This window comes from Protomyctophum parallelum (genome assembly GCF_964188405.1).
Source record: "Protomyctophum parallelum genome assembly, chromosome: 9".
NCBI lineage: Eukaryota > Metazoa > Chordata > Actinopteri > Myctophiformes > Myctophidae > Protomyctophum > Protomyctophum parallelum.
In genome coordinates this window covers 25,891,943-26,180,300 of record NC_139706.1, presented here as the reverse complement: position 1 = coordinate 26,180,300, position 288,358 = coordinate 25,891,943, and the positions used below count along the sequence as shown (strand labels likewise).

The 288,358-nt window shown below is 42.5% G+C and overlaps 12 protein-coding genes across 22 annotated transcripts; 3 read left to right on the top strand and 9 right to left on the bottom strand.

Moving 5' to 3' along the window:
* Positions 1 to 33,197: 33,197 nt before the first annotated feature.
* Positions 33,198 to 40,477, top strand: dusp14 (dual specificity phosphatase 14). The gene is made up of 2 exons (XM_083772726.1): positions 33,198 to 33,488; positions 38,754 to 40,477. The coding sequence occupies exon 2, from the start codon at positions 38,845 to 38,847 to the stop codon at positions 39,472 to 39,474; it is 630 nt and encodes a 209-aa protein (XP_083628852.1). The 5' UTR covers positions 33,198 to 33,488; positions 38,754 to 38,844; the 3' UTR covers positions 39,475 to 40,477.
* A 3,605-nt stretch (positions 40,478 to 44,082) lies between these two features.
* synrg (synergin, gamma) lies at positions 44,083 to 84,109 on the bottom strand. Of its 5 annotated transcripts, XM_083773036.1 has the most exons (24): positions 84,071 to 84,109; positions 78,750 to 78,790; positions 77,196 to 77,347; positions 76,524 to 76,651; positions 75,699 to 75,804; positions 74,760 to 74,871; positions 73,834 to 74,115; positions 72,716 to 72,967; positions 71,319 to 71,399; positions 70,929 to 71,125; positions 69,951 to 70,211; positions 69,725 to 69,864; positions 67,441 to 67,553; positions 67,140 to 67,202; positions 65,218 to 66,177; positions 54,439 to 54,987; positions 53,406 to 53,569; positions 53,131 to 53,184; positions 52,665 to 52,761; positions 51,172 to 51,320; positions 50,296 to 50,406; positions 50,120 to 50,158; positions 48,069 to 48,101; positions 44,083 to 45,237 (listed from the first exon to the last, which is right to left on the bottom strand). In XM_083773036.1, exons 1-24 carry the CDS (start codon positions 84,103 to 84,105, stop codon positions 45,106 to 45,108), a joined length of 4,251 nt encoding a protein of 1,416 aa, XP_083629162.1. In that variant the 5' UTR covers positions 84,106 to 84,109; the 3' UTR covers positions 44,083 to 45,105. The 5 variants fall into 5 exon arrangements, with proteins under 5 accessions (XP_083629162.1, XP_083629164.1, XP_083629165.1 ...); XM_083773038.1 differs by lacking the exon at positions 72,716 to 72,967; XM_083773039.1 differs by lacking the exon at positions 72,716 to 72,967 and having other exon boundaries at positions 71,319 to 71,396.
* Positions 84,110 to 99,273: 15,164 nt separating this feature from the next.
* hnf1ba (HNF1 homeobox Ba) lies at positions 99,274 to 113,450 on the bottom strand (the record flags this gene model as incomplete). The annotated part of the gene is made up of 10 exons (XM_083773191.1): positions 99,274 to 99,294; positions 100,671 to 100,715; positions 101,132 to 101,226; positions 102,153 to 102,338; positions 102,984 to 103,113; positions 104,685 to 104,845; positions 109,467 to 109,702; positions 109,863 to 110,127; positions 110,769 to 110,968; positions 113,068 to 113,450. The coding sequence occupies 10 exons, from the start codon at positions 113,448 to 113,450 to the stop codon at positions 99,274 to 99,276; spliced, it is 1,722 nt and encodes a 573-aa protein (XP_083629317.1).
* A 19,721-nt stretch (positions 113,451 to 133,171) lies between these two features.
* Positions 133,172 to 137,061, bottom strand: dynll2a (dynein, light chain, LC8-type 2a). The gene is made up of 3 exons (XM_083772624.1): positions 136,938 to 137,061; positions 136,165 to 136,311; positions 133,172 to 134,859 (listed from the first exon to the last, which is right to left on the bottom strand). Exons 2-3 carry the CDS (start codon positions 136,294 to 136,296, stop codon positions 134,722 to 134,724), a joined length of 270 nt encoding a protein of 89 aa, XP_083628750.1. The 5' UTR covers positions 136,297 to 136,311; positions 136,938 to 137,061; the 3' UTR covers positions 133,172 to 134,721.
* Positions 137,062 to 138,262: 1,201 nt separating this feature from the next.
* On the bottom strand, positions 138,263 to 143,367 carry srsf1a (serine and arginine rich splicing factor 1a). Its single transcript, XM_083772970.1, has 5 exons — positions 143,040 to 143,367; positions 141,813 to 142,033; positions 139,916 to 140,088; positions 138,974 to 139,691; positions 138,263 to 138,614 (listed from the first exon to the last, which is right to left on the bottom strand). The coding sequence occupies exons 1-4, from the start codon at positions 143,237 to 143,239 to the stop codon at positions 139,494 to 139,496; spliced, it is 792 nt and encodes a 263-aa protein (XP_083629096.1). The 5' UTR covers positions 143,240 to 143,367; the 3' UTR covers positions 138,263 to 138,614; positions 138,974 to 139,493.
* A 3,571-nt stretch (positions 143,368 to 146,938) lies between these two features.
* On the bottom strand, positions 146,939 to 151,296 carry aldoca (aldolase C, fructose-bisphosphate, a; the record flags this gene model as incomplete). The annotated part of the gene is made up of 8 exons (XM_083774078.1): positions 151,178 to 151,296; positions 150,645 to 150,852; positions 148,247 to 148,301; positions 147,977 to 148,137; positions 147,802 to 147,885; positions 147,482 to 147,656; positions 147,141 to 147,340; positions 146,939 to 147,031 (listed from the first exon to the last, which is right to left on the bottom strand). The coding sequence occupies exons 1-8, from the start codon at positions 151,291 to 151,293 to the stop codon at positions 146,939 to 146,941; spliced, it is 1,092 nt and encodes a 363-aa protein (XP_083630204.1). The 5' UTR covers positions 151,294 to 151,296.
* A 5,255-nt stretch (positions 151,297 to 156,551) lies between these two features.
* Positions 156,552 to 180,865, bottom strand: LOC310864371 (bridge-like lipid transfer protein family member 2). Of its 4 annotated transcripts, none has more exons than XM_083773041.1 (40): positions 180,803 to 180,865; positions 180,287 to 180,503; positions 179,565 to 179,676; positions 178,645 to 178,694; positions 178,388 to 178,529; positions 178,156 to 178,283; positions 178,004 to 178,064; positions 177,719 to 177,902; positions 177,218 to 177,341; positions 176,674 to 176,798; positions 176,506 to 176,573; positions 176,224 to 176,360; positions 175,384 to 175,502; positions 173,973 to 174,163; positions 173,342 to 173,636; positions 172,710 to 172,915; positions 170,013 to 171,054; positions 169,634 to 169,825; positions 169,080 to 169,282; positions 168,494 to 168,612; positions 168,152 to 168,378; positions 167,449 to 167,639; positions 167,035 to 167,134; positions 166,724 to 166,929; positions 166,315 to 166,612; positions 165,931 to 166,088; positions 165,611 to 165,829; positions 164,763 to 164,862; positions 163,951 to 164,133; positions 163,477 to 163,598; positions 163,139 to 163,294; positions 162,737 to 162,858; positions 162,100 to 162,280; positions 161,829 to 161,915; positions 160,280 to 160,390; positions 160,067 to 160,202; positions 159,590 to 159,717; positions 159,395 to 159,496; positions 158,964 to 159,098; positions 156,552 to 158,324 (listed from the first exon to the last, which is right to left on the bottom strand). In XM_083773041.1, exons 2-40 carry the CDS (start codon positions 180,358 to 180,360, stop codon positions 158,136 to 158,138), a joined length of 6,723 nt encoding a protein of 2,240 aa, XP_083629167.1. In that variant the 5' UTR covers positions 180,361 to 180,503; positions 180,803 to 180,865; the 3' UTR covers positions 156,552 to 158,135. The 4 variants fall into 4 exon arrangements, with proteins under 4 accessions (XP_083629167.1, XP_083629170.1, XP_083629169.1 ...); XM_083773044.1 differs by having other exon boundaries at positions 166,315 to 166,609; XM_083773043.1 differs by having other exon boundaries at positions 180,287 to 180,467; positions 180,803 to 180,855.
* Positions 180,866 to 183,095: 2,230 nt separating this feature from the next.
* glod4 (glyoxalase domain containing 4) lies at positions 183,096 to 187,324 on the bottom strand. The gene is made up of 9 exons (XM_083773078.1): positions 187,062 to 187,324; positions 186,692 to 186,741; positions 186,430 to 186,550; positions 186,167 to 186,311; positions 185,308 to 185,444; positions 184,929 to 185,015; positions 184,666 to 184,779; positions 183,594 to 183,680; positions 183,096 to 183,516 (listed from the first exon to the last, which is right to left on the bottom strand). Exons 1-9 carry the CDS (start codon positions 187,149 to 187,151, stop codon positions 183,451 to 183,453), a joined length of 897 nt encoding a protein of 298 aa, XP_083629204.1. The 5' UTR covers positions 187,152 to 187,324; the 3' UTR covers positions 183,096 to 183,450.
* Positions 187,325 to 188,085: 761 nt separating this feature from the next.
* mrm3a (mitochondrial rRNA methyltransferase 3a) lies at positions 188,086 to 191,076 on the top strand (the record flags this gene model as incomplete). Its single annotated transcript, XM_083772910.1, has 4 exons — positions 188,086 to 188,753; positions 189,350 to 189,594; positions 189,683 to 189,844; positions 189,938 to 191,076. 4 exons carry the CDS (start codon positions 188,086 to 188,088, stop codon positions 190,510 to 190,512), a joined length of 1,650 nt encoding a protein of 549 aa, XP_083629036.1. The 3' UTR covers positions 190,513 to 191,076.
* Positions 191,077 to 192,352: 1,276 nt separating this feature from the next.
* Positions 192,353 to 253,513, bottom strand: nxn (nucleoredoxin). The gene is made up of 8 exons (XM_083773995.1): positions 252,921 to 253,513; positions 207,465 to 207,582; positions 204,343 to 204,476; positions 201,221 to 201,321; positions 200,971 to 201,077; positions 199,702 to 199,881; positions 198,674 to 198,798; positions 192,353 to 193,369 (listed from the first exon to the last, which is right to left on the bottom strand). Exons 1-8 carry the CDS (start codon positions 253,227 to 253,229, stop codon positions 193,187 to 193,189), a joined length of 1,257 nt encoding a protein of 418 aa, XP_083630121.1. The 5' UTR covers positions 253,230 to 253,513; the 3' UTR covers positions 192,353 to 193,186.
* A 415-nt stretch (positions 253,514 to 253,928) lies between these two features.
* On the bottom strand, positions 253,929 to 256,791 carry txndc17 (thioredoxin domain containing 17). Its single transcript, XM_083772773.1, has 4 exons — positions 256,523 to 256,791; positions 256,125 to 256,206; positions 255,632 to 255,707; positions 253,929 to 254,503 (listed from the first exon to the last, which is right to left on the bottom strand). Exons 1-4 carry the CDS (start codon positions 256,665 to 256,667, stop codon positions 254,435 to 254,437), a joined length of 372 nt encoding a protein of 123 aa, XP_083628899.1. The 5' UTR covers positions 256,668 to 256,791; the 3' UTR covers positions 253,929 to 254,434.
* A 334-nt stretch (positions 256,792 to 257,125) lies between these two features.
* Positions 257,126 to 286,524, top strand: kiaa0753 (KIAA0753 ortholog). Of its 4 annotated transcripts, none has more exons than XM_083773350.1 (18): positions 257,126 to 257,529; positions 257,691 to 257,990; positions 258,136 to 258,364; positions 260,955 to 261,064; positions 261,182 to 261,244; positions 261,589 to 261,810; positions 262,033 to 262,222; positions 264,809 to 264,960; positions 265,947 to 266,071; positions 266,447 to 266,599; positions 267,138 to 267,227; positions 271,175 to 271,262; positions 271,734 to 271,805; positions 272,103 to 272,234; positions 272,440 to 272,521; positions 272,713 to 272,812; positions 284,267 to 284,491; positions 286,294 to 286,524. In XM_083773350.1, exons 1-18 carry the CDS (start codon positions 257,452 to 257,454, stop codon positions 286,445 to 286,447), a joined length of 2,565 nt encoding a protein of 854 aa, XP_083629476.1. In that variant the 5' UTR covers positions 257,126 to 257,451; the 3' UTR covers positions 286,448 to 286,524. The 4 variants fall into 4 exon arrangements, with proteins under 4 accessions (XP_083629476.1, XP_083629475.1, XP_083629474.1 ...); XM_083773349.1 differs by having other exon boundaries at positions 258,133 to 258,364; positions 271,737 to 271,805; XM_083773348.1 differs by having other exon boundaries at positions 258,133 to 258,364.
* Positions 286,525 to 288,358: the final 1,834 nt, after the last annotated feature.

Below are 288,358 nucleotides of genomic sequence, written 5' to 3'. Positions count from 1 at the left end.
TATGCCTGCTCAAGCTGGAGCCGATCACGTCACACCAAATTGGTCGACACAGCCCTAAATGACACCTGTCGCATCAACACGGGATGCGTCAAGACAACACCTGTCCCGTGCCTTTATGCGCTAGCCGGCACCTCCCCCCGCACATCAGACGACTGTGTATCGCTCAAGATGAATGGAGAACACAGGAGATAGACAGTGAAGTTGGGAATGAACGAAGGAAAGTCTGGAATGAAATGATAGAGAACACCTCACACACACATAGTTTCCTTTTGTGGCTGTTTACATTCGAGGGTCGCCGGTCCTCTCGAACGGAACAGTTTAACGTCATGCCCAGGACGAAAAGATATAGAGAACACCAACATGACAAATAACAGCAGGAAGGCATGGGCCACAATCCACCGTCTTGGCAAAGACCACACCACCCATAATTCACAACGGTCACAGCAAACTCTATTGCATCACAACTGGTGTAGTTATTGGATGGAGCCCGCACACCACCAAAAAATGAAAAACAACATACTATAGTATGCCCTCCGTGACCATGGACTTTAGCCTTTCGCTTTTCTGCGATTTAACCTTTTTTCAAATCCTCAACAATGATGAAGAATCGCACACTATAGCGTGCCACTTAATGACCTTGACCAATATCAATGACCTTGAGCAGTATAAATTACCTTCAATAAGGCTAGTAAATGACCTTGACCAGTATAAATGACCTTGACAAGTACAAATGACCTTGACCAGTATAAATGACCTTCACCAGTAGAAATGACCGTGACCAGTATATGACTGTGACCAGTATAAATTACCTTCATGAGACTAGTAAATGACCTTGACCAGTGTAAATGACCTTTACAAGACTAGTAAATGATCTTCCCCAGTATAAATTACCTTGACCAGTATGCGGTCCGTGACCATGGACTATAGCCTTTTGCTTTTCCTTGATTTTCACCTTTAAAAAATCCTCAACAATGATGAAGAATCGCGCACAATAGCGCGCCGCTCAATGACCTGAGACCATGGACCAATGAATGAAATACAACACATTTGAGCAGGGCACTGCAGGGAGTTGAACCCCGTTCCGGTAAACCAGAAGTCCGACACCAGTGCCTTAGTTTTTGTGTTGTTGTTCATTTAAAGGTCCAGGTGTGCATACGCATGTGCGCCTGTGCGTGTGTAGGTGCATGTGTGCATGTGTGTGTGCACGCTTCACCACTGTTGGACCCCATGGGGATCAAGGACCTCAGGGAGCCACCCATAATTCACAACGGTCACAGCGAACTCTGTTGCATCACAACTGGTGGCCAACAGTCGTAACCAACACCGCCGCCGACCCAAAGGAGAATACAATCGCACAGTGGTATCAGACCAACCACAATCAGCCAGCTCTCAAACCAAACCCTTCGACCTAGAAGAACTCGAAACTGCAATGGGAAAGTTGAAACCCGGAAAAGCAGCAGGGATTGATGACATACTGGCAGAAATGATACAGCACCTGGAACCTAACGCAAAGACCTGGCTCGTGGGGATGCTGAACACATGCATGGCACAGAAAACCATCCCTTCTGTCTGGAGAAAGGCCAAAGTGGTTGCAATCCCCAAACCTGGCAAAGACCCATCATCCTCAAAGAGCTACCGACCCATTTCCCTCCTCTGCATCACCTACAAGAGAGGCTGCTACTCCAACGCCTCATACCACTCATAGACACCAAGCTGACTAAAGACCAAGGTGGTTTCCGTCCCGTCCTGTGCTGGACAGAGCTCAACCTCACCCAAAACATTGAGGATGGGTTTGAGAGAAAACAAATAACTGGAGCAGCAACTGGAGGGCGAAGCAAGCACGCAGGCAGCTTGTGCCTGCGTGCCTGCCTTCCTGCCTGCCTTCCTCATGTGGAAGCTGCATAGTTGACTTTGTGTGTGTCTTTCTTTTTCTGTCTGTCTTTCTTAGGATGAAGATCAAGGTAGATGCCGTTGGAAGGCTCAACACAAGCCGATGCCCCTAGAGATCCATCCCAAAGCTTCCCTCAGGGAGTCCAGCAAGCCAGCTAGCCAGCAAGCCCGCCCAGTCAGCCAACGCAGCCAGCCAGCTCCGCCAGTCAGCCAGTGTAGAAAGTCAGGCTGACAAGCCAGAGCATATCAGCCCTTGCAGTCCGCCATTGCAGCCATACCAGCCTTGCTCAGTCAGCTCAGCCAGGCCTCTCTCGAGGCCTGGCTCTCTGTCTGCCTGGCCCGGTCTGCCCTGCCCTGCCTTGCAGCAACAGAACCAGCCTTGCTAGCAAGCCAGCCAGCTCAGAATACGAGCTCAGCAAGCCAGCACAGCTGGCAAGCACGCAGTTAGTCTTAACCAGTTTCAGACAGGCAGGCCAAGGCAGACAGACAGGAAGACCGAGGCGCCTAGGCAGGCAGACAGGCCAGGAAGGCAACAAAGTGCAGGCAGGGGGACTATCCGGCCTAAGGCTGCGCTGCAAGGGTTGGAGCCTGGCCAGCTCCTGCTGATCTCCGCTGAGTGGCTGTGGCTGCACAGTAAGGCTGCAGTAACCTAGTCTGGGCTTGTTGCTGCACTGGCTTGCTCAGCTCGCATTCTGAGCTGGCTGGCTTGCCAGAAAGGCTGGTTCTGTTGCTGCAAGGCAGGGCGGGGCAGACCGGGCCAGGCAGACAGAGAGCCAGGCCTCGAGAGAGGCCTGGCTGAGCTGACTGAGCAAGGCTGGCATGGCTGCAGTGGCTGACTGCAAGGGCTGATATGCTCTGGCTTGGCAGCCTGACTATCTACACTGGCTGACTGGCGGAGCTGACTGGCTGCGTTCGCTGACTGGGCAGGCTTGCTGGCTAGCTGGCATGCTGGGCTCCCTGAGGGAAGCTTTGGGATGGATCTCTAGGGGCACCGGCTTGTGTTGAGCCTTCCAACGGCGTCTACCTTGACCTCCGTCCTAAGAAAGAAAGACAGAAAAAGAAAGACACACAAACCCAACTATGCAGCTTCCACCTGAGGAACCGAGACGCGAAAAAAGAACTGAGCGTCACTTGGGATGGTCACAAACTCTCCAACCATACCCACCCCATGTATCTTGGAGTTACACTGGACAGGACACTCTTCTTCAAAAAACACCTGGAGAACACAAAAGCCACGGTCAACACCCACAATAACATCCTGTGAAAACTAGTGAAATCCAAGAGGGGCGCAGACCCACAAACAATCTGTGCAACTGCCATGGCCCTGTCTTTCTCTACAGCAGAGTATGCCTGCTCAAGCTGGAGCCGATCACGTCACACCAAATTGGTCGACACAGCCCTAAATGACACCTGTCGCATCAACACGGGATGCGTCAAGACAACACCTGTCCCGTGCCTTTATGCGCTAGCCGGCACCTCCCCCCGCACATCAGACGACTGTGTATCGCTCAAGATGAATGGAGAACACAGGAGATAGACAGTGAAGTTGGGAATGAACGAAGGAAAGTCTGGAATGAAATGATAGAGAACACCTCACACACACATAGTTTCCTTTTGTGGCTGTTTACATTCGAGGGTCGCCGGTCCTCTCGAACGGAACAGTTTAACGTCATGCCCAGGACGAAAAGATATAGAGAACACCAACATGACAAATAACAGCAGGAAGGCATGGGCCACAATCCACCGTCTTGGCAAAGACCACACCACCCATAATTCACAACGGTCACAGCAAACTCTATTGCATCACAACTGGTGTAGTTATTGGATGGAGCCCGCACACCACCAAAAAATGAAAAACAACATACTATAGTATGCCCTCCGTGACCATGGACTTTAGCCTTTCGCTTTTCTGCGATTTAACCTTTTTTCAAATCCTCAACAATGATGAAGAATCGCGCACTATAGCGTGCCACTTAATGACCTTGACCAATATCAATGACCTTGAGCAGTATAAATTACCTTCAATAAGGCTAGTAAATGACCTTGACCAGTATAAATGACCTTGACAAGTACAAATGACCTTGACCAGTATAAATGACCTTCACCAGTAGAAATGACCGTGACCAGTATATGACTGTGACCAGTATAAATTACCTTCATGAGACTAGTAAATGACCTTGACCAGTGTAAATGACCTTTACAAGACTAGTAAATGATCTTCCCCAGTATAAATGACCTTGACCAGTATGCGGTCCGTGACCATGGACTATAGCCTTTTGCTTTTCCTTGATTTTCACCTTTAAAAAATCCTCAACAATGATGAAGAATCGCGCACAATAGCGCGCCGCTCAATGACCTGAGACCATGGACCAATGAATGAAATACAACACATTTGAGCAGGGCACTGCAGGGAGTTGAACCCCGTTCCGGTAAACCAGAAGTCCGACACCAGTGCCTTAGTTTTTGTGTTGTTGTTCATTTAAAGGTCCAGGTGTGCATACGCATGTGCGCCTGTGCGTGTGTAGGTGCATGTGTGCATGTGTGTGTGCACGCTTCACCACTGTTGGACCCCATGGGGATCAAGGACCTCAGGGAGCCACCCATAATTCACAACGGTCACAGCGAACTCTGTTGCATCACAACTGGTGGCCAACAGTCGTAACCAACACCGCCGCCGACCCAAAGGAGAATACAATCGCACAGTGGTATCAGACCAACCACAATCAGCCAGCTCTCAAACCAAACCCTTCGACCTAGAAGAACTCGAAACTGCAATGGGAAAGTTGAAACCCGGAAAAGCAGCAGGGATTGATGACATACTGGCAGAAATGATACAGCACCTGGAACCTAACGCAAAGACCTGGCTCGTGGGGATGCTGAACACATGCATGGCACAGAAAACCATCCCTTCTGTCTGGAGAAAGGCCAAAGTGGTTGCAATCCCCAAACCTGGCAAAGACCCATCATCCTCAAAGAGCTACCGACCCATTTCCCTCCTCTGCATCACCTACAAGAGAGGCTGCTACTCCAACGCCTCATACCACTCATAGACACCAAGCTGACTAAAGACCAAGGTGGTTTCCGTCCCGTCCTGTGCTGGACAGAGCTCAACCTCACCCAACACATTGAGGATGGGTTTGAGAGAAAACAAATAACTGGAGCAGCAACTGGAGGGCGAAGCAAGCACGCAGGCAGCTTGTGCCTGCGTGCCTGCCTTCCTGCCTGCCTTCCTCATGTGGAAGCTGCATAGTTGACTTTGTGTGTGTCTTTCTTTTTCTGTCTGTCTTTCTTAGGATGAAGATCAAGGTAGACGCCGTTGGAAGGCTCAACACAAGCCGATGCCCCTAGAGATCCATCCCAAAGCTTCCCTCAGGGAGTCCAGCAAGCCAGCTAGCCAGCAAGCCCGCCCAGTCAGCCAACGCAGCCAGCCAGCTCCGCCAGTCAGCCAGTGTAGAAAGTCAGGCTGACAAGCCAGAGCATATCAGCCCTTGCAGTCCGCCATTGCAGCCATACCAGCCTTGCTCAGTCAGCTCACTGTCTGCCTGGCCCGGTCTGCCCTGCCCTGCCTTGCAGCAACAGAACCAGCCTTGCTAGCAAGCCAGCCAGCTCAGAATACGAGCTCAGCAAGCCAGCGCAGCTGGCAAGCACGCAGTTAGTCTTAACCAGTTTCAGACAGGCAGGCCAAGGCAGACAGACAGGAAGACCGAGGCGCCTAGGCAGGCAGACAGGCCAGGAAGGCAACAAAGTGCAGGCAGGGGGACTATCCGGCCTAAGGCTGCGCTGCAAGGGTTGGAGCCTGGCCAGCTCCTGCTGATCTCCGCTGAGTGGCTGTGGCTGCACAGTAAGGCTGCAGTAACCTAGTCTGGGCTTGTTGCTGCACTGGCTTGCTCAGCTCGCATTCTGAGCTGGCTGGCTTGCCAGAAAGGCTGGTTCTGTTGCTGCAAGGCAGGGCGGGGCAGACCGGGCCAGGCAGACAGAGAGCCAGGCCTCGAGAGAGGCCTGGCTGAGCTGACTGAGCAAGGCTGGCATGGCTGCAGTGGCTGACTGCAAGGGCTGATATGCTCTGGCTTGGCAGCCTGACTATCTACACTGGCTGACTGGCGGAGCTGACTGGCTGCGTTCGCTGACTGGGCAGGCTTGCTGGCTAGCTGGCATGCTGGGCTCCCTGAGGGAAGCTTTGGGATGGATCTCTAGGGGCACCGGCTTGTGTTGAGCCTTCCAACGGCGTCTACCTTGATCTCCGTCCTAAGAAAGAAAGACAGAAAAAGAAAGACACACAAACCCAACTATGCAGCTTCCACCTGAGGAACCGAGACGCGAAAAAAGAACTGAGCGTCACTTGGGATGGTCACAAACTCTCCAACCATACCCACCCCATGTATCTTGGAGTTACACTGGACAGGACACTCTTCTTCAAAAAACACCTGGAGAACACAAAAGCCACGGTCAACACCCACAATAACATCCTGTGAAAACTAGTGAAATCCAAGAGGGGCGCAGACCCACAAACAATCTGTGCAACTGCCATGGCCCTGTCTTTCTCTACAGCAGAGTATGCCTGCTCAAGCTGGAGCCGATCACGTCACACCAAATTGGTCGACACAGCCCTAAATGACACCTGTCGCATCAACACGGGATGCGTCAAGACAACACCTGTCCCGTGCCTTTATGCGCTAGCCGGCACCTCCCCCCGCACATCAGACGACTGTGTATCGCTCAAGATGAATGGAGAACACAGGAGATAGACAGTGAAGTTGGGAATGAACGAAGGAAAGTCTGGAATTAAATGATAGAGAACACCTCACACACACATAGTTTCCTTTTGTGGCTGTTTACATTCGAGGGTCGCCGGTCCTCTCGAACGGAACAGTTTAACGTCATGCCCAGGACGAAAAGATATAGAGAACACCAACATGACAAATAACAGCAGGAAGGCATGGGCCACAATCCACCGTCTTGGCAAAGACCACACCACCCATAATTCACAACGGTCACAGCAAACTCTATTGCGTCACAACTGGTGTAGTTATTGGATGGAGATGAAGAATCGCGCACTATAGCGCGCCGCTCAATGACCTGAGACCATGGACCAATGAATGAAATACAACACATTGAGCAGGGCACTGCAGGGAGTTGAACCCCGTTCCGGTAAACCAGAAGTCCGACACCAGCGCCTTAGTTTTTGTGTTGTTGTTCATTTAAAGGTCCATGTGTGCATGTGTGTGTGCACGCTTCAATGGCCACTGTTGGACCCCATGGGGATCAAGGACCTCAGGGAGCCACCCATAATTCACAACGGTCACAGCGAACTCTGTTGCATCACAACTGGTGGCCAACAGTCGTAACCAACACCGCCGCCGACACACAGGAGATTACCATTGCACAGTGGCATCAGACCAACCACAATCAGCCAGCCCTCAAACCAAACCCTTCGACCTAGAAGAACTCGAAACCGCAATGGGAAAGTTGAAACCCGGAAAAGCAGCAGGGATTGATGACATACTGGCAGAAATTATACAGCACCTGGAACCTAACGCAAAGACCTGGCTCGTGAGGATGCTGAATACATGCATGGCACAGAAAACCATCCCTTCTGTCTGGAGAAAGGCCAAAGTGGTTGCAATCCCCAAACCTGGCAAAGACCCATCATCCCCAAAGAGCTACCGACCCATTTCCCTCCTCTGCATCACCTACAAGAGAGGCTGCTACTCCTGTTTACATTTGAGGGTCGCCGGTCCTCTCGAACGGAACAGTTTAACGTCATGCCCAGGACGAAAAGATATAGAGAACACCAACATGACAAATAACAGCAGGAAGGCATGAGCCACAATCCACCGTCTTGGCAAAGACCACACCACCCATAATTCAACTTCAACTTTCCCATTGCAGTTTCACGTTCTTCTAAGTCGAAGGGTTTGGTTTGAGGGCTGGCTGATTGTGGTTGGTCTGATACCACTGTGCGATGGTATTCTATGTGAGTCGGTGGCGGTGTTGGTTACAACTGTTGGCCACCAGTTGTGACCAAGACCGCCACCGACCCACAGGAGAATACCATTGCACAGTGGTATCAGACCAAGCACAATCAGCCAGCCCTCAAACCAAACCCTTCGACCTAGAAGAACTTGAAACTGCAATGGGAAAGTTGAAACCCGGAAAAGCAGCAGAGATTGATGACCTACTGGCAGAAATGTTACAGCACCTGGGACCCAACACAAAGACCTGGCTTGTGGGGATGCTGAACACATGCATAGCACAGAAAACCATCCCTTCTGTCTGGGAAAAGGCCAAAGTGGTTGCAATCCTTAAACCTGGCAAAGACCCATTATCCACAAAGAGCTACCGACCCATTTCCCTCTGCATCACCTACAAGGCTATATGAGAAGCTGCTACTCCAACGCCTCGTTGCCACTCATAGATACCAAGCTGACTAAAGACCAAGCTGGTTTCCGTCCCAGCCGCTCCTGTGCTGGACAGAGCTCAACCTCACCCAACACATTGAGGATGGGTTTGAGGGGAAACAAATAACTGGAGCAGCATTCAGAGATCTCTCTGCTGCCTACGACACTGTCCAACACCGCACAATGGTCAGGAAAAGCCTCCTCAACAACAGGCGCTTCTATGTCCAGTTAAATGACCAGAGGAGTAAATGGAAAGCCCAAAAGAACGGCCTCCCACAAGGTAGTGTGCTCGCCCCCCTCCTTTTCAATATCTACACAAACGACCAGCCACTACCCAATGCCTAATGCCAGCATTTCATCTACGCCGACAACCTCTGCATTACGACCCAACAAGCAGACTTCCAGAAGATTGAGTCTGTCCTTGAAAGTGCCCTCCAAGAAATGTCAAGCTACTACAATACAACCACCTGAAACCCAACCCATAGAGAACACCTCACACACACATAATTTCCTTTCGTGGCCGTTTACATTCGAGGGTCGCTGGTACTCTCGAACGGAACAGTTTAACGTCATGCCCAGGACGAAAAGATATAGAGAACACCAACATGACAAATAACAGCAGGAAGGCATGAGCCACAATCCACCGTCTTGGCAAAAACCACACCACCCATAATTCACAACGGTCACAGCAAACTCTGTTGCATCACAACTGGTGTAGGTATTGGATGGAGCCCGCACTTCACAGGTATAAAAAAAACGTTCTGTATTGAAATACTGACAACGTTTCGATCTATTTGATCTTCATCAGGTCATGTGTACACAAAACATACACTTTTATACTAAGGGAGTGCCCCCATCAACCAATCAAAACACCACATTTTGGTGCCCCTCCCATCACTGCAGGTGTGACACGTCAACCCTGAGTGAGTAGGTGGGGACCCAGACATATTGATGTAAATATAGTCTGTTCAGAAATGTTAGTGCCTCTCATAGAGCTTGTAGGTGATGCAGGAGGGAAATGGGTCGGTAGCTCTTCGGGGATAATGGGTCTTTGCCAGGTTTAGGGATTGCAACCACTTCGGCCTTTTTCCAAACAGAAGGGATGGTTTTCTGTGCTATGCATGTGTTCAGCATCCCCACAAGCCAGGTCCTTGCGTTAGGTCCCAGGTGCTGTATCATTTCTGCCAGTATGCCATCAATCCCTGCTGCTTTTCCGGGTTTCAACTTTCCCATTGCAGTTTCACGTTCTTCTAAGTCGAAGGGTTTGGTTTGAGGGCTGGCTGATTGTGGTTGGTCTGATACCACTGTGCGATGGTATTCTATGTGAGTCGGTGGCGGTGTTGGTTACAACTGTTGGCCACCAGTTGTGACCAAGACCGCCACCGACCCACAGGAGAATACCATTGCACAGTGGTATCAGACCAAGCACAATCAGCCAGCCCTCAAACCAAACCCTTCGACCTAGAAGAACTTGAAACTGCAATGGGAAAGTTGAAACCCGGAAAAGCAGCAGAGATTGATGACCTACTGGCAGAAATGTTACAGCACCTGGGACCCAACACAAAGACCTGGCTTGTGGGGATGCTGAACACATGCATAGCACAGAAAACCATCCCTTCTGTCTGGGAAAAGGCCAAAGTGGTTGCAATCCTTAAACCTGGCAAAGACCCATTATCCACAAAGAGCTACCGACCCATTTCCCTCTGCATCACCTACAAGGCTATATGAGAAGCTGCTACTCCAACGCCTCGTTGCCACTCATAGATACCAAGCTGACTAAAGATCAAGCTGGTTTCCGTCCCAGCCGCTCCTGTGCTGGACAGAGCTCAACCTCACCCAACACATTGAGGATGGGTTTGAGGGGAAACAAATAACTGGAGCAGCATTCAGAGATCTCTCTGCTGCCTACGACACTGTCCAACACCGCACAATGGTCAGGAAAAGCCTCCTCAACAACAGGCGCTTCTATGTCCAGTTAAATGACCAGAGGAGTAAATGGAAAGCCCAAAAGAACGGCCTCCCACAAGGTAGTGTGCTCGCCCCCCTCCTTTTCAATATCTACACAAACGACCAGCCACTACCCAATGCCTAATGCCAGCATTTCATCTACGCCGACAACCTCTGCATTACGACCCAACAAGCAGACTTCCAGAAGATTGAGTCTGTCCTTGAAAGTGCCCTCCAAGAAATGTCAAGCTACTACAATACAACCACCTGAAACCCAACCCATAGAGAACACCTCACACACACATAATTTCCTTTCGTGGCCGTTTACATTCGAGGGTCGCTGGTACTCTCGAACGGAACAGTTTAACGTCATGCCCAGGACGAAAAGATATAGAGAACACCAACATGACAAATAACAGCAGGAAGGCATGAGCCACAATCCACCGTCTTGGCAAAAACCACACCACCCATAATTCACAACGGTCACAGCAAACTCTGTTGCATCACAACTGGTGTAGGTATTGGATGGAGCCCGCACTTCACAGGTATAAAAAAAACGTTCTGTATTGAAATACTGACAACGTTTCGATCTATTTGATCTTCATCAGGTCATGTGTACACAAAACATACACTTTTATACTAAGGGAGTGCCCCCATCAACCAATCAAAACACCACATTTTGGTACCCCTCCCATCACTGCAGGTGTGACACGTCAACCCTGAGTGAGTAGGTGGGGACCCAGACATATTGATGTAAATATAGTCTGTTCAGAAATGTTAGTGCCTCTCATAGAGCTTGTAGGTGATGCAGGAGGGAAATGGGTCGGTAGCTCTTCGGGGATAATGGGTCTTTGCCAGGTTTAGGGATTGCAACCACTTCGGCCTTTTTCCAAACAGAAGGGATGGTTTTCTGTGCTATGCATGTGTTCAGCATCCCCACAAGCCAGGTCCTTGCGTTAGGTCCCAGGTGCTGTATCATTTCTGCCAGTATGCCATCAATCCCTGCTGCTTTTCCGGGTTTCAACTTTCCCATTGCAGTTTCACGTTCTTCTAAGTCGAAGGGTTTGGTTTGAGGGCTGGCTGATTGTGGTTGGTCTGATACCACTGTGCGATGGTATTCTATGTGAGTCGGTGGCGGTGTTGGTTACAACTGTTGGCCACCAGTTGTGACCAAGACCGCCACCGACCCACAGGAGAATACCATTGCGCAGTGGTATCAGACCAAGCACAATCAGCCAGCCCTCAAACCAAACCCTTCGACCTAGAAGAACTTGAAACTGCAATGGGAAAGTTGAAACCCGGAAAAGCAGCAGGGATTGATGACCTACTGGCAGAAATGTTACAGCACCTGGGACCCAACGCAAAGACCTGGCTTGTGGGGATGCTGAACACATGCATAGCACAGAAAACCATCCCTTCTGTCTGGGAAAAGGCCAAAGTGGTTGCAATCCTTAAACCTGGCAAAGACCCATTATCCACAAAGAGCTACCGACCCATTTCCCTCCTCTGCATCACCTAGAAGAGAGGCTGCTACTCCAACGCCTCTTGCCACTCATAGACACCAAGCTGACTAAAGACCAAGGTGGTTTCCGTCCTGGCCGCTCCTGTGCTGGACAGAGCTCAACCTCAACCAACACATTGAGGATGGGTTTGAGGGAAAACAAATAACTGGAGCAGCATTCAGAGATCTCTCTGCTGCCTACGACACTGTCCAACACCGCACAATGGTCAGGAAAAGCCTCCTCAACAACAGGCGCTTCTATGTCCAGTTAAATGACCAGAGGAGTAAATGGAAAGCCCAAAAGAACGGCCTACCACAAGGTAGCCTGCTCGCCCCCTCCTTTTCAATATCTACACAAACGTCCAGCCACTACCCAAAGTAGTAGTACTGGAATGAAATGATAGAGAACACCTCACACACACATAGTTTCCTTTCGTGGCTGTTTACATTCGAGGGTCGCCGGTCCTCTCGAACGGAACAGTTTAACGTCATGCCCAGGACGAAAAGATATAGAGAACACCAACATGACAAATAACAGCAGGAAGGCATGGGCCACAATCCACCGTCTTGGGGAAAAAATAGCTGATCAATAAGCCCCAAACGCGTTGCACTGCGACGCGTTTTGAGCTTGTACATCGGCTATTTTTGCTACAACAGTAATATGCAACGTGGCCCTCTGGAGTGAGAGTGGAAATATAGTGGACTGTGGAAATATAGTCTCTATCGTCAAAGTTGCCCACCCCCATTCTAAACACTACAACATGCAGAGGAGAAGTCATAACAGAACCATCTAAACACTACAGCATGCAGAGGAGAAGTCATAACAGAACCATCTAAACACTACAACATGCAGAGGAGAAGTCATAACAGAACCATCTAAACACTACAACATGCAGAGGAGAAGTCATAACAGAACCATCTAAACACTACAGCATGCAGAGGAGAAGTCATAACAGAACCATCTAAACACTACAGCATGCAGAGGAGAAGTCATAACAGAACCATCTAAACACTACAACATGCAGAGGAGAAGTCATAGCAGAACCATCTAAACACTACAGCATGCAGAGGAGAAGTCATAACAGAACCATCTAAACACTACAGCATGCAGAGGAGAAGTCATAACAGAACCATCTAAATACTACAACATGCAGAGAAGTCATAACAGAACCATCTAAATACTACAGCATGCAGAGGAGAAGTCATAACAGAACCATCTAAACACTACAGCATGCAGAGGGGAAGTCATAACAGAACCATCTAAATACTACAGCATGCAGAGGAGAAGTCATAACAGAACCATCTAAATACTACAGCATGCAGAGGAGAAGTCATAACAGAACCATCTAAACACTACAACATGCAGAGGGGAAGTCATAACAGAACCATCTAAATACTACGACATGCAGTCATAACAGAACCATCTAAACACTACAGCATGCAGAGGAGAAGTCATAACAGAACCATCTAAACACTACAACATGCAGAGGGGAAGTCATAACAGAACCATCTAAATACTACAACATTCAGTCATAACAGAACCATCTAAACACTACAGCATGCAGTCATAACAGAACCATCTAAATACTACAGCATGCAGAGGAGAAGTCATAACAGAACCATCTAAATACTACAGCATGCAGAGGAGAAGTCATAACAGAACCATCTAAATAATACAACATGCAGAGGGGAAGTCATAACAGAACCATCTAAATAGTAATACTACGACATGCAGTCATAACAGAACCATCTAAACACTACAGCATGCAGAGGAGAAGTCATAACAGAACCATCTAAACACTACAACATGCAGAGGGGAAGTCATAACAGAACCATCTAAATACTACAACATTCAGTCATAACAGAACCATCTAAACACTACAGCATGCAGTCATAACAGAACCATCTAAACACTACTCTGTTCACCTCTAGTCGATTATTTATTCAGCCACGGACCACCATTGTGAGCATAGAGTATATTATGAATAGAGAAGGCACCCAGAGGAAACCCTGAGGCGAAATGGACATAGTGGCCGAATGAAGGTATTGCAGCCTGGCCCCAAACACATGAACGCGCTGGTCCGTTGACTATCATTGTGCACGTTCACGACGGCAGCACGCTAGCCAGCTAACGAACTAGCGTGCATCCCAGAATGCTTTGTTCCTACTGTGTTGTGTTCATATATGTTACTACTACTACTTTATAAAACCATGATCCAGTAGCCGAGTCGTTAAGCCGATGGTATGTGAACATCCGGGCCCGGGTTCACTTCCCAGTCGATGACCGAGTTTATTTTCTTCTTAACAAACACAACACTGTTTGTTTGCATCAAGTCGAGGTCCTTTATTCATTCCGTATCTGAGCCACGGGACCACCATTTTTAGGCTCAAATACTGAATGAATAATGGACCTCGACGAGAAAAGCTAAAACAATTGTGCTAGTTTGGTAAGAATGAAGCTAACTCTCAGTCCTCGACGGGGACTCGAACCCGGGCCCTGTTGTCTACTAGGCGCCGAGAGTAACCGTTCGGCTACTGGAACACGGTTTTACAGAGTGGCACGAACATAATATATAAACATCACAACAAGTTAACATATAAAGTGATCACAGATGTTTGAACAACAACAACGTTAAGTATTAAATAACATTGAACGTACCTGCTTGCTGCGGACACGACGACGACCGACATGGTGACGTGGCAAAACAACACTGAGCAAAACCCCCTCCACGCGTCTCTTCCGTATTTGAGGGGGGCGGCACTTCCTTCCGGGTATGACGTGAGGCCACGCCCGCGAGGACGTGGAGCTTTCTTGATTTGAGGGGGGGCGGCACTTCCTTCCGGGTATGACGTGAGGCCACGCCCGCGAGGACGTGGAGCTTTCTTGATTTGAGGGGGGGCGGCACTTCCTTCCGGGTATGACGTGAGGCCACGCCCGCGAGGACGTGGAGCTTTCTTGATTTGAGGGGGGGCGGCACTTCCTTCCGGGTATGACGTGAGGCCACGCCCGCGAGGACGTGGAGCTTTCTTGATTTGAGGGGGGGCGGCACTTCCTTCCGGGTATGACGTGAGGCCACGCCCGCGAGGACGTAGAGCTTTCTTGAGTAAGACCCGGAAGCGGGTTACGTCACGGCTTATAAATAGTCAATACAGACATGAGTCCCCTTCCTGGCAGCGTCCTCAGTGGTCTAGCGGTTTAGACACCCGACTTTGAATTAAACTTTATATAACTTCACGGGTTCAAACCCCTCTGATGTTTTTCTCAATCATTGATTCACAATACCAGAATGCACGTTTAATCATAGTACATAAAGCAGACAGCCCTGTGATTAAACCTTCAGCATTACATTACACTGCAACCCCACTGTGGCTATACCTTTTTATTCACAATGCAAAGTTATTGTACTCCTAATAATATATCATGGTGTAGTCTAGCTCTGGTTTGATTGATTGATTTAAATATTTTATTAATAGTTTGTAGAATTACAGTACATTTCAAGCACAAACTCAATACAAAGACTGTTAACTGTGAGTGGACGACCCAATTAAGCATTACACTTGTTTTAGAGGGTCCACATTGTTCAATTCATCAAAAGTCCACATTGTTCAATTCATCCAAAAACAACATTATTACAAACCTACATTATGTGGGATCCTTTAGCTTACAAACGGAGTGACATTTCTGGCCACAACGTGGGTGTCGCTGGGCTGTGGCGCTGCCAACTGACTTTTGTGTTTCCCTCTGCTTCATGATCACCTTTTAGTTCCTTTATTACAGCGAATCAAAGGTGTGTGAAATACTTCTGTAATTAATGACTTGCTGACTATCTCGCGATTTTAGCCTGGATTTAGTGTTCACGCCACATAGGCTATACATTGAAGACCACATAGGCTATAGCCTACATGAAGACCCGACTCCAGCAGCAGAACTGACAGGTAGGCTACAGTACCAAAAAAAGCCCTATCTTGACCACAGAAACGCCCCTAAAAGACACGGTATCCTACCGTCGGTATACGTGTAACATAGTGTGTATAAATTGGCAGATTTTATTTTTTATTTTGCACGTCACTTTCTGACTTTCCAAAGGAAACGTTTTAATGCCTTATTGCTGTGTTGTTGGTGATTTGCATTTGTGGATTCGTTTTAGATCAATCAGGGATCTGTTAATAACGTAATACTGTACTGCAGTCTGCAGTTGTTCCCAAATCCACATTTGTTGAGCCCCCATTAGACCCCCATTAGACACTACTTGATATGTATCAAACAAATTTGGCTAATAATAAATTAATTAACATAATTTCAAACATTAAACCATTTAAACTTCTTCACCTGAACTGACCAGCTCGGTGAAATAACTCAGTACTCAAAACATGTTAATTTATATCAATTTTATTTATAACTGCCAATGTCATGTAAATGTACAACGCACAAAATGTATGTCACCATAACCAAACATGTATTTCTACTTGATAAACCTTATTTATTGGAAGACGGAGCACTTGCAGCATGTATAGATTTTGAGTCTATAATTTTGTTCTAAATACCTGCAAATTGACAAATTGTACATAACTCCTGTACTGGACGCTTTATCGTAGGCCTATAAAGTAAAGAAAATAAAGAACCAGACCACGTGATTAGACAAAAAGTCTCTGCAAAAAAAAAAACAGTTTCTTACCCAAACTTACAAGTGAAACTTCAGTAGTATTTAACCCATTCTGACCTGAGATCAGATTCATACGAGGTTTCCACATGGACACACACTGGTCTGATTAACACGGTTCTGAATGTGAAAATCTGACATAACATTTCTATGTTCCGCATCTAGAGCCATACTGTAAAATAGATTCCAGCCTCACAAGAACTATGCATACATTTCACCTGGGCTGGTGGTGATTCACATTAAATGCCAGCAAAGCCATCCATCCTTTAATCACTTGAAACATGTGAAATTATCCTTTACAAATGTTCAAAAACAGCCTCACAATGCTGTGTTGTGAGTTTGTAGATCAGCCATTTTTACAATTGAACATTGTTGTGCGACTAAGTGTATATATTATGTAGGACTTAAGAGGTTAATTACAAAATGATGTAACAATAACTGAACGACTTCTACAAACATCTGTCAAAGGCATCACAAATTTAAAGAAATTGCAGAGTGTGGTTGCCGCAGTGGCTTACATATGCCCCTCCCACTAGTATTGCCAGCCAATTACAATTTCAAGTCACGCCTTAGATCATGCGTAAGTAATTCTGAGGGGATTTAACCCCCGAAATTCATGTTTTTGCGACAAACGGTTACATTTCTCGCATTTGCGGCGCCCCCTATGGATGAAAATGGAATTGCTTTGACATGTGATTGAAATGTGGGATGGATTGGACATTCCGTTCGTGATTTATGGCATTTTTTGTGATATAGGCCCCTCCTACTAACTTCGGAAGACGATTACGGCCGAACGATACGCACTATAAAAATTCTGCAGTTCAGTTTTAATTGGATGGGTCCAGAGATCACGTGTGCCGATTTCTGTGAGATTTGGACAAAATCTGTAGGAGGAAAAGCAAAAAGTGTGTTTTGGACAAAATTCAAAATGGCGGAAAATCTATCATGGCGGAAATGGGCGTGGCCTATATGGGGAGATGCGTCATGACCCAAGGAATATTTTTTATTTTACGACCTATGGTTCAAGAGTTATAAGCCAAAAGGTAAAGTGGGCTGTTATAGCGCCACCATGAGGCCGACCGATAAAATTTTAAGGTTAAATAATTTTAGGGATAATGTGGAATTATCCCTAAAAGTTTTGTAACTATAGTGATTACAGTCTCCGAGGAACAAATACTTGAATGTGAATTTTTGCCTTTTCCCATTCATGTCAATGGGGAAATTTAATTCACTAATAAATTCATATCAATTAAACTATACAACATTTCTCTTAACAAAATACAAGCACACGATTCCCGATTTTTCCGGTCAATTTGACATATGGCTCAAGTGCGTACAGCGTACAGTGTGGGAGGTATAAAGCGTCAAAATAAAGACTACTCCAGTGAAATAATAAAGTGTCACAGTTACAAGAGTCTGGTTGCCCATTCGGGCAACCACACTAATAATAAAAAGTGTGAATGGAGTTTCGAGGTGAAAGTGACTTTTAACGTGCCTATAGAGCTGCCATTGAGCCCCATGTTAAATGTCTCAAATTTGAAAGCACTATATTTCTAAAACTATGAAACATTTCAAAGATTCCTTTTCAGACAAACATGTCCACCGTAAGATGAACCTAAGTAGGCTAGAATGGGGTTGCTAGGTGTAAGTATGTAGGACTAGTAGCATGCCAAAGTTTGTGCTATTGCCATAGAGAATGCATTGGGTGTTTAAGTTAAATAACTCATAAACTACAAAACATAAAAAAAAAAAAAATTCCAGCATGTGTCTCCACAGTAAGCTGAATAATAAAAAGTGTGAATGGAGTTTCTAGGTGAAAGTGACTTTTGACGTGCCTATAGAGCTGCCATTGAGCCCCATGTTAAATGTCTCAAATTTGAAAGCACTATATTTCTAAAACTATGAAACATTTCAAAGATTCCTTTTCAGGCAAACATGTCCACCGTAAAATGAACCTAAGTAGGCTAGAATGGGGTTGCTAGGTGTAAATATGTAGGACTAGTAGCATGCCAAAGTTTGTGCTATTGCCATAGAGAATGCATTGGGCGTTTAAGTTAAATAACTCATAAACTATAAAACATTTCAAATAAAAAAGTTCCAGCATGTGTCTCCACAGTAAGCTGAATAATAAAAAGTGTGAATAAAGTTTCTAGGTGAAAGTGATTTTTGACGTGCCAAAATCTGCCATTGAGCCCCATTATAAAAGTCTCAAATTTGAAAGCACTATATTTCTAAAACTATGACAACTTTCAAAAATTCCTTTTCAGGCAAACATGTCCACCGTAAGATGAACCTAAGTAGGCTAGAATGGGGTTGGTACAGTATGTTTAAGTATGTAGGACTAGTAGCATGCCAAAGTTTGTGCTATTGCCATAGAGAATGCATTGGGCGTTTAAGTTAAATAACTCAGAAACTACAACACATTTCAAAGTAAAAGGTTCCAGCATGTTTCTACACAGTAAGCTGAATAATAAAAAGTGTGAATGGAGTTTCTAGGTGAAAGTGATTTTTTACTCTCCTCCCGCCTGGGGCTCTCTCGCCTACTCTCCTCCTGCCTGGGGCCCCCTCGCCTACTCTCCTCCTGCCTGGGGCCCCCTCGCCTACTCTCCTCCTGTCTGGGGCCACCTCACCTACTCTCCTCCTGCCTGACCCCCCCTCGCCTACTCTCCTCCTGCCTGACTCGCCCTCGCCTACTCTCCTCCTGCCTGGGGTAACCTCGCCTACTCTCCTCCTGCCTGATCCCCCCTCGCCTACTCTCCTCCTGTCATCCCACTAAGTATTCTATGGATATTATCTCATTTATCCACCGGGCCACTTAACGGCACACAGTCATACCTACTCTAGGGGATGGTGATTTGAACCAGCACCATCCTATGTTGGGTTTGAACCGGCAGACTTCTACTAGGTATTCTATGGATATTATCTGATTTAACCAACAGGGCTCTTAACTGCACACACTCCTACCTACTCAGCATCCTACTATAGGAGTATGTGGTCGGCATACTTCTACTAGGATATGGATATGGACAGTGTCGGTGATCTATGGATATCAATTATCCACTGTCTGTGATTTGAACCGGGTTTGAATGGGCACACTTCTACTAGGTATACTATGGATAACATTTGACTGGCCACTGAGGCACACAATCATGGGGAATTTCTGTGCTGAAAGTCAGTGTGCAAAGCAAATTGTCACAAAGCCACATGACTAATGTGGGATTTGAACCCTGGACCTGTGGATCACAAGCACAGCCACTCATCACACTGAGCTAACTGCTGGTTACTACAACACAGCTTTTCTGTGCTACTTGATGTTAGTGTGGAATGCAAAGTGTCACAGTAAAGACTGGGGTGGGATTGGCCCCTTTATTTTTTTGTTTGAACTTGGGTGGGGTTTGAACCCACCATCTCCCGATCATGTGGCAGCGTTCTAACACACTGAGCCACTGGTTCCAGACAATTCACACTTCTTTTTGGTTTATTTTATTCTTCTGAAATTGGATTGAAAGTAAAGACTTGAGTGGGATTTGAACTCACCATCTCCCAAACATGTGGCCAGTGTTCTAACACACTGAGCCACTGGTTCCAGACAATTCACACTGCTTTTTTGTTTGTTTTATTCTTCTGAAATTGGTCGTGAAAGTAAATACTTGAGCGGGGTTTGAACTCACCATCTCCCGATCATGTGGCAGCGTTCTAACACACTGAGCCACTGGCTCCAGACAATTCACACTGCTTTTTTGTTTATTTTATTCTTCTGAAATTGGACTTGAAAGCAAAGGCTTGAGTGGGGTTTGAACTCACCATCTCCCAAACATGTGGCCAGTGTTCTAACACACTGAGCCACTGGTTCCAAACAATTCACAATGCTTTTTTGTTTGTTTTATTCTTCTGAAATTGGTCGTGAAAGTAAATACTTGAGTGGTGTTTGAACTCACCATCTCCCAATGATGTGGCAGCGTTCTAACAAACTGAGCCACTGGTTCCAGACAATTCACACTGCTTTTTTGTTTGTTTTGTTCTTCTGTAAATCGGTCTTGAAAGTAAAGAATTGAGTGGGGCTTGAACTCACCATCTCCCGATCATGTGGCCAATGTTCTAACACACTGAGCCACTGGTTCCAGACAATTCACACTGCTTTTTTGTTTGTTTTGTTCTCCTGAAATTGGTCTTGTTCATCTAGTTTTTCACCCAGTGAGATCAGCCAACAGTCATAGGATTTTCTGTACCTCATTTCAACTGCTGAAAGCCTGGATTGAATCAGGGACCTTTAGATATTCAGTCTAATGCTCTACCAACTGCGCTATTTCGGCTTGTAAGTGTCACAACCAGAATATATTTTTCAATGTATTGTTAGTTCTTAAACAAATAAACTCGTACAGTTTTCCCCCAGTGAGATCAGCCTGGGAGTCATACGGTTTTCTGTACCTCATTTGACCTGCTGAAAACCGGATACATTTGTACACTGTAAAAGTCACTAACTTAATACTATCAACATCTATCTATTCTATAGACCCTCTACAACAGTGGTTCCCAAACCTTTTCTTGTCAAGAACCCCCGAATTTACACTTTATTAGCCCGTGGAACCTAACCCTAACCCAGCTATAATCCATGGTCAAAAACGATTAAAAACGAGGATTTGAAAAAAGACAAAATCACTTTTAGACCATGGGCTACAGTCCATGGTGTCGGAGTGATTTTCGTGATAAAAAATTATGAAAAACAGCATGCTACAGTACCCTAACCCTAACCCTTGATCGTAGGAGATAGTAATGTAGGACTCTACAGATCGAGTGCTATCCAGTCATAAAGTTTGAACACTTGAAGAAACTACTACAGAAAACTGGAAACACCGCCAATGTGGCGCACTGCATCCTATCCGTAGGAATGAACAATCGACAGCAGGTGACAACAGAAACAGGACGGAAGACAATGAGGGCGGACACAAGTGTGGCCTACATGGGTCACATATAATTCGCCCAGCTGGTACCCACTTAAGGCCCAATCAGATCCCAGTTCAAACCCATATAGGCAAACACATGTGGCGCACACATGGTTCTGAAATAAAATGGCCCATTTGGATACCACCTAAGATCCAGTTAGAAACCCACGTAAGCCCATATGGGCTAACACGGGTGGGCCCTTTGTGAAAACTGGGTGCACGGCCCACTTGGAACCCATAGCCCATGTCAAAACCCAATTGGGCCCAGATGGACATGTTAGCTGGGCAGTATCGAGGGCAGACGGAGCTATTGATTGGCCGGTGATTAGGAGAGAGCGGGCGCGGTGGGAGTATCGCGGATGACATCGTTAACACGGAGCCGTAACATTTGACCGCTCTTTAACGAACGGCCATCAATGGAGTCGGCACAGGGCCATTGACCCAACCGACACTCTCTGTCTCTCCTCCGCTGGATGGCAGCCCTATGACTGGCTGGATGATGGGGCTGTGATTGAGAGGATACACCCAGCCTGGAGGTATCGATCCAGGCTGGATGGGGCTGGATGGGGCCTGGCTGGATGGGGCTGTGAGTGAGAGGATACACCCAGCCTGGAGGTATCGATCCAGGCTGATGGGGCTGGATGGGGCCTGGCTGGATGGGGCTGTGAGTGAGAGGATACACCCAGCCTGGAGGTATCGTTCCAGGCTGGAACGCTGCACTGGACCGCAGTGAACTGCACAGAGAAACACACGCACGCACGCACGCACGCACGCACGCACGCACGCACGCACGCACGCACGCACGCACACACACACACACACACACACACACACACACACACACACACACACACACACACACACGTGACACACACACACACACATACACACACACACACACACACACACACACACACACACATCTGTGTACGTGCTTTGAAGAAAAATGGGCGAATAGATGCATGCCATTCAAAAAGCAACAACCATTTAATACAGAGCTTTAGAGCATTAGCTTTCCTATGTTTCTTCTTGCTTTTCTCCATCCAAAAACACCCCTCAACACCCCTCTGAGCCAAAGCAGGGCTCAGAGGGGTGCCATCTCCTCCGGAGTGGTTTGATGCCACTAGACTATGGCATCTCTGGCTTCTTTCCTTTCGTGTGATGGAAAATTGTGTTTGTTTGATGTAAGAGGAGTGCTGATCAGAGTGACAGGCAGACTGCATGCTGAGCGGAGCCGCTCTGCCTCTCCCATGCTAACATGTTGCCACAGCAAACACTTCAGTAGAATCCCAGGCTTATTTGACCATCGTCACAGCTGTTGCGATGCAGATGCCTGTGGTATGAGTAGGCCTACTGTAGCTGCCTTACACTATACACACACACACGCAAGCACGCACGCACGCACGCACACACCCATGCATGCAATCCCTCCTGCTTACCCTTTATTTATACTGATACTGCATTGTAAAATGAAGATGGTGGCATATAATTGCTGTGTACAGTATAAAGTTAAGCCAAGTCCAGCATCCCCAGTAATGACGACAAAACACTTTCAGCTGTCTCTATGTGCATCAATACAGCTTCAAATAAATGACTCGCTCAGTGGAGATAGTTATACAAATGGATGTATCAGATGGGAAATGTATGATGCATCTATCAGTGGTGGTTCATTTTCACAGGTACGCCGAATCATTAATCAACTGATTAGCCAAATTGACATAGTTGTGCTGATAAACTGCTGAAGCTTTGACTGCACGTCTGCATGACCTGATTCAGACCACAATCCAGTCTCATAACTCACCACAGAGACCTCTAACTGAATGAGGCTTTGCTCCTGGCACAGTGGCACTGAGAGGAGAATGGAGGATTCTGTGTGGCCTGCATGTGAGAGGGAGACAGGATTGTTAAATGCCTGGAAATGGCCAGGTCTTTCACAGCCTGTGCCAATATATTCTAAATACCACACGTCTTTTCCTGCTCCAGCTTTCACACCATGACTGAAATGTGCTAGCTGTCATGCTCAGCTTTCTCGCCTGAATGGTCGTGTTGGATGCAACCTACTAAGCCTGAATGAAGTGAACGCCTTCTTGATTTAACCGCTTTCAACCTGGCATCCCTGTTTTGCACATTGAACTGTACCTTCCTGTGCTTTTTTTCTGCAAACCGTAGTATTCAATAAACCAGTAAGACGCCCTGAAGGTGACAACAGGCCTGGGAATGCCCATATATGGACCTTTTTCTCTTTTTTTAACGTTTTCGGGCCGGGTAGGGCAGAAAATGAGTGCTAATTAGTAAGGCCAGGCGGGGCCTCGGACCAACCCCGTTAGGGCCCAGGTAGGACCGGGCCTACATTTTCGGGCCTGTTGAGAACCGGCTGCCGGGAGCGGCTGCGATAACAACTTTGGGGCGTCTATAGCGTTTGAATGAATCAGTCAAAAGGGACACATCGAAGAGGAAGGACGGGTGGGGGATCAACATATGGAATGTCAGAACAGGTCAGCTCCATATATGGAGATCTAAGGGTTTGAGGTTTGAGGTCAGATGTAGAGTTGCTGGCCGGCTCCATATATGCAGATCTAGGTGATGATCCTGTCTTTTCCATGATATATTGTACAGTATGGTTATCCAGGGTTTGATGAGGTCAGTGACAGTGTCGTGATCTTCATATATGGAGACGGCCATATATGGAGCGTGTCACGAGGCGTGACGTACTGACGGCCATATGGTGGCGTGAAGGACAGATGGACAGACTGACTGAATCAATCAATCAATCATTCAATCAATCAATCAATCAATCAATCGCCGCCTGGCGAGGACAGCTTTATGTGGACCCTGGATCCTTCAAGTATTAGTAGGAAATACATTTAGAGTACTGTGGCCTCTGTACATTCAACCTCATCACGAGGTCCTCCCGTGAGAGGCCCGTCAGGATTAATCAGTGTCATTCGCCGCCCATTCAGAACAAATAAGACCACAGATGCTTGTTGTTGGGTGATGGTGTCACTGTACATTTCCAGCCTCCATAGCAGAGCATGGAAGCATATTAAAGTGCAGCATCTTACCAGAATGCTTCTGACTCATCTGACATTTCAGTCTCACTCCAGCCCCCTGCCTCTGCAGCCTCCAGCTCTCTCTCTCTCTATCTCTCTCTTGCCCGGTCTTCTGCCCCCCCTCACCCGCCTCTCTCTCTCTCTTGCCCTGTCTCTCAGTATCCCTTTTCAACACCCCACACTGACATAATAATAATACCTGATGATCATGTTTTAGGGTAAAATCACGGCACTCCATCTTTAACATTTTGCTTATTCTATGCTGTCACGGTTTTCCTGTAGCCTACATGCATCAGGTGATTTCTAATCAACATTGACACACAGCGTGAGCTATTATTTGTCTCCTGCATCCACCCCGAAAAAGGTCAGAGTCACTCTGACTGTCTTTCTCGATGTTCCACCTTTCATTTGCAACCCAGTGAGACAGCAAGCATTGCATCAATGTTGGCCAAAGGGACACTATATTTGTTTCCAGTTGATTGAGTTTGGACCAAGTCAGTGGTGGAAAAAGTACTCAATTCTTTCACTTAAGTAAAAGTATCAATACTGCGACATAGAAATTCTGTGTTAAAAGTACAAGTCCGGAATTCAAAATGTACTTGAGAAAAAGTACACATGTATTGGTATCAAAATGTATTTAAAGTACCAAAAGTAGAAAGTAGTCGTAATGTAGAAGTCATGATGTAGAATGTCCCATTTCACAAGTTTCAAATGTATAAAAAAACCTTTTTAAAACAGTAGATCTACAAGAAGCTTGCAACGAGTTGTGAGCCTGGCTATGGGAAATTAAGTGGTTTTGTAATAATAGCATAGTAACTAGTAACTAAAGTTTTCATATAAATGTAGTGGAGTAGAAGTAAAAGTATTGGAAATCGGAAACACAAATACCTCAAAATTGTGTACTTAGTTGCTTTTCACCACTGGTGAGACAGCAAGCATTGCATCAATGTTGGCCAAAAGGACGAACAGTACTATTTGTTTCTGTGTTTTAATATCTTTATCACGTTTTTCAAATAGAGACAGACAAAAAGGGATTCAAAAATATATAGACAAAGACAAAAACAAAACAAAAAAAAGAGAGAGAAAAGGGCATCAATTCATTCAGAATGAGTCATTATACATTACAATAAGTTACACTGCTAGAGTATAATAATGCAGAGTGGAAGGCATACACCTAAATACTGAGTAGGTTCAATGTGAGATTAGCGCACGGTGATCTAAAAATGGTTGCCATATAACATAGAACTTGCTTGAATTGCCTATTGTCTATTTGTTTCTGGTTGATTGAGTAAATTGAAAAATTAATTGAAAAATAGCAGATCTACAAGCTCGTAGCGCGCCGCTCGTAGCGCGCCACTCGGTGGCGCGCTACGAGCTTGTAGATCTGCTATTTTTCAATAGCTAAAGCGTAGCATAATGCTAACACCAAAAGGGGTTCTCGCCCAAAATGGGTTAATGAGCAATACAATACCTCCCTTGTGATCTCCAGGAAACATGAACGGTTTCCTAATTAAAATCCAGTGTGTATGACATGACGGTGTGAAATAGAGGCAGGGTCCATTTTTACACTTTGTTGAGGATTTAACACTACACATATAACTTTGTAGTACACACTTATACACTTATACACTTATACACATATAACTTTGTAGTACACACTTATACACTTATACACATATAACTTTGTAGTACACACTTATACACTTATACACATATAACTTTGTAGTATACACTTATACACTTATACACATATAACTTTGTAGTACACACTCATACACTTATACACATATAACTTTGTAGTACACACTCATACACTTATACACATATAACTTTGTAGTACACACTCATTGTCCGGTTTTTGGTGAGATTTGCCGGGATCCGAATTCCCAAGAGATACAGCAGATAAGCTACGTTCAATACGCACAATTGATTTATTTAATGCTTCAATAATTTCCTTGTTTTACGAATCAAATATGCTTTTTATAGGGTTTTTATTAGTTCATTTAAACATAAAACACATATAACAACATTCACACATTTGTTCAAACTTCCCCAATGCAGACTGACAAATAGTACCCTGGAACTTGTGCATTTGGCACAGCCTTAAAGTCTAATGCCTAACCTACTCTCATTTGGTGAAGTGTGGTTAATATTGAACATATTAGTTTGTGTGGCGTGTGCCACTTTTCACTATGTGTGTGGTACTTCCACCTATGTGTGTGTGGTTTTAAATCTACCATTCAAGATTATTGATTTGGAGAAAGAAACACAAATATACATTTGGTTACAACCTAATCATCATATTTACACATTTATAACATATTTATGGAATAATGCACATATCATATGAATATATTTACCGCTGGCCTCATGCTGGTCTCTTTTATCTTGTCACGGTGGTACGGTGTAGAATCTAACTTCCACTTTCCATCAACAGTGTACTTAGACCAAAGAGAATGCCTTTGCAGCCAATCAAATGACAGGGTCAGTTTTTCTGCCCCCGTCCTTTAGCCAATGAGAAGCCACAGACACCTTTGCCTGTGGATTCTGACATCAGCCCCTCGCAACATGCTCCTATCACTTCCTGTCAAGTGAGCTGCTGCTTATCTCTAGATCAAATGTCTAGATTAACTTGGTAGATCATTACATTCTTATATTATCTAGGCTTTACTAACCCAGTATAATATTGGTTACATTTAGAACACATTTTACTCAATGAAAAGAAAGAATTACCAGACCATGGTTTCTCCCTCTACATGTTCTGCTCAGTTTCAGAGTCTCAGATGTCTTTCCTGCCAGGTCATAAATCCCTTTGTTCCCTTGACTGGCACTGATAAGGATTTCCACAACCCCCTACCAATAGTGGCTGCTTTCATGGAATGTGCAGTGAGAGACCCTCAGTTCTCCCTTGCAGTCTTCATCAGTGTGAAATAGTTGATCAATAATTATGACCTAAATATATTTTACTACACTTCTGAATAACACATCCTTGCACATCCATATATAACTCGACACTCATACACTTATACACATATAACTTTGTAGTACACACTTATACACTTATACACATATAACTTTGTAGTACACACTTATACACTTATACACATATAACTTTGTAGTACACACTTATACACTTATACACATATAACTTTGTAGTACACACTTATACACTTATACACATATAACTTTGTAGTACACACTTATACACTTATACACATATAACTTTGTAGTACACACTTATACACTTATACATATATAACTTTGTAGTACACACTTATACACTTATACACATATAACTTTGTAGTACACACTCATACACTTATACACATATAACTTTGTAGTACACACGTATACACTTATACACATGGGGTGTAAAGATATAGTAACTGCATCGAAAAATCGGTTTTAATTTCAAGAATCGAAGTATATCAAAATGAAAACAGCAACATTGACTATGCATCGTATCGTTTTGCAATGGAAATAATCGGTATCGAATCGTTTTGCTATGCATTTAATCGATTGCATCAATACTACATTTTTGTGCGTGGTATTTAGCAATTTTTTGAAGACAAATTAAAAAGAGGGGTTTAATTACTTAATTTAAAATAATGTCAATGTATTTTAAATAGTTATACTGTATCGATTTCAAATCATTGAATCGTATACGGATCGTCATAATGAACCAATATCGTCCATGGATCGTATCGTCAACCATGTATCGTGATACGTATCATATCGCTGTTAAAATGTAGCGTTATTCGTTACATCCCTATACTTTGTAGCCTTGCATGTACACTGGTTTGTTACACGCCTATACTTTGTAGCCTTGCATGTACACTGGTTTGTTACACCCCTATACTTTGTAGCCTTGCATGTACACTGGTTTGTTACACCCCTATACTTTGTAGCCTTGCATATACACTGGTTTCAGTGGTTTGTTACACACCTATACTTTGTAGCCTTGCATATACACTGGTTTGTTACACACCTATACTTTGTAGCCTTGCATGTACACTGGTTTGTTACACCCCTATACTTTGTAGCCTTGCATGTACACTGGTTTGTTACACGCCTATACTTTGTAGCCTTGCATGTACACTGGTTTGTTACACCCCTATACTTTGTAGCCTTGCATGTACACTGGTTTGTTACACACTTATACTTTGTAGCCTTGCATATACACTGGTTTCAGTGGTTTGTTACAGCCCTATACTTTGTAGCCTTGCATATACACTGGTTTCAGTGGTTTGTTACACGCCTATACTTTGTAGCCTGCATATACACTGGTTTGTTACACCCCTATACTTTGTAGCCTTGCATGTACACTGGTTTGTTACACCCCTATACTTTGTAGCCTTGCATATACACTGGTTTCAGTGGTTTGTTACACGCCTATACTTTGTAGCCTTGCATATACACTGGTTTCAGTGGTTTGTTACACGCCTATACTTTGTAGCCTTGCATGTACACTGGTTTGGTTACACGCCTATACTTTGTAGCCTTGCATATACACTGGTTTCAGTGGTTTGGTTACACCCCTATACTTTGTAGCCTTGCATATACACTGGTTTCAGTGGTTTGTTACACCCCTATACTTTGTAGCCTTGCATGTACACTGGTTTGGTTACACCCCTATACTTTGTAGCCTTGCATATACACTGGTTTGCAATGCACTTTATATTGGGGCTAGCCAGGGCTGCACTTATAGATTGCAATTAGTGCAAAATGCTGCAGCACGCCTTCTGACAGGCACAAGAAGGCGTGACCACCTTTCCCCCATTTTAGCTTCACTGCACTGGCTCCCTGTTTGTTTCAGGATCAAGTTTAAGATTTTATTGTTTGTTTTTAAATCCCTTCATGGGCTAGCACCTCCTTATATTTCAGACCTTTTAAAATTGTACGTCCCAGAAAGGTCGTTGAGATCAGCAGACAAGCTTCTGCTGGAGGTCCCGAAGTCCAAACTGAGACTTAGGGCCGATTCATACTCCTATTTTACCGCTGTTTCGGCGTTGTAGTGCCGAAATGATTTCGGCTCGTCAGAAATTTTCAGTAGCACCGAAGAGCCGACTTTAGGACGGTGTCCCCCCCCCCCCCCCGAACCTCAAATGACGTCAAATTGTAGGCTCTACAGTGCCGAACCGACTTTTATTCGGCTCTAAAATAGGAGTATGAATCGGCCCTTATAGGGAGATCGTGCCTTTTCTGTAGCTGCCCCTAAACTTTGGAATGAACTCTCTGTGTAAAACTGTCCCCCTCTATCCCTATTTTTAAATCCCGTCTTAAAACACTCTTTTATTCCCAAGCTTTTACCCCTGAGTGAGATATTTTTATTTACTTTTTGTTTTACTGTTTGTTTTGTTTTTCTCCACCCTGTTGTATATTTGTGTCTCTATAATATGTTTTTTTATCTTTGATGATTTTGTGCACTTTTATTTGTGTTTTTTGTTATGTTATGTAAAGCACTTTGGTCAACTCTGCTGTTTTTAAATGTGCTCTATGAATAAAGTTGGATTGGATTGGAAGCCCTGGCCGTTGTGGAACAACTGACAGCTGTGCAGTAGTAGCAAGATATTAAGTATAACCAATAATTCTGCCTGACCACCACTTGAGCACAACAAAGCAATGAGACAATAATTCGCAGACAGGTTTGGCATAATAAAGTCTACTCAATAGAAATAATCTACACACAATCTACTGTTCAGGTCATTTTAATATATTTTAAATGCATCACTCACTTTGTATATTTGCTTTTAGTTTAGGCCTCATCTGCTTTTTTATCAGCAGACCTGCTGAAGCAGATATTGCGTTGTTTGAACTTTTCCGTGTATTGGATGCTTTGATTTGTGGTTAGTGATCCTACAGAGCATTGATTAAGGGACAGTAGCCTATACCCAATGACTTTGTTTTTACTTCCAGCAATGACATTTTATTTGAGGTAGTGGCGTATAGGCCTACAGGCAAGGAGTAGTAAACTTAATTATTTTACAATATGGCTAATGTTATGAAAGCATTGGGTTTTATTCTCTCAACATGAAATTAAGCCTACAGAATTTCAAAAAGAGAAGTATTTAATTGTAAATGTATATAATTTGATTTAGTAGGCCTAATGCTCGACCATGATACTCTTTTTTACTCTTTATTTTCTCTTTTTTGCACTTTTGCAATCACTTTGTGTTTTGCTGTGTTTGCTGTTTGATGTTATATTATTTGCTGCTGCATTGTCTGAAGGAAGCCAAACAAAAATAAGTTTTACTCTTATGTAGGCCTACCTGTACAGATGTAACAAGATGTAACAATAAAGTAGTCCTACAACCTTGAACCTTGATAACGCTAAGAATGGACAACAAAAATCCACTTCGATTCAAGGTTGTAGGCTACTTTATTGTTATTGTTATCTTACAGGTAGGCCTACATAAGAGTAAACTTATTTCTGTTTAGCTTCCTTACAGACAATGCAGCAGCATGATAGCATAACATTCAAAACAACAAAAACACAGCAAGCACAGCAAACAAAGAATAAAGAGTGCAAGAAAGAGCAATCTTTTTTTTTTTTAACATTGCAACAAAGCTGGTTAGCAAACTGCCCTCCCACTCTGGGCGTTTTGGTGTAGAGCACATCAAAGCCTTCTACAAAAACCTTGGTGTTTGTAAAGATGATTTCAAAATGGCAATGGTAACAACCGAGGAGGTACTTAAAAAACTGAGTGCCCTCCAACCCCACAAGGCCACTGGCCATGACAATATCCCCTCCAAATTTCTCAGAGACTCAGCCTTTTCCATAGCTCCAGTCATCACCCACATAGTTAACCTCTCCATCAAACAGGGACAGGTCCCCCAAGATTTTAAACTGGCCAAAGTAACCCCCTTGTACAAAAAAGGGAGTAAATTAGAACCCGGCAACTACCGCCCTATTTCTATTCTAAGCTCCATCTCGAAAGTGATGGAAAAAATAGTCTATGAACAGGTTGAAAAGTATCTTGCCACTAATAAATTGCTGTACGAGTTCCAATCTGGTTTCAGAACATCCCACTCCACTGACACATGCCTCCTCTATTTGAGCGACCACATCAAACACGAGGTGGACGCTGGAAAATACTGCGGCATGGTCATGCTGGACCTCCAAAAGGCTTTTGACACCGTGAACCACTCCATACTGGTTAACAAGCTTAAAGCTATTGGTTTTGATAGCACATCAGTGAGCTGGATGCAATCCTACCTGGAGGGGAGAGAACAGATGGTGGAGGTGAACGGAACACTGTCCCCTCCCCTCCCAGTGAGCTGTGGCGTCCCACAAGGAAGCATACTAGGGCCTTTACTGTTCCTAATATATGTTAACGACATGACTTCAGCTTGTGACTGCAACTTGTTCCTGTTCGCAGATGACTCAGCACTGCTGGTCTCGGACAGGAACAAACTGCAGGTTGAAAAGACCCTCAGCTCTGAACTCGGTAGAATCTGCACCTGGCTCGCTGATAACAAACTATCCTTACACCTGGGAAAAACTGAATCCATCCTCTTCGGATCAAATAGTAATCTCAGCAAGGCAGATGGCTTCTTGGTTAGAGTGGGTGACAATATTATCACACGAAAAGATCAAATTACCTACCTAGGTTCCATCCTGGAGGCCAATCTTTCCGGTGATAAGATGGCCACCAACGTAATCAAAAAAGTCAATCAAAGAACAAGATTCCTTTACAGGATCTCCTCACTGGTCAGCAAAAACACCTTGAAGACCTTAACAGGAGCCCTCGTACAAGGTTTCTTTGACTATGCATCCACCTCTTGGTACCACAGCACCTCAAAGGCCCTTAAAACAAGGCTCCAGACCTCCCAAAACAAACTGGTCAGGCTCCTACTTGGCCTCACCCCCCGAACCCACCTCACCCCTGCCCACTTTGACAGGCTGGGATGGCTTAGGGTCGACGACAGAGTACAGCATCTTGCAATGGGTCTGGTCCACAAGATTCGATACACCACCAAGATACCCATGTACCTGTCTAAATACTTCCTTAATGTAAACGAAGTCCACACCCACAACACCAGAGGGAGTGCAACAAACCATGTACAACCCAGATTCGGCACAAACAAGGGACTAAATTCTTTTCGCTCCTATGCCACCAAAATGTGGAACGCCCTACCAACAGTCATTAAGACATGTGAATCCCTTGACTCCTTCAAAACCGCTCTCAAAGGGCACCTACGGATGGCTGCAATTCGAAACTGGCCTCTGTAAAATCTGAATCCCCCCACCCCCCCCACCCCCCATTTTCCCTCACTGTATATTGTATCTTTTCCCTTTTTTGCTTCCCATATGATGAATTCCTGTTCTGTACTTTAGCTACATAGAAATGTCTATTTGTATGTCTCTAAATGTTTGTACGTCTTTAAATGTTTTGATGAATTGAACAATGTGGACCCTGTTGTAAACAAGTGTAATGCTTAATTGGGTCGTCCACTCACAGTTGACAGTCTTTGTATTGAGTTTGTGCTTAAAATGTACTGTAAATTCTACAAACTGTTAATAAATATTTCAATCAATCAATCAATCAAAATCAAAGAGGAAAAAAGAAAAGGAAAAAAATCTTGTGACTCAGTAGCCTATGTGTAGGCCTACACAGAGGCAGACAGGCACTCACCACTCAGGCACTGACAGGCAGTGACAGTGTAGAAGTATAGCATCTCTAGCTGTTGCGTTGAGCAGTGGGGAGGCGCTTGATACCCCCCCCCCCCCCCCCCCCCCCACCACACACACACACACACACACACACACACACACACACACACACACACACACACAGTGTCACACCACCTCAGTAGCATCGAACAGTGTCCTGCACTGCACGCCGACTCTGTGTCTGTGATCGTAGCCTACTACGCAGCGTGGACATATCGATGGCGCGTTCATTGTAGCCTGTTGGCGTTTATATTTCGTTATGTGCCACAGTGTATTCTCCGGAGCTCTTTTATTGTGTATTTTATCCGCCGATAGATAGCCTAGGCAGCTGTCCTCCTACCTCCAGCAGCCAACACATGCCCACCGGATTGGTGCGTGCGTCAAACTCGCTTTGAAAATCACAACCTGAAGTGAGCGTGGTTTGGTAAGTTGAGACCTTTTACAGTCTATGGTTGAGACATGATGTCCTTGCATTTGATGTAGACTTAGTTGCATCTATTGTAGCTAGCTCTATATTTGATTATATATAATAATAAAATAATCTTCTTTCGAAGGTGCATTGTTTTGCATTAGGTTAAGTCAAATAAATGATATTGGGAAAATCAAGTCTCATCGATGGCATTTGATGTAAATATTATAGCTTCTCAGTATGCTAATTAATTCCGTATAGCCTGTACCACCGTCCAATTTCGATTGTGAACTTGGACAGACGGACATCATCCCTATAGCTTGAAGGCTACGAGTTGCGCGTGCTTAGTTGAAAAGTCATTATAGCCGCTATGAGTATAGGCTTATAGCTGTAGGTTATAATAACCTATTAAGTTGGTGACAAATTGACAATGTTACAAGAAAATATTAAATTAGGCTACCTACCATTCCATATAGAGGCAAATCCTTCCTGTGATCAAGTCAACCAAAGAACAAGATTTTTGTATCTCCCCACGCACTGGTCAGTAAGAATACTTTGAATACTCTGGGCTCCATTTTGAGTGTCAAATTGTCCGCTATGATGTGATGTCATAATTTAAGAGATGGAGGTGTGACCAATGTCATTTTGCTATTTTGCATGCGGTACTTTGCTCTCAATGCGAATTAGTCAAGGTGTGTTTTGGGGTCACCTGCATCAACCCAATCAACGTGGCAGGTGTCATTCCCTTTAAAAGTCAGCTGACCCGGTTATGCGCAAATTGAGCTTTGCTTAATAACATGCGTGAGTGGGGGGTGCAGGGGTCTCGACACTACAGGCACCAAACCCCTAGGTCTCTTTTCCCCCCTTTTTGCACTCCAAGGAACAGCAATGTCCGTATGTCTGGTTAACGTATGTGACAGCAATATCCTGTGTGGTTAACCTATGTGTGGTTAATGAGCACCAGTATAATGAGTACCAGTAGGGGCGCTGTTGTGCCATGCAGAAACAGAGAGAGAGAGACAGTGCTGCACTGTTGCCTGCTAATGAGAGAGAGAGAGAGAGAGAGAGAGAGAGAGAGAGGGGGGGGGGGGAGTTTCACCACTCGGTTCACACGGGTGTGATTTTCTTCCCACACACAATGGTGTACAAATAACAATGACAATACACTCATGTGGAGCCAATTACATTCTGCACGCATGCAGGCACATATATACATGACATGACTTTGTCACGTTTGGGTTAAATTACAAGATTATTCCTATTGCACTGCTTTCCATTCCTTTGTGCCTCAAAAGCTTCCTAACGAATATGGAGAATTTTACATAAAAAAAAACTGTGTAAACAATTAAGCAACTTTACAGAAAAATAAGCCAAAAGTCGCTTATAATACAGACATGGCAACACTGCTGAGCAGGCATGCATGGCTCTTGTGTCAAATCAATTTCTAGGAATATTTCAAGGAACTGGTTATCCATACTTCAATGCCATTACCAGTAGGAAGGTTAAAAAATGTGCAACTCTCCCAAGACACATGTTTATACTCTCACAGGCTGCTGTTGTAAATTAATATGTATGTATATATATATATATATATATATATATATATATATATATATATATACATATTAATTTTTGTATATTTTGTATATTGTATATTGTGTATATATATATATATATATATATATATATATATACACACACACACACACACACACACACACACACACACACACACAGTATCACTCATAATTGCAAGAAGGTGTCAGACCTTTTAATGGTTGATGTCAAAACAGGCCTCCTCATGTTGAATTTGGCATCCACATTGCAAAGGCATTATGAATCCACTACGGCATCCACAAAAGTGTCCATGTCATGTAGAGTTAGTTTATCTCTTCCTTAGTCATGAGAGGGATAGCTGGGATAACTATAGCTGTATAGTTGAAGAACGCTGCTGTCTTGTGAAAAGCACAGTATTCTCATTGCTCCTTGGCTCCTCCATCCATCCATCCACCCATCCACCCATCTTCAACCACTTTTCCGTAATCAGTGGTTCTCAACCTGTGGGTCCCACTGTGGACCCACTGTGGCACCCAATTACGTCATAGTAAATGTAATTTGCCATTGACTTGGCCAGAAAGTTTGTACAGAAGAACTTGTTCAGTAAAAAGTCCATATAGACTTGGCTGCCACAGCCACATGACGAAATAATATATAAGAAATAGACGATCTACAAGCACTAAGAGCCACTAAGCAAACAGAGCATGCATGTATAGTCAGGCACTGCAGGCAGCCTCTTGCTGATCAGTGTTTCCGTGTTTTCAAATATGCTTTGTGGCGTGTCAATAAGGAATGAGCTACTAACTACTCAGATCGGGTATCCAGGTCCCACCTCTAGTGTTGGAATGGAGGCAGACGTCCGGTCACTCCAGTTTCTCTGCAGCTGGCTCACGTTTCCATGATAGCAGAGGTGGAACTGGACTCCCGTGGAATCTCCCCACAGAGAGAGACGAGCAGACATGACGAGAATTGGGGGAATCTATCAACTGTCAACAGGTGGGGCCACCTGTTGACAGTCAGACATCCACACTGATTAGTGGGTCTGCATTTCAGTAAAGTGGAGGGAAAGTGCATGACGTAAATGTGGCTGCATCGAGGCAGTTGGTATGTCTTCTAGGCCTAGAATCTAGGAACAGAACAGCAGAAGTCTATACAGTAAGCACTGAAGCAGTGAAGGTATTTTACTCAAGTCAGTGGTTCTTAACCTTTTCTGAATCAATCTCAAAAGCATTCAGGTTCCATTCCATTCAATGTTAAGTGGTCAGATGATTGGGCAATGTGCAATTTTGGATCAATGAAACTAACATAACTTGAAAACTATTGAAAACTTGTTTTGTTTTTTTCAACATAAAAAAATAATCCATGACATTTTCTAACATTATTAATGTTATATTCTCATTAATCTTAGTTCTTTTGCCAATTATTGCACTTGCAATACCCTCGCGGCACACCAGTCATCCCCGGCCAACAGGTGGGGAACTGTTTCAGTGATGCAATTAGCCTGCATCCTTTAATAAACTCACTAAATTGAGAAAGGACGCAATCATGTCACCCTCCGGTGGTCCTGAGATGCAATACTGTACTCAGTACTGCACTCTAATGTTGTTGTCCCTTCTGAACCCTATAATTTATTCACAATGTTGGTTTTACGGAATTAATTTGAGAGTAAATGTTTGAAAGTGAGCTGCAGTATCTCTGCCAGCATACGGTACAGTAGATGTTTCTGTGTGTGGTGGACTGGTAGCCTTGGCACAACTCCCCTAGCTCATCTCCTCCTCTCTCAGCAGCCTCAGCCATGCCCACAGGGTATAAATAGCCATGTGGACGGAGCAAATCTCAGCAAAGCCAATGCTGTGGCACATCAGCACTTTGGAACGGGCCAGGGATTATTCTGTTATCGTCCCCATCTCTCTGATGTTATGGCCAGCATAGTGCTACCGAGGGCAGTTGCTGCAGCAAGTAAAGAGTTGGCTCATCTTTTGGTGCACTACCAATACCAGATGCATTCAAATATGTTTCCAGCATTCACGCTGTAATAGCATTTAATTTCACAAAATGCAAATAAAATGTCGTTGCGTCATAACGTTCCCCACTTGTGAGGAAAAGATATGCTTGTGTTATTATTAGCAGATGTGAAAAGTTCCACTACTATCAGCATGTTTTTAAAACTTGTATTTGTCAATTACCATATTTCAAGGAACAGCTGGTTATCCATACTTCAATGCCATTACCAGTAGGAAGGCTAAAAAGACATGTGCAACTTTCCCAAGCCACATGTGTTTACTCTCCCAGGTTGCTGTTGTAAATGAATACCTATGTACATATATAGAATGCACGCACGCACGGTGTGTGTGTGTGTGTGTGTGTGTGTGTGTGTGTGTGTGTGTGTGTGTGTGTGTGTGTGTGTGTGTGTGTGTTATAGATACACAGGTGGAGTAAGGTTACATTCACAAAGTAGCAGGGGCGTTATCTTTTTATAACGTCAGTGAGTGATCCCCCCCCCAGCCGAATTGTAGCATGGACTGGACGAATATCTTCTTGGCTTGAGGTGGCTTCATCATAGTAGTCAAATGGAAGTAAAGCCTGTACTGTACTGTATGCAACATTTATACTCTCTACCTGGCAGCAGAACAAAAGCCACCTTATTAGCATTTGAATGAATACCTGTTCGCCCAACACCTCTTCGCTCAAGCGCCCCCCACCCCCCTAAAGGTGTTTGACTACGTGACTAGGGGGAGGCGATATTCAGTCTTCATTTCAGTGGGTGCATATTTGCTTATTATTTTGCCAGTGGGTGCACAAGCTACCACGCACCCCCGGAGTTGACGCGCCTGCAAAGTGGGCATGTCACTCAGTATTTAATGGGTAACATATGTGGCGGGTGCCAATTGGAGCCGAGACAGCACAATATTTTGCCAGCCTTTGTGCCTCCTTTTTGGGCACCCCAAGTTCTTGAAGACCTCTAAAACCAGTCTGTGGGTATGTCCCCTAGGCTACCAAATATAAAAACAAATAGTCTGCACTTACTGATCAGACGTTGCGGAACGAATGGGTGCAAGCTGTGCTGTGTGTGTGTGTGTGTGTGTGTGTGTGTGTGTGTGTGTGTGTGTGTGTGTGTGTGTGTGTGTGTGTGTGTGTGTATGCCCCCAGGGGATCTGAGCTCATTATGGTAAAGGGAGGCAGATCAGTATGCGGTGGGTCCAGTGTGTCTTAATGGCAGATTCTCTTCTGATTTCATTCCCTGTACGTTATAAAGAAATACAAAAGTCCTTTGATGGCATTGTGAATTACACAGTAGTAGTCAAGTAAGCCTTTCCGAGACATGAGGCCCATAGGGCAGGAGCCTGCAGAGAACAGCACCCCCTGAAACTTTCTATACACCCCATGGGTAGCTGGGTGGGGTCTCAATTCCCATCTAGAATCAGAATCAAAATCTGTTTTATCATGGTTGTACAGGTGTAAAGCAGCTGGTGAAATATTATTTTCTGTACATGCTACCCACCTGAGGGGCAGCCTAGGCCCACTAAACTCTAATACAGAAGTCAATTTTGATTTGTGACAATCGTCATTCAGCGCCACTTTGTAGCTTCATGTCATTGGCTTTCATTGAAAATGTATTGTAGGCTTTGTTGGCGCTAGTGTGAACACCATAACACTGAGGCAGGGTTTTTTCCTTCATCGTTGTATGTATGATATTTAGATCTGTCCGTTTGTGTGTTTCAGGTATATCTGGAGATGTCCTCAAGCCACTAAGAATCTCCCAGTTTTCTTCTCGTTGCTTATTCTGTAGCATTCCAGCCCAATCAACTCTTCAATGGGTTCTCGCAGCCAGAGCTTTTTCCACCACCACCATCACCACCGCAGCTCTGTAGTGCCCACGGCTGTCCCGAGGCTTCTGGCGGAGAGTGGCAGTCTGCTGGGGGGCATTGCACAGATCACCCCCAACCTTTTCTTGAGCAGAGGCAACGTAGCATCCAACCGCAGCCTGCTCCTGTCCAAGGGAATCACCTGTGTGGTCAACGCCACCATCGAGCTACCCAACTTCAACTGGCCCCATGTGGAGTATGTCAAGGTCCCGCTGGCAGACATGCCCCACTCTCCCCTCTCCTTGTATTTCGACAGCGTGGCCGATAAGATACACAGCGTGGGCCGTAAGCGGGGGGCCGTGCTGGTGCATTGTGCAGCAGGGGTGAGCCGGTCGGCCTCCCTGTGTCTGGCCTATCTGATGAAGTACCACCGCGTGTCTCTGGCCGAGGCTCATGCCTGGATCAAAGCCCGGCGCCCCGTCATCAGGCCCAACGGTGGCTTCTGGGGCCAGCTCATTGAGTATGAGAGAAAGCTGTTTGGCAGAAACTCTGTTAAGATGATTCAGACACCTTATGGGGTCATACCTGATGTCTATGCGAGAGACCGCAGGACCCTCGCTCCCTACTGGGGCCTGTGAGAAAGGCCCTGGTCAACAGGGAGTCGGATGGAGGAGTCAAATGAGAGGAGATGATGATCACCTCTGTTGCATTTTAATCCTGTTTTCTTTGGGCTGCAGGTCTGTGCATGTACCCACAGCCAGAGAGGCTACAGTGAGATGCGTGTGAGTGTCTGTGTATGTGAAGCTTACTTAATTAATCCTGGAGCATTTAGATGGTAGGAGCCTAAATAATCAAGACACATTGGTTGTCTATGATACCAACCCGTTATCTCTGAGAGGGATCAAGGCCTTTCAAGACCAGATTCCTGACGCCCAAAGGAATGACAGGACCACAAGCGATGCCACATACTGTACCACTAGAGTAGTGACAGCTGCTGTGCATTCCCTGGCTTGACTTTCCATTGGACTACAGAGGATACGAGTACTCTGTGAAGGCGTGACTAAAGTCCTTTTCTTGACGTGATGTCATGTGATGGTATTGTGCCAGTTTTGCGGTTAACTTTGATGTGATGGGCAGCAAGTAATGCTCTCAATCCATGGTAGCATTTAAGATACTTATAAGTGTACAGAAGAAAAATATATAAAATATATATTAACTAAAAATGTTTTACTGGACTGTATGGAGGGTAACGAATAGTGGGTTATGAACTGTGCAGTCATGTGACGATACTACACTGTAATGGATTGTGAAATGGTGCTGCTGTTCAAGAAAATATGTCAACCTCCTCCAGCACATCAACAACACTATGATACAGAGTAGATGCTTGGAAGAACTAACATGGTTTCTGTATCCTACAGTTTTTTGCCTTGTTTCAAGTAATGTGAGGTTCTAGATCTAGAAAGAGCAGTACAGTGAGATAATACATACAAGTAACGATGTCTTCTATGGGTAAACCGTTCACCAGTTGTGGTTTTGAAGAGTTTAATGAATAGCTTTTTTTGGGTGGGGTGGGGGGGCTTGGCTGTAGCAGGGGAGAATCAAGTCTTTGTTCTAGGCATAAACTGTAAGCTTATGCTTGATTTCAGATGCCACTGTTTGTGTTCAAATTTGATTAAAAAAATAAAATATATTATCAGTTGTTAAGTCTATGTTTTGTCTAATTGAAAACATGTATCGCCATAATGGTAACGCAATATGTTTAACCCCACACAGTAAAATGTGTGGGGACAATAATCAATAATAATCTTTTAACACAATGTGGCTACATCGCTTCTTACAGCAAAAAAACAACATTGTTCCAAACATTGTCTTCAGATGTCATATCATTCATTTTCATTTAGGGTGGCTACAGAGCAGCAGGGAATACAGCAGACGATGAGTGCTTTATCTTGTGCCGTTAAATCTGTGTCTACACAGTAAATACAATTACCCACAGACAGGCCTACCACAATGGGCCAAACTTTCCACCATTTATTTTCCAAATCGATGAAATCTCCCTCTACTTCCTCCTGCTTTCCCTCTGTTCCAGTGTGAGTTAATGTGAGTATTATGCATTTGATTTTGAGGGCATAGCCGAGCTCTAAAAGTAAACATCCCTTAGTGGCACCACAATTTCATTTTTGACTTTGAGCAATGTGTGTCCCTGGCTGGGTCCGTCCAAGCACGGAAATAGCGTTAATTTCTCAGACCTACAAGCACACAACGTGTTGCCGTGCAAGTACAGTACAGTACTACAAAGAACAGCACAGTACAGTACTACAAAGTACAGTAAGTACTACGAAGAACAGTACAGTACTACAAAGTAGAGTACAGTAAAGTACAATACAGTACAACGAAGTATAGTACAGTACAGTACTACGAAGTACAGTACTACAAAGAACAGTACAGTATAGCACAGTACAGTAATTCCAAATACAGTGCAGTACCACTCACTTCAGATGGGTCTTTTTTTAATCACTAAAGCAGTGAGCCGAGCCATTGACATCATCCTCCACATCAGAGGCAGCATCATAGGCTGGTATTCATTCATTGTTGGTGTAGAGCATGCAGAACAAAGTGCTCTGATGAACTTGGAGGTGTCATTACTGTACTTACCACGTCACCACTTTTCATAATAGGTCCTCACTAATGTTCATGATAAAATACCACAATTTTTTCTACTCGGTCTGTGTCCCATAGGAGGGCTGTGGGCGGTTCAGAAACCCGTCCACCAGTGACATCATCGATGGGGAATCCAAGCAGGCTTTCTATTCCTGAAAAGTTGCAATGCGATAATGGAAGGCATCGTTCTCACGATAATACAAATCTATTTAAAAATATATCTTGTTTATAAAAATATGTGACTAACGATGATGTCACTGGTGAACGGGTTTCTGAACTGCCCACAGACCTCCTATGAGACACAGACAGAGTAAAAGAAATCGTGGTATTTTATCATGAACATTAATGAGGACCAATTATATGAAGAGATGTTGAAAAGTGGTGAAGTGGTCCTAAGCATCATCTTTTCAGCAGGATGGGCATGTAACTGAAAATCTGGTGGGCAACTGGGCATTTCAAAATTTGTGAAGAGTGTGAAGGGGTCAAACTCCCTGAGATTCTACTCCCAGTCCCCACCACTTCATTTTAAGTTACAAAACAAGTGCTTTTGTGAACCTAGCTTCTCCACAAAAGTATTCCAAATGCTTTGCAAACAGTGAAAAATGGATCACTGCAATATGGACAGAACTCTATTTCTCTTACAGTATACGTATCTATCTATACAGTAAACTAAATATATATTTTTAAATATGTATTTTTTTATACAAGGTGGAACCCTCCTGCAGACATTGTCATAGTAACAAATGACTGGGTGAAGGTGAAGAACCACTTTGTATGGCCAAACGACACTGACAGCAAATGGAAATATGGTAACCTTGGTAACAGCCACTGAAGGCAGTGCCACTGTTAACTGATGACTATTGACACTGAAACAGCAGCCTCACACAATAATCAATAGATGCTCAAAGACAAGGATAAAATGAAGAGCTAAGAAAGAGGAATATATTGTATGAAGTGCTACAATATAGACAATAAACTTGCCTTTGGGTCAATACTTGTCTCACACATATCTAACAGAGAATCTATTGTATTTTCACAGTAAAGGAGTTCGACCATGGGGGAATGAGAGAATTTATTTTAGCCATGTGAAATGTGTCCATCTTTCTCTGTGAGCACTTGAATGACTGATTGAAAAAGAAAAAAAATCTGGTGTAATGATTGGTGCCCCATCTGTCCACACCCAGGTGTCTGAATAGACTGATGGAGACTGAAGCAGTATGGTATGTTTCATCTGGTTCATGGCCAAAGCATTTCCGGGGGTCCCCAGCCAAAAACGTTGATTTTTGGATTAATGATCAAAGTGAGAAGTAGATATTGTACAGTACGTCTTGGGTCGCACACACCAAGACTTCAGTTCAAATTGTTTCTTTCATATTTGAACAGGGACAAACGTTTCGGCTATCCAGCCTTCATCAGTGTGACACTGATGAAAAGTCTTGGTGTGTGCGACCCACTAACGTTATTTTGATGTTTTGAACGGGTAGCGCACCTACAGTCAGAGCGCGGTGGTCACATGAAGAGTAATGTACAGTACATCTTGTCAGAACTATACCCTCCGATAACAGTAGATCAGATACTAAAGTTAATCTACTGTATATTCCATTGCGTCTGTGAAATTCAGAAAATACTGTAATAAGACATGAATTCCTGTCCTAAAATCCCTGCTTCAAGAAAATGTGATCCAATAAGCCTGCTAAATTACATACTTGCTCTGGGCCGTGGCTCAGCGGTCCAGGCACCTTGGCTGGTAATCCAGTCTGGCAGTGTGCCATGTCATCCCCCCATTTCCTGTCAGCCTACTGTCTGTCCCTCCATAAAATATATAACTTAAAGGTGAAAGCCACAAAAAAAAAAAACATAAAAAAAGACACTGTATTTGCGTAAAAAGAGTTTCAATCCATTCATGGTGTGATGACAATGAGATACCTCAGGGCCTAAGAGTAGTCGATTTACAGCACACTAGTATACTTCAATCTGGCTTCTTCCCCAGGATGATCATGAGTCACACAAGCATGACGATGACAGGGAAGGGAGGATGGAGGGAAGAGACCGCCTGCCTGTCAAATCACAGTCTTATATTCAGTAATTGACACTCAGCAAGCAAGGAGAGGAACACATCTTCTGCAGGATGTTCACTTGAATTCAGAGAATGGTAACAGATAAAAATGGATGTCGGAGAACAAACCTTAACACGAGCGAGAATAATCACCGAGACTGCTTCCATGGATCCATGAAATTTCAATTTTCAGTAGCTGTGTCAAAAGAAATGTATAACATTTCGTCACAAAATGATAAGAGATGAGGCCTTTCTGACCTGGCTGGGATAAATCACTTGACAGAGACAATGCAACAAATTAACAATCTAGCTCCATTTAAGACCAGTGAGATCAGCATTAGGAATGCAACAGCCCAGTGTCTGTCTTGAGAAGCACACAAATTATTGCTGCTTTTTTCAGTTCTGCGATGTACTGTATACATTTACCGGTACATGGAAATCCACAATAACTCATACTGAAATCTCTTGTCACCTTTATCTTACAACATACACTACTGTGAATACTACAATACTCAACATGCAGACAAAACATTTTTTTACATCATTTATTTACATTTCACTTCACATTTCGTTATTGACACAAAGTGCTGCTACAACTGTGATTTAGAATCACAGGTGGAGACTTCATTCCAAATTTGGATCTACAAAAACATCAGGATCAGTGCTAGTATACACATCAGCATAGCAAAAAAAAAAACTTTTTTTAATTTATTATTCCCTTCAATTCCCAATATCACTTTTTCCAAAATTCTCACCCAAATAATTTACTTTTTACTACTAATTTACTACTAAAAATATTCAAGAAACTCGTCAAACAGTGCAAACAATCTTCAATGCAGAGGGTGTCACTTCATACATAAAATAGTAGATATACAGTATCTGCATCACATCAGCACAGCAATAAGGGACTGAATATTTCAGTTTTTATAATGGTAACGATTATGGACAATCTACAGTATTAGCCAACCAGACCAACCATCAAAGGAAATCAGTTTAACATTAGGTAATAGGTATATAATTCAAACAACTTTGTTTGAATAAGATGAGAAAGACATTTGAGAATAAAAACATCAAGTTTTAAATAGATTTTAAAAAGAAAAAGCAAGTGAAGTTACAAAGAAAAGCTAAAGATGGCTTTGCTTTTCATTCAACTCATGGTTCCTTCATGGGTCATTACATAATATAGTAACATTGCACAGCTCAAATAGTTTGACTTGCTGTCCAACATGTGCAAATACAGAGACACAAGACCCATTTAATGATATTAATATCCAGAATGCCACCATAAACAGTGTAAATGTGTAATATATTTACACGGCAGGCTTATGGAAATAGATTCAACGGATTTAAATGGATTTTGAACAAACTACCAGCCCGATCTGTTGAATGCAGCCTCAAATCCAGCACTAGGAGAGTTCAGGGAATAAAAGACAAATAAATAAGGAGGGATCCTGTGCGGACCTTCAGTGTGCTGCCTCTCCACCCCAAGGTTGAGAGCCTATCCAGTGTTGATTACCCCTGTGCTTGTTGCCATGGTAACTGCAGCCACAGCTCAGAGCAGGTCAGGCAGTATGAGGCCAGGGGGTTTGGGCTCCACACAGTTAATCCAGAAATTGGCACAGCTCGCGTGGTACTGGTGGCCCCCGTATAGCAGCTTAAAGTTGTCCGTCTCCGAGTTGAACGCCTGTTGGAAGGGCCAAAGGAGGGTTGAAATATTAAAGAGGGACCTTTTATTTTGTAAAGTCCACAAATCCCTTTATGCACACAAAAGGAACAGATATGTGGCGCGTGCACAGCAAATGGGAGCACGATCTTATCCTTCAACGCATCATGGTTCTGGTGGTACTGTAATGGTAAGAGGTAGATTTCCTGGTTACTGTAGGTGTAGGGCAGTGAAAATGGCTCCTACATCATAACTAGGGATGTCCCGATACACTTTTTTCACTTCCGATCCGATCTCGATAACACAATTTCTGTGTTAACCGATACCGAATACCAGAGAATGATATATATAATAATAAAATAAATAAAAAATATCTTATTTTGAAGTCCACTGACAGGGAATAGTGTTTATAGCTATCGAGCTATATATATATATATATATATATATATATATATATATATATATATATATATATATATATATATATACATACATACATACATATATATATATATATATATCTCGTGTTGTGTTTATAGCAGACTCCCCACTCAAATGTGCACTTGCAGTTTGGTTAACTCGAAAGCAAACTCCACATGCCCCAACACTTTATTTACCTGCCATAGTGTCAACCCCTTACCCCTGTGTTGGATCGCTGGTTAGACTGGCATATTTTCAGATACCGATATGACCCAATATGACCAAATAAGGGCCAATCCGATACTTTTCTCATACCGATACAGTATCGGGACATCTCTAATCATAACCCTCTGTTGGTTTTCTTTACAAAGCATCTTGCAATTAATAAAGCACCAATTCTTAATGATGCTTACTTGGATGTGATAAAAGAAAAAGAAAAGGATGTCTGACTCAAGATGAGCTTCCCTGCCCATCCAGCCAGAGTTTGAGCAGTCACGGCTGACAGTCAGCTCTGATATTTATATAATATAAAAAGGCACCCAAGACATTAAGGCCCCCCATGGTGTACTGTACTACTGACTGGGCATTTAATCAGATTTAAATTGGTCTTCCAATTTAGAGGGTTCCAACAAAGAGGGTTCCAACATCTTGGGATGTCTAAAAAGGAGGCAAAAAGGCTGGAAAGGTATTGTGGTGTCTCTGCTATAATTGGCAGACGTCATATATGGCGGAGACGTTGTTACTTATACTCGTAGAGTACTGAGTGACATGCCTATTGTACCTTGAAAGCACATGCCATGATTTTGCACCTATACTTATTTGTCCTTGTATGCCTCTCCTTTGTGGACATAAATGGTTAGAGTGTGTGTGTGTGTGTGTGTGTGTGTGTGTGTGTGTGTGTGCGCGCACGCACGCACGCACACACACACACGCACACACACACTTGAATGAGACAAATACCATATGTTTGAGAATGACACATAACCTCTATGTTAAGCAGGAGTCAAAGCTGCTCTTTTGAAATTAGTTTGGAGTCATGTTCAGCATAAATCAATACGACTGTACATGCGACAATGTTTAGCCCATTGTGACACCTTGATTGGCTCTCTCCCACAGACCATCTGAATATGCATTATATGGCTGGTTGCAAAATTTGTACTTTGGGTCATCTGATCACAGGAGTGCAGCGAGTCTGTGTTTTCAATGGCCAAAGCTGTAGCCCTGCATTCGTGACAAGGAGATGCTATTGTGTGTATTATGCCGGTTTCTGAGTTTGCATCCCTGGTGAAATACTGGAGATGAAGCTATGAGGGGGAAATGAGTCATGAATCACAGCCTCCCACCCACACCGAAGGGAGAGGCACCGACATGCGTGAAGCACAACAACCGCAAAGCCAGAACAAACCATTAAAGGGCTGAATATAATGGCTGTCGGGTGGAAACCTATTATGTCCAAAACAGCGGACTGACCTCATGCTTCCTTCTATGCATGAGGAGTCCAAGCTGCTTCTTTTCACCCGACAGGGGAGTTTCCCCCGACGTAGCGTGTGGAAGGAACATGTTATTTCCGACCAGTTCCTTTACCCATCAGACCCAAAAAATCTGTGGAGATACAAGGTTTCTGCCCGACAGCTCTGATATGCATGTCCACCAGTGGTGTGTCCTACCGTTATATACGTACTATGTTGTGCAGATATTTTTAGAGGAAAAAAACGTATACAATCTGCCAACCATTTCATCCATTGACCACGCACAAGCATATAGCCTGTACTGTACGTGCGCATGTCGTGGAGGATCTTATTTAAAAAAAAAATAGAACACACCACTGATCTCCAACAGTCCAAGATACAATAATGTGCAGTGCAGATACTAAACAGTTGAGAGCTTTCAGTCCTCTTCTCACTCTAAGTGAAAGGTGGATTTTCTCACATACACTCAGATTTCACAGGAAGAATTTTCTTTCTCAACTCTTTTGCGTTTCATCCTCCTCCTTTCTTTAAACCGGCACTTACACATGCCAAGTCCAGCAATGTAGGACAGGGAGAATACAGAATGAAAGGGTAGTTACTAGTTACACAAAGACACACTGCGATTCCTTCCCTTCGTCTCTTACCATCTCACTCTTCGCCCTATTCGCTCCTTCATTTTCTTATGCTCAGTTTCTGACAGTACAGTCTTCTTTAACGTGCTAATTTAATATGCATGACATCATAAACACAAGCTGTACTTAAAACATGGGAGGGGGGGGGGGGGGGGGAGAAACAACCTTTCCATCTGTCTAAACTAAGGGTTGGGTTATAAAATAAAAAATACAAAATGTTACTTCCAGGACACTAGAAGACTGAAGAAGATGAATGTCTAATTAAAGGAACTACTCTAGTTCTTATTTTAAACTGCTTCAAAGGCATTGAAAATAAATAATGCATAATTACCCTCACCCTCCTGTCATTGTCTTTAGCCAGTGCCTGTAAGTAGCACAAGAGGTATCAGCATATTAAGCACATCCCTGCTCAAAGCCAACTGAATACTCAAATTCAGTTGGCTTTATTCAATAGAATAGAGGGTGGGGAGCAAGCTAAGAAACCGTTTGACAGTTGAGAAAAGTACATCCCTTTTCCACAAAATCCACGGGCAAGAAAGAGCTTATAACGGCAAGAAAGAGCGTTAAGGAAACCGCTATGAAACTTCCATTAAATGTAAGAGCATGCTGGTAATAGAGATGGGCAACTTTACAGCAGATCATCCGAATACAACAGGTGTGTTGATGATCTAACATGTTTGTCTGCAAAGCTAAATAATATTACTGTTAACACTGCTGGAATAGTTACAGAAAAGTAATTTAAAACCGAAAAAAATCAATCTAACCCAGAATTTGGCATTAATATAAATAGCTACAATTGCTAAATTATCCTGTTGAAACCCCTTTCCAGGGCTTCTTGCTGTAATTACCCACATTAGCATTTATCATTTAGCACAGAGCACCTCTTGGAATGGGGTGCCTGCTGCCTGTTGCCCATCCCTGCCTCAATATGCCAGAGCAGAGCCAGTCAGAATGGTATGTCTGCCACCCACAACCACACCCACACAAGAGACTATGATGTTACGCAAACTTAACTCAAAGCAAAAGAAATGTACCCATAAGGTTACAACTACATTTTGCTGTGTGTACTTCCTAATATTCTTCTTACTTATCTTCCTAAAACACAACTATATATTCATGAGCGTCTTTTGTACTTGAAAATACTCAAGTAAAACAAGTATTTCCATTATTTCACTTCACCGTTAATACACGGAAGGCAGGCCTTGACCTTATCTGCTGAATGGTTGGCTGAAAAGCAAGACGCCACCCTATTTTCTGAAGGACATCATTATCATGAGTGCCATATATGGGGACTAAAGGCTGCCCTTTATTTCATTATTCTCAAAGAGGGTATGCCATTCTCCAAGGCATTTATGCTTTCCAGAGTCTCTGCCAAATGCATAATTAAAAGGGGGCTTATTATGATGCCACAGGCAAATAAATGGACAGAGAGAGAGAATTATCACCCGTTCTCCCAGCCTCTGACTAATGTGTGAGGCACATCTGCTGTAAGGCTCTCGTCTCGTCTGCCTCTCATTCAGGCATATCCTGCCTGGCTCATTCATCTGTCTCCGGCTTGACAGCAGAGTGAATGTTAAGACGCAACGAAAGCAACCGTTTTGGCCTTTATTAAACCACAGAGACCAGGAACATAGTATACTGTCCGCTCCAGTAACACAGAGATGCTATTAGCAAGCGGGGGTTGACAGGTAGCAATTCTCCCCCGATATTATGTGTCCCATTCACAGTTAATGATGAGGTGGAGGGAGGGTGATGAGAACAGAAACAAGTGAAATGTGAAGATGTGGACTGCTGTTAGCAAGACGCGGTGAGGTGAGTGGTACCCAACAGATGGAATCAACGGAAAGAGAGAGAACGCTTTTTAATGACAGAAGATGTGGACCCTCTCTGACCAATAAGTGCCGTTCCCACAATTCAACAGCCCAGTGTGAGGGGCCAAAGTGACAGCTCCTCTCATCTTGCTCCCATCTGACAGAGTTAGAGTTTTTGGTCTCCCATTTCTTTGCTATAATCTATCAGAACCATAAAAACAGTACCATTATACAGGACAAACTGACATTGCAGGAGCTGTACCGTTAAACAGTAGCAACTGTACTGTTACAGATACTGTATACCATTATACTGTAGAAACTGTATTGATACTAATGTAACTAAAATGATTTGGTGGACTGGCATGAGATCGGTTCATGTTTGCCATCTCCCTCTCTGTCAAGACACGGTATTGTTCTTCTGTGTGGTGGAAGAGGAGCACTTGAAAGAAATGAATCCTGTCACTTTGGCCCCCTGCCCATGACCATCTATAAGTGGAGAAATCCCCTCCCCCCAAGGGCCCCGGTGGGAAAGAGTCAAATGAGATTCAGTGGACAGGTCACGGTCTCCTACTCGTTTAAACAGACGTCCAATAGCGCTTTCTTCTTTGTTCTGCAAAATGTTTCAAAGCCAGAGAAAGGGTTACTTCTTATGAACTGTGGCTGAAAAAGAAAAACGGACACAATGGGCTGTTTTGTGTGTGTGTGCACGTGCCCAGTGTGGTTATGCACAAGCACGTGTTTACAAACCTTGCTGCGAGAGTCGACATTGAGCAGGCACACACCGCAAGCCAATTCCTTGGCATTCTTGATGCTAGGCCTCAGGATACAAGACGAGAAGTCTAGAGAGCTTTCGTCAAGCTAAAGAGTGCACACGTGCACACACGAGCACGCACACACACACACACACACACACACACACACACACACACACACACACACACACACACACACACACACACACACACACACACACACACACACACACACACACACACACACACACACACACACACACACACAGTATTGCTTTAGTAAACATACTCTTTTAAGAAACATCATGTTTTCACCTCTCCTACTGTAAGAATAGTAATTACTACAAGTTGCCTACAGCAAAAAGTGACATGTGTGTGCGTGTGTGTATGTGTGTCTGTGTGTGTGTCGTCTGTGCCAGTATTATCTGCTGGCATTTCAGAAGCAAAATTCTGCTCTATACTCAGTTTTGTGTTTGCACATGGGTGATGGATGTACAGATCTAAACAACATCTGGTGTCCCTGCTTTTGCAAACACGGTCATACGGAAAGGCTGAAAGCTATATGACGTACATTTAACCGTACATTAACATTTTACAGTGTAATGTGCAACTCACTGATTGCATACTTAATTAGGAGGCCACCTTGTCATGTATTCTGCATACCATGGATTTGTAGATTTGTATTTCTACTACTAGTAATTGGGGGGGGGGGGGTGTAACCACATTTCGTGGAGGACTGGAAAAGACAGCTGCATGTGTTAAATTCTGCATGGCCGTGTTGGCATGTGGCTGCGTTATAATGGGAGAACTTTATAGCTCTGTGCATGGATAGAGTTTATAGCTCTGTGGATGGATAGTCCTGTTTTTTTACCGCCAGGTTGGACAGGGACATGAAGCCCATGAGGTTGTTCCACACGCGACTGATGTCTTTCAACAGCTGCTGGAGTTTCTCAGAGCACACAGCCGTGGCTTTGATGCCCAGCTCCACCCGTCTGATTACGCGATACACTTCCACCACACCTGCCCAGGGAAAAACACACACAAAAAGAAAGAAAATAAATTAATCACTTTTTGGAGGGGCCTCAGTTTTTTTTGTGTGAAAAAAAATATTTATGCATTTAACATTTATAGGTAAAATCCCGTTGAGATCAGAAATCTCTTATACAAATGAGCCCTGTTTGGGACAAGTAGCAGGACAAGCTGAAAACATACACAACATAAAATATAACCAACAATTATGTAAACTAAAATCTACGTAAATTCGTTTTTTGCCAAGTGCAAACAGTCATACGGCAGGAGAAGCACGTTTCACACAGGTAGGGTCCAATTGTATCTGCCAGGTCGAACAGTAAACTTTTAAAAGACCTACAGTATGTGTTATCAAGTCCTCAAGCTTTGACCAGTCTGCAAGTGACTCCAGGCTGCAGTAGCAGCGCACATGGAATCTTGTTTATCAAGTTCAGTAAGAGCTCTGGGAACAGCAAGTAGCAGAGAGTCGCTTGAACGTAGTACATTAAACACAAAACCAGTAACTACATTACTGGTTTTGTGTTTAATGTACTGTACTAACAAAGGTATGACGGAAGCAAACAGAGGATGGATTTATAAATTAATAAATACCCGTGAGTGAATCAGTATTCTTGTTAAATTCCCATTGACAATGGAGAATTTATGTGTCTGAGCAAATCGACATGTTACGTCATGATGATGTACGATGATAAGAGTGCCCCTCACTTCACAAGCACTATATTTCTATAGAAAAATCCTAGCTTGAGAGTTTAAGTGTCTTTACCAGGTTTTCAATAGGACATCCAAAAGTTAAATTGTCATCAATTAAAATAACTAGGTTGATATTGCGAGACTACATAAAACCGATTTCCCTGTAAGATCTTAGAAGGGGAAGCCGCTGCCTGGAGAATTGGAGAACATCATCAGTTTAGTCTTTGTTGCATTCAGCAACAAAGTTTCAAGCTACCTGTGATTCCACAACATTGAAAGCACTCTAGTCTGCAGATACTCTAAGGACTGAGCAAGAGTGGCGCAACAGGAGTAAATAACAGTAACATAGAAATGGAAATGTGCATTTGTAACCAAGATGTCTTACAGATGGTGAATAACAGAGGACCCAGTACGATACCCTGAGGTAGTACCCTGGCCCTGACACAATATCAAACATGCTGGACCTGATGTCACAAAACAAAGGGGTGCAGTGTGTATACACAAAGCTGTACATAGTTGCACAGTATGTCCACATGCTAGCGTACTGTATGCATGATGGCGAGTGCGAGTTTTCTCTTGTTCCTAGCATCCTACAGATAAGGCTGTGCCATCTGCAGAGCTGTGTTTGTGGAGTGTATCTCTCACCTAGCAGGTATTCCATGCCCTGAGCAGATTGGATGACCTCTGTGCAAACAGAGGAGCTGCTGATAGCATTCAGGGTGTTGTTGGCTTTGGTGATGACCTTAACATCGATAGACAGGTGGACACAGATACTGTCATGAGTAACATATGATGATCATAATAATGATGATGGTACTACTAGTACTACTAACAACAATAATCTTTAGAGAAATGATTGGGACTGTTTTTTAAATCCTGAACTCACCCATCCACACCACACAATGTCTTAACAGTTACCACTCCCACTCGCGACACTGGCATCCACTGAAATCTATCGCCTCCCAACCCACAAAACTTTAACTGGTAATCTTAGCCTGCTTGCCATAAGAGTGACACTAACCTGCACGTCACTGAAATGAAGACTTGAACTGAACTTGAACTTGAACTGAACCCTAAACTCAACATGGGTAAAAAAAAAACAGAAACACACCTCCAGAGCGCTCTCCAGACACCTCTGCCACTCGTATGCATAGCGTTCACTCTCCTGAAACAACAGCAGGTCAGACAAGTCATTCAAGTGAACACACAAGCAAAATTTGAAGTTAACCAACCCGCTCAACGTTTGAGCGGGATTATGACGTTTCTGTCATCATCTACAGCCATTAGAGCACACAGACATCGTCATCACCGATGCCATGTGCAGAACATCTGGTGTCTAATGGCCGTGAAAAGTTAAAAGAACAGCTGTGACGGAGCCCTCCTCACCTCCACCTCTCCGGTCAGGTCCTTGTACTTGTCTCTGATTACGGGCAAGGCAGGCTTCTCGCTCAGGGTGTTGGAGCGGTCTCTGAAGGGCTGCTCGGGGGCTGGCGACGGCGGCGAGCGTCCAATCTCCTTCTCCCCAAGACTGTGACTGCGCTTGTGGGAACCTGAGACCAGGACAAAGGGGGGTGAGGGATTACCGAGGTAACAAGAACGTCTGCGAGAATCAAACACATATTAATGGCCATTTCCAGGAGCCTATAATGGCAACGCATTTCAGATATGAAATGTTGGCTTCCCATCACGTAGCTACTTCCCTCCCCAACCATTCTGTGGTGACTAAGTCCTCACAGACGAGGACAGTGGAGTGCTCAATTTACAACAAACAAGAATTATTATGTACAAAAGAGTGGCACAGGTATGAATAATTCATAAGAATAATTGTACACACAGGTATACAGCAGTTGATGCTCCATAGTAACTAGCAGTGTGTGTGCTGGACAGTCAGGTCATCTTCCCCATATGAAACATGCATCATCGACCCCACGCAGCGTGACAGCCCCTAATTGGTTGTGGTGGGTGGGGGGGCACAACCCCAGCCTGATCAGATTACAAACCCAATGGGAAGAGAGGGAACACAGAAGAGCCCTCTCACAAATTACACCCAGTGCAAAATTAGCTTTCTCACATTGGAGGAAATGCTAATAAAGTAATATGTGAAATATATCACCAGCAGCTAAAAAATTATCATCATTGAAGTGGATGCAGTTAATTTGGGATCATGCAATGATTGACCTGTGCTAGTCCATCTCAGCAGCCTGCCCTGCGGAGCATGACTGTAACCACAACACTGCCATCTACTGTCAGTCAGTCCAACTACACACAAACGTACGTCAGAGGCGGTGGATGAGACAATTGGGGCCAAGGACTCAGACTAGGTAAAAAACTAAAGTGGATGTGATGTAGATTCAAACAACAAACATAGTGAGAGAAGACAGCTGTAAGCATTTTACCTGATATTTTGACTGTGACTCACCTTGAACAGACAAGTCAAATGTTGCCAGTTCATTCTTTATCATTTCCTCGCTGGACTTGACCTTGGTCTGACAGCTGGCCTTGAGGAAGTCCGATTTGCCAAACTTTGCCTTATCACCATGGAAGGCTCCAAACTCATCCGAGGGCTCGCCCGGATTGCCCTCGGAGCCAGCATCCAAGGTAGCGGCTGGCGAGTCTGACTTCTCAGAGGAGACCGTGCTCGCAAAGTCTCCAAAGTCATCGTTGTTGTCATCAACCATGGCTGGCTCGCCAACGGAGCCAAAGTCAGCAAAGGCTTCAAACTTGTCATCTGTCGATGAACTGTCCTCTGTGGGGAAGGCCGCCGTTTGGCTGCTGGTGATATTCTCTGTGCTGCCAAAAGACGGTTCCATCTCGTGACCGGGGACTAAAGAGGAGAGACTGGCCCCGTCTAGGCCCTGTGGTTTCCTGGCTTCATAAGGCAGACATTCATCTCTGTCTCGCCAGTCATAACTGGACAGGCTGCTGATGGCTGATGTTCCAAAGGGGTCAAATTTCATGTCGTCTCCTTCTGCAATGACAACACAAACATAGCAGTGGCTCCCAGGTATAGCAGGAATTCTGAAATGATGTGTTCTGTAGGATATTGTATAAAATAGAAGTCCGTGTTAGGGCTGGCTTGATATGACTTCAAATCTATATCAATATTATTTCTAAATTTAGCTTCGCTTACCATTAAAGCTATAATATATAGCAATAATATAATATAAGCAATAATATGTCAAAATAATGACCTTTTTTGTGTATTCAGACTGCCAGCAATGGGTAAAACGCTCCCATAAATATTTAGTCTCTGTGACATCTAGGGGCCGCAATCTGCATTCAAAGATTTTCCTAGAAGCTTTGTCATTGGTCGATTTGCCTGTCTACTTCCTGATTGGTTAGTTATTTCGACCAATGACAAAGCTTCTAGGAACTTCTTTGAATGCAGAATTGAATTGGGAGTATTTTACTCATTGCTGGCTGTCTGAATACAAAAAAAGGTCATTAAAATGTTTTTTAAGTGAAAATGGCGGATCTACAATCTCACAATGTGAGTTGACGTGTGTGTTGACACGTGAGCTAAATACAGGGCTGTGGTTAATCAGACAGAAATTCAGATTGTAAAAGATCTATTCGAATATCTGTTGATTAATTTATATACAAGAAATAACAAAATGAAAAAGAAAAAAAGTCGGTTAATTGCTCTAAATATCGGTTTGATATATTTTCGGTTAATTGCCCAGCCACAGTTCACAATCAAATAGCTAAATGTAGTAAACCTATATTACATTGTCTTACATTGTGTTTTCTATGCCTCTAGGTCTCAAAACAGTCAGCCCAGATATTCTGCACACGTGATTTAAAATTGCGGCCCGGTTGCGTAAGACCAGCTGCCGCCTGCTTCTGATTGGCCTACCAACACTGCCGGTCTTTGCTCCGTGGTGGGAAATATTGCTCGGTGTTGGCATTGCCTTGGGGCATACGATGCGTGCATGCTACCGAGCTGGCTGACAGAATCTGTTTTTTCTGGCACCCAATTACTTTCTACTAGTAGGCCGGGCGAAGGGGGGGCAAACAGAGGCAGGCGGGGGGGCAGGTATTTACGCAACCGGGCCATCGTCTTAAATCACACATACTGCACTTAACCAAATTTATACATTGTATGACTGTGTAATTTACAGAACAATTTGTTGAGAGTCACAGTCAATTAACAGAACACACACACACACACACACACACACACACACACACACACACACACACAGCTTCAAGGCCTGGCCCCCCACAAACTGTCAATAACACTGCTGGCTATATACATTCTGAAAGCCTTACCCATTTGTAACTGACCCTGCATCAGGCACCAAAACACTGTAGCACATCTTTCCACTGATGTGGAAAAGACAGGTTTGCGAATCAAATCGAATGCAACTTACGGGGGTTTAATGACATGTTGCCATGGCAATGACAGAAAAAGGAACCGTTCTGCTGTCAGATCCGAGTTCCCTGAACTGTGCCATGCACAAACAACACAGTCTGACCCTGGGATGGATTTATGACTAATGGTAACTCACAAACGTGCAAATCTGGTATGTGTTTAGTCTGTCAAATCTTCTCAACGCTTCCCTTTTTGACACACACACACACACACACACACACACACACACACACACACACACACACACACACACACACACACACACACACACACACACACACACACACACACACACACACACACACACACACACACACACACACACACACACACACACACACACACACACACACACACACACACCTTGACTTGCTTGGATACAAAAAGCAATTTGTGAAATTGACAAGGATCCAGTGCTATGAGCCATGTGTAACTACATTATTGTTTCACCTCTCAAGACGAGTTAGGAAAGGAAAAATAAGACGGTACGCATTTCAGCAATACCAATAGTAATATTTATTACGACAACAGGAGTAAAGAGAGAAAGAGATAGATCACAAAATACTGTGAAAGAGGTCTATCATTACAAGAAGTTTGTTAAACTAACACTTGTAAAATTAGATTTCAGTCATTTTGAGTACAAGGGCATGCAGTCAGAAAAAAAGGATGAAAACAAACAGCAAGAAAAGGTAAAAGAAAGATAATCCCAGAATAGAAGCAGAAACCAATTTGAGAAGGCACATTCACAGACTAAAATCAGTTACTTCTGGAGAGATGACACACTGTTTTACTACGAAAGCAACAGCTTATCAGGAAGAGAACTGAGTACAGAACACTTAAAAAGCAATGTGGGAAAGGAGAATTTAAAGATTTCAAGGCAGGATGCATTAACCCTTTGAAGACCTGAAAGCTTCTGTTTACAATGTTCAGAAGAGATCACAGAAGCCAGAAATACTGTATGTATTGTAAACATATTGAATCAAGTGATCTTGCTCAGGCACTCAAAGGGTTACAGGAAACATAAAATAACTATCCTTACACCTGACAACTTGAAGAGCGCTTTGAAAGGATCTAAATCTAATCACAGATGCTAAAATGCCTTTAAAGAGACAGTATCCTTTTTTATCTTGCTACAGTGATTGTTTGTCATAGCAGGCTAATGTGCACAAACTGAAACAAACCCCCAAATAAAAGCACATTAGTATTACTCAAGACAACAAATTGTAATTCTAAATCTTAAGCTAAAATACTTTAATATCTTCATAAATAGGCTACATTTAATTTACACAGCTGACACATCAAAACAAGATATGGGAATCTATCTAGTTTCAAAATAAGACTTCATATTCCTGTAATAAAAATACACTATTAAATCTGTATGTATACATTTCATTTCTCAGATAAAAACAAGTTGCAAGACTGTTATGCATAAAATGTTATCCTATAATATGTTCTTGTCAATTTCACAAATTGAAAAGGCAGGCACACTGCAGCAAAACGCAAGGCAGGAAGGGTAATAGTAAATTCATTGTGTTCTCAGAGAGCCAGGTCTTGGACCCAAACATGATTAATTCATGTTGGGATACCACAGATAAATAAGACGTCTTCCTTTTGTGCTCCTGGCCCAAAGGGAATCTCTGATATGAGATACTGTCTCTTTAAGATTAGCCTACATGACCTGGAACTTAGTGCAAGCATGACAAGGTGCTCTAATTGCTTGTCCTGTTCCAGCATTCTTAAAAGGTGGAGCTCTCCGAGACCAAAAATACTGGATGGGTTAGAGGTCCAGGACAATGGAGGAGCAGTGTTTAACTGGAACCCAGAGGCTTCCTCTGAAGATAAAGCCTATTCATACTTCATCAAAACATGAAGCTCAGTGAAAAATTGACAGATTTCCAACTAAACATTATTTTTTAACGAGCTACACAATCGTGGGACGAAATCTGTTTTACTGCAGCTTCAAGGGGCTGTTCAACCTCAGACTCACTACAGAGAAGCCCATTTCAGTTTAAACAAAACACATTTTACATTGGACAGAAACGGAATGAAACAAGGTACTGGAGTGTTGACATTTAGAATTTCTTTGATACAAGAAAATCAATGATTAATGCCTAGAGATGACATGAGATTTTGGTTTCACTTGTGTTTTGATATGTTGAAATGCTTTAGAAATAGCTTCTCTGTGCAGACAGACAAACAAGTGCACAAGTCTTTACAGAAAAAGAACATGTGCACTGTGCTCTCACATTTAACCACATTCCACCTGGCGTTCCTATTTTGGGCATGTAATTATAGGAGACATTTTTCAAAAATGGCCAATCTACAAGCTCACTACAGGGATGGCATCAGGGCAGATTGTGAACTTGTAGAACCGGTATAAAGAGGTTAAGGAGTAAGGAATGGCCTAGTCATTATGCACTATGGAACATAAGAAACTATGTAGAGGGTGAATGAATTATGAAGACTGGAGTGGAGATGAAGGAGTGATGATATGGAAAATGCCTAGATATGTGAAGGCATATTTTGTAGTTTCCATTTCAATGAATGGTGCAGCATTGTCCACATTTTGTGGTTGTGAGTTTGGGTAAAAGAAAAAAGAAGTTAATAAGCAAAAGCTATTAACTAAACCCCTAACTATCGCATTATTAGAGGACCACAATGTGCTAAAATCAATAATACTGTATAGTTGGTTAAGCCTAAAATAATGCAGAAGGGAAATTATAGGTGTAGTAAACAGGTGTCATGTGCGTAAGTGTACAAAGGGAACCAATTGGTGGTTCCATTCCATTTGTACAGTCTCAGAGTTAAGGGGGTCCATGCAAATAAAACATTTGAGAACCACAATTACAAGTTGGACTCCTAATATGCCATAGTGTCGTAGTCAACGTGGCGATTGTAGATCGGCTAGTTGAACTATTTTAAAATGTTTTTCAAGATAGTACAATATGGGAAAGAAGTTTAGGGATAAAGGGTAAGGCACGTCCAAGATAGGGCCACAAGTCTTTGCCACGGTGTACGGACATATTGAGGACCCCTGGTACAGTAAGTGATTTTCAGTTGTTAAAATAAGTGTTAAATATATCTATATTCAGATAGTATTGCCATATAATAGTGTTTGTTCAGTAACAGAGATCTGCCTCTCCCTGCAGCTCTTTAGTAAATAGACAATTCATGTAAACTAGAACAGTATGAATTTGTAGCTGATAAACAGGTTCTCTCCCCAGTTTGGATGAAACTGGCAACACACCTGGAAATGTATTTTCTGTTTACTAAAGAGCTGAACAAACACTATATCTTACCATCAGAATATAGAGCAGGGGTACTCAACTGGCGGACCGCGGTCCGCGACCGGACCGCGGACCACCTCTTTGCGGACCAAGTTAATAAAATAAATAACATCAGATGGTACATTTCTCATGTGAAATTGCTGCAAAGGCCCCCAAAATGTCCCCCAAGGGCCTCCAAAATTCTGGCGCGCGCTATGCGCGCGCGCAGTGTGGCCTGCCAGGGCGTATAACTCCCGGCCTGATTTGGAGTTCCACTCCGGGCCTGCACTCTGCACCCCATTATTGGTTGGGTGGAAGGGGATCTGATTTGTATAAGCTTGGCTTGACCATACTAAACGGGCATAGAGCCCCGCTCTCCGAAGGACGCCGCGCATGGGACCGGACCTCGGTCTTATTAAAAAATAAATTGTGGACCTTCATCATTTCTAGTTGAGGACCCCTGATATAGAGCTTGAACCAAAGAATATCACTACTCTACCTTTAAGCTGGTGACAGGGTGCCAGCTGCCAGAGAGACTAACAGACATTTGCAACCTATCCATTTTAAAGCGCTTGTTTACCGTGTTTTCACTGCTCATCTCGCCTGAAGTTTGATTTTTGGTGTGCATTAATAAGGGGAAAGCCAAAAGTTAAAGAATTCAGAACAACCATCTTCAGATTCATTGTTTTGTAACCCGCAGAACACTAGCCGTCTTTCCCAACTAAAGAAAATACAAAAGGAAAAAACAATCCGTTCATTTTGGAGTGTCACATTAGAAATTGTGATGGAAAAACCACCTTGTCAATTTCCAAAGAAAGTGTTTCTCTTTGCCTTTTTCAAAATGTTATTGCGCTAAATGGGATGGCAACACCTTTGCCAAAAACGTTCTGATGTAGTGGACATCACATGACTACCTACCGGTACTATTGTTTTTGTGCTAAGAAAATAATAGGACAATTATAAGCAGAAGCCATGCCAGCGTAATACCTTCCCACATTTCCCAATCCCTTCACATTGTAATTGTTCCAAAGAAGTTTATTTATTTGTTTGTTGAAATGTTCTGAAGTAGCCAAGATAAAATGTTAAAGGTATATTCAGTGATTTCACTTAATTCAAATATCACTTATTTTTTTGTTTTGTTGTGATAATCCTCTCTACTATAGAGTGTGCTGACCATATAAGGAGTTCGTCCCTGTCCCCAGTTAACCCCTGGGGGTCAAAAAACCTTAGGTTTCGTTTTTGGCTCTCTATCCTGATTGGATGAAAGGCTTAGGTCCCAGCCAAAAACGAAAGCTAAGGTTTTTTGAGTGAAATCACTGAATATACCTTTAAAATAGGAGCATTTTATAAATTATTGAGGTTGATTGTGTTGGCATGGTTCTCCCCACGTATTCAGTTATTATTTTGCTATTTGGCCTCATATTCTACCACTTAATCCCTGTATCCATCTTTGAACATTTTATGCATGGCTTGTTCCCGACATGTAGATTCACCAATAAGTGGTGTTTGGTAATTATAAGGGTGTTATAAGGGCCCAATTCAAGCATGTCTGTATTCTCTGTGAAAGGTTGTTCATGAATAGTTGCCAGGTGCCTTTGACATAATTGAAAAACAAACAAAAACCACGACCCCGACTCAACCAGCAGACTTCAGTGTGGCAGTCAGGAGAGGCTGTGCAAAATACGTTTTTGGAAAAAGAAAGTGTCAAATAACATCTTCATTCATGTCTAAAAAAAATGATGTCTAAACTGAATGGAGAATTAAGGCCTATTCATAGTCTGGATTTTCGGTGGTGAGGTGACCACCGCTCCGGTGGTGAGCTGACCACCGGAGCTGAAATAACGTTGAGCGGTGGTGAGTAAAAACAGAGAGAAGGGCTGGAGCGGTGGCGGTGGTTTGCTCTTCACCGTGGCTCGTGACGTCATGTTGTAGTTCGGCGGTCACCCCACCACCGTAAATCCAGACTATGCCTTTAGTGCCTCTTACTGCTTATCTCCATGAATCAATGCCTAACATTTGCACAATATTAGCGGATGAAAAAGTTTCTCATGTATGTATGTATGTATGTGTGTTGACGCACACACGCACGGGTCCTTCTAAAAAAAATGAATATCGTGGAAAAGTTCATTTTCTTCCGTAATATAATTTAAAAAGTGAAACTTTCATATATTCTATATTGTGCATAAAGTTAAACATTTAAAATCTTTCTTTGTTTAATCTTGATGATTCTAACATACAGCTCATGAGAATAAAATAAAAACCATCTGAAAATATTAGAATATTTTGAGAGACCACTAAAAAACATTTAAAATACAGAAATGTCAACCATTTGAATAGTATGTTAATGTATGCACTCAATACGTGGTCTGGGCTACTTTTTTCTTTTCTTTTTATGGTCTTACAGCTTTATTTAAACATTACTGAAGTGAACATTGACAATGAATAGATGGTCTGGGCTACTGAAAAATATATTTCATCAATGGGGCGTGGCATGGAGGTGATAAGCCTGCGGCACTGTTGAGGTGAGATTTGTTTTGATAGCAGCTTTAAACTCTTTTGTATTGTTGAATCTAGTGTCTCACACCTTCCTCTTGACAATAAAACAACTATTCTCTGTGGGGTTCAGGTCAGGCCAGTTGGCTGGTCAGTTAAGCACAGTAATACCATGGTCAGTACACCTATTACTAGTACCGTAATTTCCGGACTATAAGACGCTGCTTTTTACCCATGATTTGAACCCTGCGGCTTATACAACGGTGCGGCTAATCTATGGATTTTTACAGCTAACGCAGAGCCATCTCAGGCTCTGAGCTAACGTAGCTGCGGCTTATAGTCCGGTGCGGCTTATAGTCCGGTGCGGCTTGTATATGGGATTTTCCCTAAATTTGGCTGGTGCGGCTTATATTCAGGTGCGGCTTATAGTCCGGAAATTACGGTAGTTTTGGCTCTGTGGGCAGGTGCCAAGTGCTGCTGGAAAAGGAAATCAGTATATCCTAAAGCTTGTCAACATAAGGAAGCACACAGTGCTGTGAAATATCCTAATAGATGGTTGTGTTGACTCTGGAATTGATAAAACACAGATATTTTAGAGCACTTTGTGCTTCAGTAATCAGTATGTTGACAAGCTTTATGGATATGCAGATTGTCCTTTCCCGCTCAATTTGGCACCTGCCCACAGTGACAAGCGTAATTAGTGTACTGACCATGGTATTACTGTGCTTAACTGACCAGCCAACTGGCCTGACCCCCAGAGAATCTAGGTTGTATTGTCAAGAGGAATGTACGAGACACTAGATTTAACAATAAAAAAATGTTTAAAGCTGCTATCAAAGCAAATGTGGGTTTCCATAACACCTCAACGGTGCCACGGGCTTATCACCACCATGCCACGCCCCTTTGATGAAATAATATGTTTAAAAATAGCCCAGACCACGTATTGAGTGCATAATAACGTACTTTTCAGATGGTTGACATTTCTGTATTATAAATATGATTTTTTGTATTATATTCTAATATTTTAAGATAGGATTTTTGAATTTTCATGAGCTGTATGCCATAATCATCAAGATTAAAACAAAACAAAGTTTGAAATATTTCACTTTATTTCACTTCCACACGGCTAGTCGGCTACTGTTCTCTGACTCCAGAGATCATTGCGCCAAAAAACTACTGCATTCACTGGTGCTCAGACGTTCCGTATCACACAACAGAACACATGTCGACACCTCAACATAAGCACAATCGGAGCAAATGATTCACAAGTAAAATCCTCAGTGTTCATTTATGCATTTAAACGAGCACTGAGGATTGTAGTGAGTGTACAATGAGGGGAGGAGCCATACCTGCTTGAGAAGCCCTAGCCTGAAAGGGTGCAACTACACTGTCGCGTCAAGAAACGCCTAGAGAAGGCGTTTCTTTTGGGTTTTTAAACAGCTGGTGGATGGAAATGATGCTCGGTGCGGTTTCAACTTGTAGTGTCGGCCAAAAACCGGACCGACGCTACAAGTTGAAGCCGCGCGAGCGTCATTATGCGTATATGTGCCCACACTCAAAGAGACCAATGGTTTTCTGGGCATAGAGGGGCTGACCGTCTCCCGGCTGAGACAGGCGGGGCTTCCTATTGGTTCACCAACCTATGTGCCCCCCCCCCCCTCTGCTCCCAACACCACACAGCGGAGAACACTGACGTCACCACATTTGGAGTGACGCCCCTTATTGGTTAGCGAAAAAATACAAGGTTCACGCCACTCGCATGCATGTCTCGCCCAGGCGTTTTTTCTCCTTTGAAAACAAAACGCCTGCAGTCTCCGAGGTTAGAGCAGCACAGACAGGAGGAGCACGCGGTTCTTTCTGAGCCAACCACACAGCATGCAGAAACACGCAAATGACCACACTGATGCAGGTCCATACTGATGAATAAAGCCAAGTGTTATATAGCTACAGTATTCTACCTCCTCACATCCACACCACACAATGAGGTAGGTAGGGGCCAGGACCTGTCCTTTCTGTATGCCATGAAATCCTGAGTGTTCATTTAACTCAGTGTACAAATGGATAAATTCACACTGAGGATTTTTACTGTGCACAAGCTGGTACTCGACTTTCTCGCATTCACTTTTTTTTTTTTAACTACATTTTTATCCCACGATTTTGTAACCCAGTTTTCTTTTCACCCAGTGCCAATTATCTAATGCAATCCTGGGCGCTACACTTCCTCTGCCAACCTGGGGGGCAGCGGACTGACCTCATGCCTCCTTCTATGCATGAGGAGTCCAAGCTGCTTCTTTTCACCTGACAGAGGGGAATTTCCCCGGCCGGACGTAGCGCGTGGAAGGGACACGTTATTCCGACCAGTTCCTTTCCCCTCCATCAGGCGCCCCGGCTGGCCAGGGGGAGGTAGTTTTTTTAGAGACCAGGATTACGGCATGTTTTTGTGAGGGTATCACTATCTACCCTAGGGGACACGGGGAGAACATGCAAACTCCACACAGAAAGGCCCTATCGCCAACCCCCGCCTCGGGTATGGGCACTGATGACGCGGAGGAGGGAACACGCCGCCAGTGCCCACAGCGTCCCCAGCGGGAATTGAACCCAGGACCTTCTAGCTGTGAGGCGACAGCACTACCAACTGTGCCACCGTGCCCCCCTTCTCGCATTAACTTAGTGATAATTACATGGAAGGAAGGATGGAAGTGAAAGGAAGAAGGATGGAAGGAGGGGGAGAAGGATGGAAGGAGGGGGAGAAAGCGGGAGGGGAAGATGGAAGAAAGGAAGGAGGGACGGTAGAGAAGAGCCAGATAAACAAATATGTTGAGATGAATGTTGATGAAATGTAGAATGAGATATATGAAGGTTCTAATGAAATGTGCTATTTAGTGTTGTGGTGTTTTGGATGTTTGACCAGGACTCAGTTGTGATCTGGACCTCACTACTTGCCCTTTGACCCCTGGATTACTGGGCACAACGGGGCTGGGGTACAGACTGAGTGGACCCTGGGACTGGTTGGGTGTGTGACTGTATGGGGGGCCTCACCAGAGCAAACGCACTAGTTCCTCACCTGCGGCAGGGGGCTGGTGTGCCGAGAGGCCCGGCAGGTCCAGAGAGCTGTCTGACATCACATGCTTCAGGTCTCCGCCCATGTCCGACAGCTTCATGTCCAGCTGCACGGACAGAGCGTCCTCAGAGTCCTCTTTCCCTACGCTGCTGCCCCCGATGGATGGGAGGTCTAAGGACTTGACAGAGGCACAGTCCTCCTTGGCATGTTTGAACGCAGCCACCTTATCCACTAGGCTCTTTTCCGAGGCGCCTAGTGCCGTGCAAAACTTTGAGGACTGAAAGTCAGCAAAGTCATCCGCGTCACTCTTGAGGGAGGAGAAGGAGCCACCACCGCTCTCCTTGGTGTCGTCATAGGCCATGCCACCTTCCAGGGACAGCTGTTTAAACACATCATACTTGTCTGTACAATGCAGTGGACGCTGCAGAGAAGGGGGCTCCCCTCGGCCCCCCACACTCCCCTCGCCTTTGGGTTCTCCGCCAGAGCTGCCAAATGCCATGAAGTCTGCAAAGTCGTCCTGAGGCGCTGCTAAGACTCCTCCCAGCGAGGAGCCTGCCGCCGCCGCCTCGGAGGAGGTGCCGAACAGAGCAAAGTCACCGAAATCATCTGGCCCTGTCCCACGGGGCTTGGCTCCCCCTGGCAGGAGAACTAAGGACGGAGGCACAGGTACAGATGGGAGGGTGCTGGGTTTGGCCTCATTGGGGGCAGGGGTGGAGGGAGCCAGGGAGGAGAATAGATCCAGGTCCGCCATGTTAAGAGGGTTTTTAGGCTGAGACAGAGAGGCTGCAGGCTGTTGCTCTGGTAGTTGCTGTAGAGACTGAGAACTAGGGAAAGCAGAAGGGAAGGCAGGCTGGAAGATCTTGGTCTGGTCGGGGTGGTCTAGTGGAGAGATGCTGTCGGCTGTTTTAAAGTCTGTGAAGCCATCATCAACACTGACAGACTTGAAATCGGCGAATCCTGCACCTGCAAGTGAAATAGAACGATTTAAAAATCCTACATAGCAATTACATAGAAAGGAGGACCTCAAAAAGAAATGGCTTCTGCCATAATCATCTTCTGTGTTTTTCTCATTTCACAGTCCTACAATAATGGAGAGGGAGATTAGTTGTGCCTCTGTCACAGTGAGTGAGAATGGACATGTTGAATTTCTCATTATGGGGTGAACCGTGCTGCTGCTGGGGGCCCCGAGAGTCCAGGGAACAGCACACATCACTGCACAAACAAAGCTATGTTGTCGAAAGAGAGACAAGCACACATCCTCACCGCCATGCATCGAGCTGTCAGTTCCAAACCGACAGGAAATGATTAAGCCATACTTCAGAGGAGAGAAGACCCTACTTTCTACAGACTTCAAGCTAAAAGCAGTGCAATCGTTTTTATTAACAGATTCTTTTCCCCCTTATTTTCTTTAAAAAAATGGAACACAACAGAGATGTAAAATCAAACGGAGGGAAAAAATTATATTTTTCTTGCAGTACAGCAACTATTAAGTGGCTGACGTAGAAGGCGAGCTAAAATAGGGAATCTGTTTACACTGCTAATGTCGGGGTACGAAAAGAGGAACCTAAGGGGCCCAACAACAGAGAAAGGTCACCGCAAACAGGACTTACTGGTGTGTTGAGTGCTGTCCCCATCGGAGACTGTTCTAGTGAAACGTGCAAAAGTGCAAAAGTTACATTATTTCACAGTGTTTACCTTCACTCAACAGCCACGCCCTATAATGACGGGCTGATTACATGCCAAGTATGGGTTTTAATTCAGGTAACAAACAATAATTTGACTCCCCTCGCTGTTCAGAAATAGCGCACTGTGCAATGGGGGGCGGGGCGGGGGAGCCCTGCCATTATAAGAACTTTCCGCGCCTGTGTGTGTGTGTGTGTGAGTGTGAGTGTGAGTGTGTGGAGAATTTCTTCTTTCTTTCTTACCAACTGGTTTCCTGTCAGCAGGGTGCTCAAGCTGTCTGAAGACACTATACTTGTCTCCCGAATCTACAACAAAAACAAGGAAACCTAATGGGTTAGGATTGAACACAAAACGATCAACATTTATTCTATGACATACATGAAAACATTTACGAAACGTATTACAACTGACTAAGCTAGAGAAGTGAATATGTCTGTATCTTAATATTGAGGATGCACATCCATTTGCTCCCAAGTCCCAATTGTCCCCAGGCTCCAAAAATAACAGTACTAATAGTAGTAATAGCAGCAGTAGTAGTAATACCTGAGGCGGGGGGCACCGGCTCTGCTGGTTGATCTACAGACAGCTGCTTGAAGACGGCATACTTATCAGAGGACGAAGTGGACCCAGATACAGGAGTCAGCATGGCAGGAGCACTGCACACACATTATGACCATGGTCAGTCAGTCAGTCAGCAGGGAGGACAGGGGAGGTCAATACTTTTTCTCTGCTTAATCCCTTATAAGCTCCATGAGCTACAAAAGTGTTTCGGTCGCGACATCTTTTTGTTAAGGCCTTTATTCTCCATGCTTTACTTCCCTTTTTTCTATCTGGCTCAACCAGTACAATGTCCATAAATCCAAAGCCCCTAAATGCGTTTGTTGCCTAAAAATATGGTATGTTTGTTTACACGAATACAGGTCAAGTGGGCAACCTTGAACATCTGGGCACCTCAATGCAAAGTTGGCTATTTTGTACAAAAAGAAGAAAAAAAGGGAAAAAAAAAGAATATTCAAAAAAGTCTCAAGTAATGTAAAAGATACATTTCTGTGAGACTTAATTTTATCCTTCAACTTATTGTTTATGCCACAAAATGACTGAATATACAGGTTTTGTAGCAATTGTAGAAATATTAGACCTTAATTGTCGCATGTTTAAGCATGTAATGAATGACCATGTGTACTTTTTACTTAAGACCATTATTCATTTTTTTTTTTTTTTTTTTTACATTTGACAAAATAGCCTATTTTACATTGAGGTGCCCAGATGTCCAAGGTGCCCACTTGACTTGACCCGTTACCATTTACACAGTTAGGCTGATACAGTATAGTTGATCGGTCGGACGGTTCTCGAGATACGCAAAAGGCTCAGACAAACCTCAGTACTTTGCCCATGTCAACTGTAAAAACTATCTAATATAGATTAACCTATTGCCACCCTGTCTTGTATGTTTTGGAAATCCAATGCGTAACAGTAACGGTGGGAAAACAATATGGATAGTTTGAGGATCTATGATAACACAATGTCAAAATCAAAAGCCAAGAGGGAGTAAGGGGGTTTGACTTCCACAGACATCTTCAAAGCTTTTTCTTTGCCAGACAAGTCTATTGCTGCCAATTGTGTCCTATATGAAAGAAGAAAAAAGGAATACAGCATAGGCTTTTCATTATTATTTTTAATTAGATTGTGATCTTAGACTTTGAGGGAACTGCGATAAATTGCTTTAACAGAAACCATTGGAACCATAAAACACTATGTCACTCAGATGTTATATATACTGTAGAAGCCGTAGTCTTTGTCTTCCCAAAATATAATTGCCTTCCCACACCATCTCACTGAGAAAAACCACAGGCTCTCCACATTAGCATGAATTGTAATATAAAGAAATGATCTCATCCACTGTCCAGTGGCCACTGAAATTAATTAGGGGATGACTGTCATTGTTATGCAGAGGACACCATTACAAGCCATTAAGAGACCAAGTGTGATTCTTACACCTGATTTACATTTGGTACACTGTGTCACACACTGAAAATAGCCAGTCCACAGGCTCACTACGTGAGCAATGCTACAAGTCCTGAGCTTGTAGATTTGCAATGTTCAGTGTGTGACAAACATGTAAGTGCAACTACCGGTAAGTCTTTACGGCTCCAAAGACAGACAACGAGGGAAATGCTTGCTGTGACAAACACAGTTAGTCGACACAGTAACTATAAACCAGAAAGATGCCATGAGGGCGAGAAGCGACCTCGCCCTGAAGGGCTAGTCCTACTAGACCCCAGGAAAATTACATCTGGCCACAAAAGATTGCGGGGTCTATTGAAGGTGAATGGGGAGGTGACAAACTGACGATTGCGCCTACGACACACAGTATGGCAGCCCCCTAGGTTCCAGGTGTTCGTTCAGACACACAAAACAAAAACCTACTGTGACCAGATGAAATTTCCTGGGGTCTAGTAGGATGATAGTAAATAACAATACAAAAATCACCCTAAATTTAAAAAAGAAAAAAGGGAAAAAAAGACATTTAGGCTATTTAGCCACTGTCAAAAACAGCTAAAACGCTAAAACGAAAGAAAACAGCAAATGAAAAACTATTAACATTCACCTTTTACTTTCTCTAATAACAACTAGAATTAAATCAATTTCAATCAATCCAATTGATTCAGTTAATTCCTCCATCCATCCAGCTTCAACGGTTTATCCAGAGTCGAGTCACAGTTTCAGCAGAGAGCTCCAGCCTTCCCTTTCCAGAGCAAAATTATCCTCCTCAAAGTCAAAACTAAATGTTCCCTTTAAAAGTCAGTTCATCTCATCATGACCATACCTGTTCTGCTGCTGAGGTGCTGTGGTGGCGGAGAAACTACCTCCCGATTCTCCCTTGAAGTCGGCGAAGGCTTGGTCTCCTGCTCCTGCTTTGGGCGCCTCCTGGAAATCCTGGAAGTCATCGTCGTCTCCTTTGTTTCCCTAAAATACCCACAATGCATTAGTTACCAGAAGAAGAAAAAAAAGATACATTAAAAAAGGCACAATCAATGGCATAGCTCCGTTACCTGCACAGGAGGGAAATTAGTGATGAAACCGGTGTTGGGGAGCTGCTGAGCTGGGAGAGGCGCAGGCGCCATGCCCATGACTGGTGGGGGTGCTGTTGTAGGCATGGCCATTGAAACCGGAGGCTGGGTCATCATGGCCTGCTGGTGATGGGCCATGCCTGGAGCCATGGCTCCCATGGCTATGGAGAGGGTAGGCAGATTGGGCACTGGCGGAGATGGGAACTGACTCAGGATTTCCACATTCATTGCCGGGAGGCCGCTCTGAAATGGAGGGAATAGTTTTTAAAGATAAACCTTCAATATGTAATCACTAACCACAAAATGATAGATGCCGATGTATTACTGTATGTCTATGATTGGTGCAAGTGCCGATTCAAACTTGGAAATGGAAATCGGCGTTCACTGTGGTATTATTTCCATTCATCACTAGCTAGTCTTTCAGCCCCATCTATTTTTCACTAAAGGAAATAGCCTGACCTACCGTATATATTTGCATAAAACATTCAGTGACTTCAAGTTCCAATCCAACAGACGTTGCTGGCAGCTTCTGAATTTTCTATTTACACTACAAAAAGGGGAAACAGCTTGTGCTGGTCTCCTGTGACTCTCCCAATGTACCAGTAGCAAAAGGCGCTTATTATTCTCTGCATGGAAGCTTTGCCATAATTTTTTCATGAACAGCCCCTTGATTTGCATTCTCCTAAGGGGTGCTGGTGCTGGTGACAGGCCCATGCGGAGATAAGAGTTGTGCCGTTAAACAGGGCTGAGGGCGACTTGTATTCATATTCATGCATGATTGCGCCAACCCATAAGCCCCAGGCCCCCAGCTCAGAGCAGTCGCTTTCTCCCACTCTCCAACCATCTGAGCTAATTTAATTTTAATGTGGAGCTGATGGCAAGGTTTCATGAAGAAAGAAAAAACAGTACGATAAGAATGTCCTTCTCGATACAATTGATTGCTTTGACACCACTGTCTACCTGTGCCACAGCAATGAGAGCAAGTACAGTGTACAGCTCCTCCTTGGTCAACATGCCGGGCGTTGTGCGGTTGGCTGTGGCCCAGATCTGGCCCAACGCCTCCCTGGGAAGGCCTGAGGACATGAGGATGGGATAGAGCTTGGATGTGTCGATCCCCCCCGGCGTCATGGTGAACTCCAGCACCTTTTTGAACATCTCTGAGGATGCAGAAAAGTAAACATTCACATGTGTGCGTGTAAGGGGATAAAATATTTATACGCTTCATATTCAATGACATGGCAACTACGTCACCTAGCGGGAAAAAAATTTAACTGGCCCCCCGCCCCCAAGTCATTTTCTTTATCACAGTGCATTTTATGAACACAGATGTTCCCCAGTGCAGGTGTTTACCTGGAATGAGGCTGTCATTGTAAAGCCAGCCAGGCAGCATGGTCTGGATGTGCTCTTGCTGTGGGTACACACCAATACCTGCTGTCAAACACAGTGACAAACAGTTAGTCCACACAGCACACGCTTTTGTCCAAGCATACTATTTGCCAAGGCTCCTGCTGTCAGCCGAACCTTATTATATGGAACATAACCTGGACTGGTCTTTGTGCCATATCCAACTATTGAGAGGTTTGGCTGATGAATGATTAAACAGGACTAATCTTTTATTTTATTTTTTATTCAAGATTAAAATTCTTACTCAGCAAATTTACACTAGTTTTTGAAATATTTTTATAATTATATTATATACTGTATATTAATATTGTTGCTGTCAGGCAGAAACCTTGTTTGTCCAAATGTATTTGATTTTCATAAATTAATCCCCCTACTTTGTCGTACAGCAAAAGCAAAAGGAGCAAAGATTGCTAGTTGTTATAGATAGGCTATTTTGGTATTTCCAAAAAAGATTTGTAAGTGAATGTGAGAAGAGGCTAAGTGTGTATGTGGGTTTAATAAATATTGAACCAATGAAAACTATTAACAAGAGCTTGTGACAAAATAATAACTACACTGGATCTATTTGTTCAATTTCCTGAAAAGTAACTGTTTCGGACATACAAGGTTTCCACCAGAAGGTACCAATATAAACTGTAAATATAGAAAATGTTACAATTTGACATTAGAAAAGTCCACTTTTCTCCAATTCACGGAACTCTATTGAAACTTACTGGTCTCAGAGATAAAGTGCTATATTTCTCCAGAGGATACAAGTGAAGAAAACAAATGAGAGCATTGAGAAGTAGCACAATAGCATGCAGAATCAGACATAGGGGCCACAGGGGAACAGTCAAATCCGTGCCCGCCCTTGTTAAACCCAAGCAGTCGGCATGCGCCAGAGGTCAATTTCTGAAAAGAGTGTTACACAGCCAGGGAACAGACGGCAGCTTATTGAGTCAGCAGGTATTACCCCAGGATCTCCCGGGGCACAGTCCGTTTCCACAATCTGTTGAGACACGGCCAACACGAGAAAGCGGCCTAATGAGATTTGGCCGTTATAATGGTGTTATAAAACTGGCACAGAGGACAGACAAAGCTTTGGAAAAAGGTGTGAAGAGACCAGGAGTGATGCAAGTAGTAAATCAATCCGGTAAGACTCCCTCCGCTACGAGAAAGAAGTCGGTAAGTTAAGGATGATCATCAATGTTATTTTACCACGTTGACAAGAGTTGTGAAACAAATTTCCCAAGAATTAGAAGGAAACCGCAAGTACATGCCCTACCTTGGAAGTTTATTAAATACGGCGGCAAAGCAAAAGATGGCGAGGCTGGTAAAGACTAATAAACAGGTCCTTCTCTCACCACTTTCCCCACAGGCTGATGGCGGGGCAGTGAGCACTGGGACCTCGGCTTGCTCTGCGATGGTGAAGGCAGAACTCAAGTCCTCAGGAGCCTCTGCCCAGTTCCGTGATTTGGTGCTGGGATGAAACTGGGCTGAAACTTTAGCCCTATAGCCCATTTCCGGTGAAGGCTGCTGGGATCTAAAGTTAAACTGGGCCTTCTTATCGGTCGAAAAATCACACGAGGAGAATAGTTTCTCTTCCAGGGACGGCCCTAGAAGGTTGGATGAGTGATGTCATCACTAGTTTTGTCTTTCCTCTGCTGTACGTTAACTGGCACTGCATTTAACTGTACAAACTAAAACATATGATAACAGTCTTCACAAATCACACGAGGAGAATAGTTTCTCTTCCAGGGACGGCCCTAGAGGGTTGGATGAGTGATATCATCACTAGTTTTGTCTTTCCTCTTCTGTACGTTAACTGGCACTGCTCTTTGTGCTGAATTTAACTGTACAAAACTAAAACATATGATAACAGTCTTCACAAATCACATTTTGATTAGCGATAACCCTCTTGCGGCCAGCTAATAGATTTACCACCAGATGGTAAACAAACAGATCATAAACCTCCTTACAGAATTGCAAATGACCACCCAAGTTTGACAGATGGTGCTAAAACTGTCATGAATGTGAATGGTCGCCTCTAAGCCAGGGTTCTGTTACAGAGATGGGGAAAAAGCAGGATATGCAAATTGCAAGAGATGAATACTCCTGGTGCAATCACAAACCTTCTGTCCTAAAAAAAGGAACTGGCTAACCTAGAATCAATGTACTGCAGGTATCAGCAACAGCAGTTTTAAGATTCTGTACTACAGATGTCACCATCCTCTATTTCCAATGAAGCACGTTCCATTCTTCCTGGATCATGTGTTTTTGTTGCTTACATGGATCGTAATGTGCTTAAAATGTGTTTAAAATGTGTTTAAAAGGCTTAGTTGGTGGGTGCCTGCATGCGTTTGCCCACAAATAACAGTCGATTTTCAATCCTAAGGTACCTGTAGAAATACTGTACTGTAGCGCATCCACAGCAGATACTACCAGTTAGTGAGGAAACCAATTGTGCAAAAAGAATCGTTACCTTGAACTGCAGGTTGGGAGCTGGAGTTGGCAGCAGAGTGCTGGGTGGCAGTAGGAATGGACACAGAGGGAGGAGGCATGGTCTGAGAGGACAGACCTGCCCTGAGGGAAGGGGATGAAGGTGGAGCCGGAGAGGAAAGGTGGAGGGTGGAAGAGGAAGACGAGAAGCAAGACACAGAGGCGTCTACGGGCCCCTGAATAAAGTCACTAAATTCATCGTCATCCTCTGAGAAAGTGGGGGGGAGGGAGTGAGGAGAGACAGAGCAGTGTGAAGGTGATGAGTCTGCAAAAATGGAGAAATAATGATAGACACAAAACACAACTAAACAGGCCACAATGGACGATGAATTCAGATCTCAATTTTTTGAAATGTTAAGATTGTCTCTGTGCAAGGCCAGAAAATGGGCAGCTGTTGAGGTGTACTGGATTCACTTTCAGTTCATGAAAATGTGTAAACTAAACAATATACAGCCTATAGGTGGAAAATACCAATAACGAATTTTTTTTACATTAATCTCTCAGGGCCCGAAAAATTACACGAACAAATATTACATAGGCCATTTTCTGTCATGCACAGCGGGGGGGGGGGGGGGGGGGGGGTAAGGTCTCACAAAACAGATGACAAAATTTAGCGGATGATAATGTAAAAATAAAACAGAGACACAGCAAAATAGATAGTGAGCACAATAATGGCAGATGTTACAGGTGAGGAGAAACACTGAAAAACAACAAAGTGTTTTAGGAATGTGTGTTTTACACTATGGCCAGAGGCTGTCGTAGCCCTACTGTCTGGATGCCGGCCAAGCGAATAGTAAGAGGGGTTACTATTCTCAGCGGGATGCCCTTCTTCAGTCAGCCTATGGGGAACAGAGCTGGATATGGACTGCTTGAAGGACAGGCAATTATGGGAACTTGGCGTTGGCATACCTGTTTTTTTGGCCTGTGAGGATGGAGTGGGGTGCAACTTGGCATCTCTGCTGAAACCGTCCATGTTGCCTTTGATGGCCTCTAGGGCGTCGTCACGGCTCTTCTCCCCCAGCTGTGGGATTGATTGATTCACTGATTGATTGGATATTTTTTTAAATACACAGCCGTGCAGCACTGCAATGGCAGTGACATGAAATAACACAAAAAGGTCTTACTTACAACACACATACACACACACACACACACACACACACACACACACACACACACACACACACACACACTATTTGTAATGAGGTGGCGTGACAACCAAACACAACCCTCAATGAGGGGCGCTAGCCCCTCCTATTTGTGTAAATCATAGTGATGATTAGATTGGCTGAGCACCCCATAGTGATGATTTGATTGGCTGAGCAAAGTACATATTGAGGATAAAAAGGACAGAAAAGTGAAGAAGGAAAAGTGAGGACACAAATTGTGATTGGATGGAATGAGATGATGTATGATGATAAGAGCACCCCTCACTTTTTTTTAAATTAGCATTTGGAAATGTATGCTGGAGAAAAATTGACATGGTTCTTTATTCATGCAAATAATAGCAACTGAGTGGTGCTACTGCTGCACATAGACATATAACATACATACATTCAACACATTACTTGGCTGAACATGCATTCAGACTACTAAACTACAGCAGGATAGACAAGGCAAGGTTCGCGTCTCAATGTTAGGTGAAGTGCTCTAAAAAAAACAAAAAATAGCAGCGTGCGAGAAATGGAGGGCAGCGGGGTGCCGAGGTCCAATGTAAGCCCCCTGTGCAATGAGAAATGGAGGGCAGCGGGGTGCCGAGGTCCAATGTAAGCCCCCTGTGCAATGAGAAATGGAGGGCAGCGGGGTGCCGAGGTCCAATGTAAGCCCCCTGTGCAATGCCACGCTCACCTTGGGTTTGACGCTGCTGAGCAGCCTCAGTTTCTGTTTCTGTTCCTCAAACTGCCTCCTTTTTCTGTCCTCCTCCAGCATCCTCTGTTGATGCTCCAGTCGTTTCCTACAGGGCACCGTCACAGAGCATATAGACCAGTGAGTGAGCCATGGAGTGACACATCAATACATACATAACATCAATGGCTTTAAAACATTTTGTCTCAAGGCACACCTGTATTCATGGAAAAAGCAGCAGATCTAGAAGCTGCACAACACATCACACCACAATGCATCGTGAGCTTGTAGATCTGCTATTCTGGCTATTTTGCTAATATATGCTGTGTGCTCAAAATAGTTTGAATGTGACAAAAAAAAAAGACACTTTCAAGTTTCAGAATTTGCCTCTGTATTACTACAACTGTACGATTATAATTAGTCAAAACAATTTCATAACTGTTTGTATATTGCAATAATAACATATTGTTGTCACAATATCCCATGGCACACCAGTATGCCTCAGCACAGTGTTTGGGAACCACATATGTACAGTACTAAGGGCTTTAAGAATAGAATTATCTTCCACTTGTTCTGTTCTAAGAGAACAGGAAACAAAATGTATCCATTTTGCGTTATTGGCAGAGAAGATCAATGTCATGTTTCCAATGACAAATAATTACATTTCTTAACGAGAGCATTTCCACAATAATTGTTTTGAAAAAGAGCCTGTTTCATGTAAACATTTAATTGTTTTTCTTCAAGCTTGGCTATATGCATCCAAACAAACACAATTATGGACATACAGTACATGAACAGAAGGGGATATTAATGAAAAAGGTTACTTACTGGTGTTCCTCTGCCATGTGTTTCTGAATGTCAGCAGTATACTGTGGTCCAGGAGTCCTCATGCCCATGAATGGAGGCTGGCCCATGAACTGCATTCCCGGGGCCTGCATCCCAATTGCTATGCCACCCTGGTTAGTCAAACAATTACAAGCAGAAGTTTGGCGTTTATTTCCCGCATTTCCCGCAAGTATAATAATATTGAGATTTCAAGGCAGCAGGAAAGCTACGCATTTCAAAACATAGTTTTGAAATTAAAATCTTCAATGATTTGGAAATCTGGTAGCAGCATCACATCACACTCTACAGGACAATCGTATTAGATTGTCCAAAACATGCATACAGTACAACATATTAAAACAATGAGGCTACATGATTCTATTAAGATTATATTGCGCCAGATATCGTATGTTTTTTATGTGACTTGGAGTAACATTACTATATTACTACATTAACTTTGATAATAATGGTAGGGTTTATTGATAGAGGGGGGGGGGGGTCTTATATTCTCATATTCTCATATTCATATTACAAATAATTAAAAACTGACATACAAAACAAAACAAATAGATTACAACGCAGCATTTCACGCCATAAAATTGATGGAGCAGGCATGATACTATGCAGTATGCATGGTATTCATGTACATTTCACAACAATGACAAATGCCCTCACCTGCATTGGCATGGAAGCAGGGGGCATCTGTCCCCCAAAGTTCATTCCCATCATCCCTTGCATGTTGGGCTGCATAACCTGGACCATCCCTGGAAATCCCTGTTGCTGTTGTTGTTGCTGCTGCTGCTGTTGTTGCTGCATGGGCACCATGCCTGAGGGAAAAATATACAAATGCACACATCTGCACTAAACATCGGACAGATATTTGCTCATATTGAATGCTGTATTGAATGCCACGGAAGATCTGAAGAAGCATTAAGGTAAGCTGTCCAATGCAAGCACAGACATATAGTGAGCACAACACACAGTCACTTGAACTTAGGAAGGAATCGTTTGGTTTCAGGAGTCAGCAGTGAAACGTAATGCATGGAGGTTTCCTGGACAGCTCGGAGTTGACAGGGGCTCGGCGACAGGCGGATCAATTGTTATGGTGACTATAGTCACAACTCTGAGCAAACGAAGAGGAGTGAAAGGGAAAAGGCGGAAAAATCTAGCTGACAATCAGAGCTGAGCAGCTCTCTCCTATGGGAGCCTCCGGATGATTCACCAGATTAAGTCTCAACCAGGCTGAATAAATGGCTCGTCTAGGAGACTGCACACATTCTGAATGATTTGTCTCAATGAATGACATTGCCAAAGGGAGCACGTTATAACCCCTGAAAGACACTTCACAATAGTCTCAATGAGTAGTTGCCTTTTTGTGGTCTGAGCTTATACTAATGAGGTTTATAATAATGAGGTATTATTATAAACCGAACAAGCATTTCAGATATGACAAGCATTGATGGCTAAGTGATGCCAAAGAGCCTCACAGCAAAGCAATGCACAAATCTGGGAAGAGGCTCAAATGTGTTGCATTTATTGTTATTGAGTACTTATGGCTTAATTTATATATATATTTAATCCATGTGTCGGTGCTGCATAATACGCTAAACCCGCTATTTGTTTAATGTGTTTAATTGGCCGTTGTTTTATAATTAAAAATAGCGGATTTGTCGCAGACCTGGTGACGAGGCCGTCGCTTTATGATGACGAAACCGCCGGATTTTCGGCGATCAAAGCTGCAAGTGCAAATACTTCGGCGTATGCTCCAAAGGTAACAATCCTGGCATCCAATTAGATTTTAACCCACACACAAAAATGGCTGGTCCTCCTTAGTCCTAACACATAATCAATAGTTCATAGCCGATTTGAAACAAAACAACTACATTATCTGCTCAATCATTGGGCTATTCACTCTAGAGGCCGTTTTACAGTTACTAAAGTGTAGTTCTTCCCTTTAGATACGTAGTAGTATGCCGTGCTGATAAAGGAGTATAGTTATATGTTCTGCTAATCATTTTATCCATCGACCAGAACACGCACGAGCGTATAGCCTACAGTATACGTGAGCATGTCGTGCAGGGAATAATGATGGTATACCATCTGAAAAAACCTAGGCTACAGCATTGCTTCAGATGGAAGACAGTATGAGGAAAATTGACTATATTTGTAAAGGAGCGCTAAAAGCCTTGGAGAGTGCAGGTAAGTCGTGTTGACAGTAGAATGACTCACCTTGTGGCGGTCCCAAGCCCCCTCCAACAGGAAACATAAAACTAAAAAGGGAAGAAAGAAAAACATGGGTTATTACTGCATGACCTATATTACCTTCAAAACTAATTCTCCAGTATATGACTTCAGTCAGATGAAGGCTTTGCTGTAGCTTCATCGTGCTCCAGAGAAAACAACATCATGTCCCTCCCAAACACTGGGACTTTCAGAAATGTTATGCTTAGCTATAGCTAAGAGCCATATTTGTCTTTGTCTCACTCACACAATTAATTAGCAGTAAATCAACATTTGCTTGTATTAATGTGGTTGCACACTGGTGCGTTTTGAGGATTAGAATGTAAGTAGGTGTGTTAATTTGCTTGTATTCATGGACATTTCCTGATGTTTCTTTGAAGATTTTGTTTAGTATTTGTGCTGCCATGTGGTTGTGGGGGGGGAAATATATGTGAATAATTGCTTTGAAAATACTATGTTGTAAAGAAAAATCATTAAACATAGGTTTTTAAAGAAAAAGAGAAAATAATGTAAGTAGGCTATCACTAGCCTGTCAGCCTGTCACCAACACCACACTAGACCCCATGCACTAGACCCCGATTGACAAAGTGACTGTGAGGTTGATTTTTTTAACGTCCTCTGAAATACACTTGGATATTCTGCCTGCATCCGAAACGGTTGAGAAATGACAGTTACAACCATGCTGTTTTCATGCTCACACATACCCAGCCAGCCAGGCAGCCAGCCAGCCAGCCAGGGACCCACACACCTACTCACTTAAGGAAGTGATTTGCACCACTTAAAAATGTTTTGCTTCCTGCAGTTGGACTGTAACTTTGTTTCCTGCACTGCGTTAAAGGGATTGTGACATTAAAAAAAAGGTTTTGGAATTGTTCTTATTTTTTTTAGGTTTTCTAATCTCAATTGCACCCAAAAAACATGAACTTTTAACATTCAGTAGATTTTCTGTGATCTGGGGTTTTCTGGCTCAAACAGGTGCTCTGATTTGCCGGCAGTTTGTGATGTAAGATCCTGCAAATCCCATATATGTCAATGGGATTTGCCAGCAGATGTCACTGTTTTCATTGTAGCTCAAAAGGCTTCCAAACCCCAAAGAAAACTTCAGACCACAGAAAATCCACTGAATGTTCAAAGTTCAGGTTTTTTGGGTGTAATTGAGGTCATAAGACCTAAAAGAAAAAAGAAAAAGAAAAAGAAATGAAAATGAATGTCATAAAACCTTTAAGACTCCATTCCCTGCCGCTGATGTCCTATTTCCCAAATTGCAATTTGTGCCGTTGCCATCTTTGATGTCTTTTGGGGGTCATTTAATCCAGAATAGCCTCTTTTAGATTTACCGTACATTAGCTTCCCCGTCACTAGGCAGCGCTTGCTTCCGTCAATAAACATTTCCCCGCCGTCCACTTCCATTATTTATAAGCGCAATCTTTAGCAGCGTTTTTCTCGAAATTGAAACTCAGATTTCAGTGATTATACAGGACATCGATGTTAAAAGAATCTGCATTACCCCGCGGTTCCAATATTAATGCTTCTGAGGAAAGCGAAAGTATCCAGCGGCAGATCCGTAATGGTCGATAACGACTTCCGGTTCACCGGGGTGAATTTCGGGGTATTTAAATTAAAACGCCCGGCTGAAATCCTCGGCAGGGATTCAGGGAACAGACTATGACTGACCGTAACCATGGCAGAGAATGAGTTAACTCATTCTCTGCCATGTTTACGGTCAGTCATAGTCATGGTCGGTCATCCAATTTGTAGTGGTGGTAAAAGGAACTGAGAACTTGTTGTGTCTCTTTATCACTGTTGTTCTGTTCTATTCTATTAAAGTGACTAGAATAACAAACACACTTTTAGGTGTGACTTTAACTGTTTCAGTCATCTATCCCACTTCTCGGTTGTGCCAGACTTCTCAGGAATGCAAGGCAGATGTTATCTTCCTAGCTTGCTGCTTTCCAGGGACCACATCAATGAATTGACCACCACAAGTGGGAAATCTGACAGGTAAAAGATAAATTGATCCAATTCCAATATAGCTTTGCTGTAGTTCAGGACTCAGGACAGCCTTTATTGATCAGTACACAAGCGCCATAAAAGAAAAACATCCAACAGCATGCAATGCATCTCTGTAGTGTAACCTTCCTCTGACTGTGAGAGAGGACAGGAGGGGGAAAACAGAGACTTTGGCTCTGTAACTCAGACATGTCTGTCTTTGTCCTCACTCCTCACCAAAGCTAGTGTTACGACTGTGGTTGTATTGTTATTTAATTAATATGCATTATGATTTGGTCCTGGAATGCAGTGGTGTGCCAGATATAGACTAGACCGAGAACGTGGGTGTGACTGGATACAAAACAGGTGTGACCAGCCAGCGATTGGAGGAGACACTTCCAGACAGCCAGTGATTGGTGGGGAGCGTTCATGAGCGCTGCAGCCATTCAGAGTGGCTGATGATGATTGAAGTTCTCTATATTATTCTGTTATTCATGAGTAAGTTACTTTGCTGTTCTGTCAAGTGATATTGAGTTTGTTTTGTTGGTTCTTATGAGTATTGTTTATGGTAAGGAGGTAAGAAATTGTATTTGATTATTTTTGTTAGGTCAGAAATAATTTTTGTTTCACTTTTTTTGATTATCTCATTTGTTCTAATTTGCCCTTAACCCATACACCTATTACATTATTATACCTTGTTACCCATACAAATTCCAATAGCAGCAATCACAGAATGATGGCTTTGATGCAAGGGACACAGCAGCACAGCTATTACAGCAATGAGCATTTGAGAAAAGAGTAAACAAAACACTCAACACAAGTACAACATCAATCTGGGCCAATGGCTTTATCGTCAGTGATGGGGCTCAACTTGATTCTGCCTCACATCTGCTTACGCTAAGATTTGCAGCTTAAAATGCTTTTCATAGGACAACCGTGCTAACCGTTCTGCACTGAATAACAGGCCAAGGATTAGCAGGCATACATGGAAAGTGATCAGCAGTGATAACAGGCAGCTGTGGGAAGTGGAAACGACGAGGCAGACCATTGCACAGGTCCGGCAGATCATTAATAATATCATATGACAGAGCAAAAATAACAAACGGCCACATAAACATCTGATATGATTTTTTTTAGGCTACCATTGCAGTGTGTATTTTGGTTATTCCTTCACGTTTTAGCTTTTAAGCTTTTTTGATTTGATGTCTTAACTTGTGTTGTGTCTTGTATTTGACAAATAAATCAAAAATAAAGTATGTCTTGACGTTACTCATTCATCCCTGGGTCGTGGACGTTGTTCTCTATGGAGAATAACATTGGGTCATCTTAAAATCGTCCCATATAAGCATTGTGGTCCCAAAATAAACATACTGTCTCTGCGATATTGTCGGGGAGGTGGCTCTGTGTCGTTTACGATGGTCATATTTGATAGTCTTTTTCTGGCAAAACTTTAACTAATTCTGCAGTTTTCGCTGCTTCAGTTGATGCTTCATATCATACCCATGAGTCAAACTGCCGGGATCATTAGTTTATTTTTGGAACACTCTTATTTGACGTGATATATATGGGAAGTCTATGGGATTTTTTTTTTAAATGCAACCCAGGTACGATGTGTAAATTACGTCGGATTTAGGTATTATATTTATTTGAAATATACCAGTAAGACGCCTGAGGGCGAGAAGCAACCTCGCCCTCTCCTGGCTGGGTGACAACAGACTGCTGGGCAGTGTCCTCAACACATTTGCTGAGTTTCCCCTTTAACCACAGTAACCCTGGCATCCCTATTTTGGGCAAATCCACTAATGTTTTCACTTTTTAGGGGGTAAAATAGCAGATCTACAAACTGGTCAAACTGGCCAAACTGGGAACCCATCAGCAAAAAATTATAAATAACAGGTTTCAGAAAACTTAAGGTTCAGATATTGTGATGGGCATGTGATGATAGGGCATGTGATGCTCTCCATAGTCACGGAAGTATCAGAAATGACCCGATGATAATATTGCACTTTATTATGTTCTTTTATCATCATCTTGGGGTCTAAAATTAGAAAACAAATAACAGATTCAACAATAATAACTACTGGAGTCAATTCAGACATCAAGGAACCACATTATGTGTTCAACAGATGTACGCCTAGCCTACAGTTTGTTTTGATGGAAGGGGAGAGGTAAATGTACAAACTTAACAACAATAGCTAATTCAATATCTATTAGAGAACACAAAGTAATTACATTTTCCCCAGACAATTTCAGCATATTACAACAAACTGATTTTACAATCAGACATCAACAGCTAGGACTAGCACATACTGTAAGGTTTGAAAGTGAAGTGCATATAAGAAAATGGTTTACTTACTTCCCTGCCTGTCTCTCTGCCCTTATCTACAGTCTTTGGGTTCTTTGGTTTCAACTAACTGTAGTATCAGTATCACCTGGTAGGTGCAGAGACTCACATATTCATTATTCAACCTACTCAGCCTATGTTAAAGCTCAGCTTATTAAATAATCATGAAGCTGGCATTTTCAATCTTCTCTGTCAGTACAGTACACCAGGATCAGAGACAGAGCCTTCTAAACGCTCACCACTGCTCTCTGCAGACAGGCTCAACTGGCACGGTGATGCATAATGTCTTGTACTGAACGGGATAATGTGACTGAACCCGTTCACTAGTAAAATAATCAATAATTGCAGAACTGGTCAGACAGAACTGAGGTCAGAACAGGCCTAAGAATGCTTCATGCTTTATGGCAGGTGCAGTGGAAGCTTGAAGACAGAATGATACAGTAACGACTACTGTATGTATTGTGTGTAGGAGACTGGAATATGATTTAGACTATTTATTTTAAAATAGCACATGAGCATATGCACATAAAAACTATCACAGTCTGAAATCACCTATGTCCAGGCCTGTATTATTGTTTGCTTCACATTGACCAAATTGCTCTCCTCTGCACATTCCAGTAAGTAGCCTTAGCAGCAAATTAACACTCGTTGTCACACTACTATCCGGATTTATAAAACACCACGTTATAGTTGTACAGTGGATACGAGAGTACAGAATGACTGGCCTTTCTACTTCCCCTTTTAATAAGTACTAGTAGTTGACTCAGCTAACTAGTACCCAGCTAGCATTGACACCTGACATCCAGAGATCCAGCCATCTCATCATCACTCTGTCTCGACAACAAAAGCAGCCCTTATATAGTATCTATAGTTAGTTCTTGCCACACACCGTGTATGTGTGTGTCACATAAACCTATTTCACGAACACAACACATTTTGTCTCGGTTACACTTCATTAGGAAAAGGGTTAAAATACCTGCTGCCTCCTCCAGATCCTGGCCGCAGCGCCATCTTGATAAATGATAATAATAGCACAGCAGTCACTGCGAGAAAGATGTCGTCAGCAGTGACGACGATTTGATGGACTCTTCCGGATAGCTGCAATGTGCTTTCTCTGCCACTAGATGTAGATGTTGTTGAAGGAAGAGTCCAAGCCCAAGGCATGCATAGAGCTTAGGCATCATCCAAAGCATAGCTCAATGGTCCAAACTTCAACGCAGATACATCTAAAGATACATTGAGGGTTCGTTTCATTAATTAATTAATTCATTAATTCATTAATTAATTACACTGGGGAGGCACTGGGGAGACACTGGGGAGGCACTCAGGGGGACACTGGGGAGGCACTGGGGAGGCACTCAGGGGGACACTGGGGAGACACTCAGGGGGACACTGGGAAGGCACTGGGGAGACACTGGGGAGACACTCAGGGGGACACTGGGGAGACACTCAGGGGGACACTGGGGAGGCACTGGGGAGACACTCAGGGGGACACTGGGAAGGCACTGGGGAGACACTGTGGAGACACTCAGGGGGACACTGGGAAGGCACTGGGGAGACACTGGGGAGACACTCAGGGGGACACTGGGGAGACACTCAGGGGGACACTGGGGAGGCATTGGGGAGACACTCAGGGGGACACTGGGGGGGCACTGCGTTCATGACCGACTCATCTCTACACGATATGTGGCAACCCTGGTTTGTTTTGGTTTGCGCACGGATGTTATTTTTGTTGCTTTAGCACAGTAGCTAGCAAAGGCTGCAGTTGCTGAAAGTGAAGAAAACACTAGCCAAAAAGTGAAGACTTGTCGCCAAAAGGGGAAGTCATCTCGCCCCGGGCCGAATGGCCTTCTGCTTGGGCCGAGTGGACTTGACTTTTTGGCGAGTCGCCAAGACCACTCGCCCAGACCACTCGCCAAGGGCGAGTGGTCTTGCTACCCTGGGGAGACACTGGGGAGGCACTCGGGGGGACACTGGGGAGACACTGGGGAGGCACTGGGAGACATTGGGGAGGCACTGGGGAGGTACTCAGGGGTACACTGGGGAGGCACTTTGCAGACACTGGGCAGACACTGCAGGGCAGACACTGGGGTGGCACTTGGGGAGGCACTGGGGAGGTACTGGACATTTCATATCACACACACCATGATTCACTATAGGCCCCTCAAAAAAAAAAAAAGCTTGGCATGGCGCGATTTATTTCAAGAATGGCGCAGCGCCATGCCAACAACATTGTGCAGGAAACCCTGGCACTGCTGCATGTACAGTACATGCACTATGCAGCCCTGTAGTGCTGCATGTACAGTACGTGCACTGGTTATTAATATTTGGTTATGTGTGGCTTTCTGGAAAAAAAGAATGTTTACGTTTAGGCACCCCTGCGATCGTCACACTTTTTCTGTTACAAACTGACCCCGGCCCCCATCAGAGAAGGGAAACGTTATGTGGCCCTCACAGGAAAAAGTTTGGGGACCCCTGGCCTACACCCTTAACAATATACAATATACTTTGGCAAAATGTGATACTCTCTGGACAGCAGTAACCTCTGGGACTAAATGATCATGCACTTTTAATGGCTTTATTAGATGATAATAATATTTGTGGAAACCTGAGTGAATATTAAAGGAGCACTCCACCCATTTTGAACATTATCTTATTATCAGAGATGGCTTTGCTGTGGAAAGTTCAGAAACTTGCCTATGCCATTACCAATGATATCATCATTGGGGATACCCCAAGCTAAATCTTTAGCTTTAGTCTCTCTTTTTTTTGCACAATTAAAATAACAGAAATAGAAACCATTGTTGTTGTATCATTAAATAAAATTAAAGTTTGGAATCTTGTTTGAAATGACCACAGATCATGGAATGACCACTGTCCATCGCCCACCTCTGAGATGCTGTCCATCACCCACTTCTGAGATCAGATGACTGTCCATCACCCACCTCTGAGATGACTGTCCATCACCCACCTCTGAGATGACTGTCCATCACCCACCTCTGAGATGACTGTCCATCACCCACCTCTGAGATGACTGTCCATCACCCACCTCTGAGATGACTGTCCATCACCCACCTCTGAGATCAGATGACTGTCCATCACCCACCTCTGAGATCAGATGACTGTCCATCACCCACCTCTGAGATGACTGTCCATCACCCACCTCTGAGATGGCTGTCCATCACCCACCTCTGAGATCAGATGACTGTCCATCACCCACCTCTGAGATGACTGTCCATCACCCACCTCTGAGATGGCTGTCCATCACCCACCTCTGAGATGACTGTCCCCCACCTCTGAGATGACTGTCCCCCACCTCTGAGATGCTGTCCATCACCCACCTCTGAGATGGCTGTCCATCACCCACCTCTGAGATGACTGTCCATCACCCACCTCTGAGATGGCTGTCCATCACCCACCTCTGAGATGACTGTCCATCACCCACCTCTGAGATGACTGTCCATCGCCCACCTCTGAGATGGCTGTCCATCACCCACCTCTGAGATGGCTGTCCATCGCCCACCTCTGAGATGACTGTCCATCACCCACCTCTGAGATGACTGTCCATCGCCCACCTCTGAGATGACTGTCCATCACCCACCTCTGAGATGACTGTCCATCACCCACCTCTGAGATGACTGTCCATCACCCACCTCTGAGATGACTGTCCATCACCCACCTCTGAGATGACTGTCCATCACCCACCTCTGAGATGACTGTCCATCGCCCACCTCTGAGATGACTGTCCATCGCCCACCTCTGAGATGGCTGTCCATCACCCACCTCTGAGATGGCTGTCCATCACCCACCTCTGAGATGACTGTCCATCACCCACCTCTGAGATGGCTGTCCATCGCCCACCTCTGAGATGGCTGTCCATCACCCACCTCTGAGATGACTGTCCATCGCCCACCTCTGTGATGACTGTCCATCGCCCACCTCTGAGATGACTGTCCATCACCCACCTCTGAGATGACTGTCCATCGCCCACCTCTGAGATGACTGTCCATCACCCACCTCTGAGATGACTGTCCATCACCCACCTCTGAGATGACTGTCCATCACCCACCTCTGAGATGACTGTCCATCACCCACCTCTGAGATGACTGTCCATCACCCACCTCTGAGATGACTGTCCATCGCCCACCTCTGAGATGACTGTCCATCACCCACCTCTGAGATGACTGTCCATCACCCACCTCTGAGATGACTGTCCATCGCCCACCTCTGAGATGACTGTCCATCACCCACCTCTGAGATGCAGAGTAAGTAGACGCCAATGGGGTGACTGCCCCATGGTTTGACCTCTCGTTAGTTCCACCATGCATTAAAGAACCACTTCACCACTTTTCAACCTATCTTCATATATCCTCACTAATAATCATGATAAAATGGCACAATTTTCTGTGTCTCATAGGAGGGCTGTGGGCAGTTCAGAAACCCGTCCACCAGTGACATCATCGATGGGGAATCCAAGCTAATAGAAACTGCAGGCTTTCTAGTCCTGAAAAGTTACAATGCGAAAATGGAACCCATCGTTCTCATGGTAATACAAATCTAAACATTTTTGTAAAAAATAAATTGTTTAAAAAAACTCTGTCTAACGATGATGTCACTGGGGGACGAGTTTCTGAACTGCCCACAGCCCTCCTATGAGACACAGACTGAGTAGAAAAACAATTGTGCCATTTTATCATGATTATTGGAGAGGACCTATTATATGAAGATAAGTTGAAAAGTGGTGAAGTGGTCCTTTAAGGTTGGTGAACATGCATTAATTAATTAGGTTAGGGTTAGAGATAGGACCAGTTATGAAGAAAAGTGGGGTTGGGTTGTTAAATTCTCCTTTAAGGTTAAACACTATCATTTTAACCTGATTGTTTAAAAACTTTAGTTCTTAAGTGACTAAATTTGCATAACGGTTAACTGTAGTGATGATTATTTTGTTCAACAAAGATACATGATAAGGTTGGGAAACAATGTGGTGTGTCCTAGTGTTCTATTGCTTGTATTGCTTTTGGTGTATTTATGACTAAATTGCTTTATATTAATTATTTATTGCATTTAAGCATTTTTAAGATGTGTCAAAATACACAATACTACATTGTCTGAGTTTCTTTCTTATTGTAACAGCAGGTGTTGGAAGTTTTATGCACTGCTGCACAGTAGCAAGAGAATGGCAACAGTCATGTCAAACAAGGAGACTTTCATCTTTCTTATATGCACCTTGTCCATGGCTCATTTGTATTTCTGCACAGTTTTTACCCTTTATCTTGTTCAATCAATTTGTCTGAGCTTCGGTTGACAATGAGCTTCATGTTATATCCTTATTACTTGCTGTAATTAATGGCACTTACACTTATCCTTAATGATTTGTCCAACATTTTTACTGGCTGCTTTAGGGATTATGTCTATTGTACAACCGGACAGAAAGTGCATAGTGATTGAGCTTCCCATTGTTACACCAATGACAAGGTGGACTTACAAGAATGCGGCCTTCTGCTATTGTTTTACTGGGTGTTCTTGTGAAAGATTTACAGCTTAATGAGGGTAGCGTAAGACACCAGAAGACAGAGCACTTTGCCATCCGTCACCTAGTTTGTCCTCAATCCTTTCTATATATTCTGTCTATTCAACAGAAATCTGGGTTCATATCCATGATACAGAAGGCAATGCAAGTACCAGAAAGGCCAATACTTTAAAATGACACACAAGTTCACAACCACAATTTTACCCTCTTTGTTTTAAATAATGCGTGCTTCAATCTGCCACTTCGTGTAGGCTACAACATCCGTAGCTAATCCTCAAGTAGGCTACTTTGATAGTTTTATACAGTGACAATCAGTAACAGAGTGGCATGGTGTGAGTAAGAACAGTTACACTCTCAGCTATGCAGAATGCTTCAAGGCATTATCTGTATAATTACATCTGTTGTCCATGCACTTTTGCTAGTGTGCATGATTGAAGACTGAATTTACAGTATTTTTTTGATAGTGTTGATTGGTTCTATTGATAATCCTGAAAGATGATTAGAGCCATCAGTCTCCTGGTCCCTCCTGTACTCCACAGCTCTTTGAATCCATTCAGAGGCCTTTAAAGAGCAGAGCGCGGGTTACCACCCTGCTGGGCACACAGGGTTTAGCTGGAGGCCAGCCGAGTCAGTCACGTCCCCCGATGTTTGGATCTGGGCTCTAGCTATGGGTGGACCTCAGAGGAGGGACAGTGAGAAAGGTGAACATTAACTCGGGTCCCATTCTGGACATCCCTCTAGTCTTCATAAATCATTAAGCCCTCCAGCACCAAGTCTGTGACGGCATCCGAATGACAGCATCAATCCGTCAGGATTCCATGTGCCATGGGTGTTTAAACATTTTCAGCCTGCATGGGATACAAATTTTGCCTCATTCCAACCCAGGCCAGTGAAAAATAAAACAATAACTACATGCATAATTATGTGGAGCTGGACAAGAACACTGTCTTGAATCTTACAATGTAGTTATACTTTACTATAATAGTTTAAATGCACTAACCCAGTGGGTTATTCCTGCTTTATGCTGTATGATTCCTCTCCAGCATAAAACGGCAAGAAATCTAAATGGGAAAAAGGTATTATTCTACTCAATTAAGCTTTGTTATTGTCTCAGACCATATGCTCATTGTGAGCGTGAGAACGCTGGTTCAAATCTGACCTCACGTTATATCACATGTCTCTCTGTCCATGGTTTCCTGTCTCTCTACATTGACCTGATCTGAAATAAAGCATATAAAATGGCAGAAAACAGATATGTTGACACGACAAAAACTTGTCACTTTCATTTTCAAAACCATAAATATTTGCTAAAAGCAATTTATTTAAAATAATTGTAAATAGCAGAACAGATTTATTCAATAGAACGAAAATATCAACCTATATGGTAAAAGGCAACCTATATCTTTTTGCCATGCAACTTGACTAGCTGTCACTGAGGGTGGCACTGTTGGCGATGTACGGTGATGGAGAGAGAGATTGTTAAAGCTGTGGTCTGACTGATCTCACGACTGTACAGGGACAGCACAGATCATTCTAGATCAAGGGTCTTGATTGAAGACTCCCCTAAGCTGCTCCATACATGTGTATGTATTTCTCTGTGTAAGGTTGACATAAAGTCTGTTTGCGGTGACCAATTAGCCCTGGCCGAGAGTGGCCTCCTGACCCTTGATCCCTGCTGGGAAGTCTTATCCATTAGACCCTTAGGCCTCAGCTGGAGTTGATGTAGTATCCATTCTTCTGAGACTGCTAAACACATGGCGGTGTTCACCCTGTATTATCCACTTTCTGTCCCCTCTCTCCCATCCCTGTGTGCCAGCTCGATCCTCACATCCCCAGCTGTATTGAATCTAATTCATATCATCCATTCATCCATCCAAAGTTGTTTCGGAATCAGAATAATATTTTGAAGAATCCGAATCCGAATTAATGACAGATGTGATGTGATGTGATGTGACAACACATCACAGGTTTACAGGTGTAAGGAGTTGGGTGAAATTATTTTCATTATTTTTTCTCCTCATGTACATGAGGAGACATGGGCGCAGCAATAAGGTGAGGTTAAACATAGCAGCAGGTGTGGAGAACATAAGTTGCAGCACTAGAACAGTGACAGATGCGGCACACATGTAGGCCTTTGTGCAAAAGAAACAAAAGTCTCACGTGCAAGTGACATAATGCACATGGGATAAATCCACATATTAGTTACCATATAGTCCACGAGGGAAAGTAGTCTGCGTCATTAAGGAAGAAAATAAATTACACCCGTGTGAAGTGAGGGCCACTCTTATCATCGTACATCATCATGCATCATCTCATACTGGCCAATCAGAATGCCTGTTGCCACAAATTTACTTCATATTTGGCGGACATTTGACCTAATTTCTCCTTTCATTGTCGATGGCAAATGAGACGTGTGGGGACAAGATGACGTAAATGTTTGTGTTGCGGACATTTTGTGGGGACAAAATCTGTATATAGGAGGGGCTAACGCCCATCAAAAATCACGTCCACAAAGGAAAGTAGTATGCAAAAAAGTAACATAATTCACACAAAGGAAGGAAGGTCATCTGACATAAGGAAAAGCAGTCTGATTTGAAGGAAAGTAGCCTGCATATTAGTGGCACGAACAGATTGTGGCAGACCTTGATTATTAGTGGCAGACCAGATTGTTGTGACCTTGGTATGTCCTTGATACGATGAGCTTTGAATATACCGGTACAACACTTTTTGTACAATTCCTAGAGGTAGAGAAGTTCACGTTTACCTCCCACAATGGTAGGGCCATCAGTCTGACAAAAACCACCCCTGTGTGAAGTGAGGGGCCCTCTTATCATCGTACATCATCATAACGTGACATGTTGATTTGCTGGTCCACATATGACGTACATTTTCCATCGTCAATGGAAATGTAATCTTTGTGTAGGACAAAAATACCGATTTACTGGTCCACATATGACGTAAATTCTCCATTCATTGTCAATGGTAATTTAGTTTGTGTGGAATACAGCAAAAACAAATATTCCACTGGAAGTCATCTACTGCTGTGGCTTCATGCTATAAAGGTGTTTTTATGTAGGTGAAGTAGCTGGCATGAAGCAAACTCTGTCTAAGTAAGTAGGGTGGAGTCGAGTGCCTTATTGTCTGTATCAGCCGGGAACAAGGGTGACCCCTGGTAGATGTATTGCTGAGGTGGCACACAACACCTACCATCAGCTCCCATTACTGCATGACTTTGTTACCCAATCAGTGCTATGTGAGTTGACTGGCCTGGGATCAAACCCAGGACAGTGTGGTACAGTTCATAACCTGTAGTCCACTGATATGGCACTGGTAGTTCCTGAGTCTGGTTGGTCTCCAGTACATGCAGTGCCAAGTGTTGATGTTGAAGTGTTTGCCTGAGGACCTCAAGTTAGCAATGTACAATTCCCAGTTGTTCAAGTTTTGTTATTATTTTTCAATAACCACTTTTTGACCCCCAAATCTAATGTCAGAACTGGTACACATTTTGCATTAGGCATACAAGGTTAAAAAAAACAACTAAAAAACAAGGTTGAAAACACTAAAGTAACTTGGTGAAGGTTCAGAAACGTAACGTTTTAATCAGTAGGATACTGCAAGTCAATCATGAACAAGAACAAAAGTGAATGTACCCAAAATGTATTTGTCAAATAATTTGTTCCTTTAACTATAGGCCTATATCAGCTGAAAGGTCCATCTGTAGAAAATTGTGGCACACTGCAAAATCCTGTGCACTAATGTAACTCTGGAGTCTAAAATAATGAATACTCTTTTGCAGTAATGCAGCTATGTCAGAATAATAAGGGAGACCAACAAGAACACCAAACTTTGGTCTTCAACCGACCAGTTGGGATTTCCTTAAAACGGGACACGGCACACGGGTCACGACGTACGTCAAAAACATAAAAGTGCAAGCCTCATAACAATACTCATCAAGATAAAGCACAACCAATTCAATATGTCCACATCATTTTGTACTGAGCAAACAAGAGGTGTAACCAAATAATTAGTAACTACATATTTAAAAGCCATGCAAGGGATCCCTTTAGAACTGACTGTGACACTATTTCACACTTTAATTTATTGTTTAGAGAATGTAGTATTGTATTGTAAACTGAAACTCTATGTCCCAAAACAGATGCAAATGATTCTTTCAGGCCGCCATTCTGTTCTTTGTAGAGAAGCGTAGTAAAAGAGAACTGTTCAGATCTTTAGTGGCTTCCTGGGTCTAAAATCAAAGGCCTCATTCATAACCAAATAGAGCTACATCATTGGATTACAAGGGTTTCCACAGCATGGCTCCCCTGCTGGAGCAGTCAAGCTCTGGGATAGATGAGCTTTGTTAGGCCCCTACAGTAACACAAATGGAAACCAGCAACATTTCAATTATTCATATTCATGCCCATTTCAATTCAGAATGTTTGAAGGTCAATTTAACTATATTGTACCCAAAATGTCAAGTGTCAAGTGTTCCTTACCAATAGACATTAGACTTTATTGTTAAACAGACCTTTTGACCAACACAATGCTGTTTTATTAATGTATTGTCTCTTTACATTAGGCCTACACTATTAACAATGTATTGTTTCAGTTGTCATTTGTGCGTGTCTGAAGAATGTGTATAATTTGTTAAAACTAGAAATAGGGGCCCGGGCAGCTGGCTAATAGCCGTCTGCGCACCGTGGCTGGTAATCCAGTCTGGTGGTGTGCCGTGGTTTCGACTGCCGATCCCGACGGCCTTTGCTGCGTGTGTCCCCCCCCCTCCCATCTCTCTCCCTATTTCCTGTCAGCCTACTGTATACCTATCCCTCTAAAAAAATTAATAAAGGCGAAAGCCACAAAAGAATATCTAAAGAAACCCCCACTATAGAAATAGGACCCATTAATTAACAGCTATGCAGAAAATAGAACTAGATATGGAACTGAACAGAAATTAAACCAAAGAATGCTGTGGAGTGGGACTGTAGTCTACTCTATTGTATAAACTGGCAAGGTATACGTTTTGTTTTTTGTTTTTGTGTTAAAAAGTTCTCTCAGTGTGTCACATCATGACACGTTTTGAGCTTGTTGTGCGACTATCTTCAAATAATGGATTTATATAGGGTTAAAGTGATTAAATTGATTTTGATGCTTTATTAAGTAATTTAGCTGGGGGCACCCTGGAACCCCTCAAGGGGTCCTCAAGGACTCCTGGAGATTGTTAGTTCAGTAATATGTTTTCTCTCCATCTCTCCAGTTATTTAGTAAACAGAAAGACCATTTTCAGGACAGAGAACACATTTATCAGCTTCAATTTTATATTGTTCCAGTTTCAATTTTGTCTGCTCATATTTCATCACTTCCGATTTCACTTGGAATAAGCTTTTTACTGCAGGAGTATGGTGGTGGCACATATAGCCTTTGCTATGAGAAGGTTGCAGCCAGGGGAAAAGAGTGTCCGGTTTGTATCTCTGCTCTTTTCTGATTCTGTGGCTTCAAAGATACAGCATCTCCAAATCTGAGGCTATGGATATCTGTCAGAAAATAGTGGATTGCTCCCTCCAATTTGAGAGTGAGTATAGTTGCTTCCCCAAACAAAGTAATTCAAGTACCTATGGAACTTGTTCACGAGTGAGGCTAAAATTGAGCTGGACTGGTGTGGTGTCGGTGTCCACACCACAGTAATGCAGGCATTGTACCATACCGTTGTGGTGAAGAGGGAGCTGAGCCGGAAGGCACAGCTTCCGATTTACCTGTTGATCTACGATCCAAACGTCCAACCATCATATGGTGTATAGGAATGACCGTGTTAGTGGCTGGAGAAACTGTACAGAGGCATTGGTAAAGGTTAACCAATGGTATGTTTATTCACCAAAGGAGCACCAACTGGCATAAATGCAGGAAGCTCTCTACTACCAGCACAGACTTCAGTTCACTGGCAAAATGGCAGCCTTTTATACCCAGCTGGAGATAATGAGAATGGACTATCCCATTTACAGGGTGTCTTCAAATGACAACATACCATAAATACATATACATAAGCATACAATAAATACATATAAATAAATAACCTTAAACCATACAAATGTTACAAGTTTCTGTGAACTACATGAACTATACAAGTTATATAATAAGTCCTTCACACTACAACATAAATAATCAATCACAACAGCACATCTTAACTGCTATCCTGACATGGTCCAGCCCAATCCTTACTGAAACACATCACAGGCAATTGTTAGGCATTCAATCAAACCTCAACAATAGAACTCCACATTATTGCACTTCCCAAACATATTGCAGCTATAACCCACATTGCACTTGCCCCTCATGTTTGTTAATCACCAAGCATTTCCCCAGGTGGAACTCGTTGGCTGAGTGGCCATCTCAGCTAAACAGGAAACGGTATTCAACAATAAAATCATGACTGCAAAATACAACTGTGCAAGTTAATAAAGTGCCAATATGCTGTGCAGAATAAGTTACATATGGTCATGGGCTGTGGCCAGAGAATCATGCAGAGGCAATCTAAGACTTTAACCCATTTTGGCCTGACGCCGATTCTAAAATGCCTTCTAAATCCTGACCTAAGTTTTCTGAAAAACTTCAACTATTTATATAGCAACATCAAATATATATTTTTTAATACTGTACATACTGTACAGAACCCCAAGAGGGGTTCCCGTCCAGAAGGGTTATTATAACACCAAAAGGGGTTCCCACCCAGAATGGTCTGTGGGCTGAATGTTGACAGCCAACCGTTTATAGCCACATTCTGTGTCAACGTGACAACATCTGCATCACTACTGTCTATTTAATTTGAGGGACCTTCAGTTCAGTTTAGTGTCCCTAAACAATTCATGCTGTTCATTACTATAATGATCAGAACTTGATGACAAGGTTAAAGTGTTATTATTTTCAAGTCTGGCTTTAAAAATATACAGTTAATTGTGATTAAATACATTCTTCACAGAAATATTGTAATAGCTTCAATAATATTCACACTTTTGGACCACTGAATATTACCGGTATATTTTGTATTGGTTTGGATGTAAATATCAGACAGATATTGTGAAGGGTTTTTTTGTAATACATTTGATTGCATATGGTAAGATTGAAAAAACAAAACAATAACAAATAAAACAATAATAATTACTAGAGTTACACTGGTATTGAGAGCAAGAAATTGCTCTGAGAGAGGCTGGACATCCTCTTTACAAAGTTCCCTATTTACTTATTTAACGGCCTAATACTATACTATACTACCTCTCCTTGTTAAAACACACTGAGAAGTATTTGGATGAAAAATATCTGGTCACCACACACACACACACACACACACACACACACACACACACACACACACACACACACTCACAGATGCATGCAATCACAGATGCATGCATGCACGGTGCACGCACCACGCACTCAAAGTAGAGGTGGGTTGTAAATAGGGTCAGGTGATTTGGGGTGGCCGGGTGGGCGTTCTTGGCAAGCGCACGCACGCACGCACGCACGCACGCACGCACGCACGCACGCACGCACGCACGCACGCACGCACGCACGCACACACACACACACACACACACACACACTCACAGATGCATGCATGCACATGCACGCAAGCAGTGAAGCACACATGCGCGCATGCATGCACGGTGCACGCACCACGCACTAAGTAGAGGTGGGTTATAAACAGGGTCAGGTGATTTGGGGTGGGCGTTCTTGGCAAGCACACACACACACACACACACACACACACACACACACACACACTTCCTTGAACCTTCCAGCTATTGTTGTGGTAAAACATTTGAATGAGAATGTATATAGTGCTTGAATCCCAAATGATCTTCAGCTGATGCAGTGAACCTGATTACAGATCTGTTGTAGCCTACTTGCAAAGCAAGAGTGATTGTTTAGTGTAGGCACTGTGGCCATGTACTTTAGATCTTTAAACTTCAAAGAAGCTGCCCTGTTATCACTAAGCAATACCACAAATCTTTGTAGAGGGCCATAAACAGAGATTTACTAAGACAGCTCTCTGACTGCTTCAAGGGTTATGTGCATTGTGTTGCACATTGTTACTACTGTGTGTGTGTGTGTGTGTGTGTGTGTGTGTGTGTGTGTGTGTGTGTGTGTGTGTGTGTGTGTGTGTGTGTGTGTGTGTGTGTGTGTGTGTGTGTGTGTGAGTGTGTGTGTGTGTGTGTCTGTGTGTGTGCGTGCGTGCATGCGTGCATGCATGCGTGCGTGCCTTCCTGCCTGCCTGCTTGCGTGCCTGCTTGTGCGTGTAAGTCTGGGTCACACGTAAAATGTTACAAAACTGTTAATTAGAAATATTTTAGTATGCCCAATAGAGTTCAGAATTCCTATAGAAGAATGAATACATTATATTTAGTAACATTTATTATTATCGACCTGTATGGTGAGGTGTACTGAAGGAGACAAATCTCTAGTTCTGCATTGTCTTGACTGTCAAAAAAGTCAAATTCTTCTTGAAATAAATAATTAATTCAGCAAAAACAACTCTTATATCAAGGACGTCATTTTGGAAAACAAAACTTTACTTGAATATCAACATTTTGTCAGAAAGTATAAATAATGATTTAGCACTGATTTCAATTTTATACAAAAATAATACATTATCAGAAAAAAATAAAATCATGTCTTCCGTTGTGAGTGCCCTCTGATTAGATGGCAGTAGGTGTGTCTATAACAGTCGCAAAGCAAACCACATACAAATAACAATGTAATGACCTAATATTGAACAGGAGACATGGATCTGCCTTGACATATTATAGGGATTTGGCTTTCATTTGTGTAAAGTAGGAGTAGCCTATATGTCAATCAAGCTTGACTATTTAGTCTTATTAAAAATAGTAATTTCAAAAGGTATCCTTTATGCCATGATTGGTGCCAATCTCACACCTTAATTCCAACTACACTGGGATTGCAAGTGTCTAATACTGTTTTCTTGGGTTTTTGACCCCATCCACTGCCTGCCCCCCCCCCCCCCCCCCCAACATTTCTCAACCTCCATGGAATCCAGTCTGATTATGTGTGGCTGCTATCACAACACTCTGCTATTTCAACCACTCTCTCCTTCACAAATTCCTTCACAAAATCACTGTTTTGTTTGTGAATACTTGTCAATATTTTCATTCTCAGCGGGGGGTCCCGGGTCCTGCTGTGATGATTTATGTTGAGGAGTATTACAATATTTGTCCTATTTGGTATGTCTTCGCAGTGTGTCAGAAAGTGGGAGCGCAAGAGGAGGGTGAGTCCCATTCCTGAAATTCACCTTAACCCATGTGCAAACAACAGTCAGAGGTTTCTATGGGAGGGATGGGCCAATCCAACCCGGGGAAATGGGAATGTGTGACTGGATTTGAAGGCACACACATTAACAATGTGAGTAAGTCCTCCCATAATGCAGGCTTGTTTTGTAGATATGGCAGGCACACTTTTTACAAGTGAAACCTTGGAAGTTGGACAGACTGAACCTGGGTTTAACTACACTTGTTACAATCATCCTTTGGCATATTTCTGAGTCACTCATGCAGCTTTTGTGTTATTTTACAGGCAGATTCATCAATAGAAACTATATAATCGTAACTTCACTGAGAGTGCATAATAATCTCCATTCTCATGTGTGTGGAGTAGGCTACTGTACAGAATCCATTTCTACAAGGCATTATATAGTCTATACACACATTGCATAGTCCTTCAAAGTTACAAGATTGTCAAAACCTTTCGATCACAGTATACACATTGAACAATAACTCACAATGTTGAAATCCTTCACAATATAAAATGGCTATCATTATCTGCACAGATGCACAGTTAAATGAATGTGAAAAAATAATAATAACATGGAAGACTCTTTTAAACAGAATAAGAAGGTGAAGTAGCTACATGTCTATATAAAAATCAATACAGGTTGCTCAGGACAAGGTAATTATGATTGTCATACAGTTCAGCTTACGTGCATGGCTATTGAAAATGCATACTAGCCTGGTGGTGGGATCATATTATTTATGGCCCCTGAAAGCAAAGATTAATCTGATAATTCATCCAGGTACTTGATGTTGAATAGGAGTCCTTCACAGAATCTCGCAGTCTTCAGAGACTGATCATTGTCTGCACTGGTTTCAGTGTACCTTCATGTCCACATCAAATCACAGTATGCCTCCCCGGGGACCTTTGCTCCGGTTCCATACCACAGAGTTCAAGGACCATATGTGCGGCTCCATTTGTTTTTTGTTCTTCCGCAATGTCACAAATGACCGCCACAAACAAGATGATCATCTGCTAATATACTGTATGTGTGGGCATTTTGAAAGAGCTAGATAAGGAATACTGTTTGCAAAGACTGTGTTCTTGTTTAAAATCATACATCCTTATTGATCTTTTGCGAATGGCAGAGGAAATCCAGCCTCATTTCCAGGTGCCTTGTCATGAAAATCTGCAGGTGAATTTAGTGTCTTTTCCCTTCCCCATTTCACCGCTCTCCACGGCCACTCTTTGTTTATTGACTGACTCATCGTCCAGTGTGCAGTTGCCAGTTACTAAGAGTTGCCACGGTTACCACAGCGAAAGGGTGGAAAAATGTGCTTCGGTTGCTGGGCACCAAGGAAGTCAGGTGTACACTCTCACCAAGCTTGAAGAGGACACTGTATGAGGGAGGGCGAGAGAGAGAGAGAGAGAGAGAGAGAGAGAGAGAGAGAGAGAGGGCACCAAATGTCAGACAAAGGCGTTGTACGTCACACAAAACATTAGATACAGTAGAATCTAGGTAATTGTGAAGTGAGAAATGAAACAGCTACAGTACAAAGTAAATATCGCCCCGGCACCTTCATGTGCCACACCTGATTAAATACATTCCTCATTCTTCTTCTGCTGACGCTGAAAAGCCTTGTTCCCATTCAAATGGTTCTCTTTTTTTTCTTTCCTTTTTTTTGGATTGTTTGTGGATTCCCCCCCCCCCCCCCCTTTCTATGGTGGGGTGGAGGCAGGTGACCCTGGTGTGACCCTACGGACAGCAAACAATCGTACCTGATAAAGGTGACCTGTTGCTAAGACTTTAGTCATTAGACACTAAGCTTTAAGTAGAGGTGGGTTTTAAACAGGGTCAGGTGAATTGGGGTGGGGGCTCTTGGCAAACACGAGTGTTATAAAGCTTGAGCATGTTGGCTGTGTCAGGTGGAGAACCCAGTCAGTCTCTGCACTGCCCCAACCAAATAAAGCACTGATAAGAAATGACCTGGGTTTCTGAAACCCCACAGGCTTTACGTATTGGTGAAGCTTTAAAAGTAGAAACTATCATGAGTTTCCCCTGATTAATACCTAGGGTAGGACGCATGCTGCTGTGCAAGATATACCTATTGCACAGCATATGCCATGTTCTCAGCTATCAGCCTATCAGTCTATCAGTAGCGGTGTTTGGCACCGCTGTCCCAGCGTGGGAAATTGAGCGTGTGAAAGCGGCAAGGACAGCATTTCAGGCTAGAGCGACCACTAAGAGCAGGGAGAAGAAGGAAAGAGGAAGAGCTGTAATTACTAGAAAAAAAACACCCCCATTGCATCTCCGTGACCCCACTGTAGCATAGAGCTAAAGTAGCAGGATGCAAGCCTCAAGAACTTTGATTAACGCTGGCTCTCATTTCCTGACGGTGGACGCAGGCCTAGCCAAGCAGAGGTAACCCTCTCACCAGCCAGAGGAAAGCGAAAGGAGGCAATGTTAATCAGGGTTGTTCAGGCTGAGGGCACATGTGATTGATTGAATGGGCCGTTCAAAGGAAATAGGAATTGTGAGGAGTATACTATCCATATATCCATCTAGTCTATTTGTTTGCATTTCTATTCCACCAACAAAAGGATGTGAGCTATCTAAGGTCAAGCCCAGCATCAACATTACAAAAAGAACAAAAACAAACAAACAAAACTAAAAGAACATTGAAAACTATGTCTGAAATTATTTGATTTGTGTAAGATACTGATGAACTACACCTTGTGACTCTACTAAAAAAACGTATTTAAAAGTATTTACCCATGAGAGACCCCCAAGTTGGACCATCTTGTTTACTGCAGAATCCTAATGTGACAGGGATAAAATAATAAGTCAATACACAATCATAACGTGCACGCACATGTGCACACGCACGCAAGCACGCATACACATGCTGTAACATCATGTAGCACATCCTACTGTTAATATGTGCTCTCTTTAGGAGAACAGGTGAGGGGTGGGAGGATGATTATAAAGTAACATATATAATATGCTAAACACAATGTCTTAGGGGAGCTTTGTTTAAGAGCTAGTACACAGTCAATGCAAAATATGCGTGGTTACTGTGACTGCATCTGAGGCCAGATTTCCCAGAATAATCATGCACTGACACATATTGGGGTATAAAGTGACATACTGTATAGGAGACAAAGTTAAGTAGAATGGGGATCATATACCATACATACATAAGCCTATATCATGTTTTATGTGGTGTGACTGACCTGTTTGCCGAGGCCGTTGGCATCTGTGACCACCATAGCTGAGGGGAAACGTGACGGGTGGGAATATTGTGGAGGTTCCTGTTTGTGAGGGTACACTGCAATCAAAAGAAATACAAATCAATATGACTCATTATGACATTATGAATCATTATGAAAAAGGAAATGCATTTAAAAGTCACTCCCCGCCGAGATCAACTTTTGACGTCTAATTTTATACTTTTATTGATTCAGAATGGTCTTGCTGATATATCCACCGTCTAGCAGCGCCCCTGTCGCTAGGTAACGCTCGGTTCGCCTCTGGTCCGTTAATGAAATGATTCCCCGCCGTCCGCTGCTATTTCAAGCATGATCTCGGAATTGAGGCTCAGACTGAGGTGTTTGAACAGAACGTCGATGTTAGGGGCTCATTACTAAATCGTGGCTACCTCGCTGTTACAATGTTAACGCTTCTGATGACATTTTAAAATACGATCGCCAGATGAGCTTTAGGCGATTTAGCCTCCGGTTCATTTTGGGGTCTTCAAAATAAAAGACCTCACTGTATCTGGAGGCAGATAAGTTTCAGCGCCGGAGTCAATGGTGGCGGTCAATGAGTTAGTTCATGCTTGTACACAGTAAAGTCCTCAGTGTTCATTTAACTCCAAGAGTGTACAAATGGAACCAAATAGACCCTTGATCAAATTCATTTGTACACTCTCAGAATTTACCACATTAACTGTGGCATCACTATATTGGGAATGTCATTGTAGGTGAAATTCTCAAAAATAACAAGAGATCAGAATTAAGTTGCGTTGGGATGAGTCGTGAACTTGTAGATCGGACATTCTTTTTGTGTAGAGATTTGGTGTAGAGTAGACGGAAAAAGAGCGGTTCAAAGTACAGTTCTAACTCAGGTCCATTTTACTAAGAATAGAAGTGGTTAATTAACATGTTACTGTGTACTATTTTATCAGAGATTCATGCAAAAGGTTAATAACAGCCTTCAGGAAGGAGGACAGGAGTAGTGTTACTGAGTACTGACTGTGTGAGTGCGTTACGGTGGTCATGAATGGCTGCTGGCTCATGTGGCTGGGAGACTGCTGCATCAGGCTCTGCTGGTGCAGGGGGCTGTGTAACTGCTGGGAGAACTGCACGGGCTGAAGTGCTGCCAGGCTGCCTGCCACACTGTTGATAACCGGCACTGTTTGGGACTGTGATGAGTTCAAACCTAGCGAGACAAAACGAGAGCCATGTGGCATGACAGCGAAACAAAATTGTGGTTGTGTGTGTGCATGTGCGTGTGCATGAGAGAGAGAGAGAGAGAGAGAGATCTGTATCACTCCGTATTGATCTCGGTAGACAAACATACTGTGCATACAAACAGAGCAGATTTTGTGCGTCTTTAAGTTGAGTAACTATATATCTAATTTATCTATATTATACATATATCAGCAAAAGCACAACATTTGATTGCAAAGTTGCTAAATAAAAGGAATTTAACCCATTGATGCCTGAGGCCGAATCTGGGAACGCCTTCTAGGGCCTGACCTAAGGTTTCTGAAAACCTTCACATTTTGATTAATTATTTTTTTAAATAGTTATGTTGCTACATGTATAGCAATAGCTGATGAGACACAGAGAGCGCACCGGCATCAAGGGTAGAACAACGTATAGGTTGCACCAGGTATCAATGGGTAAAAAATCTGCACAATAACCATCGGTACTGAGAATGCATGATGTAGATAATGACTTTGTATGGTGGCTGATGATGTGGCAGCGTGGGAGAATAAATAAAAACTAAGCTAAAATGAAATATGGTGATAATTTCGTAAACAAATTAAAATACAAAATGAGCACTGGGAGGGAGACGTACTTTGTGCTATGGCCATGACTCCTGAAAGAGGCATGATGAGGTTCTGTGTCTGCTGATGTGTGTGGTGGTGGGAGCTGTGACTGTGGATGTTGGTCAGCGTGCTCACAGGAGGAAGTCCTCCACCTGAAATCTGCAGGGGGAAAAAGGGAAATGCGTTATTTAGTGCCAGTACTATTTGTCATATACTAGTGCTGCTACATGCAAAGCTGTAACTGCAACAAGTGTCTACCATGTAAATTCACATGAGTCATTTTTCAAAATGAGCACAGATGTTCTCAAGTGAAACAGGCAACTAAGGCCAGAGAGATGAAGGATGACTTTGTTCTGTTGCATTTGTATAACAGTGTTTGTGTCTTATACAGCTCACAAGCAAATACTGATAAGGAACAAAAGGTAAGAGGGAAAGAAACAAGCTAGGAAATGTTAGAATGGATGAGTGTGTGTGTGTGTGTGTGTGTGTGTGTGTGTGTGTGTGTGTGTGTGTGTGTGTGTGTGTGTGTGTGTGTGTGTGTGTGCATGCGAGCAAGTATGCGTGTGTTGGTGAGTACGTTTATGGTTTTTGATTCATCATTTTAAATTAGCACTGAAGATTTTATTGTATCTGTGCATGTATGTGTGTAAGTATGTGTGTAAGTATGTGTGTAAGTGCGTGCGTGCGTGCGTGCGTGCGTGCGTGCGTGCGTACGTGCGTGCGTGCGTGCATGGGTGCGTGAGTGAGTGAGTGAGTGAGTGAGTGAGTGAGTGAGTGAGTGAGTGAGTGAGTGCGTGCATACAGTACGTACGTACGTATGTATACATGTATGTGTGTGAGGAAATACAGCTCGCATTGTTGATCATGGGCAGTTCCTTCACCATTTACAGTAAACTGTAAACGGTCCCATGTGTACAGTATGTATGTGGACCAGGGTCCTCCCACTACACTGGGGCTGGGTCTATTTGACTACGCTGGCAGCAGCGCTGAGAGGAGGGACCAGTCAGACACTCTTCTGCAGATAACAAACTGTTGGTTCTGACTGCCAGCGTACAACCGTGACTGTCCTGCCAATTTTAATTTTACTTTCATACCATCAGAAAAGGAGGAAGTGCTGTGAACTATCACAAGGAGGTCATTCACAATATTAACCATTGTGTGTGTGATGCACAAATGTGTAACTGTAAAGTATGGCATTTTTCATTTGGGTTGAGTACAGGTGCAAAAGTGTTTAGTTAGTATAATGTGTAGAGGTACAACTAAACACTGTGGCACCAGAGGAGACAAGGGGCCATGTGCAGGTTTCATTTTCACTGATCAAATATTTAAATAGGACAGAGGGGAGAAACTCATTCCCTTCACTGAAGAAAAAAAAAAGAACGTACATAATCAAATGCTGGCCACTGGCGTCATTTGCCTGGCAGAACAAGCACTGGCTTCTCTTTGCGCTTTAATCAATAAAGAGCAGAATGTTTCTTTGTCAGGTTTATTGGCTGAGCAGTGGACATGCCTGGTGCACTTTGGTGAAGGCTGTGCACGGGTTCAGCCGCAGCCTGACATCCTGTCTCCACCTTCCACACAGAACACAACAGCACAATGTGCTAATTGTTGGCTCTTGCCAACAGGTCTATGGGAGTAGAGGTCCAGGAACCTGCTTTGTATGTGTATGCTACACGCAGGCCAGGTCTTATCTAATCTGAGGCCAAGAGGGCCCAGGTGTGTTCACTCACCATCTTGGCGTCAGGTGACAGCAGACTGTGGCTGGGGTCCAATCCAACCGGAGACACCTGCTGTAACACCGACTGGCTGGTCACCATGGCGTTGCTGCTGTGGTGACTAATGGCCGTGGAGGAGCTGACTTCACCGGGTAAGGGTAACTGGCTGTACCGCACTGAGGAGGGTAATGCATGGCAGGAAGAAAGAGAGAGAAAGAGGGGTATAGTTAAGTTTCAGTATTCAGTGCTTTTTGCGACAACTATTGCATATATAGGGCAGAGCGATAGCAGCCTGCAGGGGCCTTGCTCTGTGACTATGAGTGCCAGGGTTAATCCAGCCTACCAGACTCACCTGCTCTTTGCCTCAGACGGGGGGGAGCAGAACAAACAAACATAGTGACCCCTCCTCTGGTGCTATCTGCCTAGCTCAGCCAAGGCCATTCCACTGTGTACACGCACTCACAACAGCAGCCCCTGAGAAAACCATCAGACCTTTTGCACTGCTGCCAGACTGTTTGACGCGAGGAGTGCCCTATGCTGAAATAGTGACACCCTTTATGTTTTCAGGAAATCTCAGGAGACTCTTAAGTTAAACTTGGAAATTGGTCTTTTAATGTCATAACCTAATCCCACGTCTAGACAACTTGTTGTCTCTCAACTGAGGCCAATGGAATGCCCCCCACACACGCACGCACGCACGCGCGCACGCACGCACGCACGCACACACACACACACACACACACACACACACACACACACACACACACACTATCAAATACCTGTTTGCCAATGCTGCCCCCCTATGATACCAACAAAGTAAACATTACACAATTACAAGCAATGTCAAACACATTCTTATCCTACGGTCCCAGCATCACACAGGGAGAACCCTCCCACAGTAGGTGCTCTGACAGTCCCTATGTGACAGTGCAGAGACAGACACTGTTTGCACTCAGATCTCAGATTGTCCCAAAGTCCTGTCCCTGACCCAGGTATGTCAGACTGTGCCCTATAGCTGCCATCCATGGTCAGTCAGTCCTAGAAAGACATTCAACCATTTGAGCTGAAAGAGTGCAATGCAGTAGTTCATCCTGAAGGCAGCGGACAATCATGACCAATATCTGTTGCTGTTGTTTAAAGACCTATAGGATTGAACAGAATAATGTGCAGTATATATCCAAAGCTGTAGAACAGACATGACCAAAGAGAAATCATCCATTTCAAATGAGGAATCATATTACCGATACCGAATAATGTAAGTGTTGCTGCTATAAAACGAATTATACATTTCACCTGCAGATATGCACAACTGCGCAAATGTAAAACTCAGGACGTCTGCAGCCTCTGTGACACTGGGACACACTTCGTCTAATTTTGTCCGCAAGAAGACCAACACACCCTTAACCACTTTAAATCCCAGCCATGTCAGGTGAATATTTGCCAAAGAATTGCCTATCTACAAAATCACAATGCATCGCAACAAGACATGAGCTTGTACATCAGCTATTTTAGGCAAAAGGATTTGGTGAAGGAGGGGACCAGGTATAGACCCCTGAGGGACACCAGTCAAGGAAGGTTTAAGTGGTTAAAGTCTTCTGCAACACACTAGCAACCCTACAACACTCCATTGTGTCTAGTAAATGCTGCTACAAAACAATAAAGCACTCCATTGGACTCATGACCCCCATTGCCACACAATGGCAGAGGACTCATAAACATGCAGTTATCTTGGAGCTGGGCAACCTCTGTTTCAGAGGGAGAAGGATGCTATGCGTGTTAGCTTTGTGTCTCTGTGTCTAGCAGTAATTCTAGCTACAGGGAACCTCCGTGTCAGTAAAGAGAGCTTCTTCTGTCTAGTCTGAAACTTAAAAAAAAAGAAAAAACAGTGGGACAGCAGACATTGTCTCCCAAGGTCCTCAACCAAAGGGAAAGATACAACCTAACTTCTTTAGCTATATACACCCTTGAGCATTGATATTCAAAATGTTATATGTCCCAATCAATTGTTTCTTGATAGGACTGATTGATCAGAGAAATCAAAAGAAAAAAAGGAAAAATCAATGCTTTCAATATGTATTGTTAAAAAGTCAGCACAACAAGAGCAGGGGGAGGGCGAGAACCTTTGAAGGGGAGTGGTACAGCAAGGGCTAGCAGTGGGTTTGAAAGGCTACGGCTCCCTGTGTGACCCATGTAATATCAAAGCCTCCCTGCCCATCCCCAGGCAGTGCTCATTGTAGCGACAGTGCATATGATAGACCTCCCGCGTCTCTGCAGGACGTATCCCAGGCTTTGTACCTCTCTGGGGCACATGGACCATGCAGCGGACACTAGTGCAGACCTAAGCCTTTTCTGTGTGTTCCCCTCCTGATTCGGAGCTAGCCTGAGGTGACGGAGGGCAAAATACACCCACGGCCAATCAATCCCCTCAATCACTACCGGTGTGTGCCTGATTCGGAACAACTGAGTTGGCTAGTTTTTCACTTGCTGACATGCTGAAATAAATTACACTATACACTATACGGAAGAATATCCTTTTTATACTTTTTATTCTTTTCTTTTCATTATCTTTGCATGAGAATGAATATCCTTTTTTATCGCAATTGTGTAATTGTGAAGTTAAATCCAGTAGTTAGGCCAATACAATTGATATAATTGACAAAGTTATTAACTAACCACTTTATTAGCTGATAATAATCCATGACATTTCTTAACTTTGACCATGACCTTCCATCACACTCAGCAATATCCATCACTCTTAGGATTAAATTGATCAAATAAATCATATAGGGCCCTGCTGAACAGAAGGCATGTCACTTACTATGTCAACGTTTTTAACTATAAAAGTTACCAAATTCAGTCTGTGCTTGTATCAGTTTGATGATCTGACAACATAGATTGTGAATGCACGTCTTTACACTGAGAAAGATTTTTTTAAATGATGCTTCTTTATGTAAATGTAGTTTTCTAAAACAAATGTATGTAGCTTTAGCTAAATATTATAGCCTACTTTTATCTCAGTGGTAGATTTGCTGTAGCTTCCAGTTTAGAATTATTAGCTACACATTCCCCAACGGAAAAAAACGAAAATATGTCAGCCGTCCATGTTTGCCTAATTTCCTTTCTAAGTGTATAACACCAAACAACCATAGGCTACACACTCAACAGTTGTGACCAAACTCGATGAACCAAAATAGGATCAATACACATTCCCCGAGTATGGCTTTTGCTTTGATCTGACCCAGCAGTGACCTCTCTCATATAAGTAAAGGTGTGGCGATGGTTGAAGAAGGGGGTTACTGCTTGGAAAGGGCCATCCGTCCTGTCTGGCCAGAAAAGAGCCAATACTCCAGTGGACAGCTCATGCTGCTCCAGGTCTGCACCGAGCCTTAGCAGCCATACTGCTGCTCATAAAGGTGAGGGGGAGGCCTCCTTTAGGTCCACGGGAGATAAATGAACCTAGGTTACAGTGACTGCGGTCTTCTAATAGACCGTAAACAATGGGACCCCCTGCAAGGCGGTAGAAGTCAGGGGAGCCCCCTATCAAAGGCCTAGGAGATGTAGTAGCTAAGGATTTTAATTGGCCATTAACCATGCATAATACGGGCCGTGTCCTAGCAACGTGATGAGCTGCCCTGCTGGGATGTTATTGCCAGACCAGGGGCTGACACTGAAAAACAGCTGATGAGCGTTGGCGAGATGCCAGCAGGACACCTTGTCAGCGGCAAACTGAAGGCCTAGGAGGAGCAAAGTGCCTTCCGCTGCTGACCCCTCTCGCTTCTGCCTCACCTTCCCTCGTCAACAAGCCTCTCGTTGACCCCACAGGGTTCGCAACCTGAGGTCAACGCCTGGTCAGGTGATGTAGCCAAATCTCCAGCAAACAGACAATCCACGAGAGAGAGCAATTTATCCAGAGGTAAAAGAGCATGCCAAGGTAAACGGTTTGTTTTCTCTTCAAAGATGACCTCGCGTTCTGACACGAGAGGACAACAATAGGCTTTGATTGAGTCTCTCATATCATGGTTTTATAGTGCAGTGAGTGATGGCACAGAGGATAAAGCCTATCAGCTTAGTTTCTTATGTCACATACAACAGGTAGACTTGGTCAACACTTGAATTACACTCAATGCAAACACCTGAGGGTCAAATGGTCAGAGCAATAATGTAGCTTTTCCTTGTTTTGGCAACTCTCCTAACGGAGTCATTAGCAACCTATGTGGGAGGAGGAAATGTGGAAATGATGGTGTTAGGTTGTGGTAATTTGGATGCTGCTGTCCCCATCCCTGACCCTGGCCTGACCCTGGCCTGTCACAGGATTGCTCTTTGTGCCCATGCTTCTACATGCTGACTTTGGAGTGGAGATTGCAGGTACAATGTCGATTGTTCTCAGTGTGTTCTCACAGATCAGAATAACAATGGCATTTGCTCAGCTCACTCACTCACTCATTGATCACTTGTGCTCACTCACTCTCTCTCTCTCTCTCTCTCTCTCTCTCTCTCTCTCTCTCTCTGCCCCTCCTTCTTCCATTGATCTCATCAACTGTTTCCCTCTTTCAAAATTACTTGAAAATGTTGTCCTCGTAAAAACTCAAAAGTTCTAAACAATGTTTATTTAGTATTATTATTAATTGCATTAGCAGTCACTGCAGCAATCCCGAATACTGTCAGATTAGATTTTTCTTTTTAAACATCTGTTGATCAATTGTGATTCATAAGCATATACACATGCCAGAAGTCTCCATGCAATCTGTCATCATACATGCTTGGGACTGCTGCACCATATAGGATGTTAAAGTATACCTGTCATCTTACTGGGAGGTGATAAGCTGCTCTGGGGGTGATGCGGCGAGCTGTGTAGCAGCAGGGGGTTGAGGAGGCTGTGAGTTGGTGTGTAGGCATCCATCGCCAACTTCTGCCTAAAGGCCTCCTCCTTTCGTCGGTTTGCGAACCAGTTATAGACTCGGACCTCTGTGACCAGATTCGAGCCGAGGCCGTGAGCTTTAGACGGGGACACGCCTCTCTGCAAACATTCAGCTCTACGGGAAGCAGACAGGGGTACTTTCAGTAACGCAAAATGACAAGTGTAGTGGATATTATTTGTGAGGTACATACCATCGATGTAGGTGTAGGAAATATGGCAATGTAGCCTACTTTTCAGATGGTTGAATTCTACACTAATGACGGGAATTAACCTACCTGTTGCACTCTTCAACCAAAGCCTCCCTCTCCTCTTTGCTGGGGTTCTTTTGCCTTTCATAAGCTTGGTAGAGGATTTGCTGGGATGCAGGCCCCCATTTGAAACGGTTACGTCTCATTTTCTTGCAGGAGGGCTCACTGCCAACCTCATCACCGGGCCCCATGCCCTGGCCTGATGGGTTGAACTCTGGGAAAAAGAACACTGGATCCTGATTGTCTTTGTTTGTCATATCGCTTATACCGCCTTGCCGAATCTGGTCGAACTCTGAAATGAAAGAAGAAATCCACTTTGACTTAGTTTTCATAATAGTTTAAAAACGGAGATTAAAAGGCAGACAATGGTTGAGCAAGCTATTTATTATTGACAACAAATAAATATGACAGTATCACTCATAATGATATATAAAATGTACAGCATATTCCACTGGCCGTCTGGCTGTCTGGCTACTAATGCCAGCTGACAGTGTGTCACGGGTTCGACTCCCGATCCTGACTGCGTGTCATTCCCCATCGCTGCCCCTATTTCCTGTCAGACTACTGTATCAATCAATATAGGTAGAAAAAAGCCCTAAAAATATATATCTAAAAAACTACTGACTACTGAACTACTGACAAAGGATGTAACATAACATTGTGCATATATATCTTATATAGTTGTTGCTATAACAATATTCTTTTTTAAATTTGTTAAATACAAATGTGAAGTTTTTCAGAAAACATGCCTCAGTCCCTCAGGTCTAACAATCTAATCAATTGGTGCCAGACCAAGACAGTGCACTATAGGACACTGTTGGTGGCGCATTCTGACGTAGTAAGCCTACTACCGGTATACTAATGCTACAGCTACACGGTTATTGGCATTCATGTCCACAGTCCACACTGTGAGAAACTCAAATATTAACTTACGTCTGAGAATTTCCCGTTGTTTCCTGACATACCAGGTGTAGAGTGCTGCTCGCTTCGTCGTTTTCATGGGCGTGCCTTTGTTGAGGTGCTGGGAAAGGTGCGACTGGTTGAGCCCCGTTACATCCACCACTTCCCGCTGTGGGATGTTGTGCTGCTGCATGTAACCTTTGATCATACGGGCAGCACGCCATGGGTCCTCGCTGTTTTTGATAAAACACAGGGCAAACTATTCATTTCACAATGAGCTGATGTGGTTACGTAGCTAGGCCTTGTTCCTAGGCACATGTTCCTTTCGTCATGCAGTGCCGAGTAGGCCAGAGACTTCACGTTTAAAAATGGATGCTAGTAATGAACACCTTGCATACATTAGGCTAATTAGGCTAGCCTAATTTTATAAATTGTAGAAGGCTACAGGCTACATACTACTTTGGTTTGGTTTAATTTTAATGTTTGTGGTTTATGTTTAATGTTATTATAAGTTGAAATATATAGCGGCAGGCAGATTCATTGTGTTATCCATCCCTGCAGTTAAATTAAATAAGTTCAGATTTGGTTATCATGTATGATGTTTCTACCCATGACAGGTAGCAGCCGGACTCTTAGCAGCAAAATGTATAGGTCGATGGGAAACGACAAGTCAAATAGATATAGCCTACTAGCTAGCCTAATATATAGCCTCGAACTATATAACTCCCAGAAAGACATTTTGTAGAAATATTAAGCCACAAAATCCTCCATTGCCCATCAAGATTTTAGTATAGGCCTAAACTTAAACAAAAGAACAATGTAGGCATATAGGCTATGTATCATGTTAAAATATATATATATATATATATTATATATTTCGATTGTGTTGTTAAACAAATGAAATAAAAGTAGCATATTCGCCCGTAATAGCCTAGCCGTCCCTAGACCACCACGCAGACCCGTGTTTGAGCTGTCCTGGAACACATTTGTCTAATTCGGAACATTAATCATTTTGAACAAGAAACGCATATTGGCTAAAACATAAGTCATTTAATTATAGTTGCAGGCTATTTAATTTATTTAATAACGAAATGCAATAATATTTGAAACAAAAGTCACCACTTGGCACTTACCATATTATTTAGTAGCCAATACACAAAATGCTGTTTTATCCGGTAGCTATAGTCGATGCTCTAATCTCTTGCGCCAGTATGATCAAAACATGACGGAGGACGAATTTACACTTGCCCTAATCAGAGATTAGTAGGTATAAACTCACTGACATCTGTAATTATGGCAAACCTACACACGTCTGTTTGTTTTGGAGAATGCCGAGGCCTACATCTAAGTCTGTGGGTTAAGTGGAGATGTTGGTTTATAACTTTTGACAATGAATAACCAGATCTCCATTCACTCTAATCGCACGCCACTGTGTATCTTTCAGTTGATGATTTATAGAATAAAATTAATAATAACTTAACTACACGTGGGTTAGTTTTGATTTTCTTCCGGTGTTGTTATAGAGTGACCATGACTCGCATGAAATATTTGTCTACAGTAAAGGTTTGAGAGCACATCACAAATAAATGGATATGGGCCTAGTTTAGGCTTCTATATGGCACTTGAAGTTGAGTTAATCAAAGGAGAAAGGTATCGTTTCTACTTATTTATAACCACGGCAATTACAAATAAATAGACCTATTATTGTCATAAACAATTATAAGCCTATTTAGTTAAGCTATCGGTACTGTAGGCCCGCTTAGCGCTTATGAATACGATTATGATAAATATTGTGATAATTGTTATTATATTGTATCATTATGAAATAACTAAATTCAATGGTAGGCCCTTACGGCCTGAACAAAAATAACAAAGACAAAATCAAACGAAACACACCTGTGTCTTTACTTTACTGTGTCTGTTCTCGTAACGTAACCCACTGTACACGTTTATCAATCCGAGAGGTGGAGTATAGGTTAATAATACATAGATCTTGTTTAGTTGATATTTTGCTAAGGTAAAGAAATAGTAGCCCATGTGGATAATTAACCAGAATGTAAAAACGTAGTAGGCCTACTGGCGGGTTTATTCAAAATTGTAAATAGACAAACATGAGGCCATGTTCCATGGATGTTATGTTTTCCATAACTTTGGGCAATTAAAAATATATATAGCCTATATATAGTGCGGAGAGCAACGATATGCCTATATTTTCTGACACTGGCTTGTTAAATAATAATAATTGTAGGCCTATTATTATCAAATTAAACCTAGTAATTTTTTCGCGTTTTATAACGTTCACTTTAGATGAAATGCTGTTCAGAGGACTTACGCCAACATACGGTCCACTTCAGCTCTCTGCTCGGCCGCCTCCTCCGTGTTGAGCGACTGCAGCTCCTTCAGTATCGGCGGAGTATCAAAGTCGTCCCCGTCCTCGGAGCCCTCGTCTCCGGACAGCTTGCCCTTATTGTTGCCGTTACCGTGTCCGTTCGTGAGCGTGTGAAACACCGGCTTCGTGTCCGAGTCGCTCCCGTTCATCTTGCTGCTCGGCGGAGACATCTGTAAGTTCTCCAGTTTTACTCCAAAGCCGGCCGGGCTCGGGTCCATATCATCCAGCGCTTGCATTAGAACATCTTTGCTGACTCCGGAGTCCAACAGGGCGCTGAGGAGTTCCTGTTGCAGGGATGTCAACTTGGATACCATTTTAAAGAACATTAAATATCGCAACTCATATCATAGAAAAATACAAAATAAATAAAATAAAGCGTATTTAAAAAAAAGTTCCTCCTTCCGAGCTCTCTTGTCCGGTGTTCCTATTCCTGACACCTGCTCGAAGAAGTTGATTCACTTCCCTGTTGAGGGGAGTGATAGCTAATTTGCCATGATGCTTTCGGAGTGCGGGGGATATAAAACATGGTAATTAGTGGGCAGGCTGATGGGGCCTTTATGCAAATCCTGAGAATGAGGCCGTTCTGACTGAGGCCAAGCTGTTTACACTGCAGCGCTGTTGCTTTTATTGGCTCCTCTTATCAGCAAAACTTTCATGGACTTTGGACTCTGTTGTATATGCCATAAAGACTTTCAAGACAGAAGAGGGATATTTCCTTCGCTATGCATGACAAGAACGAGAAGCATTTAGCCTATGGCTATACATTTCGTATTGTTATTATTTTTGTTCTAATTGTTATTTGTTGATTGATTGATTGATTGATTGATTGAATAGGCCTACTTTATTAACAGTTTGAAAATGATGATGCTAAAAGGATAACACAAAAGGGTGTTTGCATTGTGGTCCTGTGCATTCAATTAATTAAGATTCTTATTGTTACAACAATCTATTATCACATTATTATTATTGTTGTTATTGTTATTGTTATTATTATTATTAGACTATACTGTACAGACTACATTCTTGACATGCCTAAGCAGGTGCATGTTGCTGCATGGACATTTCAGCCAACACAAGAATTAAAACAAAATGAGAGGGAAAAAAATGGGGACAAACAAACAAAACTGTGTGTGCCTATATAGGCATACTGTATGGTGTGTGCCTATAGGCATACTGTACTACATTGTTATATACACTGATAGACAACCAATGGATAGCAGGTTATTGGTCGTCTCTGTATCTAACTTCCAGTGTAGTATCAGTATCGGTGTGGCTGATCATTAGTAGACTAGCCTAATGGACAGGGTTAGTGCAAGACAAGTGTCACTTTATGGAACTCTGTTGGTATTTGCTGATCTATTTCCTATAGAGATTTTTTTTCCAGCGTCTGGTCGATGTCTGCATGGTGTTATAGGTGTCACTTCCCAGATAATCCGATCTACTTTCTTATCTTCACTATTGTTGTATGTTCCGCTGTCCTATAAAGTTTCCGTCAGATCATACACACCTTATTTGTACTTCGAACTGGTGTAAAATGTTGAATCGTGTTATGTGAGTAGGTAATGTTAATGACCCAGTGGAAGTGTAGTCTACAGACTGTCTGTCTTCAGTTTTTCCTTCGCCATGCAGTTGCAGTGAATGAGTGAAATGTCAGGGTTGATGCTCTCTTAACAAGCAAACTGACTGCATGGTCTGTTTGTTGCCCTGCCACCAAAACGTTTCAGACAATACAAATTGTATGAAAATCCGTCAAAATTCTGACCCATTGAACTATATCAGAGAAACTGTGAACTGTGTGGTAACATAGAAACAATAGGCTACTGCACAAAAGCACAAGATTACCTGTTATTGATGCCAATGCAGACATACTTATAACTAACCTTATGTCTGTGATGTGAACTCTTGTGGAAATTAAACCGAAAATTCATGAACAGAAGTATTGTGAAGATTACATTTCAGAAAACACATTTAAGATACACAAGAGTTTATAGGCCATTATCAGACATTTCAGAACGTCAAACTAGATTACAGTTCTGTATTTAAAAAAGAAACCTTATAAGGATGAAAAAGTTGGAACACATATACTGGCACTTTCACATGCTTCCATTTAAATCTGTCAACCATTAACAACAAATAATAACAAAGCAGCAAAAACAGTGTATGCTGAATGCAGACCGTCATGCCTGTTGTGAAATGAAGCTGTGCACTGGAGCGTGGCATGGAACACGGACAATCCACCTTCTCACATGAGTTAGTGACACACAGGAAAAATTGAGCAACATACAGACAGGGACATCTGAGGGAGGCAAGAGACAGTATAGGCCTCATGCACCTGTTATCTGCCCCGGTCATCTCATCTCAGTCCTAGGGTCAGTGGTGGAAAAAGTACTTTTTAAAAGTAAAAGTATCAATATTGCAATGTAGAAAAGTCAGGAATTAAAATATATATTATTTTACTTTACTTTATTTGTTTATTTGGACAGGACAATGCATATTAATGGACGTCGCATGGACGTAAATACACCAGATATAGCACACTTGCTAATTTTCGGTGTATTTACGTCCAGTACAAGTACAAAGTATTAGTATAAAAATGTACTATCAAGAGTAGAAAGTATACTCATTTTGCTCATTTCAAAAGTATGAAAAATCTACAAGCTCACAATGTGTCGCATGATTCAGCTTCACAGCTTCAAATGGCCAAAATGTATGTATGGCTGAAGTGGGTAATAATCCAAATCTACAAAGTAACTATAGTAACAAAAGTTTTCAAATAATTGTAGCAGAGTAAAAGTATAATGTTTTCATCATCAAAATATTAAGTTCAAGTGAAACACGTTAGCAAACACTAGGACACCCTGGAACACACGCACGCACGCACGCACGCACGCCCGCCCGCACGCAGGCAGGCACACACACACACACACACACACACACACACACACACACACACACACACACACACACACACACACACACACACACACACACACACACACATACACACACACAGTCACACACACACACACACACACACACACACACACACACACACACACACACACACACACACACACACACACACACACACACACACACACACACACACACACACACACACACACACAAGGCCAGTCATACAGATCTCATGTGTGGATGTGTGGCTTCAAGAATCTGTCTGAATTTCTGGAATGAAAAATAACACATTTGGGTGTGGTGGAATAAGTGTAGTATAAGATAGAAAATAACCTTTTTTAATGAGTTAACCAATTCACACATCTTACCCTGATGCACATCTTCTACCGTTTAACATTAATTTATTGAGTATGAGACAGTCTTTGATAAAGATTTAACTTCTCCCTGTCTCTTCAGTGGGGAGATGTAAGAGTGAATACGGTAACTCAATGATGTTTGATGAGGAAATTGGTAAACTCATGTGAGGAATATTTGAAATCCTCACACTAAACCGAGGGGAAACGCAATAACCGAGAGAAGTTGATGAAGTGTGGAAGCAGCACTTGTTATATGACAGTGCATCAAAAGATGGGAGCGCACTCAGAAGCTGGATCCAGCCAGTTTAGGCTTGTTTTCTGTAGTCTTAATGAAATGAGTCCATGGTTCGGGAGGTACTGTGAGTACAGGTGATGACCCAAGAGCGCTTGGCTGCCATTGGTGTCTTCACTGACCTCTCCCCATCTCTCGCTCCTCACCCCACACCCTCCATCATGGCTGAAGCACAGAGCGGAACGTTTGGAAACTTCTTGGACTGCAGAGGGCAAGGGCTGCGTGGCGTGTACGTGAGATTCGGGAACCAACAGCCATGTCAAGCGTTCCTTATTAACCTGGACCTTACCCTCATCCTTCACTCTCCAACCGCTCATCTCTCGTTCTTAATAAGGGCTCCATTTTTGCCTTCTCATTGTAACTCACAGCCTTTTTCAGGGTTATTTCTTTCGTCATGTTCTTTATTCTGAAAATATAGTGGCATCTTGACATACAGTACATTTTATTGGAACCCTTGAAACCCTTGAACCCTTGAACTTTTAATTTTGTCAAAGTTTGTGGTGGTGGTGCTTCTTTTTTTTGTTGCTCCCAATGTGATTTTGACCTCGAAGGTCTTCAGGTACATCCTGTAGGTTTCATCCCAAGGTGATTTTAATGGCTCATCTCAATCTTTAAAGGTCTTCGGCTACATCCTGTACCTGAGCCCTTTGAGGTCAAAATGTATGTATATCATTCAATTCACCTTGCAGATATTTTCCCTCTTCTCATTGACTATTCCATTTATCCTGCACCTGTTGGAATATTTCAAATGTGTGTGTATATATTGCATTATTGTCTCCACTCAGGTCCATAAGAGTTGATTATTGACAACTCATTGAAAGGTGTTTTGTCTGAGTCTGTAATTGTAGTACTGGATTTCCCCTCACACCATGCAGGTATAGTGCCAAAAAAGGTCCGTTTTCCAGGGAGAACATAGATGATAATAAAAAACTAAATTTGAAATCAAAGATCCTAAAACAACTCGTGAAATACCTGAGGGTCAGCTGAAACCTTCATTCATCAAGCAATTCCCAAGGCTATTTTATGATAATTAGTGTTTTCATGTTGCTTTATAAGGTTATCTCTGAGATAAATCCATCAACGGGGAGATTAATTTATGTTGATTGGATCACAGTTCCTCTTCATTGGTTGAATTGGCATGATGGGTCTCACACACACACACACACACACACACACACACACACACACACACACACACACACACACACACACACACACACACACACACACACACACACACTCCACTCTCTCTCACTCCCTGGAAGTGTGTGGTGTACAAAGAAATCACACCCATGTGAAGTGAGGGGTCAATGGTGTTTACAAAACAAACATTGAACTAAAGACAAACGTTAAACATGTGTATAAAAAAGTATGGTACACAGTAAAAGTCCATCCATTCGTAACACTGTTACGTGTACAAATGTTGCATGTTAAATGTCACACTTAGTTAAATGAACACTCAGGGTTTTACAATGAACCATCTGATATCTAGAATAAAGGGAAGAAAGTGATGAAAAATGCTGGCCTCCATCTGCTCCTCCCAATTCTTAAACATGACCTGTGGATGATCCTGCTCTCGGAGAGTGAGGGAGGCTTGGTTGCCAGTCTATAGCCCTGAGGGCCCATCTGACAGGCACAGTGTTGGCTCTGTCAACACACACTGCAGAAGTGTGTGTGTGTGTGTGTGTGTGTGTGTGCGAGTGCGTGCAGGGCTTTTCCTGGACCAGACCCAAGACTTGAAAGTATCTTGGCCATGTTTGCTCTCATGACTGCACAAGGTGTGTGTGTGTGCATGTGTGTGTGTGTGTGTGTGTGTGTGTGTGTCTTATGGATCGAGCCTTTTCCTCCTTTTTTCTTTTGTTGAATCACGTCAGATCTTTGAGGTTACACTGCTATAACTGCATGACTAACTTACTCATATTCCCATGTTGTTTGTGCTCTCCTTCCTTGACACCTCTATCTTGCTTCACATGTTGTTTTCATGAGGACAAAGCAGTAGTTATGAAACACCACGACCAAAGGATACACAACTAGCTCGTGTTCTGTCCCACAGGCCCATGATTTGAAGCTCAGATGCAGGAGGGTTCGCTGTGTTGTGGAGTGGTGTCAGCCTGCTCGTCGGGGCAGTGCGACCCTTTGCTTCAAACAACCCCCTCTTTCCTTCTCAGCAGCCAGGAGCTGTCTGCTCCAAGCACTAGCTGAGCCAGACTGCATCACTGTTTCCCAAACAGTGGGTTGGGACATATTTGTGGGTCACAGACCAATGTTTTGGGGTCACGACTCGAGTAAAAATCCCATTATCTACATATATATATATATTTCAAAAGCCCTTTTATAATAATAATAATAACAATTATATACAAACCATTAAAACGCCCTGAGGGCAAGAAGCGAAAGGGAGAGGTCGCGTGCACGCATCCGCCTGGTTGACGGCAGACTGCTGGTCGAGCACTGGCGCTTTGGCAAGGGGGGTCAGATCAACATATGTGGGATGAATTCTGTACTGGCTACAGTACAGGGTTTGATGAGGTCAGATCAACATATGGAATGTCAGAACAGGTCAGCTCCATATATGGGGTTTGAGGTCAGATGTAGAGTTGCTGGCTCCATATAGGCTGATCTAGGTGATGATCCAGTCCTCTCCATGTATTAGTGTTAGATGAGGTCATGCATCTTCATATATGGAGATGCATGGCCAAATATGGTGGCATGAGGTGTCACGACTCACGAGGCGTGATGTCACAAGGCGTGACCATATATGGAGGTGTGATGTCACGAGGCATGACCATATATGGAGGCGTGGGGTGACTAACTAACTGACGGATGGGAGATGCAGGGTTTCATAGTAAACGCGACCTACGGCCGCAAAAAACAAACAAAGAAATTCCATAAATAAAAATTATAATAATTAAGAAGTAGCTGCTCTACAAGCTCACAATGCGGCTGATATTTTCTCTAGTTTGGGTCTCGGCCTGAAAGGTTTGGGAACCACATGGACCACCACTCAAACATCAGTGTTAATTTAAGCACTATATTCACCTGGTTGTCCTATGGGTAAAGGAAAGGTGGAGGAGACCTTTTTAAATCCTGTCGGGGAAATTCAGGTTCAGCCTCATCCAGCTGATGGCTGTTCAGATGGTCACGGTGATAGGGATTCATTGTCTTGCTCTGGGACACTTCAACACATAGACGGGGTCGGGAGGCGAAGCGGTGACCTTCTGCTTACCAGACAGCCTCTCTATAGCCGCCCCAAAAAAGAACTATATGATTTGCCCAAAATAGAGATGCCTGGTTAACTGTAAAAATGCATCCAAATGGTACATTTTAAATCAATTAGTTATTCAAATGTGTATCCATAGCTACATCAAAGAAACACAAGACCAATGTATAGAGGGCCTATACCTTTTCTAAATATAGCCTTATACTGATTAAGTGCAAGTAAATGACTGCAGTTTGGTTTATTGGTCCCATGACAGGGCAAAGACAATAGGGCGTGCAGACTTCACAGGCACAATCTCATGTGAGAAATCAGCCTAAACAACGTTGCATTATGATCCACATTCTATGTTACAGACAGTAACAGTATAATTACATAAAAGTGTATTTTACAACACATCATAGGCCTTGGGATTACACACCATAGGAGTACAGCATAATCTCTAGTGTGTGTGTGTGTGTGTGTGTGTGCGCGCGTTCGTGCGTGCATACGTGCGTGCACGCTCGTGAGTGCATGCGTGCGTGGGTGGGTGTGTACGTGCGTGCGTGTGTTCGTGCATGTGTGCTCAATGGACCTGCTGGCTGTCCACTCCCTGCAGTCTCCATCGTCTCCAGCTGCAACCAAGCTACTGCGGTTCCTCCAGGCGGCCAACCAACCGGCGGTCAATATTGACTTAGGGATTGAAGCAACAGCCACTTTGTCATGGGTATAGGGGGCCAGAGATGCAATCTCTATGGCATCAGGTAAAAACACAACATGGCTGGTCATTTCATGTCAATGTCATGAGAGACACTGCGAGAAAGGGCTTTGATGGAAAATAAGAACATATGAAAGCAGCGAGATAAGTAAGTAGGACAGTGAATGCTAGATCTCCATCTATATAACCTATGTTCATTACTGACCCAGTATGGAGTAAGTATCACATGCACTGAATTTTTAAGGACATTCTTCTAGCAGAGAAGGCTCGTAATGAAATGCAAGGCAATGCTAAATCACAGATTCCCATCTCTCTCTCTCTCTGCACGCACACACGCACGCACGCACTCACACAGAGAGAGAGAGAGTTAGATTATTTCTCTATTGTAACAATGCTTCTTGGCAATAACTTTGATAAGGTTTGAAAGCCTGTTTATTTCCATTTTAAATGGTGCCCCATTTGTAAGGAATATCCTTTTGTGGGATGAGCAGCGCAGCTGAGTAGGCCTATGTGGGTTGCGCCCTGCTCTGCTATGTGTGTAGGCTATATGTATTATATTTACATAATATATTCATTATTTGTTTCTTTCTGTTGGTCTATTAATTTATATGGAATTAAATTAACACTTTCAGCAAGCTTTTTACAGTATTCAGCCACTAATGCTGACCAATTAATCAGGATTAACGTAGGGGTTAATAGCAGCGGCACAGTCAAACAGAGTAACAGACTGACTCAGTGGAAATAAATGAACCAAAAAGCACACACAGAGACATTGAGGCATGAAAAGAAAACTTCAAGGTAAGTGTTCAGTCCACCAATAGGATGACAACACCACTGTTTTAAGGTTAAACAAGAGGTGTCGTCATCCAATGCTAGTGTAAAAGTCAAATTAGATAAATGTGTCAGCTTAACTGCAGCCGGCTATTTGCCATGGATGATTTATACAGATAGACCCGGAGACACATTCAGTTAAGTAGATCACACCTTTGATGGAGCCACTACCTTCTACAAAGTTTTGTTCTTCTACTTACAAAAGAAAGAAGGATGATGTGTTCCCGTTTTATGCCTGGGATGTATGTCTGTGTTTGCAATGTCTTTTCCATAGGGTCATACTCATACAGGTATACGTAGATATTTGGTTAAATTATATGTATGTAATGTATGTTGGTTACATATTGGTTTAGCTTTGGTAGACCACAACATCTTTTCTTAAATACAAAAATATACATTTTCCTGTGCAAGGTATGTGTTCTGAATGAACCACAGTTATTCATAAGTTGTCTTTCAGTGTCTTGGGAATGGTTGGAGGACTGAAATGTCAACTGATTAAAAAACAAAGTTTTTAACTAGGTGTGACAGTGTGGGAGTAAGTTAATATCACTGCACACTCGCACACTAACTGTTTGCATAGGTCTGTGTTACATGAATACATTAATTGGTTCTGTCAATGTGACATGTGCAACATCACAGTAGGTGAGGTCCAGAGTGACTACTAAACCCTTCCTATAGTAGGCCTACAAACCTTTTGTTGATCTCACTGCTGCCACCTAGTGAATGGCAAGACAAATAGCTCCAATAATATCATGCAGATAAGGCCTCATGACACAAAAACTCTCTCTACTCTCTCTCTCTCTCTCTCTCACACACACACACACACACACACACACACACACACACACACACACACACACACACACACACACAATATGTCACAGTACTAGGCATGTAACGAATGACAGTACTGTCGAGTCTATAACCAGTTGATAAAAAGGAAACTAAATGCTCAATACTTTGTCAGACCAATATCCAGTGTTGAAAGAGTTTGTGACAAAAATGTATGATATAAGACCTATTCAGCAATACATTTGTGATGGACAGCTCCTATCAGCAGTGCTCTTAATGATTTGTAGTTTTGTACTACTGATTCTAAATTGTTGATTCTGATTTGGGTGGGATGAATTTATAACTCATGAATAAACAGAAAATAAGACAACCATAAGGTATAAACTTAATAGTATAAACTATTAGGGTGTCGATTACGGGTTACCACGATAGAATATAATAAATCACACAGATCCGTCTTGATCACATGACTATAAAGATCATGTGTACCAATTTGCGTCATATTTGGATAAAATCAGAAGTTCAGTTAGGACAACTCATGAATGGATGGAACATAATTATATTTATTGAATAGGAAATGAGCTATATATGTTGTATGGTTTGGTGATTAATTGGATCTGCTTTTTATATTCAGATCAAGCGCATCAGTCCCAACCATAGGGACTCCAAATCCCCCGTAGACTACCTAAACAGCAGTTCAAAAACGACAGGTGGTAGCTGGGGTGGAGGAGGGTGAGCAGCAAAAGTTTAGCATACAGCAGCACAGCAGAATCAGAGCAGCAGCAAGCAATCAGGAAGAGCAGTGATTGGCTGAGTGAATCATGTGAAGGAGAACGTGATGCTGAGGCGGCCCAATGAACGGCCGGCAGCAACTGCACTGAGTTTCCTGACTGAACTTGCTCTGCACATGTTTGTGACAGGCGCGATGCTCATGACTATAAGAAATGTTTTTCACATAAGTCAGCCTCCTGGTGGCACTATAAAAGGCAGATTTGAAAAATGCAGGCAGTGTGTATACAAACCTTTACGCAGATCGGTGCAGTTTTAGGTAAAGACACAACTGGGCCTCTTATAGCGCCACCATGAGGCTGATTTGAAAAATGCCAATGGCCATTTTTTCCTCAGCCTAGTGGGAATGTGTGTGCACAGTTTCACCACAATCGGACGCTGCATTCATGATTTGCAGCATTTTGTTCTAAACGGGCCAGTCGTTCAAATTTTAGATATCAATCGTAGTCAATCAGGATGAGAAATGAAAAATCAAACAGATCTGTATTGATCACATGACTATAGAGATAGATTTGCATGATATATGGATACAAATGTGTACAAGTAATATAAAGAAATATTTTGCAAACATCTGCCTCATGGCTATAACAGTCCGTTCTGGACATTTTCGGGCAGAGGCTCGTCATTGCAATCCAGGGAGTGTGTGACTGTGTGTGCACAGTTTGGCATCCACCGGGCCAACAGTTGGATGTACACTGACGGACAGACACACATACTCTCCTCATGCCTTCGACCTGGTGGAGACAAATAATTGCCAATCTACTACAGCGCTCACTGTTGCAACATATGTTGTGAGATTGTAGATCTGCTATATTTTCCAAATGTTTGTCCGAGAATAGGGACACTACGGTTCATGGGAGATTAGACTGTGGAGAACCCAATTCACTTTCCTGTGTTTGTAGGTTTTAGAATGGATGTCTAATAGCCGACTATTGCTCAACTTGTATTCAAACACAGCATGATAGAAATACAGTAATTTCTTGGGTAAACTATTCCTTCAAAGATGTTTGATAAAAGATGTTTTGACAAACTGTCGTTGATTTATGGCCAAATGTGCACCAGGCCCATGCCCATGTTGGAAACTCATCTCGCTTCCTAGGGCGAGATCAAAATAATTTTACGTACAGTGTTCTACAATGTTGTGAAACATACCCTTTGAGTTCTATAATGATTTGACAATATATATATATATATATAATTTGTGTTATTAGACGATGGGCACCGGCCTACTTGGGAACAATGCATGCAAAGTCAGTAACGATGCAAGTTAGGAATGCATACCCCACCCAGTGTGGGGTATGTGCAAGTCTTGAGCAAGATGCTGCTCTCAGACGGTGTTCAGGTCTACTGCGCCTATTGTAGAGGACAAATACATGGTATGTGCAAATGTACTTGAATGTACAATGAAATTCACCCTTAATACCAGAGATGGTATTCAGAGTTTCTGATGCTCTTAACCAACTTAGTCAGTAAAGTACATGTTGATTTCCTTGCCTCTGCCTATAATCCATGGGTTGCCTTGCCTGCAACTTCATGTTTTTCTTTCTCTTGTTCGCCACAATTAAAGATTCAAAAGTAATTACCTGCTTGGCTTCCTCTGCGATTAAAGCTAGGTTCACAGCACCCTTATTAATGCAGAGGCATGCACACCAACCATTAGCAGCCATGAGAGGTGGAATGTTCTGACTGGGACCCTGCAGAACAAACACTGGTGTAAAAGTGCACATGCGTGCCTGTGTGCATGCGTAAAATTACACAAAGCAAAGAGGTATATGCAAGGATATACCCATCCAACCACACAGTCTTGCACATGGTCACACTAAAATTACACACAGATTCTGTGTTCATCTTTAGTGCTCTTTTTTCAAACTGATTATTACACTAAATTGCAGATGTGTATTTATTTGCAATTATCTGACCATTGCTTCAATACGTATAGCCTATCATTTCTGCTGCGGGGAATAATCAATTGAGTTAGTACTTTCTTTTACTTGGCTCTTGAAGAAATACAGGAAATAAAATGCACAATTACAATATGAGGCCATAAAGTCAAGTACCATGAGCAAGAGGACATTTTGAAGGTTTTATGTTAAAACCATTTATTATTATTATTAGAAATTGTATTAGAAACACAGTAACTATAGGTATGTGACAGTAGCTGCAATGACCTTTAGCATCAAGATGTTTTTTTTCTGTCAGCAATTTATTTACCCGGTCTGTCAGACACAGTAGCAGGTTATCTACCTAAGTCTATGAGCTCTTTTTATTTCATTTTTTTTTGTCAAATGTTAATGAATAACCAAAAAGACAAGGAATCAGCACATTTCCTTATACCTCATACGGCAATCGATGTTGGTGTGGCCCCTCTGTGGAGCGACTAAAGGGGATCTTTGTTGAAAGCTCTACTGTAATCTATTTGAGGAAACACATACTGTAGGTAAAAATGTGTTTAGACTTTAGAATAATTAAAATACAACTGTACATGTTAGGTATAAATATGAGCTGAGGAATGTGGATGATGCGACAAGAAAGACATACTATTAGTTGGCAAGATAGTCAAATAGATTTTGATGACACGTTTCAACTGGAATAGAAATCAACAGCACCAATGTGCTTGTTAGCAATAATACATACATAAATCTAATCATGTTCTACTTTAGATTTTAAAAACATTGAGCTTGAAGGAAAATTCCTTTACTAAAGAGACCCTTTCAGGCATCACCAGGTGTCCACACTTCCTTCTAGTTCTCATAACAATGGTTGCTACTGTTCTATTTTCACATTGTAAACATGTTGTCCATTAATAACAAAAGTTGTGATTCCTTGAGTTTCTTTTGAACTTTAAAATAAGTTAAAATATATTTCTGACTTGAACAAATACAAATCTGGCCCTGTGCCACCTAATGTGGAATCCAGGTTATTTATTATTTCATGAGTAAAGAGAAAAACGTCACACTCAATCAACCATGGCGTCTGTCTTGTCCCTTTTTGACCAACTGTTGCCTTACTGTAGTCACCAGAAATGACTCCTGAATCTGATACAGTTCTGACCCACTGTCCTATCCTCCTATAAGTACCCATTTGCGGATCTCACAAATTAACAATACTCAAATATCAATAACATAGCATAATGGTTAAATTAAAATTAGTTAAAGGACTGCACATTGAAAGAGTCATGGTACTTGACATTACAGCCATTCATGTTAATTAGCCAAGGCATAATGTGGTTTGATTTTCGAGGAAGCCAGTGGATTCTTTTCATTTCAGTATGGTACAGTATGAAAACCAACTTGCAGAGACTATTGGTAAAATGGTAAATGGTGCATTTATATAGCGCCTTTATCCAAGGCACTTTACAGAGATTGTGCATTACATTCACCCATTCACACACCGATGGCAGCGGAAACCATGCAAGGCACCAACTAGCACATCGGGAGCAATTAGGGGTTCAGTGTCTTGCTCAAGGACACTTCGACAGTAACTCTGGGGGAGCCCGGGTTCGAACTGGCAACCTTACAGTTGCCATCCTGGCACTCTACCCCTGAGCCACCGCTCTAGGGAATATTAAAACAACAACACACACATACACACACGCACGCACGCACAGACACACGCACGCACAGTCGCACGCACACACACGCGCGCGCACACACACACACACACACACACACACACACACACACACACACACACACACACACACACACACACACACACACACACACACACACACACACACACACAATTATAAAATAAACCTATTCAGCAGCAGCTGATGTTGAAAGACGTGAAGAAGTTATCGCTAATTGACTTGAAATCACACCTCACATATCATCTAGTACAGCGGCTAACAGCCATATTGTGAGATTATGCCAGTTAATGAGGATTATACAGTGATCACATAACAACAATGCCTCCAATGGCCAGGGATACAGATATGTTTTATTATTAAAGTGTCTGTCACCTCTCTGTTAGAAGCATTCTTTCGATGTATCTGTGCGCTTGACAACCAATGCAGCAAGGCTGTTTAAAAGAGAACACCGTCACTGTTCAACAGACAAGAGTCAAGATGAAGATGTCGTGCCAAAACCTACAAGTGCCAGCCACCCCCCCCCCCCCCCCCCCCAAGTGGACTCTGGCCCCTTGTCTTCACGCTCCTCTGCTCATCCCTAAAATTAATTCATCTGCACATCTCTGTCCCTCTAACACCACATTAACCCTGACCACAAGAGGCATCCTGTTGGAAAAAATGTTCCTCTCTGGCTCAACAGTGTATCATCAGTTTGACCTTTCCACCTTTAGTCCCCCCTCCCCGCTCTTTTCCCACCCGCAGATTACAAGCCCTCATTTTTGTTGTGCACAGTTCACCACCCACACATCACTCACTTCTCTCTAGACCACGGTGCAGCCAGTGAGATGTAAGGATGCGTATGTCTGCCAGACATTTTTAAACCATCATCTGAGTTATTGTGTCCGTCCACAATGTCACATGCCTCCATTCTTGCCATGCAATGAAGGGGGGTCTGAGTCATTTGGCTGGGTCACGCTACAGTGGGTGCTTTTCTGGAGGACAGAGAAACTGTAATTGTGGGCCATTAGCGGATGCCCAACACTAGTCATGCAGGGCTGTTTGGTAGATTGAGACATGGTGACTGCACAGTCTCACCGGCTGGATCACTATCCCCTACATGTGTGACTTCCCCGCCTCCCTACCTCACCCAGACCCCCTGCATGACCCCCCTTACGAGCTTGCTCGCACGCACACACACAAACACACACACACGCACTCACGCACGCACGCAGACGCACGCCCAGTCACACACGTCCTCTTTAGCTTTGCCAGGTCTTCGAAACGACCTTGAGGTTTGCCATGTTTGACTAAGGACCATCTGAAACATCTGTTTCGTAACTTCTTTAAAATTCTGCAAAAAACATATATGTATATTATGAATTTGACAGATTTACTGCTGCTGTGAGAGCAAAACCTGCTTTTCCTGCGGTACGACACAGTGCCTTGGTATTCGGACAAGGACAGAGCTTTGTTTGAAGGACAGAGTCGTGGTGCATAACAAAATCTGTAGTGCTCTTTTGGACCTTTACAGGTACATTTTTAAACTCTCTAAGTTAAAGTGGATTTGGCTGTGTGGTTTCTCAGAGCTCTTTCAGAGCAGAAGCTCCCCTGCAGCGATAGCCAGTCAGTGAAGCCGGAGTTTCAGAGTACAGCCTGAGCCTTGTCATATTTTTGCGTCCAATGCCAATTCTGGTTTTGGACAGTCCTTGACCACTGACTACAGATGTTTTGACCAATAGAACAATCTACCAACAATGTATGAGCTTGTAGATCTGCTATTCCTTTTTTTCTCTTCATGTATATGCACATGTACATAATTGCAGATAAGTAAAATAATGGCCAATATATCGGCCAAACCGATATATGGGTCGGGCTCTATTGCAGAGCAGCTCATAAAGGCACATAACACCGCTTTATGGCCCAGTTGCTCAAGATCACATGCTTTCAATGCCTGAATATGATCTGAGATAAGCTAAGACAAGTGGCAGCTTCTCTCCTCTTTCTTCTCGTTGTATCTAATTTCTACATCTAATTCAGTGATTTGGCTGGAATCCACTGGTGGGCAGTGAGGACATTGCAAGTACTGTGGGCCCCCAAATAATTTACAAAACACAAAAATGATATAACTAAAAAATCATAACATGCTCACACGGCCCACCCTTCAGAGTGGGTGAGTGGGCCATGATCGAGAAAAGGTTGAGATCCACTATTCTAATCTATAAATTATACATTACTCTTACTCAGACAGGAGTACTAAGAAGGGTAAGTGAACATGTTAACTGCAATGCCTGCACTGTTTGTGACAAATGTGCTAAAGCTCTGCAGAAAATAAGTCTCAAGTAAGAAATGGTGAATTCAACTAAACTCTATGTCTATGGGGTTGCTTGAAAGTGTTTTGGGGATGCACTCTAAGCCACTGCAGAGTGCAGACTGGTTTGTTCGATATCAAAGAAGAGGGTCCCTGAATAACTGGGATGACCTTATTGCTTACAGGTTCTATAAATCATTTGTTTATGATAAGCTAATTACCTTATCCTTGACAGCAGCTCACAGTGAGGGCAGTAAAGGGGCAGGATTACAAGATGATGGTCCATAAAGGGTTGGGCTCAGATAAGACAGTGTGTGGGAGTGAGAGAAAGAACTGACTACTGCCAATAGAAACTATGATACCTGACATCAGACAAACCATGTATTAAGTGAATAAATTACTAATACTATCAAATGCACTGGTGTGTGCGTGAGTGCACACAGGCGTGCATGCGTCTGACTGTGAATGCACGTGTGTATAGTACTGTTTGGTTGGGGTGGGGTGGGGGCATGTGTACGTCTGCAGTAGTGTCTATGTTGATGAGGTCATAAAACTATTGCGGCTGATGAAAAGCATTCTTTTCAACCTTTAACCTACTCCTTATTCTGGATGTCAGGGAAAACCCTGATTGACACTGGAAAGTTGCATAAGAGTGTTTGCAAAATTACGTCAATCTTCCGCCTTAATTATACTTAATTGTATTAGGAGAATTCATAAAAAGCAAGGCTTTTGCACACCTACAGACGACAGGTGCGTAGGAGAGGGTACGGTGACCAAAATTTAAAAAGGAACAAACACCTGCACAATGTCTTCAAATGCAGTTACCAACTTTTATTTAGGGAAACAGCAACGTTTCGGCCTATGCGGCCTTCATCAGGCTATCTTTATTAAATTAAAAAAGATAGCCTGATGAAGGCCGAAACGTTGCCGTTTCCCTAAATAAAAGTTGGTCACTGCATTTGAAGACAGTGTGCGGGTGTTTGTTCCTTTTTCAATATTAGGAGAATTCAAATTATTTTAGAGCAAGAAGTCTGAGGGTCAACAGAATTGAGCTGGATGGAGAATAAACTGACAGGTTAAATTTGATCAATGTCCGCCGTGTGTGTTGATGTGGTTTTCTATGCTGTGCATAGCAATAAAAGATACCGCCAAGGGTCAAACCTTTTTCATTATTCCAAATGGGCACATTAATGAACCTAATGGTATATGAGTGATACCACGACCCGAGTGAAACTGACTAGCATGACTGCTTCAGAGACTTCCGGCATTGCAATGCAGCAGAGCTTCATGGCTGCAATCCATTCAGGGGAAACCATTAGAACAAACTGCTCTCGGGGGTAGGAAAGCACACCAGGCATGATCATTTATAAACGAGAGTCACCTCTGTGTGCCCTACGCAAGGACAAAAGCCCACAGACTGTCAGCATACAAACTGTTTCATAGCAGGGAGACGTATGAGGGAACCACTGACTGTGAGGGAATTCATCTGGCATCGCTGCCATCAGTCTATCAACAGGTAGAAGAAGATACAGAAAGACAACTACTTTGTCTAAAGGACAATACCAGACATTTGGACATCCGTTGTCAGTCACTCTTACTTTGCATTTAACTCCTCAAAATCTTTTTGTCCCTGGTTACTGAGAATTCCAATCAAAGTAACAGTGACAAAGGATCTGGATATCTCAAAGGCTGTTATGGTCATTTAAGATAGATACCGTTTCTCCTTTCTCAATCTTTTCCCCATTTCTTTCTATCCCAGTTGGCATACACAATACTACTACTACTAGGCTGGAGACGATTTACATGCGTCTGTGAACAGCTAATCTCCGGCACAGTTGGACTGATTGATGCACATATCTCAAATCAGTCTCATGGACTCCTTGGGTCCTACACATTTCTTTTTCTTTTTACAAAATGTATATTATCTCTGGGGTCATGTGATTAAGTATCCGTTTTTCAGATTCAGATTCCATTTGGCTATGACTGCTTTCCAATTAATGTTTGTAGGCAACCCAGCCTGGCAGAGACCTGCACTCAGAGCTATAGGGCACTTTTCTAAATTTCTCTAAAGATAAGATAAGGACGGTAAGGTAAAGATAAACCTTTACTGATCCCCATGAGAAAATGCAGGTGTCATGGCAGCAACAGCTATGTAAGTGTGAGACACAGGATAAGTACAAGTAAGAACAGTGTCCAGTGCTGTCTGCACTTGACGCTTGAGTAACATAGGGTCTCCATGATTGTCATCAATGGTTTAATTGATGAATGTGCACACGGCACAGTGCATTTCACGGCAAGCTAACCATTACTTTTCGAGATATAGTGGTCACTGGTCAGAGACAAAGGGGCAAAAACATAATGGATGAAACACTATCACACATGAGAAGGCACCCCTCTTGTGGTCAAAAAGGTGAATAACAGCACATACTGTAATAGCCTATATACAGGTGACTCCATTCCATTTTTAAGTGGTGCAACCACTCCTACATCCAGCAACGTCCGTGTACCTAGGTAGGTAGGTAGGTAGGTAGGTACCTGTATGTATGTTTGTATAAGTGAGCACGGGTATGTTACTTATTTATACCAGTAGGGGGCACCAGAGTACAGAGAAGAAATTGGAACGATACAGAGAAGAAATTGGACGATACAAATTGGAATGATACAGAGAACCAATAGACGGGAGTTGCACCACTCGGTTCACACTGGTGTGATTTTTTATACATGCATGTTGAAGTTTGAAAGACTGAAATTCAACTATTTTCAAGAAAAATGTAAAATTAGGCTAATACATGAGTTCAACTAATATTATTTACTAAGGCAATGAAGGAAGAAAAAAGATTAAGGGTCTACAGGGGGGCCGAGACCCCTAGGGGTTCCTCAGTTATTACAGGAGGGCAGCCAAATCTTTGTGTGCTAGGGAGTTGTTTTTGTTTTTTACATTAACCACTTGAACCCTAGCATCAATATTCTGGAGGGAACATTCTCGCACTCTGATTAAGGACCTGGAATGCCTTGAGGAGAATGTGGAAATCTGAGATGCGAGATGACCTCGTTGTTTGTGGCAACAGTATTAATCAGTCGACTACTACTGTACGAGTCCAAAACATAGATTCACGCTCACACACAGTACAGTAGGAAAAGATTTTTTTTCAACTTTCTTGCTGTAATATTTTCATATTTCTTCATTACTTCAATTATTTTCACACACACACACACACACACAGCAATATTTCTGGCAGTCACTTCTTGTCACTTCCTGTCCATTTTGCAGAAGCTAGTTACACAATAATGCTATCATCAACTAAGTAGAGTAGATAACGGTTAGATGGTGTGAACCATATATGATCACTTAATTGCATGTGACGTGTGCTGTATTATGACAACTAGCGTGAGTCTGTGAAATAGGATAGAGGTAAGAACAGAGTTTAAATAAAGTCTATCTGCACTGGACGCTAACATTACTTGAGAGTGACAGGGTCTCATCAATCTTGCACTTGGGAGCATGAATGTCCTAAGGCACATTGCTAATGTGCTAAGCCTTAGCCGCTAAGGCACATTGCTTGCTAAGACACAGTGGGCCGGGACCCATTTTTATGAGCCTTTTGTTTCCTACATTTTGTTTTTAATGTTTTAAAAACACATTTCCCTAAGAAATTCCATAAATTGGAAAACAAATATTTAAAAGTAGTGAAACTGATGTACAAGATAAAGATCAAGAAATAAAATGAAATCTGGCTATTCAAAATATGTGCAAAATGTTTCTCTCTACAATATTACAAAACACATAGTGGAATAATCTGTCCAAGCCAGCTGTAATTGCAGATTCCATGAATCAGATCAATATTTGATAAGATAACAGAAACCTGAAGCAAGAACTGGAAAGTAGACTCAGGCATTGGGTGAGATTGAAGTCAAACGTGCATAGACTAAAGATAATAGCTTATAAGCAAAAGCCTGTGCTATCTTTACATTTTAGGATAAAGGAAACTGTGAGCACATATTTTGGAATAATTTCTTATAATTATTTAGACATTATATTTTACATCAACATTTAGAAAGAAAATGTGATATTGTTAATGTGATGTCCATCAGACTGCGTTGATGGCAGTAAAATATTTAAATATGTTGTACATACTGGAAAGGACCCACATTACTAAAGTATATTCAAAATACAATGAAGTCAAATAAATGGCCAAAAATGTAATAAGTCACCAATGAAGATTTATTGTTAGTTGTTGTTACTGGGTTTACAAGGTTTTTCTTATGTAGTACCCTACATCTAATGAAGTGCAATTGTACTCAAGCCAGTTACAATGAGAGGCACGTGTTTTGTGTGAATTAAACAGCAGAGAAATGGTTCCTACATATACAAACAAAGCAGAAATCCATGCACAAGGAACCGATACATCAGTTTACATGGACAATAGATAGGAATAGTTCCCTTGAAAATAATACTAATCAAGCAAACACAAGAGACATTGTGCATTTCTAGTACAGCTTGTTGATAATGTCGACAAGACCAAAACCAAAGAGTGCCTTAAAATAATTATGTTAAAAAATGATTGGTGACACTACTTGAAGCTGCAAGTCTTTCTTAGATCCCTGGCAGTATATTTATGCAATGCAAAATAAAGGTTTGGGATAGTGCGTTTGGACAGTATCATCAGTCACATAGTAAGACAACGAAACTGTCTGAAAGACAAGTCTTTGTAGAGTTTTAACTATTGAAGGCTTATAGGTATATTCATTTTCAATCAATAGCAGCCACTAATTTATCATTTGCATTGATTTTGCAAGGATATTGTAATTGTCATATTAAATCCATTATTGTGTGATATATTCAATACAAGCAAGATAAAGACAGATCGGTTAACTTGAAATTGTGGCATTATTGTGAAAACGTAAGGATAATGATCATCAATATTGTAGCCATTACAGTTTGGTATTGTTAACAAAACATAATTTAGTCAGATTATTCCACCTGTTCACAGTGACTATTAAGAGTGGAGAAAACACCTTTAGTTCTTGACATCAACTTCCTGGAAACACTTGTGCTTGCTTAGTGACAGTTGAAGATTTTGGTAAGTTTTATCCTGATGGAGGTTAAAATGATATAACATTTAAAAAAAAAGTGCAATCCTGGTAAAAATCACAGCATGTTTCAGTTATCTTATAGTCATGGTTCTGTACAAGGTAGCTGTAATCCTACTGAAAGCCTGCGGCAGTCATGTAAGAACTTGTGGTCATGTGAATTAACCATGTGTAAATCCTCAGTGTTAATTTTAGAGTGTACAAATGGAGCCATACAGGTTAATTTGTAGACTCTCTGTGAAATGAACACTCTGGATTTTACAGATTATCTGGGAACACACGAGAAAGGAAGGACCTTAACTTCCTCACACCTTTTCACGAGCATCATTAGACCTAATAAATCTTGGTATTGTCAAAAAGATGCACAGCTATATCCAAACTGATACTCCATTTGAATCTACCATCTAAATGGACAGGCAATGTCACTTATAAAGGAAAGCAGATGCACAACTACATTCTCTAGCTTTCCTTTAATTATGATACAATCAAGGGCCACTGTTAAAAACCATTTACAACCTAGGTTTAACATAAAAAATAAAACTACTTAAGTTGCTTTCGAATGGCAACAATTGAAACATAAACGTACTGTAACAAACATATTAAATACTGTATAGTCCATGCAATTGCGCACAGCCGATTTGCATCATTATGGTAAGTCATTAACTGTATGGGAGACATCAGCCAACAGTACATTCCTGTTAAGTTTCAATGAGGAACTCCGCACCTCAGGAAACTGCTCAGCCAGACTTGAAGAGCAAGATGGCCACTTGCCCCAAGTAGAAGTAAATGAAATGCTTTGTCTCATGGGTAACATAGCTGCCGAAGTTTCTTCCAACAATGCAATGCCATGTAGGGTTATACTTCTTGTCAAACTCCTGAAAACAAGACCAGAGTTGATCATTTAGTCTGACACCATCACAGACAGTTCTGGAACTAGGCATACTTCGGTTCCCACCTCAGCCCTACTGTTTTGCCAGTTCAGAATTTGCTACATGGTGAGCCTTAGGTTCCGGGCTGCCAACATTCGTGGATCCTGCAGGACTCCTGCATTGTCATTTCTCCTGGATTTGGTATCAAATTCCCAAAATTCACCAGAACACAGGAACGTATATATTCTGAATCAATTGCAAGCATTAGTTTTGCATGAAAAACACTCCTTGGGCTAAATTCGGCCATATAGCCACTTGTCCAAATGTGCTGACCTCATCACATTGGTGATGACGGCAGTGGACGTTTTTAGCCAAAGGAGTGTTTTTGTGCAAAACGAATGCTTGCAATGGATTCAGAATCATGAAAAACCCCTAGTTGGACCCGTCACATGCTACTTAAATCATAATGACATTTTGAAATGTTTGCCTTATATAGGATGTTAATGGTACCCCAGCATATTATGCTAATTATGAAAATTGCCCAACATATGAAACTTAGCATCCGCCAGTCTCTTCATGCTGGGGACCCATACTCAACATTTGTAATATAAAACTTTAGGGTACTCAAAATGTCCAGGTTCACAATGGGGCTTTATGGGCTGGCAAGTAGACTAACTGGGGGTTACGAATGTAACAAAAGTTGGGAGATTGCGCCTCCTTCTGTGATCACGCCAGGAGGCACAATCTCCCATATGTGAGCAGCAGGGCCGTGGGAAGATATTTACAGTTGAAGGTGCTGAACGTTCAGGAGGAAAAGTGGCTTTTGACTTCCCTCTCCACATGAACAAACTGACACAGGCAACAAACCAGGATAAAGCACAGAAACTGTGATATAGAGTAGCATATTTATTAGGCCTAGTAACAGAAATGTGTTTTGATTAAAATGATTCAGTCCGGCCTGAGGGTGGACCGCTTCCCTCTGCCATGGTGAGCAGTCTTGGTGAGCTGAATATTATAACTTTAGATCTAATGTTGACATGTTTCTGCAAGCAGTGCATGCAATCATACAGATGTAAATAATGAATGGTTATTATTAAAGATGAGTCTTATATTGCTTCAGTTATGAAATCAATTTATGTAGCTACCCCCCCCCCCCCCCCACACACACACACACACACACACACACACACACAAAAAACTATCTACTGGATTCTCAGTCCAATGTTGGCAGCCCTGTAGCCCTGGAACTCTTGAGTGTACAAATGGACCCGCACGTGAATGCACCCTTTACTTCTGTCCGCTCTCACTCACCTTCTTGATATAGGCTGCAATGTCCTTCTCTATATTGTATTTCTCCATGGCCTGTGTAGCGCAATCCACGGAATCCTGCTGCATGTCCTCAGACATGTCTGCATTTTTGATCACAGCTTTCCTGTCAGTCATGTCTGCTGAAACGAACTGCGAAGAAAACACTCACTCAAAGGGATTGCATTGAATGAAACACACCGGCAGATTGAATGTAGACGACTACAATCAATTCAAAGGGCTATATTGGCATGAGTCAATGGACACCTCTACGAACCAATTAGGTAAGAAAGAGCAGCCAGCAGGCCAATATCAAGGGAAGGGACAATGGGCATACGCAGACAAATTGGTCAGTTGGTGAAATAGGCTAATGGCGTATTCATTAAAACATTAGCATATAATTAATTAATCTCTCTGAACTTTATGCTATAGACAAGGACTCGAGCGGGGCATGGATTAGCTGTGAAACTCAATACAGGTGGAGTTAAATTACTTGGAAAAAATAACTTTGCGATATATCAGGTTCTTCTGCATAATCGTTTGGCGAAAGAGTCTCGCATTTAAATAGCCATTAACAATCGAGCATTTTCGCTACAATCGTTCCGGCCTACTCCACGATTCAAATTACGTATTACAAATTACATCAAATCCCCCCCCCCCCCCCCCCCAAATTAAGCTACATCTAATAACAGTTCATTGAGGGGAGAACTCAAATCAAACTGTAAAGACGCATGGTAATGTGTCGCGTCGGCACACGGCAGACCTAGCACGTCACTCACCCGTTGACTCCTTCGATACTTCCTTTGCAAATGATTTCGTCTTGACGACAGTGATATGGATTTAGTTCCGCAATTAAATTCTTCAGATTTACACAATAACTATGGTACGTATGGTCATGGTGTATGATGTATCCTATGATCCACTGTGCTAGAAGACCTCCCCGCCCTCTACTGCGTGATACAGTCATCCATTGGCTGAGCAGCAGCCTCCCGAGGTGGTGGGAGCGATTTTCTCCAGCTCCTATCTGCCTGCATCTTATTTCATCCCACAATGCATCATTGGCAATACACCACCGTGGGGGCCAAAATATGAGACCCGTGTTGATATAACTTGGCCCCACATAGCCATCATATTAATCTGTGGTGTGGGGAAACTGGAACATTTTTATATCTATATAATATTAATAATACATACGATTTATATAGCGCTTTTCAAGGTACTCAAAGTCGCTTTTACAAAACAGAAGTAAAAACAAATGTATTAGAAAATAAACTAGTTAAAGGGTTAAAAACTAGAAATCAAGAACTTGGAAAACAAGAAGTGTGTAGTGTGTGGGGGGTGTTATGTACAGAGCCATTTATCTAAGGCTCTGGGTATGTATGTATAAGTACAATGTATATACAAGTACAACATTACATTATGAATATATTTAGTGAGTATGGCTATGGGTGTTTGGTGTGAGGCTATTCAATAGCCGTTATTGGAAGGATCATTGTCTTGAACAGTTTGTTCATTTCCATATCCTGTATCCGGCAATTGTATTACAATTCAATTAAGTCAGATGTAAACAACATTTGACCAGATTACATTTATCAGTGGATGTAGTACAATCATATTTCATAAAGTCATCTAAACCCCAGTTGGTATGAATTTAATAAAATAATCTACAAGCTCATAGCATGGCAGAGTGCCGCGTTACAAGCTTGTAGATCTATTTTTGAAAAATTGTGGCACAAATCTTTGAATATATATTCTTTCCGAGCAGACGTTTTTAACTCAAATCGTTGCTTCTGGGAGGGTCCCTGGAACATATTTTCAGATGGGGGTCGGTTGCCAAATACAGATAATTCTGGGGGTCCTTGACATGAAAAAGGTTGAGCACCACTGACATTTTCAGAAAACCGTTAGGATTTAGAAGGCCTCAGGTCTAAATTGGTTAAGTCCGATTTAGACATTTTACCGGATTGACTAGACTAGTGTATAGGCTATGTACAATGGGATAATATCTAAAAACATTTAAATAATTATTCCATTAGGAATAACATCCATTCACACATTTGAGTATTCCAATAAAAAAACCCACTGAAATAAATGTACCGTTTTCAGTCATTTTATTGAAAATTCTAAGAGGTATGTAAGATTAAGCAATAAAATACAATCAAAAACCAAACCACCCCAATTTAATTCCCTCATACCAGGCATCTACGATTCCATCCTTTGATCCAACTTCCTGGTCCTCAGATTCGCTTTCTTGTAAATAAAGCCATATCATTAAAAAATTAATATAGATAGGCTATTGGAAAAAAGTTGCTCTGGGACTCCTTAATTAGTTCCAAATCAACTCATTTGATTCCTGGAAAACGGATCCCGTTCCAAGCATCCATCCTTGCCTATCCCCTCCCTATCGATCCACTCATCCAGCTCCAAGGATTGGGATCCACTCCTCCAATCAAAACCTTGAAATACCAGGAAGAAAATCAGAGGCAAACCATTAGAATGATTTCAGATATGGGCCTAATTTGAGCACTCATGACATACATTGCTTTACAAACTAACCCATGAGCACCAAAAATCAGTGAAGCAAAAACATTTAAGTGGTGATAAGTTTAGCTTTTGAACTAACCCTATAACCACCCCCAACACAAATATCAATTTGGATTCCAATAGAAGTGTTACACAAGTAAGAAAACAATCTGATTTAGGATTGTTACTTCAGACCCAGCATGTAAAAAAAGGTTATGACAAGTATTTGTGATATTATGACATGCACCCTAAATCTTATCCAAAACCTCAATGCATGGAATATGAAGCGTACCATAGGACCTGACTCCTCCTCATTTAGATGTCCTATCCTGACCATACAAATGAAATGTGTTCCACAATGGTTTTATTCCAAATCATTCTTTTAATCCTTATCTTCAGATTTCTAAAGGAAGACACAAGGGTAAAATACAGTTAAGCAATGTCCCCCATCCACCCACCCAGTCAACCCATGGAAAAGATAACATTCAATTTTCAAACACTTGCAAAAACACTGAGTGCAAAAGGGTGCAGCTCAACATTTTTGCAAACTCATAACAGCACATTTTGCAAGTTGTGACTAAACAAAAAAAAAGTCAAAACAAAACTGCAGAGATCAAAACAGGACAAAGCAGCTGGAAGGGTGAGGAAATGTAAAAAAGGGACACATCTACATACCAAGGTCTTCCACAACGACATCGGGACAAGATATTCAAAAAAAGTAAATCAACAGCTGACGTCTGAAAAACTCAAAACAGGAGGGTATACAGAGAATTCATTAAAAGGGCAAAACATCAATGGTTGATAGAAAAGACTCAGGAACGGGAGTGAGAGCGGCTATGACGAGGAGAGTAGCGGGGCGATGCTCTGGCCCGGCCACGGGAGTTGCTGCGGCTGCGGCTGGCACTGCGGCTCCGGCTTCTGCTTCGGCTGCCACGGCTACGGGAGCGTGATCTTCCGTAGCTCGGACTGCCGGGGCCATCTACTTTCACACGAATGTATGCGGTCTCTCCCTGGTAGACACAAGAGAACTTGACATTGAAGAGACCACACCCTCTTTGCATCACCTAAAGTGAACACACCGGAGCTGGAATTTGGAAGCAAGGGCCACAACTGCTCCCTTCCCTATCAACCGAAAACAATTTCACTGTTGCCGTCAACATTTCAGACAAGTACTCACCTTCCCGAAAGGCAAAGAAACAATATCCGTGAATAGGAGTCAAATCAGTACACATACCTCATGTGATCGGAATTTGGTGTTGTCCAGTTTTCTAACAGCGTAGGTCATGTCTTCTTTGCGCACAAATTCGACCACCCCGGTTCCATCTCTGAAAACGTCTGCATAACACACATCTCCAGCTTCACGCATGTGGTCTTTCAGATCCTGCCAGCTGCCACTTTGGGGGAGCCCTTTAACACAAATCATGAATGATTTTCAAACTTCTCAAACAAGACCATATTTATTCCATGCAAAGAGTCACAAGAAGCCTAATTTCAATATTTAACTGTTCACTACAATTCAATTTACTGAAATGTTTTTAACAACTTATCCATGGGTGTTTTGTGGGGCATCATTGCGTGAGTGTTGCCAGGCATATTTCCCACTGTTATTTTCCCCCCAAAGTTGCAGGAAAGAATGGTGATTTGCAGGTTGCACCGGTCTACTTGAGAACGATACAATTTTGGAACCTAATAATACCCGTTGTTAACTTGTCATAGAACACTCTAATTGCCCAGGGTTTTTTAATCCATTAAATTATAACGCCCAATCGATTTATAGCAACGGAGCACTTTAACCGACGGACCGGATGTCATGTGTTGAATTTGAAGTCGGTGGGGCAAACAGTTCTCGCATTACGTGCATTACAACCACACACCACCACCACCACCACCACCACCACTACCACTACCACTACCACTACTACTACAAGTAAGACGCGAGAACGCGGGAAGCGAACGCAGATCGTAAATTGCAATAACAATTGCTGTCTAGCTGCGCCCTCTGGTGTGTCGTTGTTGAGCAGCAGTAAACAGGACTGTGACTGCTTAGCTAACGTTAGCCCATATGCACACACTAGTACACATAGCCTAGTTACAGACAGTGTCGTTGTGACAGTATTATTTTTATGTTGGGCCTAGTACAGCAAGTTACAGACAGTGTCGTTGTTAAGCAGCGGCGGGTGGTGTAACAGCGAGCAAGTTACAGACAGTGTCGTTGTTAAGCAGCGGCGGGTGGTGTAACAGCGGGACACAGACATTCAGTGTCGTTGTTAAGCAGCGGCGGGTGGTGTAACAGCGGGACACACAGACATTCAGCCCTTGCTGTCTAGCTGCGCCCTCTGGTGTGTCGTTGTTGAGCAGCAGTAAACAGGACTGTGACTGCTTAGCTAACGTTAGCCCATATGCACACACTAGTACACATAGCCTAGTTACAGACAGTGTCGTTGTGACAGTATTATTTTTTATGTTGGGCCTAGTACAGCAAGTTACAGACAGTGTCGTTGTTAAGCAGCGGCGGGTGGTGTAACAGCGAGCAAGTTACAGACAGTGTCGTTGTTAAGCAGCGGCGGGTGGTGTAACAGCGGGACACAGACATTCAGTGTCGTTGTTAAGCAGCGGCGGGTGGTGTAACAGCGGGACACACAGACATTCAGCCCTTGCTGTCTAGCTGCGCCCTCTGGTGTGTCGTTGTTGAGCAGCAGTAAACAGGACTGTGACTGCTTAGCTAACGTTAGCCCATATGCACACACTAGTACACATAGCCTAGTTACAGACAGTGTCGTTGTGACAGTATTATTTTTTATGTTGGGCCTAGTACAGCAAGTTACAGACAGTGTCGTTGTTAAGCAGCGGCGGGTGGTGTAACAGCGAGCAAGTTACAGACAGTGTCGTTGTTAAGCAGCGGCGGTGGTGTAACAGCGGGACACACAGACATTCAGCCCTTGCTGTCTAGCTGCGTCAGCCCTTGCTGTCTAGCTGCGCCCTCTGGTGGCGGGCGGGTGGTGTAACAGCGTGACACACAGACATTCAGCCCTTGCTGTCATACTAAGTGGCTCACTGCGTTCGCAACTACTACTCTCAGTAGAGTTGGCAACACTGCTTATTAGTCATGATGCACAAACTGGTGATATTACCTGAAACAATGACCCTGTACTCAGAGCGTCTGGAAGGGGGGCCATATCTGCCCCTGGGTGCACCGAGCCCCCCGCCGCCGCCACCACCACCTCGGTCTCCACCTCCACCACCAAAACCACCTCCTCTCCCACCACCTCTGCCACTCCGCGGGAACTCCACACGCAGTCTGTAGCCATCGTAGTCATATCCATCACGTCCATAAACGGCATCATCTGCGTCCCTGAAAAAGACGATTTGAATGTCATTGGTTAGACATGGGAGACTACGGTTTCAGATTAACTGCTATTGATACTGAATACTTTAACAGTTGGCAAGGACAGGCACAGGGAAGTACAGTACACATACCGGGTCTGCTAAAAAAGATGAAACCAGAAAAGGCTTGTTTGTTTCCATTGGTAAATGTATTCAATTTCAATTCATCGAAAACATAGCTAACGTGGCCAGCCTTGCTTGCAAAGTTGCACACGTACAGAAAAGTGACTGATAGTTGACTCACCAATGTGATTATAATCATAACAATATGGATTTGCTAAAGAGTTGTTGCAATAATAATGTATAAGACCACAACAACGGCTCGTTGTTCTTTTTTGATAATCTTTTTGTCAATCGTCTACTTATTATTTAATTATAGATTTTATATGATTTGATTATTTTTTTTTACAATTTCAGCCCACTGGTTTGAACACTAGGTTTTGTGTTTGTTTGGCAGCTCAAAACACTGACGCTGTCATGTTTACACTATGACTAAAAATATAAAAACACAACAACTGCTAATACCTCTGCAGGGCAACAACAATACAAGATGCAGGAAGTTAACGTTACAGGCTAACCGGGCGAGGTAAAAGTATGCATCTTAAAATCGCACAACTGCGAGGTTGCATTGCCATTTAAAGTAACGTGGACTTTACACTCAAAACCGAACGACCGCGCACCACGTTTCTGTTGTGACTAGGTCAACAACGAGGCGTGCTCATAGAGGGCGTGCTGTACACGCTGGACCCAGGACATAGTCCGAGCCAGTGAGCCACTCACAAACAGCATGGCTCTATGGGGCCTAAAGGGCTTCGCTTCAATGTTACCATGTCATGCGAGCGTAAAAAATCAAACACTTTAAACTTGCAAGTATTTCATTTTCACATCAAGTCATATTTTGTCGCGCGATACATTAAGCATATTTTACTGTCCAGGTTAGCCAGCCAGCTAGCTACTTAGCGTTAGCTCGTTACCTGGGATCATCGAATTCAATGAAAGCGAACGGCGGTCCTCCTCTCCTGTTCTTCAGGTCGATGTCTCGAATCGCTCCGTATTTGTAGAAAACGTCCTCGACATCTTTGGTGCGGATATCAGGGGGGAGATTTCCTACGTAGATCCGACAGTCATTGTTTCCAGCAGGGCCTCGTACAACACTTCCCGTCTGTCCCGACATGGTTCCTCCTGCACACACACGCTGCCCACCGCTCCGCTACGCGCTGGCCAACCTGGTCCGTTGTTGTTCAGTATTTATTCCGATTGATCGATGTTCTCGCAGAGAAAATAAATAAACAAAACTATTAAAACAAAAAACCTCGACCTCCTTGTACGCAGGTCTAGAAGAGAACACAACACTGGCTGTGAACTTGTGGTGGAGAGTAGACAGGAGAAGCAGCTGCTGCTGTGTTTGTTTCCTTGAAAGCGCGCCTGACTCCAGTGTTGCCAGATTGTGACACACACACTTCTGCAGTGTGTGTGTTGAGTCTGTTGACAGAGCCAACACTGCCTGTCAGATGTGTCAGTTATTTACTGGCATTTGAGCCACGTGGACCAAGTAGCCTAATACAGATGTTTTACAATAATGTAACTCTTGAGAGCGTAAAATGAAACCAAATGGACCGGTATACCGTATAGGTCTATTTGGTTTCATTTTACGCTCTCAATAGTTAAATCTAAATTTAGATCTATGAGGGTTAATTTGGTTACCAACTCTCCCCTCAAGATCCACTGGTTGAAAACCACTGCTTTAGAATATAGAACATTTAAAATAATCAATGAACAAATTATTCCTATACAGTATGTTTCCATGAGATGCCACCAAAATCTGCAAACAATTTTCAGAGTTTGCTCACAATTGAGTAGCCTAATTCAATGTTTTCTTACAATATCTTTCCAGCAGATGTAGCCGCAATTTGCAACTCTAGATTTTTTTTACAATGGGTTGAATCTAGAGTTGCAACAAGCTCCATCCACTTCCTATTCATCATTTTTGGTTTGTGATCTGCTTGTCTTAAATGACGTTAAACTCACCAACATTGGAGCTGTAGTCCAAGCTTGAATTATCCTCTTTCAATCTGCCGAGCTTGTTTTTCATAAAAATCCACCGTAGACATGTTATGATGAGCTACTTTCTGTCAAGACATCCTCTGCAAGTGATTCTTTTTCTAAGTGCTGGAGTTTGGAAGCACTCGTCGTAAGTCACTGAACGGCCCCTGCGGTCCACCTGTTTCGAATTTGCACATAATGCAGGAGGCAGCAGCGCAACCCATTAATAAAAACGAGTGCTTCCAAACTGCAACACTTAAAATAATCACTTGCAGAGGATGTCTAGACAGAAAGTAGCTCATAACATCTCTACGGTGGATTTTTATGAAAAACAAGCTCGGCAGATTGAAAGAGGATAATTCAAGCTTGGACTGCAGCTGCAATGTTGGTGAGTTTAACGTCATTTAAGACAAGTAGATCACAAACCAAAAATGATGAATAGGAAGTGAATGGAGCTTGTTGCAACTCTAGATTCAACCCATTGTAAAAAAATCTAGAGTTGCAAATTGGCTACAGCAGATGGTGGTATGGGCTATGCCTATGCTATGATGATCATAACCATCACTGGTTTTATATATTCATTCATTAATTCATCCTATAGTTGGTGACTGCTTATGATTGACATTGTATTGATGAACATTGATCAGCAATAACCTTTATATTGTGAATAAAATGTTATTTTGACCAATCTGTATGTTAGCCTACAATTACTAACACAATATACAATATCATTTGTATGATATAGTTGTACCAATCTTTTTATAATCCATGTATTGTAGCCTATGCAAGACTCAAAAATAAACAGGAGCTGTAATTTCGCTTTGACAGCATATGTTGAATACATATATCTCATACTCTCAGATATGGTCTGTGTAAAGCCTACATTATCAAAAAATGATGGATACATTTGATACATACAAGATTGTTGATACATCTTCCTGCTGACTTTTACACAGGCAACCTTTGCATATCCATATCCATATATTATATAACCGCACAGCCTGTCATGCTGAGAGGGGACCGATGCAAATTATGTCTGCATAAAAGGTGGAATGTAGGTACATGGTGGATCCTGAAAAAAGTAGATACCAGAAAATGAATCTAGGTCAAAGTTAGTTAATTATGAAAAGTAAGTAGACCTAGTAACTGATATGAAATTATCTTTCAAAATAATCAAATCAGACATATTTCTTTCTCTCACTGAGCTTTATGTTTATTCTCTGTTGAATATAGTTTTGAAATAGCTTAATTGAAATGCACTGTTTATAGCACTTTGAAGAGATCAATTTGAATTGTTTGAACTTGACACCAACATTGTTCCACCTCCCTTTTCACCTGTTTAACGTATATAGGAAATAAAACATGGATTTTAATTGCAAAAGTTGTTTATTTCTTGCTTGCGATTCTTGTTTGCAGAATACATTCTGTTTGGTATAGTTTCACAGATGAAAGTGAACAAATGCGTTTTTTTTTTTTTTTAAGATTTTTTTTTGCGGCTTACGCCTTTAATTGATTTTTTAAGGGACAGATAGTAGGCTGACAGGAAACGGGAGAGAGATGGGGGGATGACATGCGGTAAAGGCCGTGTCGGGTTCGGGAGTCGAACCCGCGGCACACCGCGACTGGATCACCAGTCCGGTGCCCAGACCGTTACGCTACGGCCTTGGCCAACAAATGCGCTTTTAATGAGATGTTTGTTTGATGGCAAACATGTTGCTGGTAGGGAGAGCTGGTAACATCTTTCTTTATAGCAATATTGTACTGACCACTGGGATGAATATTCTGGCAGCAAAAATCTATTTAGTTTGCATATTTAGAAAACCTCAATCCAAAAACAGCACATATTTGGATTATTTTTAATGATTCATATAATGTAGCAGCCTGTCAAAGCAACCACATAAAACAGGTTGTCCAATTATGGTATAGGCCAGGGTATCTTGCTATTTAGAACCACAACAGTAAAATGAAGTAAAATGTAATAAGTAAGTACTAATAAATGCAGTAAGTAAAATGCAATCCAGATGTTTGTTAATATATTTAAATTATGGGAGTAAAATTATTTTAATATCACTATCTAAATAAATTACATTTTTGTTTTAAGATACCTTTTTATTATAATATGTTGATCTACTTCATTCCAGTGCACAGAAAACACTAACTATGAGAACCTTTCATATGATATAAGTAGCAGAATATACGTTGGAAACGCATCTAAGAAGTGGTAGAATATCAGATACACCACACACACACACACACACACACACACACACACACACACACACACACACACACACACACACACACACACACACACACACACACACACACACACACACACACACACACACACACACACACACACACACACATAAAAAATCCACATAATGGGCAGGAAATTGCATTACATAAATGCACTACTTATTTTATTTTTTATTCTTTGTTTTATGTTAGTATTTCTTTTTCACTACACAAGGCAAGTAATTGCTTTAATTGAAATTATATTTACCAAATTATGTAGCTTTAATTATCGGTGTCATAAGAGCATGTATTTGGAACAAAGTCAGAGCAACCACTTTTCATTTTATAACATGCATTAAAATGCTCAGGCAAAGACCATTTTCTGATTGTCCTTGTACGTCAAGGCAGATAAATACAATGTTAACTTCTGTTTTCATGCAATACCTCCATCAAGAGTGTTTATACTGTAAATTAACTTTCAACTTATTATTATTATTTAACTATTCATCTGTGAGACTGTGATGCGGCTTGGTTATGGTAATGATATACTATTTTGTTGGTAAGAGCTGAAATGTGGGCATCAACATGCTGCTCAGTATGCATGACTGGACCCATAGACCTGCTGGCCAGCCTCACCAATGTCGTTGCCACCAGTGTATTTCCCCTGGCAAGCAAGACTATTCACCTGTGTGCAAAAAGATAATAGAAAGAAATGCACAACAGTAAATAAACTTGTTGAGTAAAAATGTCATTGTATGATTACAGTAAAAAAAAAAAAAAAAGAAAAAACATGCCTCAGCTCGCTTGATGAACTGCTCAGTTGCGGCATTCTCATTTTCTTTATGTCCTCGCCAGGTTTTGAGAGCAGAGGCCTGCAAGGCTCGGCCAAAGGAGAATGTTAGAGTCCAGGGCTTGACTAGAGGACAGTTATTGAGTGCATTCAGATGGATAGAGGCCTCCTCTTCACTCTGACCGCCTGAGAGAAATGCCACTCCTGTAGGGATACCAAAAAGCATTGCCGTGTAACAGGGCAAATAAATGTCCATGAACTGAGCGTTCATGGACATTTATTTAAAATGGATTTTCATTTCTGCATTTGTTTGTTTCTTAGACCTGAAGTGTTATCTTAGCTTACCTGGGACCGCAGGGGGAACTGTGCGGCGCAATGCAGTGATAGTTGCCATAGCAACTTCCTCTGGTGTGTATTTGGTAGAGCAGCTGTGTCCAGGGGTGACCATGTTGGGTTTGAGCAGAGTACCTTCGAGGTACACATGGTGTTCAGACATGGCTTTGTAGACTGCAGAAAGAACCTGCAATACCACAGAACATGTATTAGAAAACATCAACTGCACTCTGCATGATGATGAAAGATGTCCTCTTTCTCTCTCTGACTCTCTTTCTAGCTCTTTCTCTCACTATGTCTCGCTCCCTATCTTCTCAAATGCATGAACCCACCTTCTCAGTAACATATTGGCAGCGCTTCAGGTCATCATCTCCATCTGGCAAAATCTCTGGCTCTATGATGGGCACTATGCCATTCTGCATGTCAAAATGCACACAACGATTAACAAAATTAACATCCTTCCAGTGTTCACAAATGTTGACTAAGAATATAACAGAGAGGCCAAACCTGTTGGCAGATACTTGAGTAACGCGCCAGAACATTTGCATTCTCTGCGATGGCCAGTTTAGATGGGTTGGTGTCACTTATTTTGAGCACACAGCGCCACTTTGCAAAGACGGCTCCATCCTTTTTGTACTGTGCACAGCGATCTGACAGACCATCCAGACCTAAAGAAAAAAAGTCTATAAAGCATCTTGCACCCTACAGTATGTTTGTCTGAATGAAATCATCAAATAACTCAGGGGGGGGGGGGATATTTATTTATTTTTACTGTACCCTGTGTAGTGGTTTCTCCACAGGTTCCTGCCAGGGGGACGACACCCTTGTCGACCTGGGAAGTGACAGAGCATAAGATCTCATGTAGCCACAACCATCTATATTAACAAGTGAGAACTTGTACCCAACACATGGCAAGAAACCCAAAGCCACAACAGCTACGTCGCTATTGCAACACCCACAACACCATCTTACACACTACACTCACACACACTCACACGGGCAGTGACGTCACACAGTTACCCTTCGCAGTGTTGCAGCGCTATCTCCTCCTATCGTGCCCATCGACCACACTCAACACCACCCGCCAACAAATGTTCATTGCAGTGCCACCAAAGATTCCTCCCGTCCACACTCACGGCGGCAATGCATTTGTTTACTACAAACATCGCCCCAAGCACCCGCACCCCCGGAACACTGTTTTCACCACGCTAAATTCGCCAGGTCTATGCAAGTGAGCACAAATAATTACATGTGAGAAAATTCATTCACAAGCCCACAAATGCCATTCAACACACACTACGACTCGCTTACAATTCGCGAACCTGGCAACTACTACTCCGTATTTTAATTGGCTACTAGCTCTGCCTCTCAGCCTGTGCTGCTCTGATCTCAGAGTCTCCCTGACAGTCCTGTCCACTGTCCGGACTCCGCAGGAGAAAAAAACGAGGAAGGAGAGGAACTTTCGCCTCACGATTTTGCTTATTCCTTCTAAATCTCTGTATATTAAATATCGCTCTCTCAGCGAATGTCTTAGTTACATCAATATTGTTCTTTGACAGTTTTTGGTTTGTTCCAAACTATTACAATTACACCGTTCGAATTCGCCATTTCGCCTGCCAGCCATACTGCCGAGTACATTTGATTGCGCACACACACACACACACACACACACACACACGCACACGCACGCCTGGAAGCCACGATCTCTCTCTCTCTCGCCACGCCACGCACACACACACACACACACACACACACACACAGGAATAGCCGTGCAGCCTATACACGGCGGCAGCGAGACAGGACGTTATAATCTTGAGTTTCATTAAATAACTGTCTTTCTCCGCACGCGCACGTCCGCACACAACATTATTCAAGTGAAATGCGTAACGCCAATATTGCATAGGCTACCAATATGTGGGTAGCCTACAGGGATTTACCCACGGAATGAATATATATATATATAATCATCTATACCAGGGCTGCCCACACTTCTTTTTTTACTTCAGAGCTACTTTCAAAACGAACAGCTCATATACCTACCAAATAAAACTATCATTACATTGCTGAAAATAGTTACAAAATGTAATTGAGGAGCCTTTCATAGGCCCAATCGTCTGTACCAGGCTGACTTCTATAGGTTTTGAAAGGTACCTTTTATTTTTTTATCCTTTATTTACCCAGGGAAGTAGCTGAGCACAGGTGCTCATTTTCAGCAACGCCATGCACATCGAAACACACACACACACACACACACACACACACACACACACACACACACACACACACACACACACACACACACACACACACACACACACACACACACACACACACACACACACACACACACACACACAAATGTCATGTCAAAGGTACCTCTGGACGCCACACCTCTGATGGGTGGGGTTTAGTCTTAAGGGGTGTGTTTCTTTCACCCACTGTGTAATACAATAAATGGACGGTAGGTGGCAGTAGTACAGAGGCCAGAGAACTATAACACAAACGCACATGGAATGGGAAATAGAGGGGGGGAAATGGAAAAGGTAGGGTTTTTATTTTTGTTATTTCACTTTGCTACTGATGATTGTACGCAACAACAAGTATTGCATTGTGTGTTTGAGCTGACAGGCCCTTTTTGATGTCAATCAATCAAGTCATCTCAGGTCATCTCAAGCGGCAGATGCAAAAATCGTTTTTTATATTACAATTATATATATTTGTAGGGCCATGTCATGTGGTCTAATTGCAAAGCCTTTGTGATCTATACTGGTAGATCCTAATCTACCTTTTGGGCACCGCTTAACGTCAGATCAGCGGTTTTGTCGGCCAGCGCCAAAAATGCTCCCCGACAGCATAATCGGAGCAAATACCGGGCAGTGTGTATGAGCCATAACGTGTTGACTACACTACACTACACTAATAAGGACACATAATAACAACTAATAACCCATCCATTACTACATGTGGAGTCAACTCCCGCAATTTCCTTCTTCCCATAGTGCGCGGCAATGTAACTCTGGGATGAGCGGCCGCGAAATTCTAGTATAGCAACAAGAGAGATCCTCATGTTTAATGCTGATACATTTTCCTTAAGACCATTTTTATACCACTAGGTATTTGCACTCTACTGAGTGCACCTATGTAGTTCCTCATGTTAAATATAAAATGATCCTACCTTGACGCCAACCATGATGCCCCTGTCCTTTATAAGTTTGACAAAGGGTACGCCAGTGTCCGAGTGCTGGTACAGGGTCTCGTGGAAGAAGATGACCCCTCCAATGCAGCTGTTGATGCGATCATCTGCACTGAAGAGGATCTGCCTGTACTGTCTGCGCTGTTCTTCAGTGTTCTCCACTCCCACCTGGGCCAGACGTTTAGACATGCTGCCTGTTGCAACAAAATGTAAATGCAAAGCCCAATTTATTCTTTGCCGCATGGCGGTGTTGCTCGTTGAAAATAACAATCAATATTAAAAACAAAACAATAATTATGTTTTTTTTAAGTGAGCGACACAGTTCTGTGATGAAGCTGTATGAATTAGGTTTTACAGATGATGTACATCCAAGATGTTAATATCAACTCAGTGCATTTTGTTTGGACTGTGCAAAATTAATTCACAGTGAAGCAATCATTTCAGTACAACCGTTGCATTATGTGCAAGTCCTAAATGATTCTATGCCATTATTTAGTATCTCCATAGGTCTTCACAGACCCACAGACTCATCCGCAGCCAGGATGCCCTTCCCAGGGGATATTATGCGTAGTGCCGTCTCATGAAGGTCTTTCTTCTGTGCTGCAGAGAGTGTAGGAAACTGGTGTGTCATCCTGAGAGAATTGTCTTACAACCTGAATAGATGTGCAAGAAACATTAAATAATTTACTGCAAAAGTGGTTTTAATTGAATGTAATTAATAGTCAGCATAATTGAGCAAATTCATGGAAATTATTAGCATAGCTGCCCCACTGTAACTCAAAGTTTATAGTGTTAGTTGAAAGTTAAATGACAAAAAAACGGATAAATGGTGAACAGGTATTATGCTGAGTGCTGACACTGCTATGTATCACACCCGCTTCTATATACGCAATTCCAAAACAAGGGGCGATAATACATCATTAATTGACTATGCATGTAATGTTGATGAAATGAATCATAATTCAACAAACTCTGTGGCTCTTCCAAGAAAACTGTAGCACTAGTCCAACCAACCTAAGCAAAATAACACACTTTTCCCCATAGTCAGGGAATGTTTTCCAGACTAATATAACAGCCATGTTATTGGTGTATGGATGGTATATTATTCTGGATAGAATGAATGAACTATAAAATTGTAATAGTTGCTTTTGGGATCGTTGTCATCATAATACCGTACAATGCTATTATTTATATGGCATAAATAATGTGTCAATTATATATGAATTGACATATGTCAATTCACACAAACATTTCATATATATATATATATACACATACATATATATTACTGTTATTTAATGAAGCATGATACATAATAAACCAGTTTGGTAATTAATTCATATAAAAACCAGAAACTAAAATAAACTCTTGCTGGAGTATAAATACTCCAGCAAGCCAGTTAATGAATACGCATAAGGGTCTTACCAGATAAAATGTAAAATCAAACCTTTGTCCACTGAAGAGAAGAAGACTGATGAAAAGTTTCTCTCTCAGTCCTAGTTTGTATCTCGCCCAACTATGTCACATGACATGAGCCACTACCCCTGGGCGGAGCTTAAATACCCACATTAATATGTGGGATACTGTATGTATGAATATAATCATACTCTATGAAATGCCTTTGATGTATGAGTTAAGAGCATTTTGTTGATTCAACAAAGGTAACTCTTAACAAAGCGGACGTGGATGTGTGCATTTTCTGTTTTAATAATTTTTATCCCACAATTTTGTAACCCCTTTTTCACCCCTTTGTCAATTATCTAGGGGGGAGGCAGTTTAGAGACCAGGATTACTGCATGTTTTTTGTGAGGGTACCTACCCTAGGGGACACAGGGAGAACATGCAAACTCCACACAGAAAGGCCCTTTCGCCAACCCCGCCTCCGGTATGGGCACTGATGACACGGAGGAGAGGACACGCCACCAGCACCCACAGCGTCCCGAGGCAGGACCTTCTAGCTGTGAGGCGACAGCACTACCAACTGTCCCACCGTGCCCCTGGATGTGTGCATTTTCAAACATCGAAGATCTCAACATGAACCAATTTATAATGTTTAAGAGTTAATCTAGATGTCTATCAAAAATGATTCCAAACAGACTGCTGCATAATATTCAGGATTGTCAAATGATACATTTTATATTCTATTTTAACACTGCACCCCTAAAGCAACCTCATTTAATCTCTAAACTGTAGTTGCATGCTATTTTTGTTTTAATTAGCGCCATAGGCAGTTTTAATTCCCTCGATAATTTGGTCTTTGCCCTAAAAATCCACTTGAGTATTTTAGTTTAAGAGCAACTCATGCACTGCTTTGTTGAGTGTTTGAACTGTACAAAATATAAGTGAACTGACCAAAAATAGAACTACGGTAACTTGTAGGTTTCAGTCAGGGAACATAAGAAGACCACCTACATTACAGTAATGTATGAGCATATTCTTTAGGAGAATCATTAAGCATATGTTAAATGGGCCCATAAGGATCCATTGTGTATATTAAAAAAATATTTTGAAGAATATTGTTGCTTTTGGGAAAAAGACTCATATTTGTTTTTCTTTCGTAAATTAATACCATCATATTAGTGTCACAAATGTAGCTGCTATTTTAGATTTTTGTCTCTGTGTGTTAATGTGTCTGAGGGTTTTATAAATACAGAATCAAAGAAAGGTGTTAACAAGAGTTTGTGACTAAATAACATTGGCTCCATTGGAACACAGGTTATTCTTTCTGAAAAGGTGTCCACCTGAGAGCGACAATGTCTTAAATGTGTTTCAGGCACTCCTTCCATTGTGTGTCAGTGTGTCTCTGAAAGTAGATATGGGTCACTGGACTGCTACCATAAGATAGAGCCATAACAGAGCCATGGTGGACCTGTCTAAGACAAGGGCCTGAAGGGGAATTCAATGTCAGGCAGCGGAGGAGCAACAGGAGGAGTCGACACACTCCCATTCAGGAGATACAGCTTTAAATAGAGGGATGACTTGAAGAACTGCACCAATTATATGCCACTGTCCCCACCGGGGCAGTAGTTTTTTTTTTCTTTCCTTTCTGTTATCTAATTAAAAGCATTTAATGATGATACTTAATCTGGTCCTCAATTTCCAGTCTTATTAAGGTTGTCCTTGTTCTTCCAAATAGGTCATACCAAGGCTGAAAGTTAGCCATACTAATTTATATTCAAGTATTACAATAAGGAATGCATGTCATTTGGTCAACAATTTCATCCCATGAGTATGGGAGGCGGTATACCGTATGTTTTACATAAGGGGAATCAAACTCCATACCCTGAGCCATTCCAATGCCATTCCAGGACCATTAGATTTGCTATGCTCTCAATGAATTATGAATTCCAAAGAAATACAGAACTATACTAACCTTTTATGTTTAAAGGTATATTCAGTGATTTCACTCAAAAAACCTTAGGTTTCATTTTTGGCTGTGGGACCCAGCCTTTCGTCCAATCAGGATAGAGAGTCAAAAACGAAACCTAAGGTTTTTTAACCCCCAGGGGTTAACTGGGGACAGGGAGGAACTCCTTATATGGCCAGCACACTCTATAGTAGGGAGGATTATCACAACAAAACAAAAAAATAAGTGATATTTGAATTAAGTGAAATCACTGAATATACCTTTAATTAGACTATGTTTGTTTTTTTGACTGGGGGGATTTGTATTTGACTGAGATGTATCTTATGTGTTGTTTAAACTCGTGGCTCACATATAATTTAATTTATTTATTTACAGTTGAGAGCTTCAAATCTGCAGCGTGGGACTTCTATCCTTGAACATTACTTCTTTACAGCATCTGCTTTTACTTTAGATGTGCCTGTTTGAATGGCATTGATAAGCATTATTCTTATTTCTTGTAACCCAATAAATAAAGTTTGCATGGAATCTGAAAGAACATGTTATTACAATCAAGAATGTCTATATGAAACAAAAAATCACACCCATGTGAACTGAGTGGTGCAACTCCGTGTGGGGGTCCCCAGAACATCCAGACCCACAGGAACGCGCCCAGGGTGCCAGCCCGGTTCCGGCGAGCCGCCCCACGTCCGAAACGGTCGAGAAATTACAGTTACTGTGTTGGGGAATTAGCATTTAGCAGACACCTCTCACTCACTCTCTCTCTCCCTCCCTCCTCCCCCCCCCTCTCTCTGTAATTAGCAGGCAACAGTGCAACACTATCTCTCTCTGTTTGTAGCACAACAGTGCCACTTTTGCCCCTACTGGTACTCTAAACATAGTGACATAGGTTTGGACATAGGGACATAGGTTGGGACATAGGGACCCCTCGACATTGCTGTTCCTTGGAGTGGTTGCAACACCCAAAAAGAAGAAATCCTATCTTGTGCTTCTCATGGTCAACATGGCAATAGTGTAACTATAATGTGGATATGAGACTTCATGTGGCCATCTGCGGCCATCTATGAGGTCAGTTCAGTTGTCAGAGGTCAAGTGTCCGTATTTAACACGGTATAGACTCGCCCTTGAGGGCTTTATAAGCCACTTCCACTCAAGGCTATTTGGTTTCAGACGACACTTAATATGGCTCAGCCTCACATACAGAGTGGTGGAAGTGTGTAGGGCTACTGGCGAGGAGCTCGTTTTGGAAAGGGGGTAAATCTCCAACTGCTCCTGATGAGCAGTCCTTGCCGTCAGTGTGTGACTGTGAATGCATGGGTGGATATAATGCACAATGTTAAGCACTTTGGATAAAGGCGCTAAAAAGCACCATAGGTAAACTACCAGTTTGCTCAATATGCAATTGCTAGCATAAATATTTTATACAGTGCACATGCCCACAACTGCTGTCCATCTGAGAAAAAAAGAATCAGACCCGTTTGAACTGAGTGGTGCTGTTGGGTGTCGGACTAATGGAGTAGTGGGACTGTTGGTTGTCGGACTAATGGAGTAGTGGGACTGTTGGTTGTCTGACTATTGGCTGTCAGAATATGTAGTCTATACTGCATTGTACTAAGTTATCAAGGACAAAAGAGCGAACAAAGGAGGAGACAGTCACATTAAGAGGATGTATTTGCAAGTGTACCTCATCATCCAATGCCACCACCAACGCCCTTGACTCCTTCAAATCCCTTGACTCCTTCAAAACCGCTCTCAAAGGGCACCTACGGACGTCTGCAATTCAAAACTGGCCCCTGTAAAATCTGAATTCTGCAAATTGTTAAATACTTCAATCAATCAAAACAACAATGAGATGGGTACTCTGTTTCACGGATTCCGCAACAACAGTACAGTATATAGGGATGCCAATCTCTCCCCATATAATTATAAGACCACTAAACATGCATGGACCAAAATCTATAGACAACCTGAACCTGTTCACCACAATGATGGTTGGGTCATTCCTATGTGCCTTTTACTTTAAAGCTTGAGTGATATTTTTGGGGTTAAAACACAAATACATTCTTAAAGTTAAAGGTCTATATTTGGATAGAAAATCAAACAAAATACATTATCAGGTGGGTTTAACAACAATAATATACTGGACTCCATTTAAATCTATAGGAGCTCTGCCTCACACATTTAATTATATTCACTGTGAACTAGTGAAGTTACTTCCATCAAAACGTGTGGATTGCACCAAGAGAACCTAAATGTTCGAATACTGCAATACTGAAAATAACTTAACATGTGATTATCTAATCAAGCATTGCTCACTCATTGCCCATCACGTTCTTACATTAAATCTATATTTCTCCTACACCTACACAGTATAGTTGATTGCGCTCCAGTACAGCCTGTCAGATTAATGGTCAATCATCCACTCACTTTCCCATATTATATCAGTAATCACACGACAGTCTCTATTGAAAATAAAGGAATAGATCAAACAAATTAATTGAACAGAGACTATTACCCTTTTTATTGATTGGTAAACATTAAACAATTACAAGCAAAGCGACAGTCCTGATGTAGCACAGAACTGATACAAAAGATAATCTGTGCTGATAAAACAGTGAAATGTGATTTTTAATCTATTTAATTGAAATATTTGGACAAAAATACAGTATGTTTTGATAGAAGTGGGACTGAAATAACAGGCTTAGCAGCATAGTAACTTAACAGAAACAAACATGGTTACAAAAATATTGGAAAATATTTTGCATAAAAAGTGCTTCAGTGTTAAAATTACAAAATATCAATCAGCTATTAGCTTAGCTGCAAACATTTTTTTTTGCCACAACCACAATTGCCAACAGAAGTGCAGTAATCTATTTTGGCTAATATATTTTTGCTGCTCTGTTCTTGGTGTATTGCACTGGTGTGATGTGAGGTACAATAACATGTCAGCCAGCTGAAAGATGCAGGCAGTATACATACAAATAAAATGAATTAACAGTAATGGGTTTTCATGTCGATGTGACGATCATATAGACTTACACAATATTCAATTCATGCCAAAATACAGTCTATTCTTGTTTAGCAAGATTCTAAATCCAAGTGGTTTTCAAGGTGCAGCAAGTTTGACATCCAGTATTCCTGGACCAGCAGGAAAAGGTGATCTCAACCTTGCAAGTGTTAAACCAGTCATACTTAGAAGAGTTAAGTAAATCATCCCGGTTATACTCAAAGAAATGTAATTGGCGATTTTCTTTAAACCTGTGAAATGCAGCGTGAAAATGTAATGGCACAAATACCTCAAATGTACAGTATATTGGTCAAATCATGGTTACCCTGAAGTTGTTTTAAGTTCCTCTCAGGGATTTCGAAATGATATTTAGGCCCAATATCAGTTGAGAGAAATGGAGCACCTTCTCCTTGACAACAAGTAGATCACAGACAGACAGGTTTAATAGTGGATAAGGAGGCCCAGGCCGTAGCGTAACGGTCTGGGCACCGGACTGGTAATCCAGTCGCAGTGTGCTGCGGGTTCGACTCCCGGACCCGACACGGCCTTTACTGCATGTCATCCCCCCATCTCTCTCCCGTTTCCTGTCAGCCTACTGTCTGTCCCTTCAAAAATCAATAAAAGGCGTAAGCCGCAAAAAAATATCTTTAAAAAAAAAAAAATAGTGGATAAGGAAAACACACAACATTGGACACCGTCTAGACTTGATGTTCCTGGTCCCCATTTTCAATTCTGCTTCACCACATCAGAGCATGGCCACTGAAATTCTGACACACAAACGGCCTGCTCTCTCCTAGATTCCAAAATGAGTGTGGTAGCTGCCATAGTGGCCTGTCATAGTTAAGGCTTAATTTATCCTCCATCGCACAACCTTTCCACAAGTGACAAGAATGATTGAAAATAAGTCTTTCCACCTCTCTGCTCTCAGCTTCCTCTCTCTCTTCTCCTCCTATCTAAATGAAATGGTAATTACCAAACATAATTGTAAAGAAAAGTCTAGATCCCCTTTGTCAGCTGAAAATATGCATAATAAATATTATTTTTTATTTTAGCAAAAGGGTTGTACGACATAGTATAAATTGGACTTGTGTGCGCGTGTGTGTCACTTGTGTCGTCGGCTGAAGATGCTCTTTTTGCTTGAACTCCTGTCGGTGGCGCTGAGGCCGATGAGGAGCCTGGCCTTCTCGTCTTCCTCCTGCTGCTGAATGCCGTTGTCGGACTTCCCTTCAGATGACTTTCCCCGTGGGTCTGAACCAGAAGCAGGCTTAAGGCGCAGTTTCTCCTTTATCATCTGGACCATGAGACAAAAGAAAAAGTACAATTTCAAAGGGAATCAAGGAATTGTCTCACAACAATGACTTGAATGAATGAATGTGCCAGTTAAGTCTTTAGGTCCTTTAGTCAGTTCTGTTTTTGTTTTACTTTCTGATGGCTTAGACATTATGAACACTTGACCAGCCCTGGAGTTGTCTTTATACAGCATTTTAATTGTCATTTTATTTCAACTAGTGTTACCCTAATTTGCTAAGTTGCTATAGCAAATGAAAAATTATTGGGATCAATAAAAATCCATCTATCCATCCAATTCTCTTTACTACTACGTCCTAATTAACTGACAGGATAATGGAAAACAAAATGATGCATGTATACAGCACCTTTACCCAAAGTGCTTTACATTCACCCATTCACACACACATCTGTACACAGACGGCAGAGGAAAACATGCAAGGCACAAACCGGCTCATCAGGCTCAGTGTCTTGCTCAAGGACACGTCGCCACTACTCAAGGGATCGAACTGGGAACCTTCCGCTTCCCAAGTGGCCGCTCTACCTCCTGAGCCACTGCCACATACACTAGACACTGCATTTATGGACGCTGGCCTCAGATGCCATGAAACCACAGTGACCAGCTGATTTCAGGGAACTCTACCTGTGCAACCAGTGCTTTACGACTGTCCCTCTTCACAGCCATTGCAAAGTCCAGCCAGGTCCAGGTGTTGTTGTGGTACTCCAGGCAAGGCAGAACAAGGTTTAGGTCCTTCCAGTCCACACTGCTCTTCTCTCCCTGGGGATAGAGCATTTGAAGATTTTATAAATATCAGACTAACTACAGAATACATTATAATCTTTATTTCAGACAGTAGTCCATATCACATAAAAAAGACAAACATGCACAACACGCGCAGTTTATTGCTACATAAGGGTATGTTCACACTCCGGATTTAGAAATAGGTACCTTTTTTTAAATTAAAATCTATGAGAAATTACCAAAAGCGCAGACTTTTAAAAGGTGCTGATCAAAACAAAGATACTGATAATAAGATGAGCAGCAGTGGTAGGATGTACAGCATAGGAACCCACCTTGTAACTAACACAGAGGGGCACTTGGGGGATCTTAATGTAGATGAATGAGTTGTTCATGGCAGCCCGTTCCTTCATCTTATCAATGTCATCAACAGGATGCTGTGAGAGGAGAGATCACGGCCGTCCATGTCATTACATTTGTTTTTTTCCCAAACGGAGTAAAAAACAGAACAGGAAAAAACAGCATAGTACCTCAGGCGGTTTTCTGAATGACCTCCTGACCCCTGAAGTACGGTTCAATCCCTGAGCGACACCTTTGCTAGGGCCCATAGCCCCCATGGTGTCTTCCGATAGCTGCCTGGACTTGACTGATTGGATACCTGGGACACAGAGAACAGCAGCATGAACACTGTGGCCTCTGGCTGACACTCTACCTACACTCTATACTCCCACCGAGTCTCTGAAGAGCATGCACGCACAGCATATGCATGAGGCAAGGGCACATGAGTTAGAGAGGCTGTTAATAGCTTGGAAGGATGACATAATAATAGCAACATGGTTATCCTAATACCACACAAAGGACAGGCATATGCAAGGTAAACTACCATACCGGTAGTTTGTTTATTTGAGACATTATGTATTTCAGGCAGGTGGCCTCATAGAGGATGGAGAGGGTATGGGGATGTTTGTTCTCAAGATACAACTGCCTGCAACACTGTGTGTACGTACCAGTAGTAACCAATCTCGACTTGTCCTCTTCATCAGTGACTTCCTCTTCCTCAACATTTCTTCCAGGGAAGAAAAATCCCATCATCCTTTTGAAGAACTGGTACATAAGTTGTATGGTGAGAGGCACCACATTCACCTAACGATGGAAACATTTTGGATTGAGCACCATGTTCACATTCCAATGACAATGGCCACAAATTGAATTTCCCTCACCTCAAAATGTTCCTTGACAGAGATCCCTCCCACTGGAGGGCGCACTTTGCTGAAGATTCGCAAACCAAACTGCCGGCCTGACAGACAGGGACTCTGAGGACGAAGTACCACCTGTGAGAGAAATGGTATATTCTTTTCAGCTGTAGCAACACATGAATGTTCTGTAGTCACTCTTTATGAAACATTACATGAACACAGATGTGATCGTGCTAAAGAATGTCCACGACAGACAGTGATGTTAAACAGAAGACAATGATTAAATGACGATACTAACAGAATATGGTATACACCATGAAGGCTGGAGATGCATTTATGAGGAGTCCTTGGGCACAGTTACAACAATAATTACTTGGGTGCACAATGCATGCAATGGTGAATATCACACTATCAGGCTGGAAGCCTGTGACATTGATCCCATCTGGACAAACAAGTTGGAGTTAACACAGACGTAAAAGGTCTGTTACTGTAGTGTACATACCCTTGCACGCTGCACAGAGGAAACCAAGTAGAATGTTATTAAATAAAGCCTAGGATGTTGTGTGGACACACCTTAACAATCTTCAGCAATGATCCAGTTTCTAAAAATGAATCATTGTTATGGATGACTTTGAACAGGTTTGAACTAAGTTTTATTAACCCATTTCGACACAAGGCCTTCTAAATACTAAGCTAAGTTTTCAGAAAAACCCTGTTGTTATATACTGTACATGGACATATTAAAACGACACAGATGCTTTCCCAGTTTTAAAGGTATAAGAAACGACACAGATGCTTTCCCAGTTTTAAAGGTATAAGAAACAACGTATCGGCTTTTCCGGTCTTCATGGGTTAAGAAAGATCAGCCAAGTACTGTATGTCTATATGAGACATACGTACCTCATCCTCCCTCCTAGTACACACACGTTAAAACCATTCCCCAAAGCATTCCAGCATTTTGGGCAGCCATACCTACCCCATTCAAACAGGGAAAAATAAATCAGCACTGCGTTTGGCACATTTATTGCTGCAGATGAGACCCTACTACAAGTTACACAAGTTAATTGATGTAGAACAGCTTCCCTTTTCATTGTTTAATTCACGTTTTAATACGTTTTAAGACTTACAGGGTTTCCATCGGACAGAGTGGGATAGGTGACACGGTCGGATGATGTCACCGGAAAAAAATCAGTCGCACTGGCATGCAAAGGCTTATGGGAAATTGAGGCCCAATGCATTCCAATGGCGGCGCGCAACGCTCTTTTAAGGCGGATGTTCATGAAATGGAACAATGAGGTCGGCGGGTGGTTCTTCAAAGGTTAGTGAAAAACTAGGCAGTCAAATATGAGGGATTGCGATGTTTTTATCCCGCAGTCAAACTGTTAAGACAGAATTGTTTATGTATTTAGTATTTGTTTAAAAACACTACAGTAGTACATTCAAGTTTTTACAAGGAGCTGTTTTTTATACTATATTCCGCTAAAAGACACGGCATAAAATGGGACCATTACACCCCTAGTACATACATACACAGCATTATACCCTGTATTTTTTATCAAACATGAGTTCTCACCTTATATGAAGCATTGGGTAACAGGTTGTTCATTGTGAACCAGCCCAGTTCCAGGAGATGCTCTGCTGTGTCATCAGACTTGTTCAGCTGTAGAGAAACAATTTGTAAGCTCAAATCGGGTCAACACACTGTATAAGTACATTGGAGAAAAGCTTTAATACATACTATTGTTAACTTGATGCCAATTAACAACTCCCAAGTTCCACCCATGCCCTTAGTTATAATAGCCAATAGACTCTAGTCAGTAATGGAGGTTCCTCCCCATGCCCACCTTGCTGTACATGAATCTCTTCAGCTCCAGCTCTGCGATGCCGAGCTGGCCGTCCTCCTCGGTTAAACACCAGCGAGCCTGGGCAAAGTATATCTCTGTTCTCCTCACCACACTCACGTCCTCCGGGGGTTTACGCAGCTCCAGTTTGTTCGCTCGCTGCAGTTGGAAGTCCTTAAAGCACCTGTGTGAGAGGAAGGAAGAGATCCATCATGCGTTCAGTGATGAATGGTATTCACATCAATATGCGTCAGGTGTCTGTGAAGTTGGGTGCTTACTGCTTCTGACCCATCTATAATATATATTATGTCAATGGGAAAAGGCTATTGGTTTTAGGAAAAAACACAACTTAATTGTATAATAGATAGTATTGCAGCTCAAAGTTATTTCAAGGCAGTATTAGGACAGCTACACAATTCAGAGACGAGACAGAAAACACAGGCAAGAAACAAAATCATTAACAATGATTGTAAAGAATGTCAACATAAAAGTCAAAAGCCTAATTTATGCTCTGTAGCGGAAATTACACGCCCATGATGCGTTGAAACTGCGATGCATTATGGGCTTCTAGGTAAGCTACTTTTCAGTGAAGTATGAATGGGGTTAAATGTGGTTGGCTGTATGAGTGATGAAGGGAGACCTGATTAGGATGTTAAGCTCTTCACTCTTCATCTGCATGTCTGTTTTCTGGTCCGTGAGCTGGTCCTGCAGCCTCTGATTGATTGCAGACAGTTCACCACCAATCAGCTCCTCAGGCTGGGCCTGCAATGTAGGAAGTAGGAACACATATGGAATCCAATTCCCCCTCTGTATGAATGAGCACAGAGGGGTGCCCTGAGCCATAGCTGAGGTGTCACAGCGCAGCTCAACACCTCCGTATTGATTGCCTACACCTGGCCTACAGGGCAAGATTCTGTGGAATAGTCTACAGTATATATTGTATATTCAACAGAGACTAAAAACATACCCTGCATGTATTAAACCATTAGGATTCTGGAAAAGACTACAACATTGGCTTGTGTGGCTCTGTGTTGTGACTTACCCTGATGTTGGAGTAAATCTGTTTCTCCAGGCGTCTGATCTGGGCAACGTGCTGCCTGACTGCCTCCTGAAGATGCAAGATGCTGCTGCGCTGCTCTTCAGGGTTACTGGAGATCTCCAACTGGAAACGCACACGCTGCTTCTTCTCACTGTGCTCCTGGACACGCAGAGAACTACATTTTCAACTGGTAATAATGGGGGAAACACTATAACTTTTTTGTAGGCCAATAGTTGTTTAGGTCAAAAGCTGTTCAAAAGATTGGAATTAAATTGACCTTCTTAAGAAGAACATCCAGTGTATCAGAAAGCATTGATAGTGGTCTACTGGACCTCTCCTACCTTGCGTTTGGGTTCGACGTGCAACAGCAAGTTGTTTACTATGTCCAGAATCATAGCATACTGGACAGGGTTAGAGGAGATCTCTAGGTCATGGTGGATGAGGGTAAAGGTGTCCACAGCTCCTGGAGAAAGGGAGAAAATATTAGAGGTCATCCAAAGCAAACGTAATAGTAAATACAAATGTATACAATAATATATATATTTATATTCTTTGCCTGAACTAATGGTAGGCTTCCTTGTCATAAAGTGGTTCTTACACATTGAGTTGAGTCACTCACACACACACACACACACACACACACACACACACACACACACACACACACACACACACACACACACACACACACACACACACACACACACACACACACACACACACACACACACACACACACACACACACACACACACACACACACACACACACACACACACACACACACACAAAGATATGAGAGACCAAAAACATACCGGCCTGCTTTTTAAGCAAGTCTTCCTTCTCGTGGTCATTCCGTAGCTCTGGTGGCTTGATCTGTGTGGCCAGCTCTGGATCGATATCATGGCTGTAGCCGATGTAGAACATGCGGCAGCTACAGCGGGAAATTATACGCTGCACCTGCTGCGTATCATTGACCTGGGCTGGCTGGTTCCAGTCTACAACACACAAGTATGATCAATCTATTAAATGCATAGGAAAATCCAGTTACTAGTGTGTCCAGTTATGATTGACCTTTCACAATTATAGCCATATAAAGTTAAAGAGTTTACTGCTGATATTATACATAAATGTATTATTGGGACGGTAGGTTGCATTTACTATGAAACCCTGCATATATGGAGCTGGCCAGCAACACTACATCTGACCTCAAACCCTTAGATCTCCATATATGGAGCTGACCTGTTCTGATGTTGATCCCCCCCACTCGTCCTTCCTGTTCCGACATTGCATACGTTGATCTGACCTCATCAAACCCTGTACACTCAAGACACGCTCCATATATGGCCAGTACAGAATTCATTCCATATGTTGATCTGACCTCATCAAACCCTGTACACTCAAGACACGCTCCATATATGACCAGTACAGAATTCATTCCATATGTTGATCTGACCCCCCATGCCAAAGCGCCAGCGCTCGCTTACCAGTCTGCTGTCTGCCGTCACCCAGGTGGATGCGTGCACACGACCTCGCCCTTCAGGGTGAGGTTGCTTCTCGCCCTCAGGGCGTCGTACTGGTTATTATCAGCATTACAAGTATAAGTAAGTATAATTATTGTATCTACCTGTGGTGGTGCTGACCATTCCTCCAACAGCTTGGCCACTCTCCATCAACTCCTGCACTGAGTCCAGGTTGCGCTCCCTGTGCTCCTCAATGTTTTTCACCTGAACACAAAAACAAGCAGTATGTTTTGTACATGATGTGGTAGCAGGCTTAGTGCATGCTACAGAAGAAAACCTGGCTGTGAAGTAAAGCATGATGAGGTTTCAGGGTGCTGTACAACAAAAACAAACTACATTTGTTAGGCATGGTATAGAGCACCGAAGTCTGACGTCAATATCGGTAGAGGGCGCATGTTATTCTCCATAGAGAAATTACTTCCGTGAACCAGGGCAAACGAGGGGATGAGCGAGTGACGTCAGGACTTGGGCGCTCTATTATGTATATCATAGACATAGAAAGGTAGATGCCTCCTTTGGCTCTGGGGCAACTGTATCTCGGGCACCATTTCAGGGAAGGCAAGTTCCATGTACGTCACAGAAGGGGACGTTCGGTAGGCCAATCAGAGGCTATGTGTAAAGGTTTGTTTTCTCATGACAATAAAGCTCCTTTGAATTGAATTGATAAGTTGTTTCGTTTATTGTTCATTTCACATTATGCTGCTTTAACCATCCTAACTATTAGTAGGAGTGAGCAGCCAATGAACAATGCCCGGTGAGCAGTGACACTTTGACACAATGCCAAGAGGAGCTGGGATCCAGGATCAAACCTTCCACATGCCCACTAGCTGGCAACCACACTAGCTCCTGAGTCAGTGCAGTTCCAAATATATGCTAGCCATTTATAGCTTGCCCCTGTGCTATATGTATACATCGATCATAACAACCACAGTCCATTGATTGTAATACACACCTCTAACCACAGCTGCCGCTGCAGCTGCCGTTCATCATGTTCAGAGGCGTTGGGCTCCATGGTGGCAAAGTACTGCATGCCATCCAGCATGCAGGTCCAGGTGGTCTTCTGCTTGAGAGAGTCATTGTACCAGGCTGGGAGATGCTCACACTGAAACAGCTGGGCCTTGGCTGCAGACACCAGTACACAGCCTGCAGTCTCTGTGCCTCGTAGCATCATCTAGGCAAAGTAGAGCAGAGGAGGATTACAACAATAAACCTCCTTGACTACCTAGCATAAAATAATGACATTGGCTAGAAGGTAAATTAGTTGTCAGTTACCTGACAGTTGACCAACTCGATGAGCCAGTTGCGGTTATAAACATCGTCAGTCTGAGAAGCTGCGATGCCACACAGCTGGTCGCAAACACCCGAGTCCTCTTCTGAGAACACCACAAATTTATCAGTCTCCTCGATCAGTTTCTGGAGCATGGACGTTCCTATAGACACAGGGGTGGGGGGGTGAATGAACAGTAGCAGATGAGAGAGAGAGAAAATTCAAGTTATCTTAATTTTTCCGTTCTTATTTTAGCAAACTCATAGGACCACAATGGAAAGTCCTCAAGACTTTTTGTGTTCTTCTTTTAACCCAAATGTCTGACTATACCTCCAGCCGTTTGCATTTCTGTCTAATAAAGTATTCAATCAATCAGAAAAACTCCTCACCTTCATTCTGACTTTTCTCTGGCCGGCTGACAGTAGGCATGGTGGGGGTCGAGGGGGCTGTGGTAGGTGAGTAGTTAGACGGGGAGCGCCTGAGCTTCTTGGAATGCAGCTGACTGTCAATCCTCAGGCCTTTCAGCGCTTCAGTGGAGAGGTTCCGCTTCAACACAGATGCCTTTTTATAACCGTCATACAACCCAAAGGCTATGTTCCTGTTGGCGGTGGTCCAGGAGGCCCGCAGGTCCACCAAGCGCAGCTTGTGTGTGTAGGGGGCATTGCTCTCATCCGTGAGGTTCACCTCCTCACAGAAGAAAATCAAAAAGTGTCAATTGATAATAACAGGAGTGACGTGTACAGAAACAAAGAATAAACACTTTTCTACCGACCAAAATAACTACTGGTTCCATCCTACCTCCTCCATGCGGTTGCTCTGTCGCTGGTAGCTGAGCGAGGAGAGGCTGAGCAGGTGGGTCTTGTTCACCGTTAGCTGGGCGGTCATCTGATGGTCAGCTGAGTCATCCCAGGTGGAGGCCATCAGGTGGACAGTTACCTCTGATAGATCGCTAACCATCTGGGTCACATTCCATTCAGAGATCAGTCTTCTCATCACAGTGCCAGCTGAGGGGCCACATGGAAACACAAACATACACAATCAGAAATATACATACATAAATTATACAAAATGTTATATTAGAGGAACTTTTGTCATGTGGAAACTCTTACCCTGTGGGATAAGTCTCTGTGCTCCTCTGGTGAAGACATGTCCTTTGTTACATTCCACCTGGATACCTCTCTGCTGGGCAAAGGAGGCCCAGTAATGCACCTGCAGGGTAAAAAAAAACAACAACGTTGCTACTAGTTGCTACATTAGCAGCAGCCTGAGAAAAAATCCAAATGAAAAACAAAAACAGAAAATGGTGAATAACTTGAGTGAAAATGTGCAGGATCTAATAGTAAATCAGGACAAAACCCTGACGGAATTACTAAAATGATAAATATGCCAAAAAGTGGTAAAGAGATCAGATCAGGGTGTAGGCAGCTTTAACAAAACATTAGCAGTGCTCTGGTGGCTCAACCTTTCCTCTGTACTACTAAATCAGGACTAACTTTCAACAAACAACAGAAGAAAATACATACTTGTAGTTCGGGAAAGGAAGAGGTGAAGGACAACTGCTTGTAGTGTTGACCCAACTTCTTGCGTAAAGGCCTGAGGCTATGGAAGAGCTTGCCTCTGCAGATGGGCCGAGACACACTGGTCCAGGTGGCCCAGAAGTTCTGCATCCAGCGCAGTGTGCTGCTGTACAGGAGCATCCTGGGCTGACAAGGCTCTGAAAATAAGGACGGTATATCTGATTCAGCACAGCCATTTTTGCTTTCTTATTACCAGCAAAAGACTGTGATGGAATTAAAGCACTGGATCTGACTGGATTCAAAACTCATCTGGTGATTATGCTCGCACATGAAAGGAATTTCATGCTGCTGAGGTGTTACAGAATCCCAGATTACTTTGATTGCTTTGAACCATCATTTGTAATGATGGTTCTGGTGTCTCTCATCTTCTTGACAATACCCCATAGATTGTCTACGACTCTACGGGGCTCAGGTCGAGCGAGTTTGCTGACCAATCAAGCACAGTAATACCATGGCACCATAAAAAGGAAAAGAACACGCACCATAAAAAGTAAGGCAGTTTGAAACCACTGAGTTATGTGTGCATTTTCTCTCCAAGGGCCTCTTTACGTAGTGCCATGGTCAGTATGCATCGTGGAGTATTTGCTAAATGCATTCAGAAGACAATGAACACTATGCCCTATAAATATAATACACAACACCCACTCACCTGTACCAGAATGTTGGTTAAGGAGGTCCATAGTGATGGAAGGATTGAGGTTCTCAGAGCGGAAGGCTCTGTAGGAGTCATGAGAGTTTCCCGAGGTGACGTCTGCAACATTCTCCTCACAGCAGAGCATGACAGCATGATGGTCATGGGGGTTACCATGGCAGAGCCACTGCAAGTCAAAGGTCATGTGTAGGTTGGGCAGGTGTAGGAAACAGATATCATCATACCTGACATGGGAGAAATAAAATATTATAAATTATAATATATAAAATAGCTTTTTGGAATACAGCACACTTTGCAGTTGTTGATCATTGAAATACAACATCCAATATTTCCTCTTACTTTGAGGCTGTCCTGACATTAACATCGAGGTCCCCTTTGAAAACAAACTGCCCAGGGTTCCAGGCGAAGTTTAACTTATTCCATTCCCAGTGCATGTTTTCCGTTGTGTTGTAAGGGTCCTGTAAAGATTCAATATTGAGCTTCAATATATCTGTTCATCTCTTAGATTCTGTCTTAACACAAGTATTAAATGCAATTGACAATGAATGGAAAATTTGTGTCTGAGCAAATCGGCTGTCGGTATGACGGTGGAAACCCTTGGCCAATAAGGGACCACCATTCTTGGTGACGTAACTAAGGTATGTTTCACGGTTGGTATAAGGTCAATAATTGATTAGAGCGCCCCTCACTTCACACAGGTAATTTTTGTTAATCAAAACAGCTTGTTTAACACAGGAAATAACATTATATAATTCAAACTATGGCAAGATGAAGGAACCCCCAAAATGCTCGGTCTTATAAAACGCTAATTTGTGATGTTTAAAGTAGCCCTTCACCCATTTCACAAAACATACAAAATTCTCCTGCCTCCATATATTCACAGAAGACGAACAGCAGGGTAAAACGTGGATGCTTGTTATTATACCTCTGTAGCCAGCTGGTGAAGGTTGGCGTGATCAATATCCATGGCCCAACGTCCATGCATCAGGAGACGACTTTTATCCCACCAGGCGAGGGGAGGTGAAGGGTCCTCTGTGGGTTTGGTCAGCAGGTCAGCCACCTGGCCAATCAAAGTCCAGGCAGGGTCCCAACATGGTCCCCACACAATAGTGTACAGTGATATGTTGGCTGTGTAGAGAAGAAATTAACCCATTTTGACCTGAGATCAGATTTAAAATAAATCTTCTACATCCTGACAGTTTTCTGAAAAAGCTATGTTTCTATGTCAGTCGTTCTTCGATTTTAAAATAATAGCAGACCTACAAGCTCGTAGCTTGTAGATCTGCTATTTTTCAATAGCTAAAGCATAACATAATGCTAACACCAAAAGGGGTTCCCGCCCAAAATGGGTTAAGTGAAGTGAAAGTACAGTACAAGGAGCTGGAATGACCCAACAAGTAAAATGTAAGTAAAATGATGAATTGCGCTGAGGCTTTTTCATAAAGCTATAAAAGCTTTTCAACAAATTCCCAGACTCACATTTGAAATCGTAGTAGAACTTGAGTGGCGGCATATTCCTGTGGACTGTCACATCTCCCCACGGTGAGCCAAGTGGCAAAACCTCTTTGCGATAAGCCCGTGGGTGTCCATCCTGCTCTGTCCCAATTAGACGCCCCGACAGCTCCCAGTCCCGGATCTCAAACAGGTAGCGTGGGTAGTCTCGAATTCTCACTGTTAAGAGAAACAGTAAACCATTTTGGCATTTAAATATCACAAAGTTAACACAAATAAAATAAGGCATAATGTGTTGTGATGTGATCTCTGGAATTAAATTGTTCTTCCCCATTAAGCTTTACCTACTATAATCCATCTGTGCAGGATAATCGGAACAGTAAAACCGCTATTTTGTGTAACTAACCCAGATAGGCAGAGAGTTTGAACTTGACAGCACGACACCACTGAACCACCAAAGGCAGTCCATCTCTGGGGAACGGGCTGTTCCCATCGATGTCCGTCAGCTGCTGCCTCACTTTCTCTGGGCCGTGGAGCGAGTGGTCAGCCAGGACCACCAGCTCCAGGTCCGATACCATCCAGGTCAGGAGGGACTTCCTCATGGGCGTGTTGGAGTACAGGCGGCGTGAGCGCTGAATGTAAATCTCGATGTGCTTCTTCTCCAGCGACGTGTACAACTCTTCGATCTTCCTGGCAGGCAGCAGCTCCCCGTGCTGCTTGCGCAGCTCAACCACCTTCTTGTCGAGCAGCTGCAGCCGCTTGGCACTCTCCTTGCTCTCGTCCTTCATGAGTTCATAGTTATCTCGCAGCTTGATCTCGAATGTGTCGTCCAGGAAGACGAAGGAGAACTGGCTGATTTTTAAGACGAGGTCGGGCGGCAGGCGCTGGGCGACGGCGGACGGGCTCGCTGAGCCGTGCAGGGTCTTCAGCCACTTCTGCACGCTGATAGCCTTGTCAAACGTGTCGGAGACGTTGTATTGGTACGGGAACTGGATGGCCAGGCTCGGGCAGGCCAGGACCCAGACGCGGTTCTGCGGAGTGGTGAGGAAAGGGAAGGGGTCTCTGTGCAGCTGCATCTCTGTCAGTTCTTGGTGCATCTGAACGTCGAGTTCTTTGAAGGAGAAGATGTCGTTGCCATCAAAGTTGAGGTGCAGGTGAGGAGAACGCACGTGGACGGATCCGGTGTGCACGTTGAGGGAGAGGGTTTGCGTGTGCAGGCAGATGTAGTTCAAGTCAGTCACATGGGCCCTGAGGCGGGTGCGACCGAGATCCACACGCATGCACAGCTCCCTGCCCTGGCCTGGAGATGATTCACTGCCAGCCACTTTGACTGTCCCTTCTTCTGCACAGAGCATAGTCCAACAGGCATGTGCTTCAGTCATGTGCTGGTACAAGAACATGTGGTCAGAGGGTGTCCACTCCACACCGAGCTCCTCCTCACATTGAACCTGGACGAGAAGGGACAAAATAAAATAAATGAATACATGAAACATTAGGGAATAATTCAACAACAGATATTGAAAAAGCATTTTTCAATAGGATGACAATTTATCAAAAATAATTGTCTCCACCAGTCGAAGGCATGGGGAGAGTATGTTTTGTACGTGTGTGTTCGCCCGTCCGCGTACAGCTAACCTCCAGCACCGTTGACCCAGCAGATGCCAAACTGTGCACACACACTCCCTGGATGCCAACGACGAACCTCTGCCCCAATTTTTCTAGTCATGTGGTCAACACGGACCTGTTCCCTTTTCCCCATTGGCTAAGATTGCAAGATTGGTACATTTTGTGCAATTTGAGGGAAATCTTTCATGTACATTCCCACTATGCCTGGGAAGAAATGCCACAAAATTTACACATCAGCCTCATGGTGGCGCTATAACTGGCCCATTCGTGTTTTTACCTATAATAACTGCACCAATCTGTGTAAAACCACCAGGAGACAGACTTATGTCAAATGTCAAATATCACGCAAACTACACATGATCTCTATAATCATGTGATCAAGACGGGTCCGTTTGATTTCTCATATTCCATCCCGATTGGCTACAATTAGCTTCCAAAGTTTTCAGGAGTGGCCCGTTTTGTACAAAATGTCGTAATTCATGAACAGTGTCCCATTGCGGTGAAACTGTGCACACATATTCCCACTAGGACGAGGAAGAAATGCCACTTAAAATGTTCCTAAAACGCTCCCATCCTGGTGGAGACCTGTGGCCCGAGGGGCCACAGATGGAGAGTTTCCTCTCCATCTCCCTCTTTTATGGGCAACTGAACACATTTAATTAAGATGAAGACAGGGCTGGACGGCTGGCGTATATGTCCGGGGACCTAGGCTGCTAATCGAGCCTGACAGTGTGTCACTCCTCATCTCTCTCTCCCCATTTCATGTCAGTCTATTGCACACTATTAAATAAAAGGCAGAAAAAGCACCAAAATATATATATATATTTTTTTATAATTTAAAATTTTATCCCACGATTTTGTAACCCAGTTTTCTTTTCACCCAGTGCCAATTATCTAATGTAATCCTGGGTGCTACACTTCCTCTGCCAACCTGGGGGGGGGGGGGGGGGGGGCAGCGGACTGACCTCATGCCTCCTTCTATGCATGAGGAGTCCAAGCTACTTCTTTTCACCTGAGGGGAATTTCCCCGGCCGGACGTAGCGCGTGGAAGGGACACGTTATTCCGACCAGTTCCTTTCCCCTCCATCAGGCGGTTTTAGAGACCAGGATTACGGCATGTTTTTGTGAGGGTATCTACCCTAGGGGACACGGGGAGAACATTCAAACTCCACACAGAAAGGCCCTATCGCCAACCCCCGCCTCGGGTGTGGGCACTGATGACGCGGAGGAGGGAACACGCCGCCAGTGCCCACAGCGTCCCCAGCGGGAATCGAACCCAGGACCTTCTAGCTGTGAGGCGACAGCACTACCAACTGTGCCACCGTGCCCCTACCAAAATATATTTTGAAAAAAAGAAAGTCAGATTACAAACCATACTAGGTACATTGTTTCATTGAGTAATTAATCAAATTATTATATTTTGGTCTGTAAATATCACGCTGTACTTTGAAGTCAAGACAATGTGGACATGCCATACCTCCAAAGTACAGGTGGTGGTGTGATGATGGAAGGCTATGGCGTTGAGTTGGACAACAGGCATCAGGGTTTGGGAGGCCGGGCAACAAGGCTCCGTATTTTCTGTGAGTGTCTTCAGCACAGACAAACTAACACCCTGTAGAGATAGGCTGGAGCTCTCCCCAGTACCCAGGACCTGGACCGTGTCCACCCGCAAAGATACAGCACCTACGGAGAGCAGGTCAATGTCAATAATGTAATGCTTTGTAATGTTTTTGAAGACTGGGCATGAATAAATACATCCACTCAAGTCTGCCTTTGGTTATCTGAAGGAATGATCACTTTGATAGATGAAGACATACTCTAGATCCTGTGTAGACTACTCTTTCTTGCTCACAAAAAATGGAGAATAAAGCTTATATGAATATATCAAAACATGCTTATGCTTTCATTCTTACAGTAAGTATGTGAGAACACATCCCAGACAGCACATCTTTTCATCATTCAATGTTCTTTAATACCCCAGTGTCCCTAGTTTGGGCATGCCAATATCTTCTAAAGGATAAAGCGTACAAGCTGTGAGCTTATAAATCAGCCATTTTAAATATTCGTCATAAAACAATGTATATACTATATACAGTAGGGCTTAGTTACCTGCCAGGTTAGAGAGTGTGAACACATTGACATCATCCAGACAACACTCCAGTTTAAAAAGCAAGACTGGGTGAACAGAGGAGAGGGTGTTGTCAGTAGCGGGAGACACAGAGACTACATGGGACTGCTCTGGACCCTTGTCCTTGTCACTGGGCAGCTTGAAGAGGGACAGCAGGCGAGACAGGCAGATGGTGCAGGTCTCTGAGAGTTCCACTTGGAATCCCTTCAGACTGGACTCCACATTTAGACTTGGAGCATGACTGCTAGACTCCATGTGGGCTTTGTTGAAACTACCCTGCAGATGATAATGACCCAGATTGCAGTTGTCAACAGGATAATAAAATTTGACCCTCATCTAAAGTTTGAATAGGATTGAAAAGGACAAAGCTCATGCAAAAACTGAAATTGGGAAGTAGAAAAACATTTGATATTTTAAAAGAATTTTGTAATGTTAAACTATAACCAGAAATACATTTTAAACAATTTACTGTACAGTATATGCAAGAGTGTGCATAACGGTATGCATGCATGCGTGAACATGTAAGTGCACTTTTCTTGTGCACCAAACAACTCGTATAGAAGTATGTAATTTTTCAGGCCAGAATAAAATGTCTCAACTTTGTCCCAGTACCTGTAGACTGAGGGAGTCGAGGATAAGTGCTTCTCCCCACACATGTTTGCCAGGCGGGTGAGGGGCCTGTTGAATATGGGACCCTTGGCCGACCCTCCACCAGAAGTGATCCAAGGATAGGGAGGCGCGTTGGTGCACATTCTGAGATTGAAGGTCTTCCACAATTTTAATATCAAGCAGATGCTGCAGCTCTGTTGGAATGGAGAAAAAAGTATTCATACAACTATCGTTTCAGAAAATATTGTTGAGATTTGTTGCCATACAGTTTGGTTAAAGTGCCAAAAAAGGATTAAATGAGTGTAGTGCAGGGCTGGACTGGCCACAGGTCATACCGGGCATATTCCCGGTGGGCCGCGACCGTAGGGGGCCACAATGATTTTAAAAAAACAGACAGGCAGGCCAATAGGCGGTAACCTGACGCTGCCAGATCCAAGAAGCTTGCTACACAAATTTGTTTCACAGCTTATTGGGATCTGGGATCGCTGAAGCAAATTCGATGACGGGGCTGTTCCTTTTTTTCCAAGATACTTGGTAGATGATTGGATGGGACCGTCTGTCTATCACCGTGTGGGCGTGCAAACACAACCAATCATATTGACGTGTCTATATAGGTTCACATCCGGTTTCGCACATATCCCACCCTTAGCTCACGCTGATTGGTTCGGTACGGAACGGATGTGTGTCAGCTCAACTCCCTGAGAGATCCCAGATGAGTGCTGTGTTGGGGAACATGGTTACCCAATACCGCCCCCATCTGGCAGCGTCAGGTTAAATAGGCGGCAGGCCACCAGGAAAGGTCCGGGCGTGCTGCCATTCTGCCAGTGCCATCATGATAATTTCAGTGACAAATAAACCCTCTACAAAGGGTTGTGTAGTTGTCTGTTGGTTTGTATCATTTATGTTGTTCTGTAAAGGTGATGGTATTAGGGCTTGTTTGTTTGTGTGTGCCTCGACGGAGCGGGCGGTAGAGTTTTTGCTATCTGCGCGCTGGTTGTGGTGGGCTGGTCTGGGCCAAATTCACGCGAAAATGACCGGGCCGAATTTTTGTCCCAGTCCAGCTCTGGTGTAGTGTAATGACTTACATTTTCATCTTCACCTATTAAAAAATAACATATCTAATCTAGTGAGGGTTGGTATGCTTGAGTCAACAGTTGCATGAACCATACCAACAGTAAAGTTTGATTAAAAAAAAAAAAAAGGACCTTGTGTGCTATGGCAACATGCGAGCACAATGTGCCCTTGATACTGCATAACTGCTGCTGAGGTGCTTACGATAGGATTTTCTTGTTACAATCAACTAGAATAATACTCTCATTTTGTCAAAGTCAAAAATAAAACCACATTACTTCGACTTACAGGTATGAATTTCTCTGTGTATACAAGGGTTGGCTAAGAGGGCTATTGAGAGTACCTGCGTTGGCTGAGATGAAGCCAAGGGCAAATGGTGGGGTGTCTCCCAGCTGAACAGAAACATTGACGTTGGACACAGAGGAGCTGATCATCACAGGGGCATCCAGGTGAGGGAAGCGCCTGTGGGGTAGTAAGGTGTGCATATATTCTAATGGACTATGTATGTAACACAACAGTATGCCCAAACACAACATATGAAGGGTGATGCACAAACACATACATGGATGAGGACAACATATTTTAAAAAGGTTAAATACAAAGTAGCGGATATTAGCACATCGGCACGCCTTACTTTTTTTTAAAGGGGGGGGGGGGGGTTCTGAGCTCAATTTCACCCAAAATACCTGAACTTTTAACATTCAGTAGATTTTCTGTGGTCTGGGGTTTTCTGGCTCAAACAAGTGCTCTGATTTGCCTGTGGATTGTGAGCTAAAAGTCCACAAATTCCATATATTGTGGAAGTCACCGTTTTCATTGCAGCTCAAAAGGCTTCAGAACACACAAAGGAAATTCCAGACCATAGAAAATCCACTCAATGTTCAAAGTTCAGGTTGGGTGGGAAAATAATAAAACGAAAAATATAAATAATTGAAATTTACTTGAAACCTTTAAAGTATTACCCAGGTAACAATATAGCACACTTGATACACAGCTTCACTATGCTACATAATGGCAACAATAATCAATACATCACTTTTAAAAAGTCATTCAATAAAACATTCCAACAAATCAAATACATTGCCACAAGTAATACATAACCGTAATATTGTATCATGCAATGCTGAAGCCATTGTTAGCAGCAAGGATAATGCTTTCTTTGACTTTCCATAGCATGACTTACCTTTTCCGGTGCGCTGCTTTCCTGTGAATGAGCTGTTCCCATGGAAATAGGTCCAACCAATGGGAGAACTCCTGGTGACGGTAGTGGATGATGCAGGTGTTGACCGTTACTGATCCTGAGATATCTAATGATGTTACCTAAATGCGTAAGAAGGAGAAAGATAAAAGTTGAAAGTTGTCATGAAACTGAGACATACAATTTAGGCACTTTGGGAATGCAAAGTAACCACACACTGAACACACTGTGAACAACCACACACAAAGAACAATCTGTGCACCTTACCTGCAGGACAGTCCTGAGTGTGTTCAGGCAAAGGATTCTTTGTCTACTTTGAGAGAGAAGAAGTCCATCTGTTAATAAAAGAAGGAACATGATCATATCATTTGTCATCCATGACAACTCCCATCACACACATTGTTGAAACATTATGATATCAATCTGTCCACTAACCCTCTAAAAGGAGCTTCAGGTTACTCTGAGGGAAGCTAAGCTCAGGAGTGAAGCTCTTGAGTGGAAGATGATCGCTTTCATGTCCATAGGCCAACTTCAGAGATTTCAGAGTCCAGTTCAAGTGTCTGCACAGTTGGAACAGTCATGACAAGATGTGAACAATGTAATGAGGGGAAAAAGGTGAGTCAATACTCCAGATTTCAAATTCAATTTGTCTATTTCGAACTTTATATTTTGAGTTAATTCGAGGAACTGTTAATATTGCCAATATTCAAACTCCTGATTTGAATGCTTCTGTAAAAAGAATCTAAAATAATAAAACAAAATAGTCCAGATTTCTATTTGATAGAGAATCCTACCAGAAGGCTCAGGTAGGGTTTGATCGAAGGCCAATTTGGAGTATTTGTCTGAAGGCAGATGTCTTCATTGATGGGAACCACATCATGCTTATTATGTTTATAGCTAGATAACAGCAACCCTAAATTGATAGCAACCCCAAATTGATACCTGCTAAATATGTCGGTATACAAGATTGGTGACTAACCTTTTTTGGCTGTGCATCGATAACGTTATATTGGTGTTCTCAAATTCCACATTGACCTTCTGGGGAATCAGCTGATGGCACTTTTCCACTGCTTCAGTTTGGATGAACTCAACGCTTTCACCATCTAAAAATGAATGTTAGAAAATGTATATCAGTATAATCATTACGTTTTCTGAGGATGTCTGTAATTGCAATGAATTGTAATTGAACAATACCAAACTTGAACTGAAAAAGGCTAGTGTGGTCAAAACATGTTTTTATTTTTGCTACCAGAAGAGCTGCTTTAGTGTTTCTCCTGTGGTTTCATATTTGATATAGTTAATCGCCCCGGATCAAATCCAGCGACTTCGGAACGGTCGGACCACCACGTATTTCTGGCCACCAGAACCTACTCTGTCGGATCCATATAACCATATAAACACTAATACAAGATCAGATGTTAAGCTAAATAACATAAATGAACCAATTTGATATTTCAGGATGGCTCACTTGTTTACTCACCATGTGCATGGCGAATGCTCTTTGAGGGAGATGGCAGTAACAGAAGCTCACTGAGGAACAGGCCCTCATGAAACTCTGCCAGAAGAGTTCTCACACACAGGGACAGATATCCTGGCTTCAGTTCTGGCAGGCTCACATCTCCAGAAAGCAGCAGGCTCAGGGACACTTCAGCAAGACATATGTCCTGCACAGAATATGACAGGCAGGGACATTTTTGTCACGCCTAAATAAAAATAAAAATCTGTCTCAATGTAAAAATGTTTTTCAAGGCCTTATGACACTCACCAATCCATTGCTTTTAAGCACTTTACTGCTTAACTGCCCCACGGATAAATCCCATTCCAACCTGTGATAAATGTTTCCAAATGATAACTTCTTTCATTCTCAGAGTTCCTGCAGTAGTTAGTGAAGCAGTGAGGTGTGCAGTGTTTAGTTACCTGTTACTCTGGTGGTCAAGTAAAGTGGTAATTCCTGTGATAGTCATGTGCCACAGAGATTCTGACATGGCGAGGTTCAGCACCATCACATTGATAGAGTCAATGTGGAATGACAGAAATGACAGAAGCTGAGAAAAGTGGATCAGAAGTAGATGTTTAGCCAGCAAATATTTTTTTACTGAAAGGCCTATTAGCAGTAATACTAATAGTACACTAGTATTAGTCTTCATACCTGTGAAAGAAATTGTAGGGCTTTGGGGTGGATTGGAACTTTTCCTGAATTGTTGTCATGGCTCTTCTTTACCAGAGGTTTAAGTGGCACTTGCAAGTCAAACCTCACTCTGGTTTCACCAACACACAATGCCAAGTACCTCCTGGAACACAAACACAAACTGAATTAAGTACAGCAAGGTAGTAACAAGAATTTTGTATTCGTTTGGAGTTGGTTGAATAACAAACCTAAAAAAGAGAAACTATCTGAGCACTTACGGCAAGTCTTGGTTTAAAAGTTTACTTGAAATCCATATTCTGTCAATTTCCTGTAATATCATATGGTACAGATTTCAGAAATGTGACAAAGCAAGACAAATGACAAGTGTTCATAACATGAGAAAACCAGAAATGGTTCAAATGTGCATGATGAAGGTGCTCTTTGGAAGGACATGTAAAAGTTTTTTTTAAATACACTCTTCTGGCAAAAGTTTTACCATTTCATGGGGGAAAATAACTACAAAATAGATGTGAATGTTCAATGTTAACAGTACTGTGTTAAAACCCACACATCTTATAGTGAAATTCCTAAAAACAAATATAGACAAGACAGATGTAAATTTTAAAACTGAACCGGAGTAAAACCCACATGTAGCGCCACAAACAGCAGCTCTTTAACAGCCTTCCTTGGGCGTAACCCTCAGCACACAGTTTCTCCCCTTTAGTACATCCATCTATAAATTCCTGGAATATTTGTCTGTCTGTATGTCTGTCCATCACATACAGTATCTGGAGAACTGTTCATCAGAACAATTTCACACCCGGGTGGGTGTGAATCCTCTATACATTTTGTATAGCCATCTTGTAGTCATATGTCATCTGTGAGCTTCCTGTTCAGGTGCTTGTACTTGAGGTTAAACTGTGTGCTGAGGGCTACGCCCTGAAAAAGGCTTGTCAGTGCCGCTACATGTGGGTGGTAACCTGCCAACTCAGATCTGTTTTTACATGCACATTTACTGTATTACATCATGGAATAGCCATCTTAATAAAGGCTCATGAACTTTTTCTCCAAATTGGGACCGTGAGAACACTAATTACTTGTTTTATAAAACAATTATCTAAGATTAAATATGCTGTTTTGCGTATGCTCAGTACATAAGTGGTAAGTAAATGGAGATTGAGGTGTGATGGTGACCTACCAGAGTATGCTGGGGATGAAACTGGATACTAATTCCCTGGACCGAGAACAGCCCTACTGATCTGATTTTGAGCTCAGCATTTAGTGCTTTCTGGAACAATCTCACAACCCATCTAGAAGTAAGATACAAAAGAATGATGTGTTGATATTTTGTTGGTATCTAGACTGTGACCCACCCAGCCAATAGGCCTAGCCTAACATTTAAACTCTCGTAGAGTCTGAGTTTATATATTAAGCTACAATAAAGGGCCACAATAATAAACATTAGGACAAGAAATATCTAGGCTACCTCTCATTTTGTGCAATTGAGGTTCTGATAGTCTAAATCACATTTTCAAACTAATCTAGCATATGGACATTTGTTTGGTTGTCTTATTACTAACCTAGCCCAAAATTTTAGATTCTCGTAGAGGTTTTTTTCGATTCCGACGTCAGAATCGAAAAAAACCTCTACGAGAATCAAAGATTTTGGACTATTACTAACCCACAGGGCAATGCATTACACCCAGTTCTAGTTGGCATAAATTAACTCTTGCACAAGCTGTGCCGTTAATAACCTGAAAACACATTTCTTGGCACTTGATGCTTGCTTGCCTCAGTTTCCTGGTCACTATTTGAGAAGTCACATGATGCATGCAACTTAAAGTTCAGACCAGAGAGGTGGTCTGGTCAGGACAGGAACTTCAGGAAGACATTCGGAATAAATGGAAATAGCATTCTTACCTGAAAATAAGGACAGAGATTAGCGTTATTCCCAGCAGCACAACTGAAAGGAAGGAAATCAGCCAGAGAGACATTCTGTCCCCACTTGTTCTTCACACTCCGGTCACGGTCATGGAGCTGGTGGTGGCTGGCTGTCTGCTTCTCTTGTCAGCTGCTCTCAAGGTGGAACAGATTTTCTTCTCTTGAGCACAAAAAACCTGTCATTCAGGCACTCCCCCTTGATACATATGAATAAATAACGTTATGAACTAGAAGGAAGAGTCGTATTTAGCTAGAGTAACTGGCAAATTTGACGTTAGTTTAGTAGCCATGCAATGCAAAACGCCTGACGTTTATTGTTTACTTTAGCTTTAACGTGGCTAGCTGACAGTGCTATCCATTTGCAAAACAAACGTGGAACCCCGCCCCCCCCCCGCTTGTACACCCTACAACAGTTAAGTCTATTATCTGCCTGTAGTGTTAGACTAGAGTCAAAGCAAAAACTTGACTGTAGTAGTAAACATAAACTATACTAACCTTACGTAATGCTTCGGCTGCCGCCGCGTCACAACTCACAATGTAGGGAATGTAGCTTTGTCTTGTCGCGCAAAAATGACGTCTTCATTTCCCCCCCGCCGCGCCCCACCGACACTACAGTAATATTTATTTATTATCAATGACAAAGAACTTATAGTTAGAAAGAAAGCTAACTCGAGTAGACTAGCAGTAGTCATGGTTCACATATGTATAGGAGTAGACTAGATTTTTAAGAGCTGCCATACAATTCAGACTTGATTGATTTATTGATTGAAATATATTAACAGTTTACAGAATTACAGTACATTAAGCACAACTCAATACAAAGACTGTTAACTGTGAGTGGACGACCCAATTAAGCATTACACTTTACAAGAGGGTCCACCATGTTCAATTAATCAAAACACGTCATCAAAGAAGACACACGTAAACGATCATATATTCATATTGCCCAGGGCACAGGTCTCCACCATGGAGGATAGGAGAGTGTGATGTTTGGCAAAATGTTTAGGAGTAATTTAAACATGTTCGTTTGGGTTTGTGCGCGCGTGTGTGTGTGTGTGTGTGTGTGTGAGACGCAACTTGGCCTGTTGTAGGATATGGATATGCACGGCTTGGGTTAGCCCTGAAACATGACTGCCATGATGATTATCATGACAGTCATGCAGAAACTTTGCCCTGTTTTTGGCGCTCGCTGCATTTACAAGATTTCCGTATATATAAACATTCAGATTTCAAATATAAAGTACTCACAATTTGTCCCACGGGTGTTAGTTAGTAGCAGCGCCAGCGATTAGAATTGCTGCGTCCCGCGTTGTTTAATAAAAAGCATTTTTATCCGAGCTCCCCGGCTACTTTTTTCAAACGGGGTTCGTTTGGGAAAACCACAGTTGCACACCGGGAGCGCACTCGCCTATTAGTCTGTATTGGCAGGGCGGTCAGCGTACCTATATCGAACACACCGAGTGCCACCCTCCTCTCGACCGATAGGGGCGCGTAGTTGAAAGCCAATGGCAAAATAACAGATCGGATAAAAATGCTTTTTATTAAACAACGCGGGATGCAGAAATTCTAATCGCTGGAGCTGTAACTAACTAGCACCCGTGGGACAAATTGTGAGTACTTTATATTTGAAATGCGAATGTTTATATATTTTAATTCTTTGTAAATGTAGCGTTCGCCAAAAACAGGGTGAAGTTTCTTCATGACTCGTATGAATACGAGAGTCATGAACCATGGCTAGGCTTGGGTTTAAGATATTGTTTATACTTCACTGTGCAACGGTCCTATGCTGGAAAATAGCAGATATGCAAACTCACAGCACATCTCATTCAAGACACATTGCAGATCTGCCATTTTTGCCATCCAAATGCATTATATGGTTAAATGGGCCCTAAGAGATGCAGAAATTAAAGGTATATTCAGTGATTTCACTTAATTCAAATATCACTTATTTTTTTGTTTTGTTGTGATAATCCTCCCTACTATAGAGTGTGCTGGCCATATAAGGAGTTCCTCCCTGTCCCCAGTTAACCCCTGGGGGTCAAAAAACCTTAGGTTTCGTTTTTGACTCTCTATCCTGATTGGACGAAAGGCTGGGTCCCACAGCCAAAAACGAAACCTAAGGTTTTTTGAGTGAAATCACTGAATATACCTTTAACTAGAAAAAGTGCCCTTTATTAGAGAAATAGAAACAGCACGACTCACGAGTGGTCATACACTTGGTCTACTTCTACTCTAAAAGGATAACTCAAAAAAGTCATGAGGACTTGAGGACCAGTCAAGGGGCAGCCTTGGGCCACGACAAGGATTGATGACAATTTATTACTAGAAAGGCCCAATTCTGGGCAATTTAAGCTTTGAGTCTTGCATAAGTAGGCTACAGTATGATGATGTATTGACCCACATGACTTCACAGGGACCCTAAAAGGTTTGTATGGAATAAATAAATAATACATTCGGGCAATTACCAATTACTATATGTAGGCTACATAAGTTAATGCTCGAATATGCAGGCCCCTCAGCTTATACAGTACAAAAAAACCCTCCTGTAGGGTCCTTTAAGACTACTCAGCTGGCAATGGCACAGCTCAAGTGCAACTTTTGCCCCCCATAATCTGATCCTTGGTCAGCAGTAGCAGCACACTGGCATCAGGGTGTGTGATGTATTTGAGAATCCATCAACGTTCGGTTTCAACCATGAATTGTGCCGTCAATTATTATGACAGTAGAAATCCCCAGCTCACTTTCAATCCACAGTGAGCGACATGAAATGTAGGTCAACTTTAGATAACTTGCTACTTTATTTAACAGAAAGGTTAGATTAGACAAATTATGTTTCCATCAAAGGAATGAGTTTAACAGTTTTCCAAAGCAGTAGTACAACTAAAACAATTTACTGAAAAACAATGCTTTATGTCTGTTTGATAACAGCATGGTCTCTTGGTTCTCTTAAAATGCTAAATGTGGTCCATTTACCCACTACTATCAAGTGCAATTGTCCATACCGTTCTTCAATGAGAATATACAGTTAGTTAGTCACATACATAGTAATAATTATACAATTAAAGAAGTCTTCAAACAGGTTCCTTGAACGTCTTGTATGTAAACTAAAGCACAGTGGTGGACAGATTTTGAGTGAAGCAACATCATGCAGCAGCTTTCTGCCTATTGTGTTTGGCAAACCACTCATCACTTTTATCCTCCGCCATTGCCTACAAAAATAGAGAACAGCAAAGTGAAAATTCATGCTACATTTTTCAATATAGAAAACTACTGGAGAAATACCAACCTTATCGAGCAAAGCATTTCCATTGGTATCCAGCATGGATAGCTGCCTGAAAGCCTCATCTCCCACAAAGCAAATCTCATGGCCGTCCTACACCAAACATTTCACAATTAACTTTATATACAACAGTGATATGATAGTAATCCAAAGGACAGTCTTCCCCCCATTAATCAATGCAGCTCTGATAAAAAAAACAAAAAAAAAACAACTTTTTTACCTCTGCAAAGGCGAGTGTGCAATTGTTCAATAGAAAGGGCTTTTATAATATAATTGCCAAGTAGCCTTGGTCCTGAGCTTGAACGTAGGCTACTTAAATCAATAAATTAACTAGAGTTGCGTTGTGTACTAGAGTTGACATGGAATGAGCGTAGATGTTCAATTATACCAGGCGACACCAGGCAAATCGCTTGGGAAAGCCGCGATCCGCACAAATTAAGCCATTACGCAACTTTTGGTGAATGACGGATTAATACGCTCTCATTGCGCACTTTATTTACACGCTTGAAAATGAATCTGGCCCAATAATGGTAAATGGTTGAAAGAGCTTTCTATTATGTCCTTTGGAACTAATTGTCTTTAAAAAAAGATATGGGGTCCCATTATTAATACTGTATTTAGAACACAGCACTGACGAGGACACTAGTCAGAGAAGTTGATTGTATGATGAGAAAATATGGACATTGTAATTTGTAGTTAATAGAGAAACTTGCTTTCATGAAATCTTTTGCCGATTTTGTTTTTCTGTAGTATTAGGCAGTTTTGCCTTGTTTTGACATGTTATAATGTTGAATGTGATTTTCTTTCGTCTGCTTATTTGAAAATAAAGAAAATGTAAACACACACACACACACACACACACACACACACACACACACACACACACACACACACACACACACACACACTAGAGACGTATATTTGTACATCTCTAAATGTTGTGAAAATGGTGGACCTTCTTGTAAACAAGTGTAATGCTTTATGGTGTCGTACTGTACTGTAATTCTGCAAACTGTTAATACATACTTCAATCAATCAAAACGCTATAGGTAATTACAGCATTAGTTAATCCACTTACTGGGTCAGCCAAAATAACCACTTCTACTGTAGCCTTTCCTGGGGTATCCAAGCTGACTAATGGTGTCAGGATTTTCTGATTCTCCTTTTTCATCACAGCCTCAAGGCCTGGCATCTAAGAAATGTAGTTCATCATCATCATCATCATGATACTGTATTTGTGCAAGCTTGAAATTGTCGGTGTAGCCACACTTGCAATTTCCCAGAATTGTGCCTTTCTAGTTCCTAATCGTAATTACTTTGTAAGATATGATCTAATCTTACCTGCTCTCGTGGACAAGAGAATGCGATTCTTCCAAAAGCTGTTCCATGATCAACAGTCTCACCAATATCTTGGAGCTCTAGCTTGCACTGCATAAAATAAAGCATGCACGCAAAAAAAAGGTAAATAGTACATAGCACCTTTATCCAAGGCGCTTTACATAGAGTGTGCATTACATTCACCCATTCACACACACATTCATACACCGATTGCGGCGGAAGCCATGCAAGGTACCAACCAGCACATCAGGAGCAATTTGGGGTTCAGTGTCTTGCCCAAGGACACTTCGACATGTAGACAGGAGGTAATAACAGCGCCTTGCAATGGGATGATTTCTAGGTAGTTCTAGGTATCGGGTGACTATTTTGACTTTTGACTCACCTGACTGTCTGAAAATCCCATCAGCACTGTTTTCTTCTCATCATTCATATCCATTACCTTCATTCCCAAAAGGGAAGCCCAGTAGTGTGTGGATTTCTGGAGATCTGACACTGCGAGACAAACCTTTTGCACTGGGTCTGGAAACAGGACAAGAGAGAGAGCTATTCAACATATAACAATCAGAATAGAAATCCTGACATATTATTTAGCAGATGCTCTTTTCCAGAGAACAAAGTGTAAAATCAGAGGAATAGAAACTGTAATAACAGGGTAGGTGGTCAAGTAAACAGAGTGCCAATTAAATGCTACAAAGTAACTAGGATAGCAGGTATAGAGATCCAACCTACCGGTATATTATCTAAATAACATACTATCTAAATGCAATACCATTATTTAGCATATGTGGACAAGCAAACAGCACATCTTAGCATCAGTAGAGAAGTAACCAACATACATCTGGACAACACAAGTAGCATATACCTAAATACAATAGGCAACCAATAAGTACTGGTATAAATGTATTCATAATTGAAGAGGTGAGTTTCAAGACTGTGCTGGAAGATGGGGAGTCTTCAGTTTATAAATACATAATAATAAGTGAATAATCTATTGCGTCCTGCAAACAGCACAAATTAGAATGGAGAGTTTGGAGACCTGAAAAAAATGACAGTATTCTTAAACTGGGGCATATTCTGCAAACTGGGTCAGGGACAGTGTCCCTCTTTTTAAGGCACATAATATGTCTTGATTGCTTGAACTGACTTGTAGCAATCTCAGTAATGCTGTAATATGGATATTTCTGGTGTTGAGTCTGACACTTATTCAGTTTATTTCACAACATAAATTTCCCAAGACTCACCATTAGGAGGCTGTTCTTTGTCAACCAGATAGAAGCGATATCCTCCCGGTGCTTCAGTCAGATAGAGTCCTTCTCCTACTTCAGTGAGAGGCCAACCTAATGTCTTAGCATTGCTTACAGCTTGACTTGATTGTAAAGTAAGCCCCTGAAAGAAGAAATGTCAGATCCTTTTTTTGTAGATGACTTGGACAACACTTTGCATACCACTGGTGTGTCGTGTATTGTAACATTACATTTCCTGTACAGTATAGCTATATACTCACCATGAAATCATTGCCAAGACGATACTCTCCCACTCCATAATTATATGTCAGTTCAGCAACAAAATGGTCATCCTCAGCCCCAAAACCAACCATTGTCTTACTCCATTTTCCATCATAAGGACTGCATTACAGACATGACCAGACAAAATAAGTATTTAATTCACATTCACAAGTCTGTTACAGCTGATCATATACCCTTGCGGTACCCAGACTTTAATTTTGCATTCAGCTCAGTGATCATGATCAATCATAGCTAGTTTACCCATTACAGGCTGCTTTGCATCCTTCTTCAAACTCCTCATGGCGTAAAATCTGAAATGGTTTAATAAGGGGCAATTAAAAATAACTCAATTCATAATTCATACTGTCCACATTTATAATTAATTTGTAGCCTATTGTAGTGTATAGCCTACAATACCATGCAACAACCTGCCAATCTTGTTGTAGCCTACGCTATGAAAACATTAACAATGTGGCATTTTGCAAATATGATATGATACGAGTCATAAGCTAAGTGTTTAAGCTAACCATCAATGAGACATATATGTCCATATGCATATTAACATTATTAACTCATATGAGGGGTAGGCGGGTAGCCTAAATAATGTTATCTGTCCACTTGGGACATTTACCTTCATGCCAAGTACATCTCGGTAAAAGGTGGCTGTTTTGCTTCTGTCGCCAACTTTAAAAACGAAATGCAATGCTCTTCGCAAAGCCATAGCCCTCTCATCAACTACCGGTAGTTTGATTCCGCTTACTATCGCAGATTCATCGAAATATGTCACCTATATAATTGTGTGACTCCACAGGGCGCTGTTCTGCAATTTCGGTATAGCAACTTACTAGAGAAAATCTGTTGACTCCTCTGGTGAAAGAACATGAATTTGTCGAGTCACACAACTCTACAGGTCACTGATTTCTGCACGACACGGGCAGAAACAGAAACGTACGATTGAGCATCCTTGAATATCGATGTATCTGTGCTCAGCTCACCACTAGTACAGTCAGTGCAGTTATTTGTGACTGCAAAACCTTTTACTATTAACGTCAAAAGGTGTATTTATCGGTCAGTGACATCACGACCGGCAGAGACATGACAATGTCATCATGAGTCATGACTCATGACATCATGCTAATGCAAACTCCATGATATACGGAGATCCAGCTAAGTTATATAAAGGTTGGCCGTCACTGAAAACAAAAAGGAATGAAATTTAGGGTGGCCTAGACAGTCGTCCCCCTGAGGTCAGCGAACCACTTATAAATAGCTAACCGCGTGAATACCAAGTTTTCAACCTCGGAGGAAAACTAAATATCTATTGACCTTCTGGAATCAGATCATCGACCTCCAGCACCCACCAGAAGAGAAAGTCCAGAAACTTTTAAGTTACAACCCAAATATGGTCTCTATAGATGCATTGCGCTCTTTAGATCCATACTTTCATAATCACCAGGGTTGACATCTCGGTTTAAATTCGTATCGGACACAACTGCGGGTCCTACAAAGTACAAACCAGTCACTTTTGATTACTAAATAAAATGTATGCCTATCATATTAAACATTTGCAGTTTGCACACTCAGTACAGTGGGGGCGGTATAGCAGCACGAGACCGTTTCCATGAAGAAGTAGAGAGAAAAATCGTCAATCAAAGATGGCGGCTTACATGAGAAGCATGTTTACCCTACTCTCATTAGAACGAAATGTGTTACTCAAGATAAGGAGCAATCACGCTGTGGAAGCAAAGAGGTACGTGCGTGGGTTGAGAAGGAAACCTGTGAAAATACTGTTTCCTGACAGCAAGAAAGATAAACTCCAACCGCAGACAATTGTACACAGCAGCATCAAGGAGGTCAAGAACTTCAAGAAGAATGCTGATCATCAAAGTGCCTTCACCCAATCCCAGTCACGGGGAAGTGGCAACAATGTCTCCACTGGGACACAGGAGAGAAGTGGCAACAATGCCTCGCAGACAGTTGCACATCAAAGTATCTTCGCCCAGTCACGGGGAAGTGGCATCAATGTCTCCGGGACACAGGAGAGAAGTGGCAACAATGTCTCCAAGTCTGGGACACGGGAGAGAAGTGGCAACAATGTCTCCATGTCTGGGACACAGGAGAGAAGTGGCAACAATGTCTCCTCCAAGTCTGGGACACAGGAGAGAAGTGGCAACAATGTCTCCTCCAAGTCTGGGACACAGGAGAGAAGTGGCAGTGGAGCACAAGGACGTGCAGCTAAAGTATCAGATTCACAAGTCATCACAAATGACGAAGTCGAAGGACTCCGTTTCGAAAGGGCTTTGCCTGGGGATAAAAGGCTGTCGTAAGTTCTAACCGTTTTTGCGCTTAGTAGGCCTACTGTATTTGTAATTGTATACCATTAATCGTTTGCTTAGCAGACATTGAATTGAAGTATACTTTCCTGTGCTTTTTTCTGCATCTGATAATTTATTAAATCAATCACAGTAAAACCGGCATTGGTGTTAATCGACCAAATGACCAAATTCCTCTTCCTACCACACTCATCCAAATCCAATCCAAATTGTACACAGTCACACACACACACACACACACACACACACACACACACACACACACACACACACACACACACACACACACACACACACACACACACACACACACACACACACACATATTCTAGATTGCATCTTAAAATTTTAAAGGGTATATAAATGGCCATGCACCTTGGCTGGTAATACAGTGTGCCGTGGGTTCGAGTCCCGATCCTGACAAACTCAGGAGTCTTCCCCCATCTCTCTCCCCATTTGTGTAGAAATGTAACCAAATATGTAACCAAAAAGAAACAATGAATACCACTGATAGATCTAACACTGATGATTTGACTGTAATCTATATTGAATGCATTTAAGTGCTTAACCTGTCTGTCATCTTCAGGAGGGTGGTGAGTGTTGCCCGTTCCAGGACATTTCGGGAACAACAGGGTAAAATCCTGCTAGAGGGAACACGTTTGATCTGTGATGCCCTTGAGACTGGAGCCAACCCGCAGATGGTGTTCTTCAGCAAAGTGGAACAGCTATATGAGCTACCACTAGATAAGATGAAGAGGGCCACACTTGTCAAAGTCAAATTTGAAGACATAAAGATCTGGTCTGATCTTGTGGCTCCACAAGGGGTAATAGGTAATATGGCCAAATGTAATTGTATTGTTCACTTCCATGCATTGTATTTTTACTGAACTCCATTCCAAAGCCTTTCTTCTTCTTTTAGCCATATTTGCTCGTCCAGACCCTTCACGGCTGAAATTCCCTTTGACAAGCCATTCGGTACCATTGTCCCTGATATGTGACAACATCAGAGACCCAGGCAACCTAGGGACAATTCTGCGATGTGCTGCAGCTGCTGGGTGCCAGGATGTTCTGCTCACCAAGGGTAGGTTAAGTAAAACAACTGGTTCTAATGTCAAATCAACAGCTCACCTGATATGAATGTTTTAGCTATTTAGTACTTTGCCATATCTTTCAGGCTGTGTGGATGCATGGGAGCCTAAAGTGCTGCGTGCAGCGATGGGTGCCCATTTCCGAGTTCCAATCTACCCTAGCCTGGACTGGGAAGATGTTGAAAAGCGACTCCCAAAACAGGTGACTGTCCATGTGGCTGATAACTGCTGTGGAGTCGAGAGGGCTACATTAGCAGCAGATACACAAGCCACAATTTCCAACAAACCCTTGAACTTGAAGGCAGGGGATTATGGCTGGGTAAGCACCAACTCTAATTACAAAAACAGGCAGTATGAAGACTATGACTCTGACTCTGATTATGAAGACATGCTACGTTCATTTCCAAAATTGGATACCATGTTGTACCATGAGGACTGGGCCAAAAGCCCCTCCGCTCTCGTGATTGGTGGCGAGACGAATGGATTGAGCCTGGAAGCAGTTCAGTTAGCTGGGAAAACAGATGGTCAAAGACTATTTATTCCTGTAGTTCCTGAGGTGGACAGTTTGAATGCAGCTATGGCAGCCAGCATCTTGTTGTTTGAGGGCAGGAGACAGCTATTACATGTAATGGAGAAATCTGTAAAAACAAGGTCAATCTAAAGACTGCAGACAGTTGCTGTAATCCCTGGAAAAAAACTGTAATTTCTTCTGTTCGTTTTTTCCTGCAAAGATACATTAAAAATAAATCCTTTCATGCCAGATTGAATTAAATAGATTGATTTCATTTCAATTCTGTTTTAATGAAACCATGACTTTTTAAATGAGCAGAACTGGTTTGTTAATTTCTTGGCAAAATGATCTTACTGTGAAATTTCCAGTCTGCATATTTGCCACATTATGTCTCTCAAAACTCCTGCCAGTGTGGCTTGGAAGAACCATATGAATATGGTGTGGGAATGCTAGTAAAACGAATGGGTATATTGTACTACTTGTGAATGGATGTATAATCTGTGGTACACCAAAATATAAACAATGCTTTCCACCTTGTAGGCATGTAACGATATATCTATATTATATCCCGACGATATGTATCGATTTTCAAAAAAAGGGGGGCTAGTGTGTGATATGAAATGTGAGCTGTAATCATATTCACGTGCTTTTGGAGATAAATGAGGGACTCCATGCAGTCACTTTCAGTAGTAGAGGCCTGCAGAGGGGAGCTGTGTGTCTCAGTGTTGTTTTTGGCAGCAAATTTCTATTTTAGTTTAGTCATAGTCTTTGGACTGAATCTTCATTTAGTTTTAGTCACATTTTAGTCACCTGGAATGTCTTAGTGTTAGTCTAGTTTTAGTCGACTAAATGTCATAAGATTTTAGTCGACTAAATATACAGTTGATTTAGTCGACTAAAATGTATTTTGGCGGGTCTTGATGCCGTCGCAATTTTATTTTTACACTTGCTGAAAATAGCCGATCTATACAAGCTCACAACGCGTCGCGTTGTGACGCATTGTGAGCTTGTAGATCGGCTATTTTCAGCATGCAACCAAGTGTAAAATGACTTATACTGGATCTCGTCCACTAGTCCCTTCCTAACATTTTAGTCTAATTTTTATTTGTCGACGAAATTGTCAGTATATTTAGTCTTAGTTTTAGTCATCGTAGCTTAGTTTTCATTTAGTTTCCATTTGTTTTTGTCAGTGAAAATAGGTAGTCGACGAACATTTTTCGTCTTAGTTTTAGTCGACGAAAACAACACTGGTGTGTCTATGACTGTGCCCAGGTGATTTCTGCACTGTCATGCTAAGATGCCATCAAAGAAAACCTTTTTTTACATGTTAACTCGAGCTAGGTTTAGACATGAATGCATGTTTAAAGTTGTTGCACAGAAATTAAGTAATTTTACATGAAAAGTAATGCTACTTTTGCAATGTAAGCTTGGGGGTAGATAAATCCTAAAAAATATCGTGAATAGTCATATTGTGAGTTGAGTGTATCGTTACATGCTTACCACCTTGCATAGTGTCTTTAAATCTAGTGCATAGACTTATGCGTTAACAATTTGTCCTCAGATGTAATTACTTTTGTCACCACATAGAGGTGCCAGAAACCATACGTCAAGTTGCATATCTTTGGTCTACTGTCCATTGTACAGCTGGATATACAGAAGCCTCCAAAATTAATGGAAAAAGCATGTGGTTGAAAGGGTTTCCATTTCAGCATGGGTTACTTTAAACAACCTGCACAGTAACTAATAAAAATGCAAAGTTTGCTTTTGGTTTTTTTTGTGTGGCCAATGCACTTTATTCAAATAATTCTAATCACGGAATTGAGTCATCGCATGGTTATTTTACACATGAGCTAATCTTACCAATGATGTTTAATTATAATACAGGAAAAGGAAATTTCTAGGCAATGTGAAACTTATGGCTATGGAAAGTAGTGACACACAACCTATAATATGAATTTATACAGATCCAACACGTGAATTACTACTCGTGGACTGTTGCAATCATTTTATTTAAGCACATTTCATAAAACAAAAGTAAAAGGGGTCTCACTGATAACAGAACGCAAATAGTCACTTGAATATCTAGGTCCATTGGGTGACTGGTTTCTTGTAAAATAAAGAAATGCTATGAAGTGGATAAAAAAACAAAATGTTTGACTTGAGGTCAAAAAAAGCAAAATCATCTTTATATATATATATTACTGTAGGGGCTATAGTCAATGCAAGGCACCACAGGAGGAGAGGACTCCAAAAAAGACAAGTCTTTAAAAAAGAAAGGTAAAAATGTCAGTAAAAAGTGAGGTGTCTCTCTAACAGTCTGGAAATGCCGGGATATGAGACATGAGGGACTGAGGGGCTAGCAACGGGAGGTCAGGGTCTGATGATGGTGCTGGGTTTAAGTCTCTGTGCTACAGGGATGACATCTTTTTGTAGGCAAACTCAGAAGTTACCTTCACCATGGGTTCCCTTCGCCAATATTCAATGGAATTAGTTTGCATTGGGTTTTAGTTAAATTACGAAAATAAGCTTTGTAGCAAACAAAGGCTAGTGATATTAACACATTGTGCTCAACAAAATGATCTAAAAAATTTAACCACAGGCAATTAATATAAGACATAACAGTAAGTACATAACTGATTCAAAATCAGAGGTTTATTTATATTTCAGAACAAAATGTGAAACCCTCTAGGCTTATGCTGGCTAAAACCTTATTTTCTTCATAACTCCATATCCCTGTGGTAAAATGGAATCTGGTGAGGGAACCCATTGTGAACTCTTCCAAATTTGAGGACTACAACTTGTAGCACGATGCTGCACTCCCTCTTTAGATGGGCTCTGGTTTGAGCTTTTCAGCGAGGAAGTCGTTGACAAACTGCTCCACCACAACTGGCGTGATCTCCTCGACGTCCCGGACGTACTTGGCACGGGCAGACATGTCCAGGATTGTGAGCAGAGGTGCTGCTTCTGGCAGATTTGTGTAGTCCCGCAGGGAGTCACTCATGTCATCCTATGGTGACAAACAAAAAAAAATAATGTACCAGTATAGTTAAACCTCATACAATGTTAGATTTGGCACTCTATGCAAACCATAATGCAAAGCCAACACTGGACACCTACAGAGAACCCCAACCCCCAAACAAATCAGTTCCCATTTGCTTTTAGTGAAGAAAATTGGGATAGCAAACCCTTATAAGATTAGTTCATTAATTCAAAAACAAGGCACAATCTCATTAATACACAGTTCTAAAAAAGAATGTAGAAGCCTTTCTTCTCTATATGCCTGCAGGCAGCGTGCCCAGAGAGCATGGCCTCCATCATACGCCCCACTGTGGGGGAAGAGGACCTCCATCAAACGCCCCACTGTGGAGGAAGAGGAACCAGGATGGATATGGCCCCAAAACAGAACTGAGCAGAGTAGTGCATACGGTATACGATACGTACATGGTAAAATACTGTGACACCTACGTCCTTTAGGGCTTTTCAAAAGGATTACCTAGCCGTGGTCAGTCCTGATGCTTTGTGTCACCTTTTAACAATTTAGGACTACAAGCCCAGTAATCAAACAAACTACAGGAGACAAGTGCCCCAGTAATCAAACAAACTACAGGAGACAAGTACCCCAGTAATCAAACAAACTACAGGAGACAAGTACGCACGCACACACACACACACACACACACACACACACACACACACACACACACACACACACAGAGCATTTAATCTCGGTACATCACACACACACAGTACGTACATACTGCATACAATCTCGGTACATCAGACAGGGAGGCTACAAATGTCAAATCCGCTCAAATGGAAGGGCCATTAATTATAGACAGAAATAGGAGCTGGCATACTGGGTGATAATTAAGATCTTTTTCATGTAGTACTTTTGAAAGTAGCGTTTCTGCCATTACAGTACTGTATTACTTTCAGTTAAACATCTGTAAGTAAGTAAGTAGGCAGGATTTCATGTGTTGATTTTTCTGAGGTCACACGTTTCACCATTGTCACGCCTCGTGTCTCCCATCGTCGGAGGCGGTTTCTTGCTTCCTCATGACAGGATGACCTGATTTCCTCTCAGCTAAGCTCTCAGGCTCAAGAAGATTGAAGATTAATTTCATGTGGGAAAAGAGTAGGGTAAAAATGCATAACTAGCCAAAACAGGCCAGGGGGTGGCACTGCACCAACTGTTTGGATGTCTCCTTAAAGCGGTTTTGGTTTTGGTTTTCCACAGTTAAGATTGTACCGCCATCTGATTTATGCACCAACATGTATTCATAAACATGCACTAACTTGTTTACACAGGTTAATAATTAAAGAAAAGAAGAAGCAATAAATCCATTTCATTTGATTTTAATTTTGTGGGTTATTCAACTCTCAAGCAAGATCTCCTCTCACGTCGTGTTGTGAAGTGATTCCTGCGTAGTGATATTTAAATATGCAGCTGTTCTTTCTATCCTATATTTAGATGAAACCACACAATCACCTCTCAGAATATCGACATTACTGCTCCCTAAAAAGTATGGCAACACAAAGTTTGTGTTGCCATACGTACTCAACGTACGTAAAACATAAATAAAAATACAAACATTTTAATAGAGGAAACATACTCTGGCATTTCCACTTCTGTTCTGAATCTGTCAAATTCATCTACACAATCTATGTTGTCCTCAGACGATACAAGCCCTCTATTTGTGTCTCCTCCAGTCATCTCGATTCTCCATACATCTGGTTAGCTGGTTTGTACAATGAACCAAATATAATATCCAATATGAACTTTAATTATTGCAATTTTAATTATACTTTTATATTGGATATGGATACATTTTCACCGGACAAAAGCATACAGCCTTTAACCACCCTATACAGTATGTACTGTGTTTTACGATGAATAGTGAAAATATCCCATCTACAAGCTGCACCGCATTGTGAGCTTGTAGATTTTTTTCAATTTGCTTTAAAGATTTTGATAATTTATGCACATTTTCAGCTATAATGACATGACCAAAATGGTGGTTAAAAATCCGTCATCTGGGCATAACAGGGGAAAGGAACCACAAAAAAGGAGAAATTACACAATCTATCACCAAGGCTCTTTCCAGGGTCTCAGATATGAGAAGATGTAATCTCTGCGTCTGTCTTCTCCTCTGTTGGAAGTCATGCATCTTCTTTTGTGCGGCTGCTATGCTTGTGTAAACTGCTTCTCATGAGGTGCAATGGCTACGTTCATTCCAAAGGCCCCCGCCCTCTCCCAGCCTGGCCTGGAACAAAAAGACAAAGGGGCCTTGCTGCTGTGGCCTGCAGTCACAGCTGTGATAAGGCTTGGCCTCTGTTTACCGCGTGGGACCTGCTGTGCCATGTCAGGGTTATTCTGCGGGCGGCTGCCTATCGTAGCACTATGGCATTTCACACTCACAGAATACAGCCATCTGATAAGGACTGCAGTGATAATGATAACAAAGCCCCCATTGGCCAGGGGGCTAGTTAGTAGCATCCATTTGATTGGACCAGCCAGCGTATCCGAAGGAGTTTTCACCATTGTGAAATCCAACAATAAAACCAACAGCAATGTGATTGGCTGAGCACTGATATGATAGGTTGGATTTATCAGTCTGTCTCACTAGGAGTCTTTGTCTGTACTCTGTAGTTAGTAGTACAAGAGTGTCACTTGCAGATTGATAAAGTACTGATAAACTGAGCGAGAATGTTGCAATGTGACTTATTCTAGGTAAGCGCAATTGTTGTGCGATGAGTATAAATTAAGCGGTTTGACTGAAAAGCCTTAAAATCACTGAAGGATACAATAAATTATGATTCACAGTGAAGAGGAACTATTGAATTAAGAGGTAATAATGGCATTGTTCAGTATGTCCATGATGAGTTCATGCCTCCCTTTTATAGTTTGTCATCACCGTGAAATACAACTATATATTCAACAAATCCATCAAACATCCAGTGTGTCCGTCTTACACAAATTTTTCCCTTCAATTGTACGTTCATTTGTACAAATAAAAGTACAATTTCTCTTGTGTGGAACATAAATAACTGCTGGCAAGGCCAGCCCGTCTGGCTCGCAGAGCTGCGTGTGTGTATGCAACCTTTGCCCCTCAGGGTCAGAGGGATCATTCTAGTTCTATTATTGTTGGACGAGACTTCTTGGTAACAGGCATTATGGCCACAAATCAGTTCAGTTCATTATGTGAATGTATAATATGAGAAACCTCTGTGTGCAGGAGTCAACATTCTACCCGCAGGATATAATGACTAACCATGTTGGTTTTATACAACCCCATGTTGTTTTGTATCGATAAATCAGTCTACAACCGTGTACGCTGTCGCGGGTTTTCTGAATTTGACGGGCAACATTTCAAGCAGAGTAACGAGATCCTCTGTCTTCTCCTCTGGCCAGGCTCCCCCGCACGGGGTGCCAACATACTGCCGTCTCTTGGACACTAAACCCAGCAGCTGGCCAGGGTGCATGTGAACACCAGCCTCTGCCAGGGTGCATGTGAACACCAGGCCTCTGCCAGGGAGCATGTGAACACCAGGCCTCTGCCAGGGAGCATGTGAACACCAGGCCTCTACCAGGGAGCATGTGAACACCAGGCCTCTACCAGGGAGCATGTGAACACCAGGCCTCTACCAGGGAGCATGTGAACACCAGGCCTCTGCCAGGCTGCATGTGAACACCAGGCCTCTGCCAGGCTGCATGTGAACACCAGGCCTCTACCAGGGAGCATGTGAACACCAGGCCTCTCCAGGGTGCATGTGAACACCAGGGTGCATGTGAACACCAGGCCTCTCCAGGCTGCATGTGAACACCAGGCCTCTCCAGGCTGCATGTGAACACCAGGCCTCTGCCAGGCTGCATGTGAACACCAGGCCTCTCCAGGGTGCATGTGAACACCAGGCCTCTCCAGGGTGCATGTGAACACCAGGGTGCATGTGAACACCAGGCCTCTCCAGGGTGCATGTGAACACCAGGCCTCTCCAGGGTGCATGTGAACACCAGGCCTCTCCAGGGTGCATGTGAACACCAGGGTGCATGTGAACACCAGGCCTCTCCAGGGTGCATGTGAACACCAGGCCTCTCCAGGGTGCATGTGAACACCAGGGTGCATGTGAACACCAGGGTGCATGTGAACACCAGGGTGCATGTGAACACCAGGGTGCATGTGAACACCAGGCCTCGGCCAGGCCACGGTCAAGAAGGCTGTAACGTCAGTCTTTGATGGGGAGAACCCAAGGCCTGTGGCGGGAAAGAATATCTGACAGCGAGCCCGGTCTTAAAAAGTGATTTCAAAGACAGTGACCCACATGACACGGAATTACACCTGGGCTATGTAAAACAAACCCTGCCTTACCACATGTGGTAGAAAGTAATAAGGGTAAGAGATCCACAGCACTACTGCTGACCTTTCAGCTCAATGTGTTTTCGAGGCATTTACAAGTGTGGTGGTATGCTTACTTGTAATTTGCCATGGAGAAATCAACATTGAAAAATGCGTATTAAACAACGAGTGTAACGGCTTTGTCTCAACTGCTGTTTGTCTGCTAGGGGATTATACTCGGTCTGGCTACAGCGGTGACATTTCAAGGCTGACATCAGAGTGGAACAGCTTCGGGACTGCCATGCGCAGGGTCAGACAGTTAGCACATGTGTAAACCCCCATGGCCTGAAACCTAAGCCTTGTCTTTTGCGTGTGACATGAGAAACCAGCACTGTCCTCCCCAGTGCACCAGGCAAAGAGAATGGGGAGAGGGGAAGCTTGAGGGTGGGGAGTGGGCAGGCAGGCAGAGAAGTGGTAATCTGTCAATTACGGCTGCTATTGCTGCTACTGTAACTCCACTGGCTCTGGAAAGGTTGACGAGCAAAAAACAAAATAGAAAAAGTTATGAAAACTCTACGTTCCCTCCCACGGTTGACAGAGGAAGATAAAGGAAAAGATGGGAGATTTGGTGCAAGGGCGCAGAGCAAGTCTAGTACTGGCAACCTCTGGCTGATTTTATCATGAGACAGGCCCCCTGCTGAATTCTGGGTATTAGGTTGTACAGTATCAAGTGCCTCACAAAAAAGGGCCCTGCTAAGTTTATAATTTCAAACACTGTCATGGTTTGGAGTACCGCTCTTAAAAGATCATTATAGCCTACAATATGATATAACTGGAGCAGATGGCATGTCGCACAAAAACATGCCACTGACCATTCATGGACACTCAAACATGCTCCATGTCACACAAGAATGCAAAACTACTTGCAAGCCAACTGTACAACTGTGCTGTACTGTCCAGAGAGGCATATATCTTACCTCTCCAGCCACAAAGAACAGAAGTGGTATCTCCTCCTCTTTAGCTTTATACTTGGCCATGAGCTTCTCTGCAATTGGCTGAATCAACTCCTTTGCTGGCTCCAGCTCCCCTTCTTCCTCTGCGTCTGCATAAACCAGAGAAAATGTCAAACTATGTAAGGGCTACAAGAAGAGAACGAAGAAAAGAGGTCATGTACTGTAGGAGTGCAAGATGTGCAGATTAATAAAAGGAGACCACAGTAAAGGTTATGAGGTGAAGCAAAGGCGTGTAGACAGCTGATGGAGAGATAAAAAGAGCCAGATGGTCTCCAACTGTCCCGTCCAATCTGATGTCTAGGATGGCATGAACAGTGATGAAGGCATCACTGTGCACTCAAATGCTTTCATCTGAATTTGATGTATTTATCGTCTTGTCATGTGTGACTGCTCCCTTGTCCAACGACTTTGATGTAAGCTCCTTAGCAGAATAGGGCATTAAAAACAGATTACATGTTTCTGTAGTGTAGAGTGTAGACATTTGTGTGTTCACAAATCCACTTGGTCAATGATACTCAAGAAGTGGTCTGCGGACCCCAGAGGTCTTAGAGGAGGATCCAGGGTGTCCCCAGCAATGTCCCCACTTAAACCTTAATTGATAACGTCACAAATGTTTAAATCTACTGAAAATAATTGGTTTGTGCTAGAATTCTGGGAAAATCACACAACAAACATATTCACTTATGGGGGTCCTTGGCAGTGTGTCACAAATTATTTTCCAATGTGGGTCTGTGGTCTAATTGGAGTTTGGAGTTATTTTACAGGAATATGTTTCAGATCCACTGCACTAGCTATTTCTTTTCTGTTCCTCTCTCCATTGAAAAGTACTATTTTTCCAAGGTTCCTGGATCCAGCTCAATATTCCATACACTCTGACATTCAATCTGCTTCACATTAATACAACTCATTCATCCTTGAGGAAAGCAAGGCAGGACCCCATGCAGAGAGCTGCGCTGTGGAGAACAGGGTCCAATGCATGCCCATCTACTCACCCACAAAGAGCACGAGGCAAGGCCCCTCGTGTAGCTGCACAGCGTTGGACTCGCTGAGTTCGAGGACGGGCCGAGGATGCCAAGGAAACAGCCGGCACTCCGGGTCATTCAGCACCTCCACGCGGCCCTGTCGCGTGATCATGTGACCTTCTGTGTCCAACAAAATCAGGGTGGGAATGCCTGGGGACGCAGAATCAAAAGCAACACCGTCACACTCGTGTGAAGCGAGGGACACCTGGCGTTTGTTTAAAGAGCTCTAAACAAACGTTAAAAAGTCCATAGACTTTGCTGACATATGATGCCATTTCAAAAGCCAGACATTGGAGGGGAGCCGTGGATGATGGATGGAGAAAGGAAAGAGTGAGAGAAACAGAGAGGGTGTCATGGTGTCATCCTCTCTTTATTTTTCCTCCATTACTGGGTCAGAGTACAGTTGGTTCCCTCCCCCACTGAGTTTATTTGTGTCATGGAGAGACAACATGAAGCCTGAGGTCCCCCCAAGGCAGTGACCAGCTCTCTGTGCGCTCACCTCCACCGTGTCTGCTACTGGAAGAGTTGTATTTTTTTTTAAAGGCTGAACCTTTTCAGTCCTGCCATGTTTCCCATTGCAATCTACTGTACCATATCACAGCCTTATCGCAAACATGCACACAGCAACACGCAGTGTGCATTTGTCGAAGAGGAAAATGAGCATGTGTGTGCGAGCGATTGTTTAGCATGTATGTTTTATGCATTCATTTGTGTTTGTATGCCGCATGGTCTAGAGAGATGGGAGCTGGCATGAATAGCATGGATGGTTTTCAATGTGTGTGCGTGTGGTGGTGGTGGTGGGGGGGGGGTGGTATTGACTCGTCCTGGGTGAATTCCACACATTCCATTCAAGAGAGGCAAAGAGCCAGCACACCAACTGTATCCACACTCCTTTATGCAGATGGAGGGAATCAGAGAGAGATAGGGGATAGGGGGAGAGAGAGAGACAAACAGAGAGAAAGAGAGAAACAGACAGGCACAGAGGGAGCAAAACAGCCCTTTTGCGGAGAGCAGAACCGTAAACTTGATTACCAGTTCACATTCCGCTGGCTGCAGTGTTATCTGTTCACTGTTCCCTGTCCAGTGCAGTAACTGCCTGCCATTGTTCCTTTTCTGTACGTGACATTATTAAGAGAGACAGACAATCATCTAGTCTTTCATCCTCTAATTCTCTCTCTCAGCATCTGAAGCTCGTGCTCACACACACGCGCACCGAGAAGGGGGAGATCTGTAACGTACCTTGTATTCCATACAGTCTATTGAGCCGTGACCGTCGAGCTTCATCTGAATACGGTACTGCCAACCAAGGCATTTCACTGAAGTACTGCTTAAATGACTCCTCTGACCTGTAGATGTTGGGACAGCACAAAACAAGAGGCAATGGAAGATGTTCGTGCGTGCGTGTCAGTGACAGACATGCACGCTACGGGAGAGCGACGTAGAGCGACGTGGAAGAAGAGAGCCTCCACGCTGCCACAAGGACTCTTACCTGTCAGCGCTGACAAACACAATCTCAAACTTCTGTCCGGACTCCTTGACAGTTCGATACGATTCCACCAGCACCCGGGTCAAACTGCGGCATGGAGGGCACTATAGCCGAGATGGAGAGAAGCGCTCCATCAACATGTGTGCCATTATATCATTATTGCATGGCATTGGGCATTCTCACTGAATGTTGGAGCAATTCATTATCTCTTCAGGCATTTTAGTTTGACCTACTGCAGCGATAGGCGAATTAGTCAAGTACTGTATATTTCTGTGTGCGTATGATGTAGGTGTATGAATGACACAGGGGGAGAACAAATTATGATACTACACAGCAAAAGTCTCTGTTAACATCTATCTTTTTGTAACTCAGAGAGTGTACAATGTACACTACGTACACTACATTTGGGAGGTAATGTGTCCCTCCCAGATAGGCGCAGTCTGTTGATGGGGGAAAGTAGACCCTTTAAGCAGTTACCATTACTTTTATGAGTGTGCAGCCGAGCTGTGCGCATGCAAGGTCACTCAGTGAGAGAGAGATTCCTATATAGCGTCTGAGAGCAGAGTGACACGTCAGAATTCTCCAGGACAGACTAACCCTCTGGCCTGCGCTTTGCGGGGCCCCCAAATCTGTGGACTGATATGATCGAATCCGAATTCGTGATGTAACAGGTCGTATTTGCTTTCATATATGTCTTTGCTGTTCATATGTACCATATATCACATATTGTGGGCAATCAATAAATGCCAGATCTTGTGAATCCATAATTTAAAGTGTACAGCCTGTTTATTGGACTATTAGATAACCCTCTCACAGGATGGCGCATCACTGTCAATGTGAACACAGAGAGGATGACTGATAGCTGCGGTGGCTGCTGAGACCTCCACTGCCCTGGGCATTTCCTGGCTCTCTCATCTCGATAGAAACTGGGAAGACTCCTTTTGTATATCCAGCTGCATTTAGATACTACTCCCTCTTATCCCTCTCCCCATAGCTCAGAGCTATTTATTGTTGTTCAGCGTGCGTGAATGTGTGCTGTCTGTGAGAGTCCAGCCCAGCTGGGGGAGTAATGCTTCAGCTGCTGGTATTAACATGACATCACTCTGCCAGGGCAGAGGTGGAAAGAGGAAAATAACCTGGCAAGTCTAGCAAAAAAAGAAAAATAGAAAAAGAAAGCACAGTGATGCTGATTACACAATGTCACAAAATACAGTGATTCTTGTTTGGCGTAACATGGTGCTGTAATTGTAAGTTTAGCAAAAAGAAACATACATCGTAATCGTTTGATAAATGTTGATTTTAAGCATTGCTATGTTCAGTAACACCCCATCTCTCAAGCTCTTTAGTAAACAGAAAATTGATTTTCAGGCCGGCATACCAATTTTATCCAATTAGGAGAGACAAGTCATACAGGATATGCGAAAATGAAAGTGAAATTGATGACAAAAAAAAATGAGCAGACAAAATTGGAACTGGGACACTATAAAATTGGGGTTTATTACATGGGTTCTCTCTCCTGATTGGATTAAATTGGTGGTCCACCTGAAAAAAGTATTTTCTGTTTATTAAAGAACTGGAGATAAGGAGACTGACAAACTCTCTATGGCAGTGTTACTATCAGGTTATAGAGCTTTAACCTTCACTTACAACCACATATGCGTATGAAACTTTAGTGTAACAGTCAGAGCCGAATCCCTATTGATTAGAGTAAATGTTGTCACAACTTGATTAAATTTCCCTACTAGACCATAACCGTTAGTGGTTTGAGTTGTCTGCGTCTTTAATGCAACAAACTGAACTGCTGATAAAGCAATAACGACAGAGTGTAGAACAGAGTTGTTGGCCCAGGAGGAGCTGCAGGCGAGAGAGAGTCGAAGTGGGGGACTGTGACGATGCCACGCAATCGTAGGGTTACAATTATACAACTATACACTGGCATAGGGTCTGCCTTGAGATTGGATTGGAGGTCTCTCTGTCTCTGTCGGTCATTATTTTATTATATTTTGACAGCAGGAATTGCCTGTCATAATTTGACCCCCCAGTATCAGGATGTATTAGGATGTTGATATTCATTCATCAGCCAACACTCCCCACTCACAGGTAGTACCTGTGAGCTTCCTTGGACTACATCAAGGAAGCTTTGAGAAGGAAGAGAAGTGGTCATGTGACTGGGCTGCGCCATGACACTTTCATGGACACTTTCATGGGAGCCAAACTACCTGGAAGTTTGGCAGAATGCACTGGAGTCAATGAGAGCTCAGTGACCAGCTCATGAACAAACATTTATTAATGACTGAGACCTTTTGTAAAGTAATCACTTCTGGAAAATATCAGAAGACATGTAACACATTATTGTCTGCTGTGTTCGCTGAGCTGTCGCCATGTGCCATGCTCATGAAGGGTTGGCAGTGTGCTCTGGCAGCTGTTTGGAGTGGCAGGCTTCAGCAGCAGCAACAGCAGCTTGTGCTGTATCTCATCAGGAACAGCTCACCAGCAATATCCTGGGGTGCATACTTAGTTTAGACTAGTCATTGGTTAGAAATGGGTTAAGGTTAGGTTTAGGTGTGCTGCCCCGTGGGAGGTTAGGTTTAGGGTGAGGGTTTGAGATGGGTTGTAGTTGTAGGACTAATGACTGTCTAACCAATGACTAGTCTAAACCAAAAACTGTCATATCCTGAGCCTCCCATGCATCACTGAGCCACAACCTCAAGTTTGCAGACTTTGCACTGTATTAGCAGGCACAGGCACAGCACAGGCAGAGACAATACAATATAGCCTGATGCTGCCAGGGAGTGGTGACTGATGTCAGCTTTCAAGGTTGAGAATAGAGACCGGCATGACTAACCGCCGTTAATGTACACATGAAACACAATGGAGGCTCTCCTCCTTCCACTGTCCCTCTGGGCCCCCACATCCTTTTTATCAGTTCCACCGACCATTTTGCCCTTTCCTGCTGTGCCCTGCTGCACTGCCCTCACTTTCTCACAGAGGCCTTGGTTTGTTTTGATAGAGCTAATGCTTACATCACAGGATATGTATGTCTACAAAGCTAAAGGGAGGGTCATTTTTGCCTACCCCCCCCCCCCCCCCCCATCCTGCCCTCTTCCACTACTTCCCATACTCACCCAGTGTGCTGAGAAGTACACGCCCACATAGTGACCCTCCAGGGAGCTGCTGTCTGTTGTCTGCCTGTTGTTCCTGAGCAGAGGGCCGGCCACCACCTCCGCAAATGGCTTTGGCCCCCAGGGGAACTCCAGGCCTGTCAAGGGTGCCCAAAAGGGTTAGGATGACGTTGAAAAAGGGAGGATGGCGGTGAGGAGAAGAAAGCACAGAAAACAACCATGTGTTAGAGTGGACCCTTGAGTTAAGCTTTTTTCTGATTAACAAAATGCTTATTCAGAACTGGAGATCGTCTCTGTCACGACTACTGGACTTTGAATGAAATCATGTTTGTACATATGCATGCCGTTACATTCAGAGGCTCTTCTATGGCTGGTGTCATCTGCTTTTGTAAATGCACCCTGCTGTGCACTCTGGTGCACAGCAGATGTAAAATGTGGGTTTAATGGTGAACGTGAGCAATTTTTCCTAACTGTAAATACATTCCCCTCACTTTCTTTCACCAGCATCTTCCCTAGTAGTCATGAATAAAATCTCATATGACTGGCTCATAAAGACCTTTTTATGGGAATTCCCTTTTTGTAGTGCTTCATTAGGCAGGAATGACACGCTGTTGTAAAAAGTGCACTATCACACTACATCCAGCACAAGCCCCCAAAGCGGCCGCGCTACCCTACTGGCCAAAGCAGGAATTGCAGGCTTGTGCATGTACCACGAGCAAAAGAGCGCGCAGCTGGGGTGTAACCATGGGTTTAACACAGATCGCTGATTCATGGATCGATTCAGGTGCGTTCAGGCGAGTTAGCGCTTCCGTATTTTGGACACCAAATTTGTGTCCAAAACAAGAAAATAGGAAAGTAGAGCGTTCTTCCGGGTTCTTCAAACGCCAGTGAGCAACTTCCAATGGCTTAGGGTTGACGAGTACAGCATCTTGCAATGGGTCTGGTCCACAAGATTCGATACACCACCAAGGCACCAAGATACCCATGTACCTAAATATTTCCTTAATGTCAACGAAGTCCACACCCACAACACCAGAGGGAGTTCAACAAAAAATGTGCAACCCAGATTTAGCCCAAACAAGGGACTAAATTAATTTTGCTCCTATGCCACCAAAATGTGGAACGCCCTACCAACCGCTCTCAAAGGGCACCTACGGACGGCTGCAATTCGAAACTGGCCCCCATAAAATCTGAATGCCCCACCCACCCCTTTTCCCCCCTCACTGTATATGCTTTCTTCCCCTTTTTACCTCCTCAATGATGATTTCCTAGAAGTGTATATTTGTAGTCTCTAAATGTTATGATGAATTGAACATGGTGGACCCTATTGTAAACAAGTGTCATGCTTTATGGTGTCGTCCACAGTTAACAGTTTTGTATTGAGTTGTGCTTGAAATGTACTGTAATTGTAAAGTTAATAAATACTTCAATCAATCATGGCAGTCAATGTTGCCATGTCTGCTTATTATAAGCTACTTTGGGGTTGTTTTTCTATAAAATAGTTGTAATTCTTGTAAATATTGGAAATTGCGGGTTGCTTTTTTTTGGGGGGGGGGCTCTTGTATTCTAACAAGAGGCTTACGAGCCTGCGGCGCGCTCACGTCTAATGCTGCGGAAATGCTTTGGCCATGTCTCGCAACTCCTGCCCCGCCCCCTCCACACCCCCAATACAAATTGACCGCTACAATAACCTTAATAATCGAGAAAATACATTATAAATAAATACTGAAACCAGATATAATCATAAAGGAAAGTTTATGCATGTACTATGTGTACTATGTAGTATGTAACTTGTAAACTCTTAATTTCCATTTTCCAGCCATTCAGTTGCAAAAACATTATAATAAAAAAAATTATGCGCCCACATCAAGGCTACATTTAATGAATCATTGGGATGATAATGTTAGACTCAGACTGGGACATCAGTCACAGACAGCTCTCATGTGAAATCCATTCCCACTCACTGCTCACTGCTAGCAGGGATATGCTCGTCTCCCTCTTCACATGAGTAATGAGGCTTTCTTATGTTGGCAAAACAAGGTCTTAAGAGCAGGATGTAAAAAAGATATTGGGATACGTTAGCCACAGATGACATTCTCTCTACAAGAATGGAATGCAAGTACGCTCTCGCTAACTGGCTGTCTCCACTTTAAAGCGCAACAAATTATAGGTTTGTATAGCTGTGGGAGTCAGACATGGACAGTGTATAATATGCATGCAATAACAGCAGTACAGTAGCATCCACACATACATACGTACATTCTCTGTTGAATGATGCAGCACTGCAATACCTCCACAGAGATGTTTAGACCACCAGTGAACCACATGGGAATGGCTGTGTGTGTGTGTGTGTGTGTGTGTGTGTGTGTGAGACTGTGTGTGTGTGTGTGTGTGTGTGTGCGTGCGTGCGTGTAAAACAGAGAGACAGAAACAGATGGAGAACGAGAGAAAAAGAGAGAGGCAAGAGGGAGAGAGTGACTGAAAAGAGATACAGAAAGAGAGGAAGAAAGAGAATGGGGACACAGCTTCTTAGAACGTAAATATCTCGGAATCATCTTTTTAGACCAAAACAAGCTTGGTTTGCATCTGATTTATCCAAATCAGTGGTTTCATCGCGGCTTGTCACGTTTGCTTTTCTAAGTAAAAACAAAAAAAGGTAGGCAGGGGTTCCAAGCAACTGGGTATGAAGACATTGCGGGTTGCCACATTTGCTTTTCTAAGTATCACACTCCCGCCATTTCCTTCTTCCCATTTGCGAGTGTGGTGCTAGAGGTGAGGGTCACGAAACGGCCCGAACTACGGCATACAATTGACTCAAAAGCCAAGATAAGTGACAACTTGGGACTGGGAGCATTCACTGTCCTAACCTATGTTGAGTACCAGTACGGGGCAAAAGTGGCGCTGTTGTGCCAGAAACAGAGAGAGAGAGAGAGAGAGACAGAGAGGCAGGGGTAGAGGGGAGTTGCACTACTCAGTTCACTCAGATTTTTTATTGTTTGGTTGGAATTACAGCTGGGTTAAGGTTAGGTTAAGGGTTAAGGTATGAACATTAAACTGTGTGTGTGTGTGTGTGTGTGTGTGTGTGTGTGTGTGTGTGTGTGACTGTGTGTGGCTGCAGTGCTCACCTTTAGGGTCATCTCTGACGACGAGTAAACCATTCCGACACACCACCTTCCCCGTGGCCACGTCCACAAACACCAGAGATGGGATACTGGTCACTTTGTACTTGTTCCATAACTTCATCTGCAGGAGAGCAAGACAGAGGGAGTTAGTGGGATGGTCCATTCCAGGCATACTCAATTAGAAATGCTGCAGGTCTAACTGGGTCTAACTGACTAAGAATGCATTCTAGTATGTAGCCACAACAAAGTGGAACGCTATACCAACATTAGAATTTCGGTGGAGCCATGATTTTAGGTCCGCTTTACACTTTAATTGGACTTCAATGAATGTGTTCCAACGACCAACCCTTCCCTACAGAGTTATAAACAGCGTACTCCTTGTGCATGACATCTTCCACTTGTCTTATGCTAAGCCCCCCACCTCCTTTTATGTTATCATGAATCATCAATAAAGTATTCAATCAATCAAATTAATAATTATATTAGTATAAAGTACCATAAATGCTTCAGCAATATCACATTTGTTAACGATAAAGAGAACGCACGACCCTGAAGAGTGCACGCACTGCACAGGATTTATTTGAAGGGTTAACTGTGATTCTCTCTGAAGTACAAGAGGGACAAGGAATTGCACAGGCTGAATAAAACAGCAGAGTATTGAGGCCCTGCAATGAATTAGCTGAGGGCACCCGGGCGCAGCGCTGCAGGGCTGATGTAACTTTAAAGAGGTTGTCTTGGTGCAACATTCAAGGGGGGTACTTTGCCCCCTGCTGTGTCATGAATAAGGGAAAAATGCAACCTGAACATCCAACATCCACACTTGACAAATTCTCCTGCAGTATACCGCTTCTGCTGCCAGCCTATACCACAGGCAGCATTTTTGCTTTATCCTTCCCATGTGAATAGCAGAATGAATTATTGAGGCATGTTGGAATGTGTGATATGCTTTGACAGGCGTTTATGAGAGACCAACAGTCATAAATCTAATTATAGCATCTTCTGTACAACGTAACGGTATGAATACCGCCTCATAAAATGTAGAACACTCTTCTTTACAACCGCAGAAGTGTACACGGAGTGACACTATAAATAGAGAGCACGCATGTGTAGTGATCAGCATCAAAGGGCAGATGAAGCATTTCATATCTGAAACTCACTTTCCATATCATAGGGAAGAACCCTCCAATGGAAAAAAAGTATTTCCTGAAGAGCATGATGATTGGAAGCATTATGCAAGGTTAAGGTTACTGCATTACATTACTAGCAACAACTAGTACATTATTGACTTGCAATTGTTGCTCTACTTCTTTCTTAAGGGCAATTCAACAGTAGTGATGATGGAAATCGGGCACTTATTATTCACTTCTTCGGCCCATCTGGTGCAGGAATTAGGAATGTATATCAGTGCACTATGGTATATGTAGCATTATGATTTAGGCTGTGAGAACAGAGCAGTAGTTCTTCCAAGAAGTTGTGAGACAAATGAAGTGAGATCTGCTACCCATGGGGGCTCGATGGACCAAGCCTAGAGTGGGTTCAGTTACCTTTCAGCTCCGGGCTGAAGAGAACGTTTTGCTGCTCTTTTAATGAAAACAATGACTTCACTTCAGGAGCCATGGCTTTAAGATTCTGATGCACCGACTGAATCCAAGGGGTAGAAAGTTACACATATGTTTCACATACATAGTGAGATAACTGTTCCCTCTATACAGCGTAGCTAATGATGACTTGTGGGACATCAACAGGGTCAACCACAGGCCCTCTCTGGCTGCAGAGGTCAGACCGTCTGTCCCATGGAGAAGACAAACCGGAGCCTCTCGACTATGTTGGTCTGGAAGTCCCTCAAACGCAAGCTTCAGCCCTGCCACGGTCAACAGTTTTACCATACGCTCCATGCTCTCCAAGGCCTCTGGAAAGTCAATCACTGCTTGCAAATTGATGGGGTTAGGGGCATTAGCTGTGACTGTCTGCATTAACTTGCACTACAGTGCATCTCAGTAGTGTAGCCATTTCACTTGGCTGTCTGTTGTCATCCAACATGAAGGCTTGACTAAAGGTACTGGGAAGGTGAGTCAGATTGTTGACTTATGCTGCATTCACACGGTCAAACGATACAGTCTACATACAATTAATTTTCAATGGAAGCCAGTGAGATGAAGATACAAAGATACATTCAACGTTTCTAGCTGCTACAAAAGCTACAACAGCTACAAAAACGTTAAGCTGGTTTCAACTTCAGCTACAAGCATACAAACAAAGATACAATATTTTTTGTATCTTTTGCTTCTGTTAGTGTGAACAACAGATCAGTGCACAAACAATGACAGCTGGACTGGTTCTGCACTTACAGAGAAATGTAAAGAACTAGTTCTCATGTCAGGCCCCAGAGCCATCTGGGTATATGATTGTAAAATTAATACAGGATTGGCAAGGCTTTGAAGTACAATAACGTACACACAATCAAACTAAAGAGAAGATATATATCTTCTCTTTAGTTTGATTGTGTGTACGTTATTATTCATTGAAAAGAGTGGTTAAATAATCCCAGGAAATGGTTTATTCATAGAGATTTTCTTGTTGAACAAAACATACGCTTATTGTCTTACTTGATCCAAAGAGAGGAAAAAGGACCGCAGAAGCAGACAACCCGCAAAACTCCAAATTAGAAGAGTATATTCTTATAGGTTCAAGGCTCAGAAATACGAAATTGAAATAAGGAGATGCCAGCACACAATAAATGTCAAAAGCGTTGTGTCACAACGCTGAGGAAGGCCCACCTGGCCGAAACGCGTCCATTGTCTCGTCAGAGGTAATACACCATGTGAAAAGGACATTTATTGTGTGCTGGCATCTCCTTCTTTCAATTACTTGCAGACCAGGAACACAGGAACACACGGCAGAGATTGCAACTGGGATGGCAATACAAAAATACTTTTTCAACTTTGTTGTACGACGATATTGCAGACAAATAGCAAGAAATAGCAAGAATGACCGATCAGATGCAATGCGAGCTTGTAGATCATCAGTGATTTAAAACAATTTTAAATAATGACATCACATGCACAAAATAGGGAAACATTTGTACTGAGGATTTTACTGCGCACTATTGGGTTCTGAGTAGTGTAATGAAGAAAAATGCTGAAAGAGTAATCAGTGGTGTGGCAAATGCTGAGGCAAAAACAAATCTATCTCCTTTCACTAACTCTAGTCTAATGTGTCCCTGGCCTGAATTATGTCTGCCTGAGTTGGGCTGGCAAGCAGTACCATCAGTCTTGGTGAAGATTTGCCTGGAGCGCATGCCACAGCTATCACAACTTTTCTGATTTCATGGCAGATGACTGGCCTGATGTTTACAAGAGTTACTTCACCCACATTTATTTACTCGCAGACTTCAAACTAATTTAGTCTCCATTGCTGAGGATTCTAATTCTGAATAGGTGGCCATGCAATACATTCACACTAAAGTCACTGTGCGCTTACCTGGTGGGTTTTCAATAACATTCCTGCAGCTGGCTAGCTGTCTGAGGTAATTCAGTTACAAAACCGAAGACCTTTTCATGCATGAAGAGAGAGCTTTTTACCCTGTCTGCATGCATGGCAGGACATTTTGGCAGGGATGCCAGGTTGAAATTGGTTAATGTTTCTCACACAAGGAACTTAAAAAAACATTGGAGACAACCGATTCATTTGTTCCTTTCTAGAGAACTTTAGTAAATCTCACACAGCAGTATACAGTAACCTTCCCTCCTCTATTGTCATCATTGTGAATACATGAGTATCTCATACCACTATGACTGTTTCAGCAAAACACAGTCTGTGGAAACCCACAGACTGTGTATTCTAGCATTATATATATAGACAATATAGATTATGACATGACAGGTCAAGATATGCTTGCTGAACAGCACATAAATCAACCCGTCACATCTGAGATGCACATTTAACGTTGTTCACATGGTCCTAGTCACATTTTTGTGGTCTGGTCAATCTTATGAGTCGAGTTAAACAAAGAATTGGTTTGTGCTGCACTATGTTCTACCCATCAAGGACAGATGTTTGTTGAAGTCAAAAGGAATGTATGACCTAACAGAATAGGAAGTGTGTATATATTAACTCTTTGCTGCAATGCACAAGAGCCCCTCTCTATTCATTATCACCACCAACAGGCAGGATGCTAAGCTATACACTAGTTATACAGTAGATTAACTGTGCTAATAACACCCACAGAGAGCCCACCAACTGTTAAGACACCAGGGAAATATGAAAATCCATACTAACAATCCATTTACTCTCCCAGGCACGCAGCCAGCCGCCAGCCTTGCACCATGCTTAGCGCTCAACATACTGATTGGATCACGCATGGTTGGATCACGCATGGCTCCCTTTTCCAGATCGAGGCGAGGCGAGAGGGAAGCAGCCCACTGTGGGGCCACGAGATGAGAGAGAGTGTGTGTGTGTGTGTGTGTGTGTGTGTGTGTGTGTGTGTGTTATATCTAGCCCAATAGGCTTTGCTCCAATGAATCACGCTATCTGCATGCATCTCACACTGGAGACTGTAGCACTGAAAAGGCCCTCACCGCACTGATCAAAGCAGGATCTCAAGAAAATGATGATTTGGTTGAGGTAGTTAAATGTTTAGACGTAATCTTGACTGCACAAATATTTAATTTTTTATCAATTGCTTGTATTAGATTGACAAATTAATTCTGTGGTGTTACTGAAGAGCAAGAATGGAAACAATTGACAACCTATCCAGAGTTAAAGGGCCACTTCACCCCTTTTGCAACCAGATGTTATTTTAATGGTGTTTGGGAGACAAGAAACACTTTCCTGTGCATGGTTTTTATGTGGGTAATGTGTGTTTTTAGATATTTTAGTATTTCAAAGTGATGTCATGGACACTGGTCTCACCTCCTTCCTGGACTACATGTTGTCTCAGACAGCCCTCCCCCTCTCCACAAGGTGGGGTGAGTGCAGCAAAGCATTATGGTAATTGTAGTAATCCAGCAGTGTCCATGACATCACAGACACTGAAATGCTGAAATATCTAAAAACACATATTACCCACATAAAACCCCCAGGAAAGTGTTCCTTTCTCCTAACATTCAAATAAGATCTGGTTGTAAAAGGGGTGAAGTGGCCCTTTAATCCATATTTACAATTTACAATTTACAATTTAGGCATTTAGCAGACGCTCTTAATCCAGAGTGACTTAATATCTATATAATGAAACTATACATACACTATACATATTTACTACTATGCTATACATATGTACTATGGCGTGCTATGACTATATACAATACAATTATAGTGCTGTCTACATAACATGCTATAAGTCTGTGTCAAATGCTATCTAAGCCAACAGAAATGCTATCTAAGGGGTTAGGGTAAGTGCTATGGGCCATGATGGAGTCTGAAAAGGTGGGTTTTCAGGCTACGGCGGAAGATTGGGAGTGATGCTGCAGTTCTGACTGCAATGGGAAGTGCATTCCACAGTTTTGGGGCCAGAAGGGGCCATATGTGGTGACCATTCCTTGTCTCATTTTATTAGCAAGGACAGTGCTTTACAAACCTTTGGTTTGAACGTGCACATCTGCATACTTTGCATTGCACTAGCATTTCAGCCGAATCAGCCCACTTCAGACACACACACACACACAACTCTTTCCAGCTTAAATCTCAGCATAAAAGCATGAGCCTGTAGTGTGAAATGTGGCTTCTCTCAGTAACCAACAGATCTTGTGGAGGCTGGTTGAGTGAGAGTCACTTAATTCTGTTGAGAGAACTAGAGTGGAGTCAACATGCTCCATTCACGGTGATTCACCTATAATTGTTCCAGCCGTATCCTCACACAGATCAGCTTTCACTGGGCTGGACCTTAAGAATTTACCCTAGTACCCTATACACCTTTGGACTGCCACGACAGTCCAATACAAAAGAGGCCAGGTACCTCCCTGTTGTATCAGAGGAAGGTAACCTTTCAGTAACCTTTCAGTAGAATATGTAGGATAATCATAGGCTATCCTATGCTGAGGCTAAATTGTATTAAGCTCAATAGACAACTTAATTATGTCCACTGGGGGAATTCCCAGTGCCTCCTCATAGTCTTCCCATTCATGCAGTAAAGGGATTTACTGCCACTGTAAGAATAAGACTGAAGTCTTTGCTGTGTGCCTGCCCATCAAGTCAGTGAGCCTTGAGCTGGAGAAACAGGAAGCTAAAGTCATGTTGAGGTTTGATTTGATCAGATTTTATAGTTCAAACTGAGGCATATATTATAGGCCTAGAAGAGGGGCAAAAACATAATTAAATGCTTAAAAACACAAAGGAGACCTAGTCCTTTGTTGCATACAATGGTCACATGATCACTGAAACTGGGCCAATACATTTAGGCTGAAGCCATTTATCACCGTCCACATGAGGTGAGGTGTTTCTATGTCAGTGGTTCTTCGATTAAAAGAAAATAGCAGACCTACAAGCAGTGGCGCGCTATGAGCTCGTAGATCTGCTATTTTTCAATAGCTGAAGCATAACATAATGCTAACACCAAAAGGGGTTCCCGCCCAAAATGGGTTAATGATTGTGTTTATATATTATACGGTATATATGAACGGTAAATTAAATTAAAAATCGTTTTCCTTTTCAGGCTTTGTGAACAAAAATGAGGGCATTCGTACCCCTACGAATACCCCCAAAAAACACTGACAATGATCTGCACCAATAATCAAAATAAATAATGTACTATGTGCCAAGCCTTTATAGTGCACATGCTTTGATTTTGAGAAAATCGGTATAATATAAGTATGCATTTCAATGTGTACGGGTCCCTGGCATGAAAGCATCTTTGTGAGTAGTTGAGGCAGGTGGACATGCATGGTGACGTGTTTCCATGTTTGTATGAATGAAAGGTTTTTGTGTTTTTGTTTATATTTGCGTACCTGGTTGATAAAAGTCTGTAAGAGTCTAAATTGCTCAAATTACTTTGATAAAAATAATTCTCACACAGTAAAACCATATTCCGTTTACAAATGATTTTTGGATGGATGTGGATGGACGTTCTTGGCCGCTGAGAAGAAAGCAGACTCGTTCCCCTGCTATAGCCTCCAACTACAACTCCCTTTTGGCAGTGTCTCATGTGTTACCTCCCGCCCCTGTTCCCTCCAGCTCACACACAAACCGCATCTTTTAGATGAAACCCTGGACTCTCAGCTCTTCCATCTCTGCTGGAAAACTGGCCAATGAACTGGTCAAGTCACTTGAACTTTCTGCGTTCCTGTAGCAGAATGTTCTCTCCACCACACACTCACTGAGAACTGCAGAGTCACTCCTCATCTTCAGACCTAAGATTTCTGTCATCACTTGGCTATGCTCATAGTTTCCACTGTTCTTTTTTTTTTTATTGTCCATTTGTTTTTTTTTATTACTGGTTTACCAATGATTGTGGTGGAATGTTACTCTGTGTTACTCTTTCCCCTACTTCTTATTCTACCACGACCACATGCACTTATATTGTAAGCCTCTTCTTTGTGTCCGCTAAATGCCTCAAATCTGGATGTAAACACAGCAGGCCTCCCATTCCACTCTACTGAGCTCATTACAGAAACCGTCCGACACTATGCAACCTCTTTCATGGTGTCTAATATCAACTAAAAACTGGTTTCACATCAGTTCCCCGTCTCTCAAATATATCATGTCGAAGCCATCGTTCATAATAGTAAAATATTCATCGGCCAATCCATTTCGGTGGCTCCTCCATGCAGACTGATAGGCTGGTTAAATTGCTTTTTCAATGGAGGCCCCGTTGCCAAGGCAACCCCCCCCCCCCCCCCCAAAGTCAGGACATGTCACTGAGTGCCAGCCACATTGTGGGCTCTTAGTTAATAATTCAGTGATAAATTAACGTTTTTGTGTGGAAAACAGGTGCCAGAATGTCAGAGGGCTTAGGGGAATGGCTGGGTAGAAAGAGAGAGAAGCAAGAATGAGGGGCGAGAAATGGTCCAAGAGACCCATAAGGGGCTGGGGGGGGGGGGGGGGGGGGGGGGGGGGGGTCGCCTTCAGCCTTCTGTGGAGGCACAAAAGCTACTCTCTGAATGCAGGCTCTAAATCCAAACTTGGACTCTGTATAGCCGGACTCCAACGTGCACATTTTTATTTAGTGGAGAATGCAGTGTAAAAGCAGGCGATTGTAAAGGAGTAAAAAGCCTCAAGCTCAATAGGTATCTGCTGTATTGTCTCCCCACGGCCTACATTCTGCCAAGGCCAAAGGTCATTACAGCAGGGGGTGCATTCTTCAGTCCCAGTGGCGTTAAGAACAATCCTGTTTGCCTCCCTGCCCCCACGGGGTGGTTGCAACCCTCCGCTCTCTCTCTCCCCCTCCCTCTCTATTTTCTGCTCTCCCTTTCTCTCTCCAAGGCTGTTCTGTCTAGTCTAGTACGTTAAGACACTTGGCTATCAACAGTAAACATTATGTGAACACATGTTTGAAACTGGCTATATGAAAAAAGCTAAAAATATATTTACCCACACGACATGGGTAAATCATTAGACAAATGGATCTGCTGGAAGTTAAGCGGGGGGAAAATCCAAGTGAGAAATAATGATTTACCGTAGCACTGATGACTAGACAGACAAAGTAATCATGTCTGAACTAACTCCCATCATTACATATACAACCTGTGCCATCCTCCTCCTGCATTTCATCAAGTTGAGGCCTGCTTGGTCGAAGGCCCAAACCACACCAATGCAACTCCTTGCAACTACTCGCAACTCCTTGCAACAAAACAAACCACACCAATGCAACTCCTTGCAACTGCCATTGGGAATAATGGTTGCAAGTAGTTGTAACTTGCAAGTAGTTGCATGCTGCAAGGAGTTGCATGGCGACCCTCTGGTGTGGTGTTAGGGCTTAACAGAAAGGGTAATGATACAGAGACAGGTGGGTGGGGTGCCAACCAGCCCTCTGTCAAATGGTCATCTTAGCCACCTTCCACCTGGCATCCCTATTTTGGGCATATCATTATAGGTGAAAATGGACCAAAAATGACCAAAAACTGAACTGATCTACATGAGGTTGTATAAAACAGGGCTTGAGTAGTTGACTGTATCCACTTCAAATGCATTTAGGTGTTTGCAATAAATATCACTCTTTCATGCACCAACTGCATCTGGTACAGTAGGGAACGCATCATGGCATGTCAACACTCATGTTCTCAGAATGATCCAAAGCTATGCACCTACTCACCTTGTACATATGGCATTAAGACGTTGCAAGCATTTCACCTCCAATACTTCTATATTTAGGAAACTCTAACTCAGACAAGTACTATTGCAAAACAACATACATTGAAATAAGCCATACAGCAGAACGTGCACTGTGTTCCTTAGACATACTGTTCAATTAGATACATTTAGCACTGTATATGTCTGTTAAGTGTGTAGTAAATGTACAGTATGTAAATGTATCTGGCCTCTAGGCATCTGCTTGTTTCCGTTTCCAAGTGGGTGGGGAGGGGGGGTAAGACGGTAAGACTGTCCCTTCCCTGTTGTGACCTCTATTTGACCTTGCATTTAACTCCCACCCCTCCCTCATGCTGGGATGGTGGGAAGTCAGCCATATCTCCTGTTCTACTCTGTGATCCCACCTCAACGCCACATTAATATTTATAGAGAGAAAAGAAAGCACTTCAGAAAAGCACCGTTAATGCTTTTCAAAGTGGATGATCAGGGGAAAAGAAGAACACCCCCCCCCCCCACTCCACAACTTAACACTAATTAATCTTAATTATGGTAATGTTAAAGACTGCACACAGGCTATATTTTGCAAACTGGGCATTTTATAGTAAAGCCACTAAACTATTAGCCTAACAGATTGCCTTAAATGTCACAGGCCATGTTCAGAATAATTTAATACTGTGACAATGTTGAAATTGTGGAGATATACTGTAGTAGGCTATGCTTTGTTTACTATCTCCTAAAACAGTATATGATCCCACTATGTCTTCCATAACTGGCAGGGCTCCTTGTAAAGCCTAATTTATACGTTCACAAATTTTCAAGCTTGAAGATCACTTATTTTCAGTGAACAACCCTGTTTATGTAGTAGAGGAGAATATAAATTAAGACTTTAGTCACAGAATGGCACCTTCTGGAACTGCATCACAGGAGTCCAGTTCCTCACATACACACCAATACAGCCACACCTCAGTACAGTAGATGAATCCATGGAGGACTGCCCTGGGCGCAGCCATAGCCGAGGTGTCACATCAATCGCAGCTTGACACCTCAGCATTGATTGCTTACACCTGGCCTCTGCGCCGGAAATGGCAGATGTACAAGCTCACGACGCGTTGCATCGCAACACGTTGTGACTACACTTGTAGATCTGCTATATTTGATGTGCGACAGAGACGTGCAACAGAGTACAATTATCAAGCTTAAGGCCATCTTTCCCCAAGGGAGGGGCTGTTGGAGCCTAGGACCCTTCTACCATTGCCTGGGCAAGATTGAGTTCCACAGTGACACTGGGTTACACTGTGACACTTTATATCCACCTATTAACCCATTTCCTCCTCTAGTCTTATGCTCATTAAAAGACACATCTGTTTTTCTGCTTGCTGCCTGGCTGCAGGCAGCAAGCATTCATGGGTTTATGGTTGGTTGCGCTCCTATCCCCCACATAGCCTGTCGTAATTCCATTGCCTCTATCCTCTAGTCTACATTGTCTAGTGTCTACAGTACAACAGTGATTCTCAACTATTGTAATTTCAAGGATTTCTTGTTTCAAATGCAAAAAGTTAATTATGTCTTGGAGAAACAAGTTACAGACGCATAAGGGTCTATTTTGGTTCATAACCATCAATGATGGGGGCCCCTCAGGAATCTTGGCTTGTCAATACCTGAAGCACATGATGACCGATACAGGGGAAACCATTTACTTGTACAATTTGTGGTAAAGTGCTCAAACTTCCCCTCCCCCCAGCCCCCCCCCCCCCCCTGGCCTTCTTCCTTCACTTTCCTTTTTTCTTGGGAAAAATGACGATGTGAACTATGCCCAAAAAAATAATTTCACCCACTTTTTTACTGTGATGGAACAATAAAGCTGATTCTGATTCTAAATCGTCTGCAGTCTACACCAAATCTGCTCGCCAAAAATAGCTGACATACAAGCTCACAATACAGCACGTTGTGAGATTGTAGATCAGATTTTTCGTCCCCCAGAATGTGGAAGCTGGAGTTGAAGTGGTAAAAGCATACACATGTCATTGGGCCTGGGTGTTATTTCTAGAGATCCAGCAAAACAAGTCAAATCATTCAACATTAGGCTGGTTTGGTTTTAGATTTTAATGAGACAGACCTCAAAGCACAGCATTTTGTTTGCCATAAAAGTGTGTGTGTTGGGTGTGTGTGTGTGTGTGTGTGTGTGTGTGTGTGTGTGTGTGGGGGGGGGGGGGGGGGATGAATTGGCAGCATCATGACAGCAAGGTTATGTCTGATCAGAACAGTTGGTACGTTCTCCATGCTGCAAGTGCTATACTTAAAGGAGAATTCCATGCTAGAATGCTTTCTTATCTTTCTTTGTAGTTGTTACGTCCCCACCAAAGAGGTCCAGGTCTTTTTTTGTGCAAAAACTCCTTATTGGCTATTTTCCCTACCATAAGCCCTCAATGAATTGCATTGCATTGAATGGGGCTATGGGGTGTTATGCTAGTTCGCTTATTTCCATCGAAAGAAGTAGTAAAGTGTGCCGCTTGGGATATTATTTACATTATGAAGAGAGGATATATACAAAGAAATTATAATTTTGAGCGATGGAAATAAGCGAATTAGCACAATACCCCATAGCCCCATTCAATTCCCATTCAATTCATTTAGGGCTTATAGTAGGGGAAATAGCCAACTACAAAGAAAGGTAAGGTAAGAAAGCCTTTTAGTATGGAATCCTCCTTTAATTCGTTTCCTTCATCAAAAACTAGACATATTTTTCATACAGTGATTTTTTTTAAATGGATACATAAATGGTACAATAGTTTCACTTTTGTGTACAGTCATCTCGGTGGTAAACCAAAGCATGTTAGGAGATAAAGTATATCTTTGGCAGAAAGTTTGTCCTATTGTACCAGGGGCATTTAATAGATCCGAGTCCAATACTAATACAATTGCATTTTGATAGAGTTCTTTCGCCCACGGTGTGTACAGAATGAATGCATGTGGATGTACTGAAGGACATGTAAAGGTACGCGCGACATCTGGAGAAATGAGGACGTGCTGTATAGACGAGAGACGGCGAGGAGGCACTTAGCAGTGGTGCAGGCAACAGTAATAGGGATAAAGAGCAGACGTGTAAAGAGGAGCTGTTAGCACACAGAAGGACAGAGAGGCGTGAGAGGCCCACAGACAGCAGTGTCAGCTTTCAGGGTCACATCACCCAGGCTGACTGACAGGAGGATGGCCACGGCCCCGTCCTGCTGGGAGAGTCAAAGTTCAAGCCTTTAATATCCGAGCAGAACGCGCGTGGCCTTGATGACATCCATCCATTAAACCTCCATACAACCTCAGAACCTCACAGCCGGCTTCCACTCCAACAAAAACCCTTTACCACGGAAAACCTTTTCAATAAACGAAGAAAGATCTTTTACAACTCCATCCTCTAGTCTAGTCTAGACATGATTCTTTACACTCGAGCATGAGGCCATGGACCCCCCATTTGATTGATATTTAGTCTGTTTGGTTAAATTTGTATACTCTCGGAGGGATAGACACGCAAGGATTCAATTGGTTCCTGACTACCGCTCATCAAAGACCCCTGGGGGTCCCCAGACCCCACGTCGAAAACCACTGCTCTACACCAGTGGTTCCTAACGCTGGTCTTCTGGATTGGACTGGTTTTCCATCTTAAATCCAAATGCCATGTTCCAAACCACTGGTGTGCTGTGTGCAAGACCTCTTTGCACACAGATGGATGCATGTGCCTGAAAACATAGTGCTGCACGATTCTTGCTCAAATGTGAATCTCGATTTTCCTCACGCATCTGAGGTTGTGAGCATTGCTAACTTCAGCCCCAGAAATGGAATCCTGACAGCATAGATCTGAGGCCGCCTGCGGACGCAGGCCGAGGTCACAGCCCTCACTAAGCCTTGGTTTCCTACAGACCCTTCTGATATCTTATTTCAACAGCTCTGGGTCTTGCTGCAGTTGACGTATCCTCTGAATCAAATCCACCACACAAACCACCCACAAACCACTTGATTTCTATAAATATATTTTTGAAAATGTTCTTGGGAGAAATGTAATCCCTGTTTGGTTAGGGTTATCATGTTGATGACTGGTTTAAATTAACAGCTCTGCACATGAGCTGAGGCAATGTCCCCTGCTACCAGTCTCTGTCTACTCTTCTTAATAGTGTCTCCTCATTGTGTAACTTCTATAGGACGGTGTGAAATCATATGCAGTCTCTTTTTCATTGACCCACTTTAGTGTACCACTCTCGCAGCAAGGTGAAATAGACCGTGAGCATGCTATTTCTGTTTCTAGTGCACAGTGGAGCGAAAGAGGCAGGAAACATGGAGCAGAGAAAGAGAGAAGGGGGGAGCATGCAACTTTGTATGAGTCAGATTCAAACCCATGACGCTGCAAAACACTTGGTATTTATCTTAGCTTACTAAACCGTTAGGACGACCCATTGAGTGGATTTCTAAGCCGCCTCCTCCAGAGTCCCTGGTTGACTTACTGGCCTCATTTCCTCACAAATCAAGTTTTACTCCAAATCCACTAACAGTGGTGTGTTTCACCAACAACCCAGAGGGACATAGCACCAATCTGTTGAAACACAGAGGTCGCTGCAATGGTCATGAAAGCCATTCAATAGCTGCAGCTCAAATGTAGTCAGAGACACATGAAAGTGACATGATTGGCCTCAGTCAATTTTTCCGTTTTTTAATCACAGTTCGGATAGACAGCGTGTCTCCTCCTGCTCTGTCGATTTTAAACATTTCAAGCTGCACGGTGGAGCAAGTAGATTTGTAATCAGGCTTAACATTTAAAGAAGAAAAAAGCCCTTTAAAAGCCTGCCAATAATCTGGAAGGTGGGGGAGGTCTGTCTTCATGTTCCAGATATTTTCTCATTCCTTCTTTTTTGCGTGTACACAGTAAAGTCCTCAGTGTTAATTCATCCATTTGTAACTCTGAGATTGTACAAATGTAATACATAGTTAGTTTACTACTAAGGACTTTACTGTGTGGACTAGACTAGAGGAGAACCGGCATGGAATGAGGGAACGAGAGTGAAGGAAGGGTTCTTTCTGTACTCCAAGTACAGATATAATCACAAAGTAAAGACACTTTAGCCATGTAACTCAGACCATTACATAAAATCCGGTGTTATTTGCAACTCTGAAAAGTGTAAAAAGTGACCAGTCCAGTAGGGGTAATTTTTCATACTTTTAACCCATTTTGGTGTTTTAACTAAGCATTAAGTTATACTTTAGCTATTGAAAAATAGCAGATCTACAAGCTCATAGCTCGACACCGAGTGGCACGCTACGAGCTTGTAGGTCTGCTATTTTTGAAAAATCGTGAAAATGCGGCACAAATCTTTGAATATATTCTTTCAGGCCTAAATGAGTTAAATGGATTTTAACAGACAACCGTTTAAGGCAAACTGATATTCACGATGCCACTGTCATCTCTTGCGGAACACACATGCTCACTAGGTCATGTGGTCTCTGCAGACAGTGGACGAGGGAGGGAGCCTGCCTGCTAGAAGTGTGCAGAGGCATGGTGGAGAGAGCGGGAGTCCTTCAGTGCTTGGACACACTCCAAAGGTTCCCTCCACACAGGAACCGCAGCCAGCAGAGTGAGAGAGTTTACATGGAGACATGAGTGTCCTGAGCTGCCTGTTCCATACGTTCGGTTACAATGAGTGTCCTGAGCTGCCTGTTCCATACGTTCGGTTACAATGAGTGTCCTGAGCTGCCTCTTCCATACGTTCGGTTACAATGAGTGTCCTGAGCTGCCTGTTCCATACGTTCGGTTGCATCACTGTCTCCCTAGTCTCTTGAGACAGACTGTTGACTCCGTCAACTTCAAGGAAAAGATGGTGCCGTTTTTCCTTTACGGATTGCCGTATCCCAAACACTACTGTAGGTCGGGATTTCTCAAATGAATATGAATGAATTGTTTTTTATTTTTCATGTCCTCACTGTACTGCATTACTGCTTGTTTTTTAATGTCGTTGCCTTGCTTTTCTTTTATTCTCCATTGTTCTGTAAAGCACTTTGAGCTGCATATCATGTCATGAAAGGTGCTATACAAATAAAGTTTTATTATTATTATTATTATTATCCCTGCCCCCCCCCACCCCCCGCGCATTAAATAAATCAGAAATCAAATAAATTCAATAAGAAGTAGTGAATGCATTGTGAGATTGTGGATGTCAAAGGACGAAGCACTGCATTTATTTACAAAAAAAATAATAAGTAGGCATAATAAAGATGAGAATAAATAAATGAGAAAAGATAATTTTCCTTTAATGATTTATTATGAGTGTAACTTGTGTTAACTTGTCTTAAATCAGTGACTAGATCATTTTAAACAATTTAGCAAGAAAGCTCCTGTAAGGAAAGGGAAACGAAGGGATCTATGCATTCCTCATTTCCTGAGAGCCATGCACGTTAAAATTTGGTATCCCAAGATTGAGAAAACAGTGAATGCAGGTTTTTTTCCGCCACATTCTGGTTTGAAAGCCTGACCAGGGAAATGTGATTAATGTTTTCCATAGACTCAAGATAAAGAGAACACTGGAGAAAGAGAGAGGGAGAGAGAGAGACACGGGGGGGGGGGTCACACTTTTCTATGTACTCAGAGTTTAGCAATAGCTATAGGCTAACATTAAAATTTGAATTAATGAGTCATGGGAAGCTAGGCCACAAGCAGCGCACATAAAAACACAACAGCCTAGTCCAAATTAAATAGTATACCATGTCAAACTACCGTAATTAGTATCAAAAGGTAAAGCGAAAATGTAGTTAGCCAAGTTAAATAGGTCTGTGTACGGCAGTTGAAGAAACGGACACTTAATATGTACAATGTCGCCAGCGTTTAATCGTAATTACCTTTAAATAGGTATGCATACGAAATATGGTGGCAAATAATGGACACATACTATCTACCACATAGTAGAGTTAAACCACTGCATCAGCCCAGATGTTGAGTGGTCTGATACAGGTAGCAATGTCATTTCACTTTCACCAGGGGTGAAAGTGGACACTATGGAGCTGCATGCATGAGACAAAGAGGACACACATGGGTGAGGTGCGGCTGTGGCAGCCTGGAATGTGCTGTGGGTTTACTGGGTTTATAAATAACTGTCCGAAAAAGGCAGACACAACAGCCAGGGTTGTTTCTGAGAAGGACCCACTCTCTATATACCCCTGTGCAGGTCTGCTACTACTACGTCTACTACTACTACTACTGCTTCTGTCTCACTGAAGTAGCTTAGTTCTGCTACCTGCACGTCACACACCGCCACTGGCATCATCAGGTTCACCAGATCTGAACAGTGAATACAACTCAAGCCAGCATGGTGTATACTAGTGCTGTACAACAGTGTAGAGCTTAAGAGAGGTGAAGAAAAATGATGGGATGATATACAGTACATCACATCACATATACAATATAGAGATTAAATAAGTAAGCAAGTTATTGTAGTAACAAGTCAATGATGATAACAATAAGGATGATCTAGAAGCTCACAGCCGACACAGCGTATCACATGGCTTGTCACATCTGCTATTTTTTTGGGGGGGGGGAAAGAAAAAATAATTGATGCATTTGTAGTTAAATAGACAAAGACACAGCAATACACATAGGGCAGCATTGAGCATGGGAAGCCATTCTTTGAAAGCTGCAAAGTGCAAAAGATATGGGCTGCACCAGAGCTGACGGATACGGATTATGGTGACAATCAATCTGATTTGCCACATTAGCCATCCTCTCTCCTGGGTGTAGGAGAGCAGCAGCTTCAAGCTTAACGGAGATAGAAATCAGTCTGTTTTTCTTTCATATCTCGCAGTTCTCTCACCACCCTTCTGGTCTTCCGCCCCTTCTCTCCCTTTTCTAATGAGGGACTGCAATTCTGTGTAATGACATGCATTTAGCATGTGAGCGAGGCAGGGAGATAGGGAGGAAGTGGGGTGGGGGGCGGTGGGTTGAGAAAGGTTCCACAATAGCCAGTCACACCACATTTAAATGCTTTTCTCCAATAAACAGTAACATTGGAGAGAGTGCTGGATGATATGCATTTACCAGTGTTTTTCCAAGCCGTGAAAAATTGGACTGCAATGCCAATTCTGGATACTGATGCGATCTGTCAGTGACATGGTTTTCTAATAAAAACGCCATAGAGAGACACCGCATCCTAATCATTTCCGTCGTCTCTGGCCAGGAATCGCTGCTCCCCCTCGCTGACGGAGGCAGTCACAATACGGTGGGAGGAAACAAACACGATGCGTCTGGGTTTCTCCAATTATGTCAGCTGTTTAATCAATCTAACAAGCCTAACTTCTTACCCCCGGTATCTCAGGCAGCAATGTAAACCCTTTCCTTCCCAGAAGCACAAAGGGAAGTTTATATCATATACTATCATACTGTGAAGATATGCCCTTAAAAAAAGCACTTTGTGGGGATTCAAACAGTCAGTCGACTTACACTTCCCACAGCTGGGCAGAGCTGTGTAGTCCATTTTAGCAGGTGCAAAGTGAAGATTGTAGATTTGCTAATACTGTGGTATGACAGAAAGAGGAGGAGGGGGCATCAAACTGCAAAGAAAGCCGTTTATAAATGCTCATTCATACTCATACCTTTTGTATGGCTGCTGTAGCCCACCTCACGCTATTCAGCTCCACTCACAATGATCTTTAACCTTGCTGTTCAGCGTCATGCAGTGTGATGTTACGTTGCAGACACAAACGCAGCCTGTTGGTGTAGAGCGAATCTAATTAAATGCTGTTCCACATTAACAGGATTGTGCGAACTTACAGTTTCCTGCCTGGTCCCTATGGCCTCTGAGTGGCATACGGAGTAATGCTTACGAGCAGGCATCGGATGAAACGTTTCCTAGAATACACACATCCTGCTAGACAGAAGCGAAACCGACATCCATGCACACGGCCTTCCAGTACACATTGTGCCTTGTGATGGTGGAACATGGCGATAAGGCAGTGGTGTTACCGTCCCACAATGGCAAAGGGCAAGAGATCAACCTGTGCGAGCGGGCTGCAAACCCAATGCTCTTTATGTAGCCCTCGGCTTGATGTGTAGAGGTGTAACCTGTAATGTCACTCAACATCTTGCTGAATGTGTACATTTTAGGGACATCTTTCCTCTGGCATTAACTTAACACGTTCCTATTTTGCCTCTAGTCATTTTGGTGTCACTGGACTTTAGGGCCTGACATCAAAAAGCCATAGCAAGCAGGAAACTGTGGTCTCCCAAACAAATAGAGCCTGTGGTACAGTGGTAGTCTAGACTACAGAGCATAGACAGTGTTTGCAGCTTGTTTCATTCCCCACAGTCCAAATCATCAAACTTAAATTGACACGCACTTGCAGGGACTGCCTTGGTGATGACAATAGCAGATACAAGAATTAATGTAATGAATCTATTACAGACATGCCTGTCTCCAGGATGTAGAATTGGGGGTGAAGGGTACAAAATCAATTCTGCCACACATTTGGCTGATGAGATACCAACATTGTAACATCGCTCAGTGGCATGGCACGGCCTCCCCCGCTTCTGTATTTTGGTCGGGCTTAACTGGAGAACCAAACAAATGTGCACAAATGAAACCGTGTAAGGATATATGAGCCAACAGAGCTTTGGGTTATAAAGAGCAAGCCAATGCACTGCAAGGGGAAGACAAATATGAATCTGTCTTTCCTCTCTTGTTTATGTGCCAACTCAACATTTATTAAGACAGTGGAGCAACTGGTCAAGATCTCACTGGCTGATTATGTGGTATTGCTGTCTGAAATAACTGAGTAGGAATGGCTTTGCAAAAATAATATTTATAATTTCAGACAGAAAACCCACCACAAACAGCCCGCACAGCTTGTCTTTGCGCCTGGACGTCACTCCTGCGCTTTATTGCTCTTATATAGCCTTATATTTAATATTTCACCTGCAATAACTTCTGGAATTTATTGTATAATAATCTATTGTGTGAAAACATTATCTTGTGGGTAACAAATTAGTGAAACTACAGAAAGCACTGCAAAAATAATTTATATTTCTCATATTTGTTTGCCTGTCATTACAGGAACTTCATGAATTGTTAAGGCACGATGAGCTATTCTCAATATACAAACATCGGTTTAGAGCCCAGTTGGGCATATGTTGGCCATTATTTGACCTTTTTGACGGTATTGACTATCGACAATAATGCAGCCGATGTGTAACCACTTTCCTGCCATTCTTATTTTGGACATAATAATTTAGACTTCATTCCATGGGGGAAATTAATTGAGTTTTCAACTTCGCCCAGCTGAGTGCTGCCCATGGAGGAGTGCAGGGGGGAGAAATTCTTGCCTATGTACGTCATTATAGATCAAACACATCACGGTGTGATGTGTTGTGAGCTTGTAGATCGGTTATTTAATAGGACTTATATGGTTACATTGAATAGACGTGATCGGACACAAACATCTGGCATCGGTCGTACTAGTTGGATATTAATCAGTCATCTGTACTGGGTTAGCCATGGCAGCACCTTGCTCAGGACTATTCCAGTGGTTGAAATCGAGGTAGAGACGTGTGCTTTGCATATGTTCGACTGCCCAGATTTTCCCAGCCAGTCAAGGAATTTAGACAGGCTCATGACAGGCATTGGGATAAGACCCAATAAAAACCTATAACTCAGACCTGTGACACTTAATAAAAAAGGTCATAGCCACATGGGAGGGAAGGCTATCCAAGTATCAAAACATTGTATTCAGCTATTTGCTGCCTTGTCAATTTGTCTCTTGCTCACAATAAAGCTGAAAAGCTGTTTTGTTGTCTCCACCAGGCCGAAGGCATGGGGGGAGAGTATGTTTTGCACTCCGTCCGTCCGTGTGTCCGTCCGTCCGTGTGTCCGTCCGTGTGTGTGTCCGTGAGCAGCTAATCTCGGCCACCGTTAACCCGGTCGATGCCAAATTTTGCACACACACTCCCTGGATGCCAACGATGAACCTCTGCCCCAAACTTTCCAGAACGGCCTGTTATAGCGCCACCAGGAGGCCGCTTTGTGCAAAACAAGTTTTTGCACAGTACACCTACAGATTTTGTCCAAACATCACGCAAATTGGTACACAGTCTCTCTAGAGCCATTCAACGAAACCGGTCTTTCAGATTTCTCAAACTCCATCCTGATTGGTTAAGATTGGCTTCCAAAGTTCACAGGAGTGCTCAGTTTCAAACAAAATGCTGCAAATCATGAACACATCGCGTGATTTCCGTGAAATTGTGCACCCACATTCCCACTAGGCCGAGGACGAAATGCCACATGAACAATTTCAACTCAGCCTCAAGGTGGCGCTATAACTGGCCGAAACGTGTTTTTACCTCTAACTGCACGGATCTGTGGATAACTTTGTATGCCAACTCCCTAGAGGCCAAGGAAAAACCTTTGCCTGGAATTTTTCACATCTGCTCTTTATAGCGCCACCAGGAGGCCGACATATGTAAAACACATTTTCTATTATTACTCCTTCAGATTTTATCCAAATTTCACGCAAATCGGTACACATGATCTCCATAGTCATGTGATCAAGACAGGTATGTTTGATTTCTCATATTCCATCATGATTGGCCACGATTGGCTCCTACAGTTTTCAGGAGTAGCCCCCTTTGTACAAATCGCCACAACTCCTCAACGCAGCGTCCGATTGCGATGAAACTGTGCACGCATATTCCCACTAGGCTGAGGAAGAAATCCTGGTGGAGACCTGTGCCCAGAAGGGCACTTTTTCTAGTTATACAGTATGTTCTTCCCAGATATAGATACAATGTTCACTTGTGTAGCCTAGCGCAGTGGTTCTGAAAGGGGTTTTGTGAGGGTAACTTTATGATTGATAGTTAGGAACCAAATGGAAGCTTATGGGTCTGAACCAAATGGAAGCTTATGAGTCTGATCTAACTCCAACAATACTGTGTGAGATTAATTAGCACTGAGGATTTTACTGTGTAAATTGAGGTCCCAGAGAAAAAGGGTCACTCTAAACTAAAGCATATCAAACGGGGGGTCCTTGAAATGAAAAAGGTTCGTGAAACACTGGCCTACCGTATCAAACTGGGTGGACAAGCCAAGTGAGCAGCAAATTGACCAGCCTGGACTGGTTCAACCCAGACTGGGCCGCTGTATGCATGGGAAACATCTTGGCAGTCCATCACAGACCCACAATTTGCTTCTCTAAAACAAGGACATCCCCTTGCACACACAAAAGTCTCCTCAATGCCACTATTATTTATTTTAATGAGCTCACAAACACACTGAATTGCCTCGCTGTTTCAAGAACAGATTCAGTCAGCGGATTTCATACATCGCACAACAAAAACAAAACAGCACGACGGCCATCCCCAGGCCTGGAACCGCCGTGGAATATGAAGAGGGTCATGATGCAACATTGTTTTATTTAATTGATTCTTTTCTACAGTGCATCATTCTATAATGGTGTAGGCCTACAGAAGCCCAATCACCACTAATTGCTCCTCCACACAAACACTTCTCCAGTAATGACTCAGTGTTCTTTCATACTATGAAAATTATCTTCATTATGGCTCATCTCTCACTTTGACCTTGCAATAAATCCACAACTTGCCTCTCTTTTTTTAATAATTTCCTGAATTAATTGCCCAGGGCAGACTCAAAGTGACTGTCACTGTACCCACACAACAGTGATGTCCCAGGATCTCAACTCACAAACAGGAATATGATTTTCTCTAAGGCTCAAACTAAAAACATAGCTTTTTATCCGTTCAGAGAATATTCACAGTCAACATCTGTTTTGATGAGATGTCTGAGTGTTTTACACTCAATATGCCATTTGTGTGCAGTGCTGTGCCTTTCCCCGAGACAGCACAGCTCATGCCTCATGTCAAAGGCAGGAGGAAATATTTCAGGAACGCACACCATCAGTATAGCCTAAATATTACACAAAAGAAATGCCAAACTCATGAGAATATTCTATTTATGTTTCCCTGATATCACTGGAAAAACAATTAAGGTATTTAATCAAACTTATCGCTTAAGAACATGCTTTAAAAAAATATCCTACAAAGCCCAGCTGGTTGATAACGTATACTGTAAGTATTGTCAGTACATATTATGCACAGCCACAACAAGACAGTCATGCATATTTCCTAAAAGAGAACCTAAAAGACCCCGGTGCCATTATAGCCACATGTCTAGTATGCATGCTTTCTGTGGGAAAGCCAAGCACCCAAAATAGGCATCAGGATGTTTATTTGATTAATTCCAAATACCTGCTTAATTGCTGCAGTGTTGTTTTCCATTAAGCCTCAGTGAACAGCTCTGCAAAGGGCTTTAGATGAGTCAAATATAAAACAGGATGTCCTGGTCTTGGTTTCTCTTTTGATCACAATGATATCAAAAGTAAAGATAAAAAGTTACCATACAGTATGTTTCTATTAAGATATTACCATGTTGATACAACACCTGCCACAGTATGTATTGTAGAGGGATGCAATTTAATTAAATTCAAATGAGTTTTATCGGCATGAGAAAACATACACTTACATTGCCAAAGCAAGTGTCAAAACATAATAACAATTTAACAAAGAAATGTGGAAAGTATGTACAGTGCACCATTGTGTTGAACAGAGCTACAGTATGTCACAATGAGACTAGTCTCGCATAGCCACACAACTATTCCACAATCTCCGAATACTATAGAGTCTGGAACTACACTTCCCGAAATCCCAGTAATCCGTAATTTCCGTTAACATTTATTTTAAAATATCTTATTAGAGCTTATTTTTGTATTTCCATTTCTGCTAAGCAGCAAGCTATATATGCTTAGATGATTTCTATTCATATTAGGATACATTTGCGCGACTGTAAAGACAAAACCGCTTTATATTTTACTCATGATCAGAGCTTCCGTTCTCCAGACTGTAAGACGGAAGGAAGCATTTGAAAATTGCGAGAGGCAACAGTCTGGCCACGCGAGACTACAATGAGACCATTTTAATCTCACATTTCTTGTATGCAGTTTGAGGAGCCAGTGTCATTTCTGGTATTGCTTTCCAGTGACTAGCACAGCTGCATTTTGCGTGTCTTAAGTACCAGGTCTTATTACTTAACTTAAGACCCGGAGGAGTGGCCAATGCTCTTTGGCCACTCAGAATATCCAAATTGCATTGATCACGCCTCCAGGTCTTAAGTTAAGTAATAAGACCTGGTACTTAAGACACGCAAAATACAGCCCTTAATCTCATAGAATCATATAGCTGCTGGACAACATCTAGAGTCATGAAAACTAAACAAAAAACGTAAAACACAAAAAATAGACTAAAAGATTTTCACCCTCTGTCCCATTTAACAATTATCTGGCAAAGGCAGACCTCTGCTTCAATTTAACATGGCAGATTGCCTCATCACCACACAGGAGAGATTCCCTTGTGAGTGACACACAAGAGGCAGCCAACAACATCTAAGATGAAACCTCATGCCAGCCACAACACAGAAATATGGATCATATGAAATGATGAATATCTCAATAACTGATCATCTCTCCTAACTAAAAGGATTGAGGTCTTATTAGGCAGGAGGCCAGATGGTGGTGTTGTCTGAATGATGAGAGGAATACAAACATTATGGTCTTCGGAGGCAGTTAATCACAGACAATAGTCTGTGATTAACTGGTTGACTTGAATTTAGTTAATTCCAACAGTATTCAAATACTAACATTGTTTCTCGATCATAGAAAAGGAAATCAGAAACAATACCCACTGTTGCCATGCGAACCACCAAGCGTTTAGGATGTTCAGATCACAAAAAGCACTAAGCTTGCGGGTGAGAGGGGGACTTTATTAACGGTAATAGTCCTCATTGAAATAAATCTTTGGAGCAGTAGCGTAGTATTGATGCTTAACTAGCCCTGTCGAGAGACGGCTTTGCATATATTTGGAGATGGGGGGGGATGGGGGGCATTGTTGAAGCTGGAGATTGCTCCAGTACTCCAGAAGAACAGGGTCTATATCCATGTTCTAGACACTCCACCGAGAGAGAATGGTGTGACCAGGTCCGCCTCGCCCTAAATAAGGATGGCATGAATCAGAGCATCCTGGCCACTTGTTCAAAACCCCACAGAGCACTAAGTGAAGTGCTGCAGTACAAAGCAAACCCAGTTAATTATTAATAGCATGTCAATAAGAAAGGCTGGCTCGACTACATATAAAGACCCATTTAGCCCAACGTATCGGCATGTTGTAATTGCTTTGTTTGAAGTGGATTTCTGGAGTATCACTGCCTTTGAGGACACTAGCCCTCCTTACCCCCGGCACTCACTCCCACTAAATGTGAGTGACATTGATGCTCGCTGCAGTCAGTGCTCGTGTGGAGGGTAGAACTCATTCAGACTTCTACCCCACCCAGCTCTGAAGAGTAGCCCTTGTGCAGTTGGCACAGGGTAAGATGCCAGAAGTCCTGCAAGCAGGGTTGACTTTATAAGCAGGACCACTTTAGTCCGCCGCATTAACGGCACGCCAACAATCCCAGACCAGCCAAATCATGAATCCCACAAAGCAAAAGTCCTGAGCTCTAAATTAGCGCTCATTGATGTGCAGGCCCTACACCCACCCCTTCACTGCACCATTGATCTGCAATTACCAACCGACAATAACCCAGATTAATAAATGCATAATTACATTTTAACCAATATGAAGGCATCTCATTAGGTATTAAAACAGGGCAGTTTTACGCCGCTAAAAGTCAATCTATAAACTCCGATTATAGGGAGCAATGGCTACACAAGCCAGGAGTACCTACTGCAACAACTCAATACTCCATGTCCACACATTAAAAGTAACCCCGACTCAGGCATAACCATAAACAAACCCGATGCACCCATATATAGGCCCATATGGAGATCTGGTTGTACTCTAGAGCCACAGATCCAACCTCTATACCCCATATATGATCATGTGCATATCTGGGACCGACCTACTTAGAAATCGTTATGCGCATCGGACTCGAGAGAGCGACATCATCAAGGACTTGAGGGAGCGCATCGTCAAGGACTCGAGGGATACAGTATAAAGGGACACAGGTAGACAGAGATACAAATCCATATATGGGCTCAAAAGGGACACAGACAGACGGCACAACCAATACCCCAGAACGGCTGGCCAACATTGAAGCTGCCACTAGCTGGCCAAAGCTGGAACTGCAGCACGTTCCGTGACGTCATGTGCATAATGTGCATCAACTCTGACCTCAAATTTGAGACCACTCTTAACTTCCGCTCGCTAGAGCCAACGCCACTGAGCTTCTTCCATTCAAGTGAATGATGATTCAAGTTTCTTTATTAGGAGAAAGAACCCTTGAGATGTACCGTCTCGTTTTCGAGGGGCTCCCAACACAGATACATGTCACAATCATTATTGTACAAAGCTACATACAACATATGGACAAGACAAGACAAAACACTAAACATTGCAAACCTTGAAAAACTCACAGCCTTACAACATTGAATCCAATCATATAACACATTTGGAAATACTACGTTCGATACAGTGAGTGCAAGAAATTAATAATAATAGTCATCAAGAATACTATGAATAGCGCCCTGCCGCTCCCCAGTCAACTCTATCCTTTAAAACTTTATGGGTACAACGGGTACTCTAACACTATGACTCAGACGAACTGTCAGGATCTAGCAGTGTATATATATATATATATATAACCAAAAGGTTTAAGAAAGAACAACTATCCAACATCAGATGACAAAACAAGCATGCACGAAAGACAACAGAGAACAGACAAGATCTCAATCTATTGACTTTTGAAAATGTCTATATTTTCTTCCTTTTGGGGATGCCTGGGTCCCTTGTGGCCTCCATAGGGATTCCATGTTGAGCATGCAGTGATATCAAAGGATGACACACATCAACAGATAGCATACACAGTGATGGCTCTGAATTACAGCCTGGAGGCCTATGGGAAAACAAACCAGGAGAGAGTTGAAGTATCTTCAGTCATGGTTGTCTGTGTGTCCACTGTTCTTTAATAACATACAGTAAATGGAGTGAAAAATACCCCGGACAATGGTATGTAAGCAGCTGTATGTTCAAGAGCTTCCAGACTACAGTTCACTATCCGTTGTCAATTACAGGTGTTCCCAAGAAATTAAACGTTGCACTGTACACGAGTCACGACATATAATTAGCCTCAGAATATTGCCAAACATGAAGTCTAGTTCCTTATTTACAGTAGCTATTATTGGTTGATGTTGACAAAGGACAGTGCAGAGGCTGGCCTATTGAGAGAATGTATTGGGGAGATGGAGAAGAGCGGAGCTGGAAAGAGGATTATTGGAGGCCAACAGCGAGGGGGCTATTGTTAAAGCCTGAGAAAGTGTGCAGTGGCAAACACTTCTGTAACACAGCCAAGATTCAGGTCTGAATAACAGGAAACACTGAGATAATACAGGTCTGCATGACAATACACAGTAAAGCTACATTTATATTCTCCATCACACAACGGTGTTGCTTGCTGACGAGTACACATTTTCAAGCTAACAACGTGTTGCGTCTCTCTAGAGTATAAATTAGGCTTAAACTTCAATTATCTACATTGTAGGATTCAGGAAATCAGCCAAGCAACAAAATGTAGTGGACAAAACATGGGTGAATGAAACAGAGCACCGATTTTAAGTAATTTTGACCAAGAACGGACATAACGCTTTCCATCTGGCAACCAATAGTTCCAAACCACGTGACCTGTAGTGTTTCTGACCCCTCATTGACGCAACTCATTTTGGCCATATCAAAAGGGATATTGTAGTGCCTCTAATTTAGAGCATGATTCCTGCAGGCAGGGATGATGGAGTGTTGCTCATTTGTGAAATCACTGGGCAGGGAAGGCAGAACTCCCCTAGCCTGTGAAAGTGGTCATCCAAGAGACCTTGAGATTAGATGTAGCGAACATAATTAGATAACATAATAATGTACACAATGTAGATTCTGTCTTAACACGAACATTAAACGCCATTGACAGTGAATGGAGAATTTGTGTGTCTGAGCAAATCGGCTGTCGGTATGACGGTGGAAACCCTTGGCCAATAAGGGACCACAATTCTTTGTGACGTAACTACGGTATGTTTCACGGTTGGTATAAGGTCAATAATTGAATAGAGCGCCCCTCACTTCACACGGGTGTGATTTTTACTTTCCATCAAAACAAAACTCCCTGATTATAAACAAGGTGCGTTAATATCAAATGACCATGTTCACGCATGAACGTTTTTTTTGGTCTTAGCATATCTGCTCCTGACTGTGAGGGACAGAGACACACAACATGAAATATGTTTATAAGAGGAGTGTTATGGAGCCAGGAAGAGAACGACGGACACAGGAAAGGAAGGAACTAAGGAAGCCTGACTCATTTGTGTTGCGCGCGCGCACACACACACACACACACACACACACACACACACACACACACACACACACACACACACACACACACACACTATTTTGAGGATGTCATATAGGACACACCTGTGTCCTATATACAAGGGGGGGGGGGGGGGGATACCTCCAAAATAGCAGACCTATAAGCTCACAATTCAATGTAGCCGGTAGCTATTTGTCACATGACAAAGTATAAGAGGTTAATCTTCCATTTTGGTCAGTTAGTTTTCCAAAATGATAGCACAGTCCAGCTGATCCCTACTACCTAGTTATCTTTATGATAAATAAATACTTAGACCAGCGTTATGTCTTTTGAAAGACTTTCAAGGGCCAGGGAAACAGCTGCTATTGTACTATACAGTCATTAAGCTTGCATACTGCAGCAATTATTTCAACCCTCACGCTGGCATGATCCAACTACAGCTGTCGACAGTTTACCAAGGACAAACACAGAAGCAGCCCAGAAGTTTCCTGCTTGAGCACAAACTCTTGCAATGGTTGAGGTTGAGGCAGAATAATTCTAGCCGGGGAGCCAGCCACCCAAAATTTGACTGGACCTGTGATGTCATGATTTTTATTTTTATTGATATTTTTTCTATTAATTTGGTCATTAAGGTCTGCTCTGCCGGAAATATCGCGAAAAAAAAAGTAGACAACCAATATAAGGCAAAATGTGTGACATGCCAAACTAGGGTTTTTTTATGATTCTGAATCCATTCCAAGCATTAGCTTTGCACAAAACACTCCTTAGCCTAAATTCGGCCATATCCACTTGCTGACCTCATCACATTTGTGATGACGGCTATCACCGTTTTTAGGCCAAGGAGTGTTTTTCACAATGTTTTTGGCAGAGCAGACCTCATTCTGTGGACATTAATGACTAAGTGAAAAAACGAATAAAAAGTATGACATGTATGACATCACAGGTTAATCCTTAACCGGTTAATCCTTAACCTCCAACATTGAGGCATGCCATCTACAGTATGATAAATTATATCTACAGTATGATCCAAGTTCTCACAAAGCAAGAGATGCAATTAGTAATATTATGAACTGTAGCCTTTTGGCTCCAAAACTATGGAATGCACTTCCCATTGCAATCAGAACTAGACTCACTCCCAATCTTCCGACGTAGTCTGAAAACCCACCTCTTCAGACTCCATCTTAGCCCGTAGCACTTGCCCTAGCCTTGACGACCTTACAGGCATATATGCAAAGGCTCAACTTATGTAACTTAGATAGCATTTTATGTAGACATACGCATAGTTTCATAGATATTCCACTGTTAGGTTCTTAGCTTACATATGATTCATGATGACTATTTTTATGTATATGATGTAGTACCATGTTTTTATTCTTGCTTACTGTAATTCTCTCTGGATTAAGAGTGTCTGCTGAATGCCTGAATTGTAAATTATAGCCTAATGTTGTACAAGATATGCGTAAAGAAATACCTGATGGATGAAAATCACATGGTATTTTGAGGGTTAGGTCACATTATGACATGTAATGGCTGCAATTTGGAGATCAAAAGTGAAACGCATCACTGAGTATAAGCTCCATGTCCTTGCCTCTTCATCAGTCTTTCAGTTAAGTCAAAAGGAAGGGTACATGATTGCAATTTGCATCTGACTGCAGCTGGCCTGATTCTGAAGTCCCAGAGGTGTCCCTGTGAACTGGAATCACCAAGCGAACTGGAATCACCAAGCCTAGAAAGGCAGCCTAATTAACCACTTTCATCCTGAAGTAGCTACTTTGGCATGCCATTATACTGTATATATTTTATATTTTCTGATTTTTCTGTTTCAGAGATAGCAACAACACAACTCACATTGCGAGCTTATAGAATAGCTCTTTTGAAGTAAAGGGATTAATGGACAGCAGATTTGTCTTTCAAGGTCAAATGAAGTCATGTGTTGGAGAGGAAGCTACACAGGAAGGGAGAGAGCACAAACGGAACGCCTACATACATGTAGGAAGGCTGGAAAACAAGACAAGCTGAGTTGAAAGCTTTACCTATTCAAATACCTCTGAGCCACAATAAGAGAGACCAAACAGCAGGCCACGCCTGCAAGACCAATGAGTGTGTGTACCTTGTCTGCGTGTGTACACACAGTCACACTACAGTGTGTAGTAGAGCTACAGTATGAATTTTGCAAAACCTTTTCTATTTTAGACAAAGGGCTTAAAATATTTACAGTGACCCTGAGCTGCACAGATTAATTCCCGATTGTCAGGGCATTGAGGAGGCATTACATCACATTCAAGGTACGATGCCTTTGATGTAATAGTCCTAGCAAAGCTGCTTCACAGAAGACCCTCAAAATATCTATACTTGAGAAACCCCACTATATCATTACTTAATGTTCCTGTGTAGTTTGTGGTACACCCAGCTCTCAAAACTGGAAACTAACTAGCCACAAAAGACATGCAATCTGTTATCTCTATCCCAAAACTTATACTGTATAAACTGCTTTGCTTTCCTCTGAAATGGTCCAAGCTTTGAGGGCAGGTCTGATATTTAACTTGGCTGTGTTTTACAGTCTTAAAGGGGGGGGGGGGGGGGGGGGGGGGGAGACAATATGGGAGACAGAATAAACAGACCAGAGGAGGCCAGTATCACAAAATGGACAGGTCTGGTTTTAATCTCATCTCAACACAACAAAATAGTATATAGTCAATGACAATATTGTTGAAACTGTCAAATACCTAACAGTAGCTTAGCAGAAGATGTACCACTACCTTTAATCTAGAAATTGTACTACTGGGGCTGGTAGTCATTTACTGTCATGCGCTGCTTGTCATTATTCTACTCTGATGCTGGTAATTACAGAGGTTAATGACAACATTATGTTTATGAACATATCTCCACCCTGTTGGCAGGTCCCAGACAAATGTTTCTCTATCACGACACCAGTCACCACCACTAAATATAAAGGATCCCTGAACAAAATATCTGTGTTTTCATTCTTGTAAGTTCTGCTATCAATCTGCTGAATATTTTGGCTGCAGATTATATGAACACCTGGCGCAAGTGATGAATCGGGATGACAAAGAGTACAACATGCCATTCCATCTTAGGCTATGTAGAACTCTGTATGGGGGAGATTCAGCTTAACAACCAAGTATATCAGGCATTATCCAATCCCCTTTTTCAGCTTCAACGGAAAAAAACATTTTATTCAAACGAGGTAGGCCTATTATAGATCATGCAATCCTTTCAAACCCTCTTTGGGTAAATCATCTCACCCTTGACTATACCGAATGTAGATAGGTAGATGGTAGAAAATAATTTGTATTTCCATTACAGTCATTAACAACATAAACCATAGCGTCTCTGTTCTGGGCATTTCATAATAGGCGAACATTTGGGGAAAAGAGCAGATCTACAAGCTCACGCATCATGTTGTGAGCTTGTAAATTGGCTATTTTTTATTACGAGATTTGGTGTACACAGGGAAGCAACCAAGTACGAACCCCTGTGGGACAGCGGTCAACAAAGTATTTGGTTAAAGTGGTTTAAAATCTTCTAGTTCATGATGTGCTCCATAATTATATGAGTGATCAAAAGAGCGTGAAAGGGAGGTCTGTACAATCCTCAGTGTTAATATAACGGAGACTCAGAGTATACAAATAACCATGTGAATCTGTTGAGGGGCACTCTCAGAATTACAAATGGACAAATTAACAGTGAGAGTTTTACTGTATTTCTTGGCCAGTCTCTGTGGGGGATTATGTGCTTGCACTGCACACACCCAGTGAGCTATTGAGGGAGCTACATGAGTGATACTAAGATTTTACCCACCTTCATTCTACACTAAAAAAAACAGAGTGACTTGTTACTGAGAGCTGAACCAGTTACCCTTGGAATTAAAGAGAACACCTGCTGGTTCCAAAACCAGCAGGGGTGTTATATGAGCAGGTGGCGAGAGATATACTGGCGAGCTATGAAGCTGAGGGGAGGTTAAGTATTCGGTCTGTCCTCCCAGAGTCTCCTGACTTAATTTAACACCTTGCAGACTACAAGTCACATCAACACAAATTACTCACTATACATTCCCTCCAAATACAGCAAGCATTGAAGGTAAAGGCCAACCTTGTTCTGTCCAAGTACTGTGTTTTAAATTATTATTAGAGGTTAAGCCCGAAGGGTGTAGAGTAGACCCCTTGTTGTTTTCGTATGGATTCTGCAATTTTTCGCCGTTTTGGCAGTTCTGTGCTGTCGTTTTCCACAAAATTCAGCAATATGGTAGAGGGACACAAGAATCGCTCAAGAACTGAAGCTCACAGTCATTTGTCAAAGGACCTCTGACCTTCAGATCTCCCAATGAGTCAATTATATGAGTTGCTCAGTCCACTTTTGACGACGTCAAGAACGCAACATCAAATAATTTCGTAGCCAGGTTAACCACTCCCCCTTGAAACCCCAACCTGTACATATTTTTGTTATTTTTACATTTTATGATGATTTGATTTTTGTTGTTATTCATGTCATAATTATGAATTGAATACTTTTTTTCGGTGATCCGTGTGTTTGAATGTACCCTGTACCGATTACATTTATGTTTGACTGTACCCTGTACTGATTACATTTCTGCCAATAAAGTATTCAATCAATCAATTAAATTAAAATTTCCATTCATATAAGTGGAGTGTGGACTCCGGTTACAGGACTACAGCGTAGACAGACAACTCCTTCACCTAATCAGTATAACAGTATAAACTGACATAATCTCCAGTCTCCAATCAGTGAATGACACTAGCTATTTAAAGAAGAGACTCTGTGAAGAGAGGGGCTTTTATGGCTGCTTGCTGCTATTATCATTATTATTATTTCGTTTTATTATTTTTTATTTAGAGAAACCAATTATTTTTCATGTAATAACTTTTTTATAGTGTACCGGTAATATATCGGTCGATTTGACCTTGCATATTAGCGGATATCGATATTAGCCAAAACGTCAATATTGTGCATCTCAAATTTGTATCCATCATTCCCCTCTATAACAGCAGTCATCATCACTGTTGTTTACCTGCAGAAACACATTGCTCAAAAAAGTCAAAATCCGACATGGTGATCCTGGCTTTGACGGGGGAGGGAAGCCGGGTAAGCCCGGGGTGGGTGATATTTGTCACTGCACATCCTCCTACAGGCTGTCAGCGGGGAGCGTTAGGCGGGAGCAGGAGGACGAAGGCTCTAGGTCTTCCTGGTGGGGGGGGCTCCTCCCTGGCAGGGGAGTCAGTAGTGACAACACAGAAATGTGTGTGGGGAGGAATCAATTGGCATAACGACTAAATTGGGGAGAAAAAAGGGCAAATATAATTGGCTACTCAATTCTTTTGGAAAAAAATCGCCCTCTCGCGGTGTTTTCACCGTTTGTTGTGGTTGCCCCAAAACGTCCCCATCTACCAAAACAACAGTGAAAATATTAAAATGCGTTTCTGCAGGTAAACCACCACACTATTCCAGTGGCTGACAACCAGAAAACACAGGGCAAAATAAATAGTGACTCTGAAGATGATCCATAATTTGATGTTACATCTAGTGAATCCTCCGTGAATAGGAGCCCCCTATCCACACTGGGTTATCTGCTCCTCCAGTATGCTCTTAGAACAAAGTCAATCATCATGTGGCTTAATACTGATCCTATGTTAATACTGTGCTGGAGAATAAAGAATCAGTGCGCAACGCTCTATGCCAGTAATCTCTCTTTGAGGCCTCAGCGTCTCTAATTGCCTGGACACTTGTGTCCGAGGGCCACTCTCATTCCTCAGTGAAAAGATGAGACCTCTGGTGCTCCTTACAAGAGGCTTAAGCTGATAAACCCTTTCATTCAAAACGTCCGTGCGATCGGTTCCCTCAGTCCAAACAGATTGGGTGAAAAAGACTAATCAAAACAGCGATTAGCCCCCAACACAGAGGCATAGCTAACCCACAGCATGGTCGCTGCAGGGGGTCCACCACCACTACCGTCTGATGATTTGTGTGTCCATTCTTAATCTCGTCAAAAAGTTAATGCTGGCTTGCTGTGAAATTGTCACGGAAAATAAATAATGCATGTGGCCATTTTTATTAAATAAAACTAATAGATTTTGTAATGGAATATGCCAGCTATGGAATCAAATGCAGCCCTAATTGCAACATAGTGTCCACACCATTGATGACATGCCAGGCTCACAGCACGACTTGTGCTTCACTGATCTCTGTCAACTTCACATTCTGCTTCAACGGAATTCTCCCACACTCTGCAGATAATCAGCATCAGCCATGTCACACTTTCATCCTGTGATGGTTGTTGTCTGCACGTCTGCCAAGAATCTCCCCTCTCATTTGTTGCTCTTTATTAAACCAAAATTACCAATACCTCCATATGGGCTAGCGTCAGGGCATCATCTGGCCTGCAGCTGTACATTCTGCAAATTCCATGTCACTTCTCAACAATGTGGTCAGAGGGAATTCTTCAATCTAATTTGAAGAAAATAATTATTAAAAAATAATAATAACCTGTCAGCAAACCAGTGAGCAAACAAGACAGACCTATTTATTCTGGAAACACTATAATCCATCCATTTAACATACTATAGAATAGGTTTCTCACACACACACACACACACACACACACACACACACACACACACACACACACACACAAATCACGATTGATTTGTGTTTAAGTGCGTTTGTGTGATATGATTTCCCTAGAATTGTTACTGTGGTTAAATTCAAAGGAAATCAGTGATGTCACATTAATTGCATACAAACGCAATTTCACACGTGCAGTTCCACACAAAGATTTGCCTTTTAGTGTTATCAATAAGAAATAAACTGGAAATTAAAGTATTAAACCATTGATATTCGGCCATATTTACTTGCCCAAATGTGTTTTTCGTGCAAAACTAATGCTTGCAATTGATTCAGAATCATGAATAACCCCTGGTTTGACATGTCACATACTTAAAGCCTTATGCATTTTGCCTTATAGGTACCCCAACGTTCAACCCCTGCATTTACCATGAGCCTCAATTTATATAATAATCAATTTTTAATATGTTATTTGGATGACCCTAAAGATCTTTAAAAAAAACTTGAACGATTACTATTGCAATTCATGAACAATCACCAGAAAAAGCAGAGGGTGATTGAATCCAGGATTAAATCCAAATGACTTTCCTCTGGCTATTAGAAGAATAATGAGCAAACTACAGGCCCGAGATCTGCCAAGAATATTTCAGATTCCCTTCTATTCTTCTCACCATCTCCTCTGTCACTCAATTTAAAAAAAAGGTACAAACTAGCACAACTCATAAATTACCAACACAATTTGCTGGCTTACTGAACACAAAACATACTTAAGGTGCAAATATTATTTTTGCTACTGTTAAACTCTTGACTTACTGCCGTGATATGCCATGAAGATTGTCTGAAAAAGCTGTCTGAAAAAGCTGATTCAATATTATGGAAAAGACTCTTATTAGGGGAGCTGTCTATGTTTGCCATCCAACCTTATTAGACATGCATTATTTCTTCAACCATCTCATTATCCAGTCGGGAGATTAACAGCTCACACTAAATCCCACATCTGTCTCTGTGGAAAGCAAGGATCAACAATCAGGAAGATCTAACAAATTCCAAAATATGTGAGGTCAGCAATGTCAAGAATCAGATGTAGTGTGAAAACTTTGAAAAAGCAGACCAGTCTGAACCAGGGAGCGAGAAATAAGCAGTTTTATTTTGTTTTTAGTACTAATTGGCTCCTTCATCTCAGTTTCCTGAGATGAAGGAGATTGCATTACTTGACTTGGTCTGAACGTCACCTTGCTACTCTCCCAGGGGAGATGTGAGGTTGAGTGAACATTTCTTTCCACTGTCACAAAAGACTGTCACAGGGAGCTATTTGTGGATTTCATGATGGTTCACCTTCCTGTGGTGCTCACACAAGTACAGAATTTTTAACATCTTGTAGAATGTTTGAATGGGGAATGTGGAGTGTGTGTGTGTGGGTGTGTGTGTGTGTGTGTGTGTGTGTGTGTGTGCCAAAGTAGTTTCCTACTACTATTTATACACCCGTAAACCTAAGTAACATTAATATTAATCACATACATTAAAGTCATTAGAAGATATTTTTTAATGCTGGTCGAAAATACCGTTCCCCCGAAAGAAAAAAATATATAAATCACCATTACACCACTGTTTCAAGGTAATTAATAAAAGTACCATGGCTTGTATTCCAGATAATAATAGTTGCATAGGCCTTCCATGTCCAAAGGATTTCTCCTCAAGATTTACACTCCACTGACTCTCCCTGCATCCTTCATTTGCCTTTTTTAAATGCATCCATCAAACATTTCCAGGAAGAGATGGACGGGATGCAGTTCTGTCCTCTCTCTGTCAGCTTTACAAATCCACAAAGCCCGAAGGTGAGAAGCATTCACAATAGCCAGAGAGTAGACCATAACATACAAACTACATAAAGTACAACATCCATTCAGACTACAAATTAGACACCATTATTTTTTAACCACTGGGGATAGATTGTTGTACACTATTCATGAACTTTAATATGTTTATGTACATGAGATATGAAGGACCTATACACACATAATTATAGATAGACATAAAGTACAACAATCATTTAGACATTCAGACTACACATTAGACACCGTTACATTTTAACCACATACAGTACCTGTACTACTGGGGATACCTGTTAATAGCTCATTTAACAGGCAAGTTTCAGAGCACCAATCAAAGACCCTAATCCCTTATATGCTACGTTACTGCCCGTTTACTCTTTTTTTCTGTGTGTGTTTCATAATGCACTACTACTGTACCATGACAACTGAATTTACCTTGTGGGATCAATCCATCCATCTATCTATCTACACAACATGATCAAACGATACAGATTAGACAGTAGACACATCATCCTTTCAGATGACACAACAACCATTTGAGATCACGATTCTCACACAATTCTCATTTTTTCCATCAAAATATTCATTGTCTTTAGTCTGTGGTGGCTGAACATTTACTACATAAAAAATGTGGCACCTGGATCCAACTACTGTGGCTTTAAACATCAAAGTGCTTGACTTAAACCTCTCTTAAAGTCTCTATTGTAGCAACAACTGTACAACATAAGAGTAACATCATAAGAGACAACTAGTGTTGCACGATTCTTGCTCAAATTTTGAAATGAGATCGCATAGATGTCTGAATCTAGATAGATAGCAATCTTTTTTTGATTAACTGTGCAGCAATACTACATACACACAATTAATTCAAACACAATATACATTATACACAACATTAATTCAGACATTAGATGCACAATTAATTCAGGCAGTAGACTAGACATTAGACACAAAATGTATTCAGACTATTAAGACACATTCATTCAGACGTCTACAAATCAAACACTTAAGGTTATATCACAGCTAAGTTTGTCCCAATCCGATCACGTGATTATAAATCGGGCCGATCGTCATTTTCGGAATGATCGGAATCGGATCAGGAGCAAATAAATGTGATCGGGACATCCCTGATCCCATGATTTTGGATATTGTACTATTGTGATATATGGCAAGTGTTCTATAAAATTATAAATATCAGATCGGGAGAAATCTGTATCAGCAGATACTCAAAATCAAATGATCAGAATCGGATCGGGAGCAAAGAATGTGATTGAAACATCCCTAATCACAGCTCTCTGCACCTCCCATCAACCCATCTTCAACAATAATATAGACAGAGCTGTTCTTCTCAGCAATGACAGATGTCCACACCGCAAGTAAGGGCCCCCTCCTGATATCATTGCAGAGACGATGACCAGATGATCAGTAGCAGGAGAGAAATCCCTCCGCCAATTGCATCAGCTCAATTGCAAGCAAGCAATACAGGGGTGCTGGTGCCAGGCTACAAGCTAAGACAGGTAATTATATCGCATTCTTTTGTCATCAACATGAAGATGGACTGTGTGTGTATATCTCCTAAACCTGCCACAGGCTCTGTATTCTCCCAATTCGTCCAAGGAGATATGATCAGCAATGATGACGAGGGGAAAACCGGGTAAAAATCACAAAGAGCAACATTAAATCTATGGAAGATAACAAAGGCAGCTCAGAATAGCATAGTGCCCCTGGGGCTGCTGTGCTGTTATTATGTTGGACAGGGCTGCTGAGCTCCGATGGAGGGCAATTAGACCAGAAGATTGACTGGGGGAGGGTGGGTGGCGTCTGAGGCTGGCACAACAACCTTTCTATGATGCATTCTCAGAGGGAACAGGGTGCTGCAGGAGAAGCGAGCAAAAACATCCATTTCTCAACACTACCCCAGAGCCAGATGTGACAACAGTACTGAGATGGGGATTGGGAAGAAACAAAATAGCAGATGGAGGATTTATGAGACTAGTCCTTACCCGTTGTGAGATATTTGCCCCCCTGGTGGCCGCGGGGGGTACTGCGCCCTGGTCGCATTTTTTATTCACTAATAAATTCATTATTAATCATTAATGTGTCAAATCGAAAAAAGGGCTCCGTTACGCCCTCCATATTCATATGGTCAATGCCTGTGTGAAAAGTGGGAGCGATTGGTGCAGGCAATGAGGAGATAATGCGGTCGGACGGACACACACACACACACACACACACACACACACACACACACACACACACACACACACACACACACACACACACACACACACACACACACACACACACACACACACACACACACACACACACACACACACACACACACACACACACACACACACACACACACACACACACACAGTTAGAATTATAGTATGATGATAAAACAACGGCCCATTTATTTCCATATAAATAAATAAGCTTGGTCTAAACGGTTTTCCTGACATCATTGGAACCAAGCAATTTGTACTAAAGTTTCTGGTGCATGTGTTGGGATGATCTGGCAAAATAGAGGGGAAAAGCAGCATTCTTGGGCTAGCAAGTAAGTGCCCGTTAGGTTGGTTTTGGGATAATATTCAAACAAGCCTGTGATTCATCTGTTGTTCTCATCTGAGTGTTACTGCAGACACTGCGGAGAAGTCATGGCTACGCTACAATTGTTATCTTTAACGTCACCCTCCTTTGGAAAAGTTCTGTCAAAACCACAACGAGACATGGAATGTTTAATCTACAGAATATGGGGCCAGAGAAAAAAGGCAATCCCAGAGTATCATTTCAGTGGTTCGTGGACCACAGACCAAGGTCATAGCCTTACAGCGATTGTCTGTTGTCATGTACAGGCAGATAACACTAGTAAAAACAGATTAGGTTGCAAAGGGAGAATGGACCATGCAAGGCACACAGTGCAACTCTGTCGTCAACTCTCAGTTGGGTAACTTAAGCTTCCGATCTTCACCTCAAACGAGATCTCTATTGTCGCCTCTCATAATATTACAGAACCCTCAGTAAAAAAGACACAATGGGCTGTGAAAGGCAACAGTAACACAAGTGGTGTGAGAGGCAACATTTGGTGTGACCAACAGTCCACAGCCTTCACTTACACACTCCGTTTCCTTGCCCTCTGGCCCTTACTGCTCCAGTGAAGCAGGTGTCTGCCCAAATTTTTCACATTTAAGCTCTTGTCAAACATGGCATACAGCAGCAGAGACCCAGTATCAGGACAACAGAGTCACCCAACTTTGCAGGACGGCAAGCCAAGAATGGAGATTCTACCACACAGTTTCAGTAGGTATAGCCTCCAGGCCTGGTAATAGGTATACAAAGGGAATAAAGGGATACACTGTTGATACAATCTGTGTTATGTATTCTTTTCTGATCAAACTGAAAGCATATCGTGCACGTTATGCAAAGATCTGATTTCTAGCAGCGGTTTCTGTGCTCAACACAATTCTGATTCAGATTAGCGTACTGTACTGCACTGTACCATACTGTGCTGTACTGTACAATAATGAGCTGTACTGCACTATACTGCACTATACTGTGCCATACTGTACTGTACCGTATTGTACTGTGCCATACTGTACCATACTGCTGTACCATCTTGTACTGTGCTGTACCGTACTGCTGCACCATGTGTGTGATCACCGTGAAATGTTGCGCAATAACATGGTATTTCATACAAATGCAAACTGTACAGTAATTATGACAGTTGCATGAATGCAACATAGTGTGTTCTGTGTCTGGACAGGCATGCAGTAGGTATTGTACATGGAGAGATTTGTGCAAACAGTGTGGTTTGGTAGGAGAAGGCGAACAAAGGCGAACGGATACATGGGGGCACACGGCTTCAATTAGTGTGGTAAGATGAAGATCATTTAGGATGTGGCTCAGCCACAACAAGAGTTCTAGGAAAGCAGAGCCTGTCAAGTGGGGAATGTTGAACAGGAGTGAGACAGAGAAGCTTCATCCTTCTGGTGGGGGGCGGGGGCGGGGGGCTCCTCGTTGGCATACGAGGCAGCAGGGTACAACAACAGTGGCAGGTGTTAAAGGGACACTTCACCCTTTTTGCACAAAAGAAAATATGTTAATGACGTTTAGAAGAAACACTTTCCCGGGGGTATGTGTGTGTAATGTGTGTTTTTAGATATTTTAGCAGTGAGCCCAGTGTCTCTGATGTCATGGACACTGGGCTCACTTCTTTCCTGGACTACAATTCCCATAATGCTTTGGTGCACTGCTCATCCTTGTGGATAGGGGAGGGCTGTCTTTCTGAGACAACATGTAGTCCAGGAAGTAAGTGAGCCCAGTGTCCATGATATCAGAGACACTGGGATCACTGCTAAACTCCAAGATATCTAAAACCACATTACACACAAAAAGACCCCCAGGAAAGTGTTCTAAATCTTCTAAACGTCATTAACATATTTGTTTTTGCAAAAAGTGTCCCTTTAACACAGAAATGTGTATATCAGCATAAATCTGATCATACATCATCTCATTCCGGCCAATCACAATTGGCGTCCAAACTTTTCTGTCCTCACGTTTTATCCTCAATACGTACATTGCTCAATGCTCAGCCAATCAAATCGTGGCTATGGGGTACACACAAAGCTTGGCATAGGAGGGGATAGCGCCCCTCAAAAATAAATCATGTCAAATATTTGAGGGGGAAAAAAAGCCAGGTCATATTCTGGTTTAAGTATATAATAAGTAAGTACCCATGGCCTTGACCAGATGTAAAAAAGATTAGAAGATTTGGGGGGAAGAAAACAAAGTATGTGGACATAGGTGTTAAGACCTTCCATGTCCAGATATTATAAGAAAGAAGTTCACTTTCAGTATGATCACATTGCATAACACCAAAAAAAAATTATTCCGTTAACTGACTATGGCCTGGTTAAATTATAGTATCTTAGTTGCACACTACCTGCAGACACATTCCCTGAACATCATTTGTCAAAACTTAAGGGTTTAAAACTTTAATATATCAAGGGAATCCATATGCACAGGTTAACCCAAACTAAATGCAGCACTTGAAAATAAAAACCAGGCATTATCACCCATAGAGATACAATAGTCCAGGATTTATCCTCGCCACTTGTACTGAAATGAAAGGCACACAACAGGCGTGGAGCCGCGATGCACGATGAGCAGGGTGTGGTGTGGTTTTCATCAGATCGGTGACACCCTGATGACAGGCACCCTTAGCCCCTCTCTGAAACCCCTAGCAGCTGTGGCTCTGAGCCCAGTGAACAGGAGCCCTGTCTCAGGGGGCAAGCAAAAGCACAGGACTGTGGAGAAGGGGGACTGAACAAGAGGCCTTTCTCTCACTGGGTTGTGATCCGCCCCCTCCATGTCCTGCAGGGACAGCACTGGCAGCGTCAGAGTTGACTCTCCACAATTGGCAGACGCTGGTTTCACACAGACTTGGCCAGGGCTTTAATTGATTTACGTGAAACTCTCCCACTCTTGCCTGTGCAACTCCATGTAAGGCAGCGCCAGCAAGCCAAGAGACTACTCTCACACACAGCCATGCCTCCCTTAACAATGGGCAGATGTCCACCCACTAAAAGCCCACTGGCACAGAGTGCCTTCAGACACAATGCAAGGCAAGGCAAGGCAACACACAACACAAAGAAAGGCAATAACAGAGACACATGAAATAATTATAAAGCAATACTCAACGACGGACAATGTCCGTAGACTAGACTTCATGCATTATATTCAAAAGGAAGCCAGTCAACCCACAGAGCAGACAAACAGTTAACTTGTATGTAAGACAAAATAACTATCCACTTCTTTTCATATTCAGGTGTGCATATGAGACAGTTAAATGTATTAATTCTATCATGAAATAGCATTCATTAACAGTAAATAATACCAGTGAGATGCCTGAGGGCGAGAAGCGACCGAGGTCACGTGCACGCATCCGCCTGTGTGACAGCAGACTGCTAGTGCTTTGGCATGGGGGGTAAGATCTTGAATTTACTCCGCACCCACAGGATCAATAAAGATATATCCATACTACATATCTGTTATATATGAATGAACAATTACCCTCAGATCAAATGGAGATCAGTAATGTCTACAGTTAACAGGACAAATGATCAGTTGAAATTCCCCACAATGACAAAAAAAGGAAAACTCTGAAGCCTGATTTATGCTGCAGCAGACGACCCTGTCACTCATACATATTTTCAAATGAAGATCACATTTTTCAGTTTATCAGTATCAATACTTTTTGGCAAGTAACAGTCATACGATAAAGTGTGATTATTCTGTGTATTTAGGCATGCATTACAGGGCTGATCGGGGGGGGGGGGGGGGGGGGGCAAAATACCAGGGGGAGCCACTGTAGGAGAGGGTAGAAGGAAGGACTCTAGGTAGGTCATGAAAGAGGCCATTGAGGAAACATAGCATCTTTAAGGAGATTAACTCTTGCTTGCTAAAAGCTCAAAAGAAGCTAGCCAGGCCGCCGGGGGGGCGGGTGTGTTGACCACTTACCCGCCGCAGACCCACAACATCAACACAGCCCTCCATAGGTCAAATAACTCACCAATTAATCTCTCCAGGGCACACAAAGATGCTCTGCAATCACTGCAAACATCACACCCACAGCAGAGCTAGATTTTTGTCGTCCATTTTTGAGTGGTGCTAACCACTCATATAGACAGCTATTTGTGTCCCTGTCTGTCCGTCCGTCCGAGCACGGATAACGTTTGTTGACCACCAAGTGTCACTGTTGTGCAGCCCCCCTCCCACACACACACGCAAGGGAGGAGGGCTTGTACAGTACAGCACCACTCAGTTCAGACGGGTCTGATTTTTGTGAGCCAAACAACAATAGTTACAGATAGCAATGATAGATTTGACAAGAGAGAGAGAGTGTAGTCTCCATATCCGGTCCTTCTTTATAGAGACAGTAGAAAAGCAGGGATGCACTGTGGAACCATACTGGGAAGAGGGCTAGAGCAGGAATCAATGCTAGGCTAGCAAGAGTACCGGTATGTTTGTTTCCAGATGGCAGCCCTACACTATCTCTACACTACTACAACAGAATACAAATATCAAATACCTTAATTGCGAATTGTGAATAGATTTCCCCCCCCCTAAAACCTGGAGCATAAAGGCCCCTGACTGGTGACCTGACCATGTGCACAATGCGCATGAAAAACAAAGCTGTGTAATAGAACACAGAAGATAAACAAACCATGTCAAGAAAGTAATGTATGAGGGATTAGACTTCATGAATCCTTCTATGGTCAATGGTAAATATAATCTAATCTCTCCGGAAACATATAAACAACAGGAGAACTGTAGACCTCTGTAAAAGCAATCTGGGAAACCATTCTGTACAAATAAATTAGTAACAGAACTGCATCCCTCCATTTCTCTTTATGCTTAAGACAGCCAACCCTTAGAATCAGGATAAGAACAATGGCTGTGATTGATGATTTGTTTCACAAGCGTTTGGAACACAATAAAGTGGCGATGTGGTTATGCTCCACCCTTTTCTGGACCAAGACAGCCCCCTTTCCCTCTGTCACCATCACCAATAACTCATGTCTGGACTTCATAATGACTACATAATGAAGTGCAGCATTAACTATCATTTGGTCAATCTGAAACACATTACAAAGGGGTTTGCTAGGGGTATAAAGGGTTTGCTAGGGGTTCCATTTAGGTAAGGTGGGTGCTGTAAAATATAATGACTCATGGGAAGATATAATGAAATATACAATAATGTTGATATATACAATAAAAGGGAAAATGCAGAATTTAATATTATATATTTAACCTCGAATCACATTTGAATTTGAAAAATGTAGGCCTAATCCTCAAAAGGAAAGGATCAACGGAATCCAGCTAAACACCAGTTTCATTACAATCATTTAAACACCATTCCTGAATTATCTTTTTCATCCTATGCAACTACAGCTGTGAGTATTGATGACATTAGCCACACCAAGATATTTTGAATTGGAGGATGGCATGGCACACACATGATCCCGCTCAGTAAAAACACTGTAGGCCTACTCATCTGCAGTTGCCTACAGTACATCTCCTCTCATCCATGAACACAATTGCAGCATGTGATGCTTTATATAAGATATCACACATTATCCAGCAGAAATGGTTAGTATTTGGTGGAGCAATATTATTCCCAGTAAATAGATGTTATATTACATACAATTTAACACATTAACTACTCTATTAATATCCTTATCATTTTTTCTTTAATTTAAATACACACAGAAGCTGCCTTTACTAAAGGCCATGTTTTCTTTTGAATTGTTTATAGTTGGTAGCTAAAACAAATCCAAAAAGAAAATGGAGGCAAATATTTAAATATGTTCATATGTTTCACCACAAAAATCAAACTAATTCATGAAATGTATCAATTACATATGTAAACTGCCCCCCCCCTCTCACACACACACACACACACACACACACACACACACACACACACACACACACACACACACACACACACACACACACACACACACACACACACACACACACACACACACACACACACACACAAATAATGACTACAAAATCAAAACCTATTGTGTAATGGAAATCTAAAACTGAAACCAAGTCAAAATGAGTCAAAATAATGTAATTGAACAAAATAGAATAGAAATAGGCCTTTGAGGCCATGCAGCAAGATAAACAACATGATGCAATATTTCAGGGAGACAATTATGTTCACATTTTAAGATACAATGAAAGCTTATATTAAAAATATATATATATACTAAATTAAAAATCATAAGAGCTCCTTTGCAAGGAGATGCAACGTTGCGGGCATATGTGGGCAATATCAGTAATTTAACTAAATAGGCCTACTAAACATACTGAACAGTGAACACGCATTATGTCCATTTAAATATGTATAGTTACAATTTCATTATAAGCCCTATATATTTTTCAAGGTTATCGACTCCAGGTAAAGAAAATATCAGATTATCTGTATTACAACACACACACACACACACACACACACACACACACAGTGTGTACAGCATTGTAAACAGCCTAAGTTCTGATACATAAGGTGAGGAGGCACTATTCATTCAACAATAAACACATTTAAATAATTGTTTTATAAGTAACTGATGAAAACCAGGCGTGAGTGAAGAATTTAAAGAGGTTCATCACTTTGATGCTCCATGGCCCAAATGATCACATAACAGACAATGTACACCTGTGCACTGACGCAGTAGCCTGGCTACATGTAGGCTATCCTTCGAGGTTTATAGCCTTCTAGACAAGAAAACAAACATCCACCTGTTTATCACTGTCATTATAACTAAACTTACCTTTTTGTGTCGGTCTTTGAAAGGTAACGCTGGCCACTGCATCTCCTGTAAAAAGTCTTGCCAATGTTTCTGGTCCTGGTCAGATGAGATGAAGACGATTTCCAATTTGTCTTTGTGTTCAGATGATTTTTTGAACTTGCTGTAAAACTCACACAGGCTGGCGTTGAATTGCTTACACGGAGCATTCTGACTACATCCGAAGTAGAGCCCAACCAAGGACAGCTTGGCGCCCAGCGCCTGCACATCTACCTCGGCTTTCTCGCTGTTGACGAGCCGCTCCCCGAGTAGATTCACTAGAAACTCCGACATCGCGCCTCGAGTCCTTCTTGACAATCTTTTCTTCAGCCAAGTCTGCCAAGAGTAGACTTATGTAAACGAAATCAATAAGCTAAGATGCAACTACACTCCTTCTTCCTCCAATTCAAGCGTTAGGGGAAGCTCCAAATCCGCGACGGTGCGTTCAGACGCTGTGCACGACTGGTTCCTAATATTTCACCGATGATCAGCCCCTCAAGTGAGAGATGTGTTGGAATGCGCTCCAGTTATATTGCACGAACTACACAACAGTGGTTGCGCTCTTCTCCCGACCCAAAGCACACATTTCATGACACGACACCTAGTTTATAAAATTGAGATATTGCATAGTGACATTTTGATGCAGTCTGTCTGGGTAGTCTGCACTAGCAAATGCATGCCAAACATTGTTGAAGGCTATTGTTTGCTATGCTCTTTGCTAGCAAATAAGACGTTTTCTAATCACACACCTGAAACTTACCTATAATATTCAAATAAACTACTTTATGAATACATTTGCTGATACATGTTTTCCATTCATTCCTATAGTGAGAAAAATAAATACGTAAGTGTGCTGTCTAGCCTATAGCGTCTACTCCATCTACATTAGTAACTCTACACACAACAAATGTTTCCCTCGTGGTTATGATGCCACCTAGTGTTGACTGCACAGAAATACGTGCCACGAGAAGAAAAGGTTACCGGTAATCGACATCTGCTTCAAGATTTTATTTTTGTTGTGCTGCATAACAACAATCTTCACAAAACATAGGGAAACGGTGCAAAGCTCTTTTATTGAATCCCCACCCCCATCTAGTTAATTGGTCTTACATTGCATGAACTTATAAATTGATGTAGCCTAGTAGGAAGCAAAAGTATAAGTTGTATGGCCTAATATACTTTATGTACAGTCCTGTTGGATTAAATGATCTGATAATAGTAAACAGTACTGATTTATTTAAATAACTGTCAAATATTTGTTGGTTGACATCAAATATCATTAGAAGTGACAGAATGATATAAGATTAGTAATAGTCAATAATAGAGCAGTGCTGAATCAGATATACTTAATCTCTCAAGACATATTCAGAATTCAAAGGACATGTTCTTTTGTTCTTTTTTTGCAGATGGGTTCCCATGTTGGGTATAATGTAATAAGACAACTGTGAATCAATTTAGAGTACAGTATGACAACTGGCATAGCATAAGATGAAGATTCCCTAGTCCTCGGTGAACATCATCCTCACCAGGTCGGCTTTGAAGCATTCCTCTTCCACCAACTTCTGAGGCTGAAACAAAGAGATTAATTATTATTATTTTGACTCTAATGCTTGTAACAACATGTAGCAGCAATCTGTACCCAATGTTCTTTACGTGTTTAGGTTTAGGTTAGGGTTAGGTTAGGCATAGTTGTACTGAGGTTACATTTTTGCGACCACAGGTCAGCCAGTCAGTCAATCACTCAAAATCCCCATACATGGGAAAGCCCAGGTCTCGTGACATCATCAGGGATGGCGATCTCTGATGTCATAGTAAATGCCACCTGTCGCAATTAAGCTCATATATGGAGATCCCTGATGTCATTAATATTGGCCAGCATCTGACCTCAAACATCAAACCCTTAGATCTCCATATGTCAGAACCGGTTCGGACATTCGATATGTTGATCCTTCCCCATCCATCCTTCCTCTTCGATGTCTCCTTTTTGACTGATACCTGTCCATTTAAACTCTAGACGGGCTTGCCCCAAAGTTATTAATGCAACTGTGCCTGAAAATTAAGGCCCAGCACTACCTGGGCCCTCATCAAACCATGTACACTCAAGACACTGCCCCCGCTGTAACCCTTAGATATTAGCTCCATATATGGAGCTGACCTGTTCTGACATTCCATTATGTTGATCTGACCTCATCAAACCCTGTACACTTAAGACACGCTCCAAATATGGCCAGTACAGAACTCATTCCACATGTTGATCTGACCGCCCATGGCAAAGCGCCAGCGCTATAACCACAGTGTCTCTCCTCTCCGGAATAATCCTTATGCTTTCTTTCTATTCTGTAAAGAAAAAGGAGTCCGTGTTGCAGAACAGGTAATTTAATAACATAACATGTCTACAGTGGATTTTTAAGAAACAAATGCTTTGCAGATTGAAAGAGGATTACTCAATCTTCAATCAATCTTTCCCTACAGCTGCAATGTTGGTGAGTTTAACATTGCTGGCTTCTGTGGAATCCAAATGGAATTTAGCCTACCTGGTGGTGACTGTTCCAAGGTCACCGGATTTGAACAAGTGTGTTTTGAGGCGAGTGTCCTTGTATTCCATATTTCTGATGCATATAATTTACATTTTAAAATACAGTATAAAAGTCAGATAAATTAGAATATGTAGTAAAGAAGTGTGAGGCTTGTCTTACTGTGCCATATCGCAGCAGAGTAGGAACTCCACTAAGCTTCAATGTCTTCTTGAAAGGATTATTTTGATCTTTCCAACTGAAATAAAACAATAAATAAATACATTCATAAATGCACTATGTATACTACACAAGGACTACACATACTACATTAGCATTTTCATTCAAGTGAAATACAAAATGTGGTATATGCCTAGTGATATAAATACTAAAGCAGGGCTAGGGAGTTAAAGTTAGATGGTACAATAAGGCAATAATTTGAGGACAGCAGACAGTCAAGTCACTCTACAGTCAATGATCTTATTATCATTGATCACATGGATTAGACAAAATGCTTTACTCATGCATTGGTGTTGCATATATAAAATCTAAGAATTTACTGATACTCATGTCAGTCAGCTAAACCTGAAATGTAGGTGCAAACGTGCAAAAAAGACGGCCAAGGAAAAGGTTTTGCTATGAAATATGAGCCAAGACGAAGTATCATCAGACTTACAAGGCTCTCTCTCCAACTTGACAGTAGATGAATACAGATTCTTCAGGAAGGTGAGACAGCTCCCCTCTTACAATTGGCTCGGCTGGGATAGAGGACGTAGTTAGACAACAACTGATTTATAATGCACGTAAAACGTAACGTTACAAGTCGATTGGTTGATTTAGATTTATATTTTACAGGAAAAATGCATACATTAACATAGCCCTAGAACGTCTCTTGTTGTTTCATACAGTATGTATGTATACTGTATAATTAAATGATCACAGGCATTCTAGGTCTAACATTACAGTGTATTTGTATATTTGAAAAGCATAAAACACATTTATTATTTCCATTGTGGTCCTTTTGAGACCCCTAAATGATTTGGCCTGCTGTTGGTAGTTATTCAATAATCTTACCTTTAACACAGTCTGGACACCAGCTCACCCCCTGTGCGTCTTTATCACCAGAGAAATATGCAAAAATATCCTTTCCTTTCCTATCAGACACTGCTTGGCAAAAGTCATCATAGCCGCGAACTTTTACTTCTTCGTAATGGGCCATTATTATCTAGATCGATTTGAAGATGTACCTTTGATGACAAATTAAACTGTGCAATGAATGAACCAAACCATTAAGATTAGAACAACACACTGGTCTGAGGGAGCACTGTTAACTCCTGTGATAAAAAAATAAATGGAAAGCCCTCACGTGAAGTTGACAGTACACTTCCTGCCTGTGCAAAATGTTCTTAAAGAGACCGTATACATAGTACATACAATGCCATTTTAATAATTATATGAAGCAGCCGCGCCCACTTTCGAAATAATTAACTAATTTAATCAAATATGGTTAGTTAAATTTTTACTATGCATTGCTGTTATTTCTTGTATATTTTTATATGGTTAACGATCGGATTAGTGGTTTGACTTTGACTTCTTTGACGACCCGTAGTTTTAACATAACTACGTCTACTTCCTGTTACTGTCTTGGGGGCGGTGCTCTCTCTGTTTGTTGTCATGGCGGTATTTTAAACAGTGTTGATACAGTAGGCTACTTGATTTAGCTTGGCGACAAAGTCAGTTATTTTAGATTACACTTGTAATAAGCTATACGCATCTGAAATGTAAAATGTAATACATAATGTGGCCTACGGTGAAGTGGACAGTGTCAACGGTGTGCTGCTGGCAGTGCTACTGTCTCAGCTAATGCTAACTTCACGTTAAGGAGCCTAAAGCTGGTGTTAGTACAGGTGGCATTTGTTTGAGATGACCTCAAACAAATGATCGCGTAAAAATAATTAACTGATCAATAAGTTATTTCAAGCAGTTATTTGTTTGTCTTTGCCATGAAAACGACACAATTCCCGAAGAGGGAACACACAAGGGATTTAGGAGAGCAAGAGACTGGATTCTGGCAAACCAAGGTAAAAGGAATATGAATTGCAATTGTTTTGCAGATACTTTTATTTTGGTTGCTATCATGTGACGTGGGTGACATCAATTCAGAATATGTTCTTTAGGGGGGCGTTGAAAGAACAAAATCAAGACTGATGACAATGACCTCTCGTACTCTCTCAATCCACAGTTGTTGTTTAATGAAACCATACCCGCTAGTGCCTACAGTCGAGCCACCTATGTTGGCCCACCAGCTCCCATTGTGATTGAGAAACTCTTACCACGGTCAGAGAATCAAGAGAACGTAGACGACAGCACCAGGAGCTCCATCAGTTTTTCTGCTCTTTCAGAGGAGCGTCTTCTGGCTGCAGTTAGGCTAGCCAAGCGAGATCTGAGGCGAAGACACCGTGAAGAGCTTCACAACAACTACCAAGTAAAATCTCATCAAGAGGATTCGCTCCATAATACGAGTGATGTGGACCCTCAGCAGGTAACTGGGCTTCTACAAGCCTATTTAAATTATTAGTACATTTTTCTTCTCACTTGGCATTTATTTGAAAGGTATAAAACACAAATCTATCCTCATTTAGCTTTGACTCTAACTGACTGTCACTTTGTCTTTTTTTCTAAAGCAGAAGGCAGCACCACCTATCAATGTGAAGTCCAAGGCCCACAGCTCAAAAGCGAAGGGGAGCCGAAGTGGAGCCAACAGATCGTTAGTGAACACCCAGACGCCCTCAGCCCAAGACCCTGGTCCGGGGGCATTGGCCAAATGTCAGGAACCTCAACTCAGCAAGGACATCCGTAAGCTTCAGAATCAACTGGGAGTCTACATCCAAAAAATAGAGCAACTGACTAACACAGGTAATACACTTTCTTTTAGCTTATCCGGATCCCTATTAGCTGTAGCATGACACAACGCTTCACAAAGTGACGTGTTGTAAGCTTGTAGATCTTTTAATGTATGAACATTTTTCAACATGGAAACGATTATGGCAAATTGTCAATTATCACCAAATATAATGATTAGCTCAAATAATTGCGATTAGACGATTATGTAATAATTGTGACAGTACAACATAAAAAAAACTGAAACATCAAGCATCCTTCATTATACAAGATCTACGAAAACAACTGATCTTGATTATCTCATGATTTAGTATTACTATAAATTTATTTATTTTTTTATGTATCTTTTGCATTGACCTTTATTCTATGAAAATTCATTTTTAGTTGCTTAGCGTCTTGATTAAAGCTCAAAGGGGAGCTGTTGGGGTTAAAGGACCACTTCACCCATTTTCAACCTATCTCTTCATATAATTGGTCCTCACTGATGCTCATTATATACAAATTAACAATCTAATATAGGTATGGTTTTGCCTACTCAATTCATAATTAACGTTCCAATTTTGTAGCTCTGGCTCATGGACCAAAAAGAACTGAACCGGTTCCCATTGGGAACCAACCGGTGGAAAAGGGGCCTCAGAGGAGGGCTGTGGACAGTTCAGAAAACTGCCTGATTATTGGCATCAGTGTTTGGCAATGTCAAACAAAATCTCAAAATTGTATTTGATTTGATTTTATGTAAAAACATTGGCTTTTATTTCAGCCTGCTACATTTTCAGGAAGAGACAGCTGTAGGTTATATTAGCTTGCAAACCCCATTGAGGATGTAAGGCAGGTTTCTGAACCGTCCAGTGAGACACAGAGCGAGGAAGTAGATGAAAATTGTGCCATTTTACCATTAAAGGACCAATTATATTATGAGGATAAGGCTATTCAAGAATACACTTTATTTCTGAAAGAAAGTTATGACTGCAAACCAGTCTTTGTCCCAAACTTAACAGTTAATACATTCTGGAGTGATTATTTTGCCATCCTGTCAAAAGTTCTAGGAATTGAAATACAGATCTCTGGGATCTCAAGTGCTGCCTCCATGGCCAATTCTACACAATTAGACATATTAGCCTTTACATCTCTCCTGGCAAGACGCTTTATTTTACTGCTATGGAAATCTTCCAAGGCTCAATCCATTTCTATGTGGCTAAGGGACGTCATGTCCTTTCTTCAATTAGAAAAGATTAGATTTTCTGTTAATGGCAGCCCTGCTAAATGTCTCCATAAATGGAATTATTTCAGTTCCTTACAAACTCAGTCCCCTACCGAATCCCCCCCACCCCTCCCATTCCATCCTTCCCATCCCTTACTCTGTCTTCTTTATCATATTTTGTATTGATTTTCTTTGTCCTTCTCTTTCTTTTTTCCTTTTTAATTAAACCTTAGTTATCCCCATTCATTAAGTTTTGTTCTGTGTTGCTATTTAAATCCTTATACAACGCAATAACTAATTAACGGAAAAAACATTTTTTCAAAATTTGCTTAATTTGTTGTCATCCATTTTTTCTTTCCTGTTTTTTTCCCTTCTTTCTCATGTATATGTATGCAGACTGAGATAAATAGGGAAAAGCATGAAAAAGGGCATACATTTGTGTTTCTGTACCTATGTACTTGAAACAAAAGACTGCAAACCAGTCTCTCTTTCGCCTCTATTGAGTTGAATAGCCTAGTTGGGACAAAATGATGACATTAGAAAGGATTGATAACCCATTCCGGGCGTGAACCCCTTTTGGTGTTAACCCTTCTGGACGGGAACGCCTCTTGGTGTTCTGTACAGTATTCAACATTTTTTAATTTTTTCAGAAAACTTATGTCAGGATTTAGAATGCGTTTTTAGAATCGGCCTCAGTCCAAAATGGGTTAATTGAACTTGTTCTTAGTTACCCAATCACATAGTTCTGTTCACTTTCAAGGATATTATTTAGCTTATACATGCTATCTGAAGCTATACACATTGTCAAATATACATCATCTTTAAACATGGACTTACTGCGTTTGACATGAAATAGTCTGAGCACCACTGACATACTGTAGAAACAGGTTTTTCAGAAAAAATAAAAACTTTAGAAGACATATTGTAGAATCTGGTCTCAGGGCTTAATTTGATTTAGTCTGTGTTTATTTTCCACGTCTGGAGACTCCCAGGCAGGCTTCGTAACCACGACCTTCCCACTTGAAAGGAGTATGCTCTACCCGGCTGCTACACGACGGCTCTCAAATTATTTGTAAATATTGAAAACCTCAATGGACCCAAGCTCATACTAATACAAACTACCATTGAAGACAACATTTTGCATTATATTTCTTTTGGACAAGTAGCCTCTCAGCCATGAGCCAACTATCTAGTGTGCTGGTCATGGTATGGCATATGGTCATACTGCAAATGTTTTATTAGATGAGTATTTATAAGTGCAAACCAAGCCATTTACAAACATTTATCAGAGGAGCACTGATGCACACCTATCAATAAAGAATGTATACATTTCATGTCACACTTTTTTATGGTAATCTATAGTTTCTTATAGCATAATAATGAAGCACATGATTTGAATGACAGGGTTGATAATGGAGGAGGCTTTGGAACCTGATGAGCTACAAAGGAAGAAGATCCGTCAACAGGAACAGGCAGCCCGCTCGGCTCGCATTCTCTATGGTCTCCAGCAGCAGGTATCGTACAATCTGTGCCGTGGTTTTAAATGTGATAGAAGAATCTAGTCTCAAATCACTACCATTTTATGTTTCACTATAATGCAACTAGTATATTGAACTACTGTTGTTGCCTAGGTAAAAGAAATCCAAGAAGATGTAGAGAAATTACGCTCACAAAAAATAGGAGACACCAAAAAGGTATGTGGTCTGATGTTATTGCCACCAAAAGAGCTTGCTTATATAAAAAATATATTATAAAAATTGCACCCGTGTGAAGTGAGTTTGTCTTTATGTTTACACACTAAAAGTTGGACATGTGAAGTGAGATGCGCTCTTATCATCATCATCATCATACATCATCTGTTCCGGCCAATCACAATTTACGTCCTCACCTTTGTCTTCAATGTTTGTGTTCAAAACTGGCCATTCATTGTCAAAGGCATTCAATGTTTGTGTTTACACAAAGCCTCAAAGCTGGACATAAGATAGTGCCCCTCAAAAATTATATAATTATAACAATTATTGTCTGCCCTTCTGAACAGTCCAGGGCAATGGACAGACTTGCAGCTGCTCACAGAGGAGCAGTAAGGGCAATACAGGTCTTCGTCAATCAGTTCCCAGAATCATCTGATGGCAAAGTGCCTGCTCATTACAAAGACCTGGGCCAGTTGATTCGCCAGCTGTGTCTGTGCTCGGCTAAGGTGGAAATGGACCAGGGTTCAGCTGTTCCTGAGAGTGCGCTCGACATTCTGCAGAAGCTGGAGGTCAGGAGCTTCAACCTCTAGTCCACACCATAACTTTTACTAAGTCTATATTAAGACTGTGTTTATTATCTAATATATTGAACTGAGTAGAAATATGCAAATGATAATGAATCATTCAGTTTAAGGATTATTTGTTCTATATAGTAATTAGGCCAGCTATTTCATTCTCTGCTCTTCTTCGTCGTCGTCTTCATCTTCTTTTTTGTCTTTTTCTTCTTTAAGACTCTAGATTCTGCCCTCCGTAAGAAGGAGCGACCTCAGCTGAAACAACCCAGAGAACGCAGCACCTCCCCTGCATTCAGGAAGTCTCCCCAACGTTGTGTTTCACATGCTCCGCATGCACCCAAGGGCCACGGCCTCACCACCCGGTGTTTTGGAAGACCCCATAAACCTGCAGGCCTCAAAAAGAGCGGTGAGTGATTAATTTGGCTTAATTAATAGTCAGCATGGTTAAAAACATCTCATTACTGAATAAGGAGCTGTGCCCTGTTTTTCTGCAATTATTAACGTTTATATATTTCCATGTATTAAAATTCAATTTCACACCTCATGACACATGTATCAATCAACATAACGCTTTGCAGGAATATGTCCTTGTAAAATATCCTGTTAATAGCAGTGCACTTCTTGTTACTAAGGCAACTGACAATATCATTCTTCAGAGTGACTGCTGCTTGTCCTTCTCTGTGTGGAGGACAAGGCATTTAGGATCGTGTCTAGAAACGTGTCTAGCCTCTTAATATATTATTGTTGAATCCAGGCGCGTAGCGTGGATTAAAATGTTGACTGGGCAAATTAGCATTGTGAGCGCGGGGGGGGGACGCGCAACAGAAATCGTTTTTTCCGAGTCTGCCGACCATTTAAAGACAAAGGCGGCTTGCTGTGTTTGTAAAAATGTGTAGGAACCCTGTTGTGGAGACTTCCACAACATTAAGTGATGCAGATGTTTAACAATAATTTAACTCTTGAGAGTGTAAAATGAAACCAAATTGACCACCGTCCTACTGTACCTAAATTGCTCATCTTGCAAAAAATTGATAAGGTAGTGACTGTGACTGCCTTGTCACAGTGAGAGGCTTTGAATGCCCCTGCTCCCAGCAGGTGAATTGATCAGTCTTTGCCTCCCGCTGGCCTCTCCTGGGTAGAGAGACAGCCTTTGGGAGGAGACGGTAAGCACAACACGCCATGAGTTGTCCCAACAATCTATGTCACCCGGACAACTAATGCCCCTCATACATCTAAGAAGAGCCATGGGTCCAGCTGAGCATGGTGGAATTGTTTTCCAGTCCATTTGTCTAGTGAGTCCATTAAGACCTGAGGCTGATTCTACAAATATCTTCTAAAATCATGACAGTTTTCTGAAACACAAACAAACTAGAAAAAGTGCCCCTCTGGGCACAGGTCTCCACCAGGATAGGAATGTAGGACATTGCAGCTTGCCTTTATCTGGTGGTTGGATAAAAGGGCAACAAAAGTAAACTAGTGGGAATGTGTGTGCACAATTTCACGGAAATCACGCGATGTGTTCATGATTTGCAGCATTTTGTTTGAAACTGAGCACTCCTGTGAACTTGAAAGACCCGTTTCGTTGAATGGCTCTAGAGAGACTGTGTACCAATTTGCGCGATGTTTGGACAAAATCTGTAGGTGTACTGTGCAAAAACTTGTTTTGCACAAAGCGGCCTCCTGGTGGCGCTATAACAGGCCGTTCTGGAAATTTTGGGGCAGAGGTTCATCGTTGGCATCCAGGGAGTGTGTGTGCAAAATTTGGCATCGACCGGGTTAACGGTGCCGGAGATTAGCTGCTCACGGACACACACACGGACGGACACACGGACGGACGGACGGAGTGCAAAACATACTCTCCCCCCATGCCTTCGGCCTGGTGGAGACAACAAACAAAGAGGTTCTCAAACTACAGTATGTCATTGTCAAGGAGACCCAAAATTATATGTAATTGGCTGCCGACCCCCATTTAAAAATATGTTGTTCCAGGGACCTCCCAGAAGAAAATAAAAAAGTTTGCTGTGAAAGAATATATATTCAGGGCCACGGTGGCACAGTCGGTAGTGCTGTCGCCTCACCGCTAGAACGTCCTGGGTTCCCGCTGTGGGCATGTTCTCTCCTCCGCGTCATCAGGGCCCATACCCGAGGCGGGGTTGGCGAAAGGGCCTTTCTGTGTGGAGTTTGCATGTTCTCCCCGTGTCCCCTAGGGTAGGTCCCCTCACAAAAACATGCAGTAATCCTGATCTCTAAACTACCTCCCCCTGGCCAGCTGGGGGCGCCTGATGAAGGCGAAAGGAACTGGTTGGAATAACATGTTCCTTCGTGCTACGTCCAGTCAGGGAAACTCCCCCCTGTAAGATGAAAAGAAGATCAGGTCAGTCCGCTGCCCCCCCAGGTTGGCAGAGGAAGTGTAGCACCCAGGATTACATTAGATAATTGACACTGGGTGTAAATAATGGGTTACAAAATTGTTGGGTAAAATTTTATTAAAAAAAAAAAAGAATATATACTGTACTCAAAGATTTGCGCCACATTTTCATGATGTTTAAAATAGTGGTTAAAAGCTAAGGTGACACAGATGCGTCCTCAGGTCTAAATGGGCTAGTTAGAACAATTTCCCCAATATTCTGCTTGCATTCAGTGATGGCCTTTGACAAAGAATTCTTTGTAACTAGGCCTGTCACAATTATTACACAATTGCCTAATCACAATTATTTGAGATAATTGCAATTATTTTTAATACATTTTTCAGAAATAGTGTGTAGCAGGAATCAGACGCGCGTTGGCTATTTCGGTAAATGTTTTGTCATATTGCCCTGTGAAAGTTTTATTTAAAACACTAAAAGGCCAGCAGAACGTTGTTTGACAATTAATCGTCAAGTCAAAATGTTAATGATCTTGACCAACCTACTGCCGCAGATATTCAATAATGCCTGTTTTGACTATGTTAAATCGGCTGACTACCCAACTAAACCACTTAACGTTTTGTCAGCCGGTAGGAGAATGGCCTCACAGAACCCTGGAGCTTCTCACCATGGTCGTGGCCAGGTGCTGAGGGCTGCGCTTCAGTGCCTAGTCCAGCAGCGGGAGCTGAGAGAAGAGGCTGAGCCAAAAGGAAGGCCTTTAAACCCCGAAAGGAACCCGGTTGGTGTTATCTTTAACCATTTATCTTTAAATGGTCGCAACAGTGGCGGCCATTTTGTTGTGCCACAGATAGCAAAGCCATTCGTTTTTTTCTTCTAAACATAAACATATTTATATTTACATAAATGATCATCTTAACCCTGAGATAACATTCGTAACATTTATTTAAAGTTGCTTACAATAAAGTGCGAGATTTCATCTCAACCACAAGGGGGCCTCAGACACCCATACATAACCAAACGAATACACAATTAAACACAGAATCAAATGTTTTATGGTCATGATTCATCAGGACCCTGGTTGGCTTTGTTCCACGCTTAAAATAATTAATATAAATATTTTCGGAAATCTCTATAGGACAAAATGGTAAATGGACTGCATTTATATAGCATTTTTCAGCAAAGCACTTTACATTACAATGTACTTCACATTCACACCGATGACGGAGGAAACCATGCAAGGCACCAACCTGCTCATCAGGAGCAGTTAGGGTCGCTTTACCTCCTGAACCACTGCCGCCCAAATGAATGGGTTTTCTATCTGTGGTACCACAAAATGGCACTGCTATGCCCTATTCTGGGGGGATTGTTCATCAAAAATAGCCGATAGAGATGGTGTAGAAAAAAGAAAAGAGAATGCGGGCAGGTCCAGGCAGAGATGAATGCCCGACTTGGATGTAAGAGTGTCATGCAATAGTACCAAGATATGGGGTATTGCATAAAGTGCACTAAATCGAGTGACAGATCGAGTGGCAAAGTGAGTTTAATATCGTTTAACGTACTTTAGATAGGACTCTTCTGTTTGGATGTATGGGCTGTCAAAGCCAGAAAGTAAATATTTAACCAATAAAGTATTTATAAGAGCTTGTGACAAAATAATTACATTGATATCTATTTGAACACAGGATATTTTTTCCTGACAAAATATTGTTTTGGACCTGACATTTATTTTATTAATACATTTTATTGTACACACATTGCAACCAGATGCAAGATGCAGGTTTCCAACAGCCGACAGTCTCCTCCCGACTCAGAGTGAACCAGCTCCCTCAAAAAGACTGTTCTGTACCTTGGATTCCTACATCTCCTCATTCTCCTCCTCGCCCTCAACGGTGAGTGATCTCTATGTTCTAGTCATTCTTTGTCTCCCGATCAACTGTTACTGTATATACTGTATACATGCACACGCATACACGTAAATGTATGCACAGAGTAGAACCGATGCACACAGCACCTAACAAAGGCAACATCACAATGTGCTATGATTTTATCATTTTATTTTACTTTAAAATATTGTATTGCTGTTCCTTTTTAATTTGTCCTGTTGCTACAATGTTGAGGAGCCGAAACCAAATCATACTCTCGTTTACTTTCTGCCTTCTTCCCCTTTTCTCTCTCTTCTCTTCTCTTCTTCTCTCAGTTTTCCCAGCATGTGTCTGTATTGTAAGTGTGTCTCATTCTCTATTCCTTGTGATGATTTTCTTCAGATCCCCTCAAAGGAGCAGACCAGAGCCTCGGTGTCTTTTCTCTTCCCACAAGCCCTCCACAAGCTCTGCACAGCTGAAGGTGACCACAGGGTTGGGAACAGAGCATGGCTTGAGCTCGGACAAGAAGAAACAAGTCCAGAATGAAGCTTTAAGGTTGGGCCCACTTATACTCCACAAGATGATTTAACCACAAAAGAAATAACTCAAAATGAGAAATTTTACTTTAAGTGTTTTCTGGGTGCCTTAGCATGTACTGTATAGCCTCTATATTGGCATGGGATAATAAATGGATTCGCCTACGGCAGCATGCTGGCAAGAGGAATATTAATAAGTCATTTGAAACACTAACGTGCACTTGCAGAGAGCTACAGGCAATAGTCTATTTTTTCCCCAATTCAAAGTTAATTCTTTCCAATTAATTAAATGTAAGTCTCTGCCACATTGGGGACATTCTTCATTATTCTTTGTGATGCTAGGCCTTCACACAAAGACCCTGTTGATTGAATGCTCCGTGAATTTCTCTGTTTAATTAAATCTTTATTACCACAACCATGCAAAGTTATTAATCAGTGACCTGCTGCCTGCTTTTGAGAGTTGATGAGGAGTGCACAACTAATTGTTATTTATGTGAAGTGCACAGCTAATTAGCATGCCCCCTCTGTGTTGTGCCGTGATTAATGGCACTGTGCAGGCAAGCCTGGCTGGAAAAGATGACCTTACAGCGACTGAGAGAGCTCAACCAGCTGAGTGAAGAAGAGACAGAACGCATTCGGAGATTAAGGTAATCAATATTTTACCCAATATGGAATTGGTACAATATAGTATTAACCCATTTTGACCTGGGAATGATTCTACAAACACTTTCATGTCACTTTTCACGATTCTTCAAAAATAGCAGATCTACAAGCTCTGAGTTTGTAGATCTGCTATTTTTCAATAGCTAAAGCATTACATAATGCAACATCAAAAGGGGTTCCCACCCAGTATTGGTTAATAAAATAAGCATTATTTTGAGTTCATTATACAGTATATATTTAAATTAAACATGTTACAGCCTCTATAAGTTCATGATCTTGGCAAAAAGTATTAGTACACAAATTTTAACTAGAAAAATGTGTTCATCGGGACCACAGGTCTCTGTCAAAGCCAGCTAGTATCAGTCAATCTTCAATCAGGATGGAATATGGAAAACCGGACAGATCCATCTTTTGATCACATGTCGGGCACAGTGACGTGGCAGGCAAGATTTTGGGTTAACCCCTCCATTTTCCAGCCTGACCAATTTGACATGTATAAGTAACGCCAGTTTGTAGTTCTTAACCCATTTAACCCATTGACGGCAAAATGTTAAAGATGTCTTCTAAATCATGACCCTTTTCTGAAAAACCTCATTTCTCGTTTCTATATCAGTGGTTGTCAATATTTCATGTCAAGGCCCCCAAAAAATATATGTAATAGGCTGCCGACCCCCATCTGAAAATATGTTGTTCCAGGGACCCTAGTTTAAAAAGCAGGTGGCTTGCGCACATCCAGTTCTTTGCTGGTGCTGGACAAAAGGTAGATACATACAGAGAAGGAGTGGTCCGCACACAGTCTTTTCTCCAACAGTGTTTATTTTGTTAAAAGACCATTCTCAATCAGGACACAATGTTTCGGCCGTGAACAGCCTTCATCAGGTGATAGTAATCAGTATATGATAACCTCCCTTATATAATGGTCGTCACGTGACTGACGTTAACAACAGGGCAGGTAATAACACCACAGAGTGATAAAATAAGTTGAATCACCGCCACAACAAGCAAGTTTACAACATTACGACAACGTTTAAAACTTGCTGGTATTTAGCTTGTTACAGACCGTTTAAATATTTTTTAAATATTTTTTAAATGTTTTAAATATTTTTTATATTTGAGATTATCTTTTTCATTTTTAACACATTGTATGCTAGAGTTTTCTATTTGCTCAGGCTTGCTGGTGCTAAGCGATTAACATTGGACTTTTGAACTTTTTAGGGGCCCACAGCGAGGGGCCTCTTATAGCTAGAATCACATCGCATAAATAAAAAGTAGGCCAAACATGTCCACTTCAATTTAAAAAAAAAATTATGATTCTACCATCTTCCATTCTGGAGATATTGACCTTTTTCTAAAACCTGCTTTTGAAGGCACGCTGCTCGCTTGAAAAAACAGCAGAGATATGGAAGGTTGAAGTTGACAGACATTGACAGACAGATATAAAAATGAACACAAATAATATCATATACATACTACACACTGAATGAAAGCCCTGAATGTCTACTTTTAGGAGGAAAACAAATACACATGGTCCCATGTATAGTTTGTCAGTAATTGGCTATTGAATGCAGCTTGCGCCCACCAGAGAGGATTTCAGAAAATGCATGGACCAGAAGAACTATTATTCACAAAATAAGGCCTATAGCGAAATGTACATACTATATACCGTATGAAACAGAAGACTCTCTGCTTTCATAAGAAAAATACTTCTACTGTAATAATAATAAAAATCACACCCCTGTGAAGTGAGCAGTGCAATGTTGCACAACATTGCACTGCTCACTTCACATGGGTGTGATTTTTATTATTATTACAGTAGAAGTATTTTTCTTATGAAAGCAGAGAGTCTTCTGTTTCATACGGTATATAGTATGTACATGTCGCTATAGGCCTTATTTTGTGAATAATGGTTCTTCAGGTCCATGCATTTTCTGAAATCCTCAGAGTATTTTAGACAAGACAAGGAACTGACAACTAAATATTCACAAAATAAGGCCTATACATACTATATACCGTATGAAACAGAAGACTCTCTGCTTTCATAAGAAAAATACTTCTACTGTAATAATAATGAAAATCACACCCCTGTGAAGTGAGCAGTGCAATGTTGCACTGCTCACTTCACAACATTGCACTGCTCACTTCACATGGGTGTGATTTTTATTATTATTACAGTATTAGTTTTTTTCTTATGAAAGCAGAGAGTCTTCTGTTTCATACGGTATATAGTATGTACATGTCGCTATATGCCTTATTTTGTGAATAATAGTTCTATAGGTCCATGCTTTCTCTAATCAGACCAGTGTGTGTCCAGTGGAAACCTCGTATGAATCTGATCTCAGGTCAGAATGGGCTAAAGTTCTCTCTGAAAAAGAGAATTTTATAAATGAAATGGATTCAATAGTCTAGTATTGACAAACAGTATATGGGATATGTGTATTTTATTTGTTTTCCTCCTAAAATTAGACATTTAGGGCTTTCATTCAGTGTGTAGTTGATACTTTATTTATGTTTATATCTGCCTGTCATGATAACGTCATGATGATGATGATTCTATGCACATATGTGATCATTGTCTCAGTAAACAAAATCAACAGATCGTTTGATAGCATAACAGTGACTTGAGAGGTTGACATGTCTGGACATGAACCACAGGAGCGACTCAACTCGCAGTGGGGGGGGGGGGTTCCACGACATGTCTGGACATGAACCACAGGAGCGATAAGCGTAGCCAGGCTGGCTGTGATTTCGACAAAATGACAGACAACACGATGGCTTCCGCAGCTTAGGATTGTATTAGTTATCCATTACAAACGGGTCGATTACGTCCCAGACGCCTTATCACTGCAATTGGCTGGCGAAGGCGCTATGGCGATTATGGTGATCAACTGCCGAGAATCATTTTTCCGAGAATGAGAGTAGCATTGCAAACTGCAAAACGATCGATCGCAACTCGCAGTGTGGGGGGGGTTCCACGGTGTGATATCTGCTAGCCTAGTATACTGCTTCTTTGTCCAAACATGGCTGACGCGACGGCGAAAAAAAGACAGTTGGTCAGATGTATACTGCTTCTCCTATGGCGGTCCTTCGAGAATACGTCATTCGTTTCGCGTATACCTGTCCGTGAAATGGCGATCGACCGTTGGAGATTATTATTGGTTTATATACGGGTTTATATTTCCGAGAATGAGGCGGCAGACCGGTGAGTTGTCGTTGGAAAGAATTAGAGAGGGCTGTGTCGGCGGTGCAAGGCGATCGCAAGGCGCAGTGGGGCCTGGGGGGGGGAACTCAAACTGCCAAAGCGATCAAGAGACTCCCCCCACAAAGCTTCCTCGGGAGAAACCATGTAGAAACAGGAGGGGAGGGGGAATCGAGTGTATTCACAGACACTAGAGTATGGGTAACTCCATTTTAGATGCCCTGACATCTGCGTTGGTCTATGCCGTTGCCGTGCAGACCCATACGTGTAATGGAGGCATTGGAGGAGGGAGCGTCTTCGCCACAGACAGACCTCTTTTCAGGAGGGAGGGGCTTTTTACTCCCGGATCACATATTGGAGCTTCCTGGAGACGAAAGCTGTTATTTTCTTCGGTGTCCTGGAGCATAGGACGTTGATGTACAGTAAGCAATAAAAAAACGTATAAAACGTATACATACGCTTCGCGCGTACGGCGTTCGATATTAATAAAGCGTATGGATACGTTTCCAGCATTTTTTGTGTTAAGAAAAAAAAAAAACCTTTGGTACCAAAAGTGCTTTTACAGTTTGGGCAATGTGCTCCAAAATAGTGGTAATAAGCTAGATCTTTTAAGTGGCATGTGACATCTCAAACTACGGGTGTGTGTCACACAGGTGTGATTTTATTATAATTTGATCGGATCATCCGTCATAAATCCTGAACGTCTGCATGTTGTTTCTCATATCTGTGTTACAGGTTTGAAGTGGGTTCACCAACTCAGTGGGCTGAGAGAGCTGAGCAGAAGGCCAGAGAGAGAATTCAGCCCCTGCTGGATCAAGCACAGGTGGATAGACTAGCTCTGCATCACTGTCATGCACCAGGTGTTTTCCTGCCCATCACCTACAGCCCCATAGCTTTTTCTTCCTCTTAAAAAATAATATATAAATAAATAAAATAAAATCAATACATCTCACAGTGGCTCGCTCTGGCTTGGCTGGGCGATCCATTGAACATATTTGGCTGTTTCCGCCGGTGGGAAGCTGGTAGGCGTTTGTGTTCTTTGCTAGCCACTCCTACAGGTTGGTCAGGTCACATGTTCAGCAGGGAGCGGCACTAGGAGGGATGGAATTATCCCTTCACTAAATCCCACCCTAAAAAAATCGATTGTCCAATGCCAATCCCAATAGTTTAGCAACGGTTGCTATGCAGGTCTAGCTTTCTTCGCTGCTAATGTGGCTATTGGACATGGATGGGTTGGGGAGGGACTTAGTGAAGGGCTAATGAACTTGAAACTGCTTGACTTTCTGTACTTCAGCAGGTTGGAGAGTCCAGAAATGTGAATGCACCATCGCAACGGCACAGACTGTCTGAGCAGACTGCTGAGATGGTGAGTAACCCTGTTTTCATTTCCGCTCACTGGTACTGGAGTTATAAATGTGTGCAAAACACATATTAAGACTGTATATTTTTATATTCTTTCTTCATTGTGTGTGTGTGTGTGTGTGTGTGTGTGTGTGTGTGTGTGTGTGTGTGTGTGTGTGTGTGTGTGTGTGTGTGTGTGTGTGTGTGTGTGTGTGTGTGTGTGTGTGTGTGTGTGTGTGTGTGTGTGTGTGTGTGTGTGTGTGTGTGTGTGTGTGTGTGTGTGCGCGCGCGCGCGTCCTGAGCGTGCTGCCCGTGTACACAGGTGGCAGAGAGTGCAGAGCAGTTGAGCGAAGCGTGGTCTGTCGACAAGGACAGGCGGTCGGAGGGCTCTGCCCGGTGTGGGCTTCAAGGCCCCACGCTGGAGAGCATGCTGCTGCGCATGGAGGAGATGCAGGTGAGGAGTGGACCGCAGCTGCTCTGGTCACGGCAGGTCCAGAGAAAGGCCAGAGTTGCTCAGTTTGTTGTTCATAGTGAGATTCTATGACAGCTTTGGTCTGGCTCCACACCAGGAGACAAACTGCAGCTGCTGTGCCACTGCCCTAATGATAAAGCTCTGTGTTCTTTTTTTTCTTTTCCTTTTTCAATGCATGTCTGAACAGAGGGATCAGGAGGATGTGAGGAGACGGTTTGTGTCTATAAGCTACACAGACCCTCTTGACTGGGACAAAGCTCAGACAGCAAGTAAGAAGATGAACCCCATGACTTGAATATCCCTCATATCTCCTGTAGGTGGAGACATTGTGACATTTGATTGGATGACTGTTTTCCTAATCCTGTTTCTATGCTGCTCATCTTTCTTTTCTCTGGCACTCTTACCCTCCCCTCCACTACCTCATCTATCTATTCCTTCCTCCTGTCCTTGTCCTTTCCAGGCTCCAGGCCAAGCTCCCCTCAGCCAATTAGGTTAACCAGGCCGGTGCTGAGGCATACATCTGCTCCCGACATTGTCTTGGAGAAACCTGTTGACATGGGGTGAGTCTTTTTGAGTGGTGCAACCACTCCAAGGAACAGCAATGTCCGCAATGTTCACCTATGTGTTCACCTATGTGTTGGTTAATGAGCACCAGTTTGAGTACCAGTAGGGGCGCTGTTTGCCAGAAACAGAGAGAGAGAGACAGTGCTGCACTGTTGCCTGCTAATTTGGCATGGGGAGTCAGATCAACATAATGGAATGAATTCTGTACTGGCCATATATGGAGCGTGTCTTGAGTGTACAGGGTTTGATGAGGTCAGATCACCATTTGGGATGTCAGAACAGGAAGGACGGGTGGGGAGAGATCAACATATGGAATGTCAGAACAGGTCAGCTCCATATATGGAGATATAAGGGTTTAAAGTCAGATGTAGAGTTGCTGGCCGGATCCATATATGCAGATCTAGGTGATGATCCAGTCTTCTCCATGTATGTTATCCAGGGTTAGATGAGGTCAGTGTCTTTGACCAAAAATCACACCCATGTGAAATGAGGGGCCCTCTTGTCATCGTCAATCAATCAATTTATGTTAGCGGACATTTGACATTGCTACATAAGGTAACTAAGGTGGTCCCTTATTGGTCAAGCGCTCCCACCAACGTGATTGGTTAGCCGATTTGCTCGTTTACATATGACGTAATTTTTCTCTTCAATCTTAATGTTTTGATGTTTAATTTACAACATATTTAGCGGAATTATCAGCTCTTATCATAAATCATCATGCATCATCTCATACTGGCCAATCAGAATGCCTGTTGCCTGTGATTGGTTAGCTGATTTGCTCGTTTACATATGACATCCCTTCAATGTCAATGGCGTTTAATGTTTTGTTTTGATGGCAAATATTGAGACGTGTGGGGACAAGATTTAGCGGACATTTGACCTGAATTCCACATTCATTGTCAATGGCAAATATTGAAACCTGTGGGGACAAAAGCTGTTTATATAAGGGGCTAACACACACACACACACACACACCTCTGGCCCTGTGCTTTGGCTGCAGCTGCTGTTGCTTAGATTAATGATGAATATGAAGGAAGATGCGGATAAAGTGTGAGAGGGAGCCAAAGACTGATGTGCAGAGGATGAACTTGAAGTTGTTGTCAGGTGGCTGCTGACGAGAGAATTCCAGCAGATTCCAGACACATTAGCAGATTAAATTGAGTCTGTCCAAAATAGCTCGCCGGTTATCGCAGTGTACTATCCCCTCGGGCATAAAACAACAATGACTTGTGTCTGCACTCGAGCACTAAAATATACAGTATATATTTTAGTCTACTGTTATGTTATGTCTGTGCATTACATTTTAATGTAGAGGCTTACAAATTTGAGGCTGCATTACTGCATTCTTATTTTTTATTTATTTAGGTATTTTATTGCTTTAGTCACATAGGAGCGTGTAGTATTGAGGACAGAGAAGAGAGACAAACAAGTCGAGATACAGTAGGAGTCCTCGCAACTGACTGACCAGGCACATTAGCTGACTGATGACATTTTTGCTGCTTTGTATCTGAAGTTGAAGCCAGTTCAACTTATTTGTAGCTTTGTGTCTTTGTATCTTTTGTAGCAGCTACAAATGTCAGATTTGCTTTGTAGCTTTGTCGCTGGCTGTGATTGAAAGTGAATGGTTTATGGTAGGGTAGACTGTATCTTTGTATCTGCCCGTGTGAACGCAGCATACGTGGCACATCATGCAGCACAATGCCACAAATGGATCTGTCTGCTTTCCACACTCTGGTGCATGACATGACCTAAATATATCACACGTCTGACCCAATACCAGTAATAGAAGTACCAGACTTACTGAGTGTATCAAAGGATTCTGTCTGGCATAGAAAGACACTGGAGACGGAAACAAATGCGCAAAAGTACAGTTCAGGTCTGGTCCTCTACGACTAGTGTGCCAGGTGCAGCAAAGAGACTATCCCAGCAAGCCAAATGACGTCATGATGTCGTTATGATGACGTCCTCCGGTGACTCGGGTGACGTTCAGGACTAGGCCAGATCGCAGCCTATAGGATGATCATTGTCATTTCCAAGAGGTTGAAATAATATAGCTTATTCTGGGCCAGATCTTACTAGTTATGACTTAAGTTGATCTGGCCTCAATCAAAGTAAAATGAGCAGTTTCTTGCTTTGCTGTTAATAACAGTTGTTAATAGTAGTCGACGGTCCCTCTCCTGCGTGAGTCGTAACAAATTATTTGAATGAACAGTAAACTTATACATATACGTGACATGATGACATAGCCTATTATCTGTCTCGGACCGGTTCAAGCCCCACACACACCGTCTGCGAATGCTGCGCGTCAAAACAGCCGCCTCCGTTATTGTCTCCACCAGGCCGAAGGCATGGGGGGAGAGTATGTTTTGCACTCCATCCGTCCGTCCGTCCGTGTGTGTGTGTGTGTCCGTCCGCGTGTGTGTGTGTCCGTGAGCAGCTAATCTTGGCCACCGTTAACCCGGTCGATGCCAAATTTTGCACACACACTCCCTGGATGCCAACGATGAACCTCTGCCCCAAACTTTCCAGAACGGCCTGTTATAGCGCCACCAGGCGGCCGCTTTGTGCAAAACAAGTTTTTGCACAGTACACCTACAGATTTTGTCCAAACATCACGCAAATTGGTACACAGTCTCTCTAGAGCCATTCAACGAAACCGGTCTTTCAGATTTCTCAGACTCCATCCTGATTGGTTAAGATTGGCTTCCAAAGTTCACAGGAGTGCTCAGTTTCAAACAAAATGCTGCAAATCATGAACACATCGCGTGATCTCCGTGAAATTGTGCACCCACATTCCCACTAGGCCGAGGACGAAATGCCACATGAACAATTTCAACTCAGCCTCAAGGTGGCGCTATAACTGGCCGAAAAGCTGCAATGTCCTACATTCCTATCCTGGTGGAGACCTGTGCCCAGAAGGGCACTTTTTCTAGTTTTCAATGAACCTATCCCACACCGGCGGCGTCCGACGCTCGTTCACGCCTCGCCTGACGCTCCGATACGCCACTGTTATATTTTCCAGGCGGCAACGCCTGTGCCGTGTCGCTGCGCACCTGGTGTGTGTTGGGCTTCACTTCGCTCGTTTGGTTTGTGTGAGCACTGCAGCAGTGTAGCTTTCCGCTCGAGATGAATGAATGTCATGTGCTCATTTTAGTTTAAATTGTGTGTATACTTCTACTTCTTCGCCGTTGCGCGAAAGAAAATACCGGTAAAAGCCTGAGTACCGACTAGAGGTGTGATCCCGTACGATGCTGGTGGCTCTTTGGGCACATCACTCTGTGTAGAGCTCCAACAAGGAGGGAACAGAGGCACCAATGATTCTCCCAGCTGTCTTCACCAGGAAGTGAAGGATGGACTCAGTGCCCTTTTGAGCCTCAGGAGGGGCTGTAGTCTCTGCTGGACCTTGTTAATGATGGTCGTGGTGTTGTTGGTGGAGGTCAGGTTGTCTGCCAGATGAACCTCCAGGAACATGATGATATTAACCCTTTCACCAGGGGCGCCACTGATGGTCAGTGCTGTGTGATGGCACATTCTGGCTCTTCTGAAATCAACCACCATGTCTTTTGTTCGTCCACATCCAGGGAGAGATTGTGTGACATCCTGGGCTTTCCAATAATACCACTGTGGGGGTGCGAGCAATAGCATGCTTACAACTTCCAGGTTTTTCTAAGAATTAAATACTGACCTCCAGAGGTGAGGTTTTGTTTTGTGTTTTTTACTTCCACAATTGCCCAAATAATATGTTGCTCCATTCCTGGCTATACTCTTCCTCATACACCGTCACGTGGCCCCACCCCCTTGACATCCACAGCCACCCCTCAATCCTTCATCACTACCTGATTATGTCAACTGTGGTGGACATTAGCCTGGGAGGCATACCATTTCAGGTTTATGATCCGGTCGGGAGTGGATGATGACTTACGTCATGTTGTAGTGTGATTTGTAGTCATCAGTCCGGAACCCTCAAACCGGAATAAGAATTACCCCAAATAATTCCCAGTGATCAAAGGCATCATAATTTTAGGGCCTACCCAATAAAAGCCTTGATGATGTCACACACATTCCCTCTATAGTTCCTTTGGTATATCCATCTTTTTTTTTTTAAGATATATTTTTTCTGCCTTTATTGATGGACAGTAGTTCGACAGCAAATATTGAGATATGTCCGACAGAGTCACAAGCTGTAAAGGTCGTTGGGATCTGGAGTCGAACCCGCGGCACGCTGTCGGGCTGCATTAGCAGCCCAGGTGCCCGGACCGCTACACCAGCCGTCCGGGCCAGTATATCCATCTTTTAAGGCAAGACTAAAAACAAACAAATAAAACCTCTTATTCCTGGCGTCGCTTTATGTATTTATTTGAGTTTTTATCATCCGGTCTAGACCACGCCTAGACTGGATCACACAGGCTATTATAGGAACACAGACCCGGCTTTCCTCCGAGGTGGAAAGTGTGGTGAGGCGAGCTTAGATGGACATAGGACAATGTACAACAAAAGAAACATTGTTTTAATGAGATTAAATCTCAAAACCCTGAATTTGAATATGCAGGATGTATATTTTCCTCTTTTCTAGCAGCCCCCACTTTGAAAACCTGTAAGATTGTGAACATGTACATAGATGGAGCTTGTGTTTGTACAAGAGCTGAATAGTTGATAATCTCTCCGTCATTGTTTATTTCTCTTGTGTTGAATGTGGGGGGAGTGGTGATTTAAGGATGTGGGCTTGTAAAAGAAGAAAGCACGCCCAGCTGCAGAACCCTGTCGAGAGCTTAAAGGGATATTTCACTTTCATGGATTTTTCTTTTCCTAAAATAATGAAATAAAATAATTGAAAAAAGTATGACAATAGAAAATTCCCGGTCCCTCACGTATTAGAATGACAATATCAGTCACCAGAACCAAGAATGGGTTATTTCGATGAATCTATCATGCTTAAAATGGAGTTGGAAGTTATAATGGGTTTGTAGGAAAGGGGTGAGACAGCTAAAATGTATATCAAATATCGCAATACTGAATCAAGCAACTTCAAAACTGTCTGGGGTGTTTTAATATTACAAAAGCCTGAGTAGACGATGAAATGAACCAAAAAGATTATTTTGAAAGTGAAGTATCCCTTTAAACCTAATATATTTTGTTGCATATTTTAGTTGAAAAACAATTGTGTGTACCGTAGGCTCAAGCATCTCTCTCTCAGTAGGCCTCTCGCCTGGGGTTTCTTTGGTGTTGTAGGCAGCACAGACTCTTGGTGGTATTACTTCCTTGGTTGATTGATTTTTAGAGTGCTATTATAGAACAATGGAGAAAAGGCAGGGGGTGTGAAGGCACAGCGCTGTGGGAAGCCAATTTTCAAAATATTGAATGTAGCCATTTGTGTCTCCTTTAATCTTATTTTATTGTTTACCAGTGCTTGCTTCTGCTAAGCCCAGTGTAATTTAATCTGTACTGTGGTTGTTTATGTAAACCTTGTGTTGGTTCAGGTTAAGACAGGTGAGGCTAATCCTTTTCTTGGGATTGATGTATTTCTCTGTTGTTCTTCAAGACCAACCAGTTGTAATGTAATTCAATTGTCCACAATCCCTTTCCCTTTACAATCAAATGGTATATAAATTATGAATGTGCAGTCAAACAACCACAGAGACAATGGTGGGGGTGAGAGGTTTGAACTTCTCAAAACAAGAATGGACCGGGAAATGAGATTTATGTAACCTGGTGAGCAGCACAGACACCTGATTGTCCCCCTTGGCTAATGCTGCATGCCCCAATGCTGCCTCCGGTCAAACAAATCATTGACGCTATGCAGTATGGGGAGCTCGAATGCATTCCTTTCCTAATTTCCTTCTTAACAGCCGGTCCTCGCCTTCTTCACGTCTAGGCGTGGCAGGTAACCAGGCTTTAACAGTGCTTTAGCAGGCACAGTAGATGGCATCACGCTGCTGCAACCCAACTAGTTTCACTGTAGAACCACCCTGGGTGGGTCGATTCCATATTGTTATCCAGTTCTGGCTCTCTGCTGGGGCTGCCAATATCGATTAATTGCATAGCAATTATTCTATAGATTCTTTTTTCGATTAATCAAATAATTGAGGAAAGTGTGTGTGTTAAATTGTTAAAAAACACTTTAACAATTTAACAAAATATCACTTACCTTTAACTGTAGCAACCCTGTTGGACATCATGGTCTATTTTAAAGACAGAACAAACAACATGCGATGGATTTTATGTTTGTATTGTGTGTAATTGAAATAAAAACAAGAAATTATGACATAGTCATAATGTGTCAGGTGAAACAGGCGCTGTCTCAGTTGTCTTTGTTTTCCCCCATATTATTATTGTTAATATTTTAGTAACGTGTATGTTTACACTGAGTTAAATGAACACTGCCTTTTTGCCATGTTGTAGACTAGGGTCCCAGTCCAGAGATGATGAAATCATAATGAAATGGCCTAGGCTAATTTCTATGAATTTAATTTGGGGCTCCTTGAAATTAAAATGGCTGTGAATCAATGGGTTATACTGTACACTATATAGTTAATTCACAACATAGCACATACGGTAACGATTTTTGAAACGGGGCTTGGTTTAGAAAAGCCTATATTTTGCGCTAAAGTAATATATTGGATAACATAACTGTAGGTTTTGAGGCTAGAATGGCATTGTAGAGAAGTGGACTTCTCATTGCGGGACTACAGTCGTGAATGATCAGCTTCAGTCAGTGTTTTAGTTCGTACCCCTGGAGTTGTGCATTATCTCCGCTGTGCACAGCAGCACAGGGGAACTGTCTTTATATCTATGGTCTTTTTCAGTCGCTTTGTAATTTGCATGTGCGACACAGAAGTACAATGTGTTTGTTTTGGTAGTAGCCTACTGCAGGCGCAGCCATGCTGTTTCACGTAATCGCGTTGGACAAAACGAAACCAGCCAGACCAACGTTAATGGCTTAATGCACGTAGGACCCGCATTTTCAAACTGTCCACTCGTCACGATGGACCCGATGGTATATAAGATGTTGTGAGTGATTCTTGCAGATGCAGCACGCTGCGGCTGAACGGATAGCTACACACTAGTAGTAGGCAACATTGACTCCCTCTGTTATACACTGCGAGTCTCAAGTGTGTTCATGGATGCCGTTGGCATGCCGTTGCTCGCTGTGCCATTGGCCAGAGAAGGCAGACGAGGCAGCCAATCAGGCTTGGGGCACAGGTCTCCACCAGGCAGGTCAGGTTGTGGCCTCCTGGTGGCGCTATAATATGACAATGTGAAAAAGGTGCCATTTGTTCTTATGCCTTTGATGGCAATTGGATGATTTGAGGCATTTTGTTCCAAAAATCTGTCTGCAAAAATCCACCTGTTGGTCACGCTATAACAGGCACATGAATCCGTGATTTGTGGGATTTTTGAACAAAATCTGGAGGAGTAATGGCAAAAAAATTGTTTTACAAAAGTCGGCCCTCCTGGTGGCGCTATAAGGGAGTGTGTGTGCAAAGTTTGGCATGGATCGGGCCAACGGTGCTGGAGATTAGCTGGTAACGGACGGACGGACACACACACGGACGGACACACACACACACGGACGGATGGAGTGCAAAACATACTCTCTCCCCATGCCTTTGGCCTGATGGAGACAATAATCGGGACACAAAATAAATCCCCCATATCTTTAATAATCTGTCTGTTTCTCTCGCATAATCTTAATATTATTGTCAGGGGTGCCGATAGCCGAGTGCTCAAGGTGCGTACAACATAGGTAGGCTCTGATGCCTGACTATGCAGAAAAAGACCCCCCAAAATATCTTAATAAAATAATTAGGCATGTAACGATATATGGTATATCGATATATATATATATATATATATATATATATATATATTTTAGGGGGGCTAGTGAATTATGGTGTGTGATGTGAAATGTGAACTTTAGTCATATTCCATCACATTCAAGTGCTTTCAGTAGTAGAGCACTGTAGAGGGGAGCTGTGTGTGTGTCTGTGACTATGCTGAGGTGATGATGGTCGTTGATGCTCATCAAGGAAGGCAATTATGTTTCTGCACTGTCACAAGTAATGCTACTTCTTTTGCAATGTAGTTAAATAAAACATGTGAAAAAAGCGGAAGGGGGAAGATCAATTATTTAAAATAAAATAAACCTAAATAATTAAACAAAACAAAAAATTGAAAAACTGGTCGGAATAACGTGTTCCTCCCACGCACTATGTCCGCCCGGGGAAACTCCCCTGTCGGGTGAAAAGAAGAAGCTTGCATATAAGGAAGCATGAGGTCAGTCCGCTGCCCCCCCCCAGGTTGGCAGAGGAAGTGTAGCACCCAGGATTACATTAGATAATTGACATTGGGTGAAAAAATGGGTTATTGTGGGATAAAACAATAATAATAATAAATTGTTTAAAATATTGTGAAAAATCGTATCGTGAACCTCATATCGTGATACGAATCGTATCGTGAGTTGAGTGAATCGTTACATGCCTAAAGATAATGGTAATTATATGAATGGACTGTCTCTCCCCCTTGCACACAAAGCTGTAGTGACAAGCAACTGAAAAGTTTAGTTTCTCCAGAAACCCTTACAATTTACAATTTAGGCATTTAGCAGACGCTCTTGATCCAGAGCGACTTACATTTAAGCAAGAACAAAAGCATGGGAATACATCACATTAAAGCATTTATCATGAAACATGCGTAAGCTAAGAAAGTAACAGTGGAATATCTATATAATGAAACTATACATACGCTATACATATAAACTATACATATTTACTACTATTCTATACATATGTACTATGGCGTGCTATGACTATATACAATACAATTATAGTGCTGTCTACATAACATGCTATAAGTCTGTGTCAAATGCTATCTAAGTCAACAGAAATGCTATCTAAGGGGTTAGGATAAGTGCTATGGGCCATGATGGAGTCTGAAAAGGTGGGTTTTCAGGCTACGGCGGAAGATTGGGAGTGATGCTGCAGTTCTGACTGCAATGGGAAGTGCATTCCACAGTTTTGGAGCCAGAAGGGAGAAGAGTTTGGGACGTGTGGAGCGTTGTCCCGGCGTTTTTAGTGAGGGTACTTCCAGCTTCCCTGCGTTGGCTGATCTGAGTGCGCGGGAGGGTTTGTAGGGTTCAATCATACTTGCAAGATATGGGGGAGCCATACCTTTGGTTGCTTTGAATGCCAGCATCAGAGTTTTGTATTCTGTGCGGGCAGCGACCGGGAGCCAGTGGAGGGATTGGAGCAGGGGGGAGACATGTGAGAATTTTGGCTGGTTGAAGACCAAGCGAGCTGCTGCATTTTGGATCAGCTGGAGAGGCTTAAGTGCACATGCTGGTAGGCCAGTAAGGAGGGAGTTACAATAGTCGAGTTTTGACAAGACTGTTGTCTGGATTAGGAGCTGGGCTGATTCCTGGGTGAGGAACGGTCTAATTCGTCGTATGTTATAGAGTGTGAACCTACAGGATCGAGTGACAGCTGTGATGTGAGCTTTGAACGAGAGCTGACTGTCCAGGACAACACCAACATTCCTGGCTGTTGGGACAGACGTTACCAGGGCGTTGTCTACGGAAATAGTTAGCTCCCGCATAGGGCAGGACTTAGCTCGGAAGAAGAGAAGCTCAGTCTTGTCTGGGTTCAGCTAGAGGTGGTTGGAGGACATCCACTGTGAGATGTCAGCCAGGCATGCAGTGATGCGCTCTTCCACCTGAGTGGCAGAGGGGGGGAAGGATAGGAACAGTTGTGTGTCATCGGCGTAGCAGTGATAGGATATATTGTGAACATGGGAGACAGTAAATGATTAAACAGTGAATATAATATAGCTCACATTTTACATCATACAGTATGCACCCCTGTATTTTTCACCAACAAAACTACACTGCTGCATTTGGGTCTCTGTGACTCAGTTTCAGCACAGCCGGCATTCTGTTTGATATATAAAAATAGATCTTTTGGAGGTTTCCCAGGATCTCCATTTCCCAACCAATGCACTTGCCGGGCTGTTGGAAAGGAATGGGAAAACGAAGAACCTTAAAGTTATTTGTAGTTGATTTCAAGCACCTGTTTTTTAAATGGTACCATCTTATAATTCACTGCCAATCACTGTCCACAAACACACCTGTGTGGATGGCTCCCAATTAAAATAATAAGTAAAATTAACCCTAGAACACTAACACTTTGTCACACCATCACTAAACACTGGTATATACAGTTTTAACAAAAAACTATTTTTAACAAAAAACAACGATAGAGGGGCAGAATCAGTGAAAAACGTGGGTATTATTTTAATATATTCCTAAATAAATAAATAATAATGTAGCTGGGAACTTCTCCTTTTGTCCACCCATTCCTGGAACATTGTGAGCATGGTCCAGTGAAAAATAATAATACAAAAATGAACTCCCATTGTGGGTGTATGGGATTTTTCTCTATTGCTAAACACGGGTGAAATTCACCCAAATACCTGCCTGTAGAAGCAAACAGGGATGTGGGCATGGACACAAACCTACCTTCTAGGATGTCACTGAGCATCATTAAGGTACTGAAAGAGTAAGACCCACCCACCCCAGACATCAGCAACATTATGAAAATTACAAAATAAAAGTATTGTCTGGGTGAAAATCATGCACCAGTGTTTAGTGTTGGGTTAACAATGTCCTTGTTGTCTCCCACAAGATTAATCTTGTCCTCCCAGAAAATGTACAGACACTTGAATGAATGGCACTCCATGTCAAGGATGGTTCATGAGAATGGCACAGGGCCCTCGGGTGGCCTCTGAGCACATGAAGTGTCAGCAACGGCTGCAACACTCTAAATGTAGAAACAGGAGTCTGGCTGCAAAGTGCCAGTCTACACATAGAGGATTATATGCCTGGCACTAGACTACCAGCTGAGACTCACCTTGGGGGTAGTAGGCATGCATCTAGTGTTACACACCTGAATTCATCCATTTTGACCATCATTGTATAGGGTAATGTTCTAGCACACCACCGTGGGGACTGGCGTTCCAATCGTCCATCAAACACAATTGTCCGTCTTTGAACGTGGGATGTAGGTTGGTGAGGGCAGTCTCTTGTCGCTACACAACTTAACACATTACGTATGTGCCCTTTTAATCTTAAAAAATGGTGACACAGGGTGCCCACTTTTTAGACCCACTTTTTGACATTTTTTAATCCCAAAGAAAATACATTTTGTGCACAAGACGTCCACAGACCTCCCGCCACAGACGTCCTGGGCACTACATGCGGTAATTCCTAGGACGTCTGTGGACGTCTTGTGCACAAAATGTGTTAAGTGACTCCTACAGGTTGGTCAGGATGCGGAACTAGGAAGGATAGTGTGTTTCTCTGCATGCGTTACTGAAACTCATCACTGAAAAGCGCCTGCCAAGGTCACATGTATCAGAGCCTGAGGAGACATGTGGCTGTCTTGTTTCCTCCTTCACAGTTTTACTTCTGAGAGCAGCCTGACAGAGGACTGCCAAGGTGAACATCATGCTGGCAGCGGAACCACAGTACCAGGCCCATTGGAGAGGAGCAGGGGGACCCTTATTTCAGTACCAGACAGCATGTTGACAAGTATCCAGCAATACAGGGAAGACCATGAGGCCTATTTGCGCCTGGTGGCACATGAGGCTGTTGGCAGTTTCAATCCCTGGGCCATTGCAGACAGGTAAAGGGCTAAGGCCATTTAATGTTTCTGAAGAGTTCTGCTGATATTTCATGTATAATGTAGCCTAAATAAATGTGAAATTCCATTCCAAAACAATTGCACCACAGGTGTTGAGAATCGCATACATGCAACTTGGTTTGTTGTGTAATGTGCGCAGAGTCATGTTTAAATAGGTTTACCCTGTATACTATATTGTCACTGGGTTCAACTTTGAGTAAGCGTTTATATTATTCTCTTGGCCCGAGGCTAGTTAGTGATGATGTTCCATTGCATAATGCTGAATTGCCAGCCGTGTGAGCATCATGCAATCAGGGTTGGTATTGTATTTCATAATGTCTCCAGAGTCCACTGTCTTTCTCGTCCAGCCAAACATTTGCATAATTGAGAGAATTCTTAAGTTGGTGCCATGCGGAAGGGTCCCTGTTGTCTTTTTTTTTTTTTACATTCTCAATGCATGTATGATCGGTTTACTGGACACAGTTCTATAGGCATTCCAAGAGGTACTGTATAGAGAGTAGATTTTACATTTCTTTTTTCTTTCAAAGACAGATTTTCAAATACTGTTACATGTAATTTTCAAATGTCTGTTCTCTTGCCCTAAAGGTGTGCGGGAGTTTGAATTGCTGTGACCACCGAACCCAAACCCTTTGTGCCTCATTATCAGTCCTGTTTCTCCAGAACAGTGGAGTTTTCAATTGTTGGAACTGTAGTTGAATTTTAAAAAGAGTGGACAAAAGATGTCATCCAATTATCTACTACTCTGATATTATGAAGAAATGTATGATGTGTATGTTGCACTGTTAATGAACAGCCCGGTGCCAGTGTGTAGCCCTCCAGTTCACCACAAACGAATTACTAAACGCCATAACTGCATCTTAGTTTAACCACTTAACCTAATTGACCGGAGTCCCCCACAAACTCTCTTCACCAAAAATAGCTGATCCACAAGCTCACAATGAACATTCTGCAAACCATCGCCGAATGTTGGCCACAGAAAAGGGGATGCTAGTATAGGGTTCATGTGGTTAAGAAAAAAATGAAATGACCATAGAAATTAACGTACATAATATACAGATACCGGTAATACTGTAAACTTTTTCATCAATAACACTGTTTCAGTGTCAAACAGTGGAAGAGGAAGTAATCAATCCTCTGCTCTGCAACATGGAGACATGAAATTGTGTTGGTTAGAGTATCCATGGTAATAAGCATCTTCGTTTAGATACTATGTACAGTAGGTAGGTACCTGTAGGTGGCTGTGACCCGAGAAGGGCACTTATGATTATCTATCAAAACTTTTTTGGGAAAGACAAATAGGCTATTTAAAATTTAAACCTCTTGTTGTATTTCCTTGATGCATGGGGGGGGGGGGGGAGTTAACCACTTAAACCTGGCTATTATGGTTGACTGTGGTGTCCCTCAGGGCTTTAGAGTATACTATTGTCTTTTTAGTTGTCGACCTACATTAAATATTTCCGCTGCAAATGGACTATCAGCAAGCTTGTAGATCTGCTGTTTTCTGCTAAGGTTTTTCCCAAAATACCGATGCTGGGGTTTAAGTGTTTTTAACAGGCACACAAGTTTTGTCTTGCTCACTGATGTCACAAATGTATCATGATTTTCGTATCTAGACAAAATTGAGGCTAGTTTTTAGTCTAGTCTCATGGTATGTTAGAAATGCCATGGCCAAGCACGATTTCTACTCAACCAAGGGAATATTATGAAGAAATAGTTGATTTAGCTAGTATTGAGAGCATTACATAGTATTTGATATGTAATCTCCTTTGTTTTGCTCCTTTCAGTCTGGCAGAGGAGTTGATGGCAGAGGCTCTGGCTCAAGTGGCAGCAGAGTTCCAGGACGTCTGTGAGGAGTATGCGGAGGCCGTCTTTACTTCTGAATTCCTCCAGCCTATCCAGTCTCCTCCGCCATCACTTCCACCACTGGGCAGCCAATAGAATAGGCTACTGTGCCACAATGGACATGTCATTTTGGGAAGTCATCCATTGGTAGTTTGAACACGTACTGTAATACTTTGTTAATGAGAAAATATATCTCCTTTCATATGATGACCAGAATTTATTTAAATTTGAGTCCGTGATTTTTAGAATGAATTCACTGAAAATTGCATGTACCAACCGAAGTTCCCCTCTCTAAAGACCTGGAGGTGTGATCAATGCCATTTGGCTATTCTGAGTGGCCAAAGAGCATTGATCACGCCTCCAGGTCTTTAGTTTACTCAAGTTAGGGAATAAGACCTGGTACTTAAGACACGCAAAATACAGCCCAAAGTCTTGGCCAATCAAAGTATCATTATCAAGAATGACATTCTTCCATTTGGATTTCGGCACGTATCCTCTGTAGACCATCTGTGTGTGTCTGACTAACTCAGTTAGTTTAGATAAGCATTAAGCAGTGAGAACATTACAACATTACTGAGGATTATAAGATTACCCCCCTCCCATGTAGTTGGTCTCTCTCTGAGGATTAACACTTTCCATTGTCATGCTGAAATATTGAACTAAATTAATTGCATTTGGGACCTAACGGTATGACGCAGGAAGAAAAAGTACCTTTTCATAGGATGCTTATTTTTTAATCAATTCCATTATGATGATAATTATGATTGCCACTAATGATTTATGTTTTAATCCTGTGTCCAATGTGAGGAAATAAAGCACATGTGCAAACAAGTAATTTATTTATCCCTGTAAAGGTTCCATTTTTGTACTTAGAAACAGTGCTCTAGGTTATGTACTGTTGATACTGGCAAATGAATGTGACCAAATAATGACAGCAACGTGGGGGGATTTAGCAGATCTGCAGTCCCTGGAGAGCCACATGAAAGCCTCTCTGGCGAAGTGAAGGGGACACATCCAGATGTTAAGCTGGCCTGTGGGGATCAATCTTTGACAGGGGACAGACAGTGACTGAATGAGTTGGCTCACCCTGAATTAGCTGTCCCTATTTTCTCTCAGGCAGTTTTCTGTGTGGGCGTCTTGAGTATGTGCAGTCTTTCACAGGCTCAAGCACATCACAAATATCTGCATCCACAAAAAAAAGGTTTTTTATTGGGTATATGGGATAGACTGTTTTGATACTTGAAAATGTCTGCATTGTTTGTATAAGAGAACTAATAATTATTTGATGTTCTCATTGTAATTAATTTCATTTGAGGTCAGTTTATAAAGATCACATCACCCCACACAGACTAGAATGATTATATTATATTTCTATGACAATGACAGACAATCATTCATTAATAGACCACAAGCCATCTTCAAGCCAGAAAATTCATGGTCAATGTATTAGTCCAGCCTAATGCTAATTACCAGTACAATAATTCCTCCTGTTGAGCTGAGCACCAAATTGAAACAAGATCTTTCAGAGTGAGTAGACTAATTGCATTAATAATAATGCCATTCTCAGTCACCATAGCAAATTATATTTAGGAGATTTAGGAAATGGTGTTTGGCTGTTTGCAGTCAAATAGAAAATCTATTTAATGGAATGTATTTACTGGTAAGTGTTAACACATACTCACTTGGTTCAGTTTCAAATGGATTAATTCACTTGCTATTATCAGGGAAGAAACGTCCTTGGGTGAGCCGATCCCTCCAGTCCAGAGCAATATGTCTGACACTGACAGATGGATTATTTTATTTTGATGCAGGTCATGTCTCATGCTCATGTTTATGTTCATGTCTCATGTTTATGTTCATGTCTCATGCAGTTGATGATGCAGTTCATGCCTCATCAAAATATTTTCCAAATCAAAAGGGAGACATTGACCATACATGTTTACCAACCCAATAGAGCAAAATATGCTCTAACAAACATTACCCTTCGTCTACTAATTAAGATTAATA

Coding starts and splice junctions, on each gene's coding strand:
- srsf1a (XM_083772970.1), bottom strand. CDS start 143,239: ATGTCGGGACAGACGGGAAGTGTTGTACGAGGCCCTGCTGGAAACAAT. Junction 142,034..143,039: donor ATTGAATTCGATGATCCCAG/GTAACGAGCTAA, acceptor CGTCTTTTTCAG/GGACGCAGATGATGCCGTTT. Junction 140,089..141,812: donor GTACAGGGTCATTGTTTCAG/GTAATATCACCA, acceptor TTTGTGTTAAAG/GGCTCCCCCAAAGTGGCAGC.
- kiaa0753 (XM_083773348.1), top strand. CDS start 257,452: ATGAAAACGACACAATTCCCGAAGAGGGAACACACAAGGGATTTAGGA. Junction 272,235..272,439: donor TGCGCATGGAGGAGATGCAG/GTGAGGAGTGGA, acceptor ATGTCTGAACAG/AGGGATCAGGAGGATGTGAG. Junction 284,492..286,293: donor CCCTGGGCCATTGCAGACAG/GTAAAGGGCTAA, acceptor TGCTCCTTTCAG/TCTGGCAGAGGAGTTGATGG.
- dusp14 (XM_083772726.1), top strand. CDS start 38,845: ATGGGTTCTCGCAGCCAGAGCTTTTTCCACCACCACCATCACCACCGC.
- LOC310864371 (XM_083773041.1), bottom strand. CDS start 180,360: ATGTCTCTCTGGCTGATTTCCTTCCTTTCAGTTGTGCTGCTGGGAATA. Junction 164,134..164,762: donor AATGGTCAGCACCACCACAG/GTAGATACAATA, acceptor TGTGTGTTGTAG/ACTGGAACCAGCCAGCCCAG. Junction 163,599..163,950: donor CTTGCTTAAAAAGCAGGCCG/GTATGTTTTTGG, acceptor CCCTTTCTCCAG/GAGCTGTGGACACCTTTACC.
- dynll2a (XM_083772624.1), bottom strand. CDS start 136,296: ATGACTGACAGGAAAGCTGTGATCAAAAATGCAGACATGTCTGAGGAC. Junction 134,860..136,164: donor TTGCAGCCTATATCAAGAAG/GTGAGTGAGAGC, acceptor TCTTGTTTTCAG/GAGTTTGACAAGAAGTATAA.
- synrg (XM_083773036.1), bottom strand. CDS start 84,105: ATGGCGCTGCGGCCAGGATCTGGAGGAGGCAGCAG. Junction 69,865..69,950: donor CTAATTTCCCTCCTGTGCAG/GTAACGGAGCTA, acceptor TGGGTATTTTAG/GGAAACAAAGGAGACGACGA. Junction 50,407..51,171: donor TGTCCCTGTCCAACCTGGCG/GTAAAAAAACAG, acceptor TGCACTCTTTAG/CTTGACGAAAGCTCTCTAGA.
- txndc17 (XM_083772773.1), bottom strand. CDS start 256,667: ATGGCCCATTACGAAGAAGTAAAAGTTCGCGGCTATGATGACTTTTGC. Junction 255,708..256,124: donor CAAGTTGGAGAGAGAGCCTT/GTAAGTCTGATG, acceptor GTTTTATTTCAG/TTGGAAAGATCAAAATAATC. Junction 254,504..255,631: donor CTCTGCTGCGATATGGCACA/GTAAGACAAGCC, acceptor TCTTTGTTTCAG/CCTCAGAAGTTGGTGGAAGA.
- nxn (XM_083773995.1), bottom strand. CDS start 253,229: ATGTCGGAGTTTCTAGTGAATCTACTCGGGGAGCGGCTCGTCAACAGC. Junction 207,583..252,920: donor TCAAAGACCGACACAAAAAG/GTAAGTTTAGTT, acceptor GCTCTCCTGCAG/ATGAAGTTATGGAACAAGTA. Junction 199,882..200,970: donor TAGACTGTATGGAATACAAG/GTACGTTACAGA, acceptor CTGCGTCCCCAG/GCATTCCCACCCTGATTTTG.
- glod4 (XM_083773078.1), bottom strand. CDS start 187,151: ATGGCTTTGCGAAGAGCATTGCATTTCGTTTTTAAAGTTGGCGACAGA. Junction 186,551..186,691: donor TGCAAAGCAGCCTGTAATGG/GTAAACTAGCTA, acceptor TCTGTAATGCAG/TCCTTATGATGGAAAATGGA. Junction 186,312..186,429: donor GTCTTGGCAATGATTTCATG/GTGAGTATATAG, acceptor TTCTTCTTTCAG/GGGCTTACTTTACAATCAAG.